A 264,339-nucleotide genomic window follows, 5' to 3' on the forward strand; every position below is an offset into this window, starting at 1 on the left:
GACGTTGTCACAACGTTTTCGCGTTGCCGAGGAAATTCTACTCAATCCGCATTGCCAAATCTATTGATCAACCAAGAGTTGGTCCTATCGATTCATCGAGAATTACATATTTTAAATATACTTGGAACCTTGTTGCTTTATCGTCGGCATAGTAAAAAATAATTAAACTCTGCGAATATCCTGCACCGTATTTAGAACTGCTATATATGAAAATTTAATTCAAAAGTATATACCTTAAGAACTTAGAATAGCATATAGAAATCAAGATAGAAACTTTCAACCCTCGCATCATCAATGTTAATCGAGTATTAAAATCTTCTACGACTCTGCTAGATATTCGATTCACGATCCTGAATTCACGATCACAGTAAGTCGACAATAGTCACCTAATATAAAGGGAAAAACGTCCGATCGAGGGTGAAGCATAAAATAAAAAAAAGTAGCAAAGAAATCGGTATGCAAATATGGCTAAACAAAATGTTACTCTGTCGATCTCCGCGTAAAACTTGAGCAAGGAAGTTTCTGAAGTACTACCTGACCCAGACGATCGGGACTCGTTCATCCCTACCCTTCCTTCCTGGTCGGTCAAGGCCAACACCATCTCCCGCATCTCATTAGTTCTTTTTGCGCTCAGTTTCATTCACTTATCGCGCAAAAACGTATGGGCGTGTACGTTCGCATTAAATGTGCATACCTCCGGCACGGACACAAACAGAGAAAGAGAGCGAGGGAAAGAGAGAAGGAGAGAGACACGCACAGAGAGAAAGAGAGAGAAAGAGAGAGAGAGAGAGAGAGAGAGAGAGAAAGAAAAGAGAGAGAAAGAGAGAGGGAAAGAGAGGGAGATGGAGAGAAGGAATGCATTATGGTATCCAAGGATCATCCGCGAGCGAACATCATGGTCCTGCGAGAAGGAAGAGAAAGGGAGAAAGGAAAGTTCGCAAGAAACTTTTATTCGACCGCGCATATTCGAACGTGAGTTTCGGGCGTTACCTACTCGAATTCCCCTTTAGATACATTAAAGATCGATCGACGAATGTTTATTTATTCTGAGTGAAATACGAACGAAAGAGAATAATTAATTAGCATCCAATAGTTTCGTCGAATTTCTTCGTTCTATTATATGATACAGAGTTTTATCAGCGAGACGGAAAGTTTTAGCAGCGTCTCATCCTCTCCATCTTGGGTTCTCTTTCTTTTCTCGATCTTTCGAAAGAATGATTTACTTCGTTGTCGTTGGATCAGTTGTCATCGGGGGAATTCTGCGGGGCAAATTACCCTCGGCTTCTCCGCAAACGTTGCCCCATAAATAATCCGGGACGTCGAGGTTCTGGGTAGTCGTTAATTTGTTTCCTCCGATGCTCGTGCAGGAGCCGGTGAATGTCAAGGCCAACATCGTCGTTCCCATTGGCCGGCGGCCATTACCCCGGAAGCGCTCTCGTGGGTTCGGCTCCGATCGCACATCCGACGAAAAAGAAACACCCTGAGGACGGTGATATCTATATGCTGATAACCGCTTGGACGCGCTACACCGTGGAACAAGGTGGAAAGTCTTGTTAGAAATTAACCAAAATCGAGGACAATTAGCTGGCGACTCCTGGAAACGATAAATATAGATGAACAACAACATACTAGTTGTTTTTTCGTTGTTCTCTCGCATATACCATTTCATTCTCCTGCTTTTCTCCAATTTATTGTGACCTACAACCTATCAATGCTACAAGTTACGATTTATTCGATAATTATTCCTGTTCGATTAACCCTTTGCCTTATAATACCGAATGGAGGCTCGTAATAATTTTAACAAGTATAAATATTATTCTTCTTCGAATGAAAATTATCTATTATCCTTCTGTCGTGATCATTTCATCTCTGTAGTAAACGAAATTCTCTTTTCCGTAGATAACTGTTAAGGATAATACAGCTTCAAACAGGACAGTTACGATAGAAATGAAAAGGCAAGGGATTAATGTCTTTAACAACGAATCCTCCTCGAGATATCAGTGACCGAACATTGCAGGCAGGGTCGACTAGAAAGGGAACCCGGCAGTGATTCATCGCACCTCCACAGAGGTTACCACCTCCGTTACATCATTGAGCCGGAATCGATTTGGTACAGGGAGAACAACGGAAGGCCCAAGATGCTCCTACGTCGCATCAAATGTTGCCTGTTAGCTGACCCGCAGCAGATAATCGAAGGTAAGAGCTGGTCCTCCCGATGACATTCTTCCTTTCGGATCCAATTACGACACCGACGCGTACAAAGAGATTAGCGCCGTTTCGTGGAAACATCGGCGCTGGGAATTCACGTTCCAGCGTGATACGATCGACGGTTCTCGAAACCAGGAAGTAGAGAACGCGTGATTCTCGATCGTATTCCCGGATTCTCGGAAATCGTAACCGTTGCCTCGGTATTCGTCGATGGGCAGGAGTACAAGGCGGAAAGGGAAAAAAACCAATTTCATTTAGAGAAAGAGAGAGAAAGAGATACTTGGAATAATTTATGAAGCGGTTTTCTACGCAGCAAACTATCCGAATTCGCGTCGCCTGGCCGAGGAGAGGTGTTTACTCGTCGATTTTGGTGATCACGTTGCTCGACGATTTGTTTTGATCCGTAGTCGGGACACGAATCGGACCAGTTCGTTGAACTCTGGCTTGCGAATGATTCCTCGCGTCATTTGATTGGAAATAGGCCCGAGCTGTGACGTTAGGACTGTCACCGTTTCTGCGACCACGTCATGAAACGTGTTAACGAGATGGATAAGGATTTAGTAAATGCATTCTGGTCGTCGACCGACGTCATAGGAATAACTTATGGTTACGTAGACTAACGGAGCCATTTGGTTCGTTGAACCTCCTATTAAAACACCTTTCGTTATTTTACATTGTTATTAGTGCGCGATGAAAACTTCTTTTCTGGAATGCATGAAAATAGAGAAAACCGTCTGAAAAGGTGCAAAATGAAGAATACAAGCATTTCATTGTCGAGTTGAAAGTGCAACTTGGCACAGAATAGGTAGGCAGGTACTAAGGATAGGAAAGTTTAGTCTTGTTTGTGAATCTTTCAGAATTTTGCCGGTTACTGTCCGAGCAGGATTCCATCATCCACGACGGAGAAACCTAAGCGCGTCGATGGTTTGCTTAGGAATCGTTCGTGTGTGCGTCGTGGAAAGCCGATTCCCGTCTTCGTGCCACGGACTATCCGTAGGGTCTAGTGTTAGTACCCTGTGCTTACAGGTTTCAGTACCGGCGTATCTAGGCACTAGCACTGTTGCTTAGCGACCGGATTCCTAGTCAGCGCGTTCAGCTAGCGTATAGAAGAGCGAGAAGCATCTAAGCGCACCGCTGCGTCAGGAATCCCTCGAGACCGGGGCAAATAAAAGTCCTCCTCCTTAAGGCGATCGACGTCCGTTCTATCCAAGAGCAATTTCTGATCGGCAATCCCCCGGCTTGATGCCCGGGACTAATCTCAACCTTAGAACGTTCGATCCCAGGCCTCGTTCCCGAGTCGAGTTCTTCTCGGTCTTAGTCCGCGGAATATTCATTAGATTTTCCCAGGGAATTTATCAGCCCTGTGTATACAACACTCGAACCGGCTGGTCTATAATTTTGAAGAAAAATTCAAATCATATTCATACCATCAGTACGATTTCGTAGATTCAATGGTTTCGAAGTAACATGGTTTCCTGGTACCAATATGTTTTCGTAGATTCGATAGTTTCGTAGTAGCAATATGTTTTTGTAGATTTAATGGTTTAGAGGTACCACGACTTCGTAGATTTGCTCATTTCATCGTCTAGAAGTTTGTAGTTCGAAATTTTTAGGATCAAGTCTCAAATAGCCAGTTTGCCAGCGTTCTATAACATAGGTCGAGGAATTTATTTAACTAGTTCTCTCCACCTAGATCGACCGATGCACCATCGCTGCGCCTCAAAAGCGAGATTTCCATGTAAATTTCTCGGCTGACTTGAGCGAAAAGTAAGCCACAGGATCCAGTGGAATCGTCCGCACGCGTCTGATCTCTTTTTCTGTTAGCGGGTCGCAGGCCAGGTCAGATTCGCCGGTTAAAATTCGAGAAAGATCCGCGCGTGTACGCATCTGCGATGCGATTCAATCCTGCGATTCGTTGTTCCGCTTCCCGCGCAACAGGATCCCCATGGATTTATGTGCATTTCGATGAGCGATCGATGGTGCGCGCGGTGGGCGTACCGAATCCTCCCAGTACGGGCCAAAAATTCGTTGCATATCGACGATTTCTATCGACCGGTCAACGGTGTCCTTCGATCGTGCCCGCTATCCTAGCAGCCAATCGCGTAACAAACGTCTCCGAAATGCGGCAGACGTGAAAGTGTTCCATCGCTCGACGTTATCGTCTGTACGACCGCAACTTACATCGCTAAACGCTATTTACCCCGATGAAACGGGATCGTCTGAAATCTCACGAAACACGAACATTCTAACGAGAAATCTGGTTTTTCCCCCGAATTCCTCTAAGGATGTCGGTTCTTTTCACAATATTTTCGATAGGTCGCGAACGTCGATTCAATTGGCTCGGTCAGCAGAAAAAACGAAGTCGCTTTCTTCGAGGAAAAGTGATAGCGTCGAGCGGGGAACGCGGGAGACGCTTAATTGAGTTTTCTCCGGGAGTAACACTTACCTAATGCATAATTTAATCGGCGGAGCGTATAGTCGATGCCGTTTACAGCGCCACGGTCCCGATTATAGCATAACTTAAGCAGCCGTCGTTAACTTGATCTCGAATAAGGCGTGGTATCTGGGTGCCGTGATTTTTCTCTCGGACGGGATGCGGTCCGACTGCCAAGCGGCGGGCTGATTACGCGTCAAGATGTAATTGGAATACGGGTTAAGCAGCGAATGTGCGTATCGAGCCGGGGAACAAGTTCGAGGCTCGGTTTTTCCACGAAAAAAACAACACCGAACAACAGTTATCGGTTTAACGAGGTCGCTTCCTACCCTCTTGCATTTTCTGTTTTCGCGGGCTCGTTCTAAATTTATCCCCGCGGCGGAATGTTTTTCCCGCAGAATCCTCTTCTATCGAACGCTTTTTCTCGAACCCTGTCCGGGGAAAGTGATCGAAACTTCACCGGGTGTCGATTCTTTCAGCGTGTCGTTTACCATTGATCACGTTAAACTTGGAAAATTTCATTCGAACTGTAATCATATCGAATAAATATTGATTGCTCGACAAGGAGGAATCCTTTCGAACGTGTTCCAGCATAATTTCATATTTTAATCATTCTAACTGCTCCATTATACGCGTTTCATGTATACTTTCGTAAGAGCCAATGCGTTCAGAGAAGAAATATTATTCACCAGATTCTAAATTCGGTCGAAATTTTGCAAGTTCGATGTGTTCGCGGCCACCGAAAAAAAGTCAAAACAGAAAAAAGAGGGAAAAGAAGCAAAGTGTACCAGCCGGTTGAATATTTTTTAGATGCAGCGAGTCCGGTCGATGCGACGTCGCGGTGACCGCGGCGGCTAGACCGTGCCGAAAGTTAGGCAGATGCACCCGGGCGAACGATTTGAAATCCAAATTAGCGTCGCTGCATCGAAATCACCGGTTGCCGGCCGGCGAATACATTTGTCTCGTTCCTCCCCTCTCCCTCTCTCTTCGTCTCTCTCACTCTCTCTCCTTTTTTTCTTTTCCGTATCCCAACTTCGTTCCTTTTTCCTTTTTTTCGGCCTCCTTGCTCCCGGTCGCCGGAGGCATCGCCAGGGTCCCCCGAGCGTGAAAATGATGAACGATCCTGGGCCTGGGCCGGGGGCTCGACTCGGGCCCTGAGATCCGGGGGCCGGATCTGGTTCACCGGTCTCGTTATGCTAAAAGCTTCGCTTCTGCTCGACGCGCGCGGTGATTGCGGATCGTCGTTTCAACGAAATCTCGCCCCGTTCAGCGAATAAAAGCCGTTACGCTCTAGTCGATGATGATTAGTAGGTACAGAACAATGTGGGAACTGTTCTTCAAAGTTTCTACGTGTGAACCATGTCTATTAGTAAAGATTTCCTTATATTTGCTTTGCGCTACAGCTGGTATCATTGTAAAATTTATAGGCTCGATGTTGGTGGTACCTCTGATAATATAAGTTGCAACTCTAGAGAGACATTCAGAAGTCTTTTCTGATGATAACGTCTTATACCCAGAAACTCTGAAGGACAATTGTCATAGTATTCCTAATAGAAGCTTCTAGCCACCTGTTCGTGACGAGCCATCAACGACCAAGGAAACGCGAGCGACTCACAGGCAACTAACTAATCGCTGCAACAAAGTATATCGAGTCTAATGCAAGCGTTCCCGCGATAGGCAACTTTCTATCAGACCAACCGACTAAGAGCAAAGTAACTTTCTAGCAGATCAGAACCTGGTCGCCGCGTCCGCTCAGTTTTTGTCCATCCGGCGACCAAGTCGCTAGCGACAGCGCCTGGCATCCCCAAAGAAGATAAGGGCCAGATGGCACGGACACGAATGTCACTTGTCGTAGGTTCTCGCGGTTCGCCTGGTCCAGCGGCAGCGCGCCGCGGCCACCTTGACTCGAAAGGACAAGAGAGAAACACACCGTTCGCGTGTAGAGGGTACAACGCGTCGAGGCGCGCACGTTTTATCCTCGGGCGTCGAAAAATCACGTCTTACGACACCCGTCGCCGATTTATCTTAACAGCGAGCTAAGTGGTCGCGCGCTATTTTTGCCCGGCCTTGAGTCTACAAAAAGGGCCGGGATTACCTTGAAACGGGACCCATACGGCGATCCATCAAAGCTCATCGTGCTAGAGAGCAAATGAGGGGACTTCTCTCGGGCTGGTTTGCCGCGACGAGTTTTCGACGTTCACGTCGGCGTACGGGGGAACGGGCGTGGGGGAGGAGGAGGGGACTACTAGTTTAACCTGAACGGCTCTAACGAATCCCCCTAGCGATCTCCTCTCTCGTGGATCCAGTGGGATACAGCAGACGGCCGGCTTAGCTTAGGTCCCGAGCGCGCTTGGTCGTGACCTCGGATTGGTCGATAGACGAGCCACCGGGTACTGCTTTCTTGTCCTAGGTTCCGGAGGCAGACTTGACTACCTTGACGCAAATCCACGTGAACTTGCCCGGCGTCGATGAGCGCCTCGCTTAGAAATCGAGTGATTCGGATGATCGAGCCTCTATCTCGCTTGCTGGACACCGGTGATCCAGAAACTAGCTCCTCGACAGTCCTTGTACGAACAGCTTTTCTCAATATTTCTCAACGAATCAACCCTTAACCAAAAATTATACGGACATTGTTTACGGTCGATGCTTAGGGACTTAGGAATCTTGTGTTAGGCGAAGGAGCAAACATTTGTCAATTTATTTCAACACTTTCTCGTACGGTCGCATTTAAGAATATCGGTATCGGGAGGTTGATGGATTGCACGTATGATGTTAGGTAAAAATCAAGTTACACATATCGACAGCCATGAAATTGACGCGCCCTCAAGGGATGGCGGCGTAGATCGGTTACCGTGCACCGGGTACTTTCAATTAGCAAGAGAGTCCACTGATCGGCACCCAACTGACCCAAACCAATTTTCCTTTTATCGAGCGGCCTGAGTAATTGTACGCTCATCGCGAAAGTTCGTCCCCGGGTGAAATTAAACGGCGCGACATTCAAATGAAGGAGGCCTCGAAAACCGGTTCCGGCGGCGCTCGTCGTCGTCGGTTGGTGTCGCTCTCCCGGGTAGCCGGCCGGTCGACTCCGAGATAAATCGACACGGAAGAGTGTCGTAATCGGGGCCGGGGTACCGTGGTACCCCACGTGGTGGGTGACGCAGGTGCAACAAGCGCTATGCTCTCTTTCTCCCCCTTTCTCTTTCTCTCCTTACCCCCTCTCCCGTTTCTTCTTCTTTCCCTCTCGGCGGCCGGGCTCTGTTCATTCGCGAGCTGGCAAATTCGTTTCTGCCATCCCTTAATCTTGAGTTAACGCTTCACTGGGGGATAGCTATTTAACCCCTTGCTGTACAGTAGATTTCTCAACTGTGATCGATACAACTACTTTGACATAAATAATTTATCGAAGTGAACAATGCTAGCCATACTCCCTATACATGTTTACTGTACGAATTGAGAATGAAGTAAATATTTCTGTTTACAATCTTCGCCATGATACTGACACGTTATTATTAGGCAACGGGTTAATCAAACGTTGTTTCATCGTAGCGAAGATAAACAATGGTAATCGTGAACCGATAGAAGTTGAAGTAACACTATATAATCATTTTGATTAGCATTCTTATCTAAAGGAAAATAATGGAATTCTTTTCTGATATAGTACAATGATCGAAGAACCTATTAACAAGCTTCCGATAAGTAAAATGTTAACACCGGCGCGTCTCGTTATCAAACGCGGATCATTTTCGCGCGACGACGCGAACGCGAACTGTTTTCCCTCCTCTTTTCTTTCCTTCTTTCTTCAATTCCGCTGCTACATTTGCCGCGCGGTTATCTTGTGTACACCAAAAGGTTTATTTATTCATTGATAATATTATAATAATCGTCGTTCAGGCTCCGCCGGGATCTCTCGAAAAGTATTCAAAATGCTTGCGAATCACGTCCTTTATGATCGTTTTGGCTCGATAACCGGCCACAGGATCCCGTCGAGGGACTCGATAATGAAGGAGAGAAGATGAACCAGCCTCGTTAAAGACGAGGAGCGATGGGGTGAGCAAAAGATGCGTGGACTACTTTTTACCGTTGTCGCTTTTTCTTGCTCCCAATTTTGCCGATTCCCTCTCCGAGCCGAACCTGCCTGAGTCCCCGTTAACGGTCGAGGTTTCATCTAGAACGAAACATCTCCACCCGTCTATTACAACTGCAATCTTAACGATTTAAATATGCAAAAAAATACGATCAGCGATAGGATAAAGGTATCCATCTCGTTCGAACCCTCTTTATCAGCCTGAAAAGTTGTCCAAGCGAATCGTTCGATAAAAATTGAGGACAACGGATTCGTTTAACGTGCTTGTAATTTGGAAACGGCCACTTCGATGCCAGTTTACAGGAATGAGTTCTGTATTCGACGGAAAGAATGGATTTCAAGGGAGAACCTGATCGGAGACCCGGCAACCTCGATAGATCCTAATGATCGATTTACCGGTGCGAACGTGATCGCTGACTGGTGCAGCGCGCGGCGCCGTGTTGCGCAACGTCCCAATTCCACACGTCGCGAAACGTGGAAGACTTCCTGTATCCCGGTCGCGAGACAGAAAAAACTTTTACCTTCGATCGGCATTAGCATGGCTCCCGTGACCGTAACGATCCATCGATCGCGTAAGCCGCGCGCACACCGTGGAATCGCTGCTCCTCGCGTCCATAAATGTATCCGTCGCGAATTTTGCAAGCGTGCATTTCCACCCGGCCGAATAATCCGCTCCCGTTTGCCATCTCATCCCTATCAACGTCCTCGCGCCATTTCACTTGCTAAAAAATCGCGTCGCGTGTAAAATATCATCGAACTGAAAGAATGCAATCAAAGCTATACAGAGCTTTCGAACGGTGTTCGATTGTAATTTCTTTAGTTGCTATTGTCATTGGAAATGTCGAATTCAATGCTTTTTAACCCTTTAAACTTGAAAATACCAATAATTTCATCCAAGTACCGCTACGAATCGAATGTCCTCGCGTTGTTTAGCAATTTAGGTAGAGAATCGTTACCCTAATCTTCCCTAGAAACCTGTTGGAGAACAGATCAACGTTACTGTTTAATAGAGAAACGTACTAGCGCGTCGAGCAACGTGTACAGATTATTCACACGGAATTTATTTATAAATTTCTGTAATACGAGAAGCGCGTGACCGAATTACACGTTGCTCAATAATTTGTTTGCACGGTGACGTAATATATTAACGTTCTTACACACCGCCCGGCCCGAACGAGCTGTTGAAATTAAACGAATCGTTTGCGAGCGTATGCGCTCATGTATGAGCCGCCTCTGACCGTTAGAGCGTAATGCACGACCGCTACATGCAGATCAACGTCACCGGGACGCGCTCTTTCCCGATGCAGGAGAGAAGGGATAAAGAGCGAGGCTGAAGAGGAAGGGGGCAAGCCGTTACATTTTCAATAATTTCTTACATAACTCGTGATCCCATAGCCGGAACCATGCCCGATCTGGGACAGTGGAATATTACCGAGCTTTTCGACCGCTTTCCAGACGATTCGCCCGGCATTCCCGATTCTTTCGGGACTCCCATTACGGTGCATTCGCGCCGGTCGAACGATTCCTGATTACAACCGAGAACGTTCTATTCCTGTAGCCCGAAGGACCGCAGACGAATTCTGTACAACAGTCGTTTCTAAAATCAAGATTTACCGAGCGTCTCGAAGTATTAGATACTGAAAAGTTAGTGCGGTTTTCTTGTTAGCAATGAATTGAGGTCGGATTTCAATCAGTGTTTCACTAGTTTAGCGGCTGAGATAGTTCTCAGCAGCAAGGTATGTTCGTGCAGTTGGTACAATATGAAATTATTTTACAAAAACGTGTTGAAATTTTTATTTAAGTACAGAGACGAATTATTGTCAGTACCTAATATTTAGCGAACAAAACGTTTCTCTATAGAATAGAGTAAATATTATTTATCAATGACGATCAACTGCTCGTTTAAATTTCAATTTCAGTAGGATATCATTTCTCACTGTTAGAGATTCTAAAAAATCTCGTGTTCGAGCACTGTTTCCGAATACATTTCAGGAGCCTTGGAAAAAAGAACGAGAACGGGCCCAGCCCGAACCAGAAGAGCACGGTCTGTCGATTTTATTCATCGCTAATCCGGGCAACCTTGATTTTCGGCACCGGTCGCCTTCGTATCAAGGAATACGAATACCAAACGTATTCCTTGGCGCTTTATCCGGCCACGGATCTATCAGCCACGGCGTCTTCGATGGGCCATCATTCGAACCTGCCAAAAATAAACGTGTCTACACGCGTCTTTGGTGTCCGGCCTAACAATTTTTCAACAGCTTTTGCTTGCTCATCGTCGTCTCTAGCCGATGAATCTTAATTAATGGACGGCATCAATTTTTTCGTTTTACGAGGGAGATCGTATCGGTTACATAATTCGGTAACTCGATTATTCAGCGACCACAAAGCGGTAGGTTTAATTGTATCACGGCGATTTAGCGGCGGTTGGAAAGTGTGTCACCGAGACGGCTCGGTTATCTCACTTTCTTCGGGTTCACTCTTGTTCTAGAACAATCGGCGACGATTTCGATACGATCGCGCCGATGATCGATCGATTGCATGTCGATTACAACATTATCGGTATTGTAACTTCCACAAGCGTGGAGATTCTTAAAGAGACGCCATTCCATCGAGAACTCGCATTCCATTCGTTCGATTTCTAGTTTCTCCGAACGACCTGTCCATTCGATTTCACGCGAAGAAAGAAGGATCGAAGTGTTCGTGCCCATGAAAAGTTTGTTTTCCATCTGAAAACGGCTCGATCGCAATACCGGGCAATCGTAAAAGTCTGAAGCGTTAAGGACTCGGCCGTAAATCAGCGCGAAAACCGCGCGCGAAAATAAACGATCGAACGATCGACGTAAGCCGCGACACTGGAGGAACGAGCCACGGCATCCGGTATCTCTTTCATTGTTAATCCCGAGTCGCGCGAGGAGCCTTGATTTTGGCCGAGCCGCGGGACCTTCGTCGAGTCTGGGCCGGTTCCCGATATCCGTCGAGGAACGGATCGGATCGAATCGATTCGTCTCGCCGACTCGAGTCGTCGCTTTTCGCGGACGCGCCGCGCCGCGCCGCGATCTTGAGATTCCGTGCGCCCAAGGCGCTTCGCCTGCGTGGAATCAAGATCGAGAGATCGCGAGAAAACAGGGCCGTTTTCTGCGAATCCGGCCGGTGATTCCGCTTAACTCGCTGACTGCCGCGGGGGTTACCGATGATCGACACTCTACTTTTCGATAGAGCGAATCACCGTTCAGTCGAGTCACATTAGCGTAATCCATTCGATTAAACGATGATCTTTCTTAAACTTTATTCATCATAGAGTAAATAACACAAAGCGATGATGCTCTTTGAGCTAAATCTGCAGGAAGCTATAATATACCGCAACTAATACGTTAAACGCCAAAAATCTCGTTTCCTCATAGAGCTTTTCTTTTCTAGTAGAGAGAAGCGGGAACAATTATTAATTATTTCGGGTTACAATGTTTGCATTACACTATTATCAACTTAGTTACGTTATTAAAAATGTTCATCTCACATCGGTTATCTTGTATGTTACGATTGTTTTCTAGTCACTCAGAAGCGTAAGTCATCAGTGACTGACATGGCGCTTAACGTGTTAAATAACTTAATACTACTCTTCTCGCATTACATAATTGTTAATCATCGATCCTGTTCTCTAATATAAAAACTCATCTTCCCAAGAAGACACTCGAGCTCCAAAACTGACGAGTTCCCAACAACAAATTTCCCGTGACAGTTTCGGCGAGATCAAAATTATCCGCGGCTATTTTCGGCAGTTTCGCGCGGGGCATCCACGAATCCGCCGCGGTCTCGCATGAACGACAGGGGTCCTCGCGTGACTGGGGATATTTTAATAGATAATAGCTGGCGCGGCAATTTTATTTCGCGTGCAGCTGACGAGGGTTCCGATCGTTCCAGTCACCTTGAATTTCAACTCTTTTTACCAGCGATTCGCGCGGTTTCGAGATCCGACCGGGTGGAATCGTTAGACCGCTCGTCTCGCGAGGGCAACCAAGAGACACGGCCGATCTTCTGGACGAAAGCGACGATCGGGATCGACTCGCCGGATCGAAAGAACCACTCGGGGGAGAGCGGCCGGCATCGAAAGCGAAATGAAAAATTCCGCGGTGGAGAAAAGGGGGCGCGGATAAAAAGGAGCTTCGGCTCGCGGCCGGCGAGCGAGAGCTTTCCCGTTATGCGCCTCCTCTCTAAGCTGAATTCGAGCTGCCGGCCAGAGGCCGGTACCGCTAGCTTCCCAGAAATCGACGCTCGATAATGCCTCTCGATACGGATGAAGCAATCTCCTACTGTCGCACCGCCGCGAGAGGGGAAAAAAGGCTGCCCCGTGCACAGAGGGTGGGGAATCCAACGGCAGGTGGGGGGCAGTCGCGCATATACTCGGCACCACTAGGCTCTCATGTTTTATTCATCGATTTAAACGAATTCGTTGGTGTACACCTCGCTGCGCGCTTCCTCATTGTTACCGCGGACCGATAACGCGATCCCGCCCTTATCTTGCTCGAGCTTTTGGGACCGGGGCTCGATGTTCTGACGCTGGAAGGGATGAAAATACCTTTCGCGACCTCGTTCCTGGTTTTCTGGGTTCGGCAGGGCTGTAACTTGAGCCAAGCGGAGAGACGTAATTGGATTTGTGGATATAGATTTAGGTAGATTAGGGTCTTTGATAGAAGGAGCTTGGAAAGATGAATGGAAAGAATTGTTGGGTATTTAATATCATGATTCTTGGGTTATTGAGTATTTTTATTTAATATTGATTACTTTATGTCAGTAGTTTCATGCAATTTGGAAATATTGATCGTTGGTGGGTAATATTATAGGTACGTGTTATGGAAGGTTTATCTGAGTTTTACGAAAATTAGAGTCGTATCGGAAATTATTGGGTACGAGGTATGTTAAACTTGTAGAAATTTTGATAAGAAAATCGGAGATGTTTCTGGTTCCTGATGCGATGTTTTCTTGATATGTCTAAAGAATGTATCGATACAGAAGGAGAGAAACAAAAGGCTTTCGTTTCTGCGAAGGTGTTTAACAGTCCGATCACGAGGAAGGTTCTCGAACGTGGAAGTGGATCAGGTAAATCCAACGTCGGAAATAATTACGTCTGACTTAAATTCGATTCTACTGTGAGCTGACCTACTATGGTCGGTCGCGTTCAATGTTGACGCACGACCCGTTGTTTCGCGTACTTGCTAGAATCGATCGATTCAGCTGACTTGCGATTGAATCTGATATCCTCGGCCATTGCAAATCAGAAATTTTTGTAGAATCTCAGACGCTATAATTTTCCACTCGTGCGGCGCGGTTCGTTTCCAATTGGCGAGACGAGAAATCGCGTCCGATCGCCGTGTAATTTCCGTTCGTGTCCCGATTCGAATCGACGGCGCGTCGAACGACAATGTTTCGAGGATGAGACCTTTCTCACGATTCCTGTTTGCACCGAGCGATCTCGCCTCCCGTTTCCCCATTTATTATATACGGAGCCCGTGTCGCAACGTCATTCAAGCATCAGCGAAGTTGTACGTCAACGAAGAGACCACTCTTTTTCGCTTTTTTTTTCTCCTCTGTAACGTCGCATTTACTTGGCCGGTGTGCACGTCACCGGATTGCGTAACGCTTCCCATTCAACATCCTGCGGAAGGAAATTCAGATTCGATCGATCGATCTCCCCTGGGCCGTGTGTAGTAGAAATGTCACGTTCGTGACGCCTCTGAAAAGTTGCGGACGCGCACGAAGTGTCCAATTTACGTCTCGCGTTACTGCGGGAAATGGAGCCAAAACTTTCGACATCGGTGTTTGGCCAAGCCGCGGAGAATTTTCGACTCGTTCGACCGTGAACGAGAACTTCGTCGAACGGAATGCCAGTCGGGAATCGATCTTTAACGGGAAATTCCACGAAAAAAAGCGAATAGCCCAAGAAATCAGATCAACGAAACACAAGAGAAAGCGAAAACCCATACCGCTTTTCCAAGCTTCTCGTCGAAATTTCGTCGATAAGAACGCGGGGAACGATCCTCGACGGTTTTTCTCGGCTGGCTCCTCATCTCTGGTCCCTCCTCGACACACGGACGGAGGCCCTAAATGGGCCCGAACGAGAATAACGAGCCCACCGCGCGTAACTCGCGGTGTTATTACTCTCCCCCGTGAAAAACGTTTTTCGGAGCAGGTTGCACACGGTGGACGGGGAAGAAAGAAGGGCCGTTTCGGGAACAGCGAAGGGATGAGGAGGTAGGGGGTCGGGCATTGTGTAATTGCGTCCGGAATCGATAAAACGTCAGGTACATCGAAATGAAGGCGGAATGAAGCGTGTCTGGATGGGAGGCGCAGCCGGTCTCACGAGGTGCCTCGCCGGACTGTGTAGGCACACACCACCTCGCTGCCAGAAAACCCGATGGCACCTTAAGGAGAGAAGTCAAGGGCAAGAAGCGTCCCTTCGTTACCCAGTCTGGCCCAGCTTGGGCCCTACTTGGACCCCACTCCACGGGCAGCGTCCACCCCCTCCCCGGTCCACTTCTTCTGTATCTCTTGTAGAATCCCCTGCTCCTCCAGCCCCTTCACCTTTCTGGGATCACCGTTCCCTTTCCCCTCCGCACCTTCTATCATCCCTACGTCCTCCTCCCCCTCCACTCCTTTCCAGCCCTTCTTCTTCTGGCTCTCCCGTTCTCCACACAAACGAACGCGGGAGTTGGAGAGAAGTTGGCTCTCTCCGTGCTTTCTTGAAATTCGTCTCTCTACCAACAGTAGCAGCACCGGCAAACCAGCAACCAGCAGCGTCAACACCATCACCAGCTGGAGCAGCATCAGCAGCACCAGCAATAGCAGCACCAGCACCACCAGCACCAGTAGTAGCAGTCGGCTCAAGCGACACACCGGGTTGTGTATACACTTACGACAAAGTACGACAGAGAGACCACCACCACCTCCCTCTTCTGCCCTCAGCACCAATCCATATGTATGGGGTGGCGCACAGGCGACGCAAATGTGCTGACTACATTACGCCAGCGTATATAAGATAGCCGACCAACCATCCTATCCCCACAGACCGAGCCAGATCGGCAGACCGTTCACAGACGGGACCAACCAACCAACCCGATCTACCGATACACGACACGACACATCCTTTCGTTCACGGACTCTCACGCGCTCGTCGCACGCGATCCTCAGGGTTTTGTTTATCATCCACCGGTTCCACCAGTAGCCACTTCGGCCGCGATTATTCGACTCGACTCGACTCCACACGATTCGACACCACTCGTTCGTCCGATTCGTTTGTTCGACTACCCGCGGCCGACCGAGAGAAAGTGAGATCCCGGTGTTTTCGGTTTCGACGGTGAGACGACCAGGCTTCCTGTATCTCGTACCCGCGAGACTGTACGTACCGCTGGGTCCCCTCTTCTTCTTCTGCTTCTTCTTCGCCGTCCACTGGACCGTAGATTTTCGGGACGCCAATCACGCTCGATCCTCGCACGATCCGTCCTCGCACCACGTGCCGCTAGATTACCGAGCGGAGCGCAACAACGCCGACCGAGGTTTCCTCGTGAACCCTAGGTCCTGGTTTATCAGCCACCTCAGAAGTCACCTCAGTCGTTCAAGTGTATCCACGGACAGCGAGCGTCCAAGATGATACCTTTGACAGCCACCACGTGCTTCCTGATCGCGATCACGTTCGTCGCGCTGGTCATAATTCTGCTTGATCACCTACGATCCAAGAAATCATCGAAAGAGGACATCCTCGACGGTTGGAACGACAGCATGCCCGAGCCACCCGGCCCGAAACCCTGGCCGATCCTGGGCTCCCTTCATATCCTGGGACGCTACGACGTGCCCTACAAAGCTTTCGGCGACCTTGTCAGGGACTTCGACTGCCAGGTAATCAAGCTCAGGATGGGATCCATGCCCTGCGTGGTCGTCAACGGTCTGGAGAACATCAGGGAAGTGCTGACCATCAAGGGACACCACTTCGACTCCAGGCCGAACTTCGCCAGATACCATATGCTCTTCGGTGGGAACAAGGAAAATTGTAAGGAACATCTCTTTTTTTTATATGTCCTTTTTATTTCTCGGTAAACGTATTCGGTTCTCTTCGCACGGATTTGAAGATACGCACGTTCGGTCCCATCGAAAACGTCGGTCGATTAACAGCGGCCGTAAACCGCTCGCAACGATCGGAATTAATTAGACGTCCCGCCGTGACAGCTCGTTCCACGTGTAAAATATCACCGCGATCCTCGGATTTTGATTATTCGAATGGTCCACCGGTTACGCAACGTCTCGTGCAGAACACGAATTCCTCGCGTCCTGATCCGGCCGATCGTTCTCGTCTCGAAGCGCGTGTAGAACTCTCTGGTAAGCGGGAAAATCGATTTTTCTTCGTGATTCGTTGGTCGATCGGAAAATCGGGCGTAAATGTCGGCGCGAAAATCGGAATTCGTCGACACCTCGTCACGGCTGCTGAAAACTCGTTCCCCATGCTAACGACCTTGCCGTCGTACGCGACACGTGAGCGGCCCGGCCCCGCACGGCCGCAGTCCGTTTATTTTTCGCGTGGCTCGTGATTTCGTTCGTCCGAGCAACGCCGAAACTCGTGCTAAGGTCAACGCCGAAGCGGTACCAAGTGCAGCCGGAAAGGTCACGCACCACTTTCACGCGTTCCTGGCTCACCTGGCTGCTGACAAACAGGATCAAGGCTGATCCACCGGAGGCGATTTCGATACACTCGAGCTACAACCACCATTTTCTTTCTCTCTCTTTCGCTTCCTTCGGGTATCTTGCCGGCGAATTCGCGATTAGAACAGAGAGAGTTCGCTTCGAAGTATTCCGAAAACTTTCCAAACCCATCGACTCGACGTTAAAGTTGAATTCGCGTTGGTACAGTTAAACTTTGAAGTTAAAATTATACCTAGAGACTTCACAACAGTCGTGATCTCAGAACAAATCGATAACTGGCAGCTTGTATTGTTCAAATTTTCATTTCGTACATAGCTTCTCTCAATTTTGTGCGTTCGCAATTCAATTCTCTCTATCCTGGGAACCCTGTCCAAGGGGCAAAGGGACTTTCATAGATCCAAAAATTCAGCAACCCTTCGCGCGCGCTGTAAGCTCAAGGTGGGAATGGTATCCTGGACGGGACATGAGAAACCAGGTCACTTCCTGTTCTGGTGTGCTCGGCGACCGCTTCGATTTCAAATCGAGCCGGCGGCTTCGCGCGCCGATGAATTGATTTTCTGCGGAGTGCGCGCGATCGGCATCTGCTCGGCTTGCATTTCCGCGTGGCGGCGTCCCCCTGCCCCGTCCCGTTGGAGAAAGAGAAAGAGAGAAAGAGAGAAAGGGAGAGAAAAAGAAAGGAGAACCCGTGGCGAGCGAGCCACGGAAAGGGAGAGGAGGAACGAACGAAGCGAGCGCGTCGACGAATTTTTCCTTTTCGCGCCTGACAACCGAGTTATTTCGAAATGCGTTTCCTACGCGCGTCACGGTACCCGCGGCTCGAAGGTCAAGTTTAACGCGCCGATATATATATATATTCCGGCTCGGCCGAGGGGATCAATGAAAATCGCTCGACGTTACGATCGACCTCCGTTATCGTATGCTACCTGGCCAGCGTTTTGCCGTTTGAAATTTAACGCTTGGCTGCGACGAGATTGAAATTCTCTGACCTATCGCCTTGCACGCCAAAATATCTCTATTCTAGAAACTGAAAAGAAGTCGATAAATGCCCAATCAACAACTAACTAATAACCATCTAACGGGAACGGTAGCTCAACGGTCAAACTAAACGATCCCCTTTTTTCTGGGTTACAGCTCTTGCTTTCTGCAACTGGTCCGATGTCCAGAAAGCCAGAAGGGAAATGCTCCGCGCTCACACCTTCCCCCGCGCGTTCTCCAGCCGCTACAACGAGCTGAACAGCATCATCGGTAGCGAGATGCAGGGTCTCATCGACTACCTGGACTCCCAGGCGAACACGAGCGTCCACGCGAAACCGTTGATCCTCCACAGCTGCGCTGACATCTTCATCACCTACCTGTGCTCGAAGAGCTTCCCCCTGCAGCACACTGGCTTCCGTAACATGGTCGAGAACTTCGATAAAGTATTCTTCGAGGTGAACCAAGGCTACGCCGCAGACTTCCTGCCGTTCCTGATGCCACTCCATCACAGAAACATGGCTAGAATGGCACACTGGAGCCACGCGATCCGCAACTTCATTGTCAGCAACATCATCAACGAGAGAGTCGACAGCTGGAAGGGGCTGGTGATGCCGGAGAGAGACTATCTCGATTGCTTGGTCAATCACATGAAAACCGACGCCGAGCCACGAATGTCCTGGAACGCGACGCTCTTCGTTATGGAAGACATCATTGGAGGACACTCGGCTATCGGCAATCTCCTGGTGAAGGTGATCGGATTCCTGGCTACCCGGCCGGAAATCCAAGAACGGGCGCATGAAGAGATCGATGCTACTGGTATCACTGGAGACTACGTTGGTCTGGAGAACAGAGGATCGCTGCCCTATGTTGAAGCTATCATCCTGGAGACCATCAGGATAATCGCCAGCCCCATCGTGCCACATGTTGCTAATCAAGATAGCTCCATCGCTGGTAAGCATTCTTACTTGAGTTTCTTCAATGATCTTCTCTTATCTTCTATTACTCGATAGTTCTAACACGGAACCTCTCATTCAGGTTACAGAATCAAAAAGGACACGTTCATCTTCCTTAACAATTACGAGCTGAACATGTCCACGGAGCTGTGGACCTCGCCGGAGGAGTTCATGCCGGACAGGTTTGTGCAGCACGGACACCTGTTGAAGCCGGAACACTTCTTGCCGTTCGGAGGTGGCAGAAGGTCCTGCATGGGCTACAAGCTGGTACAGTACGTGAGCTTCGCGATTCTGGCCACGTTGCTGAAGAACTACAAGATCGTGCCGGTGGAGAAGGAAGATTACACGATACCAATCGGTAACTTGGCGCTGCCCGAGATCACGTTCAACGTGCGGTTCGAGAGACGGTAGGGTTGAGAAGGGCTCGTAAACGTTGGTCGCCGGGAAAGGGCCGACCCTTCGATTCCGACTGCCTCGAATGAAGGTTCAAACTTCGATCGGAACGGCTCGAACGTGATCCGTCGAAGTCTGGCCCCGCGAGACACCGGGGCCGTCTTGAAGGACGAGCCGAAGAGTGGGTTGTCAATTATCATTAATCTCCTTTAGACGAAGCTCGGATCAGTTTAGGGAAGATCGACCAGGACTCGATCTTTATCGGCAACGAAAGCTTTACTGACATTACTAGGTGTTTAAGCTAGCTAATTTGTTGATCGTCCCTCGACGCGTGAACTCGCTCCGCCGGAGCGAATCGAAGACGATCAGCCACGAATATCAGGAGAGATGACTTGGACTGATAACGAAGAGGACTGACCTCGCGAGACGCTGCGAATTAATCACGGAGAAATGCTGTCGTTCTGGCGAACGCTTTAGGTAAACCTTGGCCCGCGACGATCACGAATCTCTCGCGTCTTTCCCAAGGGAGATCGAGTTGCCGGCGAGATTTTCTGAGAAAACCACGCTCGGGCTCGGCGTCGAGTCGTGTCTGTTTGCTTGTCAGCCGCGTGCTCGCCGCGAGAACTTCGGGGAACGGATCAAATCCCGCGACGAAGGCAAACGGAAGGCACGCGATCGCGGGGACAACGTTCAGGTTGATTAGGCTGCGGTAAACTGGATGTTTTCGGACGAATCAGTGTTCTTAAGAACTCGATGCGTCAAAATCAAGTATACATGCCGATTCTTCTAAACGTTTCGACATTTTTAATCAACGCATCCAGTTAACCGTCGCCTTATTCTTCTCTATAATCTATTTATCGAATAGCTCCATTAACCCCTGGCCGCGTAATTTTCTTTGCGACATTCTCGTCGAATTCGTTTCATGTTAATCCTTTGCACACGGAAGTTCTACAGTAGAAATATTTGAATATCTTCTGATGAGATAAAAACGATATTTCGTGAAACTAACTGGAAGAGAAATCATACGTATATTGAGGAACAAAGCTATTTTATTTCAATATTTTTCACAAGGTATAATATTAAATATCGAATTTTATCGTTTTACCGTATGAAATCTGATGATGAACGAGAGTCACCTCTCGAGTGCAAAGGGTTAATAAATTGAACTGCATATTTTCACCGTGAATCTCGTCATAGTACAGCAAATATTATCAGTCAGCAAGGGGTTAATCGCAGGTATTCTTCAGAAATCGATCCGCCGTGTCTCCTTCGATCGTCACGATCGGCGACGAATCGACCGATGATTCACGGCTCGTATCGAGATCCATGGATCAAAAATCGCCGAGCGCCGCGGATCTGATGTTGACCCAGCGATCACGTACCGGCATCGTCGTCTGATAACGAAACCTGATAGACGAGAAACCGAGGGAAAACGTGATCGGTCGAAGCAGGCCGAACCGCGACGATTTCGCGCGCGAGAAAACAATCAAAGGATGGTTGAACACCTCGCGGCCCCTCCAAGAGGGAGAGAGCCTTAGGTCCCAACGTTCAAATCGTTCGCGGTATTCCGAAATACTCGAGCAGAGCGTATCCACGTCGCTGTTGATCCAAACATTGATCGTTGCTCGCGAAACCGTGACGAGTTCGAATTCTTTCTTGTTGTTCGTCTGAGGGTGGGCGGTGTGACTGTTGATTCTATACCTTTTTTTACAATCTCCTCGTTTCCAGTTTCTAAGAAGCTGTTCAAGAGGCTCGTTCCCGAGAACGAGGTAAAAGCGAAGACCAAAGTGTTGAGCCGAATTTGTTGAGAAGTTTAAGCGTCTATCGGAAGCGAACTCGTCACGGTTTTTTGGGGAGGTTCCTTTTTTTTGTGGTCGCCGGAGACCAGGCCGGATCACGAGAAATGTTGGATCGACGTTCGACGCATTGGTCCATCGTATCGCTGGGAAAAGTTTTTGTTTTTTTTAACGGGAACGTCGCACCGAAGCGTACAACGTAATAATTTTTGTTAATCTCGTTTCTCGACACCACCCTCGAACATCGTTCTTTCTTTTCTCCTTGCTACATCATCGTTTTATCATCTCTTGTAACATTCCTCTGGATTCCTTTCGAGCGAACGCCTCGTCCTCGAATTATTGTGAATTCGAGACGGTCGTCGCGGAAAAGGGATAGAGAATGATAAAGAACGAACGAGTTCGAGTGAAACGAGGAATGAATTTTATTGTAATATTCAATTATTACACGACTGAACAGTTTTTCTCAAAGAGAAACATCGTCTGTTCGCGGGCCACCCTCGCAGATAATAATTTATTTCTGCTATTGAGCAACGGTTCTTATTATTATGTTATTATTATATTATATTATTATTATTATTATTAATATTATTATTATATTATTATTATTATCGCTTACTACTATTATCATCACTATTATCAGTAGTTAGATGTATCATCACGGTCTCTATCCCCCATGTTCATGCTTCCATGTCCGCACGTTATTTTATGTTTGTTATTTAATTATCGTGATTGTTACGACATTTGTTAATTTATTATTTAAGATTTTAATAATAAAAGTGAACATTGAAATTCATCGTTTCTTCAGTCAACCGATATATTCTTCCTTCATGCTCGTTTCCTATACTTTATTCTTCCAGCAAAGAGTGCTCGCTCTTGGAAAATATTATCAGTCAGCGGTCGATAGTATTAAAACTCTAGTCGCGCGCTATATTTTCTTATCGAATGGATCTCGTTGTCGGAGCTTAGCGTCTGCATCTAATTGCAAATGAACACAAACATTCAGTAATCCCGCAGACACTGATAATAAACCGATTTTTCATCAGCGATTAATTAACCTAGTCATCGTGCGCAGTGAATACAATTAGAGAATCGTGTTCAATGATTTATTTATACATTAACATGTTACAAAGCGTTCGAAGTTACGATTTACATTTCGTTAGTGGTATAAAAATATTTCCCTCTGAATCTCTTTCGATGAATCTTATTAACGTGATGTTATTTCGCTAACATATTATTCTTAAATTATAATAAGGTACAGTGAACACATGTGGTCGTTGTTAATCACATCGCGAAAATACATTTACGTAGGTACAGACAGCGTTATTCTCGCGAGAAAATAGTCGAGTTACAATTGTTCGATAAATTCTGGACCAGCTCGAGTCTGATCAAACACCTCCCGCAGTATTTACAGCCATAAGTTCCTCAGGGCCGACTACCCGCCTCGAATTGCCAGCCGAGGCATATCACCGAGAACGATCAACAATCATCAGTCATAAATCTCGCTCGATCCCCATCCTTCGCGAATCAAACTGCATTTACACAACTGCCCCGCCCCGCCTCGAATTAAATCATCTCTACAAACAATATTTACAAACGCTCCAATCCTTCAGAATCAGAACCTTCATCAATCAACGCCCCAACGACTACACTTCTCCAGTTACATCTTTTAGGCTCACCATCTTCTTGTCCTCTTGCGAATCATATTTATCCTTCCTCCTGAACATTTCCTCGATCTCCGTCAAGGTTTTGCCCTTCGTTTCCGGCAAGAAGAACTGCACGAACAACGTCCCCGCTAAAGACATCACCGTGAAGAAGATAAAGACACCGTGCCTGCCCATAGAGGACGCCATGTCAGGGTAAATTTTCACCGTGATCAAGCTGAAGATGTACCCGATACACGATGTCAGACCTGTCAGTACTTCCTTAACCTTTGTCGGGTAAATTTCGCCCACCATGGCGAACGGGACCACCAGGAATCCTAGAGTACTCGCGAAAATGTACGACAGCACGCAGATCACAGGAACAATGCCTCCGTCGTTGATAACGTAGCCCCTGTCCTCCAGTATTAGATAAACGGATAGTATCGCCATGAAGATCGTCATGCCAGAACCGGAAACGATCGAAGGTATCCGCCTCCCGAATCTTCCAGACGCACCAGCCATCAGTAAACTGCCGATCAACCTGGTGAATCCTATCAGCACTGCCCCCAGATAGGGGTCTATCGTGATCCCAGCGCTGCGTACGATGTTCACCGCGTAGTAGACGACCACGAAGATCCCGGAGAACTGCTGGAAGAAGAAGTAGGCGAGCATAATGAGGAACGGCATCACCGCGTTCCTCTTCAGCAGGTGCTTCATCAGATTCTGCTTCTTCTTCTGGGGTCGTTGGCGCAGCTCCTCCTCCAGGTCCGGCGAGGGCGACGCATTTTTTGGAATGCCGCGGAATCTCTTCAGGGTCTCGAGCGCCTCGTCTAGACGACCTCGGTCCCGCAACCAGATCGGGGTTTCTGGGACGACGGCCAAGGTCACCGCGGCCGAGACCACGGGAAACAGGGCGCACATTAAAGCCACCAATCGCCAGTTGTCCTTTCGGAATGAAACAGAATCGTGAGCATTTCGAGAGTGGGAAATCTCGAGGGTCTACAGACTCGGCGTGTAAAATATGTTTCTGCTCTTTGTTCTTAAAGCGTGGCAAATGAAATTATTGGAGGTAATCGAAGAAATCGGTGAGTGCACCGTTAACGTTGAAGGAAAGAAAGAAGACACTCGTGAATCACAGAGACTTCCTTTGGAGTTTGTTAACACTAGAACTAACGAGCACTGACTTTTGAAAATTTCTTTATAAAAGGTGCAAGCGTGGATTTATTAAGATTTTAATTAGTTTACATTTCAGCTTAGGTGTTACTTAATCAGCTTCTTTAGTCATTTCTCAAAGAGGTAGTCATACCTTTTCGGTAGTCGCAAAAGAAAAGGAGTGGGTCATTTTGGCCCATCCGGTAGTTCTAGTGTTAAAGGAACAACTTTGGAAATAAATCTTTCAGCAACTGGGATTTATAGAATCATTTTCACGTGAGGTTATGTTAGTCACGGTCTTGTTGGATAGACTTTAAAATTAAACATTGTTAGAGTCCAGTGTCTAATTGGCTAGCAAACCTAATTACTTGTTAGAATTATTCACTGAAGACCATTAGTAATTGCGTGGCAGTAAATGTCTTGAATTTGAATATTTTCTCCTTCGTGCTCACCTTGAAGAGGTAGCCGAAGATGTAGACGATCAAGATACCTATGGCGATGGCCACGCTGGTCCACGTGACCATGGTGGACCGCCACGCCGGAGAGGCGACTTCCGCGCTGTAAACGGTGGCCGGGACCGAGGCGGAACCGGTCGCGATTCCGGAAATTATTCTGCCGACGAGGATCTGCTCGTACGTCCGGGAGAAGTATATGATGAGCCAGCCGAGGATGGAGAGAACGGATGTTATCAGCAGACTCAGTTTCCTTCCGCGTCTCATCGTGTAACTCGAAAGCATGCAGCCGAGAGGAATTCCCAGCGCCGTCGCCGTGGCTACGAATAAACAATTGCCGATTTAACACTTTCACTGCCGCGTCATTCGAACTTAACCCCTTGACTTATAATAATGTTTCAGACTCGCGATGAACGTTTTAAACAGAGTTTAATGCACGTAAATATTACTCAATTCCTTTGAATTCATATGACTTATTATTCTCCTAGTATCAATTATTATATTGTGTAGCATATATATGCATAGAATATGCCTAGAATTGTTCACCTTCTTTCAGTAAATTATTGATGACAATCTGTTGTACCAATTACACTTGAGCAATATATTATAAGGCAAGGGGTTCACACTAGAACTACCAGATCAGTCGAAATGCCCGAAATTCCCGATTTCTGCTTTTACAATTACTGAAAGGTACAAATGCTTCTCCGGGAAATCGTTAAGAAAGCTGATTCAGTGATATCTACACTGAAATATAAGCCAATTGAAATCTTAATAAATACACAATTAGAAGATTTATACAGAAATTTAGAAAAATCAGTTTAAGTGCTTGACAGTTTTAGTGTTAACTGGCGCAATCTTTTAACACGTTGACTGGCACGGTAGTCACCGGTGACCGGAGCTTCAAAATTGCTTAACCTCTTGTCCTATGATTTATTTCATAACTATAATCGATACAACTATTTTATCGTTAATAATTTATTAAGAATACGACAAATTTTAACGCTTATACTACGTCTACGTTTATTTTAAAAGTTAACGATTGATAATAGAAAAATAATATTTAGTTTATATTTACCGAGAATGAATAATACTTAAATTCTTAAATTCAATTGAAAATTTTCGTCACGAGTTTGTCACGCTATTGTAAGTTGAGGGGTTAATTACAATTACAATAAGAAAACTGATGTCGAATAAAAATAGTAACACAAACAGCTAGATGATAGTGTAACACGTATATTGCGATACCAAGTCATTAATAATTATTTCTAATATAATTTGCCTTTGTTACGATAGAATATGTATTGTTACACAAAACGTTCGAAATTCTCTTAGCAGTCAACGTGTTAAACATTGATTTTTTGAGGGAATTGATTTACTACTGGAAGATCACTTGATCGCCAAGCTAACGATTCTATTGATCATGATCTTATTTCCTAATTCCTGATTTGCTATTCATCAATACGGTTACACGTTACCAATGAAAGCTATGAGACTATAAACTATATATACATCTTTTGCCTCCATGACGTTCCACTAGGCATCAAGTTATCTCCCAACTATACGAGACGCAAGACAGTTGAGAAAGTAATCGTTACGAAAAACTCTTGACTACCCAGTTTTGCTTTCATTAACATTTCTACCGAAGGTGTCAAAAGACACCTTTGGAATTTTTCAATTAAAATTTTTCTCCGAGTTTAGTCGTATACTCTAAATTGACTATTCGACTGTTTCACGATTATAAAATTAATTATAGGAAATGTCCAAAATTCAATTGAGGACAAATGATTTAACTGGGAAAATAACTTTAACACGTTCACGGACAGTAAAGAGTTTAATGAGCCGCAAAAATAGAAAAAATGCAGAATATAGAATTATATAGAATTAAATTTATGACAATGTAGCTTATAAATTTCAATGTTACAGCATTCATTTTCATTGCGATGCAAAATGCTATAGCATTCACGTCCGCGAACATGTTTACCCCTTGTCCTACAACAACGAGCGAGACTCGAGATTTTCAACATGATTCAACAAATATGTATATATTACTCAGCTCATTCGAATTCAAAGTAAATATTATTCCTCTGTAATGAACTATTATGCTTAACATATTGACTGCCACGAGAATATCAAGCGTTTTGTTTTAGTAATCCTTATTCCTTCGTAGTAAAAGCAAATGGTATTAGAAGTAAGTAGTAATGATTTGGTATTACAGTACTCAGATTACGCTATCACCTACCTGCTTATGTTACTAAAAATTTTTATACAATATCAATTTTCTTATTGTAATTGTTTTCAAGTAATTGCGAAACTCCGGTGACCACCGTGGCAGTCAACGTGTTAAAAGGAAATATAGGCATAACATATGCTCAGAATTTTTCTCTTTTTCCAATAAATTATTAACGACAAAGTAGCCGTATCGATCACAGTTGAGAGAGAAATCGTAAGTCAAGGGTTTAAGTGAAAATTTCAGAAAGTGTCTTTTGACACCATCGGTAGAAACAGTGTTAAAAAAACCGCCTCGATAGGATGGGATTTTGATGAAACCGATCAAAGATGATACTGACCTATCCAATTCGCTTGAACGCTATTCACTTTCACGTCACTCGTGGGTGCCATCAGTGGTCCCAGTGCCACGGCGCTGTAACCGAACGCCATGGACGGGCCGAGGACAGACAAATTCGCGCACAGAGACATGACTACCTAAAAAAAGAAAGACGAGTTATTGCTGGCACATTTTTAACCTATAATTTTCAAATACCCCATCAAATTAGCTTCGATCGGAATGCATATGTATCAAATTCATTAGAAATGATCTTTATCGTTAACACGTTGAATGCCATGGAGGTCACCAGTGACCACCGAATCGGATTACTATAGTTAAACTATGATTATTTGAAAAGATTTCTATATTATAAATAATGCTGCCTAACACGGTGACATTCAGCTAGGCGAACATGCAATAATAACAATGCTATTCAATCGAATGATTTAATAATACATTTGATATTATTTTGATATATTATTATTTGAGATATTATTTTGATATATTGTTTGAGACTTTATTTTGATATATTATTATTTAAGATATTATTCTGATATATTATTAATGATTTGATATTATATTCTTTCGATATTTTGCTCTATGAAATCATGCGGCATTCAATGTGTTAAACGTCTGTTGAACGGTTAGTTGAAAAGGATTCCTTTCATAACGATTTTTCCAGTGATTATCAGAAACCGTTCAATCCGTTCTTCAGAGGATTTATTACATCAGATGTTCCTCTCTTATCTACGAAGTTGCTTAACGCGATAAAGTCGCTCGCCGTTTCCTAATTCACCGATAACCGACCGAAGGTCTGCCGACAATGAGCCGTAAATCATGTCGACCGGTAATTTTTAGCGAGTGATTTTTCTACCTTTCGAAGCCCGCGCTTCAATTTCACTGGCCGGTGTAATTTATTCTTCGCCGGGAACCTTGAGGTTACGTTGTCGTAAGCTTTTCTGGTACCTCGCGCAACGCGCTGGCATTTCCATGTTACATAAAGCTCCTCCTCGGTCTCGTAACCCTCGACGAACAGGGCCGACAGTCCGTCTCCGAACCCGCAATTATCGTTGCTATAATTGTTAATTAACGATCGGACGTTGAAACGTCGGCAGATAGGACTCGCGTGTCGTTCGCGAAAGAAAGTATGGACAACGGGGTTTAACGGAGATAAATGTTTCACTAGAAATCAAAATATCACGACCGCTCCCCAATCTTATTATACAATCGCGTCGATCGCAAGCGGAAAACTTTTTATTTTTCCCATGGACGTCAATCGACAGCCGATATCTATGATTCATACACTCGAGTTGAGAAATTTCACGAGGATTCCGATCAAATTCAAATTATCTTGTGTATTCGAATGAGAATTCAAATTAGCTCGATTTTAAAACGATCTTCCAATTTAGAATTATTCTACGTTAGTGTGTAACGACTATGTTACTGTTACATTAACTTAGAACGATGAATATTCTCAGTTTTATTCTTGTTACTATTTCCTTTGTAATGGTTACCGTTATTGTTATCAATATTAAATACAACGTTCCTGTTTAGTAATCCGTCCGATGAAAGAGTGAAGTGTACAAAAATCCCGTGAGATTTCTCGATGGTATTTCAGATGAAAAAAATTAATGGATAGAAGAGGGTAGGAGGATAGATAGAAGATATTAGTAGGATCGGATGAAGAAGAGGTGAACCAAAATCCAATCAATCGAGGGAATTTTTTCCCCTGAACAACCCTCTCCCTATCGTTAGGCCTCGTCTTCTTTGACCAATATCGAAACCGGTTTCGGGCGGAGGATCGATTCTCGTCTCGAGAAGACGCGCGAGACACTCGAGGAATAATTAAATTAAGCCTTGAAGTGTCACCGTGCGGTTTACGTAAAGCTGCGTTAAACGTTCGATAATATCACGGTATTTCGAGTTACGCATCGGGACTATTCAATGATTCCTATTAGGTGATAGATCTTATATAAATACATTACGCGAGGAATGCATTGTGATATTAACCCCTTGTCTTGTAACGTCGTAGCAGACTCGTGACACAAATTCTCGATGGAAATTGCCGAATGTAAATGTTACTGTATTCGCTCGAGGTAGAATCGAATGTTATCTTTCTATTACCTTCGGTATTTTGTGTATCATCTATTGTCTTTAGTGATAATCTATTATATTCTAGTAAACTTAGCAGTAAATGTAATCATAAGATGGTCATAGAAACTCTCTTTCTTTCTTAGTACATTATTGACTGAAATAAGTAAACTGTTGAAAACTAAAATTTTTTTCTTAGTAAATTATTAACTGAAATAAACAAACTATTGAAAACTAAAATTTTTTTCTTAGTAAATTATTAACTGAAATAAGCAAACTGTTGAAAACTGAAATCTTTTTTCCTAGTAAATTGTTAAATGAAACAAGTAAACTATTGAAAACTGAAATCTTTTTTCCTAGTAAATTGTTAACTGAAACAAGTAAACTATTGAAAACTGAAATTGATTAAACCCAACTGAAGCGACGTGGTTCTAGTGAACATGCTCGTGAAATAGAAGATAAGACGAAGAGTTAATAGAAATTTATGATGCAAGGAATTCGATGTTAGAGGAAACGAGATTTGAATAAGTGTCTCTGTTCTATTACTCATCTCGATTAATTACCGGATTAGCTAGGACGTCAGCATTTCTACTTTTTAGGAACAAAAGCTGCGAATTATCAAACATCAGAATTATTCAAATGATGCAATGGCGTCACGGTGGGCAAAGGAATTATTAGCAGCAATTATTATTAGTGCCTGTTTACCGTCAGGTATTACGCTTGTCGTATATGTAATTCATTACCTAGATAACAGACGAACCATCGGATTCCTCACTGTTTCTTTCTTTTTTTACGTAAGACAATACGGCGACGATTCCCCGTTTCTGTGTCATTGTTCCACGGCGGATCGTGACGCTATCTTAAGTAAGGTCTGAGACAGCTCGGAAAATCCTAGGATCGTTTCTGTCAGAATGTTTGGAATTCTTTGGTCGTCTGGAGAAATTCTTTCAACATTCTTTGTACCCCTCTCGTGGTCAATTACCTTGTAATTAACCCGCTGCCCTATGATTTTGTTGAATTATTACTAACGCTAAGCTGGCAACAGCAAAAATGCCCAATGTTCATATATCTTTAGTCTAAACAAAGGCGATAGAAAGGTAACCAGATGTGTCTGGATTTTGTCACGCGAAGTCAAGAGACTTTTCTACAGAGAAGGCCATAAACGGTCTTGCAAAGAAAAGCGGACCCCAAATTACTTTTGAGTGTTTCGAGTCATTCGCAATCGAGAACTTGAAAGAGCAAGACGTGTTTTTCAAAGCCGTTATAATAAAATCACACTGTAAAATATATACTGCTTCATTATTTAATCACCCATTTCGAATAGATTTATTTCGTAACTATGATCAATACAACTACTTCGTCGTTAATAAGTGATTAGGAAAAGAAATAATTTTCATACTTATTCTACATCTAGGTTTAATCCAAAGGTTCACGATTGACAACAGAAGAGTAATATTTAATTTATGTTTAAGAACAATAAATAACACTGAGATTTCTGAAATTCAGTTGACAATTTTCGTCGCGAATCTAACACGTAATCGTAGGTCAAGGGGTTAACAATCATCCTGGCGTATTTCGAATCACTTTAACACTAAAACTACCAGATGAATAAATTCTCCTTTTACAATTATTGAAAAGATAATAGATGTTTCTATAAGAAATTTCTGAAGAAATAGATTTAGTAATACGCAAATCAAGTTATGAACGATCGAAGTCTCGATAGAGGCACTCTTGGGGTTACTATAGAAAACTGTTGAAAAGTCAACTTGACTGCTCAAATACCAATGAAACTGACTGATATCGGTTTCCTTGTTTCGCAATTATTGATGCCTTGAAAGCATTGAATGTTCGAAATGATTTCGGAAATAAATAGTTTCACTTGAATATTATTATGAATGTCTGAAGGAACTGAAGATAATCTATTGTTACAATCTTTATAGATGCACATCCTTCTATGCATTCATTTCGACAGATGAAATCAATCTGACAACAACCTCGACATAATAGATGCAGATGAAATGTTTCACACTTTCGTAAACACTGCGACTTTATGAAACGTAAGAATCATTGCTCAGTTTCTTATCCTACTTTTGATTGCACAAACGATAGCATTTTTCTCGAGTTCTGATTTAACTTGTTAAATAAATTAACGATTCTAAGAACACGACGAGATCGCGTTAACTCAATAATTTCCGTTCTCTTGATAAGGCTGACATTATTTACAACCTTTAATCCGGAAAAATATAGTCTCCGCGTTAGCCGCGAGTCGCTCGTTTTAATGCAGACGGCGAATAATAATAAAAGCCGCTGATAATTTCTGTTTATATAAACCGACGACCACTGGATAGTGTCACATCCCAGTTGTTGACTTTCGAGAGCTAACGGCGGAGGAACACGCAACAGTGAATTCTCTAAATTGTTTGAACAAACGTTCAAACAGCTCAGACATGCCTCATTTCGTATTCAAGGTATGTTTCGTGCAGAAATTCCGCCATTATGTCACAGAAACATGAAACTAGACAGCGAAAACCTCAAAATGACTCGCTTCGTCTCGTGATAAACAGAAGCAAGATTGGAATTATTGCCGCAATAGACCTCAACGGGCCGTTTGTTTCGACGATAAGCGAATAATTCATTGCTGGATTCGCGTTTCGACGTGTATCCGAGATTTATAGAAATCAAGCGAACCAAGACATCATTCACGCGATGCAGAGAATTCCCAGAAAGCAGAGATCAATTCGAAACAAATCGTTTTACCTGATACGTGACTCCTTTCTTCTCGCGCCGCTTCATTTCGTCGATGTCGAGCTCCATCTGCGAATTAATATCATTATTGCATAATCGATAACTTCAGTACAATTCCAATGTATACTCCGCAGCGATCGAACCATCGAAAACCTACGTCCGAAATTTCTCCCGCTCTCGTTTTCACGACGATAAGCGTTTGCGCAACGGATGCGTCGCGCTACGATTAACACTCCGCTCGTTTCAGCAACGAGAAACGTTCGTGCGACAATTAAAAGTCGTGATAAGAAAATGCCACAGGTTTTCTCAATAATTACGCTGCGGACGTTCGCGCTTACGTGTCGAAACACGCGACCGTTGGGAGACTTATAAAGAAGACAGCTAATGCTGACAAGAATTTTCATAAACGTCCGCGGTTGATTAATTGGCGCAGTTGTTTTTTTCCGCGACGCGTGGATCTCGGTGATCGATCGCTAATCTCGCGAATCGACAAAAACAAGGCTTCGAGTGAAATTTCATTGTCGCTCGCAGAAGCGTCATTCAAATTGGACGCTATCGATCGTTATTGCGACGAGGTTAATCGATTATCGTCGTTATCCGGGAAAACCGACTATAAAATAAATCAGGAATGCTTGATAAGCTGATCGAGACGAGGCGAGATTAGATCAGTTTTTGACAAGATTTCGACCGGGGATAATTCACAGATAACGAGTTCTGTATATACCTTGGCGTCCGTGTGACTCCCCGTAAGTCCGTTCAACTTGTCCATTCCTGCGCGATACCTATCAGAATCCTTTAATGGAATTTTCTGAAACGCCGCGTCAGAATGTCAAGTATTCGGCCGATCCGTGATCGTGGAACGTTCGAATCCGTCCGTTATCGCGCCTCTTATCTTTTTTCAGTAATACCAGCTTTCGATCGAGTACTCCAGAGCACGCGTCCTGCCTTTTCCTCGGTTCTTTTCTCTTCTCCACGATAAAGTGCCTGCGGCTAATCCTGCGTCGAGACACGACGAATCAGTAGTCTATCTTTCTTTCTTTCTTTCTTTTTCTCTTTCTCCCCCTTTTCCTTCGTCGAACGCTTCTCCGCCGAGCAACACGATAAAACGTTCTTTCACTTTCAGAAAACCTCGAGCTCTTCCCACAACATTATCTCCCACAGGCCAACGAAGAGCAGCATCAGCCAAAAGTCACTGAAGTGAACGAACAAGACCTTCTTCCAAAGCGACCAGTGCTCGCTGCCGCCGTTGAACGCGTTCTCATACGGCGATTCCCTCAGCACTGTCTCCCATGAATCTGAAAGAAGACTCGCCGTTATAATCGCCCCTTATCTTTTCGAAATGATCCACCTTTATCCGTTACGCTGTTTAATCTGTTAACCGGAAAAGACGATCGAACGCCTTTCCCTGCTCGGAGCTTCTTATTTATTTATCTAGAGACAGTCCTCTTACTTTCCACGTGCAAAAAATACCCTTACGTTATCTCGATCGAAAACCGACACTACTTCCCTACCAACGTTACGATTGCATTTACATCAAACGACAATTCATTGCCGATTGCCATCGTCGTAGATGCCTTGTAGAAGTATCAGTACTCCTATTCGAGAGATCAACAGCCGCTTAACAGATTAATCGCTCGATCTTTCCCCGTGACTCACTTTCCATATACTCCTTCGTCCGAGTGGATCCAAAGGACGACCCGCGAATCCTCTCTCAAACCTCGTTTAACTCGATCATCGCTCGATCTTGCGTCTATCCAACGCCCCGATCTTCGCAAAAGCAACCGTAAGTACGTTAGATTCTCAAGAATCACTTGCCTCTCAGCGAAAACCACTGGCGTCGTTGACCGAAATCGGAATGCAACGATTCTCTTCTATCGGGAACCGACCAAGTGCTCCTTCTGTTCCCGAGGAATCGCTCGATCGGCGGCCTCTAGCGTTTAGAGGACTCTGTTTCCCGGAGCGCGCCGTCGACGAGCGAATTTTCGACGATAAAAGCCACTCGACGATGCTGTGCAGCTGCCACTCGGAGACTCGTTACTCACTGAATGCAAGTCCGGTTTTATCTACCACGGCCGGCGCGCGTTGCCGATCGCGTCGGGGACCATTCACATCTGCGGCCGCGGCCCGATATTCCGCGGCCGTCCGCGATCCAGGAGAAACGCGGAGCGAACGGCTCCGTCTACGCGGATCGCAGATAATGCTGATCTCGCGGCCGATTTCGCCCAATTCCGTCGCGCGGGCCGACGTAACGATGCTCACGCGCGACGCGCGCGATTCGATAACGCTCCTCGTCGGATCGCCTCAACACATTCGCATCGGGCAACGAGATCGAGCACGCGCTGACTCGCGAGAAGTTACCGAACCCGGGAAATCGGAAAATTATGAAACTCCGTGTGTAAGTAGAATAAGTCGATACATTGCAATGTTTCTTTCGCGCTGAATTTCACTTTCAAAGGGCGAAACCACCCCTTGAAGAAAAGTTTTTCTTTCTTGTGGATTATCTTGGGAACGATAAGAGATAACGGAGAAAAGTTTGAATGATGTATATGTTCCGGGCAATATGATAAAGCTGAAGTTACACATAATCCCTCGGTGATTATGTATAATCATTCTCCAATGTTATTGATACACTGTTCTTTCACATAAAATTGCAAAAAACAATTCTTCGAGAAGCCCGAATTGTTAACCCCTTTCGACGTCGGACTTTACTATTCGAAATCGCTAGTTGCAAGACAGTGATTAGATTAACACGCTCACTACCAACGTTCCTTTTGGGCGACGATCTCTGCAGTTGTAATATTCTATTCAACTCTACAAATCTAAACAAAATATTGAGAAAATGAAACTGAAACGAGTCATTGAATTCCCAAATATAATGCCGTAGCTTATAACTTTAAATAACAATATTTATAGGAGTAATTTCATTCTCTTTACGTAAAATACAATATTGCTGCCGTCGCAAATATGTGACACTGCCAGCGAACGTGATAAACAATAGAATACTGATCTACAATTTTCTTCTTCTGTAATATTCGGAAGTTCGACGTGTAATTTAGCTTCTTAAGGAAAGGTTTCAATGTTTTCAGAAATCTTCGTTTGCGAAGGGTTAATCGTGGAACATGTTAACACTATTTCTACCGAAGGTGTCAAAAGACACTTTCTGAAATTTTAACTTACGATTCTTTTCTCAGTTTAACAATTTTTTCCCGATTGAATTTTGGACATTTCCTGTAGTTAATCTTATAATCGTTCTTAGTAAAGTCGAAGATCAGTTCAGAATATACGACTAAAGTTGGAAAATAGTTTTAAGTCGAAAATTCGACAGGTGTCTGTCGACACCTCGGTAGAAATAATGTTAAACAATAGAATATTAATCTATAATTTTCTTCTTCTATAATATTCGAAAATTTGACGTGTAATTTAGCTTCTTAGGGAAAGGTTCCAATGTTTCCAGAAATCTTCGTTCGCGAAGGGTTAATCGTGAAACGTGTTAAACAATAGAATATTAATCTATAGTTTTCTTCTCTAGTATTCGAAAGTTTGACGTGTTATTTATCTTCTCACAGAAATGGTTTCAATATTTTCAGAAATCTTCGTCCGCGAAGGGTTAATCGTGGCAGAACATTGAAATTGTGTCCATTGTCTCGACTTTTACAACCGGAAGCAGCGATTGCATCATTTACGGATTATTATACTTATTCAAGCAGGCCTTGAGCCGATGTCATAGATCGGTCTCATCGTCGTCGGGGTCTTTTCGAGGATCAGACGCCGCCACGCGGCACGTGCGCGTTGAATTAAAGCGGATTAAGACGGTCGATACATTAATCATCCCTTAAATCATTTCTTTTCTTAGCGGCGATGAGTTGTTTTAGATGCTTCCGGTGTATTGTCCAATCTCTATGAGGTGTTCCAATACGTCCGATAACGCAAGGCCTTCTTGACCGATTGACGATGGTATTTTCTAATTTTATCCCGACTTCGACAAAGCGAATGGGAACGAGCTAAATTCAACGTGAATTCAACGAACCAAAACAAGTCGCGGGTGTATCAATTGATATCTTTATCGGTATCAATTGATTAATTCGTCTGCGACGGTCATTCGTCTCGGGACTCCCGAACAAAGCGGTTCGTTTCCCTTTGGCTTCTGCGAAAGTTTTACGTCACTCGAGGTTGACCCATGATTAACCCTCGTCTGGATGTTCTTCGTCCTAAATATTCTCTGCGGTAGTGAGTTTCAGTAAAAAATATGAGATAGAAGAATAGACGAAAATAGAAGAAAAAGAATGTTCCATTCTCTGCTCGTGATCTTATTCCAAATTAACAGGTTGAACGCCGCATAATTTCATAGAGCGCGATACACAAAATGGGGAAAATATAATATTAAATCATTCGATTGAGTTGCATTATTATTGTTGCACATTGATCTTGCGTTATATATAATATAGAAATACTTTCAAATGATCATCGTTTAACTGAGTGAATTGTTGTAATTTGATTCAACGTGTCAACAACAGCTGCGGGTACAAAAATATTTAAAGTGTATTTACAGTACTGAAACAATAATTAACGTTTAAACGATTTTATTACCCAAGTGACGTAACAAATAAATTACACTCAGATCTTCTCAGAAGATTACGCAGGAAACACCCAAACGATTATCTCCCCATAACAAAAGGGGCGATTACTGTATAGATACATTCTGCTGAGAAATCATACTAATTACCACTAAAACAATTTACCAAATATTCATCCTGAACAAATTGTAATGTACAATGGAGATATTAAAAAAAAAATTAGTGTGGGTACTTTCGAAGAACCAAACTCAAAAGACAGTTGTTATCTTATTGCACGCAGGACTGGTGGGGGTGGTGTAAGGCTGAAGAGATGCTTCTTCCATCGTCAACTTTCATTTCTGTTCTGGTTGTCAATAGGGGAGCAGGCCGAACAACACGAACGAAGATCGAAGACGCCGAACACTGACCTCCCTCTACTACTACTCGGATGTGTCCTTGGCCTTGAAACGAAAACGTGTTTCGGGAGATGAAATCCAACCGCCCAGGTGGAACGATAATTGCTGGCTGGCCGTCATAGAGAGAACGCGAGCCAGAGGCTTTACTTTCGCTCCGTTACGGAATCGCGGCGAGAACAGGCCACGGAGAGAGGTGTAAGGTAAGCGAAAGCATTCTTTTCACATTTCCTTTCCATCTGCGTGCGACACGAAGATCAGTGGATCTTACGGGTCCCCTGGAAAGACGGATCAAGATGTACAATAGTAAATGACTGTCTGATACATCGATTAGCTTTTGAGCTAATTAAAACATATAATTTCGAACGATGCGCCAGATAGTCATTTACTATAGTAAATGACAAAATGATAGTAAATGACTATCTGATACATCGATTGAAACTATAGCTTTTGAGTTAATTAAAAGGTATAGTTTCGAACGATGTGTCAGATAGTCATTTACTATTGTATATCTTGATTCGTTTTTGCAAGGGATAAAGTTAGCTAAATATTAGTTAGAATTAAAATCAGCTCAAAAGCTATAGTTTCGAACGATGTATCAGATAGTCATCATTTAACACTAGATTCACAGACATTTAGTCTACAGTTCGTTACGTCGTTCTTAGAAAAATATTCGTTCATTTAGATCTCAAAGTTAGAGATTTAAAAGTAAACGATTAGAGTACATATTCATAACTGCGTCAATGAAAATTGACCCTAACATTTAGTAAATAATGTTTATAAAATTCAATGTGAGTCAACTTGACTCGTTCCGTGAATCTAGTCTTAATTAGCTCAAAAGGTAAAGACACCCAGGAAAGGTGTCCAGAAATTGATCAAATAAAATCTGCAAAAAGTAATACCAAATTTGTTTTTCATACGTCTAATTTATTTTGTATCCAGTGTTCGATCTGTAATGCTACGAACAATGAAATAATCGAAATTTCTGACTCTAACGGGGATCGTTGTCACGTGAAATTGTCCTAGAGTAGTGTTCACGGTGATTGTGACAGCGCACGTGATTCAGGGTCTTCGAATTTCTCCTTTCTGTCTTTTTCGGTGTAGAACAAAGCGGAACGGTAACAGTACACCTGTGCCCTTGGCATTCTTGAACGCAGCGTGTTTCAGCGAGCCGGGTATAGGTGTCTGCACTCAAATCGTATTTTGAAACGTTAAGTGCAGATGCGAACGATTATAGCCACGTCATCTGTTTTGCGTAGGTCGCCGGACGGTAGAATTCGATAAGAAGCCACTGCACTTCCTATTTTGCAAACCAACACCGACGAACTTCGGAACAAAGGATCCGCCAGATAGATTGCGACACAGTATATAAGTCTGATAATTACCAGTGTATTATTGTAACGATTTTTTCGATAATATCTTTAGAGCATAGTCAAGCAAGTTCTGTTCCGTTTCAATTCGTGCAGACAATCAATTTGCACTGGAGAGGTTACTCTCGTTCACCGCCAGATTTCATACGGTAAAACTATCAAATTTCATATTTAATATTATACCTTGTATAACGCATTAATTTAAGAAACATTGAAATAAATTAACTTTGTTTCCCAATGTATGTATGATTTTTCTTCCAGTTAGTTTCACAAAATATCGTCTTTATCTCGACAGAGAACGTTGAAATGTTTCTACTGAAAAACTTCCGAGTGCAAAGGGTTAATTGATTTACAAACGTCGATGCGAGTTGAATCTTTTTTTTTTATATCTCCACTGTACATTACAATTTACACAGAATGGACATTTGGTAAATTGCTTTAGTAGTATTCGGGGATGTAGCACGTAGATGCTTTCTCAGCAGAATGCATCGATATAGTAACCGCCCCTTTTGTTATGGGGAGATCGTTCGAGTGTTTTCTGCGTAATCTTCTAGGAAGATCTTCTGAGTAACTTATTTGCTACGTCACTTGGGTGATTTTTTAATTTAGTTTTATGTCTGTCATATGGAAAATCTGTTTCTTATGTTGTAGCCAAAGCGGTTCCATAGGAATTTGAAGAACAGGAAGGATTAGTATTGAAGTAATTAACTGTTGCTAGTTTTAAGAAGTTATATTATGCTAACTGTAACTGTACGATTTATTTAAATGTGAAAATTATGTAAGTACTTATCGGATTATTAAAAATATATCATCATCGTAATTAAGTGTCATCGTTATCCCACTTTTTATCTTCGAGAATGAATTGTGAATTCTCGTCAGAGTGCAAAGGGTTAACCTCTTGTTATACAATATACATGTGAGATTGGTAGTAAACATTTCAAATAGAATTTACCAAACATAAATATCGCTCGATTTCTTTGAATTCAAATCAAAAAATTGTTCTTCTATTATCAATTATTATATCGTAGAACAAACGTAGACAGAATATGCATAGAATTTTTCTCTTTCTTCAATAAACAATTACCGACCAAGTTGTTGTATCGATCACAGTTGAAAAATAAATCATAGAGCAAGTGGTTAATACACTCAAAAAGACACTTTAGTGACAGGATTGGTCGCAGGTAGAGTTGTTAGGGGCAAAGTGTTTAACGTGGACATTCTGTAAAATGGTATTGCGCAAAATGCCCGTAACGAGTTTCGGTCAATCTATAAAACGTCCCGTCATCATACAGAATGCTTATTATAGGATGGTGGTCAATGAACTGAAACGCTCTGATAAGTAAATTAAAAAATGTGTTTCTTATTGAGACAATATCGTATGATATTGATATCATGTGGGTCACCGGTGGCCCCCGCCCAAATTCGATTACTGCAATTTCCTTAAACGATGATTAATTAAAACCATTCCTATATTGTAAAGAACGCTACTTAATACGGTCACATTCAGCAAAACAAACCTGCGGTAATAACAACGCAGTGAAATTGAATGGTTTAATACTGTATTTTCTTCTTTTCGCATATTCTGCACCTTAACACGTTGAACGCCGCACGATTTCACAGAAGAAAATACATAGAATGGAGAAAATATAATATTAAATCATTTGATCGAATTGCATTATTACTATTCTACGTTCATCTAGCTGAATGTCGCTGTATTATGTAGCATTATTTGTAATATAGAAATATTTTCATATAATCATCGTTTCATTGGATGAACTATAGTAATTCAATTTGGTCGGAGGGCACCGGTGACCCCCATGGCATTCAACGTGTTAATCATAAGGATCATTTATTGGAGCAAGACAAAGTATTGTGACACTCGGTATTACAGAGCTGACCGGTGCACTGTAACCAAGACCTAACCGTGGGCATTATATAAAATGTCCCAGCCATTTTACAAAATGTCCACGTTAAACACATTGCCCGTGAGAGACTTGACATAAATGCGTACAGCCGGCTGCGGATAGTAAGGGGTCCTCGTATCACATAGGCGTGATAGCGGCCGTTCGAGCGACGTGATTTCCATAGGGCAAGATCGAGCGTTTTCCTGTGTTCGAATGAGTGCGACAAGGACATAACTACCGAATGGTGGCGCCATCTAGCGGCCTGGAATTCGGAGAATTTTCCCCTATACCTATAATGTGTGAAACAAGGACAGAGTCACTGTGCGACAAGGACAGAGACAGCGTTCCCCGTGCCACCTACTTTAAAAAAGCATCTCATCAGTCCCTGGTACGTATGCGCGAAGCATAACTACCAAGGAGGTATCTGCCGGGAGATAGAGAAGGACGCATAATGGCCGACGCTAAGATCTGCGCGTTCGATGGAAAATTCATTAATAACACGACTCCCACGAATGAGTCATTAACATTTGCAATTGCAGGTCGTAGAATGGACCTTCACTTACTTTCGCATATCATTTTCGATAAGATTTTGTGTCGCGTTAATTATTTAGTAATTATTTTCTAACTGGATGTCCTGTGGGAATCTAGAGTTTTTTGATAAGTGCTGAGTCAATCATTAATTTTTATAGTTAATGGGCGTAATCGGTGAACTTTTGTAATCGAAGAGAATAGTACGGATCGCTAGTAATATTTCGATATTAGCTTCAGTCATGTCTGAGTTGTAATTAATGAGTTTTTAACAATTTTTTGATGGGTTGATTGGTTTCTGTAAAGGACGTAATGAGTGAGACAAGGAGAGGTGTATGGGTGCGAGAAGGATAGAGATAGTTGGTGATGGCGCCACCTTTTGCAGGCACGCTGAATTTTCTAGATAAATAGTATTAGATTCTCTTTGATAGATGGCGTAGTAACTAACTAGCTTTGTCCTTCTCGCACGTATATATCTTTCCTTGTTTTACACCTTGCATTTCCTATAGAACGCAATCAATTTATACGAAATTTGCTAATAACTCATTAATTACAGCTCAAATGTGACTAAAACTGATACCAATACGTTGTTAAAAGTCCAGTCTAATTTCCTCGGTTAAAGAAGTTCCCTGGTTGCGTCTATTAATTATGAAAATTAATTATACACTCAGCACCGGTCAAAGAGTTCTAGATTACTTTGGAACGTGGTCTCGGGAAATAATTAATTTCCATAGTTAAAAGACATAATTGGTGAACTTTTCTAACCGAAGAAATTAGACTGGGCCTCTAGGAACACTTCAGTATCAGTGTTAGTCAGATTTGAATTGTCGTTAATAAGTTATTAACGATTTTTGAATGGATCGTTGTGTTCTATAAGAAATGCAATGAGTAAGACAAGGTAAGATTCACGTGCGAGAAGGATAGAGATAATTGCTGTTTGCGCCAGTTAGTGGAGGCAACTTGGTACCATTTGGCTAGAAATTTCAGCGTTCTTGTAATAGGTGGCGCCACTAGTCCTGGCGAAGGAAAACAAGGATCTATATGTAAATACTTAAGGCTATGTTTCATTGTTTTTGATTCTTATTCCTGTCACTTATAGCGCTGTCATACAAAACCAGACTAAGTCGATATATCAGCCGTGACAAAATTTTATATTGATGTAGTGTCTATTTTATACGTTGTCTGTGATAATACTATGTAAATAATGTTACAGGGCTTGTTTATTGTGTTATTGTTTGTCTATGGTTCATTCTCTGATAATGATCTTGTGAAGTTGTTTTATTTATTGCACTGTTAAATAATTGTTTTAAGACATGGAAACTGTTCGACCTTGTGGTTGCAAAGGAATAAGATCGTGTCTTCTATGTGAAAAAGAATATGATATAGTAAAACCTGACTTGAAACTTCAGTTAGAGGTTAAAATTTATTAAATATTTGGGCACTATGTTTTTTATATTAAAAGAATAATATAAATTTTGATAACAAATTATTATAAAATGAGAAATAAAATTTAAGTCACTGTCAAAGTTTTATTATGAAGTAGGATTTTTTCTCCTGGCTCAATTAATTATGTTTTATATAATAAAAGTATATTCATATATGTCAAATTTGACAAGTATGAAAAGAATATTAAAATCATAGTCTTCGTGATATAGTCAGTATTTTCTATCTTAGAATTCTCTACTAAATTTGTCCAGTAGTATAATTATTCTCTTCACTTTGAATAGTGTGGATTATTATAAGTAAATTCGACTTTTTATTAACTATCAATTGTTATCTTTTTGCGTATTAAGATTCCTTGAAATATAATTTATTTTATACAACTTAATTTATACCTTTCATAAAAGTTTAGGAATTGTTGTTAATAATAATACACATTGTACTTTATTGTAGAAATCTTCTATTTATGCCTATTGCCCACATTGTGATCAAGCATATCCTGAATGGGATGCTAATCTTTATAAAAATCATCCAAATCATCATGGAAAACCTATAGAATTTCCTGGTGTATATATACAGGTATTTATGTAAAATTTAACAAGTTATTTATAAATACTTTTAATTATTACTTGCAATCAATTTTGCGTAATCATTTAAACGTGTTTCTTTGTCAAGAATTTCAAGTAGTTTAAATTATTCATCAATTACTACACAGTTAAATGAGGGATGAGATTTATTAATAAATACCTAAAAGTTTGAAACAACTGCTTGTCTGAGGCATGCTTATAAAAAAGCTTACTTTTAAATAATTATAAAATTTGTGATGATATACCAAATATTAAATTTGTTTTTTTTGTATATAGCTGAATTTTTTAAATTCCAATGAGATTGATGTACTGACAAAAGCAGTTGATGATATACCTTGGGAAGCTTCGCAAAGTGGAAGAAGAAAACAGGTATTTATAATGTTATAGCTAATGTGTACTTGCTTTAACATAATTTATTGGATCTTAAAACATTACAATGCTAGTAATTTACAATATTAAATTGACATTAAATAAAACAAAAATAATGTCATCACAATTTCATGAATTTAGAATTTTGGTCCAAAGTGCAATTTTAAGAAGAAAAAACTTCGTTTGGGTTCTTTCAATGGCTTTCCAAAATCTACACATTTTGTACAACAAAAGTTCTCAGAAGTGCCTATACTTAAAACTTTTCAAACAGTGGAGCAATGTACTTTAGAATATGATCCATTACGAGGAGCTTCAATAGATCCACATATTGATGATTGCTGGATTTGGGGTGAAAGAATAGTTACTGTGAATGTAATGGGTGACTCAGTTTTAACAATGACTCCGTACCTTGGACCAGATACAAAATACAATTTGAAAAGTATTGCTGAATATCCTACAACATTGTGTAATGATGCAAACTTTATTGAAACAAGTGAAAATAGTGTTGTTAATAACATAACTATCAGATTACCAATGCCAGAAGGGTCCCTTATGGTTCTTTATGGTGCTGCAAGGTAAAACAATTATTTATATGCTACAAATGATAAAAGTTCTAATGCTTTTTCGAACTTTTCAACTATTTTGTCATAAAGATAAATCTAAATAATTATAATAGGCATTTATTTTTAGATGATATTTTTCATTAAAATTGTTATTAGTTTAAATATTATAAAAGAACATTATTGAGAATTATTAAAATTTGTTTATTTTATTTTGCATATTTACATATAATATAAAGTTCCAACAATAAGTTAATGAAGGACTACTTTAGTATATACTCTTATAATTTGAAATAAACATATCTTGAATTATAAATATTAGTTGTCCCATAAGTTCATGCCGTTTATTTTTCTTCCATATAAAATATTTTATTAAATATAAAATTTTTATAACTTCACAACGTTTCACTCTTAAACTCTTTCTACTGACTAAACTGAAGTATAAAGATTTATTCATCCAAGTCCGCCTATCGCCTTGTGATTACAAAACATAACGTAAAAAGTTAACATATCGCGACACGAATTTACGGGACGACCCATAGCAAATACAGATAACAGTTTAATTCTATATAGAATTTACAAGAAGTAAATTACAAAAAATATAAAGTACAGGTAATTATTATGCTGGTATAACAAATACTAAATCTTGAGATTTTTTTATAGGTATAAATGGGAACATTGTGTCTTGAGAGAAGATGTAAACTCTAGGCGAATTTGTTTAGCTTATCGTGAGCTCACACCTCCTTATTTAAATAATTCATCAACAAATGAAGAAATTAAGACACTTTTACAAAGGGCATCAATATTTCAGTGAAACTAGAAAAAATGTTTTCTAATAAAGTATGTAATAATAAAATATTAAGATATTGAATTAAATATGTTGCATTGAATAATATTAAAAAATAGTCAATATTATTATATATATTGTCTACATCATAAAAGGTATAGCCATGAGGGTAGAAACTGAAAAAAATTGAATTAATGTAGAAGAAAACGAATTGTGGTTAAGAAAGGATAATTCGAAAAATATCGAAAATGTGAACAACAATTACATAGTTGATATACTAAGCCACAACATCCTTGAGAATACGGTAGGTAATTCAGAACACATTAATTAAACTAATTTAATTTATTTAATTTACATATAATTTTCCTAATATAGAAATGTAAAAATCACATAAATCACTGATTTAGGAAACGAAATGTAAAAATCCAAATTATAATTTAGTTTTTCACACAAAAAAATGTAGAAAATTTCGGCTTGTATTTTCTTAGTTAAGGTACATACATTGTATGAATAAAATTGAAAAAAACTGAAGAAACTAAGATAACATATTACTATGAAAATAAAAGTAATAATGTATGTATTTGAGTGAACTATAATACGAAATTTGTAATAGAGATTTATAACAAAAAAAATGGAAACAGTTACTTGCCTAACATGTACTTCAGTAGGTAGGTAAGGAAATATGTACAATAAGGTTAATTCTATTAAATATTTGATATATACATTAATAGAAAAAATAAAGAAAAATGGATAATTTTATTTTTCTGTTACTGCTCTCTTGGTAAGACAGAGAATTAAAAATTAGTAATAAACTTTTGATGGTAAACTATAGATTGGTCCCATGTACCACTTATGTCTCAATTCAAGGACATTTATTCCTTTACCTGGCTATACCTTTCTTACAATCGTATCAACGACTGAAACTTTTAAATAAAAAGTGAAGCATGAAATATTAAACGTAATTTCGTATGAAAAGTCAAAAATTTACCACTATTTACTTTTGAAAAATCTAAATAGATAGAATAATATTAATACTTGTAACGTTTAAATATACAATATAATATAACGTCTATAACAAATGATTAAACAAAAATATATTCAATTGAATATATACAAGGAAAATAAAGTAATTAGACGTTTTTTATAGGTTCAGGAGACATATAAACTACAGGGAAAGTAGTGAGAGGATCTGCCTTTCCTAATGGCTGATATCCATTAACCAAACTTTCTCTCAATTCCCACCTACGCCGTTCTCTTTCTGTTTTCTGTCTTCTAATTGCTTTGCCTAACATACAGGCAAACATTATTCCAGTAAACTGAAAAATAATAAAAGATTATTAATTTTCAAACTTGAACAAATGAAGAAATACATATAAAATTTTATGATAATCTTTGAAAAAAATTAATTTTGAACTTCTCCTTAAATCTTATTCTGTTATGGTCATTTTTTTAAAAAGACGGTAAAAATTATATGTATGAATTTGTATATTAACCTGAATGAGAGCAATGGCCACAGCTCCAGTACCAATGTATAAGACACTTTTGTTAATGAGACTTGAAAGATGTTTGACACATCCACTTGAGTAGACATTACATGCAATACCAGAATCGGGTCCACATTCGATGTCGTCACTAATTGACCAAGGTCGACAAGATTTCGGTAGACTTATTTGATTTTCTTTCATAATTTCCTCCCAATCATGATATCCATTGTACCCGCAACAGTATAGCTTTAATTGTAAAAAATATATAAGGATTATTATTTAATAACTGTATAGTACTTACACACCGTAAAAATATTAAAAAGTTTTATTCAGTCATGTAGATTTATATTAAAACATGTTTCAACTCATAGTCACTCTGTTTATATTGGAAAATACAAACTATTGATTATGATGAATTATTTTTATTTTTTAATAAATCCAAAAAATATTACCTTTGATTGTAAAAAGTCAATAGCATCTTCAGCTTCTTTATTCTTTCCATATTGGTGCATGGTAGCATTAATGTTATCAGCTAGAAGGTCCTTTATGTCATCCTGAAGAGCATAAGCTGCAATTGCAGCAGCTAACTCCATTATGAGAACAACGGAAAGAGATACTGCAAACTGTAAGTGTACTTATTATTATTATTATCATTATTATTATTGTTGTTTTTATTATCAGTACCATTATATCTAGGTTCTTAAATGTATAATGTATAAGATTTTATATTAAAACATTTTAATAAATAATTTAAGACAAAGAAAATTATGAAAAATTAATTCAAGTAACAGTATGTTTTTGAAATTAGTTTTTAAAAAATATTTTTACTATAGTTATATATTAACTATTATAATAAATTGAAGAACACTTACCACAAGAACCATGCAAGTACTTTCTCTAAGAGCACCACAGCATCCTAGAAAGGCTATTACAAAGATGAGGATTCCAACTACGATCAGAAGAGTTGCAGGTGAAAAGTATCTTGGATCAAGAAAATGTGAAAAGTCTTCATAAACTGCATAAATTGTAGTTCCAACGGATATTATCATCATCCCTGTTAACTGCAATATTAAAACGTTTATGAAAATAAATAAGATATTTATGTAACAAATGTAGAATAAAATATAAAAGAAATTAAATAAGTAAAAAGTTATAAATAAGTTTGAAAATTTTTAGATCTTATTCAATGATATATAAAGAAGCCTGTCAAAATCGATCATTTGAAAATGATATTCGTCATTCTACTAAAATATCTATAATAGAAAGACAGTGGTGCTTTGTCACTAGTATTAAAAAGATTAGAAATTCTTATCTAAATTGATAAATCGAACCATTCGCAATACGATTTTCTCTTCCGAAGACTTGATTCGATGAAAATTTTACAATAAATTTTACGATTCACATTATAGAAATCCATTATTTATTAACACAGAATTATTTTCTATTTTGAAAATAAAACGCAACAACTGAAGCCATACAAACATGTTTTTTAACGTTTATTTAAATGTATTTAAATTTCAGATGAATTGCAAAATATCAATGCTATATGCAATTTGAGGCGATAAAAATATATGCTTTATCTGTACATTAAAGTAAGTTTTCCTATAATTAAAATTTGGGTATAAACATTTTATGTTTATGTTTATACCTAATCCAGGGGATTGTGCATAAACTCCGCTGTATCATACTGCCCGTAACATATTATATAGGTAATTCATAGATGGCTTTTTTGACAATCGTATGCAGATAGAAAACAATGGACATGCAGATAAAGGACGAGTGAAGAAGTGGAAGACATCGATGAGTTGCGGCGTTGCAAACCGTAATAATCTGCACGGTAATAATTCATCGGGGTCGACCTCGCCCAGCCGATATCGATCCTGCTGACCGTCCGAACAATACCGTAGAGCTATGATCCACGTCCATATCGAGGGTTGACCTAACTTGTTGAATCTCAGGGCCGAGTATGGTTATTCTCGTTACCTATCCTCTTCGGCCAGCAGGAAAAATCGACGTTGCTGCGGTTATCGTCACCGTCGGCCTCGACCGCATTTATTGTTCTCCTTTTCTCCTCTGCTATTTGAATGATATAATATATGCAGACATAGTATTTAAGATGCCACTAAAGAAGAACAATTTTACTACGTCACAGAAAATAATTTCATTGTTGTTTAATCCCTTAACTGCGATAGTCGCTATATATTGTATTCGCAAAAATTTCTATGTATTGTTTATTACTTCCTTTTTTTATTATGTTTATTAAATATAAACATTCTTTTTTGTTAGGAAACTAATTATATTGTACAAAAACACAATAAACTTAAGGGAAGAAAAGAGTTGAATTAAAGTGCGTTAAATTGTAAAATATTTCGGAGAAAAGCTCCGCGTTGCAGTGTTGACTCGCGCGAAAAAATTCTGTGGTTAAGGGGTGTAAACGTAAATATTGTTATTCGAAGTTAGAACTTAAAGATAAAGAATTCAAAGTTAAATCGGTATTTGTACAAGATTCAGTATATCGATAGAAACAATTGAAAGTATAGGTATTTAATTAAGAATTTAAATATGATCCGGTCACTTCACCTGGAATTCCCCAGAAGAACGAAAAGGACAAACTACAGAAACTGTTCTTATTATGAAGTATTTTATTTAAGAGTAGTTTAATTGAAGGATAAAGGTTTTGAATAGTTTACTTCGTGAGTTTTTTCAAGGATACTGGAAAATACGTATGAATACATTTAATTTCCATTTAATATTAACCCCTTGCCTTATAACATCATTTCAAATTTTCGGTGAACTGAACTGAAATGAAATTATTATATTTTAAAGCTAACGTGTACACAGAATATACCTAGAATTCTTCTCTTTCTTCCAGTAAATTATTAATGACAAAGTAGCCGTATCGATCATAGTTGAGAAAGAAATCATAGGGCAAGGGGTTAAAGCCCAACGGTGCACGCTTCTTTGTCTCCATATGTTTCTCATCATTTTCTTCGTCCAACTTTATGTTGTTCAATTGTTATCTATTCAAACAATATAAATTAACACTAGAACTACCGAGCAGTCAATTTGACTTTTGGAAATTTCTTCGTAGACACTCCAAGAGTAGATCTATTGATAAGTAAGTACTTCAATTGATCTACAATTCAGTTTACGTATTGATAAATCAATTTCTCAAGTAGTTAAGTAGTTTCACAAAAAAGCATCTGTTATCTTTTTAATAATTGCAAAAAGAAGAGATTAAGAATAGGTCATTTCGATCCGTCTGGCAGTTCTAGTGTTAAACTAAAATCATCTCTACCTGTCCGAAAAGAAACAAATTCGTTCCCGAAGGTGTTATTTAGTTGTATGTATATTTTCTTCTTCTCTATTGTAAACTATGGTACTCAAATAAAATGAGTGACAGTTAATCGCTAAACGATCTAGCGGTTAAAAGCATTAGGCAAAGATTCTGTATGGCTAGCTCTCTCTTACACAGAAATGATAAATTATTGGGAAAACAATTACTCAGATATATATTCATAATGTAGGTACGAACTTTGTTATGTGTTTATAAACTAAGGTGCAATAACTGATCATAACGAGTATTATGTAACTGCTTCAATGCTATTGGTCGATATTTTGAACGTAAACAAATGAGGCCGATACAATTACCCGCAGCAGTTTCCGCGTAAACATTCGGAGCCGATAAATTGGTCCATTGGTATCAAAGGGATTAATAAAAATCTTGTTTTTCCATATTTTGTTCTCCCTTTTGCTTTCTTCCCTCAATTGTACCGTTTAGAATGTATTCATTGAAAGAAAAGGGGTTTTGTGGGCTGCATATCAATTAATAGTATATTTAACTTATATTTATAGTGGTGTTAATGAGTCTTTTAGTCGCAATCTTATAAAGACTGTAAACTTATGATTTTTTGTTGATCCATATTTCGTGGATTAGAGTCTAGAGCACTCTAGAGTCTCACTATCCCGGCCATCTTCGCTTACTCTAGATCTCAGGATATTATCGTTGCGAGTGAACAATTACGCCCCATTGTCTTCTATTGTTTTGTTTCCGTAAATTCCGAAATAAGATGTTTGTAAAAACAAAATCTCAGTGTTTTTACATTTTGTGAATCAATTTTGTTCACTTTAATCGATTCTACGATTATTCGTAGAAGTTTCTTGCGTTATTCGTCTTCTTTTTGCGTCAGTTTTTAATTACTTTGTTTTATGGCTGTACGCCTACATGTTAAACCGGAATGACTAGGTAATGCAATTAAGCGGTTAAACGATAAAACGATAAGCTGAAGCACAGAATGCATTCAGACGTAAAGATAATTTTATACGGTGTGCTAAAATAAGAACCGTTTAAAATGTCGTGTGATGACATGATCTTTACAAGAAATGTTTCCATTATGTAATGAGATTAACTTGAAATTTATCATTAAATGAATATATACATTATTCAAATCACGTACTTTTTTAACACCTTTGTTTTATGTTTCCAGCGCGAATGACAAACGATAATTGAAAGATTTATTTACTGTATTGTAATAATCTACTATATTTTTAAAAATTCTACTATAGAAATTCTACTATATTCTACTATAGTTTTAAAAATTCTAATTTTTGATTGAAAAATTTCATTTACTATTATTTGAATTATGAAAATGCTTTTATGAAGAATTATAAAATAAATTCCTGATTTTGTATGAATACAACAATAAGAGACACTTCGAGTGTCAAGAAATGTACTCTTATAATTTTTATATCCAATTTATAAGCAAATATAAATAAGTCACTCTAACTATTCAATAGTTTTATAATATTAACACTAGATTTACCGCCAGACATCAAGGCAGATCCCAACAATAGATACGTAAATATTCCCATAGTTGCATCGATCAGAATTGTCTAAAACCTTCGTCAGAACCTTTACTAGTAACGACCACAAAATCGAGTATTCGTCAAATTAACAGGTTCCGTAAATCTATTATTTACATACATGAATTCATTTCCATTTATAACAATGTAATCATAAGTACAAGTATGTCTACGTAATGGTATAACCACGTATGCGTTCCTGTACAGGACATCCATTTATCGCTCGGTAAATAGGCGCGTTTATCTGCCTCTTATCTGTACATTTATCCGTTGAAATGAGATGTTTCACGAATCTTGTAAATACGTTGCGAGGTCTACTTGTATGAGCATCGTTGTATATACCTGTGACGAGTCATTGTACTCGAACAACAATCGCTCGGCCGTATGTTTGTATTGCTCGACCTCGAGTCACATCTACGATCACGTAAAATTGAAGGAACGTCGTAAAAGTATATACTGTATATGATATATGTATATACTACATACTATAAGTGCTATATATACATTACAGTACTATATATATACAGCGGAAACAAATAAACCAACTGATTACGAGTAACGGAAGTGACAAATGCAGCGTTGCTCGACCAGAAGTTCCAAGCAAACCATAATTTCTCATAAATATGGATCTATCCCGAAGAAATAATAACGAAAAAAGAGAAGCATAAATAATCAATTATTACAACCAGCGACTTCTTAATGCAATGCATGAAACAGGTTTAAGAGGAAGATTTGAAAGCAGTTTTTTCGAAAGAATGACTAACTGATATTACGAGCAACCTACTTATTACGGCTTCGTAAACAGCAATTAACGCAGTCGTATATAAAAATACACGTTTCTTCTTCAGGCATTTCGGAGAACCGAATGCCAAATCGAATAGTGTGCATAGTCGATTGAGAATATTGAACTTTGGTTATTAGTCACACGTAGGTAGCGTTATCTTGATACGAGTATCGATCGACGAGACTGCTCACGGCGTAATTTCAACGGAAGGATTTCACGATCTATCGTGTCAGGGAATTTCATAAATTCACACCGACGCGAGTGCCCTGGAAAAGAATTCGTTCGCGATCAGATTCGTAAGGAATTACGATTGATTGAACGTGTATTGTAACGAACCGCGACCGAAGTACGGTGAATGTAAACGTTCGCTGATGAATTCGAATGTTTGAAGGAAAAAATGGCGTATGTAAAAAATGAAGCGCGTAGTCGTGGAAGCATGGAAGTAAAAGAAACGAAAGAAATATTAAGATACACGGCTACAGACCACAAAAAGGGAGTTAACTGCGCATAGCAGATACTTGATGCAACGTAGGCCAACATCGAGGTGCGTGGCAGCCATTTTGGTGCACGTTCGTTCGGAATCCTCTTGCACGCAGGTGCACTACAGAACCACACTGCTCCTTCTCTCTCACGCGCCGCGAGGAAGAACCGACTGAACGTGGAAAACACCTAAACTCCGATTCGATATATCGCATTATCTACTGATAAAGACGCACACATACCGACGACACACGTAACGTAGCTGAGTTATGTATTTTTACGAAATTCTTTTTCCTATTTCTACTGTCTTTTCCTCGATAACCAACGGTATTTCAGCGGCACAACGAATGACAATTGAAACCATGAATTCCAAAACAGCACAAGTCCAGTAATTAATAGTAACTAATATTCCGAGAAAATTAATCTTTTTTTTTATATCTTTGTATAATGTGTATCTTGATTATTTTTGCTGTGAATGTTGAGAACACATATGCTTTCATTATGTACATATTTATAATAATATTAGATAACTGGCTATTGCGTGAAAAGTCTTGTAAAACTGTGGACTTGTGTTGTTTTAGAAATAATTGGAGAATGTATTATATTATTGACCAATTTAGTATAAATTTTGATTGAAATGGACAAATTACAGTTTATAAATATTAGTGTTTATTCGCTATCTCACTCATCATTTTTAGCTTTCTAAATAGGTTTCTATTTTTATAATAAATGCTTAAAATATGATGATTCAGGTTCATACATTTTTATAGAATTGTTAATACGAAAATTAGAGGATATGATACTATACATTATATTGTATTATACAGACACATATTGTTTATTTCGAGATACTTATCAGAAAAATATCTTATCTAATCATTTCATTGTTGAGGATATCTCATCGACGTTCTTAGAATATTGTAATTCTTAATAAATTTGATTATTATCAAATTAATGAAGGATCATCAAACAGTAAAATCGATCTCTAGAAACCGAAAGTATCAAATTTGATATTAAAAATGTGTTCATGTCATTGAATTTCATTAAAGCATTCCAAACAAAAAAGACTTGTTCTGTTATGCTTCGCTTAAATACAAGCGCAATTTTTTAATTTATGTATTGCCCGAATGTAAAACAAAACAAATAGAACCGCACCTTTAACGTGCTACGAGATTATTCTTGTTTGAGGAAATCATTTTTTAATAACTTCTATTTTCTATTATATATATATAAGAATTAATTCTTTCATTATTCAGATATGACGACAGCTAAATAAAACGAATTATATTCCATTAAATATTTTATAACTTTGTTAACAAGTTAACAAGTTTGTTAGAATTCTGAATTTCTAACTTTATTGCTTTCAAATTTAATCGTAAAATTAGAAATCCAGAATTTCAGTAAACTCGTTAACGTATTAATCAAGTTATGAAACATTTAGTTAAAATAAATATTGTTAAAATATTAAATAAATTACGATTAGATTTAAAAACAATAACTTAAACAACGGCGAAAAACGATCTCTACAAACGGGAATATCCCTTTAATATACCAAATACAGAATGTTATTGAAACATTTATTTCTCAACGGACATCATCTTACTACCACTCGGGGCCTCGAAATAGTCGGCACTGGCAAATCGACCGGTTGCTACTTCCATGCGTGAAAAACATACAGAATATGACTCACGTGTATCATCGTGTGGGTAATTCAGCACACGTTTATTATTCATAGGTAAGTATGAATTACGGGTAAGTATTACAAACCGCGGTAAACTGTATTACAAATTAAGAATTTTCTCCCACTACAATGTTGTCGTTCACATGAGACAATAGTTTGCATGCAGAGTACAAAGTTCCCTCAATTCGATGTGTTTTACTGGTTTTATGTAGAAGTCTTGTTGCATTACCTTTAGTCGGATCGAAACGGCTGACAAAAATGGGCAAATGTTCGATCATTTCACACAACGAGCGAAGACTGCGATCAGGATGAGGAGTATCTTTAATGAAAATTACTACAAAATATGTGTACTAGCTGATAGTTAAAAATTTTGTTCTGTAACACGTACAGAGTTCTGTAAAATTTGAATGAAAATGATAAATGCTGATAGATATATTAATCTTGTAAATAAGAAACGCTTTAGTAATAATGTACATCAATAAAATATTATCTTACTTTTACACGTTTGCTTAAGAGTTTAATTATGAAAATGTTGAAATCCATCAAAAAAACTTCATATATGTTAGAATAGCTTTTCTAAAGACGAACGACAAAATATTGCTGAATAGGAAATGAGAAAAATGACAATGGCATAACTATGGTAATGTAATATTTTATACATTTTTCAAAGAGTATAATTTTTCTTACAAAACGTCACAAATAGATTTTACATTATTTATTCAATTGAGACTCTCCTGAACGAAAACTCTTTGTCAGCTTCTCTTTCCAACGGAAAAAAAACATGGGTCCTTTATATTTTATTTTAGGAAAACTGATGATTTCAACGTTACATACATTTTAACGTATTCTATGGATTAAAAGATCCACGTTTCGTATATCTGTTGTTTAGTGATATAAAACCTATTACTCCTGATGTATAATATTTTGTAACTGTACACGATTTGGGACAATTACTTTTCAAATTTTAGGAGCGACGCCATTCCACTTATTTATGCTTGATGTGTGGATGATCTTCAAGTTCATTAAAAATCTTACACGGTTTCGTAACTATTTTTAATCGATCGTGCCAAGTAACTCGAAAACCAGATTCCGATTGCCTGAAAAAGAATTCATAATAATATCGAATTAATAATAGTGATAGCAAAGTTTTCTTTTTTAAATTAAATGTGATACATATACAGTAGGGCCCCCTATAACGCGATTAAAAAATCGTCGAGAAATAACTACGAAAGTGAAATTTTCCATAAGAATAATATTTTAATCGTGATATAGGGGGAGGGGAGTTCTACTGTAATTCGAATATAAATCATTAAAAAAACATTAAAAATAAAAATAAATGAGAATTTCTATTTGGAAACATCAATGTTTTATTTGAAGAGGTAGTGTCCCTTTGAATAGATGAACGAATTACCTGAACAATAGCAATACCAATACCAATGCCACCGAGTTGTAGAGCATGAGACGCGATTAAAGACAGGAGACTCTGGTAACAGCCATTGTGGTGTAGAGTCGGTGATGTAAGGGTACAATTTGTCGTATCCGTATGCTTCCCCTCTTCAGGTAAGCAGCACGAAGGAGGAAGAGGACTGATAATGTCTTTCCAGTCAAACGGACTATCGGTTCCGCAACAGTTGAACTAAACAAATTTATATAATTTATATATATTTTTTAATATTATATATATATTATTATTATATATAATATTTAATATAATACAATATAATATAAATATAATATAATATATAATATAATATAGGAGGGATAGATATTGGGAGAAAGAGAAGAACAACATTTGCAGAATTTATGAGAAAAAGAACAACTGAACACTTAAGAGAAGAAAAGAAATAACAAAAACGGAAGAGCTTAATATTTTTTTCTTCTCTAAGTCAATTTTACGCCAAAAGGCATTTCCGTAAGAATGCTTAGAATTACTTTATAACTTGATTTATTTATACTTTATTACTGTGTCTTCGTTCAACATTTGTAATGAAAAAAGAATAAAATTGATTATTCTCTTCACTCAAAACCATAAACTTGAAAATCTAACACTATTCTTTCATATCCTTTAAACTCGAATTTGAACAGTTCTATTTCTTCAATTAATAATTCAACAAGAAAATTCCCTGCACCAAAAAATACGCGTTCCGCGCTAATTAATTTCCATTAAACGTTGCTTTTTATTTCTAACAGGTGCTTTAAGAGATATGAGTTTATTACCTTCAAGCGCGGAGGTACTATGTAATTATATTACGTTGGAGAAAGGTTACTGAAAGTAAAGGTGACTAGTTGAACGGTTAAAGCGACCGATAATGTCGAAACATTATATTGTAATGTATGTAAGATGTTCCATAATAAAACAAACAAGCTTCATCTAAATAAATTGATAGAGTGGAAATTCTTCGTCAAAATTTCGTATTCTAAATATAAATTCACTAAAAGTCTACTTCTTATTTTAATGAAAACGATACATACCTTAGAATTATAACGCTTTCATAATTCCAAAATAAGTAAGGTATAAATTAATATTGAACTGAGAATAGCATCGTGAACTAAAACCATGGTCAAATAAAAATGTTTAAAATGCAAGCCAACGATTTTCGTTTGTTATTGCACGTTAAATTCGTATCAGTAATCTAAATGACCCACGTTCATGGTTCGCAGTACGGCTGAAACATCTGTCGTTCAGGGGTTTATGGATAGGCCGTGTGTATCTTGGTTGATAATTACCCAGATGGTAAAAATCAATAGTGAAATAATTAGGGTTGTACTACCTGTGTGACATGTCGCGAGGGAAGTGATTCGAAGGTCTGCTAGAAAGCAACTACAATATTAAATATATCCTTTATAAAAAACAAAAAAAAAATTCTTCATTCATACTTTTTAACTCAAGTGCAATCTTAAAACAGATTTTTGCTGTGATTTTTTTAACGGGTGCATGAAGGTTAATTTTCATTAGAAAGTAAAATGTCCGTTTTCATCAGAAAGCAGTAAATAAAAAAGCGAAATATATTACTTTGCGTTGCATCTCGTCCCAAACTTCCGATACTTCTGTATTATTGGGGTACGCGACCATCATATCATTCATTCTGTGTTTAATAATCGTCGATGCCCTGGCTCTCAAAACGTATCCAGAAATACCACCTGCGAGCTCCAAAATGAAAACAAGGACCAGCAAAGAGGTAAACTATAAACAAAAAAAACAAACAAAATATACAAACAAACCGTGCAATTACAATTCGTTTTGTAATAAATAAATTCATCTGTTCAATAAGTAAATGTTGGTGATAACTTTATGTTAAAAATACATAAAGGATTGAAAACCTGAAAAATAAAAATGTATATTATAAAATAATAAAAGAAGGATTCAACTTCACATGCGTCTGATAATCTATTAGTTACTCGATCATAAATATATTTTTACAATTACTTAGTTTTCTATGCACAATATACAAAACATTGTTGTTCACTCATTTCTTATTTCTAAGTTGCAAGAGGGAGGTTTAAAAATTCTTGTTTACTTTCTATTACTAAGGTGAAAGTACTTTTATTTTTTTTACTGTCGAAGAGAAGACGATCCGATTTGCCTCACCTGTACGGTTTTACCTGCCCTCGCGCGATAAAATAAGGAAAAAGTAAAGGTTTCGTTTTATTATTTTCGTTTTATTATTTAGTTTAACATGTTCGCTGCGAGCGCCACATGTTTGTTCCCACATTTTCTCCCGTATTCTACTTAAATCCCACATTTTACTTAAAGAAAATGAAATTAATCCCATAGACATTGTTATTCAAAGTTATAAGATACAGCGTTATATTTAGGAACTCAATGATTTGTTTTAGTTTAGAAGATTTGATACATTACCGTGATTATCATGCAATAGTTTTCACGGACGGCGCCGCAACATCCGAAAAAGGCGATGAAGAAAATAATTGCCCCAATCGCGATGAGGAACGATGGCACTGATAGGAACTTATTGTCCAGAAACTGTTGGTAGCCTTGGTAAACTCCGCGAATTACCACGCCACTGGACAATAAAATTACCCCCGTTATCTGAAATCAAAAATATTCACTTTCACAATTTCAAATAAATAAATTTCGGCTTCTGTGATCAGATCCGATTCTTTAACGAATTCGTATTCTGGTCCGAGATATTCAGGTCTGCAGTAAGTAATCAATCGTTATTTTTGAAACCAGAACACACGAAGCGCGCGTATTAGTCGAAAGTTTATAGCAATAAATTAATTTTTAAGTCTTTAATTCTACTGTTACTTCGTTGATACATGGAAACAGCGCTTTATCTGTATCATCTTAAAAATAGCAGCTTCCAGGTATGTATTCGTACCATAAATTATGCCAGAAAATTTTAAAAATGTGATTTTCTGCTGTAATATGCGTACGACATTGCAATTTTTTGCCATAATTATGCAACAGGTATTTAAACAACACAACGGGAACAATTTCGAGACTTAACCCTCTGAACTGAAATGACTAATCTCATTCACACGTGTTCTCAGTGCGAAACTGGATGTCGTGAATTATTTGACAAATACGGTATATTATAATAACATCAACTGTTGTTTTACAACTATTCACAAGAACAATTGCCGTTATAATAATTACATTTTGACCTTTCACTTTCACGATTACCGCCAGAAAGCTATGGGTGGTTCTAATGTTTTGATCAGGAATTATACATATGTGCCTGTAATTATGAAAGTGGTCTAAGTCAAAAATTGAAAAAAAAAATGAGTTCATCAATTATTTCATATCACATTATTTTAAACTAAATTAAAACAAAAAAAAATGTATGACTTAGACCACTTTCATAATTATGGACATATATATTTTTTCATAATATTAAAAGAAATGAATCTTTTCAAATGTAGAAACGACAAGTATAGATTATGACTTGTCAGTCTGAAAAATATCTCGCAGCTAAAATCATCCAGCATGTTTTCCTGGTATCCCTCAAGAGGAATCCCTGAAAACAACCGCCGAATTCCAAATACAGAAAGGCTACACGGTGTTCCTTTAGCAGCAAGCATTATGCAGTGTTCAAATTCAAGAGCCGAAATGAAAAGTGAAAAAATAATGAAGATGAAGTAAACAACAGCGGAACAGCGATAAAGTGAAAAAATGGTGGAAGTTATCGCGAACTGCAAAAATATTGACTGAATTATCACAACTGCCCCATATGCATATAATAAAACGTTATCAGACGAAAAATAGAATACTAATTAAATCAAAAACAGGATTAAATAACAAGTTAAACGTTCATGATGAAAGGCGCATGAACAAAAATGAAAAACCACTGAAAGTTTAACGCCTCTAAACTAACAAGTGAGATAGAAAAACATTCATGATAAATTATTAATTCTGAAACAGTGAAAACAGTATTACGGAATTATAATTTTCGTTTAAATGCATCATACCATGACAAGACACTTATCAACGACAGAAATGCAGGAAGAAGATTGGACGTTGCAAGAGAATATTTCGATAAAAATTTTAATTCCTGGAAACAAGTTACTTTCCCGTAGATGATAAAATTGTATAATGTAATATTGATAAAATTAAGACTTTTAAGTAGAAAATTTGAATCTCATCCTTGATCATGAAAACAGATCTATAATAGGTTAAAGAAACGTCGAGTTTATTAAAGACAACGTTGATTATTTAAACATTTTCATACAAAATTTAGACGATATTACCGAAACGTAAAAAGTTTGGGAATGCTTCAAATTTTATGGCGATATGCACTTGCCTCAAAACGATTAACACGATTCTTCAATCAACTAATAATATTATAGAAGACATTTGGAAGAAATAAGATATTAAAATTACACAATCATACGTAAACGCGATTTCAAAGTACTCCGAATAGAAAAATAGTCTAAAATTGAATCCTTTACATTACAGAAAAGTTTAAAAAAAATTCTAAACAAAATCAGAACGGACAGGAAAATATGACTGAAAATACCCAACAAAATAATTATTTTTAATTCAAACGAACTAAGACAATTTTTTACTCTTGTATGATTTTTTATAAGGTCCTACTGCAAAATCTTTTTTAGTAATGCTCGGTTCTTTCAATTCGACCTTTCAAAGTAAATTACTTTACTCGTGTTATTTCTGAAAGAAAAATGAGGAAGTAGTTAAAGTGATTCGTTATTTCACACTGTCATTTTTTCTTTGTTTCAAATAGGATTTGCTTGAATCAACTTTAGAGCGACGTATTGATGCACCTGCGTTTGTAAATTTTATTCCATTTTCTCGCAGCAAATGCATCACATGTTATGATAGTATTATTCGCATCTTCGTAATTAAGAAGTTTATTTACGATCTCTTATAGTTTCTTTTACGCTAAAAACTACATTATTCAAATCTATATTTAAATGACAAATAGCGATTATATTGTATGAATATTATCGTTCTTCTTTGTTTCATTCTTTCAATGGAGAAGAAAAAGTTCACGAGCCTAATAATTACAAAGGTTGAAATAACAATTGTCAGATAATAATTGTTTTTTTCGTCAACTTTAAATAAATATTTTGCTGCTATTTTCGCATAAAGCAGTGTTCCAATTTTCGCGTCATAACAAGTCATTACAATAACATCTGGACTTCGGGTTTTTCTTTATATCCCTTCTTTAATAATAAATCGTGGAATATAGAAACTAATCCACTGACTTTGGAACAACGAAAATAAGAATCGCGATTATCGATTCGATAATTGTACTCCTTAATTTCCGACATACCAAGAATGACATATATGTTACTTCGTTCAAATCAAATTGCAAGATAAATTATCATTATTATTAGATTGTAGATTTTCTGAATTTATAATACATATAAATTACGAGATTAATAATATTTTTATTTCATTAACTTAAAAATTCTATAACTGGGAAAATATTTTTTCTATTGTACTACCACCAACTTGAAAGAATTATTATTATGCATATTTGCAATTGAAATATAATATGTGCATATAAAAATAGGAGGAAAAGTTACATAAAACATTTGTGTAGAAAATACAGATTTTCAAAGTCGAATTTTTATGTTCACAACTACCAAAATTGAACACTGATTTTATATTTGTTTTAACCGTAAGGGATTGCTTTTTTCAAAATACTTTTCATTGTAATAGTCATTGGAACAATATGAAGATACAATAAATATTTTTATCTCGTACGTTTGACTCAAAAAATAAATAAATAAAACAAATGTGTAATAGATAAAATTATACAACTATACTAGCATTCTTGCGTAGTCTGTACCACTTTTTGTCATAAGACTTTTATTTCTATCCAGAGATTGAAAATCGTTATGACATCGGTTTCGGTTCATAAAGTAGTTATGAAGAATCGAAATGAAAAACCGAAAAATAAAAATTATAGAACCGTTTCAAAACCGATATAACAGTTTCAAACAGTTATTTTCGGAACTTTTCCATTCCCTGTTTTTACCATCAATTTCCTTTTTTTCAAATTTCATTAAAACGCCATTTATGGAAGTCTAAATATTAAAAATAATTTTATAAATGTTACCAAATAATTACGAAAGTATATTCAAAACATAACTTAGGACAAAATTCTACATTGTGTGCGGCTCCAATTATGACAGTTTAGTGAATTAAAGGCGATTCCACTTTATTTCTAGTAAATACAAAATTTAAAGTAAGAAATACTAATTTCTTACTTTAGATCGTTGTTCCCAATCGAGTTTACATAGCAAATTGGATCTATCGGAAATGAGATTAAAAGTTCTCGAAATTCAATTACTGTCGGCGAGAATGGGGCTAAAACGGAGGTTACATATCTACGGGAAACTAAATAAAACTGTGTTCTAGAAATTGTGTGAAAAATACAATTTTTTATTATAAAGTTTATAAGATAATAGTAAGTTTGCAGCATAATAAGAATAAGAGAAAAATATAATTCCGTTTCCACTATTAATGGTTTCATTCCAGTATTATTTACTTTCTTGCATTTAATACAAGATAAAAAATAGAAAATATACTAATTACACAAATGTTTAACAAATTAGGTTGGATTAAAAAAATAATATAATTTTTCCTCTTTCTATTTATTCCTGTGTAATATTCTTTCAACTTTCATTTGTGATATATATTTTATTTTTTCTATCTCAAAGTATATTCAATTTTGTTATTAACAATTTATCCTGTGACATCTATTTCACATTTAATAATATGAAAAAGAGCTTAAATGAAGAATTTGTAACTTAAATGTAAAAATCATGACATTGCTTACCTCTTAGCAAACTTTTCTACATTATTACAAATATTGTTCGAGAATTCTATAAACATTTACACGTGTAAAAAGAACTTAATTAAATGTTACAATTTTTCAAATTTAAAATATTGTATTCACCGAAATGAAAAATAGTTGTTAATACTTAACAGTGAATATTGATATAGCAATGTACGAAAGTGCATATACGCATAAATAAATAGTCAAACGGGTCATGAATTAAATATCACTAAAAATGCGCACCAAATTTCAACAGCTGCGGTGTCCGAGCGGTTAAGGAGATGGATTTGAAATCCATTGGGTGTTCTACCCGCGCAGGTTCGAATCCTGTCCGCAGCGAATTAATTTTTTTAACGTCAAAAGTTCAATCTGTTTTATTCCACAATTCATCCACTGATACACATAGAATATCATTGTAAGTTTTCACCTTTTTTTTATTAAACATTGAACGTACAACATACTTTAATATAAAGAAAATCAATTAATAATTATTTCTCAAATTTCAGTGTACTTCCACAACTTATAATATTCCTTTGTTCAGAATTCTCAATAACATAGAAAAAAGGATCCAGAGAAACACCTCAAATAAAGATGTAAACGCGACATCTATTTAATTTGTAATATTTTGTTCCATGAACTATAAGATAGCATGACGTTAAAGTGCATTTAAGATTGCTTCATTAAAATGAACGCAATAAACACTTGCAAGAAGACAAAATTGATACCACGTGTACATTGTGTTTTTCCGTGATATAAAATAATATGTAATTAGGAAAGGTTGTTAAAAATAATCTGTTAACGATTCTCATATTATATCAATTACTCGTGTGTATACATATATACGATATGTCTGCGGTGTATTTATGTCAGACATCTTTCCGTAACTTAAGAGGAAAACAAGATGTAAATGCGTACGCATGCATATAACGTGTATCGATATATCGGATGAAGTATGACGCATCGCATGATCTACGGTCGCAAATGGATCATTTTACCAGATCAAACATCTGTCAGTGGTTAAATTTATATTTGTATCTATATTTTCATTAATCTCAAGTATAAATCGTTCTGGCAGTAACAATAAAACTATATTAAAATATTCGTATCGATATTTAGGTTATACTGAGGTTAGTAAAACGTTCAGTTTACGAAACTTCCAACTACTGAACTCAACGAAGTATCGTTAAATTAGTTCGAAACTTATCAATTGCGACAAGTTATGAAAGCATGTAAAACGCAAATCAAGTTAGTATATGTTCCTTTAAAAACAATTTAAATAGAATTAATAGAAATTTTAGATAAAACATACTGAGCTACTCAAAGATAATTCCCAAATTATCATAGAAACGTGATTGTTCTTCTAAATACATAAATACACAATTAAAAATGGTTAAATAATAAATTTAAAAAAAATTGTTTTCTCGCGCATTAAAGGTACAATGAAACGAAAACATTCCTGGCATATGTATTTATACTCCCTAAATCTGTATACACGAATATACGCATACCTTTAAAAAATCAATACAAATACGCACACTATGTAAAAAAAAATAAAAATTACTTACAACGAAGAGTAGATTGAACACGAAGAGCAAATATTTGACACATTGCGAACCAAGAGGCAATCTCATTGAACGAACCATTTTTATTAACAATTAAATAAGATACTATTTATTGCTGTCGTAAAAAATCAGTACAAAGATAAAAATTTGTGGAGCTTTTTCGCGCTTTTTTCCAACGTTAACGGAAAACGCATAGACCGGCCGAGAACATTTCAACAACGATTCACTGCTTTCAGACAGTTATCGCGTGGCTGCGTGTCCATGCGCATGCGCGGCAGTAAACTCTCAACCAAGGTTACGAAACTTCAAAGATTACCAACTGTAAATTTGTTTTCGCCTTTTTATATTTTTAAATATTTTATTCTAATTTATAATAATTATTTTCACAGAGATTTTACTATAGAAAAAATTTGTACACATTATGTAATCTTACATGTTATCAATACTGTTGATTGCATATAACACTGAAGAATAAAAAAATTTAACTGTTGGATAAATAAAAATTTGTACAGTAAATGTGAACATTAAACGAAATTAAATAAAATACACCTAGACATATATAGTATTTATCGTCATCTGCAAAGACGATTATTAAGATACTTGTGAATCTATATGGTATTATTTTTAATTTATTATTAAATGTAATGCTATAAAATTTAAGCATATATGTATATATGAACTATCAGATTTAAGAAAGTGACAGCTTTCTAGACGATTTCAAAGGTAGATGTGTATATAATTATACTTCTAATATTTTCGGATTACGTATGTTTGAATTTATTTATACTCATTTTCAATTTACTCATTTTGATAAAATTCTAATAAATATTGAAATGTAAAGCAGTTTTTCTGCATAACTCAAGATTTTAATTGCACTGAATTATATTATAAAATTACTAATTACTAATTGTAATTGTATTGCTTATTTTGTTTATTAAAGAAAATTGTTCTATTTGAGATTTTATTCGAGTATAAATCTTCATCTACATATTCCAATAGTTAATGATTAAAGTAAAATTACAATAAATACATTTATATATAAATAAAGTAAAGGATTGTACAATATTAAAGGAATCTGCGTAGAATTCAGTTAAAAATATATGTCGTATAAATAATCGTAGATATTTGCAAGGGAATTCTTCAAAATTTTTTATATCACCAGAATTGCTTCTTTAACACATTCATCGTAAAGAAAGTTAAGCATAAGTTATGTTTAAATCGACTGAATGTAAATGTTTGAAATTACCGCAACTTAATACGCGAAACATGGTAATATTGAAGCTTTGTAGTAAAATTTAAAAATACAATTAAAAAAAATATTGTTTTGTCGACTATCCTATATAAATATGAAATTAATTATTCGGATAAAAACCAATAGGTTAATTGTACGTCAATAATAAGAAATATGTAAATTTCAATAGTTTCTATATGCAACACAAATTACAACATGATTTAAAGGTCAAAGTTAACGAGCTGAATTCTGAGAACCATCTATTTTCGACCTGTATTTAAGAAAAACTTAGAACTGAGAATTGCAGGTATAATTGCTATATGTTACGCTTTTGTTTGTTCCCTGTGTTTTGTCCTATAGTTTTAACTAACTTATGTAGAATACGTATATGTATGCGTATTTCAGAATATTAAACCAAGAGCAAAAAAGTAGTAATAAACTAAGCAGTAATGAACCGACAATGAGACGTACAATTTGATTTATTGTCAGTGTACACAATAGGGTCATTTAACGTAATAAATGTTGTTTTAAACATAAATTTTGTTTACTTTCGTTTATACTTACAAACTGTAGAGACTTTTTACATATTTTCATTTTACTTTATTCTGTATTATTACATTAATTTTATCTTATTTTACTTTGTACGTTTATTTATTTTATTTTATATATTTTACATATTTCTATGGTCTTTGCACGTAGGGAATAAAATATACATATTGTAACGTAATCTGCATACAGTGAATCATAAAATTACTGATACAGGCATAACAGGACTGGAATAATTAATAAGATAATGTCAGAATTTTTAATATTGCCTTTTATTAACCTATGTGTATCCGATTTATACTCTAAACATACGAAAAGCAACATACGAAAATAATTATTTATATATGACCATGGAATAATGGAATACAAGAATTCCTTGTATTAATTAAGATTACAAATTTATTGACACATTTATGTAATTTTATCGTTAGAATATTTTTTAACGAACACCTTTCGTTTCATAAGTAATTCGATCCTTTTTAGCGTTCATTTATGAATATATTTTGCAGGTTAATTTAATTAGTAATAAAATGTTTATATATTTTATTCCACACCATTTCAACAGAATTCAGCAAGTGTTTATATAATTTTTGGGTAATTGTATAATAACTACTTTAATATAAATTTTTATTCATGCGTAAGTTCGTCAAGCGGATAAACGTGAAACATATCAAGAAACACTGTACTCTTACTAATTTATTCCAAACATTATGAATCCTTTTATTTTTATTAGTATATGAATGTTTTAGGACCCATTAAAATCATAATATTAAGACGCTACCCGTTGTTTGTCTGTACCGTAGTTACTATTTACAATTAGTATACTCTCAAACTAAAGTATTTTAATTACGAACTGTTATAGTTAACTAATACACAAATAAACATTGTAACAAGTACCTATATGTTCTCTCTATACATATTCCAATTTAATCTCACTTTTATATCAAATTCTGCAGAAGTTTACATACGAGTTTTTAGTAAATTCAATTTATTTCTTTTAATTCGTGATAGTTTCGTATAATTTATTTACGGTTATAGGATAATTATGCATATACATTTTTTCGCAAGACTCTATAAGTTATTTCAGTACAAACAAAATACTAAATGAAGAATCTATAGGAACTAATTTTCTACGTAGAAATTAATCTCCTTTCTTTTTTTAATCATAGTTAATCGAACATCTGTAAATCAGATGTTAAATAAATGATTTAAGATATCGTACTGTATCCTCAAAATAAAAAAAGAAAACGTTGCGAGATTATTTTTACTTGACTTAAGGCGTTTGTTATCATTTATCATGTATGTTGATAATTTTATAACGTAAAAAAATTAAAAGAAACACTGCACTCCGTTTCCCGGCAGTCATAAGGTATTATTTTGTTTTACGGTTATGCTATCTCAGGATTTGAACTGAAAATACTATACTAAGAATATATTGAATGTTTTTCATTATGCTTCTGTTTATCATGCTTTCGACAAGTTTTGCTTTATTTTTATAAATTTGTAACTCACTGTACATTTAGTTCATAATATTACAATGTTAATAACATTCAAAATTTGAATATTACTGATTACTTTATCTCTTTCTTCAATTACAATAGCAGTGTACAAGCGTTTGAATTTGTACAAACATCCGATTTCTAATCATCGTTGCATGGAATTTACTTTAATTTGCTTATAATCGATCATTTATAAGTTAAAGAAACAAAATAATTTCAGATCGATATCGGATGTAAGACGAGCGTCGTATCGAACTAGAACAGGTGACGTGCAGTGCATCGTCCCTATTGCAATGCAGAGAATCAATGTTAACAGATCATATAAGGACAAACCTAAATATAGAATATTATACTACAACTATAAAAACATTCCATTCTCATGTAATGTTTCAAAATTAATATTCTGAAACTATGTAAAAATTCTTCATTAGACCGGAAATTATAATTATATTTAACCTGAAATAGCATCTTGTGTCAATGTTTTCAGGGCGAATTTTTTAAATGTGAACGAGACATGTAATTTTTGATTATATATTAAAGTAAAGAAGAAGATTTAAATAATTTTAAACATATTAAAAAAATGGTGTCACATATATGTGATAATTGATCTTTAATCTGAAGTTACTATTAAATCTTCATCCAGATGTGCAATCTAAATGAAGATTTAAAAAAAGCTGCGGAAACAACTATCCAAAGAATTACAAGTATATATTTTAAATAAAATATATAACAATTTAAATCGAATTACGTTCGTAATAGTTGTTTTGGTAAACTTCGTTCTGTAATTATTACAAAATATCTAAGTCTGAACTACAAGCAACAATACAGAATTACGTAAAAAGCGGCGGAACAATTGTTAGTAAAATTACACTGTTGTTCAGTATGATGTAACTCTAACGTTCAGAAACGCTACCTGAGAAAATGTAGTATGTTATTAAAGACTTCTTATTATTATGTGTATTTTGAATGTATGTATGTATTTGTTACACATTACTATAAGAAAATTCTAGACGTCTAAAATTCTAGAAGTCAATAATTTTTTAATTAATTTATACAAATTTATTTATTCATACAGTATTTATTTATTACTATACATTTTTGTATCTTGAAAATTGAGAAAGAAATAGAAATTTCAGATATGATTTTCTTGAAACACTGCTGCTGATGAGTATATAAATGCTAATAAACATTTTTTAATATTTAAACATTTATTTTATTCGTTAAAAACTGTTCAGTATTTGTAATAACTAAAAATTACTTTATATTTTATCACTGTGTGTATTTTCTTAACTTCTGTTAATCGGTTTACAAACTTTTACATAGAGAAACAATAATCTAGAATCTTTCCTAATTGTTATAGGCAGGAAGTCGATGTATAATGCGTAATGCACACACTTGACTATGCTCCTTGACTCACAGCATACTAAGAGAAATAGGCGACTACGTCCAGTACCCTGTCATCCATGCAACGATATCTAAAAATCGCGAATTAAAAGTGAATTTTCATTAGTATTAATTGTTCGCAATGATAACGTTTATACAGGATGAATATCGCAAAAAATATTTTATTTTAATATCTTTAATTCGTAATAAATAGTTTTTCATTCATGACTTCGTTACAAAATAATTATTTCATGTAATTTCACTTTTCTAAATACAAAATTAAATTAATACTGCGTTTTTAATGATATAATTTATCATTAAATAAACATTTACTCAGACATTTTGTACACACGTATAAAAATCTATAATTTTTGATAAAGAAAAAATCTATAGTGGGAAGTTCAATTTTTCTGTTTTCTTCGCAATAATTGAAATTAGTTAGAAATATCGTAATTTTTGTTAAGAATTTTTTTTGCTTTAAGATAATGTTTTAGATTAATATCTTCATTAAAATGATTAAAAAATGTATTAAACCTTTGCTGTTGTTTTTATATTGTATTTCATAAATCTTTATATACATATAAATATATAAAATCCGTAGTTTATTCGTAAGGTTTATTTTTCATAAACAAACTCTATCGTAATGCACTTTAGTGTAATAATAAAAAAAAATTCGTGTAAAGTGGAATGAATAATATATAATATATAATATGCGCATGTACAATCCTATATATCAATCTCACATTTTATAAAGAACTTACACAAATTGTTGCATGACATTATATTTATTTATTCACCAAAATCTATACAATTGCGATATGTGAATGTCGATTATTACGTATTGCGATTGTCAATCGCTGCTTATCTGTTTTGAAGATAGAACACTTATCATGCCACATACAGTAATTTCAGTAAATATATACATATAATGTCATGCAACAATTACCGTCCTAATTCTTTAAAAAATTACATTTAGAATTTCAGATTATAAATCTGAGGTGTCTGTCTCTTGTAAACTATATACGTCACTGTTCGCGCTCCTACTGACCTGACTTTCGCGCCGTTATTGACGGATTTCTAAGTACTGAAAATTTGAAAACCTAGCCTCTAATACAATTTTGTTGCTTTTCATTTTCATCTTATTTTAATATCTAAAATTGTCCCTTAAAAATATGAACACCTGTGATTAAACACACGGCTCAATTTCACAAATAATGCTTCAAATGCATGGAATAATACGTTTAAAAATGTATTACTATATTGGTAAATTGGTGAAAATGCTTAAACTTATTTAAATACTTGAGTCTGATTTACATTTAAAAAATGTGAAATCCCATGGTTCCAGGGTATATGTGGTCGGTTCTGAGTAAATTATGGGAAAGGTGCGCACGCATCCGAGTCAGCCTGGGAGGACTGATGAAAATACTACTATTCCTTAACGAGCCCTCGAAGCGACGGAAGCTTCTTTGATTATTGAAACGACGCATACAGTTCTGGTTTTGTTCTCTTTCGTCAATATTGATATCCTTTGTGCTTGATTTTTTTCTTGTTGAAGGTATTAAACAGTGAGTGATAACAATGGTGTCTGGTGGAATGACATGCGTCAAATATTTGACGTTTTTCTTCAACTTGATATTCGCTGTGAGTATATACTCCATGTTGTGTTCGCGCCTTCCGTCAACCTAAATTGTATTTCGTATTGCCTCCTTTTTCATCGAGTAGGTGCAGTTCACTGTGGATTTAAAAATCCTTATAAAAATAATATTGCATGTAATCGTTATCGATTATGTTCACTCAAACCAAAATCTATATCAATATGATGTATTAATAAATTTATTTGAATCCTCTTACGATCATTTAGGAGTGTTATTTCTGTATTTCAAATATGTTTGGAAGCTTCATAAACAATACATTTAACCACATATGTCAATTTGAATATATTAATGGAAATAAAGTAGTTAAAATATTCATAAATACGTTAACAATACATATTTAATCTTATTTCGTCTCTATTCCGTTTGAAATTGAAATAAATACTACTGTTACTTTTTGTTATGCGATACTAATCGATGATCAAATTAAAAAACAATTACTGCTTACTTACTTACTTACTTACTTACTTACATGCAAAATATGTTTGTACCTATCGTATTAAAAATACGAAGAAAATATTTAATAAACGCAAGACAGCGTTAAAAAGTATTTTATATGGCGAATTTTTTTATATTTGGTTGTAATATAAGAATATGTATTTATAGACGAACTTTCGGTTGTGTTATTAATCTAGAAAATATAATAATCAGATTCTATTTTTTTAACGCAACTATATATGTTTTATTATGCATTTATTTTTTAGTGTATTTTAATATAAATTCAACAATCTATAAAATATATACCTGATTTTGAATTATTTTTTAAATATTGCGCGTGTAAATTTATTGAGAAAACGGATCAAATATTTCTACCTAAATAGGACATATCGGTGATGATTCGAATTCGATCCCCATGTACAGCGTGTAAACATTGTCACTAGAGACAGATGCGGAGAAATAATGTTATATCTACTACTCGTTTGTGGTTTTGAATAAGGAGCGTGGTCAATACTTTTCTCGCTATACATGTTAAATAATGACCCAACACATAAATTCGACTCAAAACGATCATCGAAACTTATTCGGGCAGGTTTTATTTCGTTTTGTTTGAAGTCTGTATGTATAACATTTTAGAAGGCATTTAAGATCAAGTATATATACTTTAAAGTTTATACTTGTTGAATTTGTATTTAAACGCATCATCAAATGAAGTACTAAGAAATATATATTTTATTTAAAAAATGAAGCATGATTATTATATCCATTAAATTAATAATATAAAAAAGTTCACCTTAATCGAAAAATGCCTTTACTCGCATCATTTAATTTTCAATAAATTTTTTTATTTTTTCAATACTTTAAGAGATATTCATTTTTTTATCTTTAAGCGCGGACACTCTTTATATGAACTATGTGAAATACAGACACATGTTGCGTGGGTTTATTAGTGTGCTTCTGTGTGTTTTTATATATTCTTACCTACACGTATTTATTCGTCTCTACCACCTCCAAGAATAACACATTTATATGTATCAAAACTTTATGATTGAATTCTTCTTTTGCAAACATATTGAATATTATTTTACATTACTTTTCCTAAAAATTATTATATTATGTAAAGGTGTATGACAAATCTGTTTAAATTAGAAAAATTCAATTTTTTTGTTTAGTACTGCACATATCAATAAATTGTATACATTTGTACAAATTTCGTTAATTTCGGAAATTTTTAACACTTTTTTGGAAGAATAATTTTATTATATTAAAAATAAGAAGCAAATTTCCTGTCTGTTTTATGAGCCCTTTTTCTCACCCTGTTGAAATGTAATTATATATTCAATTTCTATTATTTTGATTTGCATATTTATATATAACACATTTATGTTATATAATTTTATTTTTATTAGTTATTCGTAATATATGCTAGTACAGTACTGTTATTTTCACTAAATGTCATTATACTTGACTATAAATATTGTACATGAAAATTATTGCTAAAAAGAATTATGAAATTTCTCTGATTACAGATAACAGGAATTGTGTTCATTGCAGTTGGCACTGTAATTCTTGTAGTTTATAGTGGTTATAGCAACTTTATGGACACTTGGTTCTTTGCAGCACCAGTTTTCATGATCATTATAGGTGCTGTAGTGTTTCTTGTGTCATTCTTTGGCTGCTGCGGAGCTGTGAAAGAGAATCACTGCATGATAATAACGGTAAAAGTCAATATATATATACATACATATATATATATATATATATTATTATTAATTTCATATATTAATTCATGTCTTTCCATTGTGGTAAAATCTTTGAATGTACCAATTTAACAAATTGAAAGTAATTTTTAAATTATTTACAATTATTCAGCCTTCTAATATTTGATCACATTACATAGTGTATTTATATACACTGTATTTTGCAATAGAATTAAAATATGCACAATATATAGAATTTTTGTTATACAGTTTTCAGTATTGCTTCTTCTAATATTTGTCCTGGAACTTGTTGCTGGCATTTCTGGATATTTGATGCAACGAGAAGTTCGACAAATGGTAGAAAATAGGATGAATATCACTATGAAGGATTATTCAACTGATATAACTACTAATAAATCTTGGGATATTATGCAACATGATGTAAGTGTAAAACATATATACATATATCAGTGTAGTACCAACAGAATTCCGACCAGAGCTTTGCCAGGAAATTGAGTTATTTAATTTAATACTCATTTAATACAAAATTTTTTCTTAAACTACAGCTACAGTGTTGCGGAATGAATGGTGCAAGTGATTGGGCTTCTGCTGGATTCTCTGATAATACTATACCAAATTCCTGCTGTAGGGAAGTACCAGTAGGAAGTAAATGTGACATAAATTCAATTTACATATATGAAGGAGGATGTATGCAGAGTCTTCAATCTGCTATTGAGTATTACTCATTGATTTTGGGTGGTGTAGGCATTGGCATTGCTATTATTCAGGTATGAAGATGTAAATTTCTTACAGTTCATTCCTATGTTTTAGATGTAGTCAAGGTTTCATTAAGTATGAAATTTTATTTTAAAAGATATTAATATGCAAATTCGTTATATATTAGTCTTCTGACTCCAATCTATTCTAGTATAAAAGATGAATTATAAAAATAAAATAGAATATTCAAAATAATCATGAATATAAATTTATTTCATTAAGTATATGTAGAATACAATAATATTTTTAATACTAAATTAACAAAATTTATTATGAAAACGTCTCATTTTAATCAATATCTAGAAGTATTTTCAAAAGTAATAAGTATTGAAAAATATTGAAAGATTTGTATGATCAAATATAGGAAATGTATGAGTTTTCTAAGTTAAAATACTTAAAATTTTAGGAGTTACAAGTTATTAAAGAAAGTCATTTTAACAACAAAAAAAAAGAGGTCCGATTATCTTCAATATGAATGTGGTTATAGTCCATATCAAAAGGATTAAAAAATTTCATTGTTTAAAAAAATAGCTGCAGTTTAAAGTTCAAATTTTTATTTTTTTCTTATTTTCAGCTGAACAAAACATCGCTAATTGTTATAATTTTACATAAATTATTAATTTTATGCGAAATTATACTGCATAATAAAACTTTCTGATTTCAGATAATTGGAGTAATCTTTGCATGCTGTCTGGCACGTTCAATTCGTCGCGAGTATGAAACTGTGTAAGCAGACAGTTATCTACTGTTATAATGCCTAAAAGTTGCACTGAAACTCGAAAATGTGCTCTATCTTTCGCTCTTACACATTCATGTGTCAATTTTTCTTATCTTTCTTTTTAAGTAACAAAATATTGCACAAATTGCACATTGTATTCTTCATTTATCATACTGCACAAAAATGGTAAAAAAAAACAAGAATCTGTTTACGTCTCTATAAAATTACTAATGTATTGGTATAACATTGAGTTTTATTTTCACACTTCATATAAATCATTACTTTCACTTTTATCTATACCGTTTCTGCTATTACATTCGTTATTACTGTTAGTTATAGCAGCGACCACAACACTAACAAAATATTAGCACTTTTTAAATTTAATTTAAATATCTTTGTTTCGAAATTGATAATTTGATATAAAAAGAAGTAAGTATTTTTGTGCAGTATGACATCTTTATGACTGTTTTGTTAAGACTGATCATTTTTATAAGATATCAGTGAAAAAGATTTTGTACTTTGTTAACAAACTGCACGGGGATATATAAAAAGTGTAAATCGAAAGTAATATATTTATGTTAAGATTTCAATGTTATATACATAAATATTAATAACTTTTTTGTTATGACTAAGTTTTATCATGGTTTCGTTTTGTGGAAAATAATCTTCAATGTTGGAATACGTTATTCCACACTTCTTTTATTTAATTTAAAACAATTTAAATCATTATAATCATTAAAAGTACTATGCTTTTAATATTTAATATCTTTAGCTTTTCTTATTGAGCCTAAGCTTATAAGCTTCTTTGCAATTTTGTTAGAAATGGTCAAGTGTTGTGTTTTTTAAACTTTGTATGGTATGTATTTATTATACATATAATTTTAAAACATTTTAAAAAAGGATTTTAACAATAAAAACTATATTTAAAAGTAAATGGACATAATATAGACATAGGGCATTAATGGTTTAATCATCAGATGAATTCAGAATGTGTAACAGAAAGTTGTATACTGTTTTATTATCTTCTAATTCGTTTCAAATACTATTTATGTTTTTAAGCTTCACTATTCAACAAATGCACTTCTTCAACTTTGATGCTTACACCATTATGCCACCTTTAATTCAGTTAATAAATTTTATCTGAAAAATATAGATAAATAATCACCACAGAATAAAAATGCGTTTCACTATTCATACAAAGTTTACATAGTGTTGACACAAGAAATTATTATTAAATTTGTAAATTTCATAACTTGACAATATAATTGCACAATTGTTGGTGAAGCTTTAAACTTTTTATGTAATATAAAGAAATGTGACTTCTGCATTGATGCAAGTTAATTCAATACAATTATTAAAAAATCATGTTAGATTAACAACGATACTACTTGATTCTTTAAAAACATAATTCTTTTATCTACGCTTTCCTTAATCCGGACATTGAATGAAAATTAAACTTTAAAACAAATTTATTTCAATATTATTTTAAAAATTGTGTTTGTTAAAATTGACAGTGTATTACAATACATATATATGTATAGTAAGATGTTTAATTATGAACATGCCTTTCAAAATTATACATTCATTGTCTAAAAACTTACAAAAATTTTTGTAAAAAACATAGGTATATGTTTGCTTCTGTATATTACGTTTCAAATTTAATAAAATATTAATGTTATGAAATATATAGATTGTACAGCATGTTCTATGTAATTTGGTTGTCCGAAGCATTTTGCTCTTAATGTTGCATATTATGTTTTAGAGTCTGTAATTGCGAAGAGTAAAACTTTATAACGGTTAGATAGTAAGTATAGCGATGCATTTTAAGTAAATCTTTACAGATTTACAATGTACATTACTTGAATGTAAATAGTATGTTAAAATGTATGAAATGCTATATCTTTTCATATCATGTGAAAAGGAACGAAAATATAATATGAAAAGTTAATGTAGGAAACAGCTTTTATGTTAATTCAACAAAGAAAATACTTATAACAATATACATATAATCACATGTAACATGCTGTATATGATACGTATATTTTTGAAATATTAATACTTTGTAGAAAGCAATACTCATAGCAATACAGAAGAAAAAAATACTCCAAATTTTTTATATTAACAATGAAAGGATGGCGCTAGTGATGAACAATTCCTAATGTGATATTAATGATTCTAAAATCATTGTCTTATTTTGGAAAGCGTATACTGTATGCACCTTCTTGCTTTGCCACATGCGACACTTGGTGTATTTTATAGAGAACGGTGTCCTGCCACGGACGATTTAATTACTTTATACTTGCAGCGAGACCGCAGCGCACTGATCTGACACCAATTAGGAGGTATTATAACTCTAAGTATTGTTCGTCGTGAATTCATTCAAAGAATAATTCTAGAGTCGTCGCAAGACCATTTACTTAGAACTTGGCAGCAGACTGACCAACATTGATCTGCGCTCTAGCTTTTAAGAAGAAAGCAAATTATTGGAGAATCTAATTCAATTTACTGCCATTATCTGCCAAATGGTTGAAACCAAACTTTTAATTTTAAAGTTCATACAAGAATGTTTGAAAAGGAAATTGGATAGATTTGACTTTGGATTTCTGTCGCAGTCTAAAAGGCTCTTTCAGTGCCTCAATCTGTTGGAAGGAAAATTACTATATGCATTCCTATTTTATGGAACATTTTATACTCATATAATCAGTTATAGATATATAACATATATTTCTATCATGCACAGCAGAATTGAACAAATATATCATCTTAGATATTTTAATTTAAATAATAATTGGTTTCGAATATACGTATTATGTTAATTATTAATACTAACATTAAGTAAAAATATGTTGTTTTATTAACAATTGTTACTAGCGTTCTTATAATGTATCCTCTGGTTCTTGCACTTTCACGTTTAATTTAAGTATATTTAGTCTGTTTATCTTTTACCGAAGTTACAAATGATACTGATCTAAACATAAATAATATATATTTTATGATTTATACGAATTTATCTTTAAACAAAGTCATAAATAATAGAAGAATAATTCAGACATTATATAAATTAAATGCTAAACAGATTTACGCAATATTCTAACATATTAGTTAAATGATTAAATATTTGTTACTACTTATTTTGTATTCACAAATATCTGGCATATTTTCTACCAACTTTAGTAATTGAAAAATTAGTAAAAAATAATATATACTTTGCACATTAATCATAAAAAGTTTGTAAATTCATTGCACATAACACGAAATATACAATTTTATACATAGTAATTTTAAGTATTAGATATACTGTGTAAAATTTCTTAATCCAGTATTATATAATCATAGAAAATTTGCTTTTCCTTTCGAAAAATTGTTTAAGAAACAAGTAAAATTCTATAGCAAAGGAAAAATACCATATTTAACAGTATTAATTAATGAATATATGCAGATATTGGAAAATATAGGTATCTGTTTAGCCAAATTGTTGTATTTTGGGGCCAAAATTATTTAAATTTTTGCAAATAAAAATATTTTAAAAAATTATTGAATTATCGGCTGGCACGAAAGAACCAAAATTTCTCGGCGACAGATTTTCGTTATCGTTCATGCAAAACAGCTTCCAAAAATAAAATAAAATTACGAACTCATGGCATTGCGTCGATTTAAAGAATTTTATTATAATTGTCGCAATTGTAATTGCAATCTGTTAATTCTTCTTTTGAAATCTCGCATATTTTAGTATATCAAATTAACTGTGAAAAGTTAATTTATTCTGTGAGAATATTTTGAATGTAAATGAAATTCTTTAATGAAATCAATGATTACTCTCTGCCGTTTATAATGGTAATAGGTTTGTAATCTACACAAGTAATATCATTTTCTTTTTTATTTTTAATACTTTAGAAAATAGTTAATACGTTTAATTAAACAGATCATCTTAATGTATCTGTTTAAACGGTTCAACGGTGTAGAATATATGATGAATTACGTAATCGTTTTGAAAGGATAATGCTTATGCATTAAAAGAAAAAAATAAGCGAGGTTTCAATGATTTAAATATAATCCGTAAGAAAAAAAATTGGTATGAATATACTCAATAGATAATACTGAGACTTTCAAGTGTGCCTAATGTTTAGTGATGCGTTTGAATTGTTAAATAATCCGTCAACATTGATTTAAATAATTAATTGAAGTAAAATTGATTTGTTCGAAGCTTGGCACTTAAAAAGTATGTGTTCCTTTCAACTATTAATTTAATGTTAAATATTCCTTTACTGTTCTTTTTTTCTGTCATCAATTTGTTTATATTTTGGTTACATGATTGTTAAAAAATAATATTTTTAACTTAATATTTTTAAATATGTTGAAGTTCTCTTACAATATTTACGCGTTTAAGTGTCTATCTTTTTTTCATTCATTTTTTACCCGTTTGTTTAAACATGGTTTTTTGTAATATTATACTGTGTTCGTGCATTCGCTCTCTTTAATGTTATACAATAATATTTTAAATCGTAGTCTTAAGTCATATATAAACTTATATATGTATAGGATGTCCGTGTTAAATTAATTTCGATGTATATGCATTTAATTTTAAACTATATTAAATTTTACACATTGTTAAATTATAGAACTTTTATATGCGATAGCGAATATTCTTATTTAAGAGACATATCTGATCAATATTAATTTATGTAATTTTGTGCAAAAAAATTGTATACAATACGATGTGTAACAGGAAACAAAAGTCTCGTTCGAATGTTATTTTTCATAATCGGCTGATAAGAAAAGACTGACGATAACATAAGAGATACAAAAAAAAACAAAATCAGTATTAAATGAGAAAGAAACGTTTGCTTTTGTGGCGTTTAGTCTCTTACGATATTTTTCTACTTGTAATTTAATTGATTGATGGATATATTATTAACGTCCTTTAGAAGCTGATCACTTTAGCACATCTTGTCGTATAGCTTTTATCTATATTAATAAAATATATTAAAGATATATCGTGTTTCTTTACTTTAATTCGTAATTGTGATCTTTACTAATAAACACGTCGAAATTGATGTAAAAACTTTGCCCCTTCGTTTTCATCTATGTATCTTGATTAAACAAGCAACTAAATTATTAAGATTAACCGTAGTCTACAGTTATAACAATATAGGTTTGAAATGGTATGCTACTCGATTTTCTTAGGCTGTAGCAATGATTTTTGCAGTCTCTTAATAATACAGACAATGTTGTATATTTTAATTTTGAAATATTACATTACACAACAAAACTTATGTTATTTTCTTCTATATTTATATTCTGTGTAGTCATATTGAAAGTATCTACAATGTAGATTGCACCTGACAGTTCAGTTATGTTATGTATAACAAGAGTAAGTGTCACATTGCTTTAGAAAAGATAAAAGTATTAAAAAATATTTTTTTTTCATAAAACAGTCATTTAATAAAAATACTAGCAATGAAAATTTCGTGTGTAATATGAAATCTTTAAGATTATATTGTTTCATAAATATTATATTATTTAAAACAATTATAGTTATTTGTACAAGATGTTTCAAAATTTATATAAAAAAGTTATTTTAAATGATTTAATAATGAAAGGATGTTTGATTGAAATAAAGTTTAATTAGAAGTATAAAAATTAAAACAACAAAAACTCTGTACGATCAGTATTTTCTTTTATTTTGTGTTCTATATTTATTTATAAGATTAGCAGACTAACATTCAGTAATCATATAGGATGCTCTCTTGCACAGTTCTATAACTATTCATCAATAAAAGAAATCAAGACAGAAAGAAATTCCCAGAAAATAAGAGGGTAGGACTTCGTTTAAACGATCTTCCTTAACTATTACTGCATTATTTGAAAATATTTTTCCATACTGTTTATACATTACGATAATTAGAAAGTGTTTTCAACTAATCAGCTTTGCCTACTAAAGTTAAGATTTGATCCGTATTTGTAATATTTTTGATATTATTACAATTATTTAATGTTTTGATTTTCAGACCAATTCAAAGATTCGTTTAAACAATTTCCCTCACACAGACATTTTGATGAAACGCAGTATGAATAAAAACCTTTCCTTTTTTGTTTTATACGTTTAATTACAAAAGAGCAGATTCAACGTGCAATTTATATACAGTTCTAGAGGTCCAAAAGATCTATAGATCGTTTGTTCAAGAACTTCACAGAATATATTTACAAGAATCTTAACGATAGTAATTGAAATCAAATAAAAAATTAAAGTTGTTTGCGCGATATGAACTGTACAATTAAATCATGAATTAAAATAGTAAATACTTCATTTCTATTATCATTAATTCTGTTTGTGATATAGTAATATATTGATCGACAAACATTTTTTTTCTGGAGATTCATTGTTCACCAGAAGGAACCATTATTAATATTTTGTAATCTGCTAAAAATACTTGAATGATGAATTAGTATAAAATTTAATTACTTTCATAATTTAAATGGTTAATTTCTCTGTTTGTTTAATGAACTTTTAACAAAAAAAATAATGCTGTAAGAAGACCTTTTAGAAGACATCATTTCTGTATTCAATTTGTTCATATAATAATCGATACAAATTTGATGAAAATCATGGTTTATGATTTGTCACTAATATACAGAAGATTATATTTATTTACAATCGCAGTAATTTAAATATTACGGGCCCGGTTAACAGATAAACTTGAAAAGGAATTTCAAGCGAATGAAATTCCAATTTCATTTATTTTTCCAATTGCTATACTTTATTAATTACAATGATCACTCGTGTATAATTTATCACTAAATTTGTAGTAGACCAGTAAAAAGTAATGCAATGTCATTATCATTACTACTTAGTAAATGTAACTGCGGTTATATTTGGGTCAAACAAATTTAGGTCCATACGAACAATTTCTACAAAAAATTCAGATTTTTCTTTTGTTTCATCATTTTTCTTAAATAGAATAACTTTTCAATTTAAAATTTTAGTTTATATTTTATGCAAAAGTAAGTCTGTAAAAAATTGAAAATTGTGTAGGGCCCCTTAACTAGTAGCCTAATTACTTACATTCGGATTACTCATATTGTTCATAATATTGCCTAAACTATCAGTATTATTTGGTACTGTCAATTGACGTACCCTTTTAAATACTATTTCATCACGAGTTCTTAAAACGATCAGATGAACAAAACAAACAAAAGACAAAGGAAAATAACCGAGGGCCCTCGCTTTTCACTCTCTCACTCTCGAGTCAGATTTTCTAAAAGGTAGTAAGAACTGAGAGTTTCTTATCACAATTAATAAAACAATTGACAGCACGAAAACTCAAAATTCTTATTATTTAAAAAATCTAGAATCAAACTATTTCTATTTTTGGAAGACATTTTGCAATCATTTTTGTTGAAATAGTGTTAAATATTATAATTCGTTTTTGTAGTATTTTCACATCGAAATATATTATGAAGTTATATCTTGACATAAAAAATATGACTTTCTTCTCAATTGTGTATATTCATTTCAATTATATATTAACCTAAATTAACATTTACATTAAAAATGTCTAATCTTGTTAGAAAGCATTGCTTACAAAAATCTCTAGTAGTTATCCAATATAAAATTCAAATTGGTTGTGTAGAAATTTTACTTCATTATGCAAAATATTTAAAAAAAAGGATCTTCCTGATCTAGTTTGTAACAATTTAAAAAATGCACATTTACAATGAAAAAATAAATATATGTTAATTCTACATATGTAAGAATGACTTGTGGAAGATATACTGTTAGTCTCAAGAGTTACAGAGTGAAAAAGAGAGTATGGTTACACATGCACGCACATTCATTCATCTTAGGCACATTTACATACTCGATATAAAAGCACATCACAATGATCGAATCGACGATCTTGAAGAGTCTTTCATTTAAAGCGATCCTTCGGTCGATATACATATACATACAATAAGTTTTTCGAAGGTGCGGAGAGCCCAAATTGATTATTCAAACGATCAATTTTATCAATCTATTAATTACAATTACTTTATCAAATATAATTCAATGTAAATAAGACTTTTATACGTAGGTTTTTCTTTAAGTATTAAACGTACTTTCCAATATTCGCATTTATGTTGCATATTTGTAAAACCGTTACTCATAAAGTAAATATTATTAATCTTACATCAAGATCAAGCAAACAGGAACTTTTCAATTTAATCTTTTCATATTTTTTAAAGGCTTAAATAGAAAAAAAGACAAAAAAAGACGAAAAAAAATAAAAAAAAAAGAACACTGAAATTAAATAAGTATTTCCAAAATATCAGATAAAAAAGAATATATGATTAACCGAGGAAACATAATTCTCCCATTTAATTAAAAACAATTGATCGATTCGAATATTCAGAATTTGAATATAGTTAGATAGGCTCCCTTAAGTGGCCGTTCTTCGTTTTGAAGGAATGAAAAGGGCAGCTCTTTTTGATAAGTCGTTCATGTTGCATAACGCTTAGTCCAAAGTCGTGCTATACGATCGTGCTCTTCTCTATTCTGAAGATACTGTGTTGCTATACTTCCCACTAGGGGATCCGCTGAAACATGGAACAACACAACATTTTGTACATTCTTTTTTTATGCAATGCTTATTTATTTAGATACTTTGTAGATACAAAGATTGCTATAATATAAAATTTTTCTATTTAAATATATATTAAGTTATATTGCAAAATAGTATGATTCAATTTACACTTAGAAATTGAGATGTTACAAAATAAAACTTTCTTAGCAAACTAAAAATGATATGAAAATTAAACTCATTTATTATTTTTCTGCGAAATAACTTCAAAAAAAAAATCATAAAAAAATACGATGTTTTGCGGACTATCAAAAATTATTAAGGAAAATAAATAAACGAGATATGCTTGTGAAAGTAAATGTTAAGTTAACCAAATTCTCTTTTATGTTTTCTCCATTTAACCTATTTTCATTTCTTACAAATAAATATCAAATATCTTACTCATCTTACAGTATAATTTCATTAAAAATTCAATCCTTCTATTATAATTATAATAATATGCAAATTCTTTTAAAAACAAAAGTTTAACACAAGAATAATTGATGAATATAATTGAAAAAATTTAATTTCTTCTTTTTCTTCTTAGTCATACTAATAATACTATTTATTGCAATGCAAAAGTTAATAATATTATACGGAACATTTTATTTTACCTGGGTTGCAGTCTGTTAGAAGTGAACAAATGGACAGTAAAACCTTAGAAATAGTGAGTGCAGGCGACCAATTGTCTTTTAGTATGTCCAAACAAATGACGCCTTGACTGTTTATATTACAATGATAGATACGCGTTCGGAATGTGACCTAAAACCATTATATTAAAACTGAATTATTATACTATTATTTATTACATAAAAGAACGATTTTTTAAAGAAACAAATGAACTACTAAAATATATGTATATAACACAAAAAATATAAAAATATAAAAAGAGTTTAACATTATACAGGATGATTAAAAGAATGCATTTATAGCTTCTAGGGTTGATAGGATTCATTAAATGAAATAAAAAGGTTTTAATGAACATAAGTCGAAAACTTAATATTTTTCTTTAAAAACTTATAAACAAATTTTTGTTTCAATCAAAACGACTGATTCTTTCGTTTTGAGAATTATCGCATTGCATATAAACAATGGATTACTCGGCTTTTCCTTCTATGCAAGTATAATACAGGATTACCATAATTATAATATTATAACTAGAAAAAAAAGAAATGATCAGGTAATTTATCAATTCCATATGATGCAATAATTAAAAATCAATTGTTTTAACCGGAACAAACAATTATTTATAAACATTTAGTTTCTGACCTACCTTTATAAAAACTTTTGCAGTAATTAACGAGTACTATCTACCCTAGAAGTTATGAATACTTCTTTTTTTGTCATTCTGCATATATCTACATAAAATTTCTAAAATACTGAATAATATTAAAAAATTGTAAACACGGCTTCAAAAAATTTAGTTTTTAGTAAATTATAACAAATGAATGACTAAATCTTAAACTAGTAATCTTTTTTTTCAAATAATTTAATTTAAACGATCGATTTAGCAGACATAATTATTTTAAAGTAAAATGTTAAAAATAATATGATCTAAAGTGTTATACTTGAGAAAGAGTATAACATAAATATAATAAAGTTTCTTAATAATTTTACTAGAAAAAGAATCATGTTACCGCTTAGATCTGTTGGATCTAAGAAAACCATTCTTATTCGGAGATAAATTGTTTATTCAGAGAAAAAATAAAGTGTGACAACGGATTAAAGCTGTTTCATCTATCATGAATATCTACTTAACGCGTTAATTGCCACGCCGGTCCTTGGGGACCGGCACTAGACTTTCTATTCACGCCAAGTCGGGCCGTATGGACCGACAGGTGACTTTTGCTTTATACGCTGCCGCGCCGGTCTGAATCTTAACTAAAAGTATTAATTATGGTAGTAAGTAGAAAATATATTTTATTAGAAATTAATGTAATTTATTGAAACAATTTAAATAAAGACGCCACGTTCGTGCCGACTACCAACAATCTAAAAATGCACAGGGGCAAGGGGACTCTTCCTCTCACGATGCTTGGGCTGCCTTGTTTTCAGCACATTGCTGTTGGCGCGAACGGAAAGTCACTTAACGTGGCAGTTAACGTGATAAACAATAAAAATTGATTATTGTATGTACCATTTTCTTTGACTTTTTTCAGTTTTGTCTCTACGTATTACACTATATTTTAAAGCTATAAAAGATGTTTCGTTTGTTTCTAGAAATAAGTACATTCACTTTGAAATCGTTCATAAGAAATATTTCCATCACTGTTCGTAACATAATCATTGATATAATTATTATTAACTAAATTAAGGAAAGACTAAAATTCACAGCTTCAAAAGATATAGAGTATTCTTCATAATTCTTGATAGAGTTGAAATGTATTCAAAAACGGAAGCAAAAATTTAGAAAATGCAAACTGCTACATATGTTTTACACTATTTATTGTACGTTTCTTATATGATAATCTCTTAAGTGAATTAAATCAATTCATCTTGTATTATAAAATCTATAGATATTTGTAAGAGCCAAAATGTGGACAAATTTAAAGGTGAATGGCATGGCATTGTTTCAAATTATCAATAAACGGATCACCGATCGGTACGCTAAGAACAATAAACAATCAATCGATATATGACATACATTATACACGTAACATCGTAATAAAATCTTACACAAAGTAAGAAAATCTTACACACTTAACTAATTCAAGTTTCTATATCCAAATTTTTATTGTTCCAGCATATCTCTTAAAACTTAACATGATTCTTTTGCTTCTCTTTAAATTAAACATGTTTCTTTCTTTTATTATAACAACAATAACATATAATATTATGGAATATAATGTAAACAACAGACCTATGTTACCAAAATCATTTTTAATTAAATTAAATTAGAAAAGTTGACATCTACTACAAAAATATTACTACAATACCTTTGGTGGTTTGAAAGGATATTCCGGGGAAAAATGTATGTCCAAGAAGAATACTCCTCCTTCGTAAACTGAACCAGGAGGCCCAAGTATAGTTGACACCCATTCATATAAATTATCTCCTTTAGGTCCTGCACTGTAAAACACAGAAGAGAACCATTTAATACTTAGTCATAAAATAAATAAAACATATATATTTCTTAACAATTAAAAAACTCCCAAAAGAAAATAATAAGAATTAAAAGAAAAACATTTGCTAAGCATAAAGGATGTAGTAAATCTTTTACTTTTTCACATGAATAAATTCATTGTATAAAAAGCATCTTAAGTGAAGAGAAACTTCTAGTCACTTTAACAATGCTATTGTAAGAAAATAACGCAATGTATATAAGCAAAATTGATTAGATCAAATAAATATATTACTTGTATACCTGGTACTAATAATTTAAAGAAAAATAACTCTGCAAATACCTTTGCTATTACGTTTATCAATACAAATCAAGTTATAGTATTTTCAATACTTTTTTATAGTATTACTTAAAATTTGTCATATGACGAAAAACACCTAAAATTATAAATCTAATCATTACAATTAGCACATCTGTCAATTCTTGATTCTCTGATGGATTGATTCTTCTTATAAATCCTTTAATTATAAATTAATATTTTAGGACTTTACTCATTAATTATGATAATACTAATATGAATACTAAGTTGTTTAAAGGGTACAAACCTGCAATTTGGAGGTGGGTCTAATGTAATTTCCGCCAACTCTTTCTGTATCCTGCAACAACAAAATTAATAATACGATGGCAAGTTTTCACAGCAAATACTTTTCAATGTTCTATTACAATTACGATACCTTTTGGCAGATGTTCCTAAAGCTTTCGACATCTTTGGATTTGGTTTTGCTTCCTTACTTTCTGGTTTATTGTCCGCTAGTGATGAACCACGCCCTCTACCAGTTCCACTTGAACCTGCACCCGATGACATGGCTCTAAAATTATTTACATTATATTACATACAAGGTGGTTTATAAAACAAAAATAAGAATTTAATTTGTGACGAGTAACATTGTAACTGTCTTCGAAATAATCAAATAATAAATTAATAAGTACAATAGAAAACATTGAATATACTTTGTGCCCCAAGCTACGGACGTCGAGATCTTCTTATGGTGGTGCACAAGTGCTTCTTCAAATAACAGTTGTATATTCCCAATAAGGATCACTAAATGAATATTTCTTTCACCTAAAATCAAAATATAAAATATAATGTATGAAAGTGTTGAAACTGTATTTTTAATGTCATGTTTATTACTTGTTAATACACATTTCTTATCTTTAGCATGGAACACATCACTTAAAAAATTAGTGTCTAATGAAAACAATAATATTACACATGAAATGATAGTCATTTATTTTTTTTATTCGTAAAGGTATTCAAAATATTTCAATATTAATCAGTTCATAACATTACACAAACGTAAATATGTAATAAGGTTATATTTTTCTAATACAAGTTTTTATTAACCTAAACGAATTAAATTGTTGATGCCAACGGATAAAATAACATGTATTCGTATAAAATGAAATCAACTAAAGTACCACGAACGTATATAAATTATTTCCACTCTTAAAAATAAAAAGAAATTAATAAATTTTATAAGAAGAGATATCCACTGAAAAAATCTGAACGATAAAAAATATAAATTAAAAACAATATCAAAACAGTATAAATTAAAAAGTATTCGCACCTGCGTTGATGTTATTAAAACATCAAAACACAGCTCAAACGAAAGTATGTGAAATAATAGTAGAATATCAAAATCTATAAAAATGTACTGACTTTGTAAAAGAACAAGATGAAAACTATTAACAAAAGTTATTAATCGATCTCAATTGTACATTACTTAAAACATATTATCTCTACTAAATGAGAGGATTCAGTGATTGACGATTAACAACAATATCTGTTTTAAAAAGACTATTATAGAACCATATACGATCAAGAGGAAGAGGTGTGTTACCTCGTTGATAGAAAGGGTAGCTTCCCAATCGTTTCAGGATCAACTTTATAATCGAAGATTGATCCTATGTAAATTCTGCGTAAACCAGCCGGTTCCGGTTTGTGCGTACTCCTAGACGCAAGTGTGCTTCTCAGGTGCTGCTCTGCAGGCTGGCGGGCTTCATCGTCGCTCTCATGTCCCAAAGTCACGATCGCGGCGTCCCTTTTCCCTCGGCGAGCGCCGAAACGTGCGCATCTCTGCGTCGCCGGATGTTGACTCTGTCGCCGCTGCGGCGGACGTTGGTAGCCAACATTCCTAGATGGCTGCACTATCGACTTCGGTATTTAGGAATATGCAATACCAATCGTTCTTCAGAAATCTCCTAGATCAATTTTTGTTTTCTTTTTTCTTTTGTTGTTATATTCAAATAAGAAGCGAACCCGTTTCAGACAACACTAGCGATTTAGTTCCTAACAGATGAAAGTTATTATTGGTCCATTTTGATTTGGAAAGAAATACAGCACTGTTCTTATTAGGTTGCTTACCAGCCAATCAAATACAAAGCGGCAGTGCAACCGTTTCGTTCAAAAACACTAAAGTTTATTTCAGCGTTGAATACCGATGACATAATTTTATTTGAATAATAAATAACGGATGTAATCAGAGAAAGTAAGAATAATTGCTTGATTATATGCCTTCTTCCTAAAATGAAACATTATTTTATTTTATAACTAACACTTTTATGTTTATTGTATGATCAAGAAAAAATACATTTTTTGATTCGTCATTTGATATGTGAAATAATTTAAGTAAATAATAAATTAACATTTTTTTCTTATTAAATATTATATAAATGTACAAGAGAACGAATTGTACTGTGTCGTGAAAATATAAAATGACTACACCGAAAACAGAAATCTAAAGTTCTCATTTAAGGAATTTGAAAACATTTAAATTTTTGCATTATTATCTTAAAGGAAAAAGAATCATAGATATATATTTAGTGTTTAGTTGTTAATATGATTGTTTTCTATTACTAATGAAATATTTCTTATGGTAATTGACTCATGAAACTGTTTATTTTCCGAAATATTGTGGTGTTTCATATTAAGTGTGTCCATATTAGGCGCCATTACTCTATCTCAAGATTCAATCGTCCGATTGATTTGAAATTTAGAAACGTTTTCTGTGACTATAGTCGGTACCAAAATCCATGAGGAATTTTAAATTTTATAATTTTTTATTATGCTAAAAGCAGAAAACAGCATAAAAGATCAAAACTTGGACTTTAAACTGTTGCCATTTTTTTAAACAATGAGATATTTTAATTGTTTGGTAGCAGCAACAACTACATTCATATTGAAAACAATTAAACCTCGTTTGTTTTGTTTTAGTTCACTACAACGGCTGGAATTATATCAAGCATCGTAACATGATTTTTTGAAATGACTTTCTTTAATGACGCGTAATGCATATAATTTTATGTACTTAAACTTGAAAATATACAAATTTCGCATGCCATTAAATAAATTTATCATATTATCTGCAACAAATGTGTGGAAAAAATTGTATAGTTTCATTACGAAAATAACATCGATGACCTTGATATTGTGTAAGAAACAACTTGAGAAAAAAATATTTTTTTTGTTAATACATGCACGTCATTATAGAATATTCTGTAGCAAACACGATTACATCACGAGAATTTCATTTGAATGATAAGACGCAGCATTATGTTATCGTAATATAGAACATTTTAATTCGATAATGAAAATCATCAATATATCAAAATATAAAATGAATTTTTATTTATTGTATTTATACCGAGTATGTACTTGTTTATGATAAATTACTTTATTGTAATGTTCAATATACAAAAAGTTAAAATTTTGTAAATTCTTTCTTCACACAAAATGTGTACTTACATTGTTTTCAAATTCACGTGAAAAATGAAGAGTTCAAGATTGATTAGCTATGTGGATTTTTATCGTACAATTATATATAGTTGAAGTGATAATGTAGAAATATAAAACAAATTTCATTCTGTTTGCCTCACATTTCATTACTGGAACGAAGAAATAGCGCAGTGTTGTACGTTAACGAATAATTCAAGATAATTTATTGTAACTATTTAAAAATGCTAGATACAAGATGGGCCATCATTTTCCTATTCTCTTACGTTTGCATTGCACGTAAGTTAAAATATATTTATTAATTATTGTATTAAAATGTTAATAGCAGATGTGATTATCTTCCAGTTTGGTATTACACTTAGGAATTAAATAAAAATACATACCAGCATTAAATAAGAGAAGTAACTGACTTTAAAGCCTTTAAAAATATAGCTATTAACCATATTTTATAAGTAGTCAGTTGTATTTATCTTCTTGAAATAAATATTTATATATTTATTTATTATTGAAACTAACTGAAGGAACATGTAAACACTTTGTATGAGATATGATAGAATGTAAATTTTGTTTCCAAAAGGAAAGGGGAAAAAAAATGTTTATAATTGATAATATATTTATAATAAACTGTTTAATGTGATATTTATATGAAGAAAAGGTAAAATTACTTTTTCATTTCATAGAGGGGGATGAAGAGTGTCCCACAATCATTAAACGAAACCAATGGAGTACTAAAGAAGCGAAGAGTGTAAATTATTTAATTCTTCCTATTCCTTATGTTATAATTCATCATACAGTTACTCCTGAATGTTCTTCAAAAATGCAATGTAATACTAGGGTTGAAAACATTCGTTATCATCATATGGACACTTTGGGTTGGCATGATATAGGATTTTCGTAAGTATCTTTATTTATATACATATATATATCTTATGAGATATCTTATACAAGGATGTCGTAATCTATTTATGTATTTAATAATTCATGTCTGGTGAAAGAAATTTAACAAGGAACTTTAGCATGTAAATAAAAGCTTACTTTAATTTTATATTTTATTGATAGATTCTTAATTGGGGGTGATGGAAACATATATGAAGGTTGTGGCTGGAATCGTGAAGGAGCTCATGCAATTGGGTACAATAAAAAATCTGTTGGAATTGCTTTCATAGGAAATTTTCAAGGTAATATATAATGCATCTTATCTTTTTATTTAACATATTATATTATGTGGTAACTCTATAAGCAATCTTACATATATATACAGGGCAACCCATTTAAATAGACTCACTTGAATATCTTTGAAACTATTGCTAAACATTATAAATAAATCTTGATAGTATTTGAGAAAATAAAAATTAATATACTATCAGATTGGTTGATAAATACAAATAATAAATAATGCACACTTTCTTCAATTACTTGTTGATTACTATTACTGTATTTCATAATATCCTTTCAATTTTAGAAAAACTTGCAAGCGACAACATGATTAATGCTGCACATAAACTTATTGTTTGTGGAAAATCACAAGGAATACTTAGAGATGATGTTCGTGTAGTTGGTGCTAGACAAGTTACAAACACTGCAAGTCCAGGAATTGAACTGTATGGACAAATTCAAAACTGGCCTGAATGGGTTTCAAAACCTTAACTTGTCATTTATGTTTAGTCCATTTATGCATTTTTTAATAAAATAATTGAATATAAATTTGTAAAACATTTTTAATTAAAATACCTTTATACATTGAATTATACTATGAGTTAAGTTTATAAATAAATTAAGTTTTATTTTTGTACATATTACTTACCCCCGAAGAAGATATTTCTCTAAGTAAGTACTACCCCTTTATTTATTAAAATATTATGACCCTATCTTTTGTTTATCTACCTCTCATTTTTTTTCTTTCCCCTCACCTTAGACTTTTCACTTTTTTCTTTTTTACTTTTACTCTTGATTATTCGCTTTGTTTTTCATTATTCATTCCCTTTGCTTATAACTGTAATTTTCGGATATTTTATTTCGAAAATAATTACCTAAAATTTTCACCGATTTAATTCTTCATTATTACAAAGCATATAATTCATACTTAAAAATTGATTAAATAAGAAGAGCTTAAGTACAAAAGAAATAAAAAATAATTACAAACATTATATTCAATAAGAGATATGTATTAAAAAAATAAATATACATAGATAATTGTCATGTTGTAACATTGTATTTAAAATGTATTGAAATTATAAATGTATTTTTATTAAGTATACTATATCAATAATTATTACCTATTTGAATTTATTAATTACATATTTAATTTATATGCGTTTATGGGCCATTAATAGTGAAATAACATTACTGTGTAATAAATTTCAATGAGGAAAAATGTTCAGCCTTGAGACTCATCGTTCATTTTTCCCTCAAAGCGTCGTCTTACGTGCATTGTAACATATAGGGTGATTCACTTGTATGCCAAATAATGAAATTACCGAATTACAAATTACAGTCAGTGTACTTTCTCTTCTATTTTTAATATTGACAATCTAGTATTACATAACAATGTAATGTTTTTGTCTCCATTAATAAATAAATTTTTTTCAGGTGTTTATTGGAAAGACACGTTTTACAAAAACGTCATTGAAACCCACTTATAAAAAAATTTCTGAACTTTTTCGTTGTGAGGCACAATGAATAATTTATTTGGTTTTATGAATATTAAATGTGAAAATTTCAAGTCAGCTATTTTAGTGAAATATTTTGAAAGTATTCGTTCTTTTTATAGGAAACATAAACATTTGAAAATATGATATTCAAATTCAACTAAAGAAACATTAATGCTGTTTCTCTAATATCTAAACAGAAGTTAATTATCTCCGGTATCTCATTTCGCCAACCTTTCGTTTATCCTTTTTCGATTTGTCGAAATGGTGACGAGCATCTGAAGTTAGTAAAATTGTTGGGGGAATCGTAATATATTTTATGCAAAACCATCCATTGACAATTTTTATATCCTATCAAAAAAGAGCATCGATATACATATACTTATATACCTCGTCCCTTCAAAAAAACAAACGAGTTGTGCCTCAAGAGAGCTGGAATGTAACCAGCCTACCTTGAAAACTGGCGCGTATTCACTTATATATTGACCCTGAGTTAGTTTAAAACTAATTGGAAAAACTTTTTGTTTCAATTAAATTCGACGATTTTTTGTTTCCCTCCCATATATTGAATCCTCTAAAAAGTAGACGTGGTCATTAGCCATCTTAATCAGGAAAAAAACATTTAAAAAATGCAACTAAGTAAAATTTCTTATTTTTTTATTATTTACTTGTATACTATGTATGATACTTTTCTTAGTGATATTTTTTATCATAAGCGTTACCAGAGCATAATTACGAATACTTATAAATACTTCGTAAAACTTGTCCCTTTAAGTACAATCGTGTTAATGTTAGCGCGACAAATTGTCTCGACCGGAAAGTAATTACATGACAGTTGCTCAATAGAATTAGAATATTTATTCAAACGTTCATAATGGAAACTACATTATTAACTAGTAATAAGTGGAATAAATCGTAACAGCACTAAATTGAACATGATAATAATATTTTTCTCAGAAATATCTCTATAAATATAAACTTCGAATTGTTTCACAATTTTTTATCCACTTTAATCCACAATTATTATAAAAAAATGTAAAATGATTCACTTATTAAGTTTAGTATGATGTTGAACTTTTTATGCAAATAATTAATATTATAAGTAATAAATAATTAATTTCAAAATATACAGTTTGTAAATAAATAAAACAAATATTTTGTCGTGTTTCAGACGAAACACCCAGCATGCATAGTATGTATGATATACAAACGTGCATTGACTAGTAACAGTAATATTTGAAAGAAACGGTTAAACGCTTAAAATGTAATCAATATTATAGTCGTCATTTTGTTGACACTGTTACTTATTGAATTCCAATAAATAATTATAGTAATAATTGGAACAACGAGTTACATGTAAATAATGAGAAATCGTTGCAAAGAATAATAAGATTGTGCAACTTGAAAAATAGTTTAGCTATGCAGTTTCATCCAATTAATGAAGCTGCGGTTGTTTTTCAGATTATGATTGAGTTGAATAATATTTGAATATATTATAAATAGACTGATGAATAAAGTTGTTATTATCCCGAAATTGTAAAAGCAAAATGATGCTGTTCTTTTAATTTATTTGGAAACTCAGGCATGTTCCCAGCGTTTCCGTGCAACTCTTTGTGCTTCAAGACGGATATATAAACCCCGTCCTGACCGATCGCAACTCAGTTCTCAGAGTCAGAATGTTGCGACCGGTGCATTTGGTAAGTTAATAATTCACTGTGATTCCTCGACACACTCGCAGTCAAATACATGTCATACATTGACCACCGAATTCTTATATTCCCTTTTATAATGAAAAGTTAAACGATATTTATACGTATTATCACATAAAATTATAATGTTCCACGTTACTCTCAAGAGACGGATATTATAACTTTGTCTTGTATTTCTTGAACGACGTGAAAGAAAACATCGCATGTAATGAATATATTAAGAATACAGAAGACTTTCCTGTATTCCTTATGTCCTGTATCATTATGTAAGTAATTCCTAGAAGTAGCGTAAACGTAAAAAAATATAGACTGACCGTTGCTGATCATTGATTTTGACTCTGGTTTTAGTAGTCTTCTAGAGCTCTTCTTTCAAAGAATAGACTCTAACAATTAAAATAAGAAATAGGTATTTTTCAAAGTAATATATAAAAGTAAGTATATTTTCGGCCTCGTGCATTAGCGACAAATATGAAACTACCGTTTAGGTGGCATCTCTAAGTGCAAAGTAATGAACAAAGGAACAAATAATAAAAGAATAACTCTGTCTATAAATAAAATTTGTTTATCGCTTACATGTATGTAGCTATTATTATTCCATTATTCATAAATTGTCAATAATGTAAAAAAAAAAATCATAGAATTTCAAAAGAACATAGGCTTTACGTAGCCACAAAAGACATCCTCCCTTTGATGGTTGCACAATCAACATCTACTTTATGTACTAAAGCTTTAATTACAACTTGGAAAATTGATCATACGAAACTAGTTTTTCAAAGAAACCATAAGCCGAAATTTTGTACTTATTCTTTAACTATTTTTATTCAATTACGCTTATTTTCAAAAAGATACAAAATCGTGACTCCTTTATCTCGGTAAAGCGAAAGAAACTTACTTTACACAGAAAATTAATTACTTAATACAATTTGTATTACTCGCATAAGAAAAAATGATATTTTTGGGAATCTGTTAAAAATATGTTCAATTGGTTACTTCTAAAAAATATCATATAATTTTATTATATCGAATCTTTGTATAATTTCATTATACAACATTTATACATTTCAAATTCCAAATAGATATTATATATATGTGTATTATATAAAACGATAATGTAAACAATTTAAATAAATGAAATAACACGTGTCTTTTTACACTAAGGCTATCTTCCTCTTGATGGTGGTTTTGATGGTGGCTGCTGAAGATCAATTAGATCCTGCCCGTCAAGAAGTCGAGCCATCTCTAAACAATGCCAACGATTTAGAAGCTGACGCGTCTGCTTGGGGGTACGTTTTATTTAAATAATTAATGCGAATAGATAATAAAAATTCATGGAATCATCAATTTATTCATCATTTATTCATACTATTCATAATATATCAATTTCTATTTTTATAAAACACTATACAACAAAACAATAACAATTAAAAACTTATTTTACTAATAAATATGTATTAAGTTAGTGATAAAACTAAAACGTTAATAATCTTTATTAAAATAACTATTTCAATGTACTTGAAAATTTGTGGATCTAACAAATACTTCTAAGACTAATTAATTAGACATTATCACTTAAAATTTCAAATGAGTTTTATGAATTACTTTTAAAAAGAATTATGTGATAGATTATTCCTTGATTTGAGTTTTATTAAACGCTTTTTCTACTATATTATTTTATCTATCTATTCTTTATTTCAGCAAAAAAAATGTTGCATTTTACTTTTGTACGATCCAGTGAAAAGAACGACGCATCATTTTGTAAACAGATTTAAAGTAAACACAAAAAAACTGGAATGGTCGAACTGTAAGATGATTACGTTGCACGATGATACATACTTTAAAAATAACGGTTGACCAAATATTTACCTCACTTGGTTAATTCATTGTTTCGAGACAAAGAACTTGTTAAAGTTTTAGAATTTTAAATCGAACCAGGCAATTAATTGCTAGTAAAAAATATAACAGATCGTAGAAGAGTCAGTAAAATAATATGTAATTCAATTTTAATTGAAACATTAATTTTTCATTCGTAATATTAGCTACCGGAAAAAGTTCGTGCGGTTTCATTCTTAGCAATGAATTTGTGGACTGAAAAGATATTTCAATTAATATTTAACTAGTTTAATAAATGAAATTGGTATTAGCAGCAAATTATGCTTATGCAACAAGTACCAAATAAAATAAAATAATTTTACAAAATCGTTCGCTGTGTTTAAATTTTGATTTAAGAAACCACACGAACTTTTTCCGGTACCTAATATGAGGTCACATCTGTAATTTCATTTTTTTCTTATATATTCCATTAAAATATTTTTTTATGCTAACTTACCAGCTCCAAGTTATATTTCATTGCTTACTTATGATATTTAATGATAAAAGACAAAACTATCATTACGCAAAGTACAACCGTTTATCAAGATAAAAAAGATTAACGAGAACTATCGAGCAGTCAGATTAACTATTTACACAAATTACAAAAATGCATTTATTGAGATTTCAATTTATTTATATTTATATTAGTGAATTCGTTTTGCGCGAATAAAAATCACATAAATAAGTAATACCTTATCTAGGTTTCTGCAAAAATTTTGAGAATTCGACATTCACTTGTTATGTTATTTTCATAAAACTACATAATTTTAGGATCAAAAAGTGGTAACGCAACACAATGGAAAATGTATTAATGTTGAAGGAGAATATTTTGAACAAAAAAATCCAATATAGGTCATTTTGATCTATTTAATAGTTCTAGTACTAAAATGCGTTACGTGTATGAAATCATATGTTTAATTTAGTATGAAAATTATTCATTTACTTGTTTATTATATTTTCTTTAACAATATTTCAAGGTATTCCAGACCATGGCGCTATGGTTGGAGAAGCGGCGGCTGGGGCGGATGGAGAGGAGGCGGATGGGGCTGGGGAGGAAAAGTATGGGCTGGAAGAGGTGGTTGGTGGTGAACTCAAGACAAGTTTATAAACTCTGTCATGAAAATTAACGAATTAGTAAACTTTTGTAATGCCCTGTATTTCTTAAATTTTTGTAATTTCATGTTTTACAATGATTGTTGAATAAATACACGATCATATATGACTGCAATAACTGAAAATGATTTTGTTTTTTCATTCCTTTATTTCGCACGCTTTCTTATAAGTAAATACAGTTTTCATTTTTCCATCTTTCCTGGCGTCGTCAGCTCAAAAACTGTAGCATACGGCGGGAAGATAGTTTGAACACAAAATTTCAAATCGATAAGATAATAGGAACCTCTCATCACATTTGAGTTAACATTTTTTATATAGAAAGTTTATAACATAAGATATTCAGAAGATATGTTCTGAAATTTACAAGATAATACTAGATTTTTCTGTATTGTTCAATCTTATTATAAACCTTAGAATGTAATGCTTCCCTTGCGTTATGCGCGATTATACGTAATAAATACCTGATGCTGGAAATTATAGTCATATAGACTATTATGAATGACAGTATTGAATCGAGCAATTTGTATATGATATAATAGATATAAATATAATAAATGTACATTAAACGAAAAACTATGTTTATTTTCACACCCATTACAGAATGAAAAAAAACATTATGGAAAATGATGCATATGAGTTCCAAAAATAGAGGTTTAGCGTTTTAATATGAGTCTAGACTATTTGCTGTACATCTTTTTTTAATAAACTTATGCCACTTTGAACTTGAACAGTATTTCTTACTTTGGTCACTAATGTATTAAATCAAATATGTTGTTTATCCTCAAATCTGAGAATTGCTTTCGTCCCTTTCAACAAGAATAATGACTAACAAACAAAGATATTAAATATTTCTATAAAAACTAATTTCTACCGAAGTTGTAGTCAAATCAGTAATTAATTATTTATATGAACAAAAATTTACTATAAAAATAAAAGGATTGGATGTACAAAATTAAGCAAATTTATTGTTTTCTTAATTAAATAATTATGTACTGTTTTATACAAAGTCTTTATTTATTATATTAAATACGTATGAGATAGTAATTTACTTATAGTAATGATGAATACTAACTAAAGTATGAAATAAGATATTCACGGCTTCAGATTCAGTTTCACGGCTTCCTGACGTATGACAGAAATGAGTTCTTGATTTATTAAAAATATAAACCTGAGACCTGCAATCTAAATAAAATATTTTAAAAAATTACCACTCGTCTTTTATAGCTTTCTAATTTTTACAATCGCAATAATTTTAAATGTACAAAGTTAACTGAATTATGCCGATCAGAAATTAAAATATAGGAAGATGACACAAATAGAATATGTATCTATGTTCTGAATGTTCTCATATTTTTGAAATATAAACTCTTATAAAAGGTATTCATAACAGATTAACCATTATAAAACTGAAAAACAAAATATTAGTACCTCAATTACGCTGTTATTATTAAGCTTCATTTTATTTCCGGCCAGAATAGGCCTACTATCCACAAAAATTGGTCGCTTTCCTTCTGAAGAAAGAAAGAAATCTCCATTATTTCTTAAACGAATTGTTCCTTGTCTTCGTGAAACTTTCCAGGCTGGACCTTCCAATGTCAGATCTACATCTACGTTATGGTCTTTTGTTGAACGACCTACAGTAATCTAACAACAAGAAAGAAAATAAACTACAAATTTGTAATTAATGAAAAAAATGAAATGAACATAATATGCAAGTTCATGCACGTGGCATGCAAAAGTTTATATCAATTTCTCATAGGTAACATTTGAACACCTCTGAAGTAATGAAAGTTATTTAAAATGCATGTGATGTTCATGTATATTTTAAATGGTCATTTTATTTTCAAAAATGGGGTATTTGTCTTTGGTGAAAAAGTTATATTAAAAAGAACTGTTTGCAAGAGATACACTAAGTTTACATTTGAAAATTATCCTATATACTGAATTAAAATTAATATAAATACTAAAATTATTCAAAATTTCTGTAACAAATAGTTATAGCAAAGTGCGAAGCTTCTTATACTTGAATATCAGCACAAAGTTTCTAGACAACTTAATGAATATAGGTAAAAATCTATATCTGTATGAATATCAATTTCTATTATGTGAACAATTAAATAGTATGTATATATATATATATATATATATGAAAGTATGAGGAAATACTAGCAATAACATTAATTTACTTTGAAATTACCTCTCGAGACCTCATTAAATATCTAACAAGTCTTCCTCTAAGTATTGCTAAAGTTTGGTTATCAAAATCTGGAGGATTTACTCCTGTTACACTGTCAACTAAAACCTGCCATCTGCTTAATTCATTTTCTAATACTCTTATTTCTCTTTTGTTTCTTCTATCAGCTGCAATGAGTTCTGCATCTACTAACTCATCTTTCTGTTCAAGTAATTCTGTATCATTAATCATTTCTTCCGCATCAGAAAAATTCAGAACATGTTCACCGCGAGGTAAACTTTGTGCTGTTTGATCAGGAAGAAGATGATACTGTTTCATTAATTGCCAGTGAGCTAGTAAAGCTTTAGCCGTTCTAGCTGAATAAAACGTATGTGCATTTGACTCAAGCAGTTCTTGAAAGATTTCTAATGTTGGTTGAGAAGTCTGAAAGAACATATATAGAAAAATATAATTAATGAGATAATTAAAGTTAATTTTGGAAAAATTGCCATTTCTAATTACTGCTTAGACAATGGTTTCAAGATCAATTGAGTTCATTTCAAATCTCCTAAATAATTTTTTATGAATAAATTTCTTTGAAAAATTAAGTACAATTGTTCATCTAAATGAAATATCATAACTTGATTAAAATAAACTTAGGTATCATCATTCAAGGTCAATATTCAAATTATGCGAAAACATTAATAGGAATTAATTATAGAAAATATAGAGTAAAATATAGGGGAAATATAGTCTGAAATAAGTAACTGTAAATTATAAGTAATTTTAATAAAACTTAACCATTTTTATTTCAAATAAAACGAAATTTTAAATATTGCATACACATTTGTTTAATTTCAGTTGTTGTAAAATTATATTTTAAAAATATGAATTTGCATAATCATTTACATTTAAATAGTTACTAATAACTGTAGTTTTCTCAAATTGAATGATGTATCATTACCGATTTTATAGTACCAAGAAGATCTTCTTCTGCTTTACTGTATAAAGTTCTAGCTTGAACGCTAGCAATTAATTCTGGATGTAAATTACGCATAGCCTGCACTGCCACCCTTGAAACTGCACTATCATATAATAGAGCGTACCATCTTTGCTGTATTTCTTGTAATGTAAACCGACATGAAAATTTTGTACCTCTATGAACCTAGTTGATTAAATTATTGTTTAAAATCTTTCAATATAATAAAACATTAAACAATACTAAAAACTGAATGATTGTTTTAAAAATTTAGAAGCAACTACCATTCTTAAATCGTTTGTTTGCTGTACACCGGTGATTAATGCTAAATCATCTGTAGGTTTCCATCTTCCCAGATCTTTTGTAGCATTTACTGAATGTGAATGATTTTTATTCTTTTTGTTTTTTCTGCCAGGAGCATTTGAACCCCCTGGTCGACTTGTTCGTCGATTGCATCTATCCGCGTGAGATACATTTGTAGAAATTGGAATGGGGCTTGGTACATTTTGTTGTGGAACACATTCCATTGGAGTAGTGGAAATTGAAACGGTCCTAGATCTGGAGGCTGATTTTGCACTTGTAGCAGGTGGTTGTAAATTGAATGTTGTTTCAACAAGCTCATCATCAAATTTTCTGCGTTTTATTGTGCGCGAAGAACTATAATTTTAATAGTAATAAAATATACATACTAGTACTTCTGGATATTACACAAGGTGTTCGGTAACTGGTGGTACAACCGAAAAGAAGGTGATTCTAAATCAAAAAATAAGTAGAAAATATAGAATAAAATTTTGTCATACAAGGCTTTGTTTCTGAGAAAATTAAAATTGAATATTAGCTGAGTACACGTGCACTTGACCATGTCATGTTATTGGATCTTGCTGTAGATCTTTGTCTCAATTGAAGTTTATGTTCATAAAGACTTCCAATGTCACGAAAATGTTTATCTTAGTTTTACTTACTATCCTATTATCCTTTCTTATAGTTTAAGCTTATAGTTTAAGCTTTTCAAGTCTCGGTCGACTACTCACAAGTTAAGAATCTAATCCACAGTGAATATCAACCTAACAGCTTGTAACACTTTATATAATACACCTTGTGTTATCAAAGATTATAATCACCAAAACTATGTATTATTTATTAATTGACTCCTTTAGTTTCAATTATTGTAATTACTAGTAACAGTATTAACCAATATAATTATTATTAATAGTAATCACTAACGTAAACAAATATTTAAGAATTACAATAAATAGCACTTGCACATAATTTAATATCTATGAATAATGTAAAATACTATTCAAAAGATATTAAAACACTAATTAGTTAATTCACATTTTTACATATTATTTAAAAATTATATTCTTCTTGTATACAATATACAAAATAAGATAATAATTATTTATTACGTATAATTTGTACCTTCTACGTTTTGTAGACAACGGATCCAAACTTGTTGATTCAATTGGTATATTTAAAAATCCATCATTACCGTGTGAAAACCCGTGATTTATATTCGAAGGAGTTGGAATATCCATAATTTATTTCTTCTGAAGTAAGCAGGTTAGCTTAATGTAAACAAAATATTATGGTTACACATATATAAATTTCATTATAATACAATTACAGATACTCTATATTCACAATAATTTAACACATAAACTAGAAATCAAACTTCATTGTACATAACATTAGATACTTGTTCAAATAAAAAACACTTCACAACTTATACATTATAAACACTTACAATGATTTACAGTTTCACTAAAAAAGCATCACAATAAATATTACGGTACACTTACGAATGGATTATTTTGTTACTGTGATAGGAAGTACCCTCTATCGACATGTGCTGGTATTATGTACCCAATGGCGGGCAATTGTGTTTAAAAAATTGAAAATAAATTATTTAAAACTTTATTTAATAAATATACGTGTCGTTCAATTAGAAAAAGTTAACTAAATACACATTCAGAAAACAAATCTTTTTCAACAAACTCTACAAATTGTTTAAAAAACAGTTTGCTATTAGCACAGACGAGGTATAAAAATGGATTACAGAGAAGGTAAGTATTGTATCTTAGGTATGGAGATGATATGGTCAGCAGACATCAGTTTTAGCCTTGTTGAAATAACCATATATTCGAATATAAGAAATAAAATTAACAGTGGCAATATGCTGACAAAAAATTGTTTGTCTATTGCTTAACAACTTAACAGTCAACAATTCTAACCATGAGATATATTACACGAGTGTGTGTGTATAAATAATTGAAATTTGAACAAAGAATTCTTTACATTTACTGATTTTCCTAACTTTAATCGTCGATTCGAATATAATTCTTATACTCGTCACCTTAAGTCGTAGAAGGCATATCAAAACGTCTGCTCTTTTTACACGATCGGTATTTCAGACCTACGGACATGAAGTCCCATAAGATGTCTAATCTATCTTATATTTTGTCTGTGGTAATATATAGATATTTAATTTAAACGAGTTACAAAATTTCTCTTTAACACTTTACTAAATGATAATTTGTCATTAAATTTAAATTTTACATTGTCATAATTATTTAATGTTACAAAAAGTATAATTGTCTTTAATTTCCTGAGAAAGATCTCAATATGAAATACATATATCATATATAATTTGTAAATCCAGTATTAAATAATATAACTTAAAGATAAAAGAACTTAATAATTTATTTGAATAAAATTGGTACACGACATATTTTCTTCTCAATTAATAGGTAAATGAAATAGTTTATCAGGAATGAATTCCTAAATATTCAAATACAACGTTTTTTATTTTATCAATAGACAAAAAAATGGTTATCTGTGACTTATGTTTTATTACAAATAGAGTTTATAATAAAACAAACGTAATAAAGGGATATTTAAAACGTAACCATTTTAGAAAACTCGATCTTTAGTTTACAGACTATTCGTACGCGGCGCTAAACTTGTATCGTCTACTATTAGAGGAGATACTGTCTTTTTACAAATCTCTTGCTCCATCTGACTCCCTCTTTTTCTTTATCCCCTCTCTCAATTCCTACAGTTCTACTCTTCCTCTCGACTTCTCGAAGATTTCCGCGTATCGAGTTAAGCTTAACATTGGCGTGTACCATCTTAAATGTTCTCTGTTTGCACAACAATTACGGTGTTCGGAAAACTAGTCACTACGTAGACCACGTTCACGTTCCCTCGTGAACCACCTATATAGAAAGTTTCAACAAAAATTTTTACGGAGTTCTTTTTCTCTCTGTCTGCTCTCTGTATGTCTCAGTTCCTCTTTCTCTTTGGGTGCGTGAGTGCGAAAATATCAGACGGTGCAACGGAGTTCCACATCGATGTATCGATACTAAAGACTCCCGGGGGCGAGGTTTTGAGACAATAGTCCGTGAGTGAGGTTACATGGACTCGTTGAAATGTCGTGGCTCCTCAAACAACGGACTTACGATTAGCTCGGGTGAGTTTAATTTTTATCAAATTACACTGCGGTAGATTTTGTGCAACAGGAAAATGCGCGGTTTTCATTGGTTCAATGGAGTAGATTTACCCGATTGTGGCTGGCCCGATTATTTTAGACGATGACGTGCTGCTTATGTACACTCAACACCTTGTATCCTTACTCTATCCGTGCCGCATTCCTTTGGTTCAACTGTGCGATATTTGAGTTAAGCAGGATATTGGCACTTACATTGACTGTTCTTTTCCATTCTTTCCATAACCGTTCGATATCACTTTATCAATAGAACAGTAAAAGAACTATGAATAGATATTTAAACGTTATGGGAAAAATATATTTAAAATAATTTTTCTTCTTAAATATTATTTAAAGTATTCGCACTAGACTGATACAATTAAACTTACTATTTACGACAAGGATCGTTTTAATTTTAACTTGAAATTTTTCATTATAACCATCCTTTTCAATTATGTTATCATTATTTTTTAATAAGGCTTTATTGAAAAATACGTGAATGAAAACATTCCGTACTACATTTATGAGGACTTTAATTACACAATAATATAAAGTGTGTTAAGTAATGCCTTTAATAAATACTGTCTGTCACTTTTGACATTGTTTACGTTTGACAATCCGCAGATTACTTTGAATTTTTTACTTCAGATTTTAAATTTCAAATGTATATGAAATTCTGAATTAATATGTTAAAATAAAAGGAAAATACAGAGTATCTTATTGTTGTTTTATTTTTATTATAACGCGTATTTTATTGATTTTTAATTTGTGCATATTTATTTTTTATATTGTTTCATCGTGTTTATATTATTCCCGCAATGGTTAACGTGTATATCGAATTATTGTCAACATTCCTAAAAGTAAATTTATACGACAACGGTAATTTTTCTTTCATTTATATCGATTTATTCGACATTTTACAGTATATTTGAAATTAACTTCGGGAAAGTGGAAACTATTTTTACTTTTTAAAGTATAAACACATTCTTATATTATCATGCGGTTACAGCGTTCAATGCTACATTTAAACAGACATTAATTAAATTGAAATTATTAAATTTGTGAAAACGTACATTATAGTATGATAGTTCTACTGTTAAAAGAGTTATTTATTAATTTATCTTGTACTATTAAAATTAATGTCACGTCGGGTTATTATTTCCAAATTTCACTGAAAAATTTGTTCACCTTTAAATTAGTAAACATATTTCAGTTAAAACGCACTTTATAAATCGTTTTTAAAAATCTAATTTTGTTGTAATTACAATACGACTGTTATATTTTATAACGGAAATATTCAATCGGTTTTGTTCAACATAAAACGACATTTTACGGTTACTTTAGATGGCTGGCTACTACCTACGTTCAATTTGTTCTTATCAATGAAATCATTCATTGTCATCCGCATCATCTCGTTAAATGAACAGGCTTGATTAGTTTGTCAACTTATTTTCTTAGAAACACATAAATTTTTATTTATTTTATTCTTTTATCATATTTAAATATATATATCTTATTTATAATTAATGAAATTTAGATTTTCTTAAATTAACTAATTTTCCTAAGTATTTTTATGTCCTTTATTTGTCTAGTAATTCTAATATTTACCGATTAGTTTTAATTAGTAATTCATATTTTTATACAAGTTTAGATTTTCATAGATTAATTTACAGAAATTTATGTCCCTTGTTTATGATGTTACTGAAATAAAAATGACATTTGTAAGACAGGAAACTTCTTGTATCCAAATTAATAAAAGGAATAAACATAATTGTTCTAATAAAAGAATTTTTTAATAAATTTCATTTATAATAAATATAAATAGAAATTTATTCTTTGTTAACTATTTATAGATTTAATATTTTTATAATAGTAAATTACAAACTTTTTCAAGATAAATCAATTTGGAAAATTATATTCTTATCGTGCTTCAAGGATTGCAGTTTTTTTTTAGATGTCGAATTTAGTTGCATACGAAATCGCTTCGTCACGTGTAAATATTGTATATTTGTAACGGAAGAAAACATGTATTATTTATTCCACTCGAATAATAGAATTCCATTGTGTCACAATTATTTAAAATTTTATTGTATTTTATAATAAATATATAAAAATCCGCACTTTTAGAGTAATTACAAAAATTATTCAATTCAAAATACGCCGTTTTAGAAAACTCGTTCGATGTTTTGTAACCCGGTTGATTGAAAAAGTTAAGGGGTCGAAAAGAAATATGTGAAATAGGCAGTTGAATTATTTTCTATGTTGGGAGCAGGTAGAGTTCGATTCCTGGAAGCAGAAAGGTTTCTTCAATACAAACCTAATAGCTTTGAGTTGGAGTCGTGTTAGGTATGTTCGAATATTTTGGGTGGTCTCGTGCATCTCTACAGTACCTTAGGAATGATACGTGTCCTTTTGTGCTATTTTAAACCTACACAAAACGTTCCATTTTTTTATCGTTTAATTCTTCTTTTATTTGTCAAACGTGATTTGAAATTTGTTTCAGTTAAATGCAAACAGTGCTAAGAAATATGTGTTAGAGAAAAATGTTTTACTAATGGTTACAAATATTTTATGTTGCACATAACATTTGTATATTGAAATATACGTCCATATCATACGTTGTTTTAGTATACAGGCAAAATTGAAAATGGAATTAGATAATTTCCAAAATAAAATGTAAATATTAAATTTCTACAAACTACGTAATTTAGATCAAGTTAGATCAAATTATACTGAAAATTATAAATGAAATTATGAAAATTATAGATCAAAATAATTTGTCTCAAAAACAAATTTTATATGTTATTTAATCATAATACATTTGTCATGTTACTTCGATTCGTAATTAGGATTCGTAACGATTTTGTATATAGTATACGAAAGATTTATATGTTACATTATAGTAGATCTTTTTTCCTGGTTTTTTCTGATTCGTTTTCCATTTCGAATTCCGTCCAAATACAGAACATTGATATAATAATTATTTGAGTTGTATATGCAAGGTAAAGATTTTATTGTCAGACCGAATACTAATTTCAGTTTCGAAGGTAAGAAACAGTTACAAATTAAATTTTGGAGGTGTATATGAAAATATAGTAATTTTGCGTTTGTAACAAAATTCTTCGGTATATTATAATTTAAAAAATATTATTTTGTATTTCTTTGCAAACTTTATTAGTATCGGAATTAATTGTTTCAATTTTTTTGTATCGATTTGAGATTATCTGGGATTCCAATATTTTTACTACTGGTTTCGTGCGGAGTCATTTTTAAATGGTACAACTGCGTATAAACTTGTAATTTCGTATAATTTTCGATTTAATATTGCATTAAAGGAAGGATATTATCAACGAAGACGACTAGATATGAATGATTACTTTTTACTATCATCGTTTATTCATTGTATCATAGAAAAGAATATATTTATTGACACATTCAAAGTAAATTGTGCATACAAAACACGCTTTTGATCATTTGTTCATGAACCTTGATTATTCGCTCGTATAAATATTTTTTTTATTATTAAATACTTTCCGCACATTATTAGATTCTATATAATCAAAATTTTAATTATTATGAAATGATAATGATTATTTATTTATTTTTAAGAATATAATTTTCAGTCTCATTGTTTAGTTGTCTAAAAATTATACCAAATCATTTAACTTTTGACCCCTAATAGTACATTATGTTATAACTACTAAAATCCTCTTATAAATATCTCTGAAGTTTATTAACTACAAATTTATGTCAATAAGTGTTTTTACTGGATTAACAAATTCATATTATTATTCGATTATTTATAAAAAGAGATTTCTACAAATATAGAAATTATTGCATCTTCTTATCCAACATACCTGTTACAACTTAACAGGACTGTTTATACAAAATGTAGCATTAAAATTTACAGAAATTATGTCTTAATCTATGTATTTGGATTATTATGAATACATCTATTAAAAAACTGTTGTTCTATGTTTATAAACAAATTTCTATGAGTAATTTGTAAATTATTAAGTAAAGGATGTATTTGTTTGTTACTAGGGAGGCAACATCCGTGAGCAACGACATCACAATGCGCATGTTGCTGCCACTGAGGTTGGTTTTCGTCGCAGCAAGCTTGCTGCTGGCAACTACCAAAGCAAATGTCCACATACATTTGCATTCTGACACTGCCAAACATTTTTCCATCGGAGAACATGAACAAGCTGTTGCTGGAATAGAGGCTAGCCTATTGTCACTTCTTGGTTTTGCAAAAAGGCCAAAGCCACAAGGTCCAGCTTATGTTCCAGAGTCTTTAAAAAAACTGTTTGTTAAACAAAATACCATTGGTATGGCTGATATTGCTAGACCAGGAATTCATGCTAGGTCTGCTAACACAGTTCGCTCCTTTTCTCATGTTGGTAAGTGTAGCTTGTTTTAATGAAATTTATTTTGTAAATATTCATGGATAAAATTGCAGTTTAGTGCTTTTTCCCAATGTTAGCTATTTCACTATAATTTTTGTTTGGAAGGCTTTATTTTATCACTAAAATGAAAAATCAATCAAGAAAGATTAAAAGAATGTTGTACTTTTTGTTATTTTGGGAAAAAGCACTAAAGTGCAATTTTACTGTATTCTTATAAGACAGAATTACATAAAAAATTTTTTGTTTAATACAGAGAGTGATCTGGACCATAAATTTCAATCTCCAAATCGCTTTCGTCTCTCCTTTGATTTAAGTAGTATACCTTTAGGAGAGAAATTGCAAGCTGCTGAATTAAGTGTTTCTCGCAAACCAATATTAAATGAGAAAGACTCCACACAGAAGCTGACGAGAATACTTGTTTATGATATTTTGCGCCCTGGTACAAAAGGACATAGTGCTCCATTGTTACGTTTAATCGACAATAAACCAGTTAATATTAAAAAGAGTGGCACGATTAGTTTAGACGTTCACCCTGCTGTAGAGAGGTGGATAGAAGATCCTAAGAATAATCATGGACTTCTGGTGCATGTGCGTGGAAGTAAACAGGAACATGTACGTTTAAAAAGGAGTATAAATGAGAGAAATGATACATGGGTCATTAGTCGACCAATGTTATTCACTTACACAGATGACGGCAGGTATGAAATATCATCGCTTCTTTGCTTTTTGTAATTATGTAATCGAATTTTGTCTTTTCATGCATAATAGAATTTAGAATACTATGTTATCAGTTACGATTTATACCAAATTATATACAAATGTAATACTAAATTACGTTCAATGCACATATAATAGAATATTTGAATGATAGCACATATAGATAACAAGAGTTCGAATGAGAGAGGTTCCATTGTATTTTAAAAATATCGATCTTTCTATTTCAAAAATGATTTCGTAAATTTATATTTAATATGTATATTTAATTATCTATCTAAATGTATATTTATTATCACTTAATTTAATATAAACATTAATTTTGTAATAGGTACAAAATGTCCTCTGCAAGTCAAATAATGGACCGCCGTGCTAGAAGAGCCGCACTTCGAAAAAATCGACGGAAAGACGGTCGTGAAAACTGCAGACGACACCCGCTCTACGTTGACTTTGCAGATGTCGGTTGGAATGATTGGATTGTTGCTCCTCCTGGTTATGATGCTTTTTACTGTCATGGTGATTGTCCCTTTCCTCTGGCAGATCACTTAAATTCTACGAATCATGCAATTGTTCAGAATTTGGTTTATTCAACAAAACCAAGCTTGGTGCCAAAAGCTTGCTGTGTGCCCACTGCGCTCAGCTCAATATCCATGCTCTATCTTGACGAAGAGAATAAAGTAGTTCTGAAAAATTATCAGGACATGGCTGTTCTTGGATGTGGATGCCGTTGACCATTCACCGACTGCTTTAGTTAAATATTTTCATAATGAAGTATTTATGTGCGGCAAAGATAAGAATGGTTTAAAAGACATTAGTAAAGTGAAATAAGAGAGAATAAAGGTTTTGCTAAATTGCGTGGATAGTAAGTAACGCTATTTTTGGAGGGTATGTTGATATGTTTATTGAGTATTTGTACAGTTAATGCACATTCAAGAGATTTTAAATTTATTATGTGCGACAGATCAATCAACTACTAATTATTCAAGATTATTAGAATCTTGAATGCCTAACTTGTCTATCTATGAAATAAACAGAAATGAAAAGTGTTTATATCACATATGGTTTTAATAAATCAATTAATTACAGAAAATTCAGATATGTATGAATAATATAAAGTTTGGATAGAAATATATTAGGTAATTATTGTTAAAAGTAACGATTATTGTTGCACACATAATCGATCGATCTAATTGATCATATAAAAATGGAAGAAAGATTCAATGTTGTACAGATTTTGATCCTTGTTATATTGTGCCTTAATTCTATGTTTTCCTTTCGCAAAGGAAAATATTCTCTAACAAGGGTTTAAATCAAGGTAAATACGCGCGCCAAAATTTTAAATAATCCCCTTTTATACAAAACGTTTTGAATATCGATTATGGTATCTTTTTACATTATTTCTTGACAAATTGATCGATCTTTTTTTAATAGAAAAAAATTATTCTAATTAATGTGAAATTGACTTGTATTGACGGCAAAAAGAGACTCTATTTTTTAAAGAGTAAGAGTTTGAAAGGTTCTAAAATAATATTCATTTTGATCTTAATAATTTTATGTGAACTCTTTTATAGAATAATTACCTTTTCCGGTATTTCGAAATTTATATGGTATTAGTTTACTCTTTATATAAAAGTTAATTAAGCGATTTTTAAAATACTCACAGTATTCTAAATTTGATTTTGAACATATGTCGAACACGTATTTCAAACTCTCTGTATGCTACAAAATGTATTGGAATATTTATAAACAATTTTGTTTTCCACTTGTAAAGTAACTTTACAGGCGGAAAAAAATTATTTTAAGATGTTTTTTTATTATTATTATTATTTTGATATTCATTTCAACTAATTCACATTAAGGTAAAAAATTTATAATAAGTTATATCACTTTTTTATAAATTACAAATAATATTCTTTAATTTTGGAGTTTTATTGCAATAAAAAATTTAGATAATAAGTATACAGTTTCTGTCCTGCTAGTTTACTTTGCAAATATGAAACAGATTTAAAATGCAAAAAAAAGCATATTTTCAATTTAACCTATTCTAAAAAATTACTACGTACTTAAGAATTAGTAATTTTTATATATTTTTTTAATTATTTCATATTCAGACAAAGAATAATAATAAATTTAAAATTGATTTGAAGACCAAGAAAAAAGTAAAAGTCTTAGTTCATACATAAAGAACCAAACAAGTCAAACGTATCCGAAGTTATATTTCACAATAGACAAGTTAAACATTGTACTAACTTATCTTGATTTTCTGACTTGTGACCATTTCATTTATTAGTATATTTTAGTATAAGGATAACATTGAAATAGGTGGTCAAATTTCAATGTCGTTTTCTACTATGTCTGAGGATGAAAAAAAGGTCATTTTAATATATGTCCAAAAACTCTTTCTTTCTGAGATGTAAACAATTTTCGGTTATGATGGAATATCGTAGAAATATTTATAATTTACTTCAAAAAGCTGCTGGAAATGTTTTTTTTTGTAACAGTACACGCTTTGCATTAACGTTTTAAAAACTATAAAAAACGTCCTTAAAAATAATAGTACAGTTCGGAACAGCATAAATTGAAGTTTGCCCGCCTATTTTAATGTTACCATGTATATCACAGAAGTCTAAAATTTATACTCATTATTTGAAAATATATACATTAAAAACAGCGATGTGTTGTATGCGAAATACAAAAACTGTAGTATAACTACACTAATTAAGATATCAGTTTATTTGAATTTTACTCAGAAAAGAAGTATAAAACATTCACAACGTTCCGTCATTCGTATGTATTGTCAAAATTATCTATAGTACTCATATACTTATTTATTTTAATAATTTCTTTCTACAATTTTTAATTTTGTATTTTAAGCGTTCAATCCTTTAACGACGAAAACTCAGTTTGTTAATATACAAAAAGTATAAATACATATTAAAAATACACCTAGTGATATAAATTAATGTCTGCCGTCGAGAATGAACCGTACCTGCGTAACGAACAATTATTTATTCTATTAGCAAAGAAGTCTAAGTATATGTATATTTGTACAAAAAGAAGGAAGAACAAAAGGTGAATAATCGTTCGTATTTATGGCGCGCGTCGGCCTGTAAAATCTGTAAAATAGATAGAAATAAAAAAGGACCAATGTAAATAGTGCGTCTGTATAGTGCATTAGTATATATAGTATTTTATTCGATGTTTTTATTACTATTTCTACGTTCTTCGATTGTACACAGGTATTGCGTGTGTAAATAGTAAACAAATTTTAATAAATAGTTATATTAAATTACATTTATGCTTTTGTACTTAAAAAAATAATAAATGATAATCACAAAGAAATAGACAGAAATCAATTAGAAGTTGAACGGTATTCGATAAGGTAGTAACTTATTGCTGTAAAATACTTGAAATATAAATATTTTTTCAAGAAACATTGAGTGAATAAAATAACAACTGGTATATAAAATATGTAACAAAAATTTTATTTTTTTATACAATTATGCTACATACATAGGACAATGCATTTCTCATTGTAAATGTAAAAAAAATATAGAACAATATTTCAGTCTTTAATGCTAAAAGAGAAGAATAATTTAATAGAAGATTCATTCTTCAAGGCTCATATAATGGCAGTGCGAGGTAAAAACCATTTTCACAAACATGATATGTTGTGCATTTTGTACAAAAGATTTTGAATTTTGTATTTCATTTTCCTAGGATTTTGTATGTTTTATGGCACAGCTCGATTATATTGCGAAAACAGTGTCTTTTTCTCTTACTTAATATTAAAAAAGTATGACATTTTAATTTCCAACATTCTCATTGACATTTACATAAAAAATGCAAAATAAGTGCGAGCATTTTCTATTTTCATTGCAAACCATTCATTTCAAAAAATGTAATACTTTCTACGAATATATATTTTAAATATTCTTAGGTTATTTACTTTTATCGTTATGTTTCCGTTACTATTATTTTGATTTTGTTTTTATTAGAAATAATTTTTAATTCTACTATCTATTTGAAAAGATTTTTTTTTCTAATGATTATTATAATTATTATTTTAATTTGTAATACAGATTTTGATATGTTTTTGTTGTAGGTACGAAACTTAAAATTTAAATTTTCATTTAATATACTGTGTGTGCATGAGTAAGAGTATAAATGTTTAAAAGTCTAAAAATAGTACTTATACAAAACGAAATCATCTGCTTAAACAACTTGTATCGTAGTGACTAAGAATCATTTACAATCTTTATACATTCTTACAATATTTACAGAATTTTACGATTAAATCACTTACATTATAAAGTTAGTAGGCACAATGGTATTAATTTCTTTGCAGGAATAATTATAAAAAAAACTCGTTTACTTTCAAACGATATTAAAATCAGACTTGATTGTATTAAAAAAGGCACTCAAAAGAAAAATGTTTACTTTTTGTTTCTCCTGCTTCTCTTTGAGCTACTATCTGTTAAAAGTCTTCAGTATGGAAGTATTAGTTAAAATGTACATTACATTAATTATGAAATTATAAAATGTGTTTCATGTTACTTTCCTTGTAAATACGAATAAATACAAAATTTTCAATATTCAGTTTTTCCAATGTCAAACATTAAGAAGAAACATTATGTTAATTCTCTCTACCAAATAAATTATGAACATTCTAATAAATTCTCAAGTTTGTTTAAAATCTTTCAAAATCTTGTAAAAAATATGATTTTATGAAGAATGAGATATTTAAAATGTATAGTATATTCAAGGAACAGGAGAAGGTGGCGGTGGAAGTGGACTAAAATATGTAGATGATCTTGAACTAGGAGATGGAGGACAACTAATTCCTGCATCACTTTGATAAACAGACCTTGGAGTAGGAGGTGGAGGAAAAGGTTCACTTTCATATCTATATCTTGCTGGATAATTACTGTCTGATTCATCACAAACATCTGTACTGCAAGGGGTTGGAGGTGGAGGCTGATTAATGCTTCTATAATGTCTGTAAGGTTTATATCTAGATGCATTACTGCTTGAGCATCTGGTGGAATTTGCTGTTGTTGCTGGACTTGGCGGAGGATTTAATGTTTCTTGAGGATAACCTCCTGCTGAACTTCCTCGTGTTGAACTTGATGCACCTTAAGTAATAGAATACCATTTTTTATTGTTTACTAAACTTTCGTCTATATATTATGTGTTTCTAATTAAAATGGTTCAATTTATTATTATATAAACAATGAACATTAAATTACGTATATTTATAAATTTATTTCTCTGAGTTATGCCATCTAATTATTTCTGATTAAATTTAAATTATATTATGCCAATCAAAAGATTACATATGGTGCTTAAATATATTTGCTATTTATTTTTAATTTATCAATTATAGGAATAAATTCATAAAAGAAAAACTTACCAGTAATATGACTTCGATCATAACTAGATCCAATACTACTCCCATTTAGCATTGACATTCCCACAGTCTCCATTCCAATTTTCAGATCTTTTCTACAATTTTTTTGTGCAAACATTGGTTTTGCCAACCTCGCAGGTTTTGGCGACAAAGGATCTCCAGCAGAGTCGTGTAAAATATCAGGTAATTCTTCACTGTTTATAAACTTTCTTCTACAATAATAAAATCCAAAAGCAACAGCTACTATTGTCGCAGTCACTATAATAAGTACAATGACGTAGGTAATTTTTCCAGATTCTAATGAATTGCTTTCTTGTCGAGGTGGGTTTACAGGTGTACATAAAGATGGAAATTCATCGCTACCATCAGCACAATCATCCCAACCATCGCAAAGGGTTGAAGTAGAAATACAAACACCGTTTCCAATACACTGAAATTGATCCGGACAACAATGAGCTTCATCCAGACCATCATGACACTGAGCAGTTCCATCGCAAACCCATGACATATCTAACATATGTAAAAATATTTCAGAAATAATAATTATTTCATTTTCAATGCACGATTAATGATTTTTATATTAGTGTAATATATTTATTCTTACCAATACAGTGACCGCTTTGACATTTAAATTGTTCACGACTACAAGTTGGACATCCTAGTTCATCGCTACCATCAGGACAATCTGTTTGACCATCGCATTTCCATGTTGCAGGTATACAATCCTTTGCCATTGCAGAACTAGGTGCAGCACAAGTAAAATGATCTGATCCACAAGCTGGTGCAGCCCTACAAGTTTTTCCATCTTCGGAAAGAACCAAAGATTTTGGACAAGAACACCTGAAAGTATTAATGTCTAAATTTATTTAGAATATGTAACATTATAAAGACATATTAATAACTGAAATTTTATTCTTACACGGATGAAGTTGTTCCAATGCAGAAATGGGAACATCCACCATAATCTCGAAAGGGGCTACAAATATGCGTCTTCATTATGTCATTTTGCGGAGCATTTACTGTAATTAAATCTGTCAGCGCTTTGTTCATAATCATTTTTCTTCCACTTCCGGATTTGTTAACACGTTCTAAACTTAATGTGTCTTTATCAAACCAATAAACAAAATCAGAAAAGACAGCCAAATAAATAATTGATCCTTGTTTAACATGAGACACTAGAATTTTTCTATTATTTCCATCGAAATCTGCGCATTCAATTCGATTTCCGTGCGCCCAATATATAATATTGGAAACTGCATCAACCGCAATACTGGTTGGTTGTTCAAGATCAGTTGCGATCACCACTCTCTCTTTTCCATCCATTTTACTACGAATTACTCTCATTTTTCTTCCAACATCCGTCCAAAAAAGTAATCTTTTTTCAGAATGTATAGCAATATTTCGTGGTTTTTCTCCATCACCTTTAACGACAATGCCTAAAGCAGAGCCATTATCGAGTTTTGTAACATTTATTGCATCATTTATAGCACAAGACCAGAATAATAGCCTTCCTAAAGGATCTAAAGCTAGATCGACAGGGTGTCCGGAACTTCCAGAAACCACTATTGTAGAATGCGTTTTATTTTCCAAAGTTTTTCTTATAGATGAAGTTCGACCATCTATCCAATAAATGTGTTGGGTTATCGGGTCAAATTCTATAGACCGCACATTTTTTAGACCCTGAATTCGTAGGACTATATCTGGACAGTCATTAGTGTCAGGAAGAAAACGATAAATTGCATTTCGTGAACTGTACATCATAAAAATGCTTGGTGCTGTAAATAAAATATAGTTACGTTTAATTATACGAGTGATACTACTACAATATAAATTATGTTTGTAAACTGATTGCTTTAATTATAACTAATACAACGATTACAATCAATAACTTGTCTTTTGTCTGCAAAGATTAACTGTTTAGAATGAATTAGAGATTTCAAAAAGTAAACAGTTCATTAAAAATATTTTTTTTTTTTAAGTATGTTTTATTATATTAATATTGCTATTAATTCAATACTTAAAAGATTACATTAATTTAAATATACAAACCAATGCAAGATTTATTATTTTCTCCTAAGATATAATGTGTAGGGCATTCACACTTGAAAGAATTAGATATACTTTCATTTTCTCCAGGCAAAGCGATACAAAGGTGGCTGCAATTTCCATTTTTCAATGCACATGGATTCCGTCCTGCTTGTTTAGAAGCATGAAAAACTAACAAATCTGTCACTGATTCTAACTTGTTGTGTATTTTCACTCTGTTTGCTCCAGTGGTTTTATTGGCTTTCTCTATGTCACCTATTAATAGCAAATTACTTCAAATATTTCTGTTACAAACTTAAGAGATATTAAAATTTATAGAATTAACAATGTAATCACTTATTAATTGATGCATTTATGTATTTCTTACCTGTATTCCAATCTGTCCAGTAAATATAATCTTGATATTGTGTAATACTAAATGGATATCCAATATTCTGTGTTATGATTGCTTCCTTTTTCCTTGTACGCAAATCAAAACTATCAATAGCTGGAGTATGTAAATCTGCCCAATATAATTTCTGTGCTAAATGATCAATGGTTAAACCATTTGCTCTTCCAATATTGAAAAGTATAATTTCTCGATTTGTACCATCTAACAGGGATCTTTCTATACTACCGGAATTCCCCCACTCTGTCCAGTACATGTAACTAGAAAAGTTACAATTATTTAATTACTACCTAATTTTTTTCTTATAAAAAAATATTGATATTATGAACAGTTATTGCTATAGATTAAAAAATTCAAATATGTTACTTTTTTTGTTAATACCTTTGTTAATACCCAAAATTGAATAAAAAATTAATAATTAACTATAGTTACCCTCTGCTTGGATCAAGAGCTACACATCTAGGTTCAGTAATATCATTCCAAACAAGAACTTTTCTACTGCAGCCTTCTAATCGTACCATTTCTATTCTCCGAGTTCCTGTGTCACTCCAATATAAATTATGAGCAATCCAATCTATCGCTAAACCTTCAGGTGTTTCTAAACCAAGGTCAACAACTCTTTCCATATCAGAACCATTTATAAAAGCTCTTGTGATTGTTTTTAATTTAACATCTGTCCAGTAAATGCGATTGTCTGCTATGTTAAAATCCAAAGCGCTGATATAAAGGAACATTCAATTAATAAATTTGTATTACAACAATATTTATATTAATTCATGAATATTGTATTAATAATTATAACATTTACCTAGCATCTTTAACACCGGTCAATGGAATAATGTTATCATTATTTGCATTTTCAATACTAATTCTTCCAATATTCTCCTTCTTTGCAAATAACATAAATGCATCAGGGATAACGCAAGTCCTCTTATCTTTTGTTAACTCATAACCAATCTGACACGCACAAACATATTTGTTTTCAGGTCTATTTAAACATAAATGACTACATCCTCCATTATTTTTTGCACAAGGATTTGTACCATTAAATTTTCCTAAATGCACTGCTTTTAAACCCATTACATTTGGGACTTGATCAACAATAACTACTCTTTCTCCACCTGTAAGTTTGTTTGCCCTATCTACGCTTCGTCTTTGCCAATCGGTCCAATATAAATAGTCTCCCAATAAACTCAATCCAAAAAGATGTGGCAGATTGTCAGTAATTACTTCTCTCCTGTCTGTGCCATCCATATTACAAACTTCAATCTTATCTGTTTTCGCATCGCACCAATAAATTTTCCACCTAGCAAGGTCTAAAGCAATTCCATTTGGCCAAACAATGTCTTTAGTTACTAGAAGAATACGTTCTGTACCATCAAGATTACTTCTTTCTATTTTTGGACGTTTTTCATACCAGTCAGTCCAGAACATCCAACCAAGTTCTGGAGCTAAAGCTATTGCTCTAGGTTCTATTAAGTCTTCATTTATTAATACTTTTCTACTTGTACCATTTAATCGGGCTACTTCAATTCTATCTGTTCCTGTATCAGTCCAGTAAAGATTTTGAGCTAACCAGTCAATAGCTATGCCGTCAGGATTTTTTACTTCTGTTACTATAATATTTTCTTGATTAGAACCATCAAGGGAGGCTCTCCGAATTGCACAAGCTTCTTCATCAGTCCAATAAAGCATTTCTTGCACAGGGTCAAAGTCAATTGCGATCGCATGTTTGATTCCTAATGTTATTTAAAAAAGATATTAAATTTAATTATATGTTCAATAAAAATAATTTTTATATTTACATACAATTTTTATAAAATATTTATGGCATTCACTAAAATAATCTTGTTTTTAATATGTTTATCCCTTTTTAAATCGAAGGTTTTGAAATTAAAATTAAAATTAAAATTAAAAGAGGAGATTCATAAATAATAAATAGAATTAAAAACAGAAGATACTCTATGATCCGTAGAAAATGTTAAGAAATAAATTGTGTATGGAAAATGATCATACCTGTCAATGGTAAAACAAAATTTGTATAATCAGGAGAATCCAAAGATATTCGACAAATTTCATTTCTTTGAACTATTAATAATAACTCTTCTGGTCTTTCAGCACAAGTCAAATTATCCACTAACTTCACACCCGTAGGACACGCACACGTGTAACCAGGTTCTGACAAGCTTAGGAGACACAAATGTGAACAATTTCCATTATCTTTTTCACACGGATGATTTCCACGTGGTTGTCTTCTAACATCCCATACTTTTATGTCGCCAGGAATATATTCTCCATGTAATAATTCTCTAGGATGTGCTTGATTTTGCTGTACGTCGAATGAATGTATACACCATGTTTTCCAATCAGTCCAATATAATCTATGATCAAAAAATGTTACAGCAAAAGGATAATCTAACCCTTGTTCCACTACTTTCCGCCTATTTTTTCCATAATAATCCATGACTGCAATAAATTTGAGTCTTCCATCCACCCAGTAAACTAATTCATTTTCATAATCCACTGTCAAACCATTTGGCCAAAATATATCTTCAGAAATGATTACTTCTCTCGTTGATGGATCTCCATTCATTGCAGCTCTCTCTATTTTAGGCACATCACCCCAGTCTGTCCAAAAAAGTATACTTTTCATTGGTACAAGAGCGATAGCTCTTGGTTGATAAATATCTGTCCAGAAAAGAACTTTTCTATGACGTCCATCAATACTAGTTACTTCTATTCTATTCTTTTCTCCATCTGTCCAATACAATTTTCCTGTATACCAATCACAGGCTAAGCCGTCGGGAGATATTAAACTTGAATTCACTACAACCATTCTTTCACCAGTATGAGTACCATTTGTTTGGACACATTGAATTATTTCTAGACCACTATCCGACCAACATACCAATTCTTGTTCAAAATAGAAGTCTAAAGCTGCACCTTCAGAGACATCTTTAATTATAGTAGTTATTTTATTAGTACGAGAAGCATTAGCCATTCTAATATCCTTTTGTGTAGCAAACAGAAGTGTCGGTGATCCTAGAACAATAAGATATAGTTAATGATTAATACAAAGAAGTATACAAAGTTAGCTCAATTTTGAAATAAGTCATTATAACACAGTAGATAAATTTAAACATTATCTCTAACAATCATAGTATTTATGAAAGTATATCATAACCTTCATTTAGAAGTTACATTTAAAATAAAATAATAGATATGACCTACCATTCGAAAAAAGTACGAGTTTGAAGAAGGACGCAGTTAAGATAATTATTAAACTAATGACAGCCATTCTAACGCTTTTAATAGGATTTTTAAATTGTGAACATTACGAGGAGCTCATAAGGCGTCGTTCGTCAATTCTCATTCATGACGAACGATCGATCCGCTCCCCGTGCGCTTTATCGGACGTTCATTTATTGAATAAGTTTTACGTTCTTCTCAACGTAATATTAAGTAAAAGATATTCTCCATCCTTTGAATAAACTATTGTCTAATCAGACGCTTCGTTAGAAGCCAGCGGTTCTCATAAACCAATCATTACTACCCATGCACTTCCAATTGATAATGAAGCTTAACTGAATGTGACGTCACAAAAACAAACTGCAGGTTAGATCTTCGCCATGGAGAATGTTTAGAGGTGAAACTCCAATTTTTTCTGAAATTACAGTAACTTACTAGTTAGCAGGACTGTTGAACTGGGAGCTCACGAGCTCTCTAGGGTCTTTTCCCTCACGGAAAGTTATCCTTACTTAAAGCTATAGTTTCATTTGGAAACGATAGATTATCATTTCTTCTTTCCCTGATTATAAAAATATTACAATTATATTAATCCTGTGTTATAATACGTTTGTGGAGTGATAAGACACATAATCTATTGTGCCCATATGGTACAATATCTCCCGAGGTGAGGAAATCAATTTTTTTAATCCGAATAAAAGAATTGTTTATAACTTTGAAAATATTAAATTTTCGACTTTAAATGTTCATTAGAATGTTTTTTTCTTTTGACGAATGCTATCTATCTTTAGAATATTTAACGCTTTTTTAAATATCTTGTGTAATGTATAACTATAATACAGTACACATCGAACATCAAATGTAATAACAATATTTTATATATGTACAAATATTATTAATCAAAATTCTTTAATTAACATTATTCGATTAAATAATTGTTCAATTATCATAAAAGTCTTACCAATTGTTATGAAAAAATCATATTAAATTAAATTTCGCGCTCGTATTCAAGAAATATTAAGGCAAATACTCAACAGTGCAGCATATAATTTAGAATCGCAACAATAAATTCAGTTAAATTTCTTTTCTCAATTTGCTTTAATCCATGCTAGCTTACTCGATTTTATTCTCGGCTTCCTTGGTGTAATGTCAGTTATACACTGATGTTCAACGTTTGTTGAAACGATTATTTTTATTATTGTATCCAATTGTCAATGTTTTAATATATATATATGAAATAAACAAAGAAAATTTTAATTGGGCGTGCATTATTTAGATGCGTTTTATTTACGAAGTGGAATAGTCTTCGATTTCTTTATACGATCAGGTACGTTCGTCTTTTTCCTTATAAGATACTATTTATTTGTATATTGTACAGTTATTTAGGTTATCTATTCGTTACATTGTTATGTGTTATTTTATATTATGATAATATCATGTATACTTAGGTATGGATGTATCTATTTATGTTTATTCAAAATTTTAATTGATTAAATAATATAGTTTCTGACATGTAATTGTTTAAAAACTAAATTTTTAAAGTAAATTTATAAAATAGATTCTAAGAGGATTCTAGAAATAATTGAATTCTTATATACATTTATATTTAATTCTTTTCGTATACTGCACAGTTCATTTTTTTTTTAATAAATTTAATTTATCCATCATATATATAGTGTTCTTCCAATTTTTAAAATTTTGTGGGTATATTTAGTGATAATTAGACAAATGCGATTATGACAGAAGTCTAACTATTGTATATCTAACTTTAAAATTGCATCATTTGTTACATGTAAAATATCTTGATTACTCTTATGTATAATAGCTTTCATATTCCAAATAATGAAAAATTTCTTCATATAAGTTAATTTTCTATTATATCATATACGTCTGTACATATATGGAAAAAATGAGACAGTTTTCATAACATTATATTATTGTGTTTAATGAAATATATACATAGTATATTATGAATAAATAAAAATTTAATATTGGCATAACATATATTGAACATATTTTTATTTCATTGTTCAATTTTATTATTCAATGACAACTTTTAAAAGTAATAACAAAATAAAAACATTTAGAATTCTAGTCTTCAGATGATTGTTTGTAATGTAGAGTCTCTGTATTATTGAAATTAAAAAATTTGTTAAATAATAGATCAAATACAATGTTATATGTAATTGATACTAAATAAATTCAATATAATATATTGAATAATTGGTTTTAATAATGTATATAATTTTTAGCAAAAGATAGCTTTTAAAATGGCTGATTCCAGTGATTTGGATCGGCAAATAGAACAGCTAAAAAAATGTGAAATTATTAAAGAAGTTGAAGTTAAAGCTCTTTGTGCAAAAGCACGAGAAATTCTCATTGAAGAAAGTAATGTACAGAGAGTTGATTCTCCAGTTACGGTATGTTTTTTTCAAAAAGAAGGTCAAAATATTTAATCATAACTTACAAAAATGCATTTTATTTTTAGGTGTGCGGAGATATTCATGGTCAATTTTATGATTTAAAAGAATTATTTAAAGTTGGTGGAGATGTGCCAGAAACAAATTATTTGTTCATGGGTGATTTTGTTGATAGAGGTTTTTATAGCGTTGAAACATTCCTTCTTCTTTTGGCATTAAAAGTAATAAACAAAAATATTATAGTAATATAAATTTGTGAACTTTTTATAAAGAATAAACTTAAATAGACAATAAATTTGTACGGTTATAGGCATTAATTTAAAGCTACTTGCAGGTTCGTTATCCTGATAGGATTACATTGATAAGAGGAAATCATGAGTCCCGGCAAATTACTCAAGTATATGGCTTTTATGATGAATGCTTACGTAAATATGGTACCAATTCAGTTTGGCGATGGTGTACCGAAATATTTGACTATTTATCTCTTTCTGCTATCATCGATGGGAAAATATTTTGCGTTCATGGAGGATTATCACCAAGCATTCAGACACTTGATCAAATAAGAACTATAGATAGAAAACAAGAAGTAAGTGAGAAACATATTTAAATATATTAACTTCTTATGTATGACCATCTATAAACATTTGTAAGTATAAGAACAATTTTGGTAATTTTCCCTAAGATGTAACAAAAGGAATATACTCTGCCTTACACTTTTACAAACGCTTTAATCCATTATATTGAAAATAAAGTAAGAAATTTTTATAGGTTCCACATGATGGACCAATGTGTGATTTACTTTGGTCAGATCCTGAAGATACTCAGGGTTGGGGGGTTTCACCACGTGGAGCTGGTTATCTCTTTGGAAGTGATGTTGTAGCTCAGTTTAATTCCGCAAATGATATTGATATGATATGTAGGGCACATCAATTAGTTATGGAAGGATATAAATGGCATTTTAATGAAACTGTTTTGACTGTTTGGTCTGCACCTAACTACTGTTACAGGTATATGAATCTTTAAAAATTTTAAATAATATAGGATTTTTAAATGGATATATTTTAAGTGTAATCAATTACACAGAAAGTGTATAATTTTAAATTAGTAGATAAGTTATGGGTAACTTCCTTAATGTTTTTAAATTCACTTTAGATGAGTAAGAAGTCGCATAATGTGTTACAAATTAATTTTGGAACAATGTTATAAATATATATTGTACAATTGAATTTAATTTGAATTATCAAATGTTGTATAAACTATTCAATGTCTTTGTAGCTTCAAATCATGACTTTTTTGAAAAATTTCATGAAATTAGATATTAAAACTTATTGTATAATGTTTTTATAAGATTTTTCACAAATAATATTAATCTATTATATATTCTTTAATATTATTAAGATGTACGATTATTATAAGATTATTATTACTATATAATTACAATTTACTAAATAATTAATTGTAAATACGACGTTTTTTTCACAGATGTGGAAATGTAGCCGCAATATTAGAATTAAATGAACACCTTCAACGAGATTTCACGATATTTGAAGCAGCACCACAAGAAAGTCGAGGAATACCTAGTAAAAAGCCTCAAGCTGATTACTTTTTATAAAAAAATTTCCATTAAAAATGACTGTATAAACCAAAACATCTCCAAATAATTGTTAAAGAAAAGAAAATCATTTTAAATGATTGCATGATATGTATTTAGGAACGTGTAAGCATGTCAATCGAAGAAGGAAGTTCAATACAAGGATATAATAGACAAGTGATAAAAGTTGATCGGTTTGTAATTGAATGCTATTTAAGATACCACTTTGATATAATAAATATTATGAATCATGTTTTTTTCACTATTATATGTTACTTAGTTATATAGAGTTAATTAACATATAACACTACCCTAAGGCCCTCTCCTTATTAGTTAAATTCAATGATCACAGATTATATACTAAGTTTTCTATTTGTCAAATAAATAGATATGCCATAAACATGGTAAACAAAACTGAAATGCAAAAGTATGTAATATATTCTTAATAAAATACCTAACGCTTTAATATATCTACCAGATTATTTTTAACAGTTTTTAAAACAGGTTACAAATTTTTGTGTTATTCCATCTTACCCTGTCTTATTCTATTGGTTTATCTTATTTGAAGGTAGGATATTTTTTTGATAAAATTGTAAAATAAACTTATAATTTATTATGCATGTATCTTTATCTAGACGTGATGGTGATAATAGTCACATGCAGTCTCCACCTCAACAAAAAAATAGTTACATTCAATGACCATAGATAATATACAATAAAAGCTAGTTTCTTGATTTAAGTTATTAAGTGGTCATTATAGACTTGGTAATCCACCAGGGATATACTGAGACAAGTTGCTTTCAACCTCTTTTCATCCTACAAATAAAAATCAATCAATTTCATTTCAAATCTTGTTCATTGTAAAAGGTGAAAACATTTGCATACTTACATTAGCTAATAAATGATATCTATAATTAGGGAATTCTTCATCATATTTCAATTCACAAACTCAAACTTCTTTTATTGCCATAAGCAGATTCATGGACTCATCAGAATCTTCAACTTATGAACTCCTCAGTATAAGGCATACCTATAAATTTATGAAATGTTACTATTCATTTTTTCTTCTCTGATAGTTAAACGAAGATCTACCATGTATTGCTTTCATCTACAAGATTACATTTAATATTATGCAAGTATATATAATAAGAACCAACAAAAATCATACCTCAAGCATATCATAGTATTTACACAATCATGTAAAATAATTTTCCTTCACCACATGAGTTGCTCCATATTCTGATACCAGATTTACGAAAAATTCATGCTTTTATTACCCATCTGTGAAATGTACTATCATTTAGATTACTTCGGTGTTACAAAAATAGAGTAAAATTATATTAAACTTGCGTATTTTCATAAAAACTCAGCGCAACAATTGGAGTTGTTGATATATCGTTCGTGGAAGTTGAATTCGTGATATGTTTTTGTAAGTAATCTAATAAAGTAACAATATAACTTGTGATTAGTTTTTATCTACAAGGATTATTTTAGTTATTTTATTAAATTATAGTACAATTTTGTTTGTTGAGATGGAGACTGCGCCGATTGTACTGCTTGTACCGATTGTGCTGGTTTAGAATCATTTTTAAAGCCAGCATTAACCGGGTTGCCAATTTTATGACCAACTTCATCACCAAGAACTTTTACATCTATGTCTATTATTACCATCCATACGTCCAAATAAAAATAAATACTAAGCAACATACAGTCCGTTTCGTGTCTCTCCCCTATTTCTCACTTTTACACTACGCACCGGAAAAACGGTTTTTCCGCCAAATCTTTGTTTCTTGTCCCGCCAGTTTAGAGACATCTATTGAATATCTGAATTACCACTGTCACAGATCATCGTTTCTGCAAAAGTAATATGGTAATACCTTATATAAGTAAATAGGTATGTACTTAAGTATACCTCGATTTAGGAATACTAATGTTTATGTTTAGTATAAGCTTTGCTTCTGTAAATATATTGTGTATTTAAGTACCGTAATTATACTATGTTGTCCTGTTACATGCGGATACATTATTAAATAGTAATAATGATCAAAATTAATTATGAAATTTTTATAATTAGAATACACGATAAATAAATAAAAAGTATTGTCAGTTTCTCTAGGAAATTTATTTATATAAAAAAATGGGAGATAATCTTCGTAAACAGGTGAGTGTTACAGTTCTGAATACCTACTTATATTATTAAACATGTTCATAAAGTTCCTTGATAAAAAATTGTTGAGAATTTTTATGTACCTTATAATCAATTCCAATAAGAAATGATGAATTAGAAATATTTGATTGAAATTAGTTTTATGAAAAAAATTTAAAACCTTTAAAATTCTTTTCATGGTTTCAGTAGATTATGTTTTTATATGTTTACATTAGAAAATAATGAATTTTTCTGTTTTGAATTATTTTTTCTGTAGGTGTTATCTACATTTAAAAAACTACATCGAACCCGAATGAATACTTTTAATGGGGATGAAGTTGCATTAACAGGTAAATTATAGATTATAATCATTCAGATATAATTAAAATTATTAATATTTTAATAAATATCATTCAAGTTACAAGAAACAAGATTAACGAAGAATATAAGAAATATAAGAATGTTACAAACACAGCTGCTATTGAAGAGGTAAACTTCATATAATAATTTTATTTTATTTAAATCTCTTTAGTTCTTGAATGCTGAATAGTTGTGAAGGAATTCATGTAATATGCAAAAAATCTATGCTGTTTTTTATATATCTATTAATTGTGTCTTGCTTGTACACTTGTTATGATATTTACAAACAGTTATTACATACAAATTTTTTTATTGTATAAATAAGTTCATAACCTATAGAATAAAAACAGAGAAAACTGATACTATTCATTTTAGTAACCTATAGTTTCAAGAATCAAATATAGTCTTTCTATAGTCTTATAAATTGACCATAGTGTTGGTATTATTTCAGTTGAACAAATTTGCTGAGGAAGTGGAACATGAAGTTCGGACAACTGTAATACAAGCAGTTGAAAAGGAACCAGGAAAGTTTGGTAATATTTTTAAGATTACAATGTATTTTATTATTCTCAATTTGATTACTAAATACATTTTGTAATTTCAGCACTTCGTATCACACCAGATAAGCTGGTGGACAATGCATCTTACCAGGATTCTAATCAGCAATCTCCTAATGGTAATTGTAATATAAAATCAACTACAAAAAGTAATTCAAAATAATAAATAATTGTTACTTATTTAATGACTGTTTGTTTATAAATTATAAAAGATTTTTAAATTCTATTAGAAATGTATAATAAAAGTTGAACATTAATTTAAGAATCGAATTTAACTTTTTATTCAATATTTTATAGTACATTTATACACTTGTGTTCAAGAACAATTGTTGTCTTGTTATAAGAATTAATAATAAATTATCATGAGTTTAATTGGATCAATAATATCAATTTATTTGATTTTAATTGTTGTCAAATATAACATTTCTAACATTGAGCATAATATGAAAATATTTTAGCATGTGTCTATGCTTCTTCAGCACCTTCTACTTTCATCCTGCAAAATACAAATAAATCAATATATTTTAACAATAAAATAATTTAATTAAATTATGTATGATAACAACTTACGTTTTTTGTTATTTTAAATGTTATGTTTTCACGAATGAAAAGTGTACGAAGATGCTTCGCGTTTCTTAGGTATTTTGTCCCGATATATTTGGGAGTTTTTGCTCGTTAGAACAGTTTTAAGATCATTTCAAGTTAAAATATGAGTGTAATGATTAGTACATGTATAACGTTTTCGGCGCAAACCTAATTGTAAGATGATGTTTTAATTTCATGTTATTGACGAAAATTTCATTTTAAATAATAAAGAAAAATATATATACTAACCCGTGCTCGGGGTGATTACGAATTTGGTCAAGTAAATCTGCTGGTCTTATTTGATCCGTACAAATACGATGTACCGCAGTAAACAGAGGGAATTTCTCCAATAAGTTACGACCTTTCAACATTCCGTGGACTTCATCGGCTGTGGCTGGACCTTGTAACTTTTGTCCACCTAAAAGTTCGTCTTCTAATTGTTTAATTGTCTGTTAGAAAGAGATGAAAATATTTTATTGAAAAAGTTCGTTAATACTTAATAGTGGAATACAAAATAAATGCAGATACAGGATAAAATGATTTATACTTTGCCAGATTTAACATATTGTTCGCAAACTTTGCGATTTCGCCCACCATAACAAGTGGTGATTAAATCTGCTACACCACAACTTTCAAAGAATGTTGATAGCTTTGAACCACTATAAAATGTATCTACAAACTTAACCATTTCCATCAAGCCTAATCTGATCACAGCTGCTTTTGTGTTGTCACCTAATCCCATACCATCTATAAAACCAGCCGCGCAAGCAACAATGTTCTGAAATACAGATTGTAATACATATCCATGAATTTATTAAAAAAATTCATTTCAATAAAAATAGTTCTTTTTGTAATGTACGTACCTTTAGTGCACCGCATACTTCAACGGCTTCACAGTCATCTACGACTACTACTCTGAAATTCGGTGTTTGAATCATGTCTCTTAATAATGGTGCTAGACGTTTATCCTTGCAACCTAAAACAGTTAAGAGTTATGATAAATAATAATATGATAATCAGTTCGTTTATTTATTATTTAACATTGAAGTGCACCTAATTAAAAAAAATGAAATGATTTAATAAAAAGTTAAGTAGAAGTTTTATAGAATCGAATGTTTAATAAGTTTATTATAAGACAGAATTTGAATTAAAATATATTCTATAGAGATATCAATCGGGACATTATCCGATCACTGATTAGTTTAAAAAGGATGTAAAAATCTAGAAACTATGATTGTAATTAAATAGCAATTACCAATAGTAGTTTCGCAGAATTTTTCTTCAGCAACCTCATTAGCCAAATTGGCACCCATTAGTACATAGCATGGAATTCTCAAATGTTTTTCAATAATTTTAGAGATTAATTCGATGTTCGTCCCATCTCCTCGATCGAAACCCTAAATATAAATTCAAATATGCTCATTATAATGTATTCACTGAAATATAATCGTGTTAAATTCGTTCGAATATGTATACCTTAATTAATGATATACCAACTGCTGTTGGTTTAATTTTGTCTAGTAACGTTGCGCACAATGTTCGTATAAATTGGTGAGGTATTACAAATATTAGGATATCTGCATCTTTCGCAGCTTCGACGACATCAGGCACGGCAACCTGAAATTGACATATTGCTATAAATTACTGCGATTATTTATGATATTTTGCAAGTACAAAACATTCTTGTTTCGAGCTAATGAGAAATTAACATTGACTTCGATAGTAAAGTATTTTTTTGGAGTGATGAATCAGGTTACTGCGACTGTTTGTAAAATACTAGGTCATTTATAATTGTTTTTTATAAAAATACCGGTAACATAGTCCTACATCATTTATAATTGTTTAATTAAAATCCTGCCAATGCAGGTCTACGTTATTTTAAATTTTTAAGAAGAAACATTTCGTTATCAACGGAGTTTATTATTTTTACCTTTATTTCATCATACATTTTTTGTATTCATACAGATTTGATTAATCGAATTTTGCAGTATTTAGCAATAAACTTTAGGAAATTATATACGATTGTGAATGTGTTAATAGGTACTATATACTTAGTTTTTTTTCAATATTTGCCCAAAAAAGCAATTTCGATAAATCAGAATCCATTGTATTTAAATAGGGTTAAACAATCTTTAATCCCTTGACCTACAATATCGTGTCAGACTCGAGATGGAAATTTTAAACTGAATTTGAGAAATGTAAGTGTCATTTATTTTTTTTAAATGTAAATTAAATATTACATTTCTATTATCAATCTTCAACCTTTGGAATCGACATAGACATCGAACAAGCATCAAAATTCTTTCTTTTCCTAATAAATTATTAACGATAAGGTAATTGTATTAATCATAGTTAAGAAATTAATTATAGGACAAGGGGTTAAAAGGAACGAGACATAAAGGTAATTCCGAGCATTTCTTATGATGTAAGACTCGTTGCTTTACTGCTTTATTTATGGTCGAATGACCTTGTTTCAGAGCTCGTTGGAATTGTCTAAACATCCACTACTCTACTAGAAATAAAGGGTGTAGTGTGACATTTAAGTGGAGGTGACTTTGAAAGTCTTTGAAAATCCACCACAACAAATTATTGTCCCTTCCTCCTTTCTTTATAGATACTATATAACTCCGTTAAATATGTTTTTTTTTACTGTACAATGCAGTACTGCATAGTTTTTCGGTTGATTTCATTTCTCTCATTCTTTCCCAAAACTTTTACAGCAACCCGTATATTAACAGTAAACATCGAAAGCATTCGAAAAGTGGAGTTGTTTATTTTGTCTTGAGAACGACTGATATATTGATGATAATACTTATCTGTGCAAACATATTGTGAAATTTAAATAAATGTTTACTTTCCATTAACACGTGAATACCGATACATTTCTAAAGCCGCTTTCAGAATAACTTGGAAACTTTAATCTTGTTCTATTTATTATTCTTTCAAGCGTGATATTTTCTCTTTTCGTACCGCAATGTTACCTAACTCGAAGAGTTTTTAAATAACTACACGTTTAGCATGAGGGAGAAGGGAAAAGGCGTTTCAATTACGTACAATGCGAAAAATAATAACGATAGAAACAAATATTAAAGATAAAAATTATTTAGATTAGAACAAACAAATATACCGTAAATGACTTCTCAAAAACATCGCAAATTATACTGCTACAGGTTATTTTTATAAAAATAATTTTTGTTCGTTAAAAGTTTGATAATGGACATTATTCTATTCTCAGAAAAGTTCGTTTCTTTGTTTATTTATTCATTTGATGGGTGGCCTTTAGTATAGAAAAGGAAGAGACATAAATGAAATGTGAGGAGTTCACAACGTAATAGGTGATAAAATAATAAGAAATAAAGAATGTTAACACATTCATTGTAACGCATTACTACAAATAGTAATATTCCTCGTAATATTCATAATAGAGTTCCGAGCATGCTAAGTATAAACGTTGCCATGTTATACATTAGTGGAATTAGATATAAGGAAATATTGCTCGTTTGATTTAACAGTAGAACACAGAAAAATAGTTTATCTACATTTCTCATAGAATCGTGCAATTTGTTTATAGCGTGCGTGAAAAGCATGCATAAATTATACTGACGAAGTGTGAGCTCTTGTACGTTAGCATTAACGTGTTTTAATTGATATCGAAGACTAATGGCGAGACGTCGTTCAGACTTTAAAGGATTTATGATAGGGATTTACAATTAGACAGAGTGAGACTCAAGATGGAAATTTTAAACTGCATTTGAGAAATCTAAATGTTATTTATTTTCTTTAAATATAAATTAAATATTACTTTTCTATTATCAATCGTTAACTTTTGGAGTAAACGTAGAGATAGAACAAGTATCAAAATTATTTCTTTTCCCGATAAATTATTAATGATAAAGTAGCTGTGTCGATCATGGTTAAGAAATAAATCATAGGGTAAGGAGTTAGTTGAATATTTTTTTGGCCACGAATGCTTACACGAATAAAAAGGAAAGAAAATTATTTATAATATTTTTATATTTAATCTCAATATAGGACTATTGTATTTAATATGTATCTCCTATAACAGAAAAATTAACTTATATCCAGTTACCCACAATTCTTAGTGTTAATAACAATAGAAGCTAATTGCGACATATACACGATTGTATACTTTACAGCGATTAAGTATAATAATTTAAAAATAATATAAACAAGTTCTCAATGTTAATTAACACGATCGCGAACAGTTGTTTCAATAGCAATCTCCGTAGTAACAATATTTGATTAAAGCTAACGAATCGTCTTAATAAAATGCAAATGAAATTCCAAAAACCTCAATTTCCTACACCTTATACCATGCGTTACAATTTTAGATACAGACACAGATTATTTAGTGTAAGTTATTTCATTTTCTTTACGCAATATTACAAATATGTGACGCTGGTTACGAACGTGTTAACATTAAAACTACCAAGTACTTGAATTGATTTTGAAACATTTTTCTATAAAAACCATAACAGTCCGTTACATATCAATTGAGTTATATTTTAATTTGTATATTAATAAATCAATTATGTTAATCATTTCCCGAACAAGCATTCGTATGCTTTCAATAATTGTGAAAGAAGAAATGAGGAATGTGACATTTTGATCCATCTGATGGTTCTAGTGTTAAACATTACTCGAATGTAATAAATGCAGATTCAAACGTGTTCGAGCAACTTGAATACCCATCGCTATGCATAGGGGAATAAACTGTAAGGTCCGTGGCCGTACTAAACAGATTCGTGCGCCAAATGTGACTCATAGATTAGTAAGTCAAAACCGTCGTGACCCATATAATGGTCACTTGGGGTGAAGATTTCTGTTAGTAGCACGCGCGACTTCCTAAATACGAAATTATTTACAGCAATCCCTTCGTTGTAATCATAAAACGAAATCCGCCATATTTAAACAAAAGAAACGGTTTCCTATAAACGGTACTTCCCTTCTATTTTTGTGAACGTCACAGAAACAGAAAATTGTATTCGCGATAGGAAGGATTCGTTTTTTGTATGTGTATTCTAATTACTTGTCTGTTTTTATTTTTCTTCCTAAGTAATGCGTGTCTTGATAATTAATTTTTTTTGACGACTTCGTTATCATTTTTTTTTGCTTCTGTATTTACAAATATTTAGTATGTACATGGTTAGTAAGATATGAAGAGATATTTGCAAATGTAAATGTTAGTTATAGCGTGTTTAATGAGAATGCATAATAGGAAAAACTCACAATATTCTCTGGAAGTCTGTGCCCGGGAAGGTATTTGACATTTTCGTGCATCGTATTTATAATTTCAGTTAATTTTTGACTATTCACTATCTCTTCGTAGACATACATTGTCACGCGTGTTTCAAATTTGTTGTTATATTTGACAACATTGGCGCCCACAATTTTCGCGATAGCTGAACCCCTATAACATAGAAATTATATCAGCATAAATCCGGGCTATTTTTAAAAAACAATCAACTGTAGGACAACTACTGTAAATGCCTGTCCTCAAAAGCGGTGAACATGAAATAAACTTCTATTTTGCATATGTTCTATTTACCAGTATCTATTGACATTTTGAATATATGAAAGTAAGCAAAAAATAAAAGGCAAAAAGTAATGTCTGAATCACCGATATTAAATAATAAAAATATCCAACATGTTTGTTAATATGTTACAAGTATTTTAACATCTATGCGATGGAACTTTGTTCATGAATTTCAATAAGTTAAATTTGAAATAAGACTTATTTTATGCATCGTCGGAAAGATATTTAGGAAGAACCATCTTCTTTAATGAAAGACTATAGTGTCCTATTATCGCGATTAACGCTGATATTTACAGCTAGTATCTAATGTCGAGTGATTGGAACTCGGAACAAATCGGTTGCATGAACTTTATTTTCGTTCAATTTGACTCGAGGTCAGGTCAGATCTGAGATGTCTTAACGTATACTTCGTTTATTAGGAGTTTTGTGTGAAGAACCGATCGCTTTAGTACTTTTCACGTATCAAGATAGACTCGGAAGTTTTCATGGACACCATTGAGTGCAGTGTATAATGAATGAAATAAAAAAAAAAAAACTAAATTTCAATGAATCAATTATTTAGAATAAATATAAATGTATATACCAATTGCCGCTTCCAACAATGCATACTCTTTTCTTCGCTGGAGCAGCCATTTTGCAGTGCTTATGATATCACAGAATTAATGGTCACAGATTAAAGAGGTGATACACTCAACGTAGGCCAGTGTTACAATTCCGCTTATTTTCGGGCGCCGATGTACGATTGACTGACTGACCGATTAACTTACAAACTAACTTCAGTCTTCTTTGACCTTAGTAGCGATCACAAATTATTTTCTAACGGTTGGCGTATGCTGCTGTGGACCAAGGCCAACATGAACGCAACCGCAAACCGTGGCCAGGTTGAATGTTAAAATTAGCAACAGTTTGATAATACATTTGACATATTGTAAAGTTTTCAATGCAATGGATTGACCCTGAATTTCAAATTTATAACAGAATCGATAAATTGATTCCGATGATTAATTCCGATTTTCCAGAAGAGCCGTTGACGATAGTTCAGAGTATGTAAGGTGACATTAAATGAAGGTTCATGTGGTACGATTAATAAACAAATTTATTTTAAAAAATGTATAAAATTAAGAAATAATTACAAACAGGTATGTACAAATATCTTCGGATTAATATAAATCACATTAATTTTTCTAAGAAAAAATGAAAATAATTGATCGCCGGATATATTAGCTGTTATGTAATTTTACATTGTAATTAGAAATGAAACACAACTCAAATATAGTTCTATTAATGTGTAAATTGTATAAATTTCATTGATTATAAAAAGCAAGTGAATCAAATCATATTTAGACACATGGTTTAAAAGTAATTATTAAGAACATGCGGTAATGAAATGCTTTTCCTCTATATGTTAGTTTCCCGAGAATAAAAATGTTATGTTTTATTAATGATAGTCGTAATTCTTTCCTCTGAATTGTATCAAGTTGGTATGAATATTTAGTATGTTAAATATATATCACATCCCAAAAATAATCTATAAATTCATAACAATTTTTTAAACATGAATACGCCAATCATGTTGTCTCTTCCGTGTCCTCCATTATAATCTTCACAGATGGCATCTCGGTGTAGGTAGTTGCAGCATTGATACGTTAACGTCATCGTCCCTAAATATGAAGCGAATATAATTAAAAATAGACACCTCTCAATCGCAACAAATGGTACTGTCAAACATCAGGTATTGTTATATCCGCAAACATGCTTTATGTTGTTTTAAGTACATACTGAGAAGAGTACTGTTTAATTGTAATAATGTAAAATGCAACATGATGTTCAAGTGATGTAACTATGATTTTCGACATAAATGTTGGTGATGGTTTTGGAATAAGGGCAAATATGACTCTAAACTAAACAAAGATAAAACAACAAATAACAGTCGTATATTTAATTTTCACATTACATCATGTATGATAATTTTGGTTTCATAATGTAACAATTTACAATAATCTATAATTTAACAGGTGGCTAAACAACTTATTTTCTTCGTACATGATAACCTACAATAATCAACAAATTCGCTGATACATGTTTGTCCATAAAATTTTTATATCTTATTAACATTTCTAATAAAATTTTCATTAAAATATATAGTAGCGCATATTGTGCTTTCATATATTTTCTAACAGTTTTCTTTGTACGCACATTTTAATAACATGTATAATAGTTATCTAAATATAATTCATATAGTTTAAAAAACTAGTGATGCTGTTAAGGGTGTATTGAAAATATTCTCTTATATACTGTAATACATAATTAAAAACATAATTAAAGTGAATGATAAATTGAAGGACTGAAAACAAACAGATATAACAAACATAAATTACAATTTAACTGTTATTTGACATATTTTTAAAAGTTAGTGAATAAAAGATCACAAAATTCATTAATTACCATGGTCCTTCTTCCGTTTCTTCTTCTTCTGATTCCATAATACATTTAATAATTTGTTCATTAAAACACACAAAAGAAATCACATTTTCTAAAATATAACTTTTGCATGTCATATATATGTAATCTTCTATATGTTTAATGAAAAATACATTTATTCATTTATATAATATTTCAAGATAAAGCTGTTTCATATTTAAACATATGAACAAATTTCATACACCCCATAAAGCATAAAAGCAACAGACATTCATGCAAAGGCACCTAATTTTACCATTTGAAACATTTATTGTATTTCTATCAGTGAAATGGAACATTACCATATGATATGTATAATTTTAAAATATATTCCTTCACATCATTTTATTTTTAAATGCAAATCCTTATTTTAACAGAAATAAAATAATTTCTGATATTAAAAATTTATTCATTTACTAAAATTGCTGTGGGCATATGTATATTCATTGATAGAAATAACTCATATTTCGTCTTCTATACAATAAATGCAATAAACGAGTTCTTCAGAAAAATATATAGCTACTTTTCTTGTACAATGATCAATGCCTAATTCTTTACATATATGTACACATTTTTACATATTATACACAATGACTTTAATAGTGACTAAGTACAGTTCTACTTTTTCACGTGTATAAAGAATCAAATAGCAATATTAGCATAACTAGGACCATGGTTTAAATAATCATTAATTGCAACATTAAACAGAGATTTCAAAATATGTTACTATAGTACTAAATTTTGCAACAAAATTCAAATGTAAAAGCTGTACTTTGCTTAAGAATCACAATCATAATGAATTAATTTTAATACATATTACATATTTACATAACATTCTTTTGTTGGTGTTCTGAATTTCTGAGATATGGCACAAAAATATTTTAGGACTAATTTGGAACGTAAATTGTATAATACGTTAAAGAAAATTAACTATTAGCCTATATCATTTAGAGATAAAAGGCAGATATTTCAACTAATCCACCATTAGTTTAGTGGAGACAAATAAGCTTACATGTGTTCTGGATGGTTGCGTATGCATTCAATTAGTTCCTGTGGTTTAATCTCACCCATACAAATTCGATGTATAGCTGTAAAAAGTGGGAACCTGTTTTCCATATTTTTTGCTTTCAACATATAGTTTACTTCTTCAGCTGTGAAGGGACCTTGTAATTTCTGTCCATTTAACATTTCATTTTCTAATTCACTAATAGTCTGGAATCAAAATAATTTTGTATTTTTACCCACGTTTCAGCAGTACACGTTTTATATTATAATTTTTATATCCTTTTATATTTTTAATACCATTAAACTAACCTTGCCAGTTTTGACGAATGCTTCTGAAACTTTACGATTGCGCCCACCATAACAAGTAGTAATAAGATCCGCTACGCCACAACTTTCAAAGAAGGTCGCAAGCTTTCCACCAGGGAAAAATACATCCACAAATTTAATCATTTCCATAAGTCCTAATCTGATGACAGCAGCTTTTGTATTATCACCTAGACCTAGACCATCAACAAAACCTGCACCACAGGCTACTATATTCTGTTAAAAGTTAAAACCAAAAAGTATTAGTATTTAATTAATACTTAAACATTTCTTTAAATAAATTTAACAAGTAATGCAAAATATTTTGCTCACTGTTTAAACAAAAACATGTAGGGGCAAATATATTTAAGAAGTTGATACTTTAGATGTACAAAGAAAAGTTATTTAAAATATTAAATTAATTATTTAAAAAGAAAAATCATTTTTGCAAGATTGTGAATATATTCTGTAGGTAAACGTTTATTTTTTTCATTTAACTAATAGCTTCTACAATATTTCAACTTCCATTCTTAGATGACGTACCTAGTATATACATAACTCGATAAAACTGTCATGTGCTTTTATTTTTTTTTTCAATTAAATTAAATATATTGAATTATATTAAACGACAACTACAGAACTTTTTAACTTTTCTTGATCTCCTATTGTTTCATAAAGGGTCTAAGAAGTGCTGATTCCACATGAATAATGAAAAATGTTATAATGTATTTACCTTTAGTGCTCCACAACATTCAACTGAATCAACATCTTCAACAACTACAACTCTGAAGTATGATGTTTGTATTAGATCTCTTAATGTAAGAGCCATATTTTTGTCTTTGCAACCTAAAAATGAAACATAGTATTTCAATACATCTAATCAAGCGATATAGTTTTATTAAACAGCGTTAACCCTTTTAATACCGAACAACGATATACCGTTGTGTATGCGATGGTGCCATAACTATTCGCATCGCGAGAGAACTCTCAAAATAAATTTGTAAAACGTTATAAATGGTTGAATTTGAAAAATTGTTTATGGGTTTAACTCTTTGTTGATTGATACCGAAACCATGTATACATTTAGTACTATGACTATCATTTAATTTTGTGTTTTCATACTAGTAACTTTGTTACAAATAATTGCAAATGCAGTATTTATGCTTTATACTACGTGTTCTACATCAAACTATGACTGAACGGCGATTCTTCTTATTTGCAAATACTGTTTGTAAAAGAAAACTGATTTTTCCATTGTTCCTAATAATTTTGAATAAATGTTATCAGTATGATTTTCAAAAAATATTGAAATATAATTGGCATTCATTCATTCTCCCTTTATTTCGTAATATGTCCTATCATCAATTTTGTAAATATCATTTTTATTTTCTTTTATGAGTTTTTTCTAAAACCTTACCAAATTACATCAAAAATTGGTTTGGCCTTGTAACAACCGACTATTCTAATTTGAGAACGGCGTACTTTGGATCTACCATTTTTTTTATTTTTATCATCGGGATCATAATTCTTTTCTTACGTTTATTTCGACATTTAAAAATTATGAACAATGTAAAAAGCAGGAAAATACCAGAAGTGTAAACAATGAGTAGAAAATGTAAACGAAATGTAAGTAAAGAAAAAAATTTGATCTAAATCATCCATAGAAGTACATTAGTAGATTATATGTACATTACCTATAGTAGTCTCACAAAACATTTCCTCAGCTACTTCAGCAGCCAAATTTGCTCCCATTAAAACAGCCATAGGAATGTTGAGTTCTCTGGCAATTATATGTGAGATAAGTTGAATTCCACCTCCATCTTTTTTGTCGAAACCCTGCAGAAGTGATCATTAAATTATTAATTATTATTAACTAAAGTATTACACCTTATATAAATGAAGAAAACAGTTTTAAAAAATAGTTCTTTCATTTAACCCATTGCACTCGAGTTTTTCACTGGAAATATTCAACACTTTCCGACGAGATATAGTCGAAATTGTTTGAAACTAATTTAACAATAATTCACAGATAAATTAAGCAACAAAGCTATTTTATTTAAATATTTCACATAGCAATACAAAATTTCATTTAGAATACTAAATATTCATTAGTTTTGCTGCATCAAATTAAGACGATACTATTTGACGAAAATTGTAAAGTAAGACGTGCGATGAATAAGCAAGTAAAAACATTAATGATAGTCCAAAATCATGGAAAATACAGGATGTTGTACCATTCATTTCTTTTCTGTAACATATTTTTCCTAGCTTCAGCCAGGGGAAAGATATAACTTGTTACAGTCACGTGAACCACCCTGTACATTCCATAATTTTATTGATTCCGCGGTAAACACATGCGTAATTTGTATTACAGTTGTTTACTACACGGTTAATTGTCAATTGTGAAATTCAACTGTTATTTTTATCGGTATAAAGGAAATAAATAAAAACAGTTAAAGCATTCGAATGTAATAAGTATTTACAATTTTCGCTTTCCAAAACAAAATTATAGATTTTCAACAGTTCCACGGTGAAAGTGGCTCGGAGAGTTGATAGTTGATTACATCGAGAAATGCTCAGAATGTGAAAAGTTAAATATAGCTCGAGGTTCCATTGATACAGTACACGTTATCGTTACATTCTATCAATAAGTGGGAAGTCAGTCGGTACGATAACATGCGTTGATAGCGTGAAGTCACTAGAATCGGCATAGGGGCAAGAAGAGTCTTCCGTTTTGTTTACCGTATTGATTGATCACCGTGTGACGTGCGACCGTATTGATGAATAGAACATTTACCCCTTGCCCTACAATATCAGACTGGCGACAGGGATTTCAGATAGAATTTAACTCCTTGGCGTACTATTCACTTTCGCTACTAATCTCGTATAATATTTTACTATCGACAATTTGGAAGAAATGCAACAAAATTTTCCATTTTACTTCAAGTGGAAATTTCATTTGAAGATAATACATTGATGATAGGAAACTAATTGTTCGCTTTGATCCGTGGGTAATGAACAACATTGATTGTTGTTAAATTAAGGGGTTAATAAATATAAATGTCAATTCTTTCAAGTCCGAATTGAATATTACTTTTCTATTATGAACAGTAACGATTCAGAGTAAACGTAGACGTAGAATAAGAGTCGAGTTTTCTTTTTGCAATGGATCAAGAAGAATAAAAGATGCAGCTCCGTTGAGCGCAGTTGTGAAGTAAACCATAACGCGAGGAGTTACGATAAAACCTCGTGTCAGAACTTTCCTTTGTTGGAAACTTTACAATTGGTTTTGTTGACATAGATGAATATGTTTGTTTCGGAATATTAAATTGTTATCGATAGATTAAAATTGTACCTTTATCAAAGAGAGGCCAACTGCTGTAGGCTTAATATTTCCTAACAATGTTTTACATATCTTATGTATAAATTGATGCGGCAGTACAAAGATAAGAATATCAGCGTCTTTCGCAGCTTCTACTACATCTGGAACGGCCACCTGGAACACAAAGATAACAAGGATATCTTATTCTGTTGAAACGAGTAAGATCGTCATTTAAATTTTAATAGGAAAAGAATCAGCCAACCGGATATTAGGCCGAGAGTCGACTCAGTTTCTGCTTTCCGGTTCTCTAATTTCGCCAATTAAGCTATTTAGAATCGTCGGCGAGTCTTTATCTTCAATGCCATGTAATCCAAGTGATACAACATGTCTATCGTGTATGTACATTATTCTGTATACAATAATCTATATCATTACTCATAAAATATTCCACGAAATGTAACAAGTTCGAGAGTTCAAAGGAAAATGTAACTGTAAGCTGGTTCATTAACACTAGATAAACGGAATTAATCAATTTGATTCATACTGAATTTTATAAGCATTATTTAGTAAATGTCTGGGTCGATTTTTATTAATGCAGTTACGCAAATATGTATCTTAATTGTCTACCCTTAAACCTCTAATTTCTAAGATCTAAATGGACGGATAACAATTTTTCTAAGAATAATAGAACAAACTGTACAGTAAATGTCAGTAAATCTAGTGTTAAAAAAACACATTTAATTCGTGGTTGGTATAGATTATGTGAGATTTACAAAATTTACAAATATACTGTAGACTTTCCAACGAGACGTGACCAGTAGCCATAAGCGACATATTTACGAGCTGAGGACGGCGATTGATTGGCAGATACGGTTATCTCGCAAGAGTGGCGCCAAAATTACTTATCGCACATTTTTGTTTACTTTTACTGCTCCGCCTCGTAAACCGTAACAATATATATACATCGTTTTGTGTCTTAGAAGGATTCTATACACAAAAATGTAAAACAGTTTTGGAGCTTGCTTAGAATTATAAGAAGCGTCTCGACCTAAACTCGGTTTCTAAAAATTAATTTTTCATTATTTCGAAGTTTCTTTCTTTAATTGTATTTGAATGATTAACGTGCGAAAATAAATATGTAAATCATGAAACAAAATCGTGATAATAATATAGCGAACAACAACAACAATGACAGTAATATAATAATATTGTAATACTAATTAACTCTTCATTGCCAATTTAGTCTGGGAGTGTAATGATGTAAATCTGTGAAACACAGTATTCTTACGAAGGAGTTTCTTCTTTTTTCATATAAGTACGATTCCTTGCAAAATCCTGGCCGCCTTGCTACACAAATGCCCTTTCCCAGATGACTAATTTTACTACTCCGCTATATCTTGTCCCTTGACTATACATACTCCGACCTTCCTAAATTAACCCTCGGAGGGCGAACGTTTTCAACGACTTCATGGACAGTGGTATCTAGAGTCTAGGACCATTTAAATTCTTAATGATCAGTTTTTCTACATATTTCCCTAATATACTTCTACGAGATGTGTTCATCTTTTCATTAAATACTGATGGAATTACGCGGCGTAATATGAATTATTTAATAAACATAAATATTAACATAAATATTTAATAAACATAAATAGATTATATTAACAAGTTGAATGTCACGATTTCATAGAGCAAAATACATGAAATGGAGACAATATAATATTAAATCATCGGATTGAATTGAATTATTAATATTGCACGTTCATCTAGCTGAATATCACCTTATTAGTTAGCATTGTTTATAATATAGAAATATTTTCAAATGATCATCGTTTAATTGAGTGGACTGTAGTAATTCAATTTGGTTGACAGTTTATTCTATTGTTCTCAGAAAGATTGATGTTTGTCTGTTTAGATCTAGGAAATCAAATGTTTAAAAATGTATTATTAGGAACCATAATCACGTAATTAAATCAATCAAAATCGATCCAAACATCTACCAAATAATGTTTATAAAATTCAATATGAGTCAAATTGACTCGTTCCGTAAATCTAGTGTTAATTATCGTTCGTTCGGCGAATACACGGAACATAATTAAGTGAGAATTTAAGATATTTACAGGAAGTTCAATGAACGTGAAAAGTTGAATGAAGTCTTTCGAAATCTCGGTCAAAATAGAGCCACGAACCGCCGTCCAAAGGTTAATCAATGACCTTTAAACTCAATCGAGATAAGAGGAATATCGTGTCGAAGTATTTTAACTGATAAATAGATATCTTAATATAAAATGATACGCATAGAATACTGTGAGAATTATAAACTACGGATTTTAACCGGATTAACCTTTTGCGGACGAAGCTTCTTTGAAATATAGAAAACCGTCAGCAGATGAAGCTAAATTATATATCGGTTACTTAGATAATTGGAAAAGGGAAACTACGTACTGATCTCCTGCTGTTTTAGTAATTAAATCGTTTGTTTGCGACTTAGTGTTGCAAACATGAACAATTGATCTCGCCAAAATGTCGACGTTCGTCCGCAAAGGGTTAACGATTAATCAATTAATCATGATCTCCGAAAATTATTAGTACAAACAACTAACAATACAATAAATCCGGCTAGAGCACTCGGATCCAAGACTATTTTAAATTACTTAAACATTCTCGAAATTAGTTGAGAAAGAATTTAAAGTAAGGATTGCTTTACACGAAAGTAAACGAAGAATCCCTTTTGCTGTTTGTACAGATTTACTCTACATGCTGTAAGTATCGAATAAAATTATCGGAATTCTGGAAAATAGTAAAGATAGCGAAGATACAGCTGAAGTACAAGCACTCTAGATTACTCATAAGAAAAACCAAACAAATGACGCACAGTGACTTTCATGAGCTTTCAAAGTAATGACGTTCAAAAATATATTTAAGTTAATAGCGAAAGATGTCAAATATCCCAGTAATCGTAAAAAAGTTATTATTTACGCAGCTTGTGCATTTTTAAATAAATTTTAGATAAGGAAGACTGACGTTAGTTATACATGCTAATTGCCTCGAGAGCTCCGCCCCTTCCCTATACACGGTATCAGTTCAGAATTGATGAAAATCCTTCCAATCTAATAGGATTGTTGGCAGTCGTAAAGTGATATCGTGGGCACCCCCACTTGCTCCACTAATGTCAGCTTCTATTATCTAAATGAAACTCGTATGTACCTAAGTATGTTTACTATACATATTGTAAGAAAGAACATCAATAAATGAAAGTAAAATAGAAAAATATGGGCGTGACATGAAATTTTAAAGATTAATAACTTTTGAACCAATCATCACTGTCAGAAGATTTGAAGTGACACACAATAATGCTAAGAACATATGACAAGGTTAAGGCTATTGAAAAATTTCCTCTTTGAATAATTGCCGTGGGTCTCCAGGCTTTTATTTACCATATATATTTTTGCGAACATTTCAAAGAGTAAGAGTCTACCTGTTATATACATAAGAAAAAGCTGTTATGAATTATATCCTTGACATTTAGATTGGTAAAGAGGTCACTCGTACGGACCTAAGAATTTTTTAATATTAGATTTTAATATTATCTAAAATTCAATACGCGTCAAATTGACGTGATTAACACTTAGGCAACCACCTAAAAAGAACTATAACTACAACCTCTTCCATTATCTTTGAGCTCATGATATATATATAAAACAAGAACCGTATTTGATGAATTGTAAATAATTCCACTTCAAAAGTGGAAGATCTCCCCATTCGGTTGGCTAAATGTTAATATGCTACAGAAATTAACATGGCTGAGCTTAGTTTCCCAGATATTAATTAAAAAAACGTTTGGTACGATACATTGAATTCTATACAGACGTGACTAATTAACAATCCCTGTTGTAGGAACTGTCGTCGTCGCCTGTGAAGTACCTATATATATAGCCAATGACACAATAGCAATATCGAGCTCAATATAGAGTGTCTCTTCTGAGATTAGTCCTCTTTTTAACATACAGCTTTAATGTCAGTAGATAAATATTAGATTACAGTGTACTGTATTCATCGTAATTTTTATTAATGGTGGTTTTACGTTGTAATCACTAAAAATGATTCCAATCTGCAATCATAAAATACAGAAATAGAATATGAAATATTTCTTAGACTTTAGGCGCAGAAGTTACGTAGGACACCCTATAGATATTCAGGCCGATATCGCTGTTGCGTCATTGACTACCTAACAGTCGGCAACGGCGATTCCTACAGTGAGGTCATGTGTGTGTATAGAAATAATTCAATACTTAAACTCGAAAATCAAATTCAACTTAAGAAACAGCTGAAGTTGAAATTTTATATTTAGAATCCATACTCCTCTGCCCCTATTCTTCTAGTTTAATTGTAAGATATGTAGGTAATCTTTTATCAGTTTATTAGGTACAATTACAAGATAAGTTCATATTTACAATCAAATTATCATTCAAACATTAAATATAAGTATTAGTGATATGAGATGTGTATCTTTAGATACAAAAGTTATTATATCATATAATAATGTTTCAACGCATATCAAATAATAAGTTGCTGTAATGTCATAAATCTCCTATTGATAATTACTTAATAAATATTGAATTAATCTTGTGTAAGAGATCATTCTTTATAAATAATTTTGAAAAATATTTAATTCCAAGAAATTAAAATGAAAATAAGAAGAATTAACTCCATTGGCATTAATTTCTATAGAACTTATCAACAATCTGTAAATGTAAGATAAATCCAGAAAATATATCCTATGTCCATGTAACTATATGTAAATTATAAAACCTCGAAAGAAGAACATGAATTATAAAATCACCAAGGGTTAATAGGAAAATACATATGCAATTATTTATATTGTAAGGAATAAGATTTTAACGTGAATGCCAAATCAATTGTTCACTTAAAGTCACTTCTCTGATTACGAGGGATATTATGCAACAGACTGTTTTCCTACAAAATACTTATATACGGTTACATTATAGACTATAAAAAGGTTTTACGTTACAGCTGATTAATATTTTTTATATACACTATACTACAGGTGTGTAAAAGGACTACATAAGGCAATTTTAAGACAATAAAGAAATCTTAAAGATTATTTATTTTATTATTTTAACATGAAAACATTGCTTAAGACAAAATTCAACTGTGAGAAGACTTTGACGATATGAATATTTCATTATTTATACTGAAATACAATCAATTCTCAAAAAGAGAACATATCTGCAGTTATTTTATATAATACTTTTATGGACCTTGTTGATAATATTTTAGTAACAATATTGTTGATATGTATTTCTATTACTATATAACAAATTGAAAATTATATATGTCACGGTTTATATACATACATTTATATATTATTTCTTTGAAATTGAGAAGAAAAAGCTAAAATTCTTATGTTCCCAATATGAATGTCGTTATTTTTGGATGCGGATAAACGTAACAGATATAAAACACCTAAGAGTTACGAATCAATATAACCTCAGTCGCTTTGGTCGCGGTCAAGGTTCTGCTGCAGGAAAGTCATTGATATTGAAAATTTGGTAATTATGTATAGAAATACATTTTAAACACATTTTTATCTAAAATAATTCTTGATCAAATTCAAAACTCTTTTTTATGGGAAACAAGTGTTACTGCGAAATATAACGCTTAACAAGTGAATATTAATTTAAATTTTAAAATTAAAATTGTTTTGTTTCAACATTTTAAGTTAGCAGTTTGCTATGAATATTAGTAGGAACGATTTGTAGAATTACAATTATAACGAAAAGAATCTGAATAAGCAACTCATAGATAAATATGCTCTGTATATACATGAATATAGTATATATAGTACATATTTCTTATCTCACGAGTCATGAGTGTTACGTAAACGTGAATTACGTTTTTATTCATACTCTTAATACGGAAATATATCTACATTATCCATTCAGTAGTAGAGACACACCTAAGCATTGCGAAATGTCCGTTTTGTACATTTTATTGAAAGTAGTATCTATATACTACTTTCTATTTTTTTGGCGTTCTTATCGTGTATATATTAGATATATACTAGACAGCAACATAAATAATAAAATTTATCGAAAAAATGTAGTAGAATTATTACTGCTATTTTATTTATAAAGAGCTGCAGTGGTAAATGAATTTAGGCCTTCTAAATGACTGCAGTAAAGTTTTCTGCAGAGTAACATGCATTTACACGCGTATAATTTATTTTGTAATCAATTTTTACATATGCAGTTAAATATAAAAAACAGGCTGCATTTTACATACATATTTAAATATAGACAAAAGGAAATTTATATATAAATATATTTTGTTCAAAATTCGAAGTGCAAAACATTACATGAATTTCATGTATTTGAAATTTGTAAAGGGAGCACAGTTGATTAATTTTGCACTTATGATAAAAATAAAAATTTTTACGATTTTAGACTTTCGATCGTACCACGTTAAGAAATCTTTGTAAGCCCTTGCCCGAGATAATGATATTACAAAATATATAAATTTAAAAATAAATACTTACCACATTGGTTGGAAGTTTATGTCCCGGCAGATATTTTACATTTTCGTGTGTCTCGTTGATAATCTCGGTCAGTTTTTTTCCGTTGATTATTTCCTCGTATACATACATCGTAACACAGTCATCAAAGAGACTTTGTTTACTAGCATTTGTTCCGACTATCTTCGCGATAGCTGAACCCCTGTAAAAACATACGAAAATAAGTAAAAGTATATGTACTATAGGAATAAGTCGAGAAATTTTAAAGTATCATATAAATCCTTATACATTCCAAAAAAAAAAAAAAAATCAACGAAATATTTCTTTGAAAACTTGTGTCTTATAAGCTTCTTCATGTAACTTAATTACACAACATATGAGTTTAATCGATTTCTTACAGTAAAGGTGTGTTTTAAAATAATAATTAATATTGGAGTAAAAGTTTAAAATTAAGAACTCCGAGCGACACTCGATTTACACGATACTACTTAGTTCACCATTCATAACATTTCCAAAATACATGTTGACATTCGATTACTACTTCTATAATCCCTTATATATTTTATAATCCCGTATATTTGCATGTAATAAAAACCTGCGACAACGAAGTCTGGTTATTTTAAGAAATTCTGGTAGTTGTTCTGGTATTCGACTAATTTTTAAAAAACATCGTGTCTATAAGTACCAAATATCAAAGTACTTGGAATAATAATTAGAATAGAATTACATGTTCGTGACATTCCAGGCTGATTTTATATACAGCACGTGGAATCAATTGTAATGTTACCATTTTAATAGGATTAGTTAAGTTAACAATAGAGAAACATTCTATCATCGGAAATGTATGTTGATATTAATGAATGCGTACCAGTTTCCGGATCCGATAATGCAAACACGCTGTTTGGCTGCCATGGTCTTGTTTGCTGTGAATATCGGAGACACACGTTTATAAAATGTAAAGGATCGAGAAGTGGTGGACACGAACCATGCAACTCCGAAGCAAAGAGACGACTGGAACAGCTCCGCACATGAGAAGCCTTGCGCTATTTTCCGTGGAAGTGGAAGTGCACGAACACAAACGAACATGCTGATACTAACATATGTATTTACCCTGATAGACAAGCCATTCTCGTGAACACTATTTGAAATTTTATCAATAAGAATGCACTATCATGAAAATCGTTAATTATAACGGTATGACTTTACATAAATTACATGAACATTCGAAAACAATAATTTTAAATCTTTAAGTATTGTTAGATAATAAAACATAATCTTTTTGTGTAATTTTATTATATTTCTAGAATATGAAATTGATGAAAATAAAAGAGAATTTTATATTTGAATATTGTTAATATCCAACGTTCGAAAATTTATTATAATTCTCTTTTTCACTTTCACACTTCATATGATGTTGATAAGGAATATACAGAACTATGAGAGTTAAATTTTTATATTAAAATACAGTCTTTACCGATATTCAAAATATTTATCGAATCTTTAAGTACATTTAATACGCGGTAATTAAGCTTTACATGTAAAATATATAACGACTAGTTGTTTTATTTAAAATCAAAGTTAAGAATAAGATGAAATAAGTACAAATATATGTGAATATCGTATAAAGTATCATAAATCATCGTTATCGATAAGTATAGACATTTATTGACCTTTTTATTTTCCTCTATCTTTTAATAGCTTTATATTACTACTTAAAAAATAATTAAATCGAAAATATATGTAACATTGCAAAACTTACCTTAACTAAGATTCTAATATTTGAAATTTACGTTACTTGAAAATAATGTTACCTGGTTTATGTATCGTACTGTTATCGTTTCTTATCGAATGCTATCAGTACAAACTCCTGAGTGAAACTATTTACCTAGAGTTCTAGCTTGACATTTATCTCAAAATATATTATTTATCAAACATATATATGTATAACAATTTGACTTTGGTTTAATGAATTACACACATTATCGTTCATTATCATTTATTTCTATTATATAACACACAAATAAAGTTTCGTTATGCTGTTAACTCTTTTTCTTTTAATTCTTATTTTTATTATACTACATAAGCGGTAATGGACAAGATATAACATATTTAGTATATATGCACAGTTAAATGCACATGCCCATATATAATATTTATTTCCTTTCGTTACATGTCTCAGATCTAATTACAATTCGTATTTCTTCTTTATGTTTGAATTTCTTGGGTAAATACATAGTTGAGAATATATAGGAATTACAACATTCAGAATTAAGTTTTCTTACAATGGTTTTGTGAATATTATATTGGATGTAATTCAATGTGCAACAGCAAAAGAACTAATTCTTTTTATTTTTAAAATAATAAATTCTTCAGCATCAGTTTTCCTATAGATGACAGTAACAGTTAGATATATTTAAATATACTGATTGCTATTAAATATCACAAAGTAACATTACACAGAATGTATACTGTAAGTAAAATTTCTTTTCGTGGTTTAAATTCATTTTAATCTTCTGTAGTAGCTTCCGCAGCATCTAAAATAATTTCAAAGGAGAATGGCTGGAAACTGTATCCTTGTCCTGCATAAAATTTGCTTTGGAATTCGACCCTGTAAAAATAATATTTATGAAGAAACTAGTTTACTACAACAAAATTGAAATATTTACATTTTAAATATGTAAATACATTTTATAATTGAATGTTTTATAAATAAAAATTTTGTACAAAGAATTTACGCTATATAAATATTCATACCAATGAAGTCGTAATGTATGTAGAAAAGCTGATAATCCTTCCATAAGAACTAGAATACCAATGGTTAAAACAGCCCAAAATGCAAATACAGCCCATAGAACGATACCACCAGCCCATCCTTGTCGTGTCAATCCATTTCTCATAACCATGTTCCATAATACTTCTGATAATTCTAAGAAAATAAATCAAAACAGGTCTCAACAATTTGTAAATATTATATATTATGAATTATGTATTAGAAAATTTATCTTTTAACTTACGAGCATGAGCAAGCGATAAAGCCCATAAACGTAAATATGATGCAGTATGAGAAACACTGCCAAGAACATATTCAATGGTGTGAATTCCTTGATGAATAAACATTTCACTCATCTCTTCTTCTTCTTCTTCTTTGTGCCCACCTTGAGCAACGCCACTATTTGGCTGGATTGAGTCAACACCACCTTCTACATCACCATTTTCAGTTCCATGATTGTTTAACTAATAAAACAAAATGTTAATTTTTAATATTCGAAAAATTCTGTTGATATTTAATTCTTCATGATGTAATGCATTGTTATTTACACAATTAGTGTTTAAGAGTACGACATACATATTAGTTTTTCATGATCGAATTAATCGAAAGGTTTTGAAGTTTCAAAGTTGTACACATCGTAAGCATGTCGATTAAAAAATTGTATGTGAAAGTTTGTATAAACCTGGTAATGTTGCTGCTTTCTATTGTACATCAGCATGAAAGGTTTTGCTAATAACATCCACGGGATACAGAGGACAGCTAGAACTACAAGAAGTTTTTGGAATGATTCTTGACCATAATACATCCATGGACTGCACTTTTCTGGGGCAGTTCCTCGATTAAACAATACCATGTTAATGAAGGTAATTAATACGGACGGTGCGCAGTAAGGACTATGCTGTAGATCAAGACCTGTTAGAATTAGAAAATAATATATAAATATAGATGACTTTATTTTTACTATTAATATCTTTTCATTGCACTCGAGGAAATGCTTACCATCAGTATCAGGACCATACTTCACCCACTTGATAAACATAAGAAGTACCATGTACAGAAAGAGGAACGTCAGGAATACAATTTGTGGAATAAACTCACAAGTTATGCTAAGTTTCCTTTTAAAGTACAAGTGATTCCATAATCCAACAAATACACCGAACAACATGTGTATAACGCCAAAAATGATTGATATTTTCATTTTATACGAATTTAAAAAGATGATTTTGTTTTCTGCAAGTTGCCACACAGGATCCATTCCTATTGGATAAGGAATTTGATCATATTCATCTTTACTGCTGGGATTTAATTGTAACTCCTTATTCGAGTGTATTGTGCTATAGTCGTAGTTAATTTTCCAATATGACCCAAAGATGTTCAGTGACTTAGAAAATACATCGTTGTATATAAATCCAGTATACATTGAAAACAAGCCCATTAAGAAGACAATGTATCGTCCGCCGAAGAAGATGTTCCAAATCTCATTATCTGATTTCTTTGCGGCAAGTCCTTTTTCTTTTAATACCATCCACCCACCGAACAAGAACATGATTAATCCATGGCCAGTATCGCCAAACATGACAGCAAATAGAAATGGGAATGTTATTATGGTGTAAGGTGCTGGATTCATCTCTCTATAAGAAGCAACTCCATATGCATCTATCAAAACCTGAAATCCTTTCGTAAACTTGTTTGTTCGATTATACGTCGGAGGATCTTCAAATGTTTCCATACGATTTAAAATAGGCGGCACGGAACTGCCACTGCGTTCCTGGAACAAAGCACAACCGTTATAAAACAATTTTCTACGAGAATCAATTAAATCTACAGAAGCGATAATAAATACTTACAGTTCCGCGACGCAACGCAAGTTGAATTGTCTCGATATCTAGCACCGGCACCCAGCACTCGGCAATCAAACATTTCTGTGTAACATCCAAGTTGAATAAATTTAAAGTATGATAAATCGCCTTGATCTTCCGGACCTTCACAAACCAATTTTTAATATTCTTTGCAGCAGCGACTAAAACTCGATGACGATGATCTTGAGTTTGTCCAAGCACCTAATGCCAGGCGTAATAGGAAATTAAAAAAGATTATACAATAATGTAGAATGGTGCGTATAGAAAATATGACTGACTGTATTTAAATCTTCAATTCGAGTCATGACACCCATTGACATTTCACGGCGATCGGCGGGTGCTTCAGGGCATGGGTACAAAGTAGCTCTGAATCCTTCGCAAATTTTCTTAACTCGAGTTTTCAATTGATCTCCTTGGAAGAATATGATAAACACAGACTTGAAAACTTGGTCTCCCTAAAACAATACAGTGAAACGTTTACCGAGTGTTTTAAGAAGGAGCAAAATCTACACTGTACGAGGATAAATCTTCACTTACTGTTGAAGGATCTTCGAGAGGAGTTTCAATCTCAGCTTGACGCAAGAAAACATTGCCACGGCATGCCCGCCACAGCATGCGCTCAAATGCAGGAATGCGCTCTCTTAGAATCACTCCTGCGACGAAACTATTTTAAAGAATAATATTAGTAAGACGTTTGATTGATAAGAGAACGAAGCAGAAAATAAGATATAATACTATGGTTAATATACTATGTGATGTGAATAAGTCTAATACACACATACACGCAAACACACGTACATACACGCAAGCACACACTCTACATTCGTCAGAAGTATGAACCTAATAGAATAGAAAAATTGTTCCCACATGTTGTTTACCAAAAAATGCCATATTTAATATTATACGTCGATATCATTGGTTTTGTATTATTTTCAACCTGTATCGTATAGCATTGTAACGATTAATTGGTAGTTTAATCAATTTCTTTTACTCCTGTATCGTTATTACTGAAAAATGATGATTATGTAGCCATGGTCCTCTATAATGTCCTAATAAACACAACTGTTATAATTAATATATTTGATATATTTAATATACAATTTGTAATTATTCATTACAAATGTTTAAATGCAAGTAATTCCAGATAAGATAATATGCATAGTACGCCTTGCTTTGGGTTATAACAATGTACAGTATATAGATTGAACAATTATTTATCAAACAAGCACCTCATAAACTTCCAATAAAACTTTTGTTACATTGCATATGTACTGTATACAAACAAACACAGTTGTAAATTAGCGCTAATGCAAATACGTGGATAGAAGTTCTTACGGAAAATGTAAAAATTTCAATGATTAATATAAATATTGACATTACAGCTATTCGGTATTTCATTTATTGATATTACTAAAGATTTGCTACGTTAAGGGATGTTAGAGAAGAAATGTTTACTATTGAATAGTTATATAATCTCATCATTTTTACAATATACTTCTACAGTTATTAGCAATCAATAGAAAGGAAGTGCATACGACTGATATGTTTAGATAATTAGGACTGTGAGAGTATGTATTTATTGATTGTGTAATGTGACAGAATTACAGACTTACAGAAGGAGAGGAGGGATTAAAATATGCTACGACAGCATTTGCAAATTTAATCGGATTTCTATATTCCTAAGATCCTTCTTAATAATGTAATTAGTAAAATATTATTTATTTTAAGGTGATCTGTACAAGGCATTCCATGTCTTTTATATTAGAAATTATTAAAAAACTATTAAACAAGGTGAATCTAGTAAATGGGACAAGCTATAATTCTATTTCTGACGAAGTCATTTGACAGGCTCCATCATCGTACAGTACCAGTTTTTCTATAAATACTTTGGTGCAGTTACAAAGTGCAATTGCACTTTTTTACGAAAACGAAGCTCTATGTCTTTTTAATACAAATCGTTTCTTTTGAAAACGAATTTACTAACCCATGCAAAACATCCCTCTACAATTTCTGTTTGCTTTTAATAGCAACCGAGTTATAGTCTGATCCAGTTGTTAAATGTACCCTGTATATATAGTATTATACTTGAAGCGTGTATAGTACTCAACGAGAGATGCAAAAAATGTCTTATCAATATGGAACTTAAACGTAATTGTGTCGATAAAAAATCAGCTTTTATTGTTCATTAATAAATGTCTGTCTCGTAAGTAAATCTCCTTGTAACATAAAACATCTATCGAATGTAAGGCACAAAAAAATGTTAAGTATTCAAGGTTGTAAGTATAAGGTTCTCACTAATTTTAATAAAGACTCACGACAAAATGTAAAAAATGCGTGTCACGAAAGGAATATTTCCATATGTACAACGACCTATGATTATAGATGTAAGCTATTCATTGAAATGAAAGGAAGACGTCTCTAACATTTTTACTACGAAGATTTATCATACGTTTGCGTCTATGAAATGCGTACAATCGAGGTATTGTGAAGAGTGAGGTCAACAAAACAAATAAATTCCGTTTCTAAAAATAAATAATTAAGGGAAGTTGATCTTTTATCGAAACAATTGCTTTTAAAATTTATGCTGATTAGACATTTCTTACACTTTTACACTTTATTTTCTTACTTTCGGTGGATATTATATGCTCTACAAGTATTGGACCCTTTTTTAAACAGCCTATATAGATGTACAGATATTATGTTGAAGATATATGCATACGGATGCTACGTCAGGTACAGTCTACGAATACTACGGTCAACAAAGGGAGAATTGAAATGTACACGTCTGCTACCAGAATTGGGGTTAACACGCGCTTTATAATAAAATTCACAGTCAAAGGAAACTATACTCTTGTTGATTATAAATGAAAATTATAGAAGATCATTACAAATTGATGATTTGTACAAAATCTATTAACTGGTCACATCGAATTAGAGGAGAAATTGAACGTACACATCTCCATAAATATTCATAATTTTAATTTAAATTAAAGTTCCATACATATTCAACATGCAAAGATTGAAGTTAGATAACATTTATCTTCTGATTTGTAAGTACTTTAATAGAAATGGGGAACAAGATACTTAACATGTTCGACATGAAATTCGTATTAATATATTTTCGGAGGAAAATATTAATTTACTTTGAAGGTTTTAATAGAAGAAAGGGTTAATTCGAGTTACATTAGTACTATTTATGAATCTCTGAACATTTTTTTATGTCACTGAACTCGTAAAACGACGAACAATGCTCGTATTTAACATTTTTCATTAATTTCATTAGCTTTTAAAATATTTCTTATTATTATGAGTCGGCAAAATTATAAGAAATGCGTGTTGAATATTTATAAATACTTTACATGTTTGCCAAGGTGAATTTCAATTGGTGCACAAGAGTTGGAAGTTTTCCTTGACAGATTATTGAAAACGGTTTATTCAAGCAGCGACTGCTTTTCAGGTGCAAAACTGTATTTAATAATTTACATCTAAAAAGATTCATAGAAACTCGTGAGAAGTTTCCGCGATCATTGGATATTTGACTTTAGAATCATTCGAGGTCAGATTTTAGCAAACGATTTCTGAATATTTCCGACTCATATTTGCAAAATCATATTTCATAATTATAGATTATCATATTCGGTACGTTCACCTTCAGTACAAATACTGAGATTGAAAGTTCGTACATTGCGACAGCTACGAAATTACGTAATACGAAATAGAGGCGTATTTTAAGAAAGAGAAATGATTCTCAAATCACGACCAACCGTATCTCAGAAAAAGCTACAGTGGTAACTAGGATTAACTATAACAATTATTTGACTATTATTCTATTATTAATAATTAGATATGTAAAATTTGTAAAGAAATATATTAAACATATATTATCAACATTTTTATAATTGTACCCTTTTGTGAAAATTTTACGAAAGTTCTATAAAAGAAATATCACAATTATAAAAATACGAAACGAAACTTTGTACCTATTAATTAATAACTGTCCAGAAAGGAACTTGTAGAATATCATGCAGATAACTTTGCATCGTAATGTAGATTTTATAATGTAGGCCACTTTGGCACTCATTTATGTTGTTTTTTAAGGAGCTCATTTAAAAATTATGCATAATTTTTTTTAAATACGATTTGTCAAACACGTTAGAAACTTTTAAACAAATGTTTCAAGACCGTTCGTATTTGACTCGATATCAGGGAAACATTTAGATCTAAAACATAATCCACGTTTTGGTCGGAGACAGTAGAAATGGATATCTCATTTATATTGTGATGAATTAGGTCACACGAACAATTTGGTGTTTGTAATATTTATATCTGATATAATGCTAGCAGATTTATATTCTAATCCCAGAGTACAATAAAAAGTGCATAATTACTTATTTCTTATATCGTTTTTACATAAGTAAATATTTTTACATTCTGTAAGTTTAATTAAATGATTTGTAGTTCATTGGTAAAATTTTCAGTCATTTTTCTATTGAAATTCAACTATTACATATCATATCTTTCAGTGTTTACGAAGAGGTAAGAATTTCGAAAAAATATGGAAGTGCACGCTAACAACTATAAAGGCAATAAACAGTAATAAAACTGTTATCACAATGATAAGAGCGGAAATACCAATAACCTGGAATTTAAGATCTGTAACTAGCTATCGTATATTTAAGTGCGGAAATACCAATGAGTTAGACTTCTAAATCTGTAAGTAGCTGAAACACTGCAATAGCAATCGGTAACCCTGATAACTACACCATGTACGACAACATAATTCAATTACATTACATACTAATTTATCAGTACATCGCTAGAAAAATATCAATATGGTGTAGATTATAAGATATAAAGAACTTCTGATGTAATTAATGTGTTTCATTTCACATTTCCTAAGAAAACAGAAACCGTTGCGAATAAAAACTAGGTAAAAGACTGTTTTATTTGTTTCTAGCCACTTAAATACTTATTTCCAAGCTATGCAATAACAACCGTGTACAACGGTGTAACGTACTATATACCTAAACTATTATCGAAATTAATTTCAGAATAGAATCGAAGGATTCATTGAATGTTTACATATACAAGAACCGTTAAACATTTCAATGCATTATTATAGAAGTCATAATTTTCCGAATCTCTGTAAACGAAAATCACTACTACGATATCTGGCAAGTAACTGTGTTAATATGACAATGATGTACAAATGTGTCAAGTAGTATTTGTTTGTTTGTTTGTTTGTTATGGACGTGTAAACTGTGAAGATTCAGAAATCCATTAGAAGCAAAGTAACATACATCTTCCTCTGTAATAGAATCAAGTAAAAACATGGCAAAAGTATGAAATTCGTATAAGAACCAGTGGGATTTATAAAAATGTAGTTATTAGGGTTAATAATAAAGTCACTTTTATTTCGAGAATGTAGGACACAATAATGTACGGGAAGGATAAACTAGTCATGGAGTACATACCCCAGCTGGACAGGACCAAGGGCAGACTGGCGGGCGATATTATCATCACTAATCAATGCACGTGTCATGGATTCGGTGGGATTCAAGCCTGCGTGCTCTTGCTAACGACACAACAGACAAGACACAATCACATTAGCACACTAGACATCACCACAATGCTCAAATGCCATTCTGTTGTTGGACAAATCCCTTGCGTTTAACGCACGCATAGGTGTGATTCAAGATATCTTTTATGATTTACACACAGAAGCGTGTACAGATTTTCAATGAGCAAAATTTATCGAATACTGTTAGTGCCTAATGAATTAAATACTGTTAACAAACTTCTCCAAATCTCTTTCAACGAATGACGTTTGCTGAAGGCGATTATTTCAGGGTACTGAACACCCTCGTTCCTTCTTTCATGAATGAAAACATAGTTTTTCAATTGTAACAATATAATTCGCGCCAAATTTACTTATAAAAACGGTTTGAATAATATTAGTTAGCGCGCAATGAAGTACTATTGAAACGGGTCTTATAATGCAGGAAAGCCTCTTTAGATGCTCGCAGTTTGGGCATCGACGTCAAGTGCTTTTATGTCTTTAGCGATATTCAATTTTCCAAAACTGATTTCTTTGATGCGAACTGGTAATGATTAGCAAGGGTATAGTTACTCGGTGAATGAGTCATGGGTTGCTTGAAGTTTGGATATTGGGACATAGAATCAGCACGTACAATGAGGAGTGTATCTGAACGAAGATCGATGCTTTATATATAGATTCTTGTTTACAATCGTATCAAAAATGATAACGAATTAAAGATGTGATTAATGTATTTTTGGTAATCACGGGATTTTACGTTATACAGTAAATATAAAATTTTTTAAACTTTTGCAAACTTCTTTTACCTTTCCATAAAAGTTATATTTTTTCCGTTGGAAGCATAGCTATCATGTTTTTCAATAGCTTTAATATTGGTTTCATTTCAAAGTTTATTTGTCATGCTTTACGAAATCTACAACTATCCTTGGATTTAATATTTTTAAATATCTACCAATTGTAGTTATTGTTTTATTACTTAATCATTTTTCCACTTTTACAATTGATACTCTCACAAAATGTTTTTTCGAAGATGTAAGTTGATAAATCATTATGCAGAAGAATAATAATTTTAATAATAATAATATAAGAGAGCAGCATCATTTTAAAATGTCCTCTAATAACATTAAACTGATTTTTAGTATAACATTTTTCATTATATAATAATAAATATCTTAGATATACGAATGTATTAAAAAATACATCGAGCATTACTACACAATTCCTAATAATATTGTTAGAATTAATTTTTTTGCATTGCTTATCATTTATGAAGATTAGATAATGATTTTTACGGAACATCTGATTATTTGTTTATTTACACTCCTTACTGTATGTATAGATATTTGATAAACAAACATTTTTTCCTATTTATTTCACTATCCTGTGACAGTGTGTTTATATTTAATGTATCATACATATTAAAAATAATCAAAAAATGTCGCATAATTTTCGAAAAATCATTTATTAGAATAAAACATGTTTTCATTAAATGAGCAGGCAACTTCTAAATGTTAAAAACGTCATCCTGTAATAAATTATTATCTCCGTAGATATTGAAGTGTGTAAACACATAAAGATATCTGTAATCAGTAATAACTTTCATTTCGATAATGGATTACCAAACAATACTACATTATATTAAAGCTGTTAATATTAAAAATATTTGTCTATTTCTAGAAGAGAAGAAATACAAGAGTGTTATAAGCGCGTCAAATCGTATTTAATAGATTATCTGAAAAATCAACTCGTGGGAAATTATACCTGTTACGTCTAAATACTTAATTAAAAGTTGATTAGAAGTTCGTATGATACACTTATGTGAAAGGGTGAATCATTTTAATCTACGAATAGATTTACTTTGCAGGAGTAAAGTCGATGTAAAATAGCATGATAGAATTTTCATTATTTGAAGAAGGACGTTGCACGGTGTTTTTACTTGCAGAGAAAAATTTCAAAGAGATTTGAATATTTTAAACGAAACTGAAATTTTTCGGTAACATAATAATGTCTACTATGTTTATTGTCTAATACCATTATTTGTTTCGTTTACCAGTAAATAACAAAAATAAAACTTTGAATTATTGAACAAATTTCTAAGAAATTTAAATAAAATCATGAATTCCGAATCATCGCCTAATTACGAGACATGACTGTATGAATGATAGAATGATAAGTAGATCCCTTAGTTGATAGTGTGATACATGCTACTGTATTAAAAAGTATGATGACGAATAGTATTCGATATTAATTTCATAATTTCCTTCTACTCTTCGAAACCTTCGAAATTATAAGAAACAAATTTCATATGGTGCTTAGTCACATATGTGTTTTCTGAGAGAAATCCATCTATAGAAAAAAATGGGCCACCTCTGTAAAACCAACAATTATTTATCTGTATTACATTTCATTCTACTACACTATTTTCTTCGTCTGTATTTGCGTATCTGTAAAAATCCAGCGATACATTTTACGTGACCTTCTTTGAATAATACGGAAGAGATGGAAAACATTGTTGCGCAAAGCATAATGTAAAAGGCAAGCATAAAATAGCAACACAAACATATCGACTTTTCCTTTTCGACTAATACGAAAACGTCTACTGCACATTATACAATGCCAATAATTGTGAGTGCAACGTTTCACTAAATAAATAATCATTTTTCTTCTTTTTTTTTAATGATTAGTGTGAAGCATGCAAAAGAAGCTCACTACAAAACATGTTAAACAAAATACGTGTATTATTATACATACCCATGGCCAGACCATCATCATTTTTGTTATTTACAGAAAAAAATTGCTACATAACGATTTTTTTGTAAAATAATAAAATTGTTGTCAATAAGTATATAAACGACGAGATACCTCAATTTATATACCTTGCTTGAGTATTATATTGTACCTCAAGTATTCGATACAGTTTGAAAGGCTTAATTCTTAATGAATTGAAACATGTTATGTGGGCGATATCAAACTGTATCAACTGTTATATACTGTATATTTTATTTCAGACTTTTGGCTTAACAATAATTTGTCATATTTACCGTTGGAAACTTCTAAAACAATTGTTAAATGAATGTTATTTAATCAAGCAAACATTTATATTTGTCCTTCGAGTACATTTAACGTTGATTAAGCAGTAATGTTTGTATGACAATTGCCTTTCACTGCCACTATATAAGCACTGAATAATAAGTCACAAAAGTATTCGTAGTCTCACAACTATTAATTACAGTCAGTAAGTTTCCGAGGAAAAAACGTGACGAAATTAATATTCTTCGAATTATGGAATAGATTGATTAAACGTTACTGTTTAATTGTGAATGGCTAAAGTAGTATTTACAATGTAAGAATCACCTACATGAACGAAATCAAAATAGAATTCTATTTTTAATGTGATAATTCTGACAATATGAACACTGAGAATAATTAATAATTTCATACAATTAAACGTTGTATATTGTTCTATAATTGTTCTCATTTGTAGTTGTATCGTTATCAAAATTAATTTCTCTATTATTTATTTATTTTTTTCAAATTTTCAAAATTTCAAATTATTTTTCCAATTATTATTCTTCACAATTTTTTTCATCGCTTATTTTTTACTACGATGGTACATTTGTTTGAAATATACGTAATACGAGCGTTATTATTACAAATGATATACAAGAACATTATTGAAAACTTAAGGAACTCAAAATATGAACACACAGTGAAATTAAATAATTTCTAATTTTGAACACAGATCAAAGTGAATACGTTAGTAGAAATACTCTTACGTTAAATGATTTAAATATATCTATTTAAATATCTATTTTTAGTATTAACAATGATTATCTTATAAATGAACTGTTAATCTCCAAATCGATTCTTGACAAAAACATAAATTAAGCAAATAATTAATAATTTCAACATTAAATTACAAATAACCTGAAGATTGTATTAACCTTTAGGAGAACTATTTATTATTCAGTTTTATATATTCAAACACTGTAAACACGTAAACACTCGCAATCTAGTTTTAAGATTACTTTCTTCGAGGTTTATTGAAATATGTATTTTATTTGCTAAGCACTTTATCGAATGAAACATCTGAAACACCATACATTTGGATAATCTAATATTAATGTCTTCACGTTCTTTTAAACAAATACAGACTGTCGGAAGAACATCTGCGAGGCTGGTTATAACTCTGCAATTCACTTTGTGCAGTATCACTTATGCATTTAATGACTGCACCTAACTTAATTACATCAGAAAAGATTGATTTATAAGAACACAACTACATCGATCGTTATTAATAAATTAATAATCAATCTTGTAACAAAATAAATACCTATGTGGTAATAAATTAAAAAATTATTGTTATAGCATATTCGATGTATATATTCGTGTATGTATATATTACTATTAGTCATAATATTACTAATTATATATACATGTACATATTACACATATTATTAATAATTCAATTCAGTATATATCGATAGATAAAACTGTTTAAACACGTGAAACGAAAACATGGCAATTGAAAAAAAAAGTATATGTATATAAATATATGACATTTTGTTATAAAACACATCTTAAGATTGTATCTGATAGTCAACGTTTGTTCATTGTTAATATCATAAACATTCTTCTGTTTAAAGGAATTAATAAGTGTAAGAAAACTTCAATTGTTTAGTGACTATGATATTAGTGTTCCTTTTATGACTAAAGGACTCTGCTAGGTAGCTACTGGCATAAACATAGATCAAACAGTTTTGCAAATGCAAATAACGGTTGATAACAGCTTGCCTGAGGGGATTCCTATAGTGTGATCCTATGGTGTCTGCCGTAGTATACAGGTGCTGTAACCACAGAACACACTGACGTATTGTGCCCTCTACTTAATCTATATTCGTGTGCATATCCTAATTACACAGAAAAATATCATAAGCTCTACAATGTCTGAACACACCCTAACATTTCATTGAATATATATGTATATAACAATACGTCCATAATATCTCATTATCATATAACTCTTCATCTTTATTATCTGAGCCAATACCCATAGTAGAGTGGAGAACAATTAATTAAATTAGCCAAAACTTTTCAAAGTAAATTTATGAAATATTCGTGGAATACAATGATTAGCAGCGCTTGGTGTTTAAAACATAGGACATAAGGATTTTCTGAAATCGGATGATTCGCTGTAATATATTCAATTCTTCGTTTGAATACATTCCAAATATTGTGAATTATTGATTGCGACGTATTAAATGGAAATTATCCGCTAGGATATTAACAGAAAAATTTCAACAGCTATAGGGTAAGACTACTATAATGCAGTTCCGTATTTTCACAGGTTCCATCATGATTTTCCATGCAACCAGTGGAAATTTCAATAGAAAAACATTTAAATCGTTATGTCCTATATTAATTGAATTTACACCGCATTTAATTACCCGAGCTTGAGAGCCTGGCCGCCAGCGCGGAGGCCCTCTTCACCCAAGAGAGTGACTTGTTCTTCCTCACGGCTGGGGTCTGCCATCTGCGACACGACACCTCCATGCTCAGCCTGGCAACAGACACATGTCACCTCTCTTTTGCCCTATCTCCCGATTGCTCTCATACATTTCATTAACAAAATTCATAAGACTCACCAATCTGAATACAGACGATCATTAAACAATTTGGTAGAGGAATAGAAAATGGACATATGGAATTCTCAAGGGTTTCGTAATTCGGCAATCAGAAGTTCATGAGAAAAATCAAACATAATCGTCCATATTGTACCCAATGTGTAATTCATTGGATCCGATTCAAGGGAAATTTATAGAAAGCAACAGTCTTCATCGACAGTCTTTCGTTTCGTTCGTTTAATAAACAATAAGAAATAATACTGCGCGAGAATCATCAGATTTTCACGATTTCGCAATAGTAACATTACTTCTTACGCGGAAATGAAATTTTATGCTGTTGAACGGGTACTAAAGATACACGTGTACGTGAAATTTTCGCTTTAATTCAGGCTTGCCCAACCGGTGGACAAATAAAGAATCATAACCTTATAAACTTTATGAGATCGAGACTGAAAGACTCATTAACAATGCTACAAATACCAGTTAGACATGCTATTAACCTTCATCCGCCCCTTTAAAAAAATCACAGCATAAATGATCGATTTGGGTCGGAAGAGATCATAGGGCCTGATGAAGGTTAATTTATGCGCGGACCATAACAACCTATCTTCTTGCAATGAGGCGTAGGTAAGCTAAAAGGTTGGACAACCCTGCTTTAATCCATGTAATTTTCGGCTTTTGGATAGCAGTGTACGCTTGGAATCTCTATTTTACGTACACTTAAATTAGTGAACGCATGTATATTACCATATACGTACTGTAATTTACATAATATATCGTACACGGATATCAGTGTATTCACATATGCTTGCTTAAATAAATCCAGGAACAGTGAGACTTTCAAAACCAGTTAGTGTTCATTTTACAGCGATTTTTAAATTACGATTAAATTAAAAGACAATAAAGTTGAAAACTCAGAATTTTACTGTTTGCATGGATATTTACATTTTAAAAGCAAATAGTAAAATTTTTTTGTAATTTTTATGCATGCTAACAGAAGTTTATTAAATGTAATGTTCCATTTTATTTGTTTGACAAAATTTAGTTTGTAGTATTCATTTAAAAGATACAAGTAGAAAATAATCATGTACTATATGAATATAGTTATCATCCGTACTAACATGGCGCGTACAAAGTGCGTTTGAACAAAATGGCGGCTGTATAAAGACAAGAAACCTGTTTTCTCATGAAAATTTCATGTTTATTATTTAATATGAAAGTCTGTCGTAGATATTGACATTAATTAAATTAAATTTTGAAACCGATCATCACAGTATGTTTAGTGTTAATTTATTAAATATCGTCAACAAAAATAATGTCAGATCAGAATTTATATCCATTCAAATTAGTAAACATCGTAGTGTTTGTTCCTCAAACATATGCAAATTTGCATCTATAAATAGTTGTATCTGTATTACTTTAATAAACATAATTGAATACATGGGTATTCGTTTACTAAAATTTACACGCCTTAAAATACGAATACGTAAATACCTGCGTACTTAAATAAATAGTTATATGTAAAATGTAAATCCCTCAACACAATGACCTGTCCACTATTACGAAAATTACACGGATCAAAATACGATCAAGTTAATACACGTGTATTGTCCCTTAAACACGCTCGAAACAAAGTCTTCCAATCGAAATGCTCTTTTTCACGCATCAAGAACAAATGCATGTTACAATTGTAACTGTCACTTCTCATTTTAAACATTTGAATGTGGTTCCTTAGATTTTCTATATCAGATTATGCAATATCTCGCGTGACGTTAAAAATACCATATACTTATTACTATTTCATTTTACAAGCAATTTCTCAGTGCCATTAAAGATAATTTATCTTGTACCTTATCTTTATGTATTTCTTTTTTCTAATATAAGAACGTGACAGTTACTTAATGAAATTACTACGTAACAACGTATTTGTTACATAAGCAGAGCAAATTACACAAAAGTAAGTGGAAACAGGTTCTCTTCTATTTTGTTAAGAAATATTGATGTTTGCATGGTAATAAACTAAGTGTACTTATACACTGTGCCCATGCTGAAAGATAACCAATGGGTATCTTTTAAGATAATGAAGGTACGAAAAAAATACTTCAATCTACTGCGGTGCTCAGTTCATTAACGTATTTGAAATATTTACACATTTTCAAACTTTGAAAGAATCAACTTTTTTTTAGTAACAGCGTTTATTTAAAAATAATGTACGTGTATATACAATTAAAATGTATAGTTAATATTATTAATAACACATTTTGTAAATAGAATAGTCTATAATCTCTATATACAATGTTAGAACGGATGAAACACGTGTTGAATTATTTGTTTTGTAAAGTATTTATACCAAGTTTCAAGTAAATGGGATCGTGAAATAATTTTTTTCATACAAACTTTGACACCCCCTTTCACCCCTTTAAGGGTTACATTTCGAAAAATCGTTTTTAAGGTAAGTTTGTAAATCACGAAAGAACCTACTGTCCAAACTGCATGTTTTTAGTTTCAGTGGTTTCAGTTCGGCATTGATGAATCAATCAGTCAATCAATCAGTCAGTCAGTTAGTCAGTCAAGACATTTTTCTTTGTACATACAGAGTGTTCAACAATTATGGCGCTCAAGTTTTCAAGATTGAATCGCGATATAAATATGTTATCCCATTTTGATCTGTTATAACGAACTGTGTGTTTCTTTTTGTAAAATAAAATAATTCCCACCTAACGAAGTATAGTAACATTTCGTTTCGACACCGTGTACTTATGTCGGTAAGAATGGAATGTCGGGGAACGTATATTGTCTGTGAAAATATGTCAGTGAAATAGCGTCGATGTGAACATTGTTGAGAAAGTCTACGCCGCTTTTATAATGCGAACCTATTGCAACATGTATCATGTGACCGGCGAGTTGACGCAGGTTTGAATCGCAAGATGTTTTAACGTATGCTCCAAATTCTCAGTGTTTTAGAGCTCTCCCGTCATTATATACAATTATGTAAAAAAGAATCATCACCGCCAAAAAGTGTACGTTTCCGCATCATGTGAATGTTATTAAAATTTCTTTTCGTAACTTCAATACTTTAAGAGATATTTATTTCTTATCTTCAAGCATAGAGACACCGTATACGTATATACATATACACTACTGTTCAAAAGTATAATGTTAAAATTGGCAATTACTAAAAAAAAGTGATATTATTATAAAAAGATATAACATAGATTTCAGAGTACTGTAAGAATTATTTATGGTTTGGTTTCAGTAAAATGTTTCAACTTACAGGTTTGACTAGTAGTGTACACGTATAAACAATATTATTATACATATTTTAAAAATTACACTGTTTCTACTCAAATGGTTCCGACAAAATGAAATGTATACAAAACTTTGTATTATGATTACTTAACATAGCAACATGACATGATTACTTAGTATCGTAACATAATTCACAACTTCAATTATACTGTAATTATATTATTACGGAAAGCAGAAATTTACATGCTTTACTCCCTATTTACGTACTCAACAATAAAATACAGTGCTCGCGAATAAATACATCGTATCTTACGTTCTCGAAGTATCTTTCATACGAAATAAACCAACCAGTCAGATTAACATCTAATATACTCAGTTTATTCGGGAACACCCAAATATTTTGGAGAATACGAGTAATACGAGAAAATGTTTGAAATAAAAGTACAGTGGTATCATACAATGATAATATTTGTTTGATCTTGTAGTAACCTTGCGAAGCCCTGTCAAATTTAAAGTTTTTCACCCCTTCCCGAGTCTGACTCGTGATGAAAATTTTGAACCAATCGTGGATATCACCAGTTTGACTCAAGGTCACAACACAAGTGAGATATCGGTCGCCATATTTATAGTCCGGATTTTGCCCTGCTAAATGGCGTAGCAAGAGGTTAATTTGAAATGTATACTTTTGATGACATATTCTAGAGTAGCTGACAGAGATATCTTCAAAACACTGTATACTTGTGATGTTCGCGTAAATTATCATCACGATATGAATTTTTAAATTTGATATGCTGCTGGCATTATCGTTATCCGATGTACGTAAATACGCCATGAGAAAATACCTCAATTGGATTTTATACAACTTTATATGGTAACTTTACAGAAGTCAATTGGTAACATTTTTGTTTCATGTAGTTTAACTTCTTGCGAACGGTACTACCTGACGCGGACTGTATTGATATTGATAGTGATACGCTTGAATATTCGGTTGTAACACTTATATATTTTATATTGTTATGAAATTTTAGAATATTAAAGTAAAGACATTGAAACAAAACATCAACCCAGAGTTGTATTACACCGCTATATTTGTAGAGTTAAAGCCTTAAAACTCGATGTCAGATACAAGAATATATAATTAAAAGTACATATTCCTATTTAAGATCTTAAACGTGACTTTGACAGAGTTTGTCAAGGTTATCATAAGATCAAACAAACACAACCACTATATATTCCTCTTAACCCCTTAGCAGTCTTGGACAAGATTCCATGTGACACGATGTTGACCGTTTGGCATTTTTGACGAGATATCTCACTGCTTGACACTAGGTTTACGGAACTCGTCAATTTATCGCGATATTTTAAATAATATGTTTTTATTTATAAATTCACAAAAATTTTGTCTTTGGATGTTTCAGTTTGCAATCGTAGCCAATAATGGATGTTTTACGAAAAGGCATTCCGAAGCTAGAAAATAACTGTGTCATTTTGTAACATTTTGGTTTAGAAAAAATGCAAATCTAAGGCAGAAGATCACAGTTACACGCGGAAAATCAGAAGTTTTCTTAACTTAAAATTCTTGAAGTTTGTCTATGTTTAGGACATCTCTAGATGATGTCCCTCGTTGAAGGTATACGACTCTTGTTCAAAATATTTTTTTGTATCATTTATATTTGACGAGATACTCGGGTATTCTCAAATAAACTGAACGTACTCTATAAATTTCTACTTTCAGTGCTTCAAATCATTTTGAAATAAAACCAACATATTGTTCTATACAGTAGAATTAATTTTGAAAATACAGTAATATTTCAAAAATCGTTTGTCCCAAATCTCTCAAAAAATACCTTAAAGTGACGTCAAACGGCATATAAATGATCGTAGTTTTAATACAAATGATCCAGAAAACATTATGTTTCATATTAATCAGAAAAATTTGTCAGCATATTAACAAAAAGATGTTTATTAATATGCTTTTAAGGAGTAAATAGTAAAATAGAAAAATTGCAAATTAAAGAAATTCCTCAATAGGAAAGTGATTTTTGAAGTATTACCGTATAATAATTCATAAGGGGGATCAATAGTATAATCACTGTTATAAAGGATTAAAAAATTGAATTAGTATAAAATTCATGCATTCATACTGTAATAAAAATTTATGTCCGAATTTAGAATCAATGTAACTTAGTATCAAGTCAGTACTCTAAGAAACTCTAAGAAACTATCATCTGATATACACACAGTACAATATTGTACAGTAACTGTTAATAACATTCGTAACCATGTTACTAGACATGAATTCCAATAACAACATGATTCCTTATGTCATTCTTATACATTGTAATGATACTCATCATTTTTTGATAATTCTCAATAATACACACAACCGGAAATGCGTGTTCGAAATCAGAAAGTACATAATAACTATTAAATTATAATTGCTGTAATAATGACGATTTTAATTTCTTGCTTTCTTTATCATGAATATAAAACAATCTGTTCCTATCCTCGTAATTGGAACTGTACGAAGTATTTAATTTACAAAAAATGAATTTAAGAATATTTTAGCAAAGTTAATTATGTTAGAGAATCGGACGTTTACCCCTTCATTTGTTAGGTAAGTATACTAAAATCATTTCTTTTTATACTTATTACTCAAAACAAAAAGCTAATTTTAAACAAATTAAGATAATGTCATTAATATTCTTATTTTTCAATTTCATATTATTGTAATGTATTATATTATTGAAAACAGAATAGATTCACTTTCAGCTTTTATTTACTTCATTTGCATACATTATCAAAAAATTGATGACTATCAATATGATAAAGATTCCATTTTATATATAAATTCTATATATATATATATATATATTGTTATTCAATTTATTTAAAAAACATGCTTCATGCACACAAAAATCTATGTAATAAATATATTTTATACTTAAATTTCTTGAATAGTAAATTTTAAAAATATAATTCATCTGAATTACTGTTACTACATATTCTAGCTAATTACATGCATGCCATCTTTCTCAACATTTAACATATCAAGCTGAACTTAAGATCTTTTATATGTATATATATTGGAAACATAATATGCTACTATTAAACAATTCTTTCCTAACTGCAACTTAAAGAATAGTATATAAAACATATTGTAAATTAAATATTCCTAATTTGAAGATACAGTTTTAAATGAATAAATATTACAATTATTGATAATTTTCATCTCTTATAAAAAAAGATATAAAAATATGTCAATTTTATTTAAAAGTGTTTAAATAAAATAATTCAATAATTTTAAACGACAGACACGAAAATAATGTTTATGCATAAGTAAGTTATACAAAATAATCATCTTTTATAACATGTACATTGGGTGTCCCATTTTAATCAATCTATACAATACTTTTAATAAATATTGATTATTTACTTCTCATATCTTAATAATTTTTTGTTAGTATTTATTACCTACTTATATCATTTAAATTGCAAAATTTGTTATAAAACATTTCTAACAGGCTAAATAGTGTACACATCATTTATTAACTACATATTCATTTTCTAATTCCAATTTTAAGTATATAATTATTTGGTATAATTCTTCATAAGTTATTTTAGATCAACGTTTAGAAATATGCTATCTTCTAATTTTTAATATATCATAAAGGATGTACACGGACATTCAATTTTAAAACAATATTTTTTTTAAAAACCTGTTTTATGAGCGTTATTAATGAATTTTTCTGAATTTTAAAAATAATTTTGGCTATCAATAATTTGTATTTGTATTTGTATATAGAATGTTCTCATAAATTTTAGTTAGATTATGCCAGTATGTTTTATAAATAAACATAAAGACAGTTGTATAACAATACAAACAACTTTACGTTCATCTTGCTAAAAAATTATACAAGATTATGAAATAAGAATGTAGAAATAAAACCCAAGTTTTTTCGTTAGTGACGTACCAAGTTTTACATTGATGCAAGACTGGAATTTTTTGCCCATTGAATTTAGTACTGGACTAATTTTATTTATAATTTGTTTGTTTTTAGTTAATGCAAGATTAAGTTTCTGTATTAATTTCTGTCTGCAAACCCTTTTGCATCATTTTACATGTTTGTTGTAACTGTATAAGAAAGCATTTATAAACCCATGTTAAGAATCTTGTTGCAGAAGTTTATAATATTCCATAAATTTTGAATAAAAAATTCGTAACTGCAAAATGTGTTACATATCACGAAATATATTATTACAATAGAAATCTAATGAGTAAATCTTTTTTTTCTTTTGTATCTCCATCTCCCCGTTATATAAATTATATTCCTCATATAATTACAGTTTCTTTAATATTTACTTATCCAGTACTTTATTTGCATAATTGATGTATCTGAACAAGCATTTGTTATTTTCTTCGAATTTTTAAATTTTATGCAAATTTTATAAAATGTAAAGAATGAAAATATTTTATTGATAAAAGAAAATTAATATTGCAAATAACTATGAATAACATATACATTAATGCTTTAATTTCTTAAATGTAATGCATTATGTATAATAAACAATTACGTACAATAATTTTACTAAAGAACATTTACATATGTAAGTACTACATTGGAAACAACAATTTCTAAAGGTGCAACTGAATACTGTTATGTATGAACACAGGAAAATTTTAAAACACAATAATGTTTATTGGAAAACAATTAATATGATAGCTAGCTTTAACACACTTATACCTGAATGCAAAATGTTTTTGATGCATGTATTATTAATGAAAAACAAATAATTTTAAACTCAAATACAAAAGTAGTTTATTCAACCTTTAAGAATACGTATTGTAAAAATATCAAAAAATACGGAGGATACAGGGAGATAGGGCTTAAATAGTGACTTGTGTCTTTTGCAATTCTGCAACTTGGTTAGTTGGCAACACTAACACATTAATAGTCCTAAAATCACTCAACATTATTATTAGTAACACAAAACAAACACTTTCTAATCTCAGTCGTTTACTGACTTAGTATTATTAGCATGTTTAAAATTTTCTGTAAACTATCCTATCATATTGTATACTATAAAGTTGCGTTGTTGTACAAAATCGCAAAGCAATTGCAAAAAAGGCATTATTATTAGACACATATTACACAATTTCCATTGTCATGCATTTTAATTATTTGTATAGCTTGCAATGCTATACTTGTATCTACAGATAATTAATCATATAATTATATGTGTCAAAAGTGTCTTTCTAAAACGTTTTATCGCAAAGATTGTTAGTATTATAATGTATCATAAAAACATATCTATATATCTGACTGTGTAAAGTATGAGACTGTACTATATGATATTGTCAAATTTGTACATTGAAATAAAAACAATATATTTTTACAAAATAATCATTATTTAATAATAATATGTTTCATTAATATGAATGGCATATTTCAATGGGATACCTAATGATATATTATATTTTCATAATATTAAACATTTTTTAATATGATAAATTTTTTTAGATACTGCTTGTTGCCACTTAACTTTGCCAAAATAATTAAGAACTGTACACAATTGACCACTATAATACTAAAGAATGTCTTCATCTCTGTCAATGATTATCAAAAAAGGTTATTTCTGAAACCATGTTTGGTGCACGTTTACAATTCTCAATTCTTATGATAGTATTTGTAAATGTTTCTTTAATAAATTGTTCCTCTGTATCTCATTGAGTAAAACCATTGATATCAATTATACATAATTTTACTTAAATGTAAAGATTATTATTTTAAAAATATGTTGTTTTTATTTTGACTTACAAAAACAATTTCATATAAAGATATTTAATATTATATATATTATAAAATATACTCATACTATTGAATATGTTCTTACTCCAAAATAAATTTAGTAATCTGCACGCATACAATATATAATATGAATTTTGTTTTAATTCAATTATTCTGTTCAATTGTGATAATGTAGAAAATATATTACATATAATTCATTAATCTATGAATGTAATGATAAATGACAGAAGTCATTCCATAAATTATCTTGAAAAACGATTTTAACTTCGTATTTCCTAATTATTATATGTATAAATTTGTTTATAAGTGTAATTACAATGGCTATTATTAATTTTTCTTTCAATTAAAAAAAAAGGAATTTATAAACAATTATTTTTAAAACCGAGTTACATAAATATATTTAGCCTCATATTATTGACCCTACATATAATCTACGATAATTATAGTATACAGAGTTTCTCAAACTCAAGAAGACAAATTTTTTAGAATAAAATGTCATTACAACTGAGCATACACCTCCACAAGATGTAATAAAATCAAATTCCAATAAGAAACAATATAAAAAACATTTTTACACATACACATATGTAAAGTATACTACATACAGTCAATATTCTTCACCATTGGACAAAAAACAGTAAAACAATTTAAAGATCTATGTACAATATTGTATAAGGTCAATAAAAGAATTCAAATACCAGCATTGTTGCAAATAAACGAATTAAAGATTATAAGAATGACTATGACTATATTTGTTATAAAGAAATATTTGTTCTAATTAATGTTTTTACTATATTTTTAAGAATGTCTTGTAGTTTGGATCTAATTTTAACAATCTGTAAATTGGTTATATGTAGCACAAAATTAAATACATTTGGTCATATATCCGATTGATAAAGAGATACTTATATTTCACACATTAAAATCATATATATCTTTCCTGAAATGATCAATCTAGCAAATCTTAAAGTATACATACTTTTACATAGTACAGAAAAACATATAAAACCTGATTTTGTAATTAATAAAACCACGAAGAGAATACTTAGAATACTAAAGAATTAAAGAACTCTTTTACATCATTCAACTGAAAAAATTTGTATATTTCAGTTTATCCTGATACCTTCAACGTGTTCTATATTGAGAAGGAAGAAAACTTTTTGCTACGTATGTGCTATGGTATAAAATTTGTGTATGATATACATTATTAGAAGCATTATACATTATTACACTTATTGTAAAACATTTTTTAAAAAAACTTAATCTTCATGTTATATTATAAACATAAATTTGAAGGAGTTTTTCTTACCTCATCGAAGAAAACTTGAGTCTTCTTGAGTATATGCTTTAATTCAGTTAATTCCAAGAAATTTCGTTTGAGAGCTTCTGCATTTTGATTGACCTCTCTTAATTCATTTTCCAATTTTTCAAATGTTGCTTCAAGATCTATCATTTCTCGAGGCTGTGGAGCTTCTGGATTTTCTCCAGTATCAAGCATTGGGATACCATCTTTTTTAATCTCTTTTTCCAAATACCGTAATTTACGTTCCATTTCATCACAGCGACGTACTTCGTTAACAAATTTTCGTTGAAAAGCATTGACATCAGGATTGAGCTGTACATAAAATCAATAAACATTATAATCATATAGATATATTTGGTGTATTAAATGAAACAATAAAAATAAAAATAAAGAAAAAGGCATATCCAATATTTAAAATAGTTTTATGTATTTTCAATGAAAATAGATCCAAGCATGACATTATGGTAGTAAATTAATAATCTTTATTATATTTCTGTAAAATTTATGTACTATTAAGACCAACAATAATTTATATTCATGTATTCATACAAGCTCTAAGGTCTTCTGATATTTAAGTGTTTAAATAATGATAATCCTTATTCTTTAACTACTATATATTTTAAATTAAATTTTTTTTACATGTATATTTTTCTTACATCTACCTTTCTAATTTGACTGTAAGAAATAAAAAAAACGTTGTTAATTTGATTTCAATATTACACTTTGAAATTCATAATATTTATTTAAAAGAAAATTATTTTGAATGTTGCAAATATCAATTTTTGGATACAACTTATTTTTTAATATTTTCATTATATAACAAATTTGCAAGTATTTATTATTACGTTCTTCGTCAATGACAGTAATTAACACCTAAATGCACACGCCCCTGACATGTACAAACATGTCGAATTTGCAAAGAACGATGTCGAACTTTCTAAATTAATTTAAATTTAGAAATAAAATCTTATATAAGAAAAGATTTTATCGCAAAGAATCAAATTATATTGATTTTCTCTTGATAATTAAATAAGAACAATCCAAAAATTTATTTAAAATTCTTCAATAGCATACATGCCGGAAAAAGTTATACGTTAAATGGTTATGATATATACATTATTAAATAATACACTCATTTCATATTTTGCATAAACTTAAAGATTTAAATTACATTTATATACAGATACTGTATAACAAATTGTATTGTAAAAGATAATATGTACGGAATATTATATAAAGAAGTGTACATAATTAATATAATATGAAACTTACATCTCGAAATTGTACCAGTCCCAATTCTCCAAGTTCTGATACACAAGCATAAGCTGCTTCACTTTGCAAAAACAGTTGACACAAGGTCATTTCCTCGCTTCGAAAAAGCGATCCCATATTTGATTATGATAAAGTCGTAACGACTTTAACATTCAACGAATTAAATTAATTACAGAAACTCTGTTCTTTCGAACAAGAGTCAAAGGAAAAAAGTACAGAGCTGCACCAACAATTCACTGATTTAGCAGAACCTTCTTTCGATGAGCGTTCAAAGAAGAAACCGATCTCGTGATTTCTTCTATATGACTAATAATCAATGAACAAGTCACGAGGTAAGGTGGTCATAAACCACAAATTGATGGTGTATCGATTCTCGCATTTTTTGTTAACGCCCAAAAACACCACTAGCGACAGTTTGCGGCAGAGGTGTCGAACTGCTAGTGACATGCTTCCCTCATGTTAGTGACTCGCGGTTAGTGATTGCCCTACTATCTCTATGTCAGTGTGTACTTAAGTAGATATTTATCATTGGTAATAATAAGAGGTGGCGGACACTCTACCAATTAGAAATCAAAGAATATATAGTGTGTCAGTCATGATAGGTTAAAATAGTTGTATAATATGCTACTACTTTTATCACCAGATAGTAGCACCTAATGGTAGCAAAGTGGTATTTCTATGTGTGGTATTATTCTATGGTATAAATGGCAGGCAAATGTATATACCTATTTGGCAGTATTATCAATAATTTCTGGTTTATCTTATTGTCTAAGACGACGGAGTTTATTTTATTTCAATAAAATAATTTTAGAAAAAAATTTGCAGGTATTTAAATTTAAACTTTGTACATGTTTTTATTATACTTCATTATGTTTCATGAAAAGATGCTTTTCAAAAACCATATGCTTTCGCGCCCACTTCAATTTCGTTAAAATTTAATTTTCGTTTAAGTGTCATTTTCTTGTGGACTCTAAGAAAATTAAGGGAGAAAGATTCAAATTTACATTTGGCAAAATGTTTCGGAATTTCTAACTTATGACTCAAAAAAGATATCAATTTGATTATTGCAGTAAAAAATCACAAAAATTCAAACTTTCGAATGATGTACGATTTTTTATTTTAAAAAATCTTTTTAAAATAATTTTTTCAAAAATTGCAATACCAAAACAAATATATTCTCACATTCTAACAAAAAACTCTTTTAACACTTTTAAATCGTATAAGCCGCATCTTGCGGAAACTTTTCGTTTCACAACTGTAACACAAAATTCAACTCAATGTTGAATCCGTGGATGTAAAAATAGATGACCTTTACTTCGGAGCGTGATTTAAAAAAATTTTTTTTACATATATTGATAGTACTTGATGAAAAAGGGCTAAATTTTAAATTTCAGGTTTAAGAATTCATTAGTTCACGAGTTATGTACATATAAAGTTAATTAAAAATATGATGATAATAGATATTTTCACTAACTTATTAAAAAAAATTGTTAACCAAAAAGTAGTTATCAGTCAACAACAAATTACAATATCACAAATTGATAAAAAACTTATTAAACAATCAAAGGCAAGACTATCACAATTTTTAAAAATGAAAATACATATTTTTTAATAGTAATTGGCTTAATTTTATATAATAAAAAAGTATTAAATTAGGATACTTAAATCGAAAATTGATTAGTCTAGAAGTTATGATTTTTTCCCAAATATACCTACGTATTGAAAACACTATACATATGTATTTATCTATCTCCTTCTCTTGTACAACATACTTAAACACGAGAAAAAATTGATTTCAAAGTTCAAAAGTGTCGATTTTACAAAACACAAGCACTTTTGAACTTTGAAATCAAAAAACGTGATTTTTCAAATAACATACTTGATACCTTAAGTGTATTAAGTCCATCTAATTAGTTCAAAAGTTAAATAGGAACAACTTTCCTTGAGTTCGAGAAGTGAGAAAATTTCAAGCTCATTAATCATATTTTATTAAGCATAATGTCATCTGTGATGTATAACCAGTCAATTTTAAATGTTTAAAGTGTAATTATTTACTGCGATCTAAATCTCTAAGATTTAATCTTATTAAAAGAGATATCAATTTCGAAAGTTATCAGTACAAAAACGAAGACAAGATAAAGAAATAAGAGATCAGAAAACCGAACTGAATCGGTGAACAAGGCACAGTGCAACTACAAAGTGCATTCAAGATGTGGCTAAAAAAATTAATATTTCTTATATTTTTTGTTACCGTTAATTGTACCGTTATCCAGCACGTAAAAGGTAAAATCAAATAATTCATTTTAATAATTTCTCGAAAAACCATATTGAACCCTTTTAATGGATTTACGATTTAAATATTTAATTTAAGTAATATAAATTTATGAATAAATAAATCTATACATACTTCATTTTACTTTATTTATTAATCTTTTGTTTAAATGCATTGATTAATTTTCATTAAAAACAAAAGCTTAAATGTGTTAAATAAATATTTTTAAGGTATTATAAATTACTTATATAGTATTTATATGATCCTTTTTGTTTCTTGTTTAAAGTATTGTACATTGCATACGTCCCTCCATTTATGCGTCACTTTTTTTACGCAAGTCTCCGTTTTACGCGTAAATTATAATACTATTTACGCAGTATTGTTTATACGTGATATCACTATATGCGATCTGAATTTAATAACAAAGAATAAAATATACTTTTGTGTTCAGAAATGTCATTATTATTATTTTTTTGTTAAGCTACGTAAAATGAATATGTATTTCTAAAACTTATACCAGCTTTCTTTGCAATATTTTCTTTTCTTTTGTAATGGCAGACTCTATTTACGCGATTTTTATTCGTATAAAAATGAATTCTCGTGGAACGGATATTACTCGTACATAGAGCGACGGATGTACTATAAAATTAACAGTAACATCTAATTAATTTAAATGATTAATTTAAAAAATGTTATAAAAATTAATGAAATATTTAAATGTTTACTGCATATAAATTATAAATAATAGTTTGTCCTGATAACATAGTCTGTTCAAGGCTGTAAAATCTGGCGGGTATATTTTTATATGAATTTTATAAGTATTCCTATCTCTTTACACAATACATATTTAACAGAAAAACCGTAAAATGGCGGCCATATAAAAACGAAAAATCTGTTTCGTTATAATAATTTAATATTTGTTATTTATTTAAAAAAAAAGTATTATAGGTATTGACATAATTTTACTACAAACCATAAAAGGACATTTATTTTGCATGTATGTAAAATTTTAAGGAAATCGGATCTCTCATTGTTGATAAATCATAGCAACCATACAAAAGGAAACATTATACTTAACATTTAATAACTTTGTTAGTATGCATAAAAATTACATAAAAATTTAACTGTATATTCTTGATATATAAATATACATACATAAAAAATTTTGAAAATCTAACTATATTATTTTTATATTTAATAGTAATTTAAATGTCGCCGAAAAATGATCTCTTCAAACGAGAATACACCATGAAGTTATCTTGTAAGATACAAAATATTTGGGACAACATATGTGAACCTATTTAGATAAAAAGTATTTGTATAAAGAGAAAAATACACACTATTTAATATGATTGACACTGCTGTGTGAAACGTGCTATAAATAAATAAGATAAGATAAAATAAGATAAAGAGAACCGTTTGTAAATCACAGAAAATTTATTTATCAATAAAGGCTACAAAAGTCTTATTAATTAAAAGATAATAATCAATTTAAGTAATTTTAACAATACATATAACATAAAAACACACTTCTACCGACAACAATATATTCAAATATATTTCTCATACTTGAATATCTATGTGACAGAAGAATATTATAAAACTAATAATTAAAATTGTGTTAAGGAAATACGTAGGTAAAAAAAAAGGTAAAACTGCAGTGTATTGCTTTTTCCTACTTTTAGTTATTATACTATAGTTTTTGTTTGATGGGCTTCATTTTATCACTAAAATGAGAAATTAACGATGGGAAAATCACTATAGAGCTCGTGAGCTCCTAATTTGGCAACCCTGCTCTAAACCGTTCAATTTCCCCTATATAGCCACAGTGCTCTCGATCGGTGGTTCCCCTATCACCTCTATCGTCCGATGGAGAAAAGACTTCGCTTATCCTAAAAGCTATAGCGTTTCTTTATACTTTACTTTAAGTAACTGTTACATATTTCAATATTTATTTGAGAAGAATAAGAGTTTAATTTATTAACAGATATAACTGTATCTTCACTTGCTAATGAAATTGAACTGTGGACAAAACGAAACTATGAAACAGAATTATTTAAGGAAATGATAAAATATTTGAAAATTCCAACGGAGTTGCAAAATTCTGATTGGCGAACTTTCACAAAAGGAGCAGATAATGCTATTTGTACAATATGTCAAGCTACTGTAAAAACATTCATAAAATTACGGAAACAAGGAATGTCAGATGAAAGTATAAAAAATAAAGTAATCAAATTATGTGTGTTAATGAATATACAGAAAGAGAAAATTTGTAAAGGAGTAATCGAATTGAATCTGGTAATGTTCTTTCAATTTAATATAGATATATTTTTATATTATGTGGTTATAATTTCGTGTAACTTTTAATTACTTTTCTAGCCTACTGTTATGTACATAATAGATTCGAAACCAAATTTAACAGCTAATACAATTTGTGGTGTTGTCTTTGAAACAAAATCATGTCCTTTAAAAGACCCTGAATTTGAATGGAGTATTAATATTGGCAACAGTTCAAAAACAGTAATTAATGAAAAGAAGACAAATAAAGAATTCAAAGTTCTACAAATTACAGACATTCATTATGATCCGTTATATGAACCACGTGGTAATTCACATTGTGGAGAACCAGTTTGCTGCAGAAAAGGTCAAAACAAAACTAATATAAATGCATTAGCTGGATTCTGGGGAGATTATGAATCATGTGATACACCTTGGCATGCCATTATTGATGCTTTAACTCATATTAAACAAACACATCTGGTATTTTAACTAATGTATATTAATTCAAATATAAAACATGAATTAAATGTTCAATGACATCTTCTTACATTTATAGGGTATAAATTATGTATACTTCACTGGTGATGTGATAGATCATGGAGTATGGGAAACTTCAAAAGAAGGAAATATAAGAAGTCTTGAACAAATTTATAACAAAATTTATGAAATCTTTGGAAAGGTTCCAGTATTCCCAGTTCTTGGAAATCATGAACCACATCCTTTGAACCTGTAAATGCTTTTTAAAAATTCCAATAAAAGTATCATTCTATGAAATATATACAAATAATTCACAATGTTGCAAATAACTTTATTAGAGCATGAATGATATGTTAATGTTAATATATATTGTGCAGTATTTCATAATTTAAGTGTGCCCTATAATTTTTTTGAATAAATAGTCAATAACTATGCACTTTTATTGAATTAGTTAAAATAAAGTGCTTAATTTGTCTAAAAACAAGTTAAAATACATTTAAATAGTATATGATTATACGATATACGTCAACATTAAAATGTCATTTTACATATTAGATAATTGACCATAGATTTTTGGAAGAACATAATGTACATAAAAGTCTCACCATAAATAATTATATCATGTTAGACCATAAAAGACATAAATCTCTGGATACTATTTCATTGTGAGAAAGATATTTTAAAATTATTATAATTATCTTACATTAATTGCATTTTACTTCTACATTTAAATATCAAAACATCAAAAATATTTATTTCTTTAATTTGTATAGATTTTCACCAACAAATATAACATTAAACAATGTATCTACGAACTGGTTGTATGAATCTGTAGCAGATTTGTGGATCAGTTATGGTTGGTTACCAGAATACACACGTTCTACACTACTTCAAGGAGGATATTACACGGTTACTCCAAAAAAAGGATTCAGAATCATAGCTTTAAATTCTAATGTTTGCTATTGTTATAATTGGTATGTTGAAGAAAATGAAACAAAATGATGTTACTATAACATTTTATACAATATTTAATGGAATTTTTAATTGATTGATTGTACAATTTTATTTTCCTAAAAGGGATATTTTTATTATAATCTCTTTATGTGAAGATATATTAAATTATTGTACAGTTCATTAAAATATTTTTTATATTAGGTGGCTATGGTATACTCCAAGGGATCCAGACAATCAATTACAGTGGCTTACAAATACACTTCTTACTGCAGAAAAAAATCAAGAATTTGTACATATTTTGTCCCATGTACCTGTTAATAGCAACTCTTGTTTAAAAACATGGAAACGAGAGTATCTTAAAATAATTAACAGGTTTTCCCATTTAATTAGAGCAGAATTCAATGGACATACTCATAACGATGAAATGACAATATTTTACAATTCAAATCATGAAGCAGAAAATATTGCTTGGAATGGTGGTAGTATAACTTCTTACTCAAAATTGAATCCAAATTACAAAGTCTATAATGTGAATGGTAGTAGTTACGTAAGTTATTTTATGTTTAAAATTATACTAGATAACAAAATAAAAAAAATAGTAAATGTTTCAAAATCAAATGCATTTTAAACAATTCTTACAGGCAGTTACAGATTATGAAAATTGGATGTATGATCTTCATTCTGCTAATAAAAACGTCAACAAAAGACCAAAATGGTATAAATCATATTCTTTCAAAATGGAGTATGGCCTTTCAGATTTATCAGCTAAATCTTTACATAATTGGATATATACAGCAATAAACAATGAGACACTTCTAAACAAATATTACATGTAAGATAAAATTATAACAGAAATTATTTTCAAATATTGTTAAATTATAATTTATAAATACTTTTATAATATTAACATTAATTACGAACTATTGTTTGTTGCAGCAATTTTTATAAACGAGCTGAAGCTTCATTGGAAAGAAACTGTAATTTAAGCTGTAAGAAGCAATATTTGTGCCGCACGATTATGACCCATGAAAACCTAAATCAACTATGCAATAACATTTAAAAATATTATAATTTTCCATTAAAACTATTTATACAGAATATATGAAATATACAGTTAAATAAGAAATAAAGTTTTGTTGTAACATATGTTTATTATATGAATTTTATCTAATTAATATTTACAAATATATTTGTAAAATTAATAAACTCTATCTAACACTTTTCAATTGCATCCACTTAATATATGGATTCCACATAAGGTCATCTTCTGGTATTTTATCTAATAAATACATCTACACATAAAGAAAATTAATTTATGTCTCATAAAAGTATACAAATATTTCTTTTCTTCTTAAAATAAATTCAGTTACCTGCTTCCTCACATAAATTAAAAGTCTTTCGATCATCTCTGGATTATTACATTCTTCAACAAAGAATATTGTCCAGAGTGCAGCAGCTAATACTTTATCATCTGATAAAATTCCTTCATCGTAATGAATGAGAGCAGAGTAAAACTGACCCGTTAATTTTACCAATTGTTTCCTTTTTGTCCTTCCATCCATAGGCTAACAAAGAAAATCACATAAGTATTGTTAAAATTAAGACATCATTAAATGTAACAAAAATGAACCTTCTTATATCATAAAATATACACAACACAATTTAACATATACATATCTCTAAATATAAATATAAAGTGTGATTCATTATATACTTACACAAACTTTAGTCATTCTAACATCAATATCTTTCCACATAGACTCCAACATATTATCTCTAACAAATTTACCTTCGTTCCCTTCACTTATATAACGTACCATCAACATCCAAACATGTAATTCTGTGATTAAAAACCAAGAGAAAAATGTGTCGGGCATATTAAAATCTAAGAAATCAAACAATGCATTGAAATTAAAAATAGAGTTTGTTAAATTAATTTAATTCATATAATTACATTAAACATTAGTAAATATTAGTAATATACCTTTGTAAAATGTAGAATAGTCGACTGTTTCAAGTATGTTTGCATATAACAAATAACCTAAGCTTATTAATTGCTGAAATATATATAAAATTGATGAATTTTAAATACACAAAGCCTGTTACAAGTATCGATACAAACACAAAAATCAATGAAATTTCTATGTATCACTCATCAGTTAATTTCAGTTTATATCTTATACATTCGACTGAGCCTTTAATGAGCGAAAGTTAAGTTTGTCCACATATAATTCTCATAAAACTCATAGAAGTAATAATTAATAATTGTACTCACATATTTTCTTTTGTTAATGCGAAATAGTTTGAAGATTTTATTAATTCTTGGAGAATTACGGTATATATTACTTGGATGTAGGCTTACACGAGTATCATCAAAATCTTTACACATATGACGGATCTGTGGTCTCATTGAAAAACCTATATTATTTGAAATCACACATTGACGTTCTAAAGCATATTTCAATGCTGAAGACAATAATTCCTTCTGTAAAAGAGATTTCATCAGACTTATTACATAAAAAAATTACTGTAATTGAACAAATAAATTTAATTAAAAGGGTACTGAATTGCCTAAATAATATTACACAAATTAATACAACTTTCGAAATGATAAATGAATCTATATTTTTTTAAATTATCAAAATATTATTAACGAAAAGTAATATAAATTAATAAAAGTGTATTATATATTATCTACAAAAACAAGCTTAATATATATTTAATTATACCTTATGCATAACAACAACAATACGCAAGAAAAATTAATATTTTATATTAAAACTGAATACAAAATCATATATGTTAGGTTATATTATTGTAGTTCTTTCTTAATTAAACACACCTTTCTAAGAGTTAACATCAGAGAATACATCTTTCTTGTTTTAAATGATTGAAATTTTCAATTGATCATTAAAATTTCTAAATTTGTTTAATTCTCATGTTCGAGAGTCATAACTTTCCACTTTTCAAATATACTTGATAGACAATAGCCTAAACACGACAAGCGGAGAAATTCAAAACGTTACAATATTTTTGTAGTTTTGTTACTTAAATTCTATTACAATGACTACAATACATATTTTTTATTAGTTATTTAAGATCGCATCAATCGCTCTTAAGGATTATTAATATTTTATAAACATGTTATTATGAAATATTTAAACAATTTTACGCCAATTAAACTCTTATTGCGTATCGCCTTAATATACTATAGAACAGGGGTATCACCACTTGTGATTAAACACTTTTTACTGGTAAAGGTGGAGATGAAAAATGTACTCCTTACACAGCATATAACAAATGAAAAATAGGAAGTGTCCGTTCCGAATCTATTTAAATTTACCAGTAAATTTATTTAATAGACCTTATTTTTACTGATGTGTAAGGTAGGTATATATATATATATATACTCAATTATTCGAGCACATTTAAATGCTATAGTAAGTACATAAGTACTTGCCTATATAGGTACAAGGATGTTAAATTGGCCTGCGGACATTCCAATGACACTACTTTCATGAAAAATTACTCTCTCTATACCTATCTGGTACCTACTTATTTTTAAAAGATTAGAGTTAGTGGGGACCACTGTTTCCCAGTTACTTACTAGCGTAAGGGGAGTAAATCAGACACCTGTGTTTTAATTCAATTGGTAACAGTTTACGCATGCGTTTTCACATTTACCGCATCAAAATTTACGATTACAGTAATGACTACTATACATGACAAGTGGATGCTGTCTATAAAATGAAAAGTGAATCGAAAAAACAGTTGTAACATCATACAAAAAAACTGTCAAAATGTATTCAACGAAAACTCCTTCCTATAGAATTGAGGAAGCAGATTTGAAGTGCAAGAATGGTTGCGGATTTTATGGAAATGATGAGTGGGAAGGTTATTGTAGCAAATGTCATCGAGAATATTTACAAAAACAAAGATCTCAAACTGAGAGTAACGTTTATGGACAAGGATACGATGTGTAGGTTTATTAATTGAATAGTAGTTTAATAAAATAATTTTAATGTTTGATAATTTCAAATGTTTCATTTTCAATGTAATTTATGCATTGTATAACAGAAAAACTTAGTAGCTTATAATTCTTGCATTATATAGTGAAAAATTCTATATACTTTTCCCATTTCCTTTTTATAAACTTGTATAATGTTATTTAATTAAAGTAATATAATAATTTTGTATATACATATAACGGATTTAATAATACAAAAAAATATTGCAAAAATTCAACTGATACACATAATTTTTTAAACAATCAAATGATTAAATGTTGTTTTTATAGCATTTAAAAAATTTTTTATAACATTAATATTTTATAACATTAATATTTTAGCCATTCTATGAATCGGAGTGCAACTAATGCTCAACAAAAATATGAAGAGAAGAAAGTACAACAAGAAAAAAAGTACAAATTGTTAAATATATCTTTCCGTAAACCAGTTACAAAAGGTAAACATGTATTCTGTTACTTTTTGTTTTGTTTTATTTAAATTGTTTAAAAAGAAGTAGATTAGAAATTATTCTAAGATATTAATTTTTGTGAGGAGCACAGGGATATCAAGAGTTACTACACGAATTAACAAAAGATAATCCCGATCTGGAAAAAGTAAAAGCAGAAAATCGTGAATTACTAGTTATGATTGCTAAGACACCGGTGGACAGAGATGTTAAAAAATGCATGCATTCTTTTATAGTCGAGGTACTTCAAAATAAGGATATAAAGAGAATAGAAGAACTTTCAGAAATTGTACAAAACTTTTATCAAGTATTCGCCAAGCGTTTAGAAAACAATACCAAATATGCAGGTATTATAAGATCAGTATTAATATTAATACTAAACATTTTTTATGTGTTCCTAAAATGGTTATTTAATTGTTTCAACATTATTTTAGATATAACACCAGAAATAAAAGAAAAATTATTAGATTACGTTGAAAGATATTGTATGACTTCACTCTATAGGATTCTCTTTTGTCCTCCCTTCACGAATGATGAAGAAAAGGATTTAGCTATACAAAAAAGGTTCAGTTTGTTTAGATGTTACAGTACATAGTAAATTTGAAATAAAATAACATATTTTTGCAGAATTCGACAACTAAATTGGGTCAGTGGAAAAAATTTAGAGTGCAGAATACATGAAACTAGTTCAGAAGTTAGAGAACTTGTCTACACTTCTATAACAGGTTTGTATATAAAACTTTTAATTATAATATATAAATGTTTTTAAGTTTTTTTTTGAAAATTATGAATATTATTTGAATGAAATTTTTTCAGATTTACTAAATATGGATTCTGCAAAAGCTCCACAAGAAAAACTTTCTTGCGTAATTTATTGCTGTAGGAATATATTTTTAATGTTACAGCAGTCTGTCGGTGGACCAGCATCTGCAGATGAATTTCTTCCTGCACTGATTTTTATTGTTCTGAAAGCTAATCCCGCTCGCCTTAAGAGCAATATTAATTTTATCACTAGATTTTGTAATGCAAGCAGATTAATGACAGGGGAAGGTGGATATTACTTCACTAATTTGGTATGAGGCATAATAATATTTATTCTTTTTCTCGTTTTAAACGAAAATCTACGTAAAAAATGCAGACTGAAAAAATCATTTGCAGTGTTGTGCTGTATCTTTCATTGAAAATTTAACAGCCGCATCATTAAATATGGATGAAAAAGATTTTAATGCGTATATGTCCGGGGAACGTGTACCTGCCAACACTTGGGAATCTGCTCTAATGATATGTGAAGTACATATTACACGTACAATATAATTATACTATATTATTTAATAATATTTTATTATATTTAATCGATTTCTTTTTATTTAAATTTTTTACAGAGTTTGCACTTAATGTGCGAAGATATAACACTTCTTGATGAAATAAAAGCTAAAACTAAAGAAATGATAAATGAAACATTAGATTTGAAAGAAAAAATGTTACGGTTTCAAGAGGAGATTGAATCAGAAGTAAATACTGTTTTGGAAAGAACTCCGTTATTAATTACACATAGTCAAAGATTACCAACCAATTTGGACTGCGAAGATATAGAAAGTTACCAATTACCACCTCCAATTATTCCACAAGTAAATTATTATTTACTAATAATATATTTGGTCCATTTACTATGACAAAATTGATTTTAATTGTTCCTTTTAGGTTTGTTCTACTACAGTTAACAATTCCGCTCATCAGAACGATATGAGAATTTCTTTAATAGATGATTGTGTAACACCATCTCCTACTTTTGATTTTCCCTCTTTCATGGGCGATGATAGCTTTGATGTAAGCAAGGCGGAGGATGAAACTAGTCTCATAAGCTTGGATGCACAATGTGATTTTGATATCCAACAAGATAAGTCTACAAATGAATTATTACCAACTCATTTGCATTTAGCTTCTGCAGCAGAACCAGAAAAGGAAGATTATCATGGGTTTACTATTCAAGGTTCAAATATACCCACAATTCCTTGTAGTACTGGGGATTTATCCCTTAATTCTACAGAAACTGATTGCGAAAATTATACGAACTATTTCCACAATGTATAAAACATATTATGTAAATGAAATATACTTTATGAAGGATGTTTCACTTTTATGTATAATTCGTACAAAGATTCTTGTGAAACATTGCAGTTGTAGTGCAAATAACGTTTAGGTAATTTAAAAATATGAATTTAAATAAAAATTGTATGACGTCATGGATAAAATTAAATTTATTGATTATCAGTATTTAATGCAATTGATGTATTAAAATAATTTCAAACACATATTTATGTATTTCATGTTATTGTATTTTAAGCTTATAGTGGACATGTTTCTTCTAGCTACGAGAATGGGCGTGTTATGAGTAGAATACCATGTTCTGGTAACAAAAATTTAAAGAAATCAGACATTTTGTTGTTGAATAAATATTATATGAAGAAAGTTTATGATATATAAAAATTTTATATATATATCTTTTATTAATTAATAATAAATAATAATAGTAACTTAGAATAATAACTTATAAAAAATAATGATATTCACTATATTCTAAGGGTCAGTGTTTGATTCTGTTGTTTAGCAATTTTAACAAGTCACAGATGGAATGAAATGTATTTTATAAATAAATTTCCTATCATTACGTTATTTCTTTTCTTTAACGTTACTACATCAATATTTTGGCAGAATTAAAATTTGTCTATCCTTTGTATTTTATTACAATGAAACTGACTACGTGTTTTGAAAGATAAAGTAACACTAAATGAAACTACTTCATGTCAGTGGTTAAATTAACTCCAATTTAATTAATTACTTATGTATACATAAAAAATTGAAATTCTATTTATTAATAAAATAGATTTACCCATTTTATAAAATAATCACATTTGTATTTCTGAATACTGCATATCAGATTAATTCAAAAGTACTGTTTTAATAATTATACTACATTATACATGTATATATCTACAAATATATATATACATAAATCAGCAAATACAAGGTAATAACGCACAAAAAAATTTCAGAAAAATGTTTTCCACAATATACGAAATGGTAGTGTACTCTTGCTTCTCTGCAATTTTGTATCAAATATATTAAAATCTGCTTTCCTTAATGCATCTAAATAATTTTCTAAACAAAGTATTGGAAGAAAGATTACACGTATATCTTTCTCTAATTTATGGGTAAGAGATATCGCCTATAATTATAAAATATTTTCAATTAGAATTCACACATTAAAATGTAAATTTTGTGTTATATTAAATTTATTTATTTAAAACTATTTTCATTTTATTCAAAAAATATTTTTACCATATCTAAATGCTGTTTCCCATAAGAAGCAATATCATATATTGCATCTTGAAGACCTTGGTTAGTTTGACCTTGAAATATAGCTTCTGTAGAAACACCATGTTTCATTAAAATATCTTGCGGTAGCATATTCACTCTAATATTTGCATTACGAGGAACTGATCGAATTAAATTAATGATTCCTTGAGCTTTGCCCAAATGACTTGCAGCATGGTCTGCATTAACATCAGTAATACCATGACCCTCTAATAATAGATAATAAATGGAAGATGTACTATATTCTGCATATTTTTCTATTGCATTCATATTAAGCAACAAACAATTATTAAGATATTCTGAGCGAACATCTATTAGACGTTTAAAATAACGTTTAGATAAGGAACACTTTTCTTTCAATACCTGTAAATAATCTTATTAAAAATGCCATAACATTTATTAAATTAATACTAAATGAAATAAGTTGCAAAACAATACTCTATCTAATTCCAACATAACAGGAATTCTCGGAGGATTTCCATTGTATGTATTATTCAACGCATCTGTCCAAAATTTTAGCTTCATTTGTCCTATTTTAGAGTCATATACTTGTTCTAGTACTAGAGCCACTTCTACGTTAAATGCACGAATTGAAAATCCAATTGATCTAGTTTTAGATGATAATGGTAATGTGCATATATAATTTTCATGGTCATATTTTCTGAGAAAAAGTAAAATGACAGTAAGATATAAAAACTTTCCATTTTTCTTATTTGAAAGAAACTTTACAATTTGTAGAAATTCAAGTTCCTTAAAAATTCTATAATTTTCTGTAAATTGTTGTTTTAATTTATAGAATTAAAAACTTGATTGTTTTTCATAATGTAAGAAAAATAATTGAAAGTAAATTTTGTAAAAACTGTATTACTTTAAAAATATTACACTCATTTGTTATCTATTATTATGTACCTAACTAGTTCATGACAATATTCAGCTGGGGTTTGTTTTGTAGCTACACTTGAATATTTCAAGATATGCGACTGTATAATCCGAACAACATTTAATAAACCTCTTCCAGTCATACTGAATTCTTCTAATGTACATTCACGTTATATACAGGTTTCATCAAAACAAAAATGGCGGTTTCTCACTAATCAATCTCTTATTGGATGATTTTGCACGGTATAAATTAAACAAAGTTGAACGTACTTGGTATCTACACTTACTTATCCAGTAAATAGTAAATATCTATTTATACTACATTACTCAGGAGAAGAACCTCGGGACGGCACGGAAGTAAAAGATACATAACTTATTTCATTAAAATATTCTAGAAAGAGTGATCTCATAAAAATAAAATAAATTTAAGAAACTGGTTTATTTATCTGAAAAAAGGGGATGATTCCTGTAACTTATGAATGATATTTCAGAAACCAAAAGTACATCTTATTTGATGTTACTAAATTCAGATCATGAATAAAAATTACCGCATAAATCGAGGGTTAGGTGTATACAATTTTAAGGTAACGAATTATTTTCCAAAGTTAATTTAATTGTAAATATCCCACAATGCAATGTATCCATCTTTTGCAGCTGTAGCCATTATACATTTATCGTCATACATTTTTACTGTATCTGAGGAATATACAATGTCCTGTACTGTATCTCTATGCTGACTTAAAACAGCTAACGCTTTCAAAGTTTTCCAAGAAAATATTCTAATTCGACTGTCCCAACCACCAACTGCTACAATCTTAGCATCAGGTCTTATAGTGATTACAGAAGTACCAGAATTCTTTAATGTAATTTTAGTTTTATCACATAATAAATGATTTTCTGATAAAGTAAATACCTACAAATGACAAATTTATTTTTATAGTAACAAGACATTGAAACAATTACATTATTAACTGCACAAAAAATCATAATATAGTTTTTATATTAAATTTTAAATTATCTTTGTAGAGTCTTTTTTTTAATAAATATAGTTAACAATTAGTATTACATATTTTACCTGTAATTGATTAGAAGGACCACCAATGATTCCTTTCATTAAGGTGGTATCAAAATCCAAGGCCATTGGGCACTGTTCTGTTGTTAAATAATTCAATGTCTTTTTTTGCCTGATGTCCCATAAAATTAACTTACCACATTCGTAACCTATTAAAACCAATTTTTCATCTTTCAATGGTTTGATTACCATTACTTCTCCTAAATTTTTAAAATTTGAAGAATTCAATTCTAATTCCATACTAAATGTACGTGTAGATAATATTCCAACTTTTGATTCTTTAAGTGGTACAAGTAGCTGGTTCTGAGAAAGTGTTTGAAACCTGTCATAGACATTACATATTTATTATGTTTTAAAACTACTATAGGGTAAAAGCAAATTATATTACAATATTATAATTTCGTATTAATTGAATGTCATTAAATAAATGTAATTATGTTTTCTTTTTATTACAATTTTTCATTTCGTACAAAAAATGACAGTTACTTATATATGTGCACATACAAACAAATACCTGCAATAATGATAAAAGTCTGTTTCAATCGATTTATATTGGTTCCAATGGGATTCTGTTCTTTTATATGCCTTTATTAAACCACATTTATGTTGTACAAATAAATCATCATTATCCAAACTTTGTAAACTTAAACAACATTCTTGTCCTGATTTAATAAAACTTAATTCTCGATTTATCTTAAACATAAAAGATATGAAATTTATTTTTTAGTAATGTAAATTATTCTTACACTATAAGAAATATTAAAATAATTTATTTACATTTAAATCCCAAATGTGAACATTTCCCTTAGCAGTGCCTGCATGAAGAAATTCTACATTTGGAGTTATTTGAAAAAGAATAGAATGAATACTGCCCATATCACTTCGGAAAAGGTATATTGGGTCTGGAGGAGGTATCGCCATTGGTACAAAATTATTGTCTTCGTTATATCACATTAATATTATAGGTTACTGTAACATCCATTGCCAATAGTCTTTACTTTATTTTGGAGAAAATAACTAACTATGCATTGATGTGAGTATATAATTTTAATAGGAATGTAATAATTTCTGTTTTTAGAGAAACAATACAAAGCGCAGCTTTTATAGCACAATGTGTTTTAGTATAGATATCATTGTACATTTGCATGAACATTTTTAGCATTTAATAAACTCATCTAAACTTAAAGTTTTAACCCGTACGTTAAAATCTTTTGAGTATTGTTCTATTTTTACATGACTTAAAAAAGATTATGAGAAATCCTTATTTTTAAAAATCACATTTTCACAAAAAGAGCTTCAATTCATTATTAAACTTTAAAAATTCTAACCACAATAAAGTAATTTTACTGTTTCATGCAATAAAAACACGTCATAAAATAATGTAATATAGACTATAGACAACTACGACAGGAATGTGCTAGGAACTTGTAAATTACCCTCTCCATAGTACCTACCTTACCATCCGTTGGACTAGAATTGTCAGCTGTGAGTTTTATTTATAATTCTGATTGGTTACATGTAACTGTATTGACTAATAGCAAATTAATATTGAAAATAAAATGAAAATAGTTGAAAACTGATCAATTAGATCCGCATTTCTTTCAGGGTTTTTCTTATGTGCAATGAAGAGCACAAAGTTGTTTAAGCTTGGGCAATTCTTCGAATAGAAATAGTAGGGGAACCGCTGATTGAGAGTCACTAACTTGTAGGACGTCGATTCGACATCCCTCTTTAAATGAATAGTCGATTTTGCCTAGTTCTATACACGAGACGTAGAGTGTAAATCTATAGTGTTAAATAATATAACACGATGTAAGTTCGCCTTAGCAGTACCAAGCGAATTCATTGTGCAACCTACTACATTTTGTTCAACGGTGTATTATTCATAAAAAGAGATACTCAAATTATCAATTGATTCGAATATTTTCGAGTTTGTTGCTATATTAAATCAACGGTGACCTGGATTCTATGCAGAATAAAGTTGAATCGACCCATTATACATAACCTGTTATACAGCTGTACGCAGTACAATGCAACGATATGATGACCATGCTGTTGTCAAATTATTGTTTTTCGGTTGGAGTTCTTACATTAGGAACCCATAAGAAAACTTGGAATTGTTGGCTGATTCGCGTGCGATGATTCACACGTGCGAGTATCAAAAACAATCACACAATGTAATTTTAAAGACAGTTAAAGGGAATGTTTTGGTATATTCAAAATTTTATTCAGTTTAGTGATGTCTGTAGTTCCCATTCAGTAAGTGTGTTTGTTTAAAAGAAATTGTGAGAAACAATTAACACTAAAATGTCTACGTTAAAACTGAGTATGCAAGATAAAAGAGACTTGGATAAGTTTACTAAATTCTTGGCATTAAAAGCTGCTCAAATTATAGTGCAGTCGAGGTCAGGTGAAAAGGTCAGCACAAAGTGCAAGCCAAATTCATCTGGAACAGATTGGGTAAGCACGTTTTTTAGAATAAATTAGAACATAATGTTATTAAGAACTGATAAATTTACTATTTCTTTGGTCTTATGATAAATATATTTTTTCTATTGTATATTAAGTGTTTGAAATGATAAGTAAATAACAAATGATAAAAAATTGATTACGTATGTTATACTTTGATTGTAGTATGTATCAAAGTTCTAAAGTATAATGCGTATATTTAATTTCAGTAATAAATGTATTAAATGAACAGTTCAACTTTTCATTATATAAATGCATAGTTATGTTTACTGTTTTATGCATATGTTGATAGTTTTTAAAGAAATATTTAATTTTAATTCTGCAAATGTATATCTAAATTTAGATGAAATCTTATTTTTATGTATTTTGTCTATATTTCTATATATCTTTCAATGTAGTGTTACATCAATGTGTTAATAACTATAATCTTAGAAGCAGGTAATATAGGTTATTATTAAATCGTAATATTGATTATAAAATATTAGTGGATAATTATTATGGTTCATTCCACATTTTTAAAGGTTTCTACATTTATATTTTTTTCTTGTGTAGTTCAATTTAGCTATTCAAGATGTACCAGAAGTGTTGGCTGAAGCTAAGAGGGCATTATATGGGGAAATAGTTAATTCAACTACACCTCTTTGTATCGAAATCTCTTTGAGAACTGTTGAAGGTGACACAATGGTTTTAGAAACATGGAGTCTTTGCGTTTTGCCTGAACATAGTGATCCTACTATAAGAGTAACATATACAGTATATAACAGAATGGGCATTTTATTGAAATCTTTATTGTCTATATCAAGAATTACTCCTGCTTATAAATTGAGTAGAAGACAAGGCCCAGAATCCTATGTTATTTGTTATAGAATTTATATGGGAGAGCCACAATTACATACTTTAGGTACAAGTTTTATTCATCGTATATTAAACTTTCATGTAATTTATGTTGCTTTAAAACAGTGAATGTTACAAGGATCATCAATGATAGCATTGGTGTCATTGATGATTGACAACAATGGAATAAATTACAATAATTAATTGTAAATAATATAAAGAACAATAATTATAAATTTTCCAATATTGCTAATGATGTAATATAAAGTGATAACATTCAGTGAGATAAAGCTTCAAAATATAATTAAGTATATTTTACCTCTATGTGTATATGTACTTTGCTTAGTGAAAACAAATCACACATTTTTTTTTGTCTTTCCATTTTAATAACTTGTTTACAACTAAACTAAAATAAATCTTTTTTAAGGTGATAATTATAAAAATGTTAGAGTAGGTCAATTGTGCACACCTGTGGGCACAATTCATTTATCAGTATCATATAGAACAAAGATGACTATTTCTCCAACTCATACTGGTCGTGATTCAATAATGTTGAAAAGTGATCATTTTCATTCAGATTTAAGTCCTCGCCATACAAGGTATCAACAGAGGTAAATGGTGATATAATGTTTGAATTTTATTAACTATTATCGATATATATCAAATGTACTCAAATATTTCAATTTACATTTTAGTGAAGAAACATCAAAGTCTCTCAGTGATACAATTAAAGTAGGAGCATTTGTAGTCAATAAACCTGTTACAGTTAACGAGGAAGATTTTGTTATACCAGATGTACCTTTTAGTTCTTTATTAACTCCTAGACAAACTTCACCTCCGCCTGTTACGGTAGCTGAAGTTACAAATACAAAGACTGCGGTAACGACTACCACAACGGATAGCAGCAATGGAAATAATGAAAGACTTACAAATGATAACACAACATCAAAGTGCAACTCACAGAATGGATCTAGGAGAAGTAGTTGCTCAATGACCAGTGCGAACGACGATTTTATTATGGTAGATTTGGTAATTAACGTTCCTACGTTTATAGCGTATTTATGATGCGGTACCTTTAAACTTCTGAAATGTTATTCTAGAAAACACCTTTTGCTGTAACGAATACTAATAGTGATTTAGGAGCATTTTATCGTGAATGTCAAAGTGCACCACAACTTCAAGCTTTTATGGAGGAAACAACACTCGCTGAACAAGTAGGGGGAGATCTTACTAAACAGTTGGAAACATTCGAAACAAATATGCGACGATATGAGGATATTCTGTCATCCTTATGTCATACAGAAAATAATAACTAATATTATTATCGAATTATATAATGTTAGGTGCTTTGACAAGAAATGTAATTCTATACAGACAATGTATAGCATTGTGTCCTAGATTTAAGTAAATTTTCATTACACGAAGTTAATACTACTTGAACAAAAGTATTTTAATGACATTTCATGCTAAATGCTATCAACGCTTACGATCGCTTACAAATTGAATAAAAATTTTGAAACAAGATATATCTATAGAATACAAAAGTAATAATCGTTCACTCATAAAAAGTGAACACAGTAAAAAATTGTCAATAAGAATTGTTCACGTGTATGTACATTTGGCTTTAAATGTATGGCTTAGTGACATTCTTTTTTACAAATTTCTGATACAATATTAATACATTCAACTAAAATATAAATGAACTTAAACTTCATTACAAAGTGCTTTAAATTATTTTTTTTTCAAGTAAATTTTATTCCTTAACTGGTATTGTAAAATTTGTTGTAAATTTGATGTACATTCTTTGTTGAAAAATTTATGAATATATTGCAAATTAATAAGCAATGTCAACAATGCTTAGTTATAATATATGTTTAAAATGTTAATTAATTTATTGCTTGTACATAGTGTAAATTGTGCTTGAGCATTGTAATATTAATTGATGATTATGAAGAAACTATATAACTTTTTCATATTTTATTAATCCAATCACTTAATAAATGAGGCTGTGCTGGTAAATTGTGTACAATTTTTTGTGTAAAGTAATGTATACATACCCAAATTATAATATATTAATAAGTTACTTTTAGTTGTAAGTGAATGTACAAAACAATATAAAGTAAAAATTTTGATGTAGTAAAATGTTGAAGTTTTCTTATTCGTAATAAATAAATAATATATTTTTAATGTAATTATTTATATATTTAATTTGTTATTAATAAATTAGTATGTATAAAATCGTATGGATCTTAGCAATCTAATTATAAAATATCGTAAAACATGGAAATTACAGAAAACTGGAACATTATAATAATTTAATATGTTACATTTCATTATTTATGTTCCTTTTATTAATATAGATACTTTTATTTTATACTACATATTGGAATATGTAGCATTGTCTCAAAAAAAGAGTTTAAAGAGAATTTCTTTAAAAATTATAATTTAAGATAGTACTTGACTATGTTGTCGATATATTTAATACATATAGAACATTTAACCTGTAACTACTATAAAACATCTGTGAGACCGTTCTAAATTTGTACTTATTTTTATTGCCGTTTTTGCATTTCTGATTTTATACGATTTATGTACCTGTGAATTAGAGTTTAATATCCAATTACTAAAATAAATAAATAACCGTAATAAACATTAACAGTTTGTAAGATCTTTTATAATAGGAGTGTAAGTTTGAACATTTATAGTATTTATAAATTACAAATTAAGTCAAATTAAATGTAATAACAATAAAAAAACATTTTACTGAATGAGTATTACTTTTTGGATTGTGACAAATAATGAATGAAAGATGGCGGACTCAGCGGGTAATTGGTGTCCTATTGAAAGCGATCCTGGTGTTTTTACAGAATTAATCAAAGAATTTGGTAAATTTTTATCAATTTTATATAAGTTTATTATACATTGTAATTGTTATTTAAAAAATAATTCGCATTTATTTATATTAACAAGAAGTTTTTGCAGTAATTGTTTTGTTCCTTTGTACCATGTATTCTTTTTTATTTTCAAGTATTTATAATTTGTATAATCATGTTACATTTGTTTGTAGGTGTCAAAGGTGCTCAAGTGGAAGAATTATGGAGTTTGGATGATGAACAGTTCGACTCATTGAAGTAAGTGTAGATTATTTATTGTATCTAACATAACCTAATTATTATGTAGTTTACGTAGTTTACAATACATTTCAACGAAATTAACGATTTGTTTGAATGAAGTTTTAAATATTAATAGCATGTAAAGCAAATAGTGATAATGTGTATCAAATTCTAGTAATTCAATAAATATTTCCAATACTGTATATAAATAAAAAATATTATAGATAATAAAAATATTTTGTATTTTATAATAATTTATTACAATACTTTTTAGGCCTATACATGGTTTAATATTTTTATTTAAATGGGTTCAGGATGATGAACCCTCAGGAAGTATTGTTCAAGACAATAGATTAGATAAAATTTTTTTCGCAAAGCAGGTAAGTATTATAATTAAATAGAAAAAATATTTATAAATTTCTGTATTTCTTAATATTTTAAGGTGATTAATAATGCATGTGCAACACAAGCAATATTAAGTGTATTATTAAATTGTAAACATTCCGATATATCATTGGGACCGAATTTGGAGGAATTCAAAAACTTTTGTCAGAGTTTCGATGCTAATATGAGAGGACTTGCTCTTAGTAATTCTGATGTAATAAGAGAAGTACACAATTCTTTTTCAAGGTATACTTAGTTTCTTTACGTAAATTTTCTACATATATTGATAAATATGTCTGTTTTGTATTATATAAAATAAATGTCACTTGTTGCAGGCAAACGTTGTTTGAATATGATTCAAGAAAAGCATCTAAAGATGATGATGTATTTCATTTTGTTAGTTACATTCCAATTGATGGTCGATTGTACGAGTTAGATGGGCTAAAAGATGGACCAATGGACCTAGGTCCATGTCCACTTGGAGATCAATGGGTTCAAGCAGCAAAACCTATAATACAAAAACGAATAAATAAGTAGGTATTTTAGGTGCTTATTTTGTTTTACCCTATTTCATGTGCAAATTATGTATTCTTGTAGATACAATGAAGGAGAAATTCATTTTAATTTGATGGCTATAGTAACTGACAGAAAAACACTTTATGAACGTCAGAAAGCTAATGTTTGTGATCCAGCAGAATTAGAATGTTTACAGACATTAATAGAAAAAGAAATTAAAAAGTCCAAAAGATACCAGGTGGAAAATATCAGAAGAAAACACAATTATTTGCCACTGATAATGGAATTACTTAAAATGCTTGCTAAAGATGGAAAACTTGTACCCTTGTATCAAAGAGCAAAGGAAAAGGCATTGGAAAAAGAATCAAAAAAAAATAATGTATAAAGTTTAATGCTGGGATTGGATAAAAAAAAGTCGATATGAAATATATTTATAATATATATTGAACGACTAAATTGTAATTTCTCTTTCAAAATAAATGTAAATATCAAAAATGGTTTTCATTATGAATTAAAAGAAAATGTATTATTATTTTTAAGTTATACGCTGGAAATTTCGGAAGTTTAATAAAAATGCTATAACAGTATATTATATATTTTCAGTTTTTATATCTTCATCTATGATCTTAACATTCCCATTATCATAAAATAACCTCGGAAGAAATTTATCAACCAAGCTGTTTTGTATAGCAGGGATTTTACGATTATAAAGATATTCTATTATATCTGGAACATAAAAAGTATGATTATTATTTAATGGAGATTATTTTAATTACATTATTTTTATGTTTATAATACACCTACCAGGAAAATATGTAGTGTTTAGTTTTTTATTGACTTCTTGTACAAGGTAAATAAATACTTTAGATAAAAACATAGTAGTAACTCCCTCAAAATATTTTGCAACGCTACGCCATATTATTTCTCGAGCATTTGAAATTCCTTTTCCATACATGCTATAATAAAATTATTTCAATGTAATATAATCTTTACATTTAAATATTAAAACTGTATAAAATATATTTTTTGAGATGGAAGTTGGAGATGTTGTTAATATAACTTACTATTCAATTAATTTTATTTTAATATCATTTAAATAAATGGATTCTGGACAATATAATTGCATATGCAGTTGATGAAGCCAAAATTTTCTTAATGTTTCATGGTTTATGTTTAGTTTTTCTTCTAACTTTACCCAAACTGGTTTTGGAATGATAGCATCTTTTAATTCTTTTATATTTTCACATAACATTATATTCATAAGATTTTGTATAAATTTCCCAATTAATTCTAATGTCCACTGGACTTCTAATGCTGTTGGAACAAAATTTACCATTTAGTTTTGTTTATAGCTGAAAAAAAATATACTTACATTTCTTTGTTTCCTTATCCTGCATATTTTTAAGTGTATAGTAACGTAGCCATACTGAATGCCTCTTACGATTTAACATTTTCGCTAGTTTAGCATAATTATTGTGTTTTTTCCGCCTCCAATTTTTTTTCATATAGGATAAAATTATTTCGTCTTCTACTAAACTGTACCTATACAAATGCATGTTATAATTACAATAAATTATAAATGCAAATCAGTAAACGAATAATATAAAAAAGTTATGTTATACCGTGTACAGGATTTTTTATATTTTCCAAATAAATTTTTGAATCTTTGAAGTACACTGTACAATGATCTGCATGGTAACCCATTTGCTAAAAATTGAACAAATTTTTGACGTTCTTCTGAGCTTCTGATACAATATCTATTACCATTTCTAATGCAAATGAATGGCTTTACAATTTTCGAATTCCAATTATGAACCTATTTATAAAATTATTTATTAACAGAACAAAATATATGTATACTAATACCATTGATTAGACATACTTCACAAAATTTTTTCCAATTATTTATGATCGTTTCATCTTCTTGAGGTAAATAACAACCTTTTCTTAATGATGCATATTTTAAAAATAAACTTTTCTCTGCTTTTGTCAATGATTTCGAACCTGCTGAACGTTCTATTTGATGTTGTAGTGGTACATCATGCATTATTTGCACCTTTAAATTGTATAATTCCTACAATAATAAATATTAATGAAATAGTTATTGAATCGTAATGCATAAAAACATTAGAAAGAATCATAAGCATATATTATTTAAGAAACTACCTGCTGAGTACTTTCAGATATCTCTTCGTCTTCTGTATCTGACTTAATGTATAATTTCCCTAATGCAGCTTTTATTCCAATAGGAGTATCACAAAACTTTTTATTATTTAATTTTTTTTGCTCAACAGTTTTTACACGTTTTCTTAAATAAAATCTAGGTTCTGCATTCTCTTTTTCTTGTTCCTCATTTCCATTTTCTATGGTACTATCATGAATATCATTAACATCAATAAATAAAGGATCAACTTGTGGATCTTTAAAGATTTCTATACTCTGCTCATCCTTCACATCATTAGTTGTAGAACATAAGAAATCTGGTATTTTAGTATCTTCAAAATCCATCACAGAGTCTAAATCATGTAACATTTCAATATGTTCCATATCGTGAACATTGTTATCATATAATTCTGTTTTAACTGAATCAGATAATTGATCATATTCAGTTGTGTCATTAATTTTTCTCCTTTTTCTTTTGGAGAATTTATCTTCTTCATAATAACGTTTCTTTTTTCTATTTGGTGTGATTTTAACATTCCTAGGGCTACATCTTACAGGACTGAATATTTCTTTTTTAATATTTGTTGCGTCCATTGATTCATTTAATTCATTGTTTTTTATAGGAGTTTTACATAAATCCTCTATTTTACGGATACTGATTAAACAACTTCTAGTGTTGTTTGTTAATTCATCATTATTATTAGAAGATTCTGATACATTTCTCCTTTTTCTAACATTGCAATTATTTATTTGCAAATTTATATTATCATTTTCTGTTTTAGTAGGTGTCCGTTCATTTTTTATCCTTATGTGATCTGTATTTAGATATGCTTCTTGAGATGTTTGCACATTATTACTTAAGTCATCATTCAATGTATCGTTTATGTCCGTTTTACTTTTTTTAAGTAGTTGCTTCTTTTTTCTATTTGGACTTAACATATCTTTAGTCATATCTGAAAGGTAGTGGTTTATGAATTTTAATTAGTTATAATTACATTTATTAATGTTATGTTATTTAATTTATTTAGAAGAATAAATTATTTTCAAATTTAGGTAGACTTTAAATATTTCATCTACATCAGTTATTTTAATACGATTTTTGGTATCAAGAACTATAAACTAGAATTTTTTGAATAAGAATTCAGTTCATGGATATAAATGTTTAAATGCTAATAAAACGATAATACGAAACAATAGTATTTCTAGAATTTATTTAAAAAACAGTTAATAAATATTAAACTGTTAGCATTAAGTATACAGTAAGTTTTCGGTATAAATTTGTTCGTATAATATCTGCAGCGTAGATAAGGTTATATTTTCCATGAAGAATGTAAATACGCAGGAATTAAACCTGGCCAATAGTTTTTCTATAATATCATTTAAGAAATAATGTTTATAGTTTTTAAAAATACTACGTATATCACGTTTTGTATTATCATTCACACATAATAAATACAGCCAATTTGTTGTATACTGTACTAACCTTTTGACTACAATTATAGAAGAATTTTCAGTTTTGTGTTACTGTTGCGCACATAGATGAAATTTATGACAAAGTATTAAATAAATACTTTGAGTAACTATTGTGTTAACAATAGTTTTAAAAAAAGTGAAAATCGCTTTTCGGATGCATTGTATAGACATAAGTTGCAGAATACGCATTTATGAATTGTCAAACACTGTGGTGTATTTACTGCAGAAAATTATTACTTAATTAATTAAATCATTAGTACTTCATTTACAGGACAAACAGTAACGAAAAATAATTGTAATTGCACTAGCAAAATGTACATATAAATGTGTTCAAGAATTTGAAAACACTGTAAACTTGACGATTAGAACGGAGCGGGAAATCCCAAAGCATATTGCGACTTGAAAGTAATCAAGATTCTCGAGCTAACCCCGAAACATGTTTTGGCAGCCTCGAAAATCCTCAGGAATTCCATCAACTTTTCCATTTCTCAAAATTTTAACTCACTGGGGCATCGATGCAATACAGAACAATATCAAAATAAAATATTATTAGTAGATAACTAAGTACATAATACCACTTATGTATATTTCATACATATTAATTATATTAATATTAATAATCATTATATACATATATAATAATTAATTATATATATATATATATATGTATATATATGTATATATAAGTATATATATTAATTAAATATTAGTAAGAATTGATAATAGTTCTTCATTAACTTGTTCTTACGAAATGCACTCTCCGCTGATGCAGATGCAATTTTAAGGAAATAGAGAATAAGGAGAGAAGATTCCGAACATAACATTTTATCTAATTTTCCAATTTTATCCCTTTGCGGACGGATGTCGGCATTTCGATGAGATGAAATGTTCAGATCTGGAAAACTAAGTCGTGGACAAATGATTTAATTAGTCGAACAGCAAGAGATCAATACGTAACTTTCTTTTTTTCTGTTAATTAAACAATTGATATATAATTTAACTTCATATGTTGAAGGTTTTGTATACTTCGAAGAATCTTCGTCCGCGAAGGGTTAAATTATTTTAACAGTTACAGATAATTAATATAAATACATTTAGAATTAGATTTCACACATAAACTGCATTCATATCTATAGTAAACATTATATCTCATTAATTAAACATCCTAAAATCATTTAAGGGAAGTTGAATTGATAATAGAGATTTCGATAATTCATATACAGCGAAAAACGCTACCTATGTTTATACATATGCAATAATTAATTATTTAACAAAACATTAAACTTCATGTAGTAAACTGAATGGTTGTACCATCTAGTGTTACATAGATGGAACTAAATTGTCCGTATCGCAGGCTTAATTTGTAATGTGCGACAAGGTCGGTATAGTATTTCTGTGTGTTTTATAAGTTATATTTATAAAATATCTCTATGAATTATTTGAATAAAGTGAATAACTGTTGTCAACAACGAGCGTTCAATTTGTAAAATTTACATATGTTCTTCATGAAGACATAAGTAATGGAGGGTTCTTCCTTATCATACTAGTCCATCATAAGGAAGGTATTGGTGGCGTCATTTGCTGGATACCACGGGCTACTAACAGACCACTAGTTTGGAACATTTCTAGATAGGTGGCGCCACTGTTCCAATCTGAACCATCTATCCTTGTCGCACATTAATGTTGTCTTTGTCTTACACATTACGAATATACGAATCGCATTTAACACATCGAATAATCGCAAATAACTCGTTAATTCGACATCAATTACAGCTAAAATTGTCACAGGACTATTTCCGAGGGTCTACTCTAATTTCTTCAAACATAAAAATTCACCAATTGTTTCTACGTAATAAAAAAAGTAATGGCACACTAAAGACCTCTCAAAACATTCTTGGTAAGTTTGATAGAATGTTGTAGATAATCATTAATAAATAATTAACGCGAAATAACATCCTATCGAAAGTGATATGAGAAATCAGAGGGGGGATCATTCTATGATCCTTAATTGCAAATGTTAACGAATCATTCGTGGGAGACGAGTTATTAGTATATTCGTTGCCGAGTTCGTTGTTTTTTTCCATTTTCGTAACGCATCTGGTTCAGAGCTTCTACCACTAGATGGCGCAACTTCATTTCTGTCCTTGTTTTACACCGGAAAACGCATAAGTCTGTCCTTGTCGGATACCTCCTTGTCATCATGCTTCACGAGTAGGTACCAGGGATTGATGAGATGCTTCTTCAAAGTTGGTCGCACGCGACACGCTATCTCTGTCTTTGTTGCACAGTCGCTCTGTCCTTGTCTTACTCATTCCGGGGATAGGGAAACGCTCGATATGGCCAGTAAACTTTGCCCCTGACAGCTTGCAACCAGCTTTACGCAGATTGCTGTTTTTTTTGGTTCTGTTAAGTTTAATGCATCAGGATCATGATAATATTTATTATTGTAACAGAAGTTCTGATTATATCATGGCAAATAAATATTTATTTTGAGAAGCATATAAGACATGTATGTTTATTAGAAAAAATGAAAGATAAAGGCCTTGCGATTTTTTTCTTGTTGAGTAAGACGAACATGCAAACTCGGAAGGGAGAGAAGAGGAAGTATAGGGAAAAGCCGATCAATGTTTAATAAGCCAAAATGACAAACTTTGGAGTCAGAAATTTCAGTTTTAGATTCCCGACTACATTCCTGTTTGATTTGGCAATTACGCGACTTTTGAAAACTAGATTTTAGAGAAATCCTTTACAGAGAATTTTGTAAACATATGACCGTTATTTAAGTCGATTTATACATAAATCTATAGACCCTTTTTTCAGAAACGTTTTCTCTTTTATTATTTAAACAAGTATATGTATTAAATAAATAGTTCTATTTTCCTTAATTCACTGTAGTAACGTAATATAATACATTTTACTCTTGTGTATCGTATATTTACATCGTACATTTAAAATAGAGTATAATATTCAAAGCAATACTAGACTTTGAATATGTTTGTAAACGAGTAAGTCACTTATGCATGATCAACAGGTGTTATGAAGATAAGAATGTAAAGTTGATAGAAAAATTAATGTTATTAAATCAAATGTGCCACACAGTCGGATTATAACAGTACATATATAACTGTGTCACTTTGTTGCATAAACGTGAGAACGAAAATATTTCTTTTCGTCACAGAAAGTCTCCTGTAGAAACTAGGATATATAACTACTTCGTGTTTCGTGAGTTCAAATAGTAGTGTCTGAAATATTCTTTGCAAGAATTGGTACTCGAGATTCCCGTGATCCTCGTCTGTAGTTGCTATCGTTGTTGATCGTTGGCGTAATCCTACGTTGTGTCGTTGATATGTCCCTAAAAGAGGCAAAGTCGACATTAGATACAATGCATATAGATTGTATAAAAAATACTTTAATCATTTAACACGTTAAGTGCCATGTCAGTCACCGATGACTGACGCTTACGAATTACTTGAAAACAATCGTAATGCAAGATAATCGATGTCGAATCAAAATGTTTAATAACGTAACTAAGCTAATAATAGTGTAATGCAAAGATTGTGACGCCAAATAGTGAATAATTGTTGCTACTTTTCTTTGCTAAAAAGGATAACTATACAGAAAAATGGTCAAGATTTTCGTGGCGCTTAACGCGTTAATCTAAATAAACAGATGATTCGAGCAAATTCGTTCACGAATGAACTCTATATAACTGTTTATCATAATTTTCACTTCTAGATTGAGCTCCTACAATTGTGCCAGAAAAATATGGAAGACCCTGTATATATTTAAAGATTGAGGTACAATTGAGTTATAAAATCCGGCGTCCATTTATCATAGATACCTTCTAGTTTCAAAATTCTCGACAGATTCTTAGGCACTGACACGTTTACTTGTCTGATTAATTAAAACAGACATTGTTCGAATCTTTTATAATGTACCTGTGATAGGAATTCTGGCGTTTCTTTTTAGGCCAAAGATGAAACGCGCCATATATTAATGGATTTACTAGACTGTTGCTCATACCAAAGAAGAAGATTCCACCTCGTAAATCATTACTGAGCTGAAAGAATATGAACATATTCATGGAATTTACTGTACATGATACGTTATAACTATTAACCCTTTGCACTCGAGAAGTGACTCTCACTCATCACCTGATTTCGTACAGTAAATCTATAAAATTCGATATTTAATATTATACCTCGTATAACCCATCAATTTAAAAAGTATTGAAATAAAATAGCTGTTTCCTCAATGTACGTATAATTTCTCTTCGAGTTGGTTTCACAAAATATCGTCTTTCTCTCACCAGAAAATGTTAAAATATCTCTAATGAAAAACTTCCCAGTGCAAAGGGTTAATGCAATGCATATGTACATAAGGTGGGATACTTGAATCAGAGTACCTAAGTAACTTGACTGTTATTTAAGGTAGAAGGTATTTTACTCAATATACACTATAACGTCACATGTCCCGGGTTCCCAGCAACTGAGGGTTTATAGGATGTATATGTTACGGGCAATGAGTTTAATGTGGGCATTTTGTAAAATGACCGGGTATTGAATAGACTGTTCGTTCGAAAAGACATCGTGCAAAATGCCCGTAACAAGTTTCGGTCAATCTATAAAATGTCTAGTCATTATACAGAATGCGGCAATATACCCCTTGGTAAAAATCAACATACAGTCATTATAATCATACTTAATCATAAGGATCATTTATTGGAGCAAGACAAAGAACTGTGGCACTGTAACCAAGACCTAACCAAGACCTAACCAAGACCTAACCAAGACCTAACCGTGGGTATTATATAAAATGTTCGGGTCATTTGTGAAATAACTGCCCATCATGTATATTGCCTAAATAATTGGACATTCTACACAATACCCGGTTATTTTACAAAATGCCCACGTTAAACGCATTACCCGTAACGTGTATAGTAATTGGGATAGTTAACATCTCTGTGGAATGCGGCTTTAGACGCAAAAGCATTGATAATGGTATAATGGGAATAGTGTTGAATGAATGAACAGCAAAAATTATGTACTTACATGTTCGTCGGGATCGAGGAACATAAAAATGATCATCATGACATAGTAAGGAGTCCACCAAATGATAAAGGCAGCTACAATCACGATACTCAGTCTTAATGACTTTGCTTTTGCTCGATGCATCAATTTTTTTCTGTTTAAATCTTCGTGCATATGGTACTCACTATTGCTATTCACTCCTGGTTTAAAACTTTTTTCGTTTTCTGAAATTATTTAATTTTCTTTTTATTTAGATTATTGTATAGAGTGTTTGGTTACAGCTGGGATGAATTTTAAGTATAAGTACTCTTACGTAAAAAAGGGAATAAAAATTAAAGAATATGAATGTTCACAAATACGTGACACCCATAGGTGCTTCATTCAAATTTATAATTTGGGCTTCCATGTGACGATTTTTAAAAAACTTATATCAAAATTGTTGAGTAATATTAGCCTTTTTACACTGTAATAATTCATCGTTATCGTTTTTTATTACTCGTTATGAAATAACAATGACTATGTTACGATTTACATCAATCTATCGATGGTTTAATTAATTAAAACATCCAATTTGTATTTTATCTTAAGCTTAAGAACTGTTAAAATTGTTAGCATTTATTGTCTTTAATAAGAATATTTTCTTATTGATTCGTATGTACTATTTTTCATCATTTTCGCTAAAAGTGCCCCTTCAAAAATCAAATTTTGCAGCTAAAGGAACATTCACATGAAAATTGATTTCTTAAAAATGTTGTTATTTTGTATTTTTCAATATTCTCCTTCTATCATCACATGTATGCGATACTCTCAGATTAAGATTAAGAGTCTCCTCAGATTTTTGATGCTGTCAAGTGCTATGACTTTATATTAATTAAATATTGTCACTTAAAGTACTTCCGTACATCATCGAAATAGAAAATAACGAACCTGCAAGTTTTAAAATGATACGTTCAACGATCTCCTTAAACATATTTCCAAGTAAATATGATATGATATGATATTCGTAAAATCGTTAATTATGATATTCGACTGGTTAAATCAAATACCTCTTTCACACTTTTCTGCGCGTGTGTAAGAGTAAGAAAAATATGAAAGCAATCGAGGTATACGAAATATTTTGCTCTAACAATGTTATAAAAAACCAAATGAATGACCAGCAATTCTGTAGTAAATACGCAGCAGAAATTCGTATGCAATAGTGTATACTTACGGGCGATTGTAATCACTGTAGAAACATAGGTTGTTACAAGAATAATTAAAGGAAGAATGAACATGAAAACTAAACTAAGAGATACATAAAGTTTTTCTTGCCAGGGTTTTGTATAGAAACCATGGGTTACGCATTGTAAGAATTCTTCAATAAATGGACCCTTGGCTACATGGAATACAATAACCTGTAAATTAAAGAAGACACAATTTCCATTTCAATCTAATAAAACATACACGAATTAGAAGGTTCGCTCGGCGGGGTCTTAACACTATTTCTACCGAAGGTGTCAAAAGATACCTTTTGAAGTTTTAACTTAATTTTAAGTTTTCTCAGTTTAATAATTTGTCTTCAATTGAATTTCGGACATTTCTTGCAGTTGATTTTATCGTTAAGTAGTTATTATGTTATTATTATAATTTCATCATTATTATTATGTTATTATTATAGTTTAATCATTATTATTATGTTATTATTATAGTTGAATCTTTATTGGAAAAGTCGAAAAGTCAATTCAGAATATACGACTAAACTCGGAAAATAATTTTAAGATAAAATTTCACAAGGTGCCATTTGACACCTTCGATAGAAATAGTGTTAATGACAGAAATGTTGATTGATCTGAATATTAAAAGTGGGGCTACAGTTTTGTTCGATGAAAGGTAAGGAAAAAGCCGTGTCTCTGTTAATTTGAATACAGAAATTCTCTGACCATCGAAAAGTCAGCTGCTGTTTCGATATACCGGTATCGAACACCTCAAAATCATCGTTCATTTGTAAATGTCGATGCTCGTTCGTTGATTATTTTCGTGACGCAAGGAAATTTTGGCTTACTGCAACGGAAAATTCTTAGTATTCAATGTTAAATAATATAATATCTCTAAATTGTCAATTGAAGATTATAATTCAACTCAATGAAAAGTGTTTGCAGTAGCAAAACGCGCATGCGTCGTCTGTGCCTCAACTCGTTCACTTCGTCATTAAGGTACAGTTTAAAAATGTCATGAATATTCCGTAATTTTATATTTTTATTTGTAATCTATGTAAATTGTGTGATAAGATTTACTTTTAGCTTACTCAAAATGTTCTTTTCCTCAAATTCTTTCAAATTTACTCATTATTCCCAAGGTGAAGCAAGTATTGTTAGACCTATTTATTAAATTACGACGATAAAAACTATAAATAATGAAACTTGTAGTTATTTTCAAGATTCTATATTTGATCGAATTTTTCCAAGATCACACTCCTTGCAACCATGGTGAGTGACTCGGGTAAAACTCTTGCGCTGGTGGTCTCAACGATTAAAAATCTTTGTGAAACAAAAGGCTCCACGACACGAGAAATCTTACGATATATTTCATCTGTGTACAACATTTCAACCCAAGTTGCACGTCGACAAGTACGTTTTGCCAAACTTAACAGGCTGAATGCCGCACGATTTCATAGAGTAAAATACACAAAACGGGAAGAATTTAATATTAAATCATTCGATTGAAGTGCATTATTATTATTGCATATTCATCGAGCTGAATGTCGCCGCATTAGCTGCTAGCATTATTTGTAACATAGAAATGTTTCTAGATAATTATCGTTTAATTGAATATTGAATTGAGACTATTGTAATTCGATTTGGTCGGTGGTCACCGGCGACCCCCATGGCATCCAATGTGTTAAATACCACAGAATACACGTATTTTTAGTATTCTGAGTTTTATACTGTATTCTCATTTATATTTACCTAAGTTTAACAATACAATGTGACATTGTTAAATACTACAGAATATTTTTAGTATTCTGAGTACAGTTTCATTTATATTTATCTAAGTTTAACAATACAATAAGTTATTGCACAGAAACAGACACTTCTTTTTGTGCTGTATGATCTTTATAGGACGCGCGAATAAAAAAGTTTGCAAGTAAAGTGTCTTTTTTTCAAAACAGTTGCAAACAGCGTTAAAACGAGGCGTGGCATGCGGTATTTTGAAGAAGAATGGCGGCCATTACATTGTGCCGATTAGCGGAGGCGCGAACAGCGGAGAAATTGCTTCACAGGAGATCAGTTTGCTGGACTTCTGCCGTAGGAAACGTTCGCGAAAATCAGCTTGCAAGTGTAAGAAACGGGAGAAACGGCGGCGATCGCGGCGAAGCAAGCGAAAGGAAAGTTGCAAATGCAAGAGGAAAAGATCAAGAAGAAGCAGAAAAAGGAGAAGCCGAAGAGGAAGCATGTGTAGACCGCGTAGGAAAAGGAAATGTCGATGTGGTGGTCTAGGGAGTAAACGTGATCGGAATCGAATGAAAAGGGCTGTAGCAGAGCAAATGTCCGAAAACACGGCAAATGATGAATCCTTCGAACTACCGATTAAGGTCAACAATGACAGACCCAGCGACTGCGGTTCTGTGTCAACTGTTTCTACAACGGTAGAAGAAAACTAAGTTGAGGCAATTGCACATTGAAATAGTATAGAAGAGTATATGTTTTAACACTGTTTCTACCGAAGGTGTCAAAAGACTTTCAAAATTATAATCTAAAATTATATTCCCAATTTAGTCGTATATTCTGAATTGACTTTTCGACTTTGCTAATAACGATTATAAAATCAACTTTAGAAATTGTCCAAAATTCTATTGAAGGACAATCATTAAACTAAGAAAATGATTTTACGATAAATTTCAAAAGGTGTCTTTTGACACTTTCGGTAGGAATAGTGTTAAAAATATCAGAGCAAAGATTAATCTCGATTTGGAGAAAGACTCTAGGTCATAATCAAGGTTAACACCAAAATTCGTGACTTTTAAATGTTATTATTTCATACTAAGTATGAAAGTTTTCGAGCGATTTCGTTGATACATTTTTATGGTCTACTAATGAATATTACTTTGTGTTCAAATGTATTGTAGAAGAGGTATGCTAAGAAATGCAGTTATTCCTTCTGTGTTAATTACACATTTTAAATGTATCTCGGTTTACAGCATTATCAGTGTATTCAGCACTTGTTTTATTACAAGACAATGGTACGGTATATCGAAGTAGGTTTTTGCATTTTTTATTTCTACTTTGTTAACGTTTTTCATGGCTATCGTTATTGTATACTCAACAGAAGTTTTAGATCTTTATGTACACTGGTAAATGGAGAGAAGGCAAGATTGTTTTTGCAACTGTGTACAATCATTATGATTAGTGTACGATTTTTTTATTTTAAATTATAAATAATAAAGATTCCCTGTATTAATTACTGACTTTGTCGAAAATTATTTGTATTTACATGACATTGCAGCATTTGGTGCGAGAACTAAAAATACTTAGAAAAAATTAATGTCTTTTAAAATATAAAGATTAATTATGATTTTGTTCAATTATTTTATATTTTTAGTTTTAATGTAAAAAATGAACAGCTAAAACCATATGGAATAATCGATAAGGTAAGCATTGTCACAGTGATTAAATCTGTATATTGACAATGAGAAGAGCATTCACTTTTTCAGTCAAAATATGTTATGGTAGTAATTAACGTGTTCTATAAACTTCCGTAAATATATGTATTCACATACATGTTTAATATCGTGTAATAATTTGGATGTAAACTTTTTAAAAATTGTTTCTATGGAGTCCCAGATTATAATTCTGATATAAATCTCTTTATTCAAGGTAGATTACCGACTGTGCTTCCGCTGACGTGACTAACTCATAGTTTTCCAATCATTAATTAAAAATAAAGCTTTAGCTCCCAAGAACCTGACAAATCCGATGAAATTGACATTTTACAAATAAATTAATTTCGCATAAAAACAACGTTGGCGAGAGATATTATTCGCGACGCAGAGATTAAGATGCAAAATTTTGCAAAAAACTGTTTCATCATTTCAGCGTCGCTCCTTAAAAAATGTTATATTTTTCACAGACATTTTGACACATTAACTGTATATTAAATAATATTTCGTAAAACATAAAATTCTTATAACTTCACGTCCTGTCGCTCGCGAATACCTTCCGCTAACTAAGCTGAAGCACAAAATTTTAGTGATCGAAGTCCTCGTATCGTCCTGTGATCACAAAACGTAACGCGAGAAGTATAAACGCACCGTGGCGTGAACTTATGGGACGATCTACTAGAAAGTATCTTATAAAAATGCCTTAAAAAGCTTACCTGAGGGGCTGCTAGGATGAAAGATAATATCCAGATCACGATAATTAGCTTGGAGCATCTGTGAGACGTGTTCAGTCCTTTCATGGGATATCTTATGGCAATGAAGCGGTCTGTGCCGATCAGCACTAGTACGAACGTGCTTAGGTACAGGCTGAAGACTTGCAAGAATTTGAAAATTTTACACGCAACGTTTCCCCAGATCCAGGCTACCGCGTAGCTCCACATTGCTTCTCCGCCTATACAGAACACAGTGACCAACAGATCAGCTACAGCCAGATGTAATATCAGTGTGTAAATTGCGGACCAGCTATGCTGGCGGCGGTGATTTCTTGCGACCGAGTAGATCGTTGCTATGTTCGCCAGGAAACTGAGGATTCCCATGATTGATAGAACGATAACCTTGAACACGGTTCCTCTTGTTAATTGTGGCGCGTGTTCCAAGCACGTCGAGTTATTTAGCTGACTGGAATGAAGTAGATGATCGAATTCGCTGATGTTATGCCATGCCCGAGAATCCAAGGCGAGATCGAGACCACGGGAATGACCGACGAAGTTGGTCAGATTGTCACAGGCTGGTAGAGTGGTCATTGCTATGTTCTCTGCCAATTCGTTAACGGCTGTCATCGTGGAATTTCTTTTGATTCATTCCTCCCACTTGTCATATTTTTGATAGGTCTTCTTATTCAGCATAGTCCTATTTTTCAAATGTACAGTGTTCACTGCAGGGCGTTTTATAAATGCGCGTCCATCTGTAGGTGAATATCCACATGAAAGTAAGTAGCAAATGAGTTTATGTCCTGTGTTTAAATATTTTAACACGTTGAGTGCCATGGGGATCACCGGTGATCCCTAACCAAATCGAATTACTACAGTTCATCCAATTAAACGATGATTACTTGAAAACATATCTGTATTATAAATAATGATACCTATCGCGATGTCATTCAGCTCGATCAACGTGCAATAATATACAACGTACAATGCAATTCAAACGAATGATTTAATATTATATTCTTTCCATTTTGCGTATTTCGCTCTACGAAATCGTGCGGCATTCAACGTGTTAAAGATTCATATAAGTACAAAGTTGCTTTTTTTATGTGTGGCTTCACTACCTGGAGTATGGGCAACTATTTATGAATCACCTTATATACAAATATAGCAGTGAATTATGGTTTGTCCATGCAAAGATTTAAGCAAATAGAACGAAGTACAGTACACTCATTTGAAGCAGACAAATTTAAAAATTAAATAGATGAGGTTTAGTTAAGCATTACATTGTTTTTTCTGTTTTACTAATTCTTTTATTTATCATAAAACATTAAAAGTTTTTCATAAAACATTATTCTACGTTCTGCCGGCATCGTAGAGGGTGATACGATAATGGTAAAACGCTTTATCGTAAAATTTAGTAGCTTAACTTTGGAATTGCCAAAAATCTTTCTCGCAAACGTTTCCCTTATAAAAAAGGAAGCCGTAGGAGAAGAAATGAATCGAATTGGAGCATAAAAGCTTTCGAAGTTACAGAGAGTGACGCTAAAACGGTAAAACACTTTTCTACTAAGTTTTGGAACTTAACTTTCGAATTGCCAAAAATCCTTCTCGTAGACATTGTTTTTATGCGAAATGAAGGTGTTCGTGAAATTTCAGTCTGATCGGATTTGACAGATTTCCGAAAGTTTGGCCAGTTATCCTTCTTTCTCTTGTAACAGCGTTATGTAGTTCACTAGGTGACCATTTGAATCAAGTAGAGTACGCTAGAGTACTTCCGATGATGTTGAAGAATAAATGGAAAATCCCATCTATTACATACCCAATAAATAATGTAAATATATGTATTGATATATATGATAATTCATGTAATTGGGCGAGAGATAATTTTTTTCTTGGATGCGATTATAAGGAAGCATTACGTGTTTTATGTGTCTGTGCAAATTTAAAATATTACGAGTCATTCATTTTCAGTTCTGTAATTTTAATTTTTATCTTTTATTGACGTTGACAGACAAGAAGAGTCGATGTCGAGCTATTTAAAAAAATTCAAAAATGACAAATGTGAGTATGTCAGAACAAAAGAAGTGAAATCTGTATTATCAGAAATTTTAATGACCGTCATTATATGTTAAGTAGACCACGTTTCCGTAGCAGCTAATCATTCGCTGTGACAATCGACTTGATTATTACAGCAGTTTTCTTTAAATCGAAGGGATAAATAATAATTCAAATATAGATTGACAACACTGATCTTTTATTTTTTTTTTAACTGATAGTATACTGTTTTCCAATTAATATTCGATTTTGTTTTACAGTGTCGCGAGTCGCAGATATTTTGCAACTAACGAGATTATAAACGGCGATTCATTTAACTCGACTTATTCGAATATTTTGGAAGTTGAAAGAATGTTTTAGGCAAAAGTTGAATGGTTTGAAAGAACATATTGCATGACGTGTATGGTTTTATGCTATGTAAGTCAACTTTATCCTTTTTTAAGTGGAATCGTGTAAGTATATATTCTTTAATGCACTAATCAATACAATTAGTCATTCTTTACATTAAAACGCTAGTCACTTATAAGAAAAACTCAGCACGTTGGTATTTCTTTAAAACTGGTATGCAAGAGGTATGTCATTCAATTCGAATGTAGACATTTTCTCGATTCCTGAACGATCTATCAATTTTTCCTAGCAATTCCATAGAAATTGATTGATCCGTATGAAAAATATTTTATTTTCGAATACATAGATTTTTTCATTCTTCCGTGTAAATTCTATTTTTAAGTCCTTCATTGAAAAACCTAAGAAAGTTAAATTTGGATATTTGACCGAAGTTCAGGTATAATTCGCTCCATCCGGTTTGGAAATATTTCGTTTAGTATGGTTTGAGATATACTGTGGTAATGAGCGGAAGCATCATCGTAATCAAACAAAAAATTCTCCAGACGTGCAAAAAGTGTATTACAGAAAGGTGATGTATCATGTAGAGATTAAATCTCTAGGTTTAGGTTGAAGAAGGTTTTTTTGGAGACCAACTGTAGAACACGAACTGTTGACCTTCGCATGTTCCCTGCGTGTTGATATAGGAAAAATTAATGTACATAAAATAATGTGTACCCAAAACCATTTAACTTTTATCAGATACATTTTGCGATAGGTATTATCAGTAGTTTCTACGATATTCGGTTCTGACAATTTACACGGGTCACCATGTATAAAACGGTCTGTGTAAGTTTAAACGAATTCAAAACCTTCAGTTTCGTTATCAGTAAAAAGTGTACAACTTTGTAACGTTGAAATTGCAAACTACCTGAGTATTGTAAGTTTTCACCTGTTAACTGTGGAGTTTAGTTTCAAAAATTTCACGTTTAAAATAGAAGAATGCGCCTGTAATACATTTGAATGAGAAACCAAAGTAAAAGAAAGAAGAAGCAGATGTTTATCTGAAAAATAAATAATTCATCGTTGAATGAATTATTTATCTTTTAGAGTATCGTTTCAGGCTTCAAGACAACGTACACATTCGTCAAACGTAATTAACCGGTTAAGTGCTATGTCTGTTTTTGGGAACAGTTTGATAAGGAAACGAAAATGAAAGTAAAATATGACAAAATAAAGCATTCGCATAGGAAGCAACGAAGCGCTCGAATGAAGATTGCGATTATCTAAAGTATATTGTCCTAGCTGGTGTATTAATTACACCGTCAGGCTCATTAAACGACTGGTAATCGTTTGAAGCGATTCATCCGCTCGTGTATTAATTAATCGAAAACTACCGGCAAGTTCGCGACGAAGAAACTCATTTTCACGTTAAATACAGGCGTCGCATCGCGACGATTCAGCAGAAATGACACGATCTGTGTTCTACTTTTCCATTCGGTTCGAACTTGTTCAGGCAAAAACAGATTGACTCTGCGGATATATAGCAGCCTCCAAACAACTTCTTGCTCTAAGTGATATACGTAGTATTCGCTTCTTTCAAAGGTTATAATTATTACTAGGTCTCCTGACTACGGAGACGTAGCAATTAATCTACCGATAAGTATTTTTAAAATTAAGAAATGTTAATCAATTTTTCAGCGGCGAACTGTGAACGAGAAGAATTTGTATAGCTGTTTTTTCATTTCTTTCGTTTAACTTTATGTATATTCCTGTATCGTTCGATTAATTAATTCTTCAATTATTGTCTGTCTTCTGTTTATATTTTCACTAAGAAAACTTATTGTGTATTATGATATAAACCAATTATACCATAATGATGAGGAATACTTATACAAATTAAGTCCAATTTATTTACATTTATTTCGTAACCAGTTATTCGATTGGTTACTTTAAGAATAGGCGTATAGGCACTGCAATTGAGTTTTATTTAAAGTGAAACTCTATGTTTCTTTCTTCAGATAAATAGTTTGTTTCCATTAGTTCACGTAAGAATAGTTTAAGGTATTATCATTGGGAACTGACTATTATTCGAGATATTTTACTTTGAATATTCAGTGTTGTACGAATATTTTGCCATATTCGAATATATGCCATATTTGCTATATTCGAATATACCCTGCTACCTTGTTTACCAACAAGCGGTGTTTCAGTGGATGGTCGAAGTTTTTAACTAAACAATTAGCAGAAATTATATTCAATCGTAAATTATTATTCCCTCGTAGTCAACTGAAATCCCCTTGCTTTTATGGATTTACATAATTAACCTTTCTCATGAAACTCTAATTGATTATTTACCTCACACGGTGTTACGATTGTTTCTCTCTTTAATGTATAAAGCAAAAGATCAATGAATTATATAATATAGTGTAATAGAAATCACGAAGTTGTGTTTTTACACTGTTGTATATACCTTACGCTAAAAACAACATTCTCCGAATAATCTTTAAAGTGGAGCTTAATTTTAAGTCGCTGTTCATTAGAGTATCTATTTCTTTCGGTTTTAGAAGACAAAAGATTTCAATTATAGTTAACAAAAAGCGACAAAAATTAAATTACTCCTTATTATTAGTGACTCATATTTATACATTCTACAAGTGTAATTACACGTGATCTTATTTTAATAAAATCCATGCATTTTTTAGGATAAACTAGTTTTGTTATTTTAGGCTCACTTTTGATTTCACATAAACAGAATATGCGATATCATTATGAGATACATAAAAATACAATCGTTTAAAAATACTTCTTATTAACATATAAAAGTGTTTACGTGACACGTTTATTATTGAGATTGTTGACCCTTCCTCGCGTTCGAGTTAATTCAGTATAAAACACTGCGTGCCTTTTAACTAAATTATAATGAAAATTACATTCAGTCCGTTGTCATATATCGACTTCCTCGGACCTTTTACCGCGCGACTTATTTGTTATTATATTAATATATCCAATGTGTCTGTAGATATATTCTGCACCTCATACCTTTACATTAATTGAGTCGTTCACAGGCCGACGTGGTTAACTCCACTTTCTTAACGTTTCGAAATTCGAATGCTAAAATATTTCGTTAATTATTAATCTACGTAATTTCATCAAATACTTCTGTATTCTATTTCGTAGAATTAATTACCCTGGCGAATGAACGGCTTTGTTATATTTGTTAACCTTGACCGTGCACTAGGGTCTTTTTCGATCCAAATCGAGCTTAACTTCTGCTGTAACCGTTCCCAAAGGGCGGGTGAAAGTTAATAAATATTTTTAAAACAGAATGTTTCATGAGATAACGAATAAAGTGCTGTCAACAAATGAAATAAACAACTTTGTTATAGAGATTATTTACCTTACGTTCATAATGACATCCATCAATTCGAATCGAATGAAATAACTTATTAGCACTTTATACAAATTGTTCTTCTTTGCATGTTTTAAAAATCTCAAAAGATTGCTTCATCAGTTGACTTTCTTCCGTCGTTACTCCATTTTTTATCCGATCGCACGATAACGTTTTGTGTCCGAAAGTGATGGAAACTAAAAGCACCACACGTTTATTAGAGACTATTTTTTAATAGAACACATTGATAGAACGTAGAAACAATTTATACGATTGATATCACTTTTTTCGTTAATGGAACGAGTTATCAAATATTATTTAAGGGATTGTAATTTTCAAGCACAAGCATGACTTTTGTGCGGCAATTCGATCGGAGCGCGGAAATCGACTGACGATGAGACTAACCGAAGGCGACATCAACAGTATCTGCCACTGTTTTCCTACTCATTCTGAGGCCTTGTCTTCTTGCTTGTTTGCGTTGCAAAGTACGAGTTGGTTTTTCTTTTCTTTCATATCTCCACTGTACATTACAATTTGTCCAGGATGAACATTTGGTAAATTGTTTTAGTAGTATTTGGGGGTGTAGCACTTAGATGCTGTCTCAGCAGAATGCATCTAAATAGTAATCGCCCCTGCTTAATCTTCTAGGAAGATCTTCTGAGTATAACTTATTTGCTACGTCACTTAGGTGACTTTATAGTCTTGTTTTATGTCTGTCTATATCTGTGCATTAGATTTTTCTCGTCAATTATCTTCTTCATTCTATCCAGTATTATTTTTTCAAGTATTTTCGACAGTAAAGGAAGAAGCGAGATCGGTCGATATGATAATGGTACATGAGGGTCCTCTTTTGGTTTCGGTAACGTAATAACTTGTGCTATATTCCAGATGGCAGGGAAGTATTTAATTCTTAGTGCTGCATTAAAAATTATCATGAGTATTCTCAATGCTTTTAATGGATGTTCCTTCAGAATTTTCTCTGATAAGTTTAGTGACGTCTCTTACCGCGATTGGTGTAATATTTTGAATGAAGTACGACTCTTTTGAAGATTGTCGGGTTTCATTGGAAATGACTACGTTGCTATTACTTGTATTTAGTTTAAAAGTGTCTTAAAGATATTCGAAAACGTTTGCCTTTTCGAGAGAACTCCTAGCCCAGTTGGAGGTAACCTTCTTTATAGCAGATACAGCAATGATTGGTCTTTTCAATCTTTCGACTGCTTTCCAGAGTGAATAATTCGTATTCTCGTTTCGTGAGAGATTTATTATATAGTCCTGAAATTTTTCGTTGCAGTGATTTTGTATTAGTCGCTTCACTTCTTTGGTAATGGCGTTTAATCTTCTCTTGTTGAGCTGTGTTTTCTGTTTTTGCCATATGCTTTTAATTTTACGCTTCAGTTTGATTTCCTGCATTATATAATTCGGATAAGAGAGGAATTTTCTGTTATTTTATACTTAACTGGTAGCGTTTCAGCATGCTCCTTGAATTCTGTCGGTGAAGCTCATTACTACTGTGTCTACTTGTTCGGATTTTAAGGGTATATTATAATTTATGTTGGTTTCTATATATTTTTTAAACTGAGTTCAGTTGCTACTGCTATTGTATATGTATACTGTTTCGTTTGTACGTGTTGATTTGGATACATAATTAATGAGGATCGGAAAATGGTCAGAGATAAAATCTAAACAAGATTGGACTTCGAACTGATATTTATGCAGTCCTTTGATTATTGCAAAGTCTAGTAGGTCTGGAGTTTTTTTTGTGTGTCGTCGATCAGTATGTTGGTTCACCAGTTGTAATTGTATCTAATGGAAGTTTTTGTATTGCATGTTCTAAGATTTTGCCTCGTGGTGAATCATTTTTTGGAGCCTCATAGGTTATGCATTATAATCGCCGCCAGCGATAAATTTGTTCCCCAATGAATTGGAAAACTTTCATATTGTTATACACATATTTTTTTATTTGAAGGACTGTAGATAGCTGACATTGTGATATTTCCTTGAGCAGCGTTTATGTTTACGGTGGTAGTTTGTATGTGTGTATCGGCGATCGGGCATTGAGCAAAGTATTTAATATCCTGTTGAATGATTATCGCTGATTATTATAACATGGAATTTTAAAAATAATTCCAACTCTTGTAACCCTTGTTGTAACCTATTCGCATTCCAAATTACCATTTTCAATGTGTCCATTGTTATTTATTGTCATTGTTTAGCATGCATGTGGAAAGTTCTATTATTTTATTAATTTGTCGTAATTGTTGAGTTAATAGTTGAGTTTCGTGTAGGAGCGTATTAGTTATTAGTTCTGTATTTTTGGCTAACGTTATTAGTAGCTTTCTTATTTCTGACATGTTAAACGCTGATTCATCGTTTACAGTGGGTAAAACTGTTTCTTTCTTTCTGTGAATTCTAATTACTCGAGCGTACGTCTTATTCATTTCTGTATTATAGTGCGTCCTTGCGAAACTGTTGTTATCATTTGAAGTCACAGTTCGGTTTGGAGAATTTGAATTATCTGCAATTGATTTACGAGTTGGTAATTCGACTGTGTGTACATAAATAACGAATTTAAAAATCGATTCTACATATTGGAGTTTGATTCAATCAATGATCGTTAACGTTCATTTCTATTCGAGTTTAAACGCTGTTATTGTAACGACTTACATATATACAAGTGATGTTTATTCACGTTCGAATTACCTTTACTTTTAAATACGTACTTGATGCAAATTTCCGAATTTACCATTTTCAAAAAGATAAAATTCAAATATTTCCCGATAATTGCATTTCAGGAAATACCCGATAATTGAAATGAAGAAATATAGTAACCTTCTAATTACATCAGTTCTCGTATCTCACAAGAGTTTCTAATAGTATTCAGCGATTGTCGTGTTAAACGTTGTCGTAAAATATAGTGAATGTAGTGAATGCTTCTAAAAATATATCATTTAACTTTTAAGTGTACATGTAAATTCAGTCTTTAACTATGGAAGTCTGGAAATGATCGATTAACGTTAAATATTCTCTTTGTAACTACTAATAAACAAGTTCACTGTATTTATTCGTTTTCAATTATTTAAATACCTCCATATAGCAATAATATCAACTATACAACGAGAATTTCACTGGTTTCAGAATTCATGATATTTTGTATAGAGATCTGTGAGATTACACCTCCATATTTAACACTAAACCTACCAGATGCTTCAAAACGACCCATTCCTGATTTCTTCTTTTTGCAATTATTAAAAAGATAACAGATATTTCTCTGAGAAATGATTCAAGAAATTGATTTAGCAATACACAAACTGAACGGTAAATCAATTAAAGTCTCGATAGATGTACTCTTGAAGTTGCTATAGAAGAATTTTGAAAAGTCAATTTAACTGCTCGGTAGGTTTAGTGTTAAGGGCTGAAGAAACGCGAAGCTCTCTATATGCGTATACAAGGTGTCCCTAAAATCTATGAAAAGAAGTCTGATTCCATTAATGTAAACCGAAGAGTGATGAATCACTTTTTCAAATTGAGCCATTGTTCCAGCGATATTAACATTACTAAAAATGGAAAAATGTATTTGCGAAGCGAGCTGTTTAGGTGGGATATCCACTTAACTTGCAACTAGCACGCCTGAGACAAACGTGACTTGAAACATCGTAGCATTTACACACACTACTATATTCATGCCACGTCATCCCTTTGCCACTTGCCTGGTCCTAGAGGTAAGATTCGCTACTGGGCTTCACGTGAATTTTTTTACTGCTGATTTAGACCATGTTATTACCTGAAGTGTAACCCGTTTAGATTCAGTTTTGTTGAATAAACATTGTCAAACGATTGATAAACACATTCTGATTTTCTTCGTAGTAGATATATTGACTTGTAAATGTCAGCAAGCAATGTACAAAGTTCAAAATTATCTCACCGCAGTCGTAGCATGATTCTGCACCTCTAAATTAGTGCAGATTTCTCGAAGAACCTTGGAAAATTGATTTTAACTTTGAATTTCAAGATTAAACTTGTTTATTGTTGCGTCTTATCCTACTCGCCGAGAGGATAAAACATTTAAAAAGAACCAAGCGTCGGAACTCAATGGTTTTTTGAAAAACGATGTCAGGTTGATAATTATTCATTGCAAATATTTCTTTCTGATTTGAACGACCTTGAAATGTATCATTCAGATCATTATACTGGACAACTTTTCTCTTTACATATTACTACCGATTGATCTTGGTTTCCCAGATATTTGGAAAAATATTTTTGGGGTTAGGACCTGCACCCTCTCCCCAAGGATCTAACCGAAACCTAAGTTAACACGTTCGTGACTGCGCGTCACATATGTGTGACACAGCAATTCGTTTAGAGAGTCCAACGTTATTCATGTGTGACGTTGTCGATTACTGTTGCTACGATCATATTAACACATTGAATGCCATGAGGGTCACCGATGATTTCCAACCGAATCAAATTAGTATAATTCGCTCAATTAAACGGTGACTATTTGAAAATATTCCTATATTGCGAATAATATCGTCTAATGCGGTGACGTTAGACAAGATGAACGTGCAATAACAAGAACGATAATCAATTAAATAGTTTAATATTATAACTTTTCTTATTTTGTGTATTTTGCTGAATGAAATTGTGCGGCGTTCAATGTCTGAACATATATTTAACATATGGTATACCATATTGTCGCTTCGGCAACATCAAAATATCAGACATGTACGTCATTTATGTACAATGCTTTCTTTGGTTGATTTATTATGTTTTGCACGTGTAAAACTTATATGAATGACGTATCACGTGAAACAATTGCAAGAAAGACACAGTATTATATATTTTTGAAAAACGATTTCAAAGTTTGATAATTATTAAATAATTTTTATAACATTTCATAATATTTTTGCAGTTCAATAATTATTCACTGCAAAAATATATACATTTGCAGTAAATAATTATCGAATCTAGACATCGTTTTCGAAAACATCATTGAGTTCATAGAACCGTATATACGATAATTCCGGATGAGATGGCGTGACCTTATTTACATTGTTAAATATTCAGATTTTCCATTGTTTTTAATCGCTTGAATCTTGCATAGACGTCTATTTAACTATTCTTCTTATATGTACTTACTTTCACAAATGTATTTTCTTTTTGTTAGGTATTAATGGTCTTTCTGATGTAACAGTTCCTTGAAAAATAGCGAGCCACATGACAACCCTATATTTCATTGAAATGGAACATAATGTTAATAAATAAAGCGTTCAATTTCATTTGCTGTCCTTTATTTACATTTCCTGGGAACCTTGTGAACGTCTCACGTATTGCAATGTGGCCTTTGATATCGACTATGTTCTGAGAGAGGTCAAACTCAATGATTTACACGAGCTCGTACAGTAATGAACCATGTTAACTTACAACCTTCGCCAATGAAAATGAAGTTTTTGTTATGGGGTATGATTATCTGTAATTATTACTGAATCATCGCCAATTGCTTGTCAGCGGTTTTTCTGCTCGAAATGAATTTAATCAGATCGTAAATCAGTTATATGCGTAAACTGGATCTGTACTAATAAATTGTCTATGGTACTGATTTTCAATGGAATTTCAAAGCAATTAGAACTGTTCGTAGAATACCTCGTGTTATATAACTTCACTGTTACAAAAAGTAACTTCTGAACTTTAACTAGCTGCACTAATTAATTCAAGCAGTATCCTCCGTTTAGTAGAAATTATGACCGTCGATAATTTTTTGCTGTAATTATAGTCTTCATTATTAATTTAATAATTATTATTATGCACTTCCAAGAAGATATGCAAAACTAATTTATTACCAGGAATATTCTAGTAATTTATTTCAAAATTAAACACAGAAGTGTTACAGAGTATTCTATACTATTTTATATTATTCATGCAATTTTTACGAGCGACACCTTTTTCCTGGTTGCAGTTAGAAACAAATGTTACATAAATAAAAACGAGTGACATAATATTCTGCATTTATTATCACTCCAAGAATACCGTAGAATTCTTGCCACTTGCTCCAAATAAATTTCATTCATTTCAAAGATGAAATTCAATCATGGATGTTGGACAAGCATCAAATAATATTAAGCAAACAGGAAATTAATTCATATATATTTTACTGTTGCAATTGTGTTAGCAAAGTAAAACTAAAATTTGATATATAACATAAAACTTCGTATAATGCATCAATCTGAGAAATATCCAAACAAAATAGCTTTGCCCCTCTATGTAAGTGTGATTTCTCGTCGAGTTAGTTTCACAAAATATCGTTTTTATCTCATCAGAAAATGTTAAAATATTTCTAATGAAAAACTTCCGAGTGCAAACAAATAAAATATTAAAATATTTCAAACTTCATAGTGCCGCCAACTGTCGCATTCGGTCACGCTTCTGTCCTTTGTTACTGCCAATAACGCTCGCGCGTCGAAGAACAAGCCCGCCCCAACATCGTGAGCAGAAGAGCCTCCTTGCCTCCCAAACTTTTAGCTTGTGGATCATGCGACACTCCTCAGTCGGACAGTACAAATTTTCGAGGAACGAGTTAAAACATTTAAATTTCTTTATATAGATTAAACAATATTATTCTTTCGTGAATTTTCATTAGACATATTTGTTTTTCTTCAAATCTGATTTCCTCTAAATCTACATAGCATCATATTTTACCTTCATTTCATGGTGGTAGATACAAAACCGTTAATAATAGAGGGAAATGTGTCAGACGCATCGTGTTTACGATGATCGTACCAGCTCCACGTTGCAGACAGCGCTGTATCGCAACAAATCCGTTGAGATAGATAATTTTCATTCAGAATTTGACGAATAAAGCGAAGTTTGAAAATGTAGGCGCGTTCACAGTACAACCATCGTCAATGAAAACGAAGTTTTTGTTGTAGGTTACGTACTAGTATATCTAATTATTTATTGACGGACATTAGTGATCCAGTGTTTGATATATTATAAATACTGAACTTCCAATGGAACTGATTTACCACTGACATCTTACTTTGCTGCGTAAGTACTGATTTGGTTTTATAATTGACCATTTCTGTCAATCAGGATATATAAATACCTGCCCAACGAGTGACAGCTAAATCTTCCGGTTGCTGATTCTTCGTCGGAGTCAACTATTTTTCCTTCTGATTAGTGAAGTAATAATATCTCTTACCGACATTGATTTCCCGATACCAATTTGCTCTAGATCCGTTCATATTAAACTCGCCGGATGTTTAAACCATGAATTCGCCAGTTGATTTCCACATCATTCGGCGTTCCGTCAGTCGAACGTTGGAACAGCACCGTGGGGGATTTTGTCCTGGACTGACCACTTCTCTCATTTCTCAACGTCGAGTGCATTCCCTCACACGCCACGGAACACCATCTGGATGGTACGCTGTCTGCACGCCACTCCCATCCTGCGTTTTCGCGATTCTCATCTTCGTGATCTAATTTTTCTCACCGTCACGGGGATTGTCTGATGTGGAGGGAAGGAAGTTATGTGGGAATGAAATTGCAATTCTTGTGGTGTACCGTCGAAGGTTCCGATGAATTCGATTGGCGAAGACGAAACATACAAATTGATAAAGAACAACGGAAATTAATTGATAATACAGTATAAAGTTTGTGTGCAACGATATTCATTCTCAGAGAAAGTAATGTAGACAATTTGGTGATTGAAAATAATTGTGTTATCGTTCGCTGGCTACATTAGTAATAAACATTGACCGAAAGACAGTATTTGTTTCGTAGTATATGCAATATATTAGTTATTACTAAATTATTCTCAAATATATAGAATAATTCGTATTTTCTCAGAATTTTATTCGATCCTTGATGATTCGAGAGAATACTACACTTATAGAAAAAGAGGGGTCTTATTAAAGTAATATTTTAATTGAAATGTTTCTCTGAAATGAAATTCTTTGATGTAGATAATAATTAAAATTCTAGATTGCTGAAATCGAAAATCATGGTCTTTTTTCGTGGAAATTAACGGTTTTATAAATACAGCGAAAAAATCGTTGGAAAATCTTTAGTCTGACTACGTGATTTTGACAGCATTTCAACTCGTTAAGGTATAATTTTGCGATTATAAAGTGATAAGCGATTATGAAAGTGGGCGCAATCTCTTCCAGAAGAAACTGGCCCCGATAATATCAATCTTTATCATCCGAATGAAATTTTTCTTTTTGTCTATTTAATCAATAATTACCTCGGACCGAGCTTCCCGTTCCTCATCAGTGTTTGCCTATGCCATTGTGTGCGTTATTGCTTTCAAGCAACCTGTCACCAATAACTTTGGCACAATATTCGCAGAGATAATAACTTTAACGATTAACCCATTTTCGTATATCAGTTCAGTGTAATCACAGCTCCTAAGACGAGTAATAATAAAAAAGCAAGATAAAGATAATTTTCCTGAACTCCTTTGAAAAATTCGAAGGTCATGTAAATTTTGGTATTTTTTGAAATAAACAAATAGGAATATTATGTTAATTTTTTTACTAATAATAAATAAATTTTTAATTCCTTTTGACTTAAAGCCTGACTGATCAAATGATGGGTTTTAAAATTTGATTTAAAATTCTGCGTTTTATTTCATGCGTTTAACTTTATATCATTTCGAATATTGTCCGATTAATCAGTTTTTCAATTTTTGTCTTTCTTTCTACTTTTATTCCGTAATCAGTTATTCGGCTCGTTACTTTAGAAGCAATTTAGTCTGTTTTGATTAAAAATATGTGAAGAAGACACCAATTGAAGTTAATTTAAACTGAATTCTTTAAAATGAACTTATAACATGCATAATTAATATTATATACATACTATTAAAAAATTGGCTAAATTGAAATCGTGTGTAAAATAAAGATATAGTCTTATTTCTAGAAATGTTCCATAGTTATTCTTGTAGACGTTGGAAGTACATAACAAATGAGATATAGGGAACAAGATTACGGCAGTTCAACGCACATTTGTGAAAAGCTTTCTTGCACAGCGTGGAGATGTGAGAGAAGATTGAACTGAATGGTTCACTTAACTTTGTTTCTTCCATTATTCATCGCGTTGTCTGAAGAAGCCCACTACACACTAAACGCCTTGGTTCTTCTATCTCTGCTGAGAATCTCACTCGAATAACAAGAATACGAATAAACTGCTACATGAAAATCGTTTTCCTTCTTTGCTTAGACTTTATTCAAATAGTGAAGGAGTGCAGAAAAATGCTTGTTATGTCTGGAGGACACGCGTTACAATGAAAGTACTTTTTTATAGAAGTAGAAGGTTGTATATACCCTTGACACTAGGTTTACGGTACACGTCAATTGGATGGATATTGAACTTTATAAACATTATTTGACAAGTGTTTACGTCAATTTTGTTTAACACGTTCGCTACCAGGGTGTTTTTCGACGAGGACCTCCTCAATTGTAATATTTTATTCAATCCAATAAATCTTCTAAACAAAATATCGAAAAAATGAAACTGGAACGATTTATTGAGTTCCTAAATATAATGCCTTAGCTTGTAATTACGTGTAATTGTAATTGCCTGCCTTTGAACCTGTAATTTTCAAAATCTAAATGAACGAACATCCACGTTGCTAGAGGTAATAGAATAAACTACAATAATTTACTGTAAACCTAGCGTAAAACGAGAATATTTTTAAACTTTATCATAAGTCGTTTATTTTATGTAGAGAATTTCTTCTGCGTGATTCCCTCGAACTAAATATTCGATCCTAAACCAAGCGATCTCTTTATGTATAAATTCTTAAGTCCTTCTTTTTCCGGAAATACCTACTGCGTCACGTATGGTGTTATCTGTTGACTAGACGTAAAGAATTCTGCGGGTGAATTTACGAGGATGCGTGGATCACCCAAAAGGAAAATAACCTAAATCCAAGTGTCCTTTTGTCGACGCAGCGGCTTCGTTGTGTAAATCCTTGAATGCGACGTGCAGGATATCGCAAAGCTTAACGGTGCTTTCACTTCATCGATAACAGGCTTTGTGATAAAATATCTTTGCCCGTTCGACCTCCCGTAAAATGTAATCCGTCTCGTAAAAACATCCTACTAGGCCCATTCCATTCTTCTCCTCCGCTACATACGCATGTACCGACGTGTATATACGTACACTTTGTTTATCTCCGTGAAAAGTGGACAAATATTTGGAACAAATAAAATGTAATTCCTGAAGGAAGTCTTAAATCTTATGATTGATTTCTTAACTATGATCGACGCAGCTACTTTATACCTGATTATTTATTAGAAACAATCTTGTTGCTTATTTCATGTCTACGTTTATTACAAAGGTTAACGACTAACAATACAAGACTAATATTTAATGTATATTCAAAACAAACAAATAACACTTAGACTTCTCAAACTCAGTTTAAAATTTTCGTCACTAGTCTGAAACGATATTATAGGTCAAGGGGTTTCAAAGATTTATTAAAACTTAGAACAAAAATTTCACATGCATGGAGAAATAAGCGAATATTCCAAAATAGTTCTCAAAATACTATTTTCATCAATTAAACTTCGACGGTGCAAGAATTCACAGAAATATTTTATTTTTTGCCAGAAGCATCTTCCAACGAAATGTCCTATGCAGTATAGAATTATGCAATCATACAAATATTGAAACATAAGTGTTTATGTGACACATCTATTATTTGCATTTTTTTATACCAAGCATTACAATTTGATGCTGATATTTTCTATTCCTATTTGTTAGTGACTGTTATCGACAGGACTAGATACACCGTATGGTATCATAAATATTCCACTTGTCTTTCTACTTTCAAACTTCATGTAGAAGACAGGCTAACTTCATGGAGTGTTGCATCAGTGAGATATTGGAGTTCCTTGAAACCTGTTGGTTTGGCAAAACTTTCGGTTTAAAGTCATTCCGCGACCATCCGCGTGGAACTCAATAACCGGGCTATATCCGTGGAACAACGCGCATCATCCAATACGCTAACCGTGCATGGCGGAATGACTTTCGCATTAGAGTTTTGCGACGAGCTGGTATGATCGGGGCCGTACTACTCCCAAACTAACCGAGACACAGTTGCAAACCAGCTTTTACATGATCCTAAATTTACCTGAAGCCAGCAGCATCTCATACGTCCAACGAAATTGTTTCGGGTGTCCAATTTTCTGCCTGAAACTTTGAATGGAACGACTTGTTTGCATATTTTTTTTCCATACGAACTATAACTTGCTTTTGACTATAAAAGTTGATACATTATTTTAAGGGTACGCTTCCTATTCTGATTTATAATAGAACTTTCTTGCATCGCTTTGGGAGTAGATGATCTTACAAATATTCTGCGATAAATATTTTTAACACGTTGACTGCCACGGTGGACACCGATGACCGGAGCTTTCAAATTACTTGAAAACAATTATAATTTGCCAGACAACTTACGTCGAATGACAGTGTTCAATAGTGTAAATAAAGAGACAATAATGTAACCTAATGATCGCAATACCAAAAAAGAAGCGATCGTTCCTTTCTATCTTTGCTACGAAATATATATATAAAACTCTGAAGTTTTTCGTGGCAGTCAACGTATTAACGCGTCTAACACGGTCAAATTTGAAATACCTTTACTATGGACCGTGTTTTTCTTGCAATTGTTTTAGGTGATACGTTATCTGTATAATTTGTATACCTTTAAAACATAGTAAATAATTTTGTGTAAATGTTATGTATGTGTGGTATTATACGCTAAATATATATGTTAACCCTTTGTACTCCAGAAGTGTTTTACTGTAAGTACATTTTCTAATGAGATAGACGGTATTTTCTGAAACTGAACAAAACTCAGCCTCTCAGTCGTCAACAGATTTGTCACGGTAAAAGTATAAAGTTTGGTATTTAACATTGAACTTTGTATAATGCATCGATATATGAAATACTGAAATAAGATAATTCCGTTCCACAATTTATGTGCGATTTCTTGTCAAGTTAGTTATAGAAAGTGTCGTTTGTCTCGTTAGAAAGTGTTGGGTATTTATAGTAATACACTTTTGAAGTACAAAAAAATTATAACAGTACAAAAAATATTAATCCTACGATAAAGAAATTATTATATTATTAGACACTATCAAACATAGAGAACACCTTTTGCGAACTTCCAATAATATAATCACGCAAGGAAGGTGGCCTAAAAACTATGGCGGCCCAATTTTTTTGTCCAAGGCTTGTAGAAGAACTTCCCCTTTCTGCATTCGAATTCCACGGAATATTCCGCATGCCAACGCAGGTGCATGATGCATCTGGAAGCGTCAGTTAGCAGGATGCCAGGCACTTACGTGCTCATGGGACTATAAAAATCGACCCTGCGCCAGGATCGTGCATTTAGGTTGTTCGCACGTCACGAAATAAACACGTACGGCCTCATTTAAATACGCCACCAAGATTTTCTCTTCGAACGTTAGAAACAGAAGTGGTTCTTCGTTCGAATATTATTTCAAGAAAACTCAAAAGACAAATATTGTTCGTCGTCGCGGGAGTTCGACAATTTTCCTGTTGCGCGTATTCGTAACTGACCAGGTACTCGTTTGAGTATTTGTATGCTCGTATAAACTGTGCGGAACTTTCCGTATCACCGCGGTCGATTGTCCACTTAAAACTTTCTGTATAGAACTTGTTGAATGTCTGCGAGAAACTGATCATTCGATGTTTCCGTAATGTTCTTGTAACAGTTGGCAAAGAAAAATTGCTTACCGACCAATTAGTTATTTTTCAGAAGTCGCTATTGGATAAATTGAATTCGGTGCGTCGAAAGATGCGTCACCACATCGGTATCTGATAAAATATTTTTAATCCTGATTGTTGCTTTCAGTCTATTTTTATCAGGAAAATAGTATACTACCATTATTCTGTTCTAAATGGCGTCGTTATAGTGCATGGAAGTCCATTGTTGTTATTTTAAATAGCTTGATGTAGACCTTGTATCATAAATTGTTCTCTAATTAGACCAATTCCAATAAATATCAGTGACTTATGATCCCCTTGAACGAAGGGGTGAACAATGTGGGCTTATCACTTTAACGAATCCCAAACGAGCCGTAAACAACAATGCGACACTATTATTGCATCTTTCCGCTCTATTTATGTGCTTGTATCACTGACTGGGGTTATGTAAGGCTAATTTAGTTAATATGGGAATTATAGTACGTATTGTTTGCTCCGCTGGCTCATTTCCCCGTGGAATTCCTGTCGTAATTTGCTCCCTTTCCATCCCTTCTTGCTCAGCGACATCGCTGAAATTCCGTCGACATAAATACGGTTTCCCAATCCAAAAGGAAAGTTACAACTCGACCAAATAGATTCTTGAGGTTTTCACATATATATTTTTTTATTATTTCAATTCGATTAAGTTATCTAAATATTGATGCTATATTGATGATCGTATAACATATTGCTTTCATTTCACTTAAAAAAGGCTGGTTAGGCAAAAGTACACGTTTAGACTTTGTTTTAGATTGAAGTCATTTTTTAAGTTATTGAGATTACAAGTACCAGATGGGACAAGATGACCGATTCTTAAATTATTCTTTTAAAATTATTAAAAAGATAAGATTTTCGTAAGAAATTTCTACAGAAATTGATTTAGCAATACGCAAACTAAGTTATGAGTGATCGAAGTCTCAATAGATGCACTTTTGGGGTTTCCATAGAAAAATGTTGAGAAGTCAACTTTACTGCTCGGTTGTTCTAGTATTAACATTAGGTTTATGGGACGCGTCAATTTGACGCATATTTAATTTTATAAATGTTACTTGGCAAACGTTTATGTGGGTTTCAATTGATGCAATTATGTGAATCTGGGTTTTAATAGTTTATTATCGGTTCCCTAATTTCTTCTTTATAAATTTATATATCTTTTTTCTGGGAAGAATCATATGATAGCATAATTCACACGTCACTTCCTCTTTTTGCAAATTTACAAAATACTGCTGGCTTGATCCTTTAAATCTTACGGGAACAATTCTGTAATAAACCTCTCCATTAAAAGGTTTTTTAGCTTTAAATCTTCAAGTAGAATAAAAAGTAACTAAACATTTATATGTTAACATCTGAAAAAATGTAAAAAAGTGTAAAAAATATAAAAATAAGGAAAATATGAAAAATATAAAAATAAAAAAAAGTGTAAAAAATATAAAAAATCAAAGAAATGTATGGAGTATAAAAATAAAAGAAATGTACGAAGTATAAAAATAAAAAAAGATAAAAAGTGTGAAAGTAGAAAAAAGTTTAAAAAAATATGAGAATAAAAAGAAATATGAAAAATATGAGAACGGCCTGTGTTTAAGTGTTTACAATTTTTGTTTATTATTCTTCATTTGTTGTATAAGGATGTAGTATTGTTTAACTGAACGCTCTTTGGTCTCCAGTAGTTTTTAAAACATTTCTTAACAAAGATTTCTCGCCTCGTAAAGTTGAATATAGACAGCTTGTAGGAAATACGATCGAATACCTATTGTTTGATACCCTACATGCGTACGGAGTTTCGTTAAAATTTGAAATTCGGGTAACAAAACGTTATTTACAAGTTTAATACTACCAACACGTACCCCGTGTAGCAGTGTTCTGTTGTAAAAATATTTATATATCGAAATATTGATTGGGTGCAAAAATTCTGACGTTTTTTGTACGTGGTTGCAAAAAACTTTTTTCCCCGAAATAAATATCTGTTCTCAAACTATTATAACGCATATAAAGGAAACTTCTTCCCTCGTTTTTACCTAGTTTTGGTTTTGCCAGCGAACATTTAAGAACTCTTCTGTCCATTTCTTATAAAGGAGCGTCAGAACTTTTGCATCAACCCAATACAAGAATTTTATAACTCGAATTATCTGTTTATTTACTACGCATTCCACCTGTTCAATTCGAATTCGAAAGTAGCTCAATATCTAAAAGCTGTTTACTTTTGCATAGGGTAACTCTTGGTGAAATGACTCACTTTTTTAAAAACAACTATTACATCATAATCATTATAAATACCTAATAACAAGTGAAATATATTTATGAAAATAAATACACTTGTATAAGAGGAATAGTTAAATAGGTCTCTACAGGATTTAGAGATTTTAATGAGATTAGACCATCTCACCTGGAATTACTCTATAATAAATATTTTACAAAAATTGTACATATCGAATTTGCATTCTTCAAACTGTCTTTATTCGAAACCTCGACAAGACCGAACCTCTAAGAATCGATATTTTGCCATACCGAGGTTCATTTCGATTTATCGAGGTCCGACTGTATTTACAGTTTGCATTCTTGTTAAGTTGGAATGTATATTTCAGGTGTTACGTTGCTGCAAATATGAACACGAGTTGCCGAAGTCCACAATTGATTCACTGACCGACTAAAATTTCGACCGCCGCCTGTAGGATTCCGAACTAAATTCTGCCGCACTGCTTCGCCGTATTTGTCTCCAAGTTTAAGCCAAGGTTTGTACGATGATATAATTTGTGGAATTATGCAATGAGTTAATGATTCTGTCGAATTACCAGCGCGGCGGATAGTGCAGAGCGTTGACGTCTCGGTGCGATCGAGTTTGTATGCTCGCCGATGAAATATGATTTGATATTCGTACAAGGAAACTGAGCAATGTACTGGGACCATGAAATATGAGAAGGTCAATTATGTTTTGGTAAAAGAAATTAAAAGGATTTAAACATTAAGCGGTTCGAAAATGTCTGAACAAATTAATGTATGACATCTTAAATAAGTGAAATCTGAAAATGTTTAGCTACCTGACAATTATTATTTATGTAATAAGAAAAAATTGAAATAGAGAATGGTAAATATTTAAGGAATAAAAAACATTTTTGATTGAGTGTAATGTATTGTGTACTTTGAAATACGTTGTTTATTCATTAAATTGCTAATAACATATGTATTATAAATATTTGGTGAATAATGATAAGTGGAGAAATGTAAAGTTCCATGGATAGGTACACATAATGTTTTATTTTAATAATAGCATTACTAATTTGATGAATTTATTATTAATAAAAGTGATATTGAAAACAGGTTCATACAAATTTTGTCAGGCGAGTCACATTTAAATAAATGACTGACTTTCACTATTATCCCAGTACACTTTCTGTGGAATCATTTTTCACGAACTGGACGCGGTACCATATCGTTTATTACATCTCCTTCCTAAATGAAACGTAACCATTTTTCAAGTTCACTCGGAAGCGTTTAGTCTCCTCTCACAATTTTTAGTATCGTCCTGTTCTGTAGGATTTAAGCGATTTGCTTGAGGTGCAGTTTCAGAAACTGTACCATTTTGTGATATTTTTATCGTCGATATTTTTAAAAGCGATTGTAAACTTATTAATAATAAATTATCACCAACTTGGTTTATTAATTAGTAGACACTAATTTATTGATCAATTATTGTTAACGCATTACTTAAATATTTCCGACAATCGAATTTGAAAGCGTATCACAATATGACATTTTTCTAAAGCCTTAGAAGACTAATAAATATATTAAAATGTGACATCAACTTTTTCGAGTATCTTCGCGAAGTATCACACATTGATAATAGTTGATGATAATTATTCTGTAGAATCTTTAAACGGGGACGTTTCAGGAGAAAGAATTTCAAGACGTTTCGTTTCTTCTCTTTCTGTCGTCCAATGAGAAAAAATGATTGTCTAACTCTACCTTAATTTTATAATTAGAATTCGACAAATATGAATGTTATTTCTTTTCTTTCTAATATAAATTAAATATTACCTTTCTATTATCAATAAACCTCTTGAGTAAACGTAGACGTAGAATATGTATCAAAATTGTTTCTTCTTCTAATAAATTATCAACAATAAAGTATGTACTTGTATCGATCATAGTTAAGAAATAAAGCATAGCGCAAGGGATTACACTGCACATCTGAAAAACTTGATCTTCAAACGAACCAGAACAAGTAAGACGATAAGTAAATATTACTAATAAGCGGAGTCGACCAGTTCTGTTGCAGTCCGAGAGAAAACCATTGAGATTGTTCGCTCATCCGCGACGATAAACGCATTATGTCCAGTTTTGTGGGATGATTGTGTGAACGATGGAGGGTAAGATTCAATGGCGGCGAGTTGAAGAAACTTTTGCTATTTGGTAGGATCGGTCATGACCTCAAACTGGTCTTTGCCCTATATATGACTTCGTCCAATCTAACTTTGTTTGTAGCTTCTGGGTTGAAACGTCGAGATCGGACAATTCTGCATGTTTCGTCCAATCGCCAAGACGTAAATTACAAATCGGTTGTTTCGTTGTCTTGTCGCCATTGTCCATTGAAAGGAAATTAGAGTCTTCATCGAACAATACCGTATTTCACGTCTGTCGCGACCAAATATGAATTGCAATTCAGTATAACGTGTGTATCATCTATAAATTTTGTTTGATGATTGATATAACTTGCTGAAGACACTGTTTGATGGAATGCTGGTAAGATAAATCAAATTTATCGATGCCTATATTCCATTCTACGCTGATCATGGCTGTATGTATAAAATGTCCTATAAATGTCTGCACAGTTTGTTAATATTTTCTGTGTAATTCTAACTAGTAAGATGAGAATTTTATACAGGGTGTTAACAGTCCAACGGTGCAAGGAAAAAGCGATTCATGAAAATGTAAATTAAAAACGAAGAAAATGATTTGTTCATTTAGGATTTAGATTTTTAACAACATGACACTATAATGCATGCAAATAAAATTGAAAATGTTGAATAATATTTTGTTATATATATGTGTATATTTATTTTATTCAATAAACTTTATTCTTTCTTTTATTTTACTTAACAAACTTTATTTTTTCTTCTATTCTATTTAAGAAACTTCATTCTTTCTTCTATTCTACTTAAGACACTTCATTCTTTCCTTTATTTTAATTAACAAACTTTATTCTTTCTTTTATTTTACTTAACAAACTTCATTCTTTCCTTTATTTTATTTAAAAAACTTTATTCTTTCTTTCATAAAGAAGTTTATGTTTATAAAGAAATGTTTTTAAAGAGTTTCAACAAAAATCGGATCTAATAGCTCCAAGACTAATGATTTTTAACGAGGTCCAAGTTTATTAAGACTTTTTTGCTCGTTCTGATGAGTACTACACATTCCTAAAGTTTGACACCAACTTTCTTAAGCACCCAGTGTATAAAGGAAGGGAAACTTTTCTTGTGAATAGAGAAAACTACAGTATTCTTGTTACGCCTAACAAGATTATAGACAGTTGTGAGTACAGTTTTGAAAAGCTGACTTCAAACTTCGCCTTTGTATCGGACATTTTGCTACCTCCCATTTTTTCCTTTATCCTTTTGTTTATATACGTCCGATGCATATTTCATATGCCATAAATCACATAAATGAATTAATGAATTTTGACAGTTTCACTGAGTAGTAACTCACAAATTTCCGGAACAGATATCAACTGGAAAGTCAGTTTCGTTTTAAGGGGTGCTAATAAATCCAAAATTATGCTCCAATATGGTGGTAATAAATTTTCAATTACTCTTTGTCACGAGATTTATGTGCTATCAAGTGAGAACCCATTGAGCCGGAAAGCAGTACCTCATAACAAAATTACAAGTATCTTTAAGTTGATTATTTCGAATAAAAATATATTTTTCATAATTCGACAAGACACTGGTTCCTTGAAGATTCAATTATTTTACTTAAACAAATCCGCAGTGTGACGTAAATGTGACGTGTATAATGAGTATAAATCAAATTTTATAATAACAGAGATATTTTCCATTATCCTTTCGTAAAGAGATTTAAATGATTTGATGAAAACATATTATTAGAAGATCTTGAAACAAATTTCTTCCTTTTGATATTGTGTTTTACAAATTCTTCGATACAACAAAAAGAATTTATCATTATCCTTCATGTTGTAAAAAAACCTCGTATATTGTTTATAAAAGTGTAGGTTACTATTTCATAATATCAAAGTTAAAGTATTTTCTAAAGCATCATTATCGCTGTTTATACATGAAATGAAAATCTCCATCAATTATCGTGTTAAAACAAAAAGCGTGCCTACATAAATTAATTTTTAAGTAAAACGAATTTCACTCTGATAAATCGATATCGATCAATGTTCGAATGAATCTCTAGCCACCAATACATAAACTTTTATAAACGAATAATTTATGGCTGCAATTAATGTACAAATATTATTTCTGACAATAAGTAATAACATTTGAAACATATATGTGCCGTTAATTTTGAAACTGGACTAAGTCATACATGTTTAGTTTCCCCATACTCAATGATTCGTGTTTGAACAGATTACAAAACATTATTACACTACGTAACGAAATATCCTAGAAAATATTTAGTCTTAAAGAATGAGAATTCATTACGACTGTAATATTATCTGCAACTCATAAGGAAATATAATTACTCGAAATTACCATTTTTAAAATGAAAGGCACATAATATAGACAGCGTATAAAAATTTTCTAAGTGAAGACAACAACGATTATTATCAAAATTCTACTGTATCCCGTAAACAGAAATTCTGCTCATTATTACTTAATTTCGTAAATTCCGTACTTGGTTTCATTGCTGACTATCGACTCTCATGGATCTATAGGCAAATACGCGTACATACGCACGTGGAGATATTCCGTTTGGAGATAATTGGATTGTGCTTGCACGTGGCCAAATTTTTGCACCCGATTTTCATTCGGCTTTTTCTCGTCGGTGTCATAATTTAGTGCCTCCTGCGCCCTCTCCTCGATCGGCTTTCGAAACAATCGCGATCGGGAAGCCAACGTGCAACGTAATACTCCACGGTAAATAATGATCGCGACACGACAGCCCGGCTTCCCCGATATTATTTACGATTGCATAGGGTCTCGATGTATCGGGAGTAATTAATAATCGGACAATAAACGGACCGCAATTGCGACCAGGAAAAACGTGATCGGTTTCTCTCCTCCACTCACGTTCTCGCTCGTACTTCCGATGTATTTCGTTTTTTCCCTGTCACTGCACGTGTCAGTTACTATTCAAATCATCTCGCCCTCTTTTCGACACCTATATTAGAATATTATTTTCCTTCCTTTGTGCTTTCAACGATTCGTGATTTTTTTTCATGTCTCTTCTTGTACGTTGTACATTATGTTTTATAAAAATATTTCCCGTTTCTTTCTTCTACTCTACATCCTCGTTATTTACATTTCTCTTAGTTTCAAATATTTTCGATTTTACTTTTTTCTTTACTCCCGCTACATCCCACATTTTTGTACAACTCCGTGACGCTCTAGGTTTGTTAGTTTTTATTTAGCAAACTTTTATTTTACTATACTCGTGATTCTACTAGGTTTTGTCTCATTCTGTATAGTTCTATCGTTTGTTTTTTACTATTAATTTTAGTTTATCTTCTGGTATGTATATTTTTTCTTTTATTCTTATGACAGCTATAAAACGCAGAAGAGGAAGGATGGTAGAAAACGGAACGAAAAGAGGAAAGAGTTTCTGACCTATTAATCTACCCGTTACTAAAGTTATCTACGTAGGAAATCCTTCCTTATCTGTGAATTTTACACCAGTTGGTTTAGGGATACACAGGCGAGCTGTTCATCAGAAAATTTGTTACTATTTTCCAGGGAGGCGTGATAGTTGTTAAAAATATTTCATCGAAAACTTTTATTTTCAAAAGGTAAAGGAAAAATGGAATAAATGCTGAAAAATGTGTTTATTAAAAAGTCAAAGTAACGTTTAATTATTCTTAAACATATATATATATGCCAAATATTCTGTTTCGTATTAATTTCAAGCTTATACTGGTGCAGCTCGTTAAATTTTTTTCTAAGCAGATTATGTAATTACTACCCTTTTATAGAACATAAAATCATCTCAAGTTTCAACTAAAAATATTTCGCTTAGAATGTATCCTACAAAAAATGCCTGACACAAGCTAGATCACAAATAAAATACTTTTGGGTATCATAATTTTTAGTTTCCTAAATAGATTCATATTTTTATAACAAATTCTCAAAGTATGTGCGATGATTATCGAATACTACTTTATATTTTAACATTTTACAGGTTTAAACTTTCGAAATTCATTGCAGCAATCACAGTATCACGCCGACGAGTTCCAAAACTGCACACGTTAAGGATTCGAATTGTTTCGAATACCATTGTTCTTAAAAAACATTTAAAGAGTTAAATTTTTACATTGTCAAAATGTGAAATCAGCTGCGTGAATAACCGATGTATTGACAGAAAGTGGACTTGCGCTGTTTCGGAATTCATGGTATCAATTCTACATATTTCTTCCCATTTCCCTTGCGTGTATCCCTGTTGTATATTCTTTCACCCTTTTTCCCGGATTTGTCCCTTCTTTCTCATTTAGCCCCTTTTCCGCGCTATAGCAATGCTGTATCGCGTATAGGGTCATCGCTTGCCCGTTCATTTGATCCCGTGAACGCGAACAAACGGCGAAATATTGCATCGAATATTGGATTGCCGTTTATCACTTATGATTGGAATTGGTGTGCGCGAACTTTTTTTTAATACCGACGCCTTCGGCCAACCAGTAAATTCATAGTGTCTATCATGTGTTCAAGTTTCATCGATCGCATTGCGCAACGGTCAAAGAATGTTTCGCTTCTACTTGAATAAGATATCAGAACAGAGAAAATGATTCACACTGAATATACAGAACGAGTTAATTTGACTCGCATTGAATTTTATAAGCATTATTTGGTAAATGTTTGAGTCGATTTTTATTAATGCAGTTACGCAAATATGTATCTTAATTGTCTACTCTTAAACCTCTAATTTCTAAGATCTAAATGAACGGATAACAAGTTTTCTAAGAACGATAGAACAAACTGTACAGTAAATGTCAGTAAATCTTGTGTTAATAAGAAACGAAGAAATTCGTTGTAATTATAAAATCAATATAAAATATACAATTCGCCGATAAACACGGTAGAAATGAATGTGAAATTGTGGTTGGAAAACTAAAAAATAGCAAGCCAGAGTTTTGTATTCCATATTTTTAGATTCTGATTAAATTATGGACGCCCCAGACCTAAGCGAACATTGTAGATGTTACGTCAGTGTTAAATACATGCTTTCCGCGCGGTCGCACATAAGTATTCCATCTTTAAAGCGTTCAATTATTTCTTCGTTGCTTGATTTTTATATTCAACGATGTATCTAGGTAATTGAGATGCAATTATGCAATACGTATGCAGTAGTTTCGTTCGACGCGCGTAACGAAAGTTTTAGAATTCTGCATAATGTATATAGAATCTTTATATAGAATTTTAATAATGATATAATCTTGATATATACAAACTTAATATTATCATAATCTTTATATAGAATTTTATGTCAAATACCTGGGTTGCTGCGAATGTTTCAGGAAAGTTTTATTGTTTTTCGAAATATTCTTCTTGTGTTGTGTCCACTTTCTAGCCTCAAAACTGTGAGGCTTTATGAAGACGACAGAAACAACGAGTTTTTATAATTCATACGATATGCTAAATGTTATAATAATATCAAAAAAAAAATGCAAAGACAGAAAGGGTCTTAAAGGAAACAATTGAAATCGACGGAACAATGAAGTACCTGACCATTTTAGTTGGCAACAATCAAAATCGCAATTTATAGCAGTGAAAACAAGTTAAAAGTTTTGTGAAACTGAAAATTTCGTTCGTTGAATAAATACAGTCAATAATATTGTTATAAGCCACCATATACTCCCGGCGATCGGCCGTGATTCACATAATTAGGTCGAACAGTCGCACGGTCTACTTGTTCTGCAAGAATGGTCGCCGCTGACGTCCAAAAAGCAATCAGTTGATGAACGCTCATAAATTTCTCGATTGTTTTATTGATTTCACATCCCAAATATCACAGAAAAATCAGCTGTTTAATTCTTTTGAATAAGCGAAATATTATTCAGAAATAAAGAAGCTTAGGAGCAAGAAAGCATTTAATCTTCTTTAACACTGGGGCTAATTACATTATGGGCAAGTGGCAATAAATATTGTAAGTTTATTCTGTTGTCCGTAGAAAAATTGATTTAATTATATTATTAAAATTGATCAAAAATTGATTATTAGAATTAGATTTTGAAGTCAACGTAAATATTAACAAAATAATATAAAATTCAGTATGCATCCAATTGACGCGTTCCTAGTGTTAAACGTTACAGTCACTGTAACTGAAGAAATCCACATTCAGTTTTTCATTCAAGAAATGAACAATTGTGTTTGTACGCAAGGTTATATAAGAATTGCTTTATGGTACACATTCTTTTCTAGAATATACGAATAATTCCGTTAGATATTACTATGCTGCAGATGTTTATATATTTATAATATGTCAAAATATGTAAAATGCATGCAAGATGTATGCGAAATATATGCAATATGTATATGCAAAATATATGTAAGGAAGATGTAGACCGTGGAATATTGAAGGATCTGAAAACGTCCGTTGGAAAATGGCTCAAGTTCAAAGTAATGCGACTTTTCGAGAAAAGTTCATTTTGAAGCAAGAAGCCTGTAATCTCAGGACTTACATACATCATATGCTGTGACGTTTTTTTCATTACGCAACGAGTGCGAAAATAAATATAGCTTTTTCCGTCTTGAGACACGAACACCAGGAAATTCTAATCGCTCTTCCCCGTCTGGTCTATTTAATTAATTTACTAGGAAAGTAACACGCAGTATATGTGGAAAATTTGGAAAATTTATATGATGCAGCGTGATCAAGTCGATGCAACAATTTTCACGTTTTTCGTCCGTGGTTAACGAAAACATTTATTTTCGAAACAAGTAATATCTGTATTCAAACTATTATAACGTGTGTAAAGGATACCCCTTTCTACATTTTTGCTTAGTTTCGGTTCAGTCAGGGAACGGTTGAGCTACTGAAATAAATCTGAAAACTGAGAATGTCAAAACTTTCGCATCGGTCTAATAGTTTCTTACGTCGTGCATATTACGAATCTTGCTAAATCCTTGAAGTTTCTATTCTAGAGGTTGTTAGCCGTTACGAATATACATTTAACTCTGTGCACTTGAGAGGCGACTCTCAGTTGCCATTTGATTCAATGTAGTAAAATGATAAATGAAAAATTCAATATAAAATGTTCAACAAGGTATTAACACGTGCAACGTAGGAATAAAATAATTCATCCTATAATTTATGCAAGATGTTTCTTTATGCAAATTGCAAATAATATTGTTAATATTTCGTCAGAATGAAAAATATTGTCGAGTGCAAAGGGTTAACCCTCTATAGATCCGCGTGACTTTGAAGTCACGTACTAATATATCAGTATCTTGTTGATTGATTTCATTTTGCATAGCAAAGTGGCGAATAAAATGAAGAAATTAATGAAGTAAGTACTCGAGTAATTTCAAAATTACAAAGTATATTCGTTTTAATACAACTATTGAAACTATTGAATGCATTGTTAACACGTTGACTGTCACGAAAAACCAACGTTTTACGTATCACCTATAGCAAAGATAAAAAGGGACAATTATTTATTATTTGCTACCATAATTCTTACGTTACACTATTACCTAGTTATTTACGCTATCGAACATCTGTATTCGATGTAAGTTGAACTGTTTGATGACTGAATTTAATTGAATTGTCAATGAATTATGATTGTTTTCAAGTCATTTCGAAGCTCAGTCCCATGGGACCACTGTGGCAGCGAAAGTGTTCATTTTATATTACATACACTGTTTCATAGTCACGAACAAGAATTCTGTCTATCAACGAAGGGTTAAAAGTAACATATACATGTAATACGCGAAAGAATAGAAACGTTGTACGCGGCATGCGTATGAAATATTGCACTATTTCTAAGGTTTCTTCGATTGTGTGCTATGGGGCTTGTCACACTGACGCGTGGCACGTTTCGTAGAATAAAGCAAACTAAAAATCGAATTGTGAGGCATCAACGGTAACGGCATTGCTTCGAAATACAATTTCCTTTGGGTATTGTAAAGGAACGAAATAAGAACATCATACATCAATTCTAACACGCTCGGAATCGCAACAGATTTTACGGCGTCTGTGTATATTTGGCGATATTTTTTGGTCTGATTCTGCTCCTTTATACCACTGTAAAATATTGCAGTACTTTCGACATTCTATGTATATTGATACAATAAATTGTGCTGAAGTCTATATATTCTGACAGTTGTACATTGATGCAACCGTGTTGAAGTTTATACCAGGTATTTCATGCGAAACAGGCTATTTGAATGTTTCTTTTTTATTTTCTTATATTCTGCTCTGTTTATTTTGAGAATCACTCCTAATGCAAATTAAATTATTTCGAGACATAAATGGGATGGAAGAAGCGTGTTCTTTTAAATATCATTTTTCACGGGAATTCTTCAAGGGAATATTAGCGTAATTTTTTTTACTGTATATGGAACTAACATTATTGAGTCGTATGGAAGTTCAAGATATGACAGTGCACTAAAACTTTTGGTTAGTGTTAGAATATTCAGTGTTTAACCCCTTGCCTTATGATTTATTTCTTAACTTACTTGATAAAACAACTTTATTGTTAATAATTTAGTAGGAAAACTACGTTTGCTACACATACCACAGATTGGTGATAGACGAGTAATATTTAATTTATGTTAAAAATAAATAAGTGACATTTAGATCTGTCAAATTCAATTAAAAATTTCCATCGCGAGTCTGACACGTTATTACAAGGCAAGAGGTTAATATTTCCTGATTTTGTACGACAAAACCCAAGTTGGAGAGTAGACAGACGTAAATAGTTCTTCGAGAAAGGTAGGGTAGCAAGGAAACTGTTCATACCAGAGAATAAGATCCATTTTATAGCTCAGGATTCATAACCTAAGGTTATAGGAGTTCTATAGGAGTGTTTTGAAAAATTCTTCAAGGCTAACACGATGGATACAGCTACAGTATTGTGTAATAAAAAGTCCAAAAATATTGATGGTCTGTTAAAATGTAGCCATAGGTTACATTTGAATAAACTACTTACTTGAGTTGGTCAAAAAGAATTTTTTGGGCAAAAATTCTGATCATCGAGAACAAACAAAAAGGTCAAGGAGGAAATGAAACAGAATGAGATAGTTAACGAAGAAAGCGAAAGTAAGGTCGAGCGAGAAAACTCAGCGAGAACAGCAGTGTAATAAACAAGAAAATGCGAGGTTTCGTGAGAATCTATTTGGTAATCGTACAACGAGGGTGGCAAAACTTATACAGGGGGGAGAAACCTGGAAAACAGAAAATATTGTAGGGGAGAGAGAATACACGAAGCGGGAAACCTTAAAAAAAGCTACGGGGAAGGTACGAGAATGTAATTAACTGAGGTTCGTACCAGCCCCGTAGCTAAACACGTACGAGAATTGACCAAACTCTCACGAGAACTTGAGAAACCCAAGAGAGAAGTAGAATAGAAAATTCAATGGAAAGGATAAGGAAATGGCGCAGATACCACGGTTTCTGTTAAACGATCTAAATTAGAATATCTAAATGGGAAACGGAAAAGGAATTTTTTTGCAGGAATTGTTTGGCGAGAAAACGAAAGACAATTGTACAATGGAAGTGTCATTTACATACGTTTCCAAAATGTATTAGCAATGGAGATTGGAAAAAACTCTAGTTTTGTTAAGAAATGCAACTATTTATGTGTCGAGAAAATTTAATTAGATGCATGTAAGTATAATCGGTAGAATATTTCAATGAATATTTGCGTTTCCTTAAATTATGACTAATATTTTTCCACAATTATGTCGTTAATGGTAATACAATATATTTTATATGAAATGTTATTTCTTTTTTTATTGAACGTAACCCAAATCTCACTGATACTATACTATACAAGTCTCCTACATTATTAGTGGCAAATCATTTTTTTCTGTATAGACTTATGAAAAAAAAAATGGAGAATTGAGGATCCTTCACTTCCCTTTATTTAAGTAGTTCTTGATACCTAACAGCTCGTTACTGGCTAAGAGAGCATCTTAAGTGTTTGCTGATTTTTTAACGAGTTTTTGACAAATTGCTCCACTCACCAAGATGAGAACGCTAGCATCCTCTGTTTAAGATTAATGACTACGTGTGCAGAAAATAGTGAGTATTAAAGATGACCAGAAACATCGGTGATACTAACTTTTGTGTTTTTATTCAGATTATTAATAATGATAACGTTATTATGGAACAAATCATTTTCGTCATATAGAAGCTTTATTTCAATTGCAATGATCTCATCGGCGAGTTTTTCTTTGGTGACAATTTTAAGGGGTTAAGTTAAGATAACTTTAATATGTAAAATAAGGAAACTTAGAGTTTATAATTATTCTAAGAGAAAATGATAAATTAAATAAATTAAATAATTAGAACAAGATATTACAAAGTTAGTAGAAGTGACATAAAAAATAATGAGGCATTGGGAGAATGATTATCTCATAACGTGTATGGTCTAACTTTATCTAGTAAATTGTTATTCATTTATCTCTAAACGTTGATATTGTAATGTTCACTTTGATAAAAGTTAGAAATGAAAAAAAAAGTTGTACAGGAAAAAATCGAGTACAAGAAGATATTTTAATAAGATTAATTGATTTTAACTTTTGCCAAAGTGAATGAACTACAAGTGCTTGAATTACCCCATACAGTTATATTAGTTTCATTGTCTCCTAACTTGCAAGGACGAACGATAATAATTTCAAGTTTTGGGAACACGAGTCTACTAACGTGTGTACGTGGTAGCGATAATTAATTACAGTCGAACACGATAATGACGATTTAATACCAGCAGAATTACAAGCGGATATATCCTTGTAACTTGTCGAATAGTATGAGGACAATTCCAAAACCGTGGAATGCTGACATTAATACAGCTATAAACTAGGGAAAGGTGTAGGAAATGCTACAGTGTGTAAGGAGAGATCTACTAATTTCACTTAGTCACGTCACAATAATTTCTAACATGTTAATTAGATTGTGAACATTCTCATATAATTACGTAACTTCTTTAAATTATGTTAATTCCTAAAATTTGATATATCACTCTGTTAATCGTCTTAGATCTTATGGATCCAACAAAATTCGATACGTTTCGAAGACAATCAATTGTGAAATCTACACAAAAAGTAATGTAACGTTTTATATAATACAATATAATTTGAATTTATTTTCATCTAATTGTTTACTCCGATAATTTAATATATTATTTCTCTGTCTCATATTTCATTCACGGACTGGCCTAATTTTAAATACGTACGTTTACGAGTTTGAATTTAAAGCGTCGCTGTCACAGATCTCATACGTACAAATTTAGGGGTTGAATGAATTTGTGATGATTTATAACGGCGATTTCACTATCTTGCTGCATCCAGCGCACACGAGAGTGGTCCGGATGAGATATAATGCCTGCCTCTCTACATAGAGTTAGTTACAAAACTACCCTCCCCCTCCTGGAATTTTAAAACGCCATAGACTCGTTTACATATCGTAATATATTTAACGTACAGTTACATATTCAATACAATTGCAAACTAGTTCGAGCACCTAGTTGTCCGCGCATCGTGAAAGTTTAAATTATGTTAATATGGAGAATGCAACATAATATCAGAAAAAATAATAAAATATCTGTAGGTATATTTTATAATCAAAGTGCAGAGATACTGTAAGATGAAGACTCAAATTTGAAACAGCGAAGACACGTTAAATTTTGTGCCAGGACGATTTCTATGCTATTTTAACTTGAACAATTTGAATGAAATTATACAATTTAAAATTCAATATTGAATTCTGTATAATGTATCAACATATGGAACATCGAAATAAAATAGCTCTATCTCTTAATTTATGCGAGATATTCCTTTATGTTGTATAAATATGATTGATACCTTATTAGAAAATAATAAATATTTGCTGGGATAAATATTTTTCAGCGCAAGGGGTTCAAATAAAAAGAAACTCGGATAATTAAACTAGGTAATTAGCAAATAAACAGTTCCCGTGAACACGGCATACATTATTACGTAAAATTTATTTACCATGTTTTACAAAATTGTATAAACAACTGTCCGATATTGAGCCTACTCAATCCATCAAAAATTCAGGGAAACATATATGCATTTCTATGTGGTCTAGATGAATGACTTTTTCAATATGTGTCCTCAAATAGCAGCCCGCGTACATTACCTGCACCACGAGTGTCAATATGTACTATGTACGTCGTGCAATCTTTCTGTTCACAAGTGTTCACGGCACCGCTTGTATACACTCAGCGATTATCTCGTTGCAAGCGTCTATGTATATTGCATAGACCACAATTGTTCGGTTTGCGAATGTAAATTCTACATCTCGTGAGTAAAATACAGTAGAACGTTGATTATTCGAAACAATAGGGACACAAACTCGTTTCGACAAATGTGTTTCATTTATATAATAGAAGCTGATATTAGTGAGTTTTGCTAGTCTTATTCATAAGATTAATTGGTGAATATTTGGCTCGATTTTTATTGTTGCAGTCATGCAGATATGTATCCTAATTTACTTCGAATCGATTTACTATGATTCATTCGATTAAACGATGATTGTTCGGAAACTTTTCTATATTATAAGCAATGCCTAATACGGTGACATTCGACAAGATAAACCTGCAATAATAAGAACGTAATTCAATACCATAAGTTGATATTACGTTAATTTCCATTTTCTATATTTTTCTCAGCAAAGTTGTCCGGCATTCAACGTGTTAAACTAATTTTCAAGATCTAAAAGAGTATCAATTCTTCTAAGAACAATAGAATAAACAGTTTCAACGTGAATACGTTAAATTGAATACACGTCTACAAAGGGATAAAGTATGATATGATCAAATATCATAATACAGTTAAATATGCGATGGAGGACAAATATAAAATTTTACGTTCGGGTGATTATTAGTTTCTGAAACATTTTAATAAAAAGGCTGTCAGTACAATTTTCCGATACAAGGTTTTCACTGTAGTAGATGGACCGATGAGTGAAAAGCGATATCTTTGTTGAACTATTTATAAGGTGACGTGAAATCAATTATTGTAATTATAGCCTCGTAAAACCTAAAAGATTTCATATATTGTTTCCGAATCTATATAGACAGGAGAGATTTTTAGATAAGAAACTGCAGTTTGTTAGAAATATTCAAAAGCGCGTGGCGAATTGCAAAATATTTATTGTTCGTTTCATGAATCGATAATACTTTTGTTTAATATCGTTTTCGTGTCTCTTTCAATTAGTTAAAATGAAATTTATCTGTTTCAAAATACTGATTTCTCTTGATAGAATTTATTAAACAATCATCCAGGTATAACGACTAAATAAAGATTATTTAAGAAAATGCTTCGTTTCATTAGAATCATAATATTAAAGTTAAATTGTAAAAACGGATTATAAAGAATAATTACAGAAACACATTATAAAGTATAATTATAAAATAAGATTATAAAGACTAAGCTCGCTCAGTTCAGACTTCAAATCGGAAATTGAGGTTATTATTAAAAATTACAATAAATACAGTATAATATTACCTAACCCTTTGCACTCAGTTTATTTTCAATGTTGTTAAACTTGTATTTATTTTTAGGGAAATGAATTAAAGAAATTTACAGCGGTAGAATTCAACATTTTATATTAATCTTGTTTATTATTATTACAATAAGATTTCATTTTTATAATCTTTTAAAGTGCGGTACTTTAAAGCACCACAAATAAAGTATAACAAATTTGTATTGTCATCTCCTACATGTCATACGAGTACAAAGGGCTGAAATTGTTCAGGTATCAATTTAATACGAAATTAATAAATATCAACCTATAAATTCAAATTAACAATGTATTTTGTAACTTTGAAGTTACAATAACGATCAACGTTCACCCCTGTTTGTATAAAAGTTCACGTAAATTAATTCTTGAATTTCATTCGATATTTTGCGGTAAAAAATTAAATACATCAACAAAATCCAAGTATATTGCTGTGTGACTTCAACGTTACACGAGTTTATAAAAGGTTAAAAACGTACCTTAACACTAGACCTACCAGATCCGTCAAAATGATCCATTTTTTCATGTTTTCTGTTGCGATTACTGAAAAGGTACGAATACCTTTTTGAGAAGTTACTAAAGAGGCTAATTAAGTAACACCTAAGCTGAAATTTAAACCAATTCAAACCTTAATACATTCACTTTGTAGTTTTTGTAAAGAAATTCTCAAAATTCAGTTTAAGGGCTCGATAGTTCTAGTGTTGAAAGGAGTATTACTTTGAAATGTGATAGCTTATAGATATTGTGATCAACGTCGCTATACACTCGTCGACTCACCGATGACGACTACTACAACCAGGCTCGTTGCATGTATTTGTTATGTCTGCGCAGGAAAATTCAATACGTTGCCCCCTAAAGTTTTTTTCTCAATATCTCGGAAACTATTAATTAACCGAAACTAAAATTTTATGTTCAGGCTCCGTTCCCACTCCTACCGCCTTCACTTCGCTGGCATGGTTGCGGCATACCACGCTGCATTCTTTCTAAAAAAATTCTTTTTAGGAGAATACGAAATTATAAGGAAAATGTTGATCGTGGTGAGATATCTGAAGATATTATATATAAGTATATTGTATAGATAGAGAGATAATGTAATATATTAATATCTTGTCGGAAATAAGTTTATATAAAATAAGGCAAAAATATTTCTGATTATACTTACATTAACTGGTTTATGAAAAGTAATTAATCTTTTATTATTCGTCCTGTTAATAAAATTCAACGTCAAAGATCTTTCACATAAAAATTGAAATTATATTATAACTAATGTAACAACGTATTTCATTTAATGAAAATTTAATATAAAATTTATATCAAAATTTAGTTAAATTAAATCAATGTCACCACTTTTGTTATACATTTGTTTGAGGCGTCAATTGTAGTATAGGTTCAAAGTATACTTTAACGTAGTTTTCATTCGGTAATTAAATCAAATAAAGATCACAAAACTTAAAAATTGAAAGATACACTTATATTCTAATGATTTATACTGCTTTCATTATCAATAAAATCGTTGGTTAAAATGATGATTAGTCAGAATCAAACTCCTTTTACATTATATTGTATTGTACACCTACACACACGCGCGAACATTTACAAGCACGTGAAAAGACGCGACCTCCTTTCAAGGGGATATCAGAATACAAATCGTTTCGACCCTCGCATTCTGGGTTGTCTTGGAGTGCCACTTAAAGGAAAGAAATGATCAGTCATGTATGTCAACCGTGTGCTGCGGCTAAGGCTGTTCTGTTTAAGTATTTCTCCTAATGTATATTTCTTGTTGTTGCTCCTTTCATTACTGAACACGTAAGAAAACGAGTAGACGTGGAAACAGGGTTTTTTGAACATTCGTAACGCTTCTACCTTCAAAATGAAATAAGTTGAACATCAGTAGTTTCCAGATTTTGTAGTGGAGAAATTTAAAAAAGGAATTATATTAGTTATCAATGACGAGATAATTATGAGATATTGTATTTTAATTTAATTATTACATAGTAACTTATTTCTTTCAAAAACCCTATCTTACATCATTCACCAGAATTTCTAGTAGTCAGATTTTAAATTTAGAAAAAGTAAGATCAAAAGTTCTATAACACTCACAAAATTAATAATTATGCAGTACATAAAATATAAAATCTACAAACTTTTTCGTTTCGTTACACATTATATGTCTTAATACGTAACATGCAAGATAATCGATGTTGAATCAAAATGTTTAATAACGTAACTAAGTTGATAACAGTGTAATGCAAAGATTATAAATATTGAATAATTGTTGCTGCTTTTCTTTGCTAAAAAGGATAACTGTACAGAAAAGTGGTCAAAATTTTCGTGGCACTTAACGTGTTAATTTATCACTATTATGAAGCATTTCATATTAAAAAGTAAAATATGTTTCTCATACTCGTATACTTTCCTGTATAGCGAAGCTTTCATCGACCTTCCAGTCTCAGCAATTGCCACTATACACAAACCACGTATTGCACAAGATCCTATCAAATTTCAGCACTTCTGATTTAGTTAAAATTGTGGTCAACAAAGAGAACTGATCCAGTCATATCGCTCGGGAGTATAAAACCGGTATAAAGATAGGAGTTATTGCTGAAAGTCGAGCAGCACAAACGGAAGAACGTTTTGTTCTGTTCCTTTTCTATGCGCGTGTCGAGCGAATGAGTATTTTGCGCAAGGTCTTCGTAGTTGTTGCTTTAGATATCCTATCCAGTCCCGATAGAGCTCACAGGGGAAGTCTTCAACAATAATGTGCATAAAAAACCGATAAATGAAACGAATTGTCTAAACTGCAGTTTTCTCTTCTCAATCTTCTCTTACCTAAAAAAATTGGTTACAAAAGAAGTTTGAAAATGAAATTAAACTATATTGAAAAGTTTTGTAACTAATAACATTTAACATCAGATTTATGGACATTTGTTGTACAGTTTGTATCGGTCTTAGGATAATTGATAGTCGCTCGTTTAGATTTTGGAAATTGGAGGTTTAAAAGTAGGGAATTAGGATAAATATTTCTACAACTGCATCAATAAAAATTGGCTCATTTACTAAATAATATTTGTAAAATTCAACATCAGTTAAATTGACTTTTGTAAATCTAGTTCTTCACGTTTTACGAGAAAGACATATCGATACGCTTTTCACTTCACTCTAATCTTCTATTACAAGATTATATATCAATCTTTTCGGTTCTTCGAAACAATTTCTAGTTACATTTTTCTCGCGAAGTATGGGCTAATTACGATTGCACTTAATTAAAATCTTAACGACATCGGAGATTGAGAAAATGGACCTATATAATGCAAGCTTCTCGGTGGAATTACTTAAGGGATCGTCTAATCAACCATCCTGACTGTTCATGCAGCAGTTCGCCAATCGATTTTACGCTGCACGGGCTTGATGTACGGTAGAAAAGATCGACAGGCACGCGATCGTTCGAAAACTAGTTAGATCTCCACTTGCCTGCAGCTATTATCAGACTGAAATCGTTTAAACGTCTACGGTCTTTTTCGTTTGATGCATCTACTAAAGAGATGTAGCCTGGGGTTAAAACAATTATTTCTATCCTTCCGCTGTATTAGAAGTGCCTATGATAGTATCATTTAGAATTCAGACGAAATGCGCGTTACGTAAGTAGTGCAATCGAGTTGCTTTCTTTAACTCTTTAAAGGTGTAAAAAAACAAGTTATTTTTGTTATTGTTACGTTTACGGATTGATGTATTTTTGTTTTTTATTACTAATGGTACTGTGAATACTTTCTAAAAAAATTAATAGTACCAATTGTCATTTTAACATTATCTGTTGAAACAAAGCCGAATGAAATTTCATTTGGTGTCCATTTTTAAAGAAAATGGTTTCATACGTAACATGTAGATAAGGAAAAAGAAATCTTAGTTGTAGAAAAAAGTTATGTTTCAGTTAATTTTTAGTTGAAGTTAATGAGATCTTTGTACGATATCACTTACATATTGGACCTTATTTGTTACAAATAAGATCAAAATTAACTTCAACGGATTTCACAATAAAAAAAGGAATGTAAAGGGAAAACATTCATGAAAACATGATATGTTGCTTCTGGCAGCTCTCATAAATGTATGGAGAAGTGATATATCGATTTTTGGCACTCAAAGGATAAATAAACGTGTTGTTGCAGTTGAGTTTATTTCTCTCTTTGAAATTTCCAATAATATTTTCATTGACGTGCCTATAATCATGCATATAAATACAAGACAATTTTTTTTACATGTTACATGCATATTTTATGAACATACAAACGTTATTGATTTTAGACAAATTATACATATAACTTTACAAAGTAATTTTTAATCAAACCTGTCCGAATGTGAATGACCAATGATAGTCTCGCTTATGGTATTACTGTTGTAAAATAATGTTATCCATAACAATAATATTTAGTTAAAACTAAACTATACTATACACGGATGAAGTACAAGTATTAATATTTTCAAATGAAATAAAATAAGAACTGAGATTGCTAATAGAACATACTGTTCATAAAACAGAAATATTCCAAAAGTACAACAATCAAATGAGGTTCTCTAATATATTATTTTTGTTGCAAAATATATTTTGCCCAGTAAATATAAGAGAAAAAACAAACTAATACAATTGTATGTATGAAACAGCTGTACTGCACTGAGGGAAACATCAAGCTTCCGCTGGTGTTGAGGATTGCTACTGCTGGTACCTCGTATCCCACGGAACTATTTTATATCTTCAATCGAAAACAAAATCTGCGTTATGGCTTTCTTTTATGTTTTCCGCAGAAAAAGTAGTCAGATTTTATTTGAGATACTCAGTTTTCCAAAGAAACTGAAAAAATATCTGAAAAAATTGGCCAGTAACAAACTGTTCGCTTACTTTAATAATTTAAAGCGTTTCTTTCGAGAAACATTTGTATGGTTTTTGTAATTGTATACCAATTTTTTAATATTAAGTGAATAACATCGCGTGAAACAATTGCAAGGTAGGCACAGTATTGAAGTGAGGATAATTGTATTGTAAAGCAGAATATTCACATACTGAAAAATAAACGGTGTCACGAATTCATTAATATTGCATAATCAGTTACAATAATAGGCTCATACAATTTTTATCTTGTTTCCAGCCTTTCGTTGATGTTTAAGAATGCTGATGAATATCATAGAAGAAACACTTAGCACAACAGGAGGTCCGTTTCTTTAGCTTTGCATAAAACTAAAATTACCGAGTAATTAGAACGACATATCTGCAATTTATACAAATTTTTTATAAAAATACACAAATTTAATTAAAAATCTTCGACAAAACCACCTTCATGATTTAAATACTTGCAAAATAACAACCTTGACGTGGGTTAATTTCACCCGTCCGGTAGTTTCAGTGTTAATTGTTACTGCTTTGCTCGTTAACACGTCGACTACGGTGGCCACCGATCACCGAAACGTCCAAATCACTCGAAAACAGTTGCAAGAAGACAACTGTTTTCTCATCCAAATACACAGTAACAATGCAACTTCAGAGCTACGACACCAAACCATTAACAACTAATTCCAATCCCATTTGCCTTTACGACACCACGATAATACACGAAACGCTCTAAATCCTCGTAACAGTCAACGCGTTAACTACAAAAATTTCCGCTCCCCATCGAGCCACAAAACTGTAAAAATTCGTTAGACAATGCATTCCGGCAGGAAGAAAGAAAGGGAAGAGTTGAAATCGGCAGAGGGGAATCTAGTCTGGAAGTGTTCCATGTCTGTCGGCGGATAAATAGAGTTCCTGGAGAATCAACGAGGATCGATGGAGCGGCGTCCAATCTGTCGGAGCGACGAAGTACTTGCCGTGCATTCCCTTGGCCTCCCTTATGTACAGTAGGTCCGTGGGTATGGCACGTAGGTAGTTTGCGCGCGGATGGTGTCCTCCTAGAACTTCAATCTCCGGCTACCTGGATTTCGGTGGAACTCGTTCGTTGTGGGGGCCAGTTTGTCCAAGCGACTAGGAGAAGTGGACGTTTCCGATGGGAAAGAGGCAATCTTGTCTTGAGTGCGAGTAACTTTAGGTCGACGTATTTCTGCAACCCAGCCCGGTCCAACGGAAGGAGTCCGGCGAACCGAGAATCTATGGCAGAGACATCGAAACGTGAAATATTTTTCTTGCGATTCGAGGGATGTGCCACCGCTGACCAGATTGCGGAAGAACGTACCGCGGCTGAAGCTTCCGCGATACACCGTTGAAATGGGACGCCAACGAATCCGTATTTTTCACTTTTCGATTTTGCCGTTTACGGCAAGATTTTCTGTTTATTTAATATTCTATTTTATAGAGTCCTGCGGAATTCGGCGGAACCTGGATGATACGAGTTAACCGAGCGAGCAATAGTATAGGCTTGAGAAGAAATTTTGCGAGGTGGCTGTCAAACTTGATTATAGCTGTTAGAATTTAACCCTTTGCGGACGAATGTTGATATTTTGCCGAGATCAAACGTTCATGCGTGGAACACCGAGTTGCAAAGAAAGGATTTAACTGTTCAAGCAAGAAATCGGTACGTGGTTTCGTTATTCTTTATGATTTAAGCATTCGATATCTAATTTATTAGAATCTGCTAAAGGTTTTGTATACTTTGAACAATCGAAATAAGCAAAGGGTTAATTAAATAAATAGAGACTCGGTTGATTGACTTCTTGCGCTGAAAAGACGTACCAGGTGGGAATGTTTTTGTTCCCAAATGACCAATGACGTTTTATGCATATTAATAGCTTTGTTGCATCACGCACATCAGATTATTTTGAAATGTATCACTCTATACAAAATGCTCAAGGAACGAAAGCATTGCACATCTGCATGAAGTAGGTGAAAACAAGATTTTTTAAGTTTGTAACATTTTCAATACATTAAAACAAAAACCACAATTGCAAATTGAAAATTGTAGAATTTTTGTCTACGAAACAAATAGTTCTTGGTGAATACACTGTATATAACAGTAATTGATAAATTCAGTGTTCGAACGTTAATTAAATCCTATGCGAGGAAATGGAACGTGCTGCATGGGAAATAGAATGGAAACGAATGAAAAGTTGCTGGCAATTGTTAAATGTAGATGTGTATATTCAATAGATTTTTAGTTATAATATTGAATAGAATTTAATCGTGTACGCCACACACTTTGTTCCCTGGATTAATTGAGTAATCCTTCATTCACATGTAAATTTCAATTTACACTTTTCAATCTACAAATAATTAAAAACTTAATAAACTTTTCGTTTGTGTTTCATTTAGAGAATATGGTCCTGGCACCTGCAAATGGAACAATTATGACGCGTACAATGCACATAAAAATTTATCAATTACAATTCCCGTGTGTGTATGAGACAGCAGGGCCATTTGCGAAAATGATAATTGAATTGTGCAATACACTTAGATATATTTGCTTTCGCTATATAAATGGACAATTTTTGAAAACATAATTTAGTAAAAATATTTACACACTTTTTAAGAATTTAATCTTTGAGACTAAATGGCACATTGTATATACTTATTCCCATCGTAACCTTATTTAATTAACAATTGAATACAAAGGAAGGTACACAAGTTAGACGATCGGTTTTTCCTAGTGAAAATAGAGACGAAAGGAAAGAGAAGAATTGAAAACCTGATCAATCGGATAATATAAGAATTGAGACAGACTCAAGTGGAAGAAAGAAAATGCAGAATTTCAAAATTTGTTTAAAAATAGGTAATATGATTAAGCTTGCATAGATGAACGTTAACACCAGATTTACGGAACGAGCCAATTTTACTCATTTTGATTCTTATAAAAATTATTTGGTAAATGAGCCGATTTTTATTGATACAGGTACACAAATATGTATCCTAATTGTCTACTGTTAAGCCTCTAATTTCCAAGATCTAAGTGAATATTAATTTCTCTACAAACTATGGAATAAACTACAATCAATGTCCATAAGTCTAGTGTTAAAGTAGCAATTACAAGACACCTATGGAGACTATAATTGATAGAAAGTTCAGTTCGCGTATTGCTAAATCAATTTCTTTAATCATTTCTCCGAGAAACATCCGTTAATTTTTTAATAATTGCAAAAAGAAGGAAGCAGGCCATTTTGACTCGTCTGATAGGTTTAATGCTGATCAAATTTTAAATTCGAATGCTTAACAATTCCAAATCTATCAAAATGACGCTGTTCTGAAAGAGAAATTAAAACAACGTAATGAGATACCGTTACACTTTAACAGTAATGTTATAGAGCTTTACAAGTAGAAGCATACACTCCAAAGTCCAACGTTAACACACATCGTTCTAATTGCCTATGTAACCCCAGAGACAAGGAGGTTCACCGGGCAAATTCTTGTGTCTCATCACTTCAACAAAGTCTCACTGTTCGCGTTTAAAGAGATTTCGGGATGCAAAGCCATCGTAAACACAAGCGTCTATTCTATTCTGGATAGAGACGCAACTGAATAATTACGAACATTAGCAGAGCATCTTTTGACTGAACAAGTATTGGATTTCCGTTGCTGACGACGGAAGGGTCCCTCCAGATTTCTCTGCTTCTTCTGGCACTACCGTCTTCTAAAGTCCATAGTCTCTAATGCTGAATAGATCAATACTGTACAGGCTGCATGCTATAACTGTTACTATTAGCTTTCACGAATTTCTAATGGTCCAATGAAAGAATTTTTCAAACAAACGTCAGCCTGTTTTTAACGTTGAATGTCATGGGGGTTACCTGTGACCACCCATCAAATCGAATTATTATAATTCAGTCAATTAAATGACGATTAATTGTAATTTTATATTACAAATAATGCTACCTAATGTGACATTCGACAAAATAAAGTGTAATAATAATAAAATTCAATGAAATAACTTGATATATTTTCTTCATTTTGTGTGTTTTGATATATAATAATAGTCTGCACTACGGTGTAAAAATTCTGGGAACAATTATTTCTTCAATAAATAGTCACGGTCATATTGATTAATTAATGAAAAATAATTAATGTGCTCATATCAATTGGCATCGTATATTTTTCTTAAGACGAATTCATGAATCAGATTGTCAACCAAAACCGTTATTGTGAAAAGAAGGAAGAGGGAACGCTGGTTGATGGGATTGGTTTGAAAGTAGAAGGCACAATCTTGCAAAATGCATATCGTGTATTTCATAATCTCGCCACTGAAGAAAGTTCTGAATTTATGTTGAATTGAAATATTACTGTGCGATCTGTGCTGACGCGTAGTCAGTCAGAACTCTCTTCACTTGTGTTTTTACTCGTACGAACATTAAATGGATGAACGACCGACAAAAATGACTTTGTGTCAAACGCATATTATTCGCTGAAAATTTTATTGCAAATTACTATGTAATTGATGAGCTTGGGATCAGGTTGGCAGTTAACAACTCGTTTCTTGTAACGTCTTTTCACGTCTCTTTGGATACAGCCCTTTGAATCGCATAATTCGCGCGGAAGCGCTTTACAAAAGTTCAGCCATTAACATGCAATAGCGACTTTCATTAATCAACGTTTTCTTTTCGACTCGCACGCATTCTTCTTTCTTTTTTTCCCTACTGGAGCGGCATCGGCTCTGGTACTCAAATATTGTTATTCAATCGTTCGTCACATACAACCTGGTAAGAGACTAATGACAAGAAAAACATTCTGTAATCAGTGTCATCAATCGGAACTGTATGTATATTAGTATGATATAGAAATTGTAATTGATATGGTGTGATTCGTGGTACAATCGAAAGGGTTATTCTTTTCATTAAAAATAGGCTGAATGGTATTTATAAAATATGTTTACACATAAGACGTCACGTGTAGAAAGAATTTGATTTAATCTTTTATGATTGATATACCTTGCTAAAATTTGAAGGAAAATTCTTTTAACGTTATTCCCTTAAGGCTTAACATATATAAATAAACACTTCATCAGGCAACTTCTTTATACATTTGTTTATATCAACCATGAAAGATTCAACCGAATAATGAAATGTATTATAATTAATGTTCTTATTTGCTAGAAACGATTAATTACATTTGAACTGACTAGGGGTTGATTATAATATAATTAAAACTAAATTAATATTTTATCTGTTAACAAGAATGAAACTAATTCATTATAAGTTTAATATACATTTTTATCGCGAATGTTAATTTGTTTTTATAAAAATTATTGAGTGTGATAATGTCGTGGGTTTCAATACTCGCAAGTTTGAAGAATTTACGAGAAATGATCATTTCGAAACTTCTTGGTAATTAGGAATTAAATAGATGGTAACAAATTATACATTTAAATCTAATTTAAAATGATGCAAGCGGAACATTTTCATTTTTGAGTTAACGATAAGTAAATGATCTTCTTTTATGATTAAGGCAATTAAAGTTCAAGAGAAATAAAGTAAGCAAGAATTATATATAATATGAACTGGGATCACAAAATATATTAGCGGTTATTGTTTCAAAAAATTCCAGATAGCCTTAATTGCATTTCGATACTTTGATATCTTCAACTTCCAAAATTACTATCCAACATCTATTTCATTATTCTTAAAGATTTATTAAACGTCAAATTCCCTAAATCCAACCAGCACCTGATATTAATCACTTCTATAATTCATAACTTTCAACAGTTCATTATAAATTAAGATTGATCGTACTTTCTGTTTAAATTAATTGAAAGACAATAATTCGAACAATTTAACAGGTACAATAATTTCAGTTAATTGCAACATTATTAAAATGGTTTAGATTAATTCCTATTCGGTTGTTCCACGAATTATAATTTAATTTCATACGCCAGAATTATACAAAATAAGACACATGAAATGCTTCAGACTACTTTTCCGGAAACTATTAGTCTCAGCAACGGATGTCTCGTTTTTAGAATTTGGAGTTCGATGAACCTTTTTTGTACAACCGAGATGCTGTTGATTAGAGTAAATCTGAGTGATAGTACCTGGATTTGCTTTATCTTTTTTACAAACAAAATGAAAGAACAAACTTCTATGAAAACACTGTCTTCATCTAATATACCGTACAAAAGACATGATGATAATTATTTCATTAGATATTCTTATTACATATTAATCAATTAATCATATTCTTCCTGTCATTACATATACATAGCACATAAATTTCACAACAACAGTAAACTGTAAGTATTATTTAAATACTTCGAATAAAATACTTCAAATAAAATAAGTAAATTCATAACAACAAGTATTACTTTATTTTGGAAACTATATTTTCTAAGAGAACCATGTTTTGAATAAATATCATAATTTATATGGGTCACTAGAAACTTTTTAAGTGATTTACTCGAATGAACACGTAGACTTTCCTATTTCATCGGATATTTAACACGTTGAACGCCGCACGAACTAAATATACAAAATGAAGAAAATGTAATATTAAAACCCTTTGCGAACGAACATTCCTTGAAATATAGATAACCTCCAGCAGATGAAGCTGAATTATATATCGATTGGTTAAATAATAAAAAAAAGAGGAAGCTACATACTGAATCTCTTGCTGTTCAAGTAATTCAATCATTTACTTGCGACTTAGTCTTCGAAACATGAAAATTTCATACTACCGAAATGTCGACATCCGTCCGCAAAGGGTTAAATCATTTGATTGAATTGCTTTATTATTATTGCACGCTGATCTTGCTCAATGTCACCGTATTCGGTAGCATTGTTTATAATATAGAAACGTTGTCGAATAATCGTCGTTTAATTGAATGAACTATAGTAATTCGATTCGGTTGGAGGTCACCGGTGACCTCCATGGCATTCAACGTGTTACGTATATACATACGTACGTATGTATAACAGCACCTCTGTCGTTGAATTGTTCTATCGAAGTTCTACCGATTTATACACGTCGAAAGAATAATGTTGCTCTTATTCTTAATAGTTCCTGGAAATAGGTCTTTCAGCATTTTATGGTAACCGCTCTCTATAGTCAACGTCTCTTTCACACGATAAATTGTGACTCCTTTAACATGTAATCGAAGTCAGACCTGTAATCCAGTTGGATATATTCATCAGGGATTGAAAAGGTTCTGAAAATAACTGTTTGAAACTGTTATATGTCGGTTCTGATTAAAATAATTATGAAGAAACGAAATAAATGTAATTTATTAATAAAGGCTTGTACCGATAACTGCATAAGAATTCCAATGATGCCAATAATTCAATGAATCTTATTAATTTAAATGAGATTTGCAATTTTTCCAGTATCATTTACTGCTATTCAAATTGTACAGATTTAGTATTAAATAAAACAAGTCATAACGGTTATTGGGTATATCGATTTCGTTTCCGATTCCTCGTAACCGATACTATATCTGTTCTATAACAGTTATAGAACCGATACAGAACCTATACAGGGTGAACTGTCCAATAAATGAACACTTAAGCTGAATGTCTGTAGAATTCAGTATTAACAACTCTTTATTAAACTGCCTGAATCCTATTAGTATAACTAAACTGTTTTATTATTAAAGCTAAACACGTAAGAAAAAGTTGCAAACGCTTTTGATACTTCTAATATTCATTAAAAGTTTTCCATAAGATTCAGTGAAAAAAAACTCTTTACTAATATAATTTCGTTTTCGTTAAAAGTTCCTTCAAACTATATAGTTATAGAGGAAAACCTGTTACAGGATCATTAAACTATTTCAAACTACAAATTCATGATCTTAAGGTAACAATACACAGTTTAAAAGAAAAAGAAAAACAAAGAACGAACTAAGATCGCTATAGCGAGGCATCTACGAATTTGCAATGAAATCACTATGTAAATTTCAACATGCGGAGGCCATTATAAGTGTTATTGTTTCGTTTAATTCGTATTATGTTCATATACCGCATCAATCATCGAACGAACCGGAATTGAAATCGATATGGGCAATTCTAAACCGATATACCTAATAACATTTATGACTTCATTTCAGTTCTCCATAACTGTTTCAAGAACCGAAACCGATATCATAACCGTTTTCAACCCCTGACATTCATTGCCCATGCAAACGGTGTTATGAGTCAAGCAAGAAACGCAACGTTTCCATAAAGTAAATCAAGTATAAGTCTGGCACACATCACACTCCACGATTTTCTGGCTCATTGCTAATCGTTTAGTTATGTCTATGCAATTTACACACGAATACAATTCTATAATAATTAATTTGTTGTCGCTTATCGTGTTATGTTGGACGATGAAATTATATTGTTTGGTCGAACGATCGGTGTCATCGACTTCTCAAGCGTTCAATGACATCCGGTTTCCTTGACGCTCTGATTCAACATGGTTTCCTATAAAACTAGGTAATACTGATAATTCGAGCTTCGCCCGTGTGGTCCGTGTGTGGTAGGATAATTCCGGGTGAGATGGCTCTGCGGTTGAGATTGAAAAGAGATTGAAATTGTCAATTATTTTAAATTTCCTTGAACGATGTAATGAAACTTGTACAGAGACCAATTTAATTATTCTTTTTTTACAGACATATTTATATTCGTGAATGTATTTCATTTTTTGTTAAATGTCAGTAATATTTATAATGTAATAGTTCTTTTTGAAAAAGTGGGCCATCTCTCTAAGAGTTACCCTACGTGTAATGCTTTTCTGCAGCTGTTTCTTTCTTCCTTTTTCGAGATGGTTACATCTTTTACTGATTGTAAATCAATTTTAACTGTAAATTAAATAAATTAAGTTGTTTTAATTGCAACGCTCGTTGTAGTTATTATCGTTGGAATATAGCGTGTTCTTAATATTTTCATTATGATACCGATAACATTAAATTTTGATAAATCCATAATAACACGAATGGAAATGTATGGAAATTCATGGGAGTTCTTTAATCGGAGATGAAATTAAAATTGGTCACTTCGAAACAGTGAAGAGATAATTACTTAATAATTACCTCTATTTACAAGTCATTCATTTAGTTTGTAATTATATTATACTAGCTTTTACTTCATTTGATATTATAGGTTAGCAAATGTTTATATTCATCGTGGATGTTCCTCTTGATCATTACCTTATGCGATAAGTAACTTTATTCACAGTGTCTTTTACCTATCACTTTTCCCTAAACAATATATTCGTTAACAATAAAATAATATTTCGTCATGGAAGAAGACAATAGTCATATCTTTCTCTTAATTAAATGATATCGAATAGCAATCAATATTTATTGATTATTTATCACATACATATAACATTCACCGATTTCTAAGCAGGCAACACAATTATAACTTCTATTTATTCAACCTATTCATTCAAATAGTGTGATTACGCAATATTTCTTTTCATAGATTCATTTATAAAAATATAAATTGGTTAATTTCATTAATGCACCCCCGGTTTTTATTAAGAAAACGTTAAAGAAAGATTGAAACATATCTTACAATAATAAAATTAATTATATTATTCGACCTGAAATACGATGGCCTCAATTAGCAACATTAAATTGAGAATTCATTTTTTGATACATATCAAATTAATGCTTTCTCTTTTCTTCAGTCAGTTTTATACACGAATACTTACATACTCACATCATGCTGATTTGTTCTGTAATATACTATCCAATATTTGTCGTGTTATTGAAATTTGTGATTTAATTAAACAAGATCCCAGACAAATCCGACAGAATTTGAGTGGTAGAGTTACAGTTTAATTGTTTAGAATTTCGGTTGACTGTGATTCTGAGAATGCACGCAGTGTATGAGCGAGATAGATGTTAAGTTTGAGTGTGTAAATACCCATAGGAACAAGGGTGCTAGCTGTTTGGGGGTTGTCGTCGTTAGAGAGTCGTCAGAACGTCGCGAGAGTTAGTCGTAAATAATGGGTCGTTAATCTTAGTTGCTGTTACGCGTCGTTAACGATTATTTCATCGTTGGAGAAGAATTTAAATATGCTTTTCATTATTTAAAAAGTGTGTGATTATTGAACTAACGTACCCCACTTATCTTGCAATATTTCCTGCCGGACAGTCTGTGGTTTCGTTAATCCTTTCAAGCCAGAATTTTCACTTTTTATTTTTTACAATTTTTTTGGACTGTACACATTGTATACAGTGATACAGTAAGTGTCAAAATTGTATAATATTTTGTTTCAGTAGTTACCGCTAAGCAATAACGATTTAATTTTGAGAACTATAACTTCTATTTGTTGCAAAAACTACAAAATCTAGCATAACTTAAGAATAGATCTTAACGTTTCTTTTCGTGGAATTCTATGAAATAGTTTCTTTTTTCAGAATAATTTGTAATAATAGAATTTTAGGAAACAGTATTGCTGCGATAAGAATAAGCTTGAAAGGGTTAAAGATAGCCATCAAACTAAACAGATGTAGGTCAAACGTTACACCGTAGATTGAAAAGTGTCACGAAAATCAAATAGATTTATTTACGATAGAGATACGTTATCATTGGACGTCGCTGGTTGCACCTGTGAAAATTTCATTTACCTTTAAATTGTAGCTGGTACTTCGTAATTTAGGAACAATTGAAAATTTAACAACAGTTCCGCTTGCACTTAACTCGTAGAATTTGAAATTAGTATCGTGGGATACACGTGAGTATTGGGAAAAAGATTTTCTAGAGAGTAGAGTCGAGGAGAGTATTTCAATGTGTCCCTGCGGATTGGAGTAAACAAGCAGGTTTCATATTGCGCAACGATTCGTTTAATATTAAAGTGTATAACTAAAATGTGGTTGTTCACAGAGGAAATTGCAATTATAATTCAACCGACAATAGAATTTTAAAACTCGAGATAGTTCGACGAAACGTAATTTAGCCAAACTTTATTTTATCTTTATTACATTTCTGATTTGAATATAGAAATCTACTAGAATTTTCTATTCGAGCGAATGTCCGCGCTGAAATTTAATTTGGCTCGTTGTTAATAGAGTAAAACGCGTAGATTTATAAATTCTACGTTACACGCATAATGAAAAGTTAATTAAATATAGAAGCAACGGTTGGAATATTAATTTTTAACAGAACTATCGTACTGAACTTCGCACCGTAACTTCAACGTAACGGTCTGTGTCGTATAATGTAATTTAATTGGCGAATATATTAAACTACGTCACTATGAAGTAATTATCGTACTTCATTAAAGTCTGCAATCATTAATAACTTGAAAATAAAGTGTCTACCACAGTTTCATTACTCTATTTCCATTTTATCTCAACATATAGAATCTCTCTGCAAAATATTAACTACATCTAATCAAACACTTCACATGTATTTTCCACAAAACTTAATGCAATCCTCGGATAAATTTTCGGATTCTTTTTTAACACTAAACATACTGTAATCGGTCAAATGAAATCGGTTTTAAAATTTTAAAATTTGATTGAAAAATCTTGTACTTCCTTATCTCCATTAATTTTTATATCAATTCTTATATTGCCCGATTTATCGGTTCTTCAATTTCTGTCTTTCCTCTTCGTTCTATTTCATTAACAAAAATGTATCGTTTAATTCATTCTCCTTCATTTTAAAATAAATGATTTCACCGGTTACGGTAGAAGTGGGTGTACACAAACTGCCAGCACGTTTATCGTTAAAGACGTCTTTATGCAGCAACAGTTTCGTCAGGTGGACACTTAAATCGCCGGAGCGGCAGTGAATGTTTCAGCGAAACATGCGAGATAAACTGTAGCCCTTGAACGCGATTCGGGCGTCGCGTCGCGTCGTTTACCAGCGCAGGAAATCGGTGTCCACACATCCTCTGCCGTCAGCATCTTCACACCTCGTATTTATGCGTTAGACCGCGTCAGCAGTCGTGAAACGCGTTCATGGAGACTGATGGCACGGTGTCATTCAGTCAAGCGTATACTGCGAGTATCTCGAGTGGCAGACTGAAACGGAAACTTTTTGAATGTATGTAAGAAGTAACGCGTACGCTGGCGTACGATTTACGGAGGATGTTTTCTAAATTATGGTTATACACCCAGCAACTTCTATGTGCTTCGAAGCTTTTCAATTTATACGCAGGTGTCACCCATAACTTTAGCAACTCTAAGCGATCGATGCGCCTATAATTTCTATAACAAAGAAGAGGCCGGCAGAATATATTACGTGATCGTCCTGTGCTTGA

The 264,339-nt window shown here is 31.8% G+C and overlaps 26 protein-coding genes, 6 long non-coding RNA genes and 1 other non-coding gene across 64 annotated transcripts; 17 read left to right on the forward strand and 16 right to left on the reverse strand.

Annotated features, from left to right (window-relative positions):
- The first annotated feature begins 15,632 nt into the window (after positions 1-15,632).
- LOC116433772 (cytochrome P450 307a1) lies at positions 15,633-22,264 on the forward strand. Its single transcript, XM_031992243.2, has 3 exons — positions 15,633-16,767; positions 18,546-19,340; positions 19,425-22,264. Exons 1-3 carry the CDS (start codon positions 16,368-16,370, stop codon positions 19,751-19,753), a joined length of 1,524 nt encoding a protein of 507 aa, XP_031848103.1. The 5' UTR covers positions 15,633-16,367; the 3' UTR covers positions 19,754-22,264.
- Positions 22,265-22,620: 356 nt separating this feature from the next.
- Positions 22,621-34,113, reverse strand: LOC116433773 (trehalose transporter 1-like protein). 5 transcript variants are annotated; one of them, XM_076373598.1, is made up of 5 exons: positions 33,972-34,113; positions 32,169-32,225; positions 27,343-27,478; positions 24,776-25,095; positions 22,621-24,116 (listed from the first exon to the last, which is right to left on the reverse strand). In XM_076373598.1, exons 2-5 carry the CDS (start codon positions 32,223-32,225, stop codon positions 23,175-23,177), a joined length of 1,455 nt encoding a protein of 484 aa, XP_076229713.1. In that variant the 5' UTR covers positions 33,972-34,113; the 3' UTR covers positions 22,621-23,174. The 5 variants fall into 5 exon arrangements, with proteins under 5 accessions (XP_076229713.1, XP_031848104.2, XP_076229714.1 ...); XM_031992244.2 differs by lacking the exon at positions 33,972-34,113 and adding an exon at positions 32,881-33,287; XM_076373599.1 differs by lacking the exon at positions 33,972-34,113 and adding an exon at positions 28,195-28,393.
- Positions 31,712-38,999, forward strand: LOC143175266 (uncharacterized). The gene is made up of 3 exons (XR_013000012.1): positions 31,712-31,879; positions 37,088-37,325; positions 38,382-38,999. It is a non-coding gene; the product is annotated as an uncharacterized LOC143175266 (long non-coding RNA).
- A 3,078-nt stretch (positions 39,000-42,077) lies between these two features.
- On the forward strand, positions 42,078-47,213 carry LOC116433832 (alpha-ketoglutarate-dependent dioxygenase alkB homolog 4). 2 transcript variants are annotated; one of them, XM_031992377.2, is made up of 6 exons: positions 42,078-42,339; positions 42,818-42,943; positions 43,228-43,320; positions 43,462-43,895; positions 44,544-44,720; positions 44,823-47,213. In XM_031992377.2, exons 1-5 carry the CDS (start codon positions 42,238-42,240, stop codon positions 44,692-44,694), a joined length of 906 nt encoding a protein of 301 aa, XP_031848237.1. In that variant the 5' UTR covers positions 42,078-42,237; the 3' UTR covers positions 44,695-44,720; positions 44,823-47,213. The 2 variants fall into 2 exon arrangements, with proteins under 2 accessions (XP_031848237.1, XP_076230057.1); XM_076373942.1 differs by having other exon boundaries at positions 44,544-47,213.
- LOC116433833 (CD63 antigen-like) lies at positions 45,744-52,607 on the reverse strand. Its single transcript, XM_031992378.2, has 5 exons — positions 52,283-52,607; positions 47,024-47,212; positions 46,604-46,774; positions 46,161-46,397; positions 45,744-45,983 (listed from the first exon to the last, which is right to left on the reverse strand). Exons 1-5 carry the CDS (start codon positions 52,355-52,357, stop codon positions 45,798-45,800), a joined length of 858 nt encoding a protein of 285 aa, XP_031848238.1. The 5' UTR covers positions 52,358-52,607; the 3' UTR covers positions 45,744-45,797.
- Positions 51,216-54,741, forward strand: LOC143175303 (uncharacterized). The gene is made up of 2 exons (XR_013000096.1): positions 51,216-52,094; positions 52,190-54,741. It is a non-coding gene; the product is annotated as an uncharacterized LOC143175303 (long non-coding RNA).
- Positions 54,596-64,059, reverse strand: LOC116433834 (CD63 antigen). Its single transcript, XM_031992379.2, has 5 exons — positions 63,795-64,059; positions 57,819-58,007; positions 56,973-57,143; positions 55,371-55,595; positions 54,596-55,056 (listed from the first exon to the last, which is right to left on the reverse strand). The coding sequence occupies exons 1-5, from the start codon at positions 63,870-63,872 to the stop codon at positions 54,991-54,993; spliced, it is 729 nt and encodes a 242-aa protein (XP_031848239.1). The 5' UTR covers positions 63,873-64,059; the 3' UTR covers positions 54,596-54,990.
- TRNAS-UGA (transfer RNA serine (anticodon UGA)) lies at positions 62,485-62,568 on the forward strand. Its single transcript has one exon. It is a non-coding gene; the product is annotated as a tRNA-Ser (tRNA).
- Positions 64,060-68,229: 4,170 nt separating the features above from the next.
- On the reverse strand, positions 68,230-76,105 carry LOC143175302 (uncharacterized). 2 transcript variants are annotated; one of them, XR_013000094.1, is made up of 4 exons: positions 75,954-76,105; positions 71,522-72,226; positions 69,765-70,182; positions 68,230-68,542 (listed from the first exon to the last, which is right to left on the reverse strand). It is a non-coding gene; the product is annotated as an uncharacterized LOC143175302 (long non-coding RNA). The 2 variants fall into 2 exon arrangements; XR_013000095.1 differs by having other exon boundaries at positions 69,765-70,199.
- LOC116433785 (CD63 antigen-like) lies at positions 69,940-78,727 on the forward strand. 2 transcript variants are annotated; one of them, XM_076373943.1, is made up of 6 exons: positions 69,940-70,091; positions 72,070-72,258; positions 72,511-72,681; positions 72,807-73,028; positions 73,682-73,743; positions 76,041-78,727. In XM_076373943.1, exons 1-6 carry the CDS (start codon positions 70,029-70,031, stop codon positions 76,057-76,059), a joined length of 726 nt encoding a protein of 241 aa, XP_076230058.1. In that variant the 5' UTR covers positions 69,940-70,028; the 3' UTR covers positions 76,060-78,727. The 2 variants fall into 2 exon arrangements, with proteins under 2 accessions (XP_076230058.1, XP_076230059.1); XM_076373944.1 differs by lacking the exon at positions 69,940-70,091 and adding an exon at positions 70,984-71,128.
- Positions 78,728-79,395: 668 nt separating this feature from the next.
- Positions 79,396-87,557, reverse strand: Ubc2 (ubiquitin conjugating enzyme 2). 3 transcript variants are annotated; one of them, XM_076373945.1, is made up of 7 exons: positions 87,295-87,557; positions 86,405-86,516; positions 86,128-86,262; positions 85,999-86,049; positions 85,269-85,401; positions 82,947-83,094; positions 79,396-82,309 (listed from the first exon to the last, which is right to left on the reverse strand). In XM_076373945.1, exons 3-7 carry the CDS (start codon positions 86,256-86,258, stop codon positions 82,212-82,214), a joined length of 561 nt encoding a protein of 186 aa, XP_076230060.1. In that variant the 5' UTR covers positions 86,259-86,262; positions 86,405-86,516; positions 87,295-87,557; the 3' UTR covers positions 79,396-82,211. The 3 variants fall into 3 exon arrangements, with proteins under 3 accessions (XP_076230060.1, XP_076230062.1, XP_076230061.1); XM_076373947.1 differs by having other exon boundaries at positions 86,384-86,516; XM_076373946.1 differs by lacking the exon at positions 87,295-87,557 and adding an exon at positions 87,022-87,280.
- A 1,411-nt stretch (positions 87,558-88,968) lies between these two features.
- PGRP-S3 (peptidoglycan recognition protein S3) lies at positions 88,969-90,980 on the forward strand. The gene is made up of 4 exons (XM_031992297.2): positions 88,969-89,465; positions 89,867-90,080; positions 90,246-90,364; positions 90,649-90,980. Exons 1-4 carry the CDS (start codon positions 89,411-89,413, stop codon positions 90,831-90,833), a joined length of 573 nt encoding a protein of 190 aa, XP_031848157.1. The 5' UTR covers positions 88,969-89,410; the 3' UTR covers positions 90,834-90,980.
- Positions 90,981-93,497: 2,517 nt separating this feature from the next.
- LOC116433799 (uncharacterized) lies at positions 93,498-96,644 on the forward strand. Of its 2 annotated transcripts, none has more exons than XR_013000033.1 (3): positions 93,498-93,531; positions 94,702-94,826; positions 96,390-96,644. It is a non-coding gene; the product is annotated as an uncharacterized LOC116433799 (long non-coding RNA). The 2 variants fall into 2 exon arrangements; XR_013000034.1 differs by lacking the exon at positions 93,498-93,531 and adding an exon at positions 93,831-93,974.
- On the reverse strand, positions 96,607-101,545 carry Rcd5 (microspherule protein Rcd5). Of its 3 annotated transcripts, XM_031992294.2 has the most exons (7): positions 101,425-101,545; positions 101,100-101,245; positions 99,962-100,334; positions 99,663-99,863; positions 98,723-99,142; positions 97,954-98,169; positions 96,608-97,707 (listed from the first exon to the last, which is right to left on the reverse strand). In XM_031992294.2, exons 2-7 carry the CDS (start codon positions 101,213-101,215, stop codon positions 97,618-97,620), a joined length of 1,416 nt encoding a protein of 471 aa, XP_031848154.1. In that variant the 5' UTR covers positions 101,216-101,245; positions 101,425-101,545; the 3' UTR covers positions 96,608-97,617. The 3 variants fall into 3 exon arrangements, with proteins under 3 accessions (XP_031848155.1, XP_031848154.1, XP_076229811.1); XM_031992295.2 differs by having other exon boundaries at positions 96,607-97,707; positions 99,962-100,430; positions 101,100-101,480; XM_076373696.1 differs by having other exon boundaries at positions 96,609-97,707; positions 101,100-101,477.
- Positions 101,546-102,635: 1,090 nt separating this feature from the next.
- On the forward strand, positions 102,636-111,884 carry LOC116433811 (protein decapentaplegic). Its single transcript, XM_031992325.2, has 4 exons — positions 102,636-103,149; positions 107,209-107,567; positions 107,827-108,271; positions 108,619-111,884. Exons 2-4 carry the CDS (start codon positions 107,240-107,242, stop codon positions 109,016-109,018), a joined length of 1,173 nt encoding a protein of 390 aa, XP_031848185.1. The 5' UTR covers positions 102,636-103,149; positions 107,209-107,239; the 3' UTR covers positions 109,019-111,884.
- Positions 111,885-112,032: 148 nt separating this feature from the next.
- On the reverse strand, positions 112,033-119,724 carry arr (low-density lipoprotein receptor-related protein 6). The gene is made up of 10 exons (XM_031992330.2): positions 119,363-119,724; positions 118,148-119,173; positions 116,940-117,870; positions 116,564-116,848; positions 116,111-116,391; positions 115,747-115,998; positions 114,617-115,472; positions 114,302-114,537; positions 113,701-114,207; positions 112,033-113,422 (listed from the first exon to the last, which is right to left on the reverse strand). The coding sequence occupies exons 1-10, from the start codon at positions 119,427-119,429 to the stop codon at positions 113,049-113,051; spliced, it is 4,815 nt and encodes a 1,604-aa protein (XP_031848190.1). The 5' UTR covers positions 119,430-119,724; the 3' UTR covers positions 112,033-113,048.
- Positions 119,725-120,468: 744 nt separating this feature from the next.
- Pp4-19C (protein phosphatase 19C) lies at positions 120,469-123,653 on the forward strand. Its single transcript, XM_031992319.2, has 6 exons — positions 120,469-120,704; positions 121,630-121,797; positions 121,866-122,018; positions 122,132-122,383; positions 122,566-122,804; positions 123,280-123,653. Exons 2-6 carry the CDS (start codon positions 121,648-121,650, stop codon positions 123,407-123,409), a joined length of 924 nt encoding a protein of 307 aa, XP_031848179.1. The 5' UTR covers positions 120,469-120,704; positions 121,630-121,647; the 3' UTR covers positions 123,410-123,653.
- A 143-nt stretch (positions 123,654-123,796) lies between these two features.
- LOC116433808 (uncharacterized) lies at positions 123,797-124,895 on the reverse strand. Its single transcript, XR_004236371.2, has 3 exons — positions 124,557-124,895; positions 124,278-124,418; positions 123,797-124,204 (listed from the first exon to the last, which is right to left on the reverse strand). It is a non-coding gene; the product is annotated as an uncharacterized LOC116433808 (long non-coding RNA).
- A 172-nt stretch (positions 124,896-125,067) lies between these two features.
- On the forward strand, positions 125,068-126,828 carry LOC116433807 (complex III assembly factor LYRM7). 2 transcript variants are annotated; one of them, XM_031992322.2, is made up of 6 exons: positions 125,068-125,282; positions 125,496-125,549; positions 125,812-125,884; positions 125,953-126,023; positions 126,346-126,427; positions 126,499-126,828. In XM_031992322.2, exons 2-6 carry the CDS (start codon positions 125,526-125,528, stop codon positions 126,612-126,614), a joined length of 366 nt encoding a protein of 121 aa, XP_031848182.1. In that variant the 5' UTR covers positions 125,068-125,282; positions 125,496-125,525; the 3' UTR covers positions 126,615-126,828. The 2 variants fall into 2 exon arrangements, with proteins under 2 accessions (XP_031848182.1, XP_031848181.1); XM_031992321.2 differs by having other exon boundaries at positions 125,080-125,549.
- Positions 126,819-133,461, reverse strand: LOC116433805 (glycerol-3-phosphate dehydrogenase [NAD(+)], cytoplasmic). The gene is made up of 8 exons (XM_076373913.1): positions 133,177-133,461; positions 132,287-132,467; positions 128,513-128,653; positions 128,292-128,433; positions 127,900-128,012; positions 127,584-127,814; positions 127,286-127,485; positions 126,819-126,947 (listed from the first exon to the last, which is right to left on the reverse strand). The coding sequence occupies exons 1-8, from the start codon at positions 133,224-133,226 to the stop codon at positions 126,917-126,919; spliced, it is 1,089 nt and encodes a 362-aa protein (XP_076230028.1). The 5' UTR covers positions 133,227-133,461; the 3' UTR covers positions 126,819-126,916.
- A 359-nt stretch (positions 133,462-133,820) lies between these two features.
- On the reverse strand, positions 133,821-147,259 carry Gpdh1 (Glycerol-3-phosphate dehydrogenase 1). 2 transcript variants are annotated; one of them, XM_031992380.2, is made up of 8 exons: positions 147,087-147,259; positions 146,243-146,420; positions 139,717-139,857; positions 138,056-138,197; positions 137,095-137,207; positions 136,368-136,598; positions 136,066-136,265; positions 133,821-134,254 (listed from the first exon to the last, which is right to left on the reverse strand). In XM_031992380.2, the coding sequence occupies exons 1-8, from the start codon at positions 147,128-147,130 to the stop codon at positions 134,197-134,199; spliced, it is 1,107 nt and encodes a 368-aa protein (XP_031848240.2). In that variant the 5' UTR covers positions 147,131-147,259; the 3' UTR covers positions 133,821-134,196. The 2 variants fall into 2 exon arrangements, with proteins under 2 accessions (XP_031848240.2, XP_076230027.1); XM_076373912.1 differs by lacking the exon at positions 133,821-134,254 and having other exon boundaries at positions 134,506-136,265; positions 147,087-147,252.
- Positions 147,260-148,197: 938 nt separating this feature from the next.
- Vha100-1 (V-type ATPase subunit a family protein Vha100-1) lies at positions 148,198-174,018 on the reverse strand. Of its 5 annotated transcripts, none has more exons than XM_031992315.2 (11): positions 173,663-174,018; positions 172,397-172,702; positions 156,322-156,422; positions 151,385-151,511; positions 151,126-151,302; positions 150,836-151,048; positions 149,988-150,756; positions 149,671-149,900; positions 149,233-149,452; positions 148,973-149,144; positions 148,198-148,826 (listed from the first exon to the last, which is right to left on the reverse strand). In XM_031992315.2, the coding sequence occupies exons 1-11, from the start codon at positions 173,777-173,779 to the stop codon at positions 148,724-148,726; spliced, it is 2,535 nt and encodes an 844-aa protein (XP_031848175.1). In that variant the 5' UTR covers positions 173,780-174,018; the 3' UTR covers positions 148,198-148,723. The 5 variants fall into 5 exon arrangements, with proteins under 5 accessions (XP_031848175.1, XP_031848177.1, XP_031848176.1 ...); XM_031992317.2 differs by lacking the exon at positions 156,322-156,422 and adding an exon at positions 161,199-161,251; XM_031992316.2 differs by lacking the exon at positions 156,322-156,422 and adding an exon at positions 161,852-161,937.
- Positions 174,019-175,781: 1,763 nt separating this feature from the next.
- Positions 175,782-180,772, forward strand: LOC116433754 (sphingomyelin phosphodiesterase 1). The gene is made up of 8 exons (XM_031992183.2): positions 175,782-175,945; positions 177,922-178,232; positions 178,314-178,694; positions 178,771-178,943; positions 179,465-179,665; positions 179,847-180,192; positions 180,287-180,477; positions 180,582-180,772. The coding sequence occupies exons 1-8, from the start codon at positions 175,873-175,875 to the stop codon at positions 180,703-180,705; spliced, it is 1,800 nt and encodes a 599-aa protein (XP_031848043.1). The 5' UTR covers positions 175,782-175,872; the 3' UTR covers positions 180,706-180,772.
- Uqcc1 (Ubiquinol-cytochrome c reductase complex assembly factor 1) lies at positions 180,770-183,255 on the reverse strand. 3 transcript variants are annotated; one of them, XM_031992193.2, is made up of 6 exons: positions 183,106-183,255; positions 181,921-182,130; positions 181,630-181,702; positions 181,364-181,530; positions 181,016-181,210; positions 180,770-180,937 (listed from the first exon to the last, which is right to left on the reverse strand). In XM_031992193.2, the coding sequence occupies exons 2-6, from the start codon at positions 182,053-182,055 to the stop codon at positions 180,854-180,856; spliced, it is 654 nt and encodes a 217-aa protein (XP_031848053.1). In that variant the 5' UTR covers positions 182,056-182,130; positions 183,106-183,255; the 3' UTR covers positions 180,770-180,853. The 3 variants fall into 3 exon arrangements, with proteins under 3 accessions (XP_031848053.1, XP_031848048.1, XP_031848052.1); XM_031992188.2 differs by lacking the exon at positions 183,106-183,255 and adding an exon at positions 182,488-182,869; XM_031992192.2 differs by lacking the exon at positions 183,106-183,255 and adding an exon at positions 182,375-182,500.
- Positions 182,888-186,624, forward strand: Rabex-5 (Rabaptin-5-associated exchange factor for Rab5). 2 transcript variants are annotated; one of them, XR_004236352.2, is made up of 11 exons: positions 182,888-183,031; positions 183,114-183,624; positions 183,994-184,109; positions 184,208-184,465; positions 184,553-184,682; positions 184,746-184,843; positions 184,935-185,191; positions 185,277-185,408; positions 185,501-185,746; positions 185,820-186,318; positions 186,488-186,624. XR_004236352.2 is itself a non-coding variant. In XM_031992182.2 (10 exons), the coding sequence occupies exons 2-10, from the start codon at positions 183,446-183,448 to the stop codon at positions 186,207-186,209; spliced, it is 1,806 nt and encodes a 601-aa protein (XP_031848042.1). In that variant the 5' UTR covers positions 182,888-183,031; positions 183,114-183,445; the 3' UTR covers positions 186,210-186,547. The 2 variants fall into 2 exon arrangements, 1 of the variants encoding a protein (XP_031848042.1); XM_031992182.2 differs by having other exon boundaries at positions 185,820-186,547.
- A 336-nt stretch (positions 186,625-186,960) lies between these two features.
- sicily (NADH dehydrogenase (ubiquinone) complex I, assembly factor 6 homolog sicily) lies at positions 186,961-188,552 on the reverse strand. The gene is made up of 4 exons (XM_031992187.2): positions 188,403-188,552; positions 187,932-188,154; positions 187,458-187,856; positions 186,961-187,344 (listed from the first exon to the last, which is right to left on the reverse strand). Exons 1-4 carry the CDS (start codon positions 188,513-188,515, stop codon positions 187,168-187,170), a joined length of 912 nt encoding a protein of 303 aa, XP_031848047.1. The 5' UTR covers positions 188,516-188,552; the 3' UTR covers positions 186,961-187,167.
- Positions 188,403-190,823, reverse strand: LOC116433756 (guanine nucleotide-binding protein subunit beta-like protein 1). The gene is made up of 4 exons (XM_031992186.2): positions 190,222-190,823; positions 189,959-190,137; positions 189,448-189,766; positions 188,403-189,285 (listed from the first exon to the last, which is right to left on the reverse strand). Exons 1-4 carry the CDS (start codon positions 190,363-190,365, stop codon positions 188,983-188,985), a joined length of 945 nt encoding a protein of 314 aa, XP_031848046.1. The 5' UTR covers positions 190,366-190,823; the 3' UTR covers positions 188,403-188,982.
- On the forward strand, positions 188,805-189,893 carry LOC143175256 (uncharacterized). The gene is made up of 2 exons (XR_012999997.1): positions 188,805-188,956; positions 189,027-189,893. It is a non-coding gene; the product is annotated as an uncharacterized LOC143175256 (long non-coding RNA).
- Positions 190,824-190,834: 11 nt separating the features above from the next.
- On the forward strand, positions 190,835-194,792 carry Atg13 (Autophagy-related 13). 2 transcript variants are annotated; one of them, XM_031992185.2, is made up of 6 exons: positions 190,835-190,929; positions 191,050-191,904; positions 192,466-192,814; positions 193,175-193,358; positions 193,443-193,767; positions 193,848-194,792. In XM_031992185.2, the coding sequence occupies exons 2-6, from the start codon at positions 191,752-191,754 to the stop codon at positions 194,061-194,063; spliced, it is 1,227 nt and encodes a 408-aa protein (XP_031848045.1). In that variant the 5' UTR covers positions 190,835-190,929; positions 191,050-191,751; the 3' UTR covers positions 194,064-194,792. The 2 variants fall into 2 exon arrangements, with proteins under 2 accessions (XP_031848045.1, XP_031848044.1); XM_031992184.2 differs by having other exon boundaries at positions 193,443-193,776; positions 193,848-194,786.
- Positions 194,793-195,255: 463 nt separating this feature from the next.
- On the forward strand, positions 195,256-197,356 carry Uch-L5 (ubiquitin carboxy-terminal hydrolase L5). The gene is made up of 6 exons (XM_031992347.2): positions 195,256-195,632; positions 195,815-195,878; positions 196,135-196,240; positions 196,303-196,490; positions 196,580-196,777; positions 196,842-197,356. The coding sequence occupies exons 1-6, from the start codon at positions 195,557-195,559 to the stop codon at positions 197,143-197,145; spliced, it is 936 nt and encodes a 311-aa protein (XP_031848207.1). The 5' UTR covers positions 195,256-195,556; the 3' UTR covers positions 197,146-197,356.
- Positions 196,984-201,405, reverse strand: LOC116433821 (uncharacterized). 3 transcript variants are annotated; one of them, XM_031992342.2, is made up of 10 exons: positions 201,145-201,405; positions 200,825-200,900; positions 200,407-200,616; positions 198,927-199,876; positions 198,643-198,834; positions 198,383-198,576; positions 198,133-198,302; positions 197,825-198,074; positions 197,565-197,716; positions 196,984-197,486 (listed from the first exon to the last, which is right to left on the reverse strand). In XM_031992342.2, the coding sequence occupies exons 4-10, from the start codon at positions 199,872-199,874 to the stop codon at positions 197,350-197,352; spliced, it is 2,043 nt and encodes a 680-aa protein (XP_031848202.1). In that variant the 5' UTR covers positions 199,875-199,876; positions 200,407-200,616; positions 200,825-200,900; positions 201,145-201,405; the 3' UTR covers positions 196,984-197,349. The 3 variants fall into 3 exon arrangements, with proteins under 3 accessions (XP_031848202.1, XP_031848205.1, XP_031848203.1); XM_031992345.2 differs by having other exon boundaries at positions 201,135-201,405; XM_031992343.2 differs by lacking the exon at positions 200,825-200,900.
- A 2,047-nt stretch (positions 201,406-203,452) lies between these two features.
- Crzr (corazonin receptor) lies at positions 203,453-223,873 on the reverse strand. Of its 8 annotated transcripts, none has more exons than XM_076373668.1 (8): positions 216,552-216,941; positions 216,342-216,423; positions 216,194-216,265; positions 210,779-211,527; positions 206,637-206,820; positions 205,448-205,650; positions 204,335-204,456; positions 203,453-203,748 (listed from the first exon to the last, which is right to left on the reverse strand). In XM_076373668.1, exons 4-8 carry the CDS (start codon positions 211,400-211,402, stop codon positions 203,625-203,627), a joined length of 1,257 nt encoding a protein of 418 aa, XP_076229783.1. In that variant the 5' UTR covers positions 211,403-211,527; positions 216,194-216,265; positions 216,342-216,423; positions 216,552-216,941; the 3' UTR covers positions 203,453-203,624. The 8 variants fall into 8 exon arrangements, 7 of the variants coding, with proteins under 7 accessions (XP_076229783.1, XP_031848119.1, XP_031848124.1 ...); XM_031992259.2 differs by having other exon boundaries at positions 216,342-216,426; XM_031992264.2 differs by lacking the exons at positions 216,194-216,265; positions 216,342-216,423 and adding an exon at positions 216,948-217,008 and having other exon boundaries at positions 216,552-216,739.
- On the forward strand, positions 207,750-209,066 carry LOC143175290 (uncharacterized). Its single transcript, XM_076373895.1, has 3 exons — positions 207,750-207,761; positions 207,832-208,032; positions 208,575-209,066. Exons 2-3 carry the CDS (start codon positions 207,889-207,891, stop codon positions 209,064-209,066), a joined length of 636 nt encoding a protein of 211 aa, XP_076230010.1. The 5' UTR covers positions 207,750-207,761; positions 207,832-207,888.
- Positions 223,874-264,339: the final 40,466 nt, after the last annotated feature.

Source organism: Nomia melanderi, chromosome 14, assembly GCF_051020985.1.
Source record: "Nomia melanderi isolate GNS246 chromosome 14, iyNomMela1, whole genome shotgun sequence".
Classification (NCBI taxonomy): domain Eukaryota; kingdom Metazoa; phylum Arthropoda; class Insecta; order Hymenoptera; family Halictidae; genus Nomia; species Nomia melanderi.

Excerpts from the sequence above, each read along its gene's own strand:
- LOC116433772 (XM_031992243.2), top strand. The coding sequence starts at position 16,368 with ATGATACCTTTGACAGCCACCACGTGCTTCCTGATCGCGATCACGTTC. Across the intron at positions 16,768-18,545 it reads CGGTGGGAACAAGGAAAATT|CTCTTGCTTTCTGCAACTGG; the intron begins GTAAGGAACATC and ends TCTGGGTTACAG. Across the intron at positions 19,341-19,424 it reads TCAAGATAGCTCCATCGCTG|GTTACAGAATCAAAAAGGAC; the intron begins GTAAGCATTCTT and ends CCTCTCATTCAG.
- LOC116433773 (XM_076373597.1), bottom strand. Across the intron at positions 27,479-28,194 it reads TGAAGCGCGGGCTTCGAAAG|GTAGTCATGTCTCTGTGCGC; the intron begins GTAGAAAAATCA and ends TTCTTTTTTTAG. Across the intron at positions 24,117-24,775 it reads TCTTCGGCTACCTCTTCAAG|GACAACTGGCGATTGGTGGC; the intron begins GTGAGCACGAAG and ends TCATTCCGAAAG.
- LOC116433832 (XM_076373942.1), top strand. The coding sequence starts at position 42,238 with ATGGAAACTGTTCGACCTTGTGGTTGCAAAGGAATAAGATCGTGTCTT. Across the intron at positions 42,944-43,227 it reads TTCCTGGTGTATATATACAG|CTGAATTTTTTAAATTCCAA; the intron begins GTATTTATGTAA and ends TTTTGTATATAG. Across the intron at positions 43,321-43,461 it reads AAAGTGGAAGAAGAAAACAG|AATTTTGGTCCAAAGTGCAA; the intron begins GTATTTATAATG and ends TCATGAATTTAG.
- LOC116433833 (XM_031992378.2), bottom strand. The coding sequence starts at position 52,357 with ATGGCTGCCACGCACCTCGATGTTGGCCTACGTTGCATCAAGTATCTG. Across the intron at positions 46,775-47,023 it reads GTACTTGCATGGTTCTTGTG|TTTGCAGTATCTCTTTCCGT; the intron begins GTAAGTGTTCTT and ends GTACACTTACAG. Across the intron at positions 45,984-46,160 it reads TGGCCATTGCTCTCATTCAG|TTTACTGGAATAATGTTTGC; the intron begins GTTAATATACAA and ends ATTATTTTTCAG.
- LOC116433834 (XM_031992379.2), bottom strand. The coding sequence starts at position 63,872 with ATGGTTCGTTCAATGAGATTGCCTCTTGGTTCGCAATGTGTCAAATAT. Across the intron at positions 58,008-63,794 it reads TGTTCAATCTACTCTTCGTT|ATAACGGGGGTAATTTTATT; the intron begins GTAAGTAATTTT and ends TTTTGATTTCAG. Across the intron at positions 55,596-56,972 it reads GGGACGAGATGCAACGCAAA|TTCAACTGTTGCGGAACCGA; the intron begins GTAATATATTTC and ends AAATTTGTTTAG.
- LOC116433785 (XM_076373943.1), top strand. The coding sequence starts at position 70,029 with ATGGTGTCTGGTGGAATGACATGCGTCAAATATTTGACGTTTTTCTTC. Across the intron at positions 70,092-72,069 it reads TCTTCAACTTGATATTCGCT|ATAACAGGAATTGTGTTCAT; the intron begins GTGAGTATATAC and ends CTCTGATTACAG. Across the intron at positions 72,682-72,806 it reads GGGATATTATGCAACATGAT|CTACAGTGTTGCGGAATGAA; the intron begins GTAAGTGTAAAA and ends CTTAAACTACAG.
- Ubc2 (XM_076373945.1), bottom strand. The coding sequence starts at position 86,258 with ATGTCATCGGGTGCAGGTTCAAGTGGAACTGGTAGAGGGCGTGGTTCA. Across the intron at positions 86,050-86,127 it reads TTAGGAACATCTGCCAAAAG|GATACAGAAAGAGTTGGCGG; the intron begins GTATCGTAATTG and ends TTGTTGTTGCAG. Across the intron at positions 83,095-85,268 it reads ATCCTTTCAAACCACCAAAG|GTCACATTCCGAACGCGTAT; the intron begins GTATTGTAGTAA and ends TAATGGTTTTAG.
- PGRP-S3 (XM_031992297.2), top strand. The coding sequence starts at position 89,411 with ATGCTAGATACAAGATGGGCCATCATTTTCCTATTCTCTTACGTTTGC. Across the intron at positions 89,466-89,866 it reads CTCTTACGTTTGCATTGCAC|AGGGGGATGAAGAGTGTCCC; the intron begins GTAAGTTAAAAT and ends TTCATTTCATAG. Across the intron at positions 90,081-90,245 it reads TGGCATGATATAGGATTTTC|ATTCTTAATTGGGGGTGATG; the intron begins GTAAGTATCTTT and ends TTTTATTGATAG.
- Rcd5 (XM_031992294.2), bottom strand. The coding sequence starts at position 101,215 with ATGGATATTCCAACTCCTTCGAATATAAATCACGGGTTTTCACACGGT. Across the intron at positions 100,335-101,099 it reads TTGTCTACAAAACGTAGAAG|TTCTTCGCGCACAATAAAAC; the intron begins GTACAAATTATA and ends TTAAAATTATAG. Across the intron at positions 99,143-99,662 it reads TTCTTGGTACTATAAAATCG|ACTTCTCAACCAACATTAGA; the intron begins GTAATGATACAT and ends ATGTTCTTTCAG.
- LOC116433811 (XM_031992325.2), top strand. The coding sequence starts at position 107,240 with ATGCGCATGTTGCTGCCACTGAGGTTGGTTTTCGTCGCAGCAAGCTTG. Across the intron at positions 107,568-107,826 it reads TCGCTCCTTTTCTCATGTTG|AGAGTGATCTGGACCATAAA; the intron begins GTAAGTGTAGCT and ends TGTTTAATACAG. Across the intron at positions 108,272-108,618 it reads ACTTACACAGATGACGGCAG|GTACAAAATGTCCTCTGCAA; the intron begins GTATGAAATATC and ends ATTTTGTAATAG.
- arr (XM_031992330.2), bottom strand. The coding sequence starts at position 119,429 with ATGGCTGTCATTAGTTTAATAATTATCTTAACTGCGTCCTTCTTCAAA. Across the intron at positions 116,392-116,563 it reads GCTCTTGATCCAAGCAGAGG|TTACATGTACTGGACAGAGT; the intron begins GTAACTATAGTT and ends TAACTTTTCTAG. Across the intron at positions 115,473-115,746 it reads AAATAATAAATCTTGCATTG|CACCAAGCATTTTTATGATG; the intron begins GTTTGTATATTT and ends TTTTATTTACAG.
- Pp4-19C (XM_031992319.2), top strand. The coding sequence starts at position 121,648 with ATGGCTGATTCCAGTGATTTGGATCGGCAAATAGAACAGCTAAAAAAA. Across the intron at positions 122,019-122,131 it reads TTCTTCTTTTGGCATTAAAA|GTTCGTTATCCTGATAGGAT; the intron begins GTAATAAACAAA and ends AGCTACTTGCAG. Across the intron at positions 122,384-122,565 it reads CTATAGATAGAAAACAAGAA|GTTCCACATGATGGACCAAT; the intron begins GTAAGTGAGAAA and ends AAATTTTTATAG.
- LOC116433807 (XM_031992322.2), top strand. The coding sequence starts at position 125,526 with ATGGGAGATAATCTTCGTAAACAG. Across the intron at positions 125,885-125,952 it reads GGATGAAGTTGCATTAACAG|TTACAAGAAACAAGATTAAC; the intron begins GTAAATTATAGA and ends ATATCATTCAAG. Across the intron at positions 126,428-126,498 it reads AAAGGAACCAGGAAAGTTTG|CACTTCGTATCACACCAGAT; the intron begins GTAATATTTTTA and ends TTGTAATTTCAG.
- LOC116433805 (XM_076373913.1), bottom strand. The coding sequence starts at position 133,226 with ATGGCTGCTCCAGCGAAGAAAAGAGTATGCATTGTTGGAAGCGGCAAT. Across the intron at positions 128,013-128,291 it reads ATTCTGCGAAACTACTATTG|GTTGCAAGGATAAACGTCTA; the intron begins GTAATTGCTATT and ends TAACTGTTTTAG. Across the intron at positions 126,948-127,285 it reads CGTAATCACCCCGAGCACGG|GATGAAAGTAGAAGGTGCTG; the intron begins GTTAGTATATAT and ends TGTATTTTGCAG.
- Gpdh1 (XM_031992380.2), bottom strand. The coding sequence starts at position 147,130 with ATGGCAGCCAAACAGCGTGTTTGCATTATCGGATCCGGAAACTG. Across the intron at positions 146,421-147,086 it reads ATTATCGGATCCGGAAACTG|GGGTTCAGCTATCGCGAAGA; the intron begins GTACGCATTCAT and ends ATGTTTTTACAG. Across the intron at positions 138,198-139,716 it reads TTGGCCTCTCTTTGATAAAG|GGTTTCGACAAAAAAGATGG; the intron begins GTACAATTTTAA and ends TCACTTCTGCAG.
- Vha100-1 (XM_031992314.2), bottom strand. The coding sequence starts at position 173,779 with ATGGGATCGCTTTTTCGAAGCGAGGAAATGACCTTGTGTCAACTGTTT. Across the intron at positions 172,703-173,662 it reads GACTGGTACAATTTCGAGAT|CTCAATCCTGATGTCAATGC; the intron begins GTAAGTTTCATA and ends TTTTATGTACAG. Across the intron at positions 161,965-172,396 it reads CTCAAGTTTTCTTCGATGAG|GCTGAGCATGGAGGTGTCGT; the intron begins GTAAGAAAAACT and ends GTCTGTTGCCAG.
- LOC116433754 (XM_031992183.2), top strand. The coding sequence starts at position 175,873 with ATGTGGCTAAAAAAATTAATATTTCTTATATTTTTTGTTACCGTTAAT. Across the intron at positions 178,944-179,464 it reads GAACCACATCCTTTGAACCT|ATTTTCACCAACAAATATAA; the intron begins GTAAATGCTTTT and ends TAATTTGTATAG. Across the intron at positions 179,666-179,846 it reads GTTTGCTATTGTTATAATTG|GTGGCTATGGTATACTCCAA; the intron begins GTATGTTGAAGA and ends TTTTTATATTAG.
- Uqcc1 (XM_031992188.2), bottom strand. The coding sequence starts at position 182,517 with ATGTATTCTCTGATGTTAACTCTTAGAAAG. Across the intron at positions 182,131-182,487 it reads TGATGTTAACTCTTAGAAAG|AAGGAATTATTGTCTTCAGC; the intron begins GTGTGTTTAATT and ends TCTCTTTTACAG. Across the intron at positions 181,531-181,629 it reads CTATTCTACATTTTACAAAG|ATTTTAATATGCCCGACACA; the intron begins GTATATTACTAA and ends TTGATTTCTTAG.
- Rabex-5 (XM_031992182.2), top strand. The coding sequence starts at position 183,446 with ATGTATTCAACGAAAACTCCTTCCTATAGAATTGAGGAAGCAGATTTG. Across the intron at positions 184,683-184,745 it reads GATTTAGCTATACAAAAAAG|AATTCGACAACTAAATTGGG; the intron begins GTTCAGTTTGTT and ends ATATTTTTGCAG. Across the intron at positions 185,747-185,819 it reads CACCTCCAATTATTCCACAA|GTTTGTTCTACTACAGTTAA; the intron begins GTAAATTATTAT and ends TGTTCCTTTTAG.
- sicily (XM_031992187.2), bottom strand. The coding sequence starts at position 188,515 with ATGACTGGAAGAGGTTTATTAAATGTTGTTCGGATTATACAGTCGCAT. Across the intron at positions 188,155-188,402 it reads TATTGTCATGAACTAGTTAG|AAAATATGACCATGAAAATT; the intron begins GTACATAATAAT and ends ACTTTTTCTCAG. Across the intron at positions 187,345-187,457 it reads GGAAACAGCATTTAGATATG|GCGATATCTCTTACCCATAA; the intron begins GTAAAAATATTT and ends TTATAATTATAG.
- LOC116433756 (XM_031992186.2), bottom strand. The coding sequence starts at position 190,365 with ATGGCGATACCTCCTCCAGACCCAATATACCTTTTCCGAAGTGATATG. Across the intron at positions 190,138-190,221 it reads TTCACATTTGGGATTTAAAT|ATAAATCGAGAATTAAGTTT; the intron begins GTAAATAAATTA and ends TTTATGTTTAAG. Across the intron at positions 189,767-189,958 it reads GACTTTTATCATTATTGCAG|GTTTCAAACACTTTCTCAGA; the intron begins GTATTTGTTTGT and ends TGTCTATGACAG.
- Atg13 (XM_031992184.2), top strand. The coding sequence starts at position 191,752 with ATGTCTACGTTAAAACTGAGTATGCAAGATAAAAGAGACTTGGATAAG. Across the intron at positions 191,905-192,465 it reads ATTCATCTGGAACAGATTGG|TTCAATTTAGCTATTCAAGA; the intron begins GTAAGCACGTTT and ends TTTCTTGTGTAG. Across the intron at positions 192,815-193,174 it reads GCCACAATTACATACTTTAG|GTGATAATTATAAAAATGTT; the intron begins GTACAAGTTTTA and ends ATCTTTTTTAAG.
- Uch-L5 (XM_031992347.2), top strand. The coding sequence starts at position 195,557 with ATGGCGGACTCAGCGGGTAATTGGTGTCCTATTGAAAGCGATCCTGGT. Across the intron at positions 195,633-195,814 it reads AGAATTAATCAAAGAATTTG|GTGTCAAAGGTGCTCAAGTG; the intron begins GTAAATTTTTAT and ends ATTTGTTTGTAG. Across the intron at positions 196,241-196,302 it reads AAATTTTTTTCGCAAAGCAG|GTGATTAATAATGCATGTGC; the intron begins GTAAGTATTATA and ends TAATATTTTAAG.
- LOC116433821 (XM_031992343.2), bottom strand. The coding sequence starts at position 199,874 with ATGACTAAAGATATGTTAAGTCCAAATAGAAAAAAGAAGCAACTACTT. Across the intron at positions 198,577-198,642 it reads ATTGGAAAAAATTTTGTGAA|GTTCATAATTGGAATTCGAA; the intron begins GTATGTCTAATC and ends TTTTATAAATAG. Across the intron at positions 198,303-198,382 it reads TATAAAAAATCCTGTACACG|GTACAGTTTAGTAGAAGACG; the intron begins GTATAACATAAC and ends GCATTTGTATAG.
- LOC143175290 (XM_076373895.1), top strand. The coding sequence starts at position 207,889 with ATGGTGAGTGACTCGGGTAAAACTCTTGCGCTGGTGGTCTCAACGATT. Across the intron at positions 208,033-208,574 it reads CCCAAGTTGCACGTCGACAA|TTGCAAACAGCGTTAAAACG; the intron begins GTACGTTTTGCC and ends TTTTCAAAACAG.
- Crzr (XM_031992265.2), bottom strand. The coding sequence starts at position 211,402 with ATGACAGCCGTTAACGAATTGGCAGAGAACATAGCAATGACCACTCTA. Across the intron at positions 205,651-206,636 it reads TACAGTGATTACAATCGCCC|AAAACGAAAAAAGTTTTAAA; the intron begins GTAAGTATACAC and ends AAATAATTTCAG. Across the intron at positions 204,457-205,447 it reads TCCTCGATCCCGACGAACAT|CTCAGTAATGATTTACGAGG; the intron begins GTAAGTACATAA and ends ATATTCTTTCAG.